Source organism: Dryobates pubescens, chromosome 3 (assembly GCF_014839835.1).
Source record: "Dryobates pubescens isolate bDryPub1 chromosome 3, bDryPub1.pri, whole genome shotgun sequence".
Taxonomy (NCBI): domain Eukaryota; kingdom Metazoa; phylum Chordata; class Aves; order Piciformes; family Picidae; genus Dryobates; species Dryobates pubescens.
Window position 1 is genome coordinate 25,845,210 of NC_071614.1, and position 288,358 is coordinate 26,133,567.

The 288,358-nt window shown below is 37.7% G+C and overlaps 2 protein-coding genes across 2 annotated transcripts; one reads left to right on the plus strand and one right to left on the minus strand.

Moving 5' to 3' along the window:
- Positions 1 to 60,654: 60,654 nt before the first annotated feature.
- On the minus strand, positions 60,655 to 212,230 carry NBAS (NBAS subunit of NRZ tethering complex). Its single transcript, XM_009909471.2, has 52 exons — positions 212,074 to 212,230; positions 207,279 to 207,333; positions 206,655 to 206,691; positions 204,667 to 204,744; positions 203,697 to 203,744; positions 202,458 to 202,501; positions 201,877 to 202,010; positions 200,975 to 201,108; positions 200,718 to 200,816; positions 195,395 to 195,533; positions 194,057 to 194,122; positions 190,865 to 190,993; positions 189,902 to 189,965; positions 188,613 to 188,806; positions 187,459 to 187,716; positions 186,017 to 186,142; positions 184,710 to 184,861; positions 183,749 to 183,883; positions 183,413 to 183,491; positions 182,550 to 182,654; positions 181,907 to 182,043; positions 171,093 to 171,176; positions 170,361 to 170,514; positions 168,921 to 169,106; positions 167,845 to 168,018; positions 166,811 to 166,944; positions 166,506 to 166,568; positions 165,842 to 165,964; positions 164,196 to 164,298; positions 162,217 to 162,440; positions 160,421 to 160,533; positions 156,580 to 156,693; positions 149,237 to 149,350; positions 148,256 to 148,413; positions 146,900 to 146,989; positions 141,437 to 141,604; positions 140,771 to 140,881; positions 140,405 to 140,528; positions 137,253 to 137,329; positions 136,602 to 136,739; positions 124,168 to 124,397; positions 118,756 to 118,866; positions 114,397 to 114,647; positions 111,594 to 111,928; positions 108,991 to 109,209; positions 108,558 to 108,760; positions 102,837 to 102,926; positions 100,164 to 100,359; positions 82,536 to 82,675; positions 76,037 to 76,181; positions 71,862 to 71,990; positions 60,655 to 61,420 (listed from the first exon to the last, which is right to left on the minus strand). Exons 1-52 carry the CDS (start codon positions 212,218 to 212,220, stop codon positions 61,145 to 61,147), a joined length of 7,137 nt encoding a protein of 2,378 aa, XP_009907773.2. The 5' UTR covers positions 212,221 to 212,230; the 3' UTR covers positions 60,655 to 61,144.
- A 3,050-nt stretch (positions 212,231 to 215,280) lies between these two features.
- Positions 215,281 to 233,613, plus strand: DDX1 (DEAD-box helicase 1). The gene is made up of 26 exons (XM_009909472.2): positions 215,281 to 215,400; positions 217,066 to 217,117; positions 218,051 to 218,114; positions 218,799 to 218,828; positions 219,077 to 219,173; positions 219,383 to 219,430; positions 219,536 to 219,619; positions 220,481 to 220,564; positions 221,019 to 221,095; positions 222,305 to 222,377; positions 222,488 to 222,564; positions 223,374 to 223,488; positions 224,226 to 224,364; positions 225,372 to 225,432; positions 226,471 to 226,569; positions 227,226 to 227,315; positions 227,697 to 227,885; positions 228,888 to 228,939; positions 229,393 to 229,539; positions 230,019 to 230,110; positions 230,651 to 230,723; positions 231,534 to 231,606; positions 231,716 to 231,758; positions 231,970 to 232,065; positions 232,824 to 232,944; positions 233,264 to 233,613. Exons 1-26 carry the CDS (start codon positions 215,385 to 215,387, stop codon positions 233,392 to 233,394), a joined length of 2,223 nt encoding a protein of 740 aa, XP_009907774.1. The 5' UTR covers positions 215,281 to 215,384; the 3' UTR covers positions 233,395 to 233,613.
- The last annotated feature ends 54,745 nt before the right edge of the window (positions 233,614 to 288,358 follow it).

Sequence of the window (288,358 nt, forward strand, 5' to 3'; positions counted from 1 at the left end):
AGATTATAATTAATAATAGAAAAGGTATTAGGACCAAATGTGTTTCTTAATTCTTTTTTTTTTTTTTTAATTTCCACTCTATGAAAATATTTATGTCCAATTTTTTCACTTCTGGAACCAATCCTGCTGTGAAATTGCAGCCTTCTGAAACATTTGGCAGCTCAGAAACCTAGCTATGAAATTTAGCTCATCATTACATTTTTCTCTTTTCCAATTTTACACTTAATTATAGACCATTAAATCAGCTCCCAGTAAATGTATAAGATTGTCAGTCTTATGCAGAGCAACTTGTTATTTACCATCCTTGACAGAATGTTGGAATATGCAGAATGAATTCCTTTACGCATTTATTTATCATACCACTTAGTGTAGAAATTGCAGAAATCCCTAAGATAGCTTCACAGTCACAATGTTTGGCAGAAACACTTTATCCAAATTTCTCAGGTCACCCATATTTGGTGCAGGATTTCTTCAGTCCCATATAAAGCATTTTTTTTTCTTCCCCCTTTCTTCACCTCTTTACCCTCCCTATTTTAAATCTAAATAGACTCATTTTAATAAGATTCTTCTTTGCAGAAATCTGTCAGATCACTGAGCTTGGGAGCTACGGTTCACTGCAAGAACTGCAACCCTTCCTGTGGTTTTAGTCAAGATGAAAAAGAAATGGATGAGAAACAGAAACCTAAGAGCAAGACGGGAAAAGAGTTCCATTTGTTGTGCCTATTAAAATACAGGCAAGAGACTTTAAAATTGCTGTTCCTTCTAATGTTCTAATAATTCACAGGCAAACATTTTACACACACACCTCTCTTCTAAACTTCATTATAACCCAGAGACAACACAGAGAGCCTTATCCTGGCAAGCATAGCAGGAGCATACTAAATCACAAACCCAGCACTGAATCCATCAAGAAACACAGCACCTCGCTGTTACCATTCAGAAACAATATAGAGGAATATCTATTTTTGTGGGTAATCCATTCATCAGCATGCGGGAATTCAAACCTATGTCTCCTGTTTCCCAGGGCAATGAGTCTATACCAGTGAGCTAGAGAGTACTCTGAACAGAAGTGCCTTTCCTCATACTATTGAAATGGTGCCAGGATGCCAATAATGCATGAACTATAACACCAGTATAGTCTTTTGAATTTAGTCATTAGGTTATTCAGCAACAGACCAGGGCAATATATTTGGACTTTTAGGCTTTGGAAATGAAACATAGAATGGATAAAACAGATAAATAATTGCTAACGGACATTGGTTCTGCAACAATGAATTATGTTTATTTCTTTATAACAAAGACAAGCTCATCCTATTGTAGTATTTCAGTCAAAATCCATTTATCTCTACAGGAATTTAGTGGCAAGATCAAAGATTAAGACCCGAGTTCAAAAATGTTTCTAAATACATGTTTAATGTTGAGCAGAGAAGTACCCCTGAAGATTGTAATGGCTAAAGTTAATACATACTAAAACATACTAAAATGTGGCCAACACAGTACATATCTATTCCTCTGGGAATCATATTCTCTGATTTTAAAAAAATAAAAGCAAACCTTTATTTGATCTTATTGACAATATTCCCCATTGTTAAAGGAAATGGCTAGGATAAGAATTCCTTCATGTAACAAATTGCTTTCAGGACTGAAAGAAGTTTTGGGGGAAACCTAGTCAAATATTAACAGTGAGAGGAGGGCATAACAAGGTTCTGTGTTAGCACCAATGCCGTATTTCATACTTGACTGAAAACTGCAACTTCTTTAAATCTGCTTGCTTACTGAACAATGGTAAGGTTGGGTGGTTGTCCTTCTTTGAGGAAGAGTTTTTGCACATACAATAATGGACTAATTTCAAGAGAAACCACAATTACTGAATCATTACACAATCGATAACTTAGATTGCCTATAGATTTCCTTTATCTTCCTCAAGATGAGTAGATAACATCTAACCTTACTCCCTAACCTTACTTCAAAAGTACTGGTTGAAATAAAGATAATTTTCTTAGTTTTTTTTTCCTAGTAAAATAAAAAATGTTTATGTCTCCTCTCTCATCTTCCCCTTTTCATCACCTTTCGGTGGTGGAGATTACTGGAATCAATACAGCTGACCAATATGATCGGGTACTGATCCTTTATTGTTCCAGAATTGCAGGCCTATGGCGCAGGCCTATGGTGAGAGCATAGCACAGCAAAGTAAAGCATGGAAGGAGAAGAGATAAGACAGGCAGAAGAACTGCGTAGCAAGGAAACTGCTACAACTTATATAAACTTGGTGTGCCTTGTTGGCATGGACTCATTGGTTCCCTATGAGTGACCACACATCACACTATCATAGATTATTGGTCCAACTACTGATGACACACGAGGTTTGTTGATGCAGGTGCATGTCCTGTTGTCCCAAGATAACTTGCTGTGTTTATAGCTACCAGTGCTTTGTTTCAGTTACATGCTGCAAGACAGCACTGTTTGGTACACTGATAGCTGGCTCTGCACTTATGCTGAGCATGACCTACCACCATGTCAGGCTCTAGGCCTGCACTGCCGGATTGCTCACACTGCTCGTCACTGGCATTCCCACAATCACCTTCCCCAAAAAGAAAACATTTAACATTTGTAATGTAAGAACAACTGATCTGCAAAGTATAGAATAAAGCATCAGTGCATTTAATGAGTCATATAGTGTTTGGAGAAAAGAAAGAGACAAGTATTTAGTGAAATAAAAATCATGACTATAATATTCCTAAGTCTTTCAACCCTAGGGAGCATTTTTTTCACAGAGGAACTGGATAGCTATCTATCAGCATACCGTGCTATTTCAAAGCATTTTAAAGTTAAGTGACACATGCACTAGCTTTCTAACTGATCAAGTATAACCTATGCTATTAAATAAATGTTTCTTCTACATTAATTCTATTCAGTTTCTCCCAATGCTCTGTTTGCACAGAGGGCTCATGAGAAATCAAAATGGTTTACAGATGCCTGTGTCCTGAAGTGCAATGTTAAACGATTCTTACTACTTTTTCTAATATATCAGACCAACACTATGTCCCCAGGAAAGCTGCAGAGTAACATTCAATCCACATGAGCAGTTGCTTGTGATGTGACTTCCAGTAGCTAAGCAATTTCGTGATATATGTGGAAAAGAAACAAAGCACAAAACCAAAACCTTGTAGCCACAAAAACTCCAGGTTAAAGAAAACCCAAACAAACAAACCTGAAAACTCTAGAGAGAAGAAAAAAAAAATAGGATGAGAAACAAGACTAGAATTGTTACACCCTCTTCTGAACCAGACTGATGGCTGTCTCAGTCCAGAGAGGGAAAGAGACTCTGTTCTCTTGAATATTCCCATGTTATGAAATTAGAGGCACAAATGAGGCCAAAGTATCAACAGCAAGGTTATTTATTAACAGAATAAAGTGGATGGATCAGAAGGGGAGAGAGAGAGGGCAAGAGAAGAGGAAAGGAATTATATTACCACACCCCTCACCCCCCAAGTTTGGGTCTGTGGAGGAAGAGTGCTGCAGCTTTGGAGTGGAGGAGATGTTACTCCTGTTGGCTGTGCTGTCCTCTGAGCAGCCTCTTCAGCTTCTTGAGTTGTAGCAGGTGGAACTTAGGGCACGGAGAGAGGGTTCCTCTTGGTCTGCTTCTTCCAGGCTACATGGTGATGCCTCTGTCATTTTTCTCTCCTGGTATTCTCTCCATTTTTCTTCAGAGCAGCATTGCCCCAGGCTTTTCTTTCTCTCATGTTTTCCTTCTCCTGTGTTTTCCTTCTCCTGAGCCAGTAGTTGCTCAGATCTTTTATACAGTTTTTAGGTATGAGTCCAGGTGGTGAATATGCATATTCCAGAGAGTATCAATAGCAGTGGCCTCTGCCCATTATTTCTAGGGCAGCTGCAGTCTGATGAGCAATCTTTATCTCTGTACTTTCCAGAGAGTCGTTCCAGTGTCATCTGCCCAATACACATCAGCTACTGTCTGGGCAAGCAGCAAAGGTGATTTTATCTTTGTTGAGTCACATCAAGAAAGACAAGATTTAGTCTCTCAAATGGGCACATGCATCTGTGAAGACTTAATGTCTTAAGATGTCTCTTAGGAAAAAAAATCTCCAGTTTCTGCCTAGTGTGACATAACCCCACATAGTGTTTCATATCTTCACAATGGGCAAATTTGCCTGACTCACGTAATGGGTTTCTCACAAAGTAGTTTGATGTTGCCATCTATGGCATTTTCACAAACAACTTTGTGAGACACAGTTTGGGTGTATGGACAGTAAAGTAGGCAGTAAGTGCATGTCATCCCCTGAGCAAGACTGGTCATCTGTTACCCAGCCTGGGCTCCAGCTGCTAGTTCAGAAGGGTGACTGCATTTATTTTATTTTAGTGTGCTAGGAAATGCCTTTCTTTCCTGGTGTCAGCCTGCCCTGGAAGTGGGCTCTGACAGTTTTCCAAAGCAACAAAATAATAAAACTGCAAAAACTCTGGTTTGCATCTTCGTATCTTCATCTTCACTCCTCCCTGGCTGCTTTTACTCAAAAAAACCTTTTCTTAATTGTGTCAGATAAATTGGTTACTGTATTGTCCTTTACCATTTATGCAATGGAAAGGGGACCACACAGAGACTCTCTGTGCTTCTAAACAAAAACACATATTCTTTCTTAACTGCTTCTCTCATGAAAGCTTGTGTCTCACAATACTATATAATAAATCAGGAGGCCATCCAGAAAATTTTATTCTCCTGTTAAGAAACGGTTCTGTGTCCTGCTAGCATCATTCCTTGCTTCTGCCTGCTTACTATAGCCTACTAAAGTTGAAAAAGTTCATTTTAAGAGATATTTTAGACTAATAAATTTGCCCTTTTTTTGCAAGCACCTGTATACTGATGAAATATGATGGCACAGAATTTGGAATGAGAAGTAAACTCAGTTTCATTTCCCATTGTCTGCAATAACTTGCTTTTAGGAAAGATCTCCCAGGGGATTCAAGTCATGCCTCCTTCATGGGCTAATCTTGCTGGTTTTATCATATACATAGCTTAACAGTCCTCACCACTATCACCATCTTACATTTTTGTTCAGACAGCTGACAGTCTTTCAGGATGTTACACTGTTGCTGTCTGTGAAATGATTGAAAAATACAATGACTTACTGTGATAACATCATCTTTGCATTTTAGATTTTTTAAATGGCGAGAACTGAAGCTTTCCAAAGACTTACACCTTTAAGTGATGCATGCACTTGCTTAAAAAAAAACCACAAAGCAACATTCTATTGTCTGTTTCAGACTGCTAAAATCAGAAAAGTTGTTAAGAGTGAGAATTTTTTTCTTTTTTTGACAAAATTACCAAGAACTAAGTGTATATTCTGAAATTTCTGCCATTTTCTGAGTAACAGAGACTGAGATCAGGAAATAGGAAAGCAATTCTTTGGCTGAGATCTAAGCTAAGTATGGCACTTTCTTCAGTTTGATTAAGTTTCTACTGCCAGCAAAAAATATTACTGGCAGCCAAAAAAAAAATAATTAATTATAGTTTCCTTTAAACTGTCTGGACCAAATATAGATCAAATGACTCCAATAAAAAGAAAATTAAATGATTGATCCATTAAATAAGTTTGCCTTATGAGCAGAGTCTTGAACTAAGTAATTCTGAATTGGCATTTATAGAAATATGTTAGTAAATTGATTTGCTTGGGAAGCAAGCAGGAAGACAGGTCCTGAGGATAATATTATAACTATATATAAAATAATTCCTGGCAGTATCTAACGTGAAGAAAGGACAGAATTAGGAGGAACAAGGTTATCTAATTCATTCCCAGCATCTAAGTTCAAGATGATTGTATTTCGGATAAAATACAGGTAAATGAAAATGCAGGCAGGAAAAGAGTTTCTGGTCTGAAGCTCCTTGAAGCAACTTTACCCTAAAAAGCAGATGTGAAGGAATACACCATTAAACTCTGAATATTTGTATGAAGAGGAATTTGACTAGGTAGTTTTTACTGATTATATGGCTTGCAAAAATAAAGCAGCCTGGAAAAACAAAACAAAAAAAAAACCCCACTACTTTAAAAACCCATACTTGAGAATGGAAACCCAGCACATTGTGTGATGATAGGACAGCAGCCACCCGTTCATGACTGGAAAGAAGCTGGAGGGAAAACAATGACAAAGGCATCTTAATGCAAAAAGGATCAAGATTTGGGATTCATCTTCATCCTCAGCAGGCTGTCTGCTCAGTCTGCTCTTTTTTGTGGAACTCATTCTGAAACAGAAATTTTCATCCCATCTGTTGTTCAGGAAACCAACCAGTCTGATCCAGGTGTGGATTACAGTTTGGAGAGAAGCAACCTAAACATTAGCCACAGTAGTGCCTAAGTGTTAGAGTTTCACTGATGAAAGAGTTGTGACAGCAGCGCAGCCCAAAACTGTGAGTAGCAGGCTATCACACAGAAACAGTTCTAACTTTTGACCTTTTTGGCTGAATCCTGAGTGAGACAAATGTCAAAACCCACAACCCTTCAGAACGGAGGGGCAGATAAAGACATTTCAAGATTAAAAAATATCAGCATATAAACTGTTATATAGAGACTGGAGCTCACAGTGAGAAAGGCGTATTCTGCCTTCTATTTGGTACTGGTGATGGACATGGAACAACTCCAGTGAAGGGCTGTTAAGGTGATTAAGGGTCTGAAGCATCTCTTCTATGAGGAGATGCTGACAAAGCTGGGACTGTTTGTTCAGACTAAAAAAAGGGAAGGCTCAGGAGGACTTCAACAATATATGAAAGGGAGAGTGCAGGGAAGGTAAAGCCTGTCTTTTCAATGGTGCCCAGAGACTGGATCAAAGTCAGTGGGCACAACCTGAAATACAGAAGGGTTCATCTGAGCATCAACACTTTTTCATTATGAGGGTGACCCATCACTGGCACAGATTGTCCATGGAGGTGGTGTATTGTTAACTCCTTGGATATATTCAAAAGTTATCTGAGCACTGTCCTGAGCAAATGGCTTTGGGTTGCCCTGCTAGAGCAAGGAGGTTGGGCAAGATTAACTCCAGAAGTCCTTTCCAACCTCAACCATTCTGTGCTTCAGTGATTTTCTCTTTTGTGGTTTGTACATTAAAGAGCTTATGGCTGTCTGGAGGTCTGAGCTGTGACCTCAGCTATATCTGCAGTAGTAAATAAAATGTCTAATGACCTGTGTGTTCATCCTGAGACTAAGCCATGCAGTTTAGTTCATTGTATACAGCTCAATTGCCTTCTTCATAAAATAAAGTGTCTTCACCCATACTATACTTTAGGAATGGTCCCTGATTTATATTAACTAAAAAAAAAAATATCATTGCTTGGGTGAACTGATACCAGTAAACCCCAGAAAGGTGCCAAGGAGTGCACTTATGATTAAACAACATGAGCAATCTCAAGCTAATGCTGGAACAACATCCTGGCCTTGGTCAGCTTAATGGTATAGATGTAGCTTTTATATTTGCAACAAAAGAAAGGAATACATGAAGTAGAGGTTTACTTCCAATGTATTAGTATCTAGTACTGATTTCCTTAGCAACAGCATTTTAGTTTCTAAAGCCTTTAATGATACCCTAGGTTTGGTACCTAACAAATATTCCCTTTTATTATGCAGGATTTCTGGCTTTCTACTCTGGCTTTGGTGTGAGAGGCTCCCAACTCCCAATCAGGGAATACTAGAAAAGTGCATATAGTTTTAGCAATTATATCCATCAGCTTTGCATCTCTAAATGCACATAGGCTAGGAAATCTCTTGTGGTTTATGGTAATATTTATATTTATATATATACATACACAATATAAGGATTTAAAAGCTTTCTGTTGTGCTTTTAAGACCCACTGTTAAAACCTGAAAACAATATTAATAAAGGTATAACTATCTGCTTTAATTCTATGTACATTTATACCATCAAAGGATGAATAATTTGCTATCTAGGAAGATGCTTTCTATATATTTCAATAAACATGCCTGGAAGTACATTCATGAGCGTGACAAAATAAATTGTGCATCAGTGATTAAAAGGAAATGCACATTATAATTACGTATGAGCAATATCAGAAGCACGAGGCAAAGAACAAAGACAGAAAGCTCTGTATAGTTTAAGGCAGAGATTTGTAATTCTCACATTTGCCAAAATAAATTAGTGTGCTCAACTTTACATTCTAGTCTGCAAATGCTTTACAATTCTTTGCTTGCTTCTGGCTACATTGGTATGAAGTTTAAAGATCCACGCTCTTACAACATTAGTCATGGCTCTGACAAATCCAGTCTTTTGTTTCCCAGTGTCAAGCAATGGTAAAAGTGCTTCAAATATTCCAATACATGGGTAATTATAACTTCTAAAAATGTAATTTTACATGTACATTTCTTTTTCTCTAATACAAACAATGTAGCATACAACATCAGAATTCAAAAATACTTGGATGACACTTCCCATTTAGATAGTCTCTTAGAAAGACTCATTCTTTGAAGTGCCTCTAGTGTTTAGGAACTAACACGTGTGTTTCTCTGACATTAGTAAATTGTTCTTCAAGGCAATAATCATGCTAATGGGAAAGGCCATTGTGACTTCAGCTATAGAGTAAGTATCACTTTGTTATGTATTCTTTTGTTGCATCTTCATTATTTTTAATTCATGTTTGGCAAATAAATTCTGGTTTAGATTTTGTGTTAACACGAATTTGGTTTGGAAATATAAAGGATAGCTGCAAATTGCTCTTTATAACTTCTTCCTCTACCTTCAGTTGTTTCAGTATGAATATTGACTCTGAGAGGAATATAAAATTTTACCCTATTTGTACAGTCTACATGTCTTTGAAAATAAGGAGCCATAGTCCAAGGGGTAGATCACTGGAGTGGAAAGCTGGGTTCTCATCCTAGCCATGTCCTGACAGTTTGTGAAATCTGTATAGGATTCCCTGCAGATTATTTTCTGCAGGTATGAAAGGAAGAAAAATAACACCTATTATTTTCTCAAGTGTTTTTGGGATTTAGAAATGTGAAATGGAATGGTAGACTGTGACATGCACACAAAAAAAGTATTCTTTATATTTCTGTAATCTCTGCACACACACTTAATGTGAAGTCACTTGATACAATCAACTATCAACAGACCAGAAACATCTTATCCTGTATGCAAACAATGTAACATTTCACTCTGGTAAATACTGAGGCCATTGAAAAATTGGAGTTACCCTTAAATTAGTACTCTTCCACTAACCAGATGGTTTGAAGTTTAGCCATTAGTTGAAATGGAAAAATATAAAAAACACCTAAACCCAAATATTTTCTTTCTAGATTCTAGCTTGCTGTGATGCTTTTGTTTGGCATAGACTTTCTGTTTACACTCCAGACAACTGCAGGCCAGTAGACATCACAAGTCGCCTTGCTCATCTTAGTGTGTTCATTACATAGATAATTATCTGAAACCCTCATGTTAAACTCCAGATGTCTTATTTTCTAAAACATAGGGAATGTAGTATGCCTGGAAAATACACTCCCCAGTTTGGACTTTGTGTAATTCAAACAGTCCTGATTCTTCTAAGCTATGACATTCAACATTTATATAGATCATCTTTTCATAAGCTGTCAAAGTGGGAGGTGATTTTTTTCCAAACTTTGAGGAATCTCAAGAAAACTCCATCTAACATGCACCTCTTCTTTTTAATGTTATCTCTCTCAATAAATTGCTTAATTCACTGAAAGTTCTACACAACATAACTGCTTCAGGAAGAGTCCATACTTCACCTGAAGTCAACAGGCACTGGGACAAGTATGAATGTACAGACAAGGATGAGTGTATGGACAAGGATGGGTGTAAGGACAAAAGCAGCTCTGATTAATCACCAGCTCCTCCATCTGCCCTCTTTCATATTGAGAAGATAAGACATCAAAAATGTTGTCTCTCATTTTGTAGTGTAACCAGTCCACGCTCACTGCTTAGGAGAAAACAGTTCTGAGGCAAGACTGTAAGAGGCTGCAGGAATCAGGGGAATTGCTGGAAACAGAGCTGCAGAGGAGGTGTACATAGGCAATGACTGGAGCAAACTGTCCATCCTCTCCAAAGCTGGAACAAACATGTTACAGAAGAAATTTGGATGGGAGAGAAGAAAAAACCTACAGAGAAATAGTGAAAGTCAGACCATGATATTTGTTAAAGGAGTATACTGCCAGTGCCAGCTTTGCTAGAGCTCAGGCCCTGGTCAGTTCTACAAGGCAACAGGGAGCAGTAGGTTTCATTACATAGGAGGCTGAATGTAAGCACAAGACTGCATGGACAAGGTAATAACATCCTTAACAGCTGATGCTATTTTTTTAATTTTTATTATTATTATTATATTTTGCTTTTGAAATAAATAAAAACATAAAAGAAACTATTGATTTCACATTAATTCAAATGGTTTGTGGATAGGTTTTCTTGTACTTCTTGTCCAAATTTTCTTAGGTACTGGGATGGCACTTCCAAGACATAAAGATTCCTCTCTGTCACACAATCTAAACTTTTCTTCCTCCTCCTTCTGGCTTATTATGAGAAGCCATAGGCTCCTGTTTATAACATCATAAAGCCAGCTACATGACAAAAATAGTAACCACTAGTAATGACACTATTTTTTAATGAAATTGTAAAACATTCAAGTGTATGTGGAATTAACTTTAATTAAATCTTGTCATAGGAATAAATTTTCTAAGTACAAATCCCACAGCATGCAGGACAATGCAGTTGTTATCTTCTAAACAAAGGCAATTCATGTCAAATTAATTTCCTCTTAAAGAGATTAGTGACTCTCCCTGCTGTACCTCATTGTATTTTCCAAGCCAAGCTTAGGAGAAAAAGGGGAGGAGAAAGAAAAAAAAAAATTAAAAAAGAGTGAGAAAAGGGGGAAAAAAAGAGAATGAGGGTAACTAACTACTCTCATAAAAATTAATGATTATAAAGCTGAACAAAACTCCCATTGTGCTAAAAGATGGATATAATATCAGGAGATTAATGGGACATGAACTGAACTCTTTCTGTCTGAAATCTCTGTTTTGGAGTTAGATTGTTTCAAAAGCAACTAAAAATCTTTATTAAAAACATTTGATTACTTAGATGAGTTTGGCATGGTTCTGATTTCAGATCTAATCAGCAGAACCTGATCCAGTTTTAAGGAGTTCCTGCTACAATAGAGAATATTATTCCCATACAACCTCCAGAAGATAAGTTGGAGCTCTATATGAAGTTCAGGAACAGACTCAAGTAAGCAAACTGGCCTGCCTGATTTGCACATTGTCACCTCCAAACTCATCTTGATGCCAGCTGTTTTGATAAGTCTCAGTGTAGCATTTTTTTATTCTACTGCTTTTGAAGTTGTGTATTTCAGTCTTATAAATATTCTCTTTACCATTGTTTTGTTATTGTCAAAGGTGAGACTGCCAAATATTTCCTAGGAAATGAATTTGAGAATGGAAACACCAATTTCTAAAGATGCATAATTCAAAGCAAAACAATTAAAATATGTACAACAGAAGGTATAGAATAACACTTGAGAGCTTTCTCCTTTAAAAGTGTCAAAAGTTCAAATAAACACTTCACAGATAAAAAGTTATAGAGAGCCCCCAAAATGTATCTATAGGAAAAATTAATAAAGCTGCACAGAAACATACTGTAAATTGTTAACTAAAAAGTAAGTAGAGGCAAGGATTAAATGTCCTAGTTTCCGCTCTAAACAGATTAAACTTTAAAACACAGTTCAATTTCATTATGATAATCAAGTTGTCTGCCTTCCTAAATGCCTGTGGTGAGGACCTGAGCAGTTGTATCTTCCACAGCTAGCCAAAAAATAAGTATAAATACAAAATCTGCTGCCCAACTACAAAAGTTTTACAGACATGCAAAAGATATGTAAGGGCAATAGGAAAGAAACAGGCCTGAAAGTGTGCATCCATAGATGAGTCAACATAATTCCTTTATATGGACCCACAAAAAAAGAAGATATATTAAAAACATCTGAGTTCTTAAAAAAAACAAAATCAAACCAAAAAAAACCCAGCCATGCTGTTGTAACATGTATTTAATTCAAAGAGTCAGAAAAACAGTCTGTTATTCACAGACTCAGTTGAAATAGGTAACAACAGCATCTTACACTGGAAGAAAGATCTGCAGCCATGCTGAGGATTGATGCAAAGGGTTAATAAGGATATCTCTGTGTGAGCAGCTGAACATACGTGAAATGTCTTCCAAAGTGTGCTTTAAGTCTTTTAATAGACAGATCCTTCTTATCCCATCAAATGTGTGCCATGTATAATTTATTTTATTAGTTCTGAGTTGTATTTCTACCATACTGCATTCTTCATGTCTCACTTTATTTATATTGAGCAGTAAAGACTTTCAAAAGTCAAAAAAAATGTGAAGTAACTGAAACATTTACTTTCTCTGAAGATAATTCTAAGCCATAGGTTATTTCCAGCCTACAAGGAGCTGATAAAAAAAAATAAAATGCTGTATTAAGGAAGATAGCAGGATATAAGCGATGACCCTGGAATTTAAAGTGAAGGAACAGACTGGTAACAAGTCAACCATCTGCTACCTTCTATGCAACAAATGAGCATTTTCAAAACCCAGCTTGTAATTCAGCTAATGTAAATCATTGGCTTGGACTACGAAGGAAATTCCAATTAGGAATTATCACATGGGATTTTAGCAACACTCTGTAATTTCTTTATTTTATCCAATATTATTACAACAACAGATTAAAAAGAAATATCTTTTTTGAAGAAAGAGCATACAGCTTTTGCTATTCTGCCTTTTCTATAGGCAATATGTTACGTTCACCCAGTAATGAAATCATGCAATTCACACATACTCAGCAAATATTCAAGTTACACTTCCCACAGAGAACACAATCCCCCAAATTCACAGACTTTAGTAAAAGTGATGCAAAACTGGACCTCAAAAAAGTCTTGTAAGATGACAGCTCTCAGATGTTTTCTCTTATTAAAGATATTCAGTGGCAGAGAATCAACAATGTTCCCAGAAGATTTATTCCAGTCTACATTATGCTTACAGTTCAAATATTTTTCTTGCTGCAACTCAAACAGCTACTTCTCTTCTTATCTGCCTGAAACCTGTAAGAAAGGTCATCTTTTCTTCTTTGCAACAAAATTGTGTAACTCTGGACAGCAATCATGTCCCTATTAAATATCACTACAGTCAAGTAAGCACTCACAGTCTCAATCATTTTTATGTTGTGTTTTCTCAACCACCTATCATTGGTCCATCTCTCTCTTGAAGTTCATTCAGTGTCCAGGGAGAATATAGCATTCCTGTGAAAGACTTTCCAGTACCAGACAGTGTAATTGTATCAGTTTAATAGATCCATATCTGCAGTTGGCTGTTACCACTAGATTACAATATCTTGTGTTGCCTTGAAGAGCTTTGGACATATCCAATGAAAATAATACAATGTCTTAAGACCTGCTGAATCCTAATCTTTCCTCCAAAACAATTTAATTCTCTTCTGGTTTCAGGTAGTCTGAAAAAGCAATAATTCAAGTCATTAATAGAAGGTTTTAAAGGAAAATACCAAGATGTCTTGCACTTCCATTTGGAAAAAAAAAAAATCAATGAAAACCACTCTCTTCAGATATTTTTACAACCACTTTTGCACCCACTCTACAGTACTTTTCTCAAGAACATATCTCAATAGCTTGTTTATAGGAAAGATGGGTGAAGTAGTGCTAAAAACCTTTCTGAGGTTAAGATACATGATATCAACAATTTATTTTGGTAACCTTCCAGAATTTCTAAGGAAACTGAAGTTAAGTCTTAAGGGTTATAATCTGCATCTCCTTTTCACTTTCCTAACCTCTTTAAAGATGCACACCCTACTTGCCTGTTTTTAGCCTGCTGATATTTCATTATCTTTCAGAAATTATCAGTAAGAACTTTTCTGATATCGTCTTAGTGCTTTACAAACCCTAAGGTAAAAGAGTTCTCCAAGGTCCTCATTATTTTGTTACACTCAATATAAGAACATTTTAAGAAAAAAAAATGGCCACAACCCATAGAATCATAGAGTCAACAAGGTTGGAAAAGACTTCAAAGATCATCAAGTCCAACCTGTCACCCAACACCTCATGCCTACTAGACCATGCCACCAAGTGCCACGTCCAGTCCCCTCTTGAACACCTCCAGGGACAGCAACTCCACCACCTCCCTGGGCAGCACATTCCAATGGATAACAACTCACTCTGTGAATAACACCTCAAGCCTAAACTTCCCCTGGTGCAGCTTGAGACTGTGTCTTCTTGTTCTGGTGCTGCTTGCCTGGGAGAAGAAACCAACCCCCTCCTGGCTACAACCATCCTTCAGGTAGTTGTAGACAGCAATAAAGTCTCCCCTGAGCCTCCTCTTCTCCAGGCTAAACAATCCCAGCTCCCTCAGCCTCTCCTTGTAATGCTTGTGCTTGAGTCCTCTCACCAGCCTCGTTGCCCTTCTCTGGACATGTTCAAGAGTCTCCATGTCCTTCTTAAACTGAGGGGCCCAGGACTGGACACAGTACCCAAGGTGTGGCCTTACCAGTGCAGAGTACAGGGGCACAATGACTTCCCTGCTCCTGCTGGCCACACTATTCTTGATGCAGGCCAGGATGCTCTATCAGTACATTTCAGGACAGATAAGCTTCATTTCTGCTTTCTGGCAGTTAGGTGCTGATCATAACAGAATGTCAGAACCACAATGGCTCATGCATAGCTCTCCGTCTGCAATTTGGGCTACTCAGAAAATATAATGGAAGATAGGAAAAGGTCAGGAAAAAATAATTTTATATGAAATGTCACATTCATAAAATTGTATCCTCTTCTATGTCAAACCTGATTAGGAGATTGAATAAGCACATTTTAAACAATGTTGTTTAATTTCCAACATTTTATTTTCTGTTCATCTGAATCACAGACTTTGTTCTATAAAACAAATAGTTCCATGATCACACAGGAATTGATGAAGCCATCAACTGGATTCATGCTTGTTGGTGACTGATGATGTGATTGTATCTGTTCTAAAAACCAGTAATATTTCAAAGGGCTGTCTCCCATGTGAATTCTCTGCTACCCACCATCGAAAATGGTCCACACTGTAGCCTTTCTGGTGGTAAGATTTTTAGCACTTTTTCCTTCCTCTGGTACAAATTTTCACATTATATTTATGACTTCAGGAATTCTTTTCCTGCTAAAAGTTTAAATCGGATCATTTTGGCCTCAATAACTAAAAAGGGAATTTAGAGAGAGTGAATCCTGCAATAAAACATCTAAAGACAGGTAAGATGATCCCACCTTTAGCATATACTTACAAAGGACAAGGATAGTTCAGCATTTTCTGAATCATCCTTCATTTTTCTCCCTTAATCATCAAGTATAGTTCAGTAGGAAATGTCTTCCTGACATAAAACTGGAAAACAGATGAAAAGTAAAAATATCACATCCTAACAAAGATATATTTTTTCACTTGTCTTAGCTTTCACCTTTAATGTCAGAAAACACAGAGAGAGAAAAGACATGGACACCTGAGGACTTGTCAGCTCAAAATCTTCAAACAAAATTTGATCATTTCCTTCTGTGAGTTAATAACAAGGACTGCGGCAAATACCAGGAACAGAGTTTTGCAGAGCGGTAACCCTGGAATAACACAGTGGTGAGTTAGCACAGCAAGACAAAACATTCAGCAGATATTCTTGGTGAGTGCAAGATTCAGAAATGCAAGACGAAGGGTTAGAAAACCAGCCATCAGCTCATCACAAACATTTGCAAGATGCCTTGTGTGGAATGAAAATTGAGATTTGTGTTCATGGGAAATAAGGCCTCCACTTGGTTATTCCAGAAACAGAAACTCAGCAGAAAAGTCTACACTTAATCAAAATAGGAAATTGATATTGAATCTACTTTTTTCTTTTCTGGGTTAAAAAAAAATACATAAATTATGTAGTAAAACACAGAATTTGTGCTGCCTACAAAATGAATCTAAAGTAGCTATGGATTAGAACTGCTAATTGGACCTTCTTGTCAAAACATCCCAATCAAAAAATTATCCTGTTCTATTTAACTGAATGACGAAGCAGTGTTTTTATGTTTAAGGAAATGATTCTTGGCTTTTAGATGGGAGGAAATTGTCTTCAATAAAGTGTTCTTTGGCAGCAATTTGAAATGTGATTTTTACAGCAGAATCACTACACTACAGTAGTGTAACGTCTGAAAATCTTTTTTCTGAAATACATTACTTTAAAAGCGGGAGAAGCCAGTTCACGTTTAGCATGGAGTGAGAATGTACATGTACACAAGAGAAAAATGATAGGCACCACACACAGACTGTGAACAGTGCCTCTCCACTCTGCAAACTGCTAATGACCATGCATTTTCTGGGACACATCTGGTTGACAGTGCTAAAAAAATACTAGGGACCATGATAATGGTTTACCAGCATGGTCACACAGGAGTCCTCAAGGTCTGTCCCTGTGCTCAGTATACTGCTACAGAGCCAGGCAGACACCAGTGGGGAGTTAATGCAGACTAGTTGGATAGAATCATAGAATCAATAAGGTTGGAAAAGACTTCAATCATCAAGTCCAAACTGTCACCCAAGACCTCATGCCTACTAGACCGCGGCACCAAGTGCCACGTCCAGTCCCCTCTTGAACACCTCCAGGGACAGCGACTCCACCACCTCCCTCAGCAGCTCATTCCAATGATGTATGACTCTCTCAGTGAAGAACTTTCTCCTCACCTCCAGCCTAAGCCTCCCCTCATGCAGTTTGAGACTGTGTCCTCTTGTTCTGGTGCTGCTTGCCTGGGAGAAGAGACCAACCCCCTCCTGGCTACAACCACACTTCAGGTAGCTGTAGAGAGCAATAAGGTCTCCCCTGAGTCTCCTCTTCTCCGATTGTATAGTTTACCTTAGCATATGCTAATTTCTCTTTTAAACAAGCTTTAGCCAGGGAATGAGGACCAAAATCTGTTTTACAGGAGATAAGTAACACTGGTGAATTTTCTGACAGGGGTTCTATAATAAGATTGGCTAATGACACAGAACAAAATCTGAGTGTTATATTCAAAATTGACAGAGCTTGAAATCAAAACCTTGCTGTGACAGGTCTTTGTTCTGACTAGGTCTGAAGGTTGTAACAATTCACTCATTTAAACTGGCTGTAGTAATATCTAAGCTCAAAGATAGTAGGTATGTAGGAAAAAAAACACACCACCATTAAAATTATGGAGCATTATTTTCTTTATTTTCTCTTTAATTTTACAGCTGTAAATATTGATAGCAACATGTTGTGGTTTATATTCATATCATGCCTGGCATACTGGAGAAAGCCTGAATGTTGTCAGCTAGGTGCTATGTCATATACGCAGCTGACTAGTTGGTTACCCTTAAAATGTGATTGCTCAAATCCATATTTATACACAAACAGAGCCACAGGACTGATACTTCTCTATCACCCACATCTTACCATAGTATCATAGTATCAGTCAGGGTTGGAAGGGACCACAAGGATCATCTAGTTCCAACCCCCCTGCCATGGACACCCCACACTAGATCAGGCTGGCCAGAGCCCTGTCCAGCCTGGTCTTAAACACCTCCAGGGGCAGCGCCCCAACCACCTCCCTGGACAACCCACTCCAGGGCTTCACCACTCTCATGGTGAAGAACTTCCTCCTCACATCCATCCTGAATCTCCACACCTTGAGCTTCATTCCATTCCCCCTAGTCCTATCACTACCTGATATCCTGAGAAGTCCCTCCCCAGCCTTCTTGTAGGCCCCCTTCAGACACCAGAAGGCCACAATTAGGTCACATCAGAGCCTTCTTTTCTCCAGACTGAACAGCCCCAACTCCTTCAACTTTCTCTATATGCAATATCAACAGAAACTATAAAAATTCACTTACATCCCCAACATAGCTTAATTATAATACAGAGAAAGATTTTCATATGTTTTTTTCCTCAAAAGGTAATTTAGAAACCAAAACATTCATAAGAGCTAATTAGTGTTTATTTCACTGATTTCCATCGCCTTGTTCAGGCACACATAGAATCCTCTATCACAGGCACGCTCTGCATCAGCTGCTGCAGGACAGGGTTTCAATCAAATCACATAGACAGCTAGGCAACAAAGCTGGTTTTTTTTTATTTCTTTTTTTTTTTTTTCTCCAAAGTTAACCTCAAAAACATACATAGCTGTCCTGTTCCCTGAGAGTATGATGAAGGCAGTCACTTTAAATTGCAATGTACCTCTTAGCTGAAGTCACTCTGAAGTAGACTGACTGGCACAGACAACTGTTAAACAGTGCTGGATTTTTTTTTTTCCTGGAGACTGGTTGGTAAAAGGTTGTTTGAATTTTTTTAAGGGGAAAGGGTTGTGGGGTGGCTTCTTTTTTTCCTTTTGTTTATATAATATAAAGGGGAAATAAATTATGCTAAAAAAATAACACTACTAAAATTTGTATGTATTTCTTACACTGAGTAAATATACTTTTTAATTACATGGTATCTTAAAATGAAAAGGAAGTATTTGGGGTGAGTTCAGTGTGGTCATCCATATTAGCCACATCTGTTGCAGGAAATAAAAGGGTAAAGGAACAAATTCAAGCACTGGCATACAGTTGTCCTTATTGATTGAGATTTAGCAAGCTCCATGTCCCAGCACTACTGCAGACTTTCCCTCAGTGCCTACGTATAGTCTAGGGGGCAGCTGAGCCCCAACAGATACTTTTTATGCATTCATCATGAAAAACATGAGCAAACAATGAGCAACAGTGGCACTCCTCCATTCCAAGAGAAAAGACTTCTTAAGTCTTAAGAAGGACATTGAGACTCTTGAACATGTCCCGAGAATGGCAACAAGGCTGGTGAGAGGACTCAAGCACAAGCCCTACAAGGAGAGGCTGAGGGAGCTGGGATTGTTTAGCCTGGAGAAGAGGAGGCTCAGGGGAGACCTTATTGCTCTCTACAGCTACCTGAAGGGTGGTTGTAGCCAGGAGGGGGTTGGTCTCTTCTCCCAGGCAAGCAGCAACAGAACAAGAGGACACAGTCAAACTGCACGAGGGGAGGCTTAGGCTGGAGGTGAGGAGAAAGTTCTTCCCTGAGAGAGTCATTCGTCATTGGAATGAGCTGCTGAGGGAGGTGGTGGAGTCACCGTCCCTGGAGGTGTTCAAGAGGGGATTGGATGTGGCACTTGGTGCCATGGTCTAGTAGTCATGAGGTCTTGGGTGACAGTTTGGACTTGATGATCTTTGAAGTCTTTTCCAACCTTATTGATTCTATGATTCTGTGATTAACAGAGGCAAGCAAACAAACCTAGAATCGACTTTGGGGAAGTCAGGATCATTTTGCTATGCGTTTTGTATGTTAGACCATGGCACACAACTAATATTTTCCTTTTAGATTGTCACATCACATACAGACTTTGTCTTTTTGTTTACTTCACACTCAGGAAATAACTATGAAACTGTATTTAATCTTAGATCACTCGAATGTTACCTTGAAAGTTTCTTTTGGATTCAGTCTGACACATTAAAAAAAAAATAAATATCAAATGTTCAGACCACTGCAGAAAGCATGGAGAGGTTGAAGCCTTTTCCTCATCAGCTGAACTCTCAGAGTTACAAAGGCCATTTGCTGTATTCTGTGAAGATGACAAGACATTACTGTAGCAGTAATACTGTAAAACAGCTGACAACACTTTAAAAAAAAAAAAAAAAAAAAGTGAAATAAGAGATAAGAGCTCCACAACCCACGAACGATGCATTGTAACAGTGTTCATAATTGCAAGGTAAGATTGGCATTTGAAGGAGAAAGTGTTACTGAACACAGCAGCCCTAGGGCAGGATCAGCCCCCTGGCCCTGGCAGTCACCGGGCACAAGGAGTTGTCCTGCTGCCACCTTCAGATGAGCAGATGGCATGACAAACTCTGCAACTACTGTCAGAGAGCTCTGCAAAAAATTTACTGATGCGAATAACCCCAGCATTTTCAAGGCAGATGAAAAGAGCAGAAGCATGAGGAACCAGGTGAATCTGGAGATTTATTTTCAGATACACAGACTTTTATGTCAAGGTCACCGGCTCAAATCCAGCCAATAATAGGTTGTAGGTCTACAGAGGCTTTTGTAGACATTTATGAGAGGTGAGGCTTCTCTAGTTTCAAATGGTGAAATATCTAATACTGATATTCTGAAAGTGAAACACGCATTGCCATCCTCTTACACACACCCTGGGCATTAAGGATGACTTCATGAAGCAGATGTTTGTATAGAAATGCAGAGGAGACTTTTTTACACAGGTGACACCAGCGACTGTATATGCTCGATTCACCTTAGAAACAAAAAAAAACACAAACTAGGAAAGCTTAAGTAAGTAAAGCCCATCCTGAATAACAGTGACTTGGAAGTTGAGCACAGGCAGTTTAAATTCTGATGGCAAGGCTCCACGTTGGAAGACCACAAGGAAAGAGGAGATACGCAAATGTGGTGGTGTGTGCACTGTTGCGGAAGATGAGAATGACACAGCTTTAAGCTGCACATCAAATTTGTCCTGCACTGCAGAAGAACTCTTTTATTACCTTGCAGAGCAAAATGTTTAATAATATTTGTGATTTTCTTGCAAATATTTTAGATTTCATATGCAAGGTGAGGTTAAACCTTATGGGTGGAAGTATATGCAATTGTAATTAAATCAATGTATGCTAAGCTAGAAGGATGCAGTAAATCACAGGAGAAAATTTTCTTTAATCTTTAGACCAAAGACTGTTCTGGAGAATTCTAATTTATTTTTTAAAGTTTGTTTAATATTCTATATACAGTAATAAAAGATATAGCGCTCTCCTTAAGAAACATAACTGTATTGTTTAACAGCAAGTTACTGTTTGGGTAAAAATTGTAAATATAAATACTGGGGGGGGAGGAAGAAATTGTTGCAATGAGAAAGGGTATAATTTGTAATTAGAGCTATATAATGTAGTTTATTTCTAATTTAAATAAAGACCTTTTTATTGAATTACTAATGAAGAATACTGATAAAAAATTCGTAGATGGAAATTTTACAAAATGTGGCCAAGGAACCATTGCTACTTAAAGGCAGACCCAAAAAACAGAGCTCAAAAAATTCAGTGTTGTTTTTTTCATTCTAGTTAGCATGGCTTTCATTATGTTTAAGTGAAACATTACCTGATTATCCAAGTTTCATTAACTGCTGAATCTACTGGTGGCAAAAGCAAAGCAAAGAATTGGAAGAATAGCAGAGGTGAAGCTGCTTCTCTACCATTTTTCTCAAAGTGAGAGAATTTTTAGACATTATTTTATAAATATTCTCTTGCCACTACATGCAACAGACAAACAAAATATCCATTTCTTTCAGCTTTGTTTACAGTGAGCAAGCATTTGGCTAAAAAGTCACTTATCCTCCAATTTACTAAGTTCCTGCAATAATTAATAAGCATAATAGCTTATAAACAAATTCATGCTGAAAAATACATAATTTATCAACAATTTAGGCAGTTCTATTAAATTTATCAATTTTTAACTTTTATGTGGCAAAACAATTAATGATAGCTATGATCTACAACAAACTTTAAAAAATATTTAGATAGAGTCTCAAGGCTATGGAATTTAATCTGGAAAATTACACCAAGATTGTTTTCTTTTTCTTATTTTGTTCTTTAAAATTGGAATTCATAGAGTCATAGAATCAATAAGGTTGGAAAAGACCTCAAATATCATCAGGTCCAACCTGTCACCCAACGCTAAGTCATGGCTTCAAGTGTCACATCCAATCCCCTCTTGAACACCTCCAGGGATGGTGACTCCACCACCTCCCTGGGCAGCCCATTCCAATGGCCAACAACACTTTCTGTGAAGAACTTTCTCCTCACCTCAAACCTAAACTTCCCCTGGTGCAGCTTGAGACTGTGTCTTCTTGTTCTGGTGTTGCTTGCCTGGGAGAAGAGACCAACCCCCTCCTGGCTACAACCATCCTTCAGGTAGTTGTAGACAGCAATAAAGTCTCCCCTGAGCCTCTTCTTCTCCAGGCTAAACAATCCCAGCTCCCTCATCCTCTCCTTGTAGGGCTTGTGCTTGAGTCCTCTCACCAGCCTCAATGCCCTTCACTTGTAAAACCAAATCAACCTTTTGTACTCTTTGTTTCAAAATTTACTTGCATTCCATTTTCCATTTGTTTATCTGAGAGAGAAAAAATGTGAAATTGAGTTTATGGAAAATACTTGGGCCTTAAATCAGAGTATGAGATGTTTTGTCATCTGTATGTTTACACAGGATTATCATAAAACTCATTTTGTAACTTGTTTCTGGAATTTTTATCTATCTTGGTATTACTATCTGACTGTGAAATACAAATTATCATTAACCAAGTCTGTCTTTTATTTCTCTTGCAAGCTGCACAGAAATGCTTGGCTGTGCAAACTTCAGGTATTTCCTCATATGTGATGCTACAGATATAGTGAAAAATGCAACAGAGTGTGGCAAGGAAGAAAGCAAAATGGTATCATCTTATGTCTTCACTAGCACATTTACTTAACACTGCAGCAGGAGGAGAGAGTCACATATCCCATTTTAATCAAAATATTTGGATTATAATATGCCATGTTTCATGAAAATTTATATTTCTCAGATTTGGCAGAATCACAATTTCAGAGTCACACATTTAAAGAATGTCAATGCTACATTCTTTGTATTTATATTTTTAAGTGCTTCCATTTGTTAGGGACTACACTTCAAAAAGTAACATCTGCTCATGAAATCAAGTATACACCTATTTTATGATTCTATGTGACAAGAACAAACCACTTATTTTTCTCCATTCAATCTTTCTGGCATGGTAATTCAGCTCACTTTCTTATTTTCCTCACATTCTCCCACCTTGACATTTTACACCTTCAGTTTTCATGTTCAGATACTCTCTGGCTAGTTAGCCATGCCTTCTCCACCTTTTAGCTCCTCATTTGTTTATAAATCTACACTCTCTTTAACAAGGTTTTTCCATCACTTACCTCATTCTTGTGCTCTTTCTTTGGAGGAGAAGGTACAGAACCAGGTTAGAAGATTTAATTCAACTAAGTAGACAGCAAAAATGTGACAGAAAGCATCAACAAACGAAATCAAGAATCAGCTTTTGACAAATGCAGTGAAAACGTAGTTTTGGAAAAGGCCATAGTCCACATGTGCCCTAAGGTTTAAAAGTTCCACCACCTATTTCTGTCAGTGTAGTCTTTAACAGTCCATTGTATTATTCAGTTTTCCCAGAGGCTGGTGTGTGACAAGGGATGTGATTTATCAACTAAATGCCATGCACTGAGTCCCATTGTCTGACTCAGTTCATTCTAGGGTGCCTTGTCACCAGAAGACCTGTTTTTCAAAGCCCAAGGTAGCATTCCAAGAGGTGAAATGAGGCATTGGATGTTTTTCCATCCAACACAATGGAGAAGAAACACAGAGACTCTAAGGAGCCCAAACCAAGTTAAATGCAACACCTCTCACCAAAATATGCAGTTAATTTTATGAAGGCCTACTTTCACAGAATCACAGGGATTGGAAGGGACCTTGAAAGATCATCTAGTCCAATCCCCCTGCCAGAGCATGGTCACCTAGAGTAGATCACACAGGAACAGATTCAGGTGGGTTTTGAATATTTCCAGAGAAGGAGACTCATGTTTCATAGCACATATAAATCAAGTCAACAATAATGTGAACAATTTATGTTCTCTGAATGGTAGCTGTACTTGCTGGTGCATTTAATTGCTGAAGACAACCTGTGGAGCATGGTACAATTAATTGTTTCATTTGCTTACTTGAAAGTGCAGACAAGGCTTTCAATTGCAAACCAGCAAAGACCTTATTTTCCAAAGAGTTTCAGTCTTATTTATGTAAAGTTTCACTTGTAGAAATATATATTCAAACATTCCATGAGAGAAGATAGCAAAATACAGTATGCTAGCATTGAAATATCACTGCAGGGATTAGATTATCAGAGACTGCTTATTGAGGTATCTTTTGTGATTATGGTTTGTGCTGACAGTTTTAAAATAGGGGATGCAGATGATTGAAATGAGCTAATTCAATTTATAAATGCAGACTGCAGAAAAGAAATAGCTTATTTCAGGTCCCAAATGTATTTTACTCTGCCTTAATTAGGAGAAAGAAGAAAATAGTGGGAAAATAGCTTCCAATTTACTGTAAAAGAGTAAAATTAGTAGTTTATAAGACCAGTCTTTAAACTAAGAAATCAACAATTTCTCTGAAATTGGACTCAGTAAGGTCTGCTCATTTTTAACTGCTTGAAACTTGTTTTTTTTCTGAACTGATTTTTCTGAGCAGCAGGAATGGAAGGCTAAATTAAAGGCATTGTACATGACATTGGGGGGAATTACTGCTTTACGGTTTAATATTGATTTTCTAGGCAAATAATAATCCTCATAGCAAAAACCAGTCTGGTGCATTATTTCCCAGCAAGTATCAGAAGTCTTGCAGAGAAGAAAAATATTAGATCCTCTTAAATACTAGTAAATGACATTGTTTATGGGATGATTCCCTGCTTCACTGACACAAGAGTCTTTGAAGAGCAAGAGCATGAGCATTCTGAGATAACAAATCAAGATGTACATGCAGAATATGCAAAAGATTTATAAGCTCTATAATGGGAAGAAAGACATACTTCACAAATACTAACTTGTGAAACACACCAGCTGCTTCCACAACTGTTGAAATAGAGTCATCCTCCATCGACATATCTGTGACCAGAAGGAGATCTAAGTACACTAATAGAAATAAAGATTCTGGCTAGAAACAGTGAGTTACATTCAAGAAGCAATATTAAGTTAGATGATGTCATACTTTGAATTTTACTATAGCCCCTATAGAGGAATACTGTTAAACTGCACCTAGTTTCTTGGAGTCTCATAGGAGTGAGAACTGCAGGCTGCTTGATACAAATTCTTTGATGGTTGGTGTTTTAGTACCAGATATTTTATATTTCAGTCAAACAAAATCACTAATATAAGAAGGCAACTCAACACAGACATGCTAGATTCGTGAAGAAAATTCCACACACACATCCTAGATTCATGAAGAAAATTCCTCACTGACTTTGTAAAGAAAAAGGAATACTAAACAGGGACTTGTTCCACTGGAAGGGGAGAAATGTTTACTTTTCTATTGTCTTAATTTATTCCTAGATATTTTCAGTTGAGGTGTATTTACTTTTGGCACTTTTAGTCAGACTGGTTTTCCTTAAGGGTCTATAGCAAATGTCTCTTTAAAATGTGCAGAACCAATGAAACCTTTAATTGATGAACAGAAACATTTGTAAGCATCTTCCATTTGAAGTATTATTTCCTAGGATTTTCTTTTTTTTTCCTGGTAGATTCCATGTTTAGTTAGCATCTCTTATAGCTTCTGAAGAACAAGAAGGAAGACAATCTAACCAGTTTGTTAGCATAAGACTGAGTTTATGCGCTGAGAAATAAATTGAGTTTATGCACTGAGAAAAAAAAACAACCAAACAAAAAATACCAAGCATGTGTATCTCAGAGTTTATAGACTAAAACTTAGCCAACATAATCTATTGAAAGAAAGATGTCTATATGCACAAGAAACGGATGGAGAGAAGCCGTGCCTGGCCTGCTGCCTTCCTCAGGAGGCCAATGTGTTCAGCAAATTGAATTGCTGTGCTGTCAGTGTCACCTTTTTGTAACTAATTTATATTGTGTTCTTGTAGTCTTTATGTATACAGCAAATGTCACAGAGCTGAGAACCAGTTGAGTTGGGATACATTTCCTGTCTATGAAGAATCAAGCTATCTCAATGTTCTTTTTGAAGGAGCTCTCACCCGCCTGATGCAGAAGCTAATGCTTCTTAGGCTGCTTTAGGAGCTGTGTAAAATTTTGCTTCCAGCCCAGGAAGGTGAGAGCAATTCCCATTCATCAGCCTGGTATAGGCGGTACATTGTATTAAACAACAAAATAGATTCCCTAAAATAAAAATATCTACAAACTGAAATAAAGTCTTTACAGAAGATGAATAAATGGCAAAGAACCTGAATTACTGTAGTCAGTATTGCAATTACAGAGTACGCTGCTGGGAAGCTAGGACCCTTTCTCTAGTGAGCAGATTCACCTTTACTGGTTTGGTTCACTTTGCCATGACAGCTAAGATGATCACAAGAAAAATTGAATAAAAGTGAAAAAAAAAAACAGATTCTCAAAATATTCAGTTCATACTGAAAACCATGCTTTATGCTGGTATTACCAATGGCTTTGCAAACTTTGAAGCAGTGTTAACAAGATGGCATTTCGGGGTAAGAGGCAACTGGAAGCCTATGGCCAAAGGAAGGATAAAATGTAACTTTCTATAACATTTCTAAGCAGGTTGGGGTTTTTCAGTTGGTTGGTTGGTTTGGTTTTTGTTGTTGCTGTTGTCATTGTTGTTTTTCCCCACTGAATATAATTTTTTGTTCAAAGCAATAGCCAAGATTAATATCCTGCATGTGTGCACACATGTCATTGGCAAAGGAAATAGCTTTCTCCTGAAGTCCAAAACCTTTCCAACCACATAGAAGCTAAGATCATAAAATTTTTTTTTTAAGTAAAATGACAAGCAATGACCATAGCTACAAAATAATTACCACAGGCAGATCATAGCCATGAAAATAAGGAAGCATTCCAATTATCCCAGCTTGTCACAGCAGAAATAAAAATCTTGTCAGTAATACAGAATATCCTAAACTAAAAACCATGCTGCCTGCCTGCCTGCCTGCCATCATTATCAAGGTGTGCAGCATTCTCCAGCAGACAGAGGTTATTAGAAGCCTTTCAAATTATATAAAACCTCTAGAATTCACACCTTCTCCCTCTCCCTTAAAGAAAATGCATACTATGACTTCCAGGGCAAGAGCTAAGGCAGCTCATCTTCCCCCAGAGACACTGAAGAGGTGCCAGAGTGAATGGAGCAGAAGAAAGTTAATTTTACACACTCTGGGAATTCACATTCTGGTATACACTCTTAGACATTTTAAAAATGCACCTGGGTGTGCTCTACAACACAGTAAAAACAGCACCAAACTCTGCCAACAGCAATATCTGAATGAAGCAAGAATGTGGCATATGGAGCCCTGAGAAGCAGGAATGCAGACCTGAGACATTTTGCAGAAAGTTACGCTCTTGGCTCAGGAAAGATGAGGAAGGAGTGAAGCTTTCTGGGGATCTGCAGTGCCTCTCTCAAAGTATGGGGCTTTGTGCTCACAGTTCCCAAAATTCAGGTTTTCACGCCCAAATGATGGTGACAGAGGGAGAACAGATTCAAGTACCTGGGCAAGTTCTGCAGCTATTTTCTGTCATGTTTTAGATAAACCTACCAAACTTACATGTGAAACAGGTGAGCTTAGGGTATAGCTTCCATTACCAGGGTTGTCCAGCATGTCTCACATTGTAACAGCAAGTTTAGTTTTATTGTTTGGTATTAGTTTTGCTACCTCAAGAACAGAAGCAAAATAGAAATAAGCATTGCAATGTGTAACTGAGACAAAATAGCCACAACACTGTCATCATATTGATTCCTCCAGAATGAAATCTTTATTGATATGCGTGTATAAGTTATGATAATAATAGCAATAGTAATAGCAACAGTCGTAATGAAAAAGAAGCTAAAAAACCAAACAAACCAACCCACCACAGAAATAAACCCGAAGAACAGACAAGTGATGCACAATGTAATTGCTCACCAACTGCTGACTGATGCCTAGCCAGTCCCTGAAGAGTGATCAGCCCCCTATGATCAACATCCCCTTGTTTACCTACTCAGCTTGATGTCCTATTCCTTTGGCTAGTTTGGATCAGCCATCCTGGTCATGTTGCCTCCCAGCTTCTTCTGCACCTCTTCACTGCCAGACATGGGGAAATTGAAATGTCCTTGACTAGGATAAGCACTACTTAGCAACAGCTAAAACATGTGCTATCAACCTTATTCTCATACCAAATTCAAAACACAGCACTGTACAAGCTACTAGGAAGAAAATTAACCTTATTCTAGCTGAAACCAGGACATCTCAAAACTGGATTTTTGAGAAATTTGCAGTTTAGGGATTACTAATAGCAATTTTTTTCAATACTTATATGCAAACACATTGAAATTAACTGCAGAGTAGAATTAATTTGCTACAGTATTTAATATATGTGGGGGTTGAGTCTATCCTAACCAAAAGTCTTAAGATTAAACATAAATAATTATAACAAATATCCTTAGATTTTTATAATACCTTTCATCCACACTTCTTTAATGATTTTTAGCAGCTTCACTCTACCAAATAACTTGCTAGATCCAAGACCTGGAAATTAATTCACTTAAGTCTTAATAATGCCTACCCAGATATGCTATCACACATGTGATATATGGTATATTGTTTATTATTGATCCACAAAATTGAATATAGTTGATTTTACTAGAGAGGCAATATTACTGTTAATTATTATATGGAACACCGAAGTGATTAACAAGCCAAGAGCAGGAGGACAGTAGCTGCTTTTCCTTCCAAACCCTCATTACCTATGATGCTGCATTTTAAACACCAGCTCCTCCCTCATTTTTCAAATACTGTCCAAAATAATTTCTTTAGGATGGAAAGACCTTGCTTGAATCCAAATAAAATCATAATAGTCACGCTAACTGGCTTTACTGGAGTGTTTTCCATACAGATAAAGGAAATTTAGGTTTATTTTCAGAAAGCTCATACAGACTTGGTTAAGAACATATGGAATGGATAATACAATTTCCTTCCAGTCACAAAACAAGCTTCCAAAAGCAGAATCCTCATGTTTTTCTTTCTTATTTTTTTTCTCTAATGCATCTAAGCATTCTAAGATTATTAAAAGCACAAAACTAGTTTGGAAGGTACTGTCAAAGATGTTTTTCACCTCAGAAATGACTGAATTGCACTCACAAGTAACAAAGACCCAACACAAAACTAATTGTACCATTAGAGTTTAAAACAAAAGATCAGTCAGATTCTGGTAGATGCATTCTTACTTTGAGGATTTAAAAACATGGAAAAGATCCCTTTGAGCATTTTCTTTGTTGTCCTTCATTGGACTTTCTCCAGTATTTCCTTATCTTTCTTGTACTGGGTAGTCCAGAAGTGCTTCAAGTGTGGCTTCATCAATGATGAGTAGATGGAAAGGGTAATTTCTCTCAGTTTATTGTCAGCACACCTCTTAATGCAGCCTGGTATATAACGTGCCTTCTTTGCTACAAAGATGCATTGCTGGCCCTCATTCAACCAGGACCAGGATCCCCAAGTCCTTTTCTGAAAAGTTGCTTTTTGGGTGGTGAGCCTCCGCACTGATGGTTCACCACAGCACAGTGTGGTGCAATGTCATGCCAACATGTTAATTTACTGTTTTCCAAGAAAATAATCTTTTAGTATGACCTTCTAAGTGGGCTTTAATGTCAGGTTGTGATACCCAAACGTTGCTCTTCATATAAAGATCTATATATGCAAGCTAGGATTACAATTCAGTTCAAGATTAAGATATCTCTTTAGATGCCAGCACACAGATGTACACAACAGCACTAGAAAGTTGATTCAATAGTTATCACATTTATTGAGATATATAAGTCAGGTTCTACAAAAAAGAGAGAGAGAGAGAGAAAGAAAGAAAAAATTGATATTTTTTTCTGTATATATACACACCCACACTTTTTTCTGGAAAGACAAATGCAGCACTGGATTTGCCTGAAACATCCTTCAAATCACAGGCTTATAACTTCTTTTAAAGATACTATTCAAAGTGCTCAGTGGAAAAACATTTTTCAGAGCCTATAAAGTGGAAGGTGTTGATTATACCACATGACTCTGACATCCAGAGTACTGTCACCACTTCACTGTTGGATGAAGGTCAAGAAGAAGATCTGGTTTGTGAATCAAACTCTTCATTTCAATTGCTGCTCTTAGAATTGCCAGAGGAAAACTGGAAACACTTCACCTAGAAAAACGTGGACATTTTATGTGACAAAATATATGATTAGAAACATGAAAAAGAATTCTAAATATATTTCTGGTTTGTTATATAATGGTGGAGATATATACATATATTCTAATTATGTAGAAGAAAACATTGCTGCCTTGCTTGACTTTAGAATAGAATAGAATAGAATAGAATAGAATTAACCAGGTTGGAAGAGACCTTCGAGATCATCGTGTCCAACCTATCATCCGACACCACCTAATCAACTAAACCATACAACCAAGCATCCTGTCAAGCCTCGCCCTGAACACCCCCAGCGTCGGCGACCCCACCACCTCCTCAGGCAGCCCATTCCAATGGGCAATCACTCTCTCTGTGTAAAACTTCCTCCTAACCTCCAGCCTAAACCTCCCCTGATGCAGCCTGAGACTGTGTCCTCTTGTTCTGGTACTGGTTGCCTGGGAGAAGAGACCAACCTCTTCCTGTCTACAACCCCCCTTCAGGTAGTTGTAGAGAGCAATAAGGTCACCCCTGAGTCTCCTCTTCTCCAGACTAAGCAACCCCAGCTCCCTCAATCTCTCCTCATAGGGCTTGTGCTCCAAGCCCCTCACCAACCTTGTTGCCCTTTTCTGGACACGCTCCAGCAAGTCAACATCCTTCCTAAACTGAGGGGCCCAGAACTGGACACAGTACTCAAGGTGTGGCCTAACCAGTGCAGTGTACAGGGGCAGAATGACCTCCCTGCTCCTGCTGGCCACACTGTTCCTGATGCAGGCCAGGATGCCACTGGCCCTCCTGGCTGCCTGGGTGCACTGCAGGCTCATGTTCAGTCTACCATCAACCAGCACCCCCAGGTCCCTCTCAGCCTGACTGCTCTCCAGCCACTCTGACCCCAGCTTGTAACTCTGCATGGGGTTGCTGCGGCCAATGTGCAGAACCCGGCACTTGGATGTGTTAAATCTCATGCCGTTGGACTCTGCCCATCTGTCCAGCCTGTCGAGGTCCCTCTGCAGAGCCTCTCTACCCTCCAGCAGATCAACTCCTGCCCCCAGCTTGGTGTCATCAGCAAATTTACTGATGATGGACTCGATGCCCTCATCCAGATCATCAATAAAGATGTTAAAGAGCATGGGGCCCCGCACTGATCCTTGAGGCACACCACCGGTGACTGGCTGCCAGCTGGATGTGGCACCATTCACCACCACTCTCTGGGCTCGGCCCTCCAGCCAGTTCCTAACCCATCGCAGTGTGCTCCCATCCAAGCCATGGGCTGACAGCTTGGCCAGGAGTTTGCTGTGGGGGACGGTGTCAAAGGCCTTGCTGAGGTCCAGGTAGACTACATCCACAGCCTGCCCTGCATCCACCAGACGGGTCACCTGATCCTAGCAAGTCCCTAGCCCTGGAAACAGGAACTTCCAGTCAAATGAATCCTTCTTCAGATTATTTATGGAAGAGTGAGTTTGTCTAACACTTACTTTGTCTCCTTTCATACTGCTGTTTTAAGACACTTGTGGCTGTCCCACATAGTTGCTGGCTGACAGAATTAGTGCCCTCAAGGGAAGATGAACAATTCCAATTTTACAAGCATCTTTGGCTGAAGCACTAGATCAGGACACTGTTTTCTGTTGCGGTTTATTTTCAGAATCAAGATTTTCAGTTTTAAATCATTCACATAACCATTGGCTTAGCTCCAGGATTTTTCCTTTTTCCACCTTCTTTGATTTGTGAGATAATAGACCACCAAGAGGATCCTCTTTTGTAAGATCCCTAAAGTCATGTAATTAGCTCTAGCACAGGGTTTGGGTTTTTTTCCATGCTACAGATGGCAACTTGAGTTTACAAAGGTCCCTTGCACAATTTTATTTTAACTAAACATAGGACAAATATTCAATACAACAGTAAACCAGATTCTTGCTGCATATTTTTCCACTGGGTTCCCCTTATAGGGAATAGACTTTCTCTTCTTGCTTTTCTAAGAGAATCATTACTCTGTGCCTGATCTACCTTACAGAAAGAGCAGGGATGGTTTTTAGGTAGACTCAGCAATAGTTTGGTATGGTGTCAGAGGTTTGGCTTTTTAAAATTTTATTATTATGTATGTGCTGAGCATTCAAAATACGGACAGTGTAAAATTTGCTCTCTCATAAACCATTTGTGGTAAAGCAATGTCAACCTTTTATTGAAGAGCCTTGTGCTAGTGGCAATTAAATCCATTTAAGGTCCAGATCAAGTGACTGGCTCTTATAACACTTTAAATGGACCCATTCCTATCCTGAGTGTGTTGAGCATGTTTTCCCACCCTGTTCCTTCTGTCTTAATTCACCAGTCAAGCACACTGGGTGCTATCACTAGTAAATATAGGCAAAATCATACATATGCAGTGTGAATCTCTAATTGAGTATTTTTTTTCTTGTGCAAAAGAATCCTTCAAACAGACTTCCTTTCTCTATCCTGACTACCTTGAGTTATTTCCTTTATGGCATAGACATCGTCAAATGATGTATTTGTGCATAATGCCCAGTATAATGGACCTTCAGGCTCCGCTGGGACCCCCCACTGCAGCCAGAGTAAGCAAGAGTAACAAGTCACTGAAAGCCTGTTTTGATGTGGTAGCACTAAAGAGGAGATTTTGGGAAGCACAGCCTCATCTACATGTAGCTTACACTTTATTTTAAAAGAAGAAATCTAATTCCCTTAAACAGTTCTGAACTGGTAAATTTAAACTGCTGACAGCAGAAGTAATTGCTATATGTAATGTAGATTAGACCCAACTGTAAAGTTCAACTCCATTTCCCAGATCCATTTTCCACAACGTAACCATTCCTGCAGGTCTATACCTGGTTGCACAGATGGTCTCCCCAAAAACATACACAAGAAAAAATACTCATTATTACACATTTCTGGTGCCAAGACACACAGAAGGTTTATATGCTACTACAGAAAGGTAAGATGGAAGTACGACTGTTTCTCAGGTAATAAAATGATCTTTTATTTCATCTTCACTTCCACAAAAATAGCTGTTACCCTGAATTTCACTAGGTGTTCAATGGACAATAAAAATGAACTTTCTTTCCAGAAGTATCAGCACTTCCAACTTTTTTTTTTTTTTTTTAAACTAAGCATGCATCTCACAACCATTCTTGACTTCCTTAGCAGCCTGTCCAGATTTATGTAAATCACAGCCACAGCAATCTCATGAGAAATCTAGCTGCAAGCTCTGTATTCAGAGGAACCAAGACAGGTTATTCCCTTACATGGGATATAGCCCTGTGTTCAGGGACAGGGAGGCTCTGCTCTCAGATATTAAAAGCTCTGGTTTTAAAAGCACTGCTGTCAAGACAGCATATACTTTTATAAATCTAATTCTCATCCAAGGCTGAAATTGAGGTAACTTATCTCTTGGTTAATGCAGCACTCCAGTCTATTGGGACAGAGTAGTAGTCCAGGTAAGCCTGAAGAGGTTTCATGAATGTGAACAAACTTGTGTTATAATCAAGACAGGAGAGAGGTTTAAGAGATAGCTTTCTGTTCTCCCATAGCTAAGTCACAGAAATCTCTTTTATCTATCAGGATGGTCTCTGTGATCATGTATACAGAACTCTCCTCTTCATCAGTATTTCCCATTTCCACACTTGCTGGAAGTCTTTGAAACTGCTTACCATCAACATGTCACAAAGCCAAACTATCTGTTGTGCTGATGCGCCAGGCAGACCAAAGAGAAAATCTGGAGGGTCACTTCAAGGTGACAGATATGCATGGCCAGTGGAAGTTGCTGCTTCCTTACCCCAAGCTGTGCACATGTCCATAGCAGCTTGTCAGCATTTTCTTCCAATTTCACTAAACAAATCAAACCAATTAACTTTTAACTGATTTTGTTCTTCTCACATCATATATATGGTTCTACAACTACTCCACTATGCTTAATGAGTCCCTGGGTTGTTTTTGTTGTTGTTGTTGTTGTTGTTTTCTTCTAATTTGTTTTGCCACTTTTATCAAGGCTGTCCATGATGAGACCCATCAGCATGTTGGCCATGGGATGTCTCCATCTTGTGTGAGGTGTGTGCATTGCATACAGAGCATCCTCCCCTTGGCAGGCAAGTCTGATGCTCTGTACACACAGAAGGTGGCACTTATGGCAGCATAATTTTTTTTGTTTTTTAAAGTAGCCACAGAAAACTTTGTAGTGAGTTCAGAGTGCAGGCATGGCCATGGCTGCATCAAATAATCACAAGAACACTGAAAGATGACAGCAGCCTTATATAGCTGCTTTAATCTCTAACAATGTGAGGAGCAAAGTCCTTCTTGTCACATTTTTCTATGCTTCCACTCATACACATTTTTTAAATAAAATCTGTAGAAGCATCCTCATCCAAAGCAGTAGCATACTATTTCAGAGCCCTCTTTGACAGCTCATAACTTATTTCCCTCATTTCCACCAGAAGGCCTAAATGCTGCAAGCACCATTGATAGGATGCCTTCTTATTTAACAATAAACATTCAACAGTAAGAAACCAAAAGCTGAACCGCATCTTCCATGCCACACAAATTCTAATTAATCCTCCCTGGAAGAGGTACCACAGCAGCAACACCAACACCATCAACAGCAGGCTGATACTGCAGAGAGCCACTGGGGAGAAGGTGGAATTTATGGACAGTTGATCCATACAGTGAATAAATAATGACTCAAAAAGTGGTGAGTTGGATTCATCCAGTCAAAACAGCACATAGCTCTGACTTTCCATTCAAAATGGAGTTTTCAGTCTCCTCAGGCCTGTGATGACTCCTGCTTGTGTAACAGCCACCCAAGATGAACTGCAGAGCTCTGTACAATCTCCACGCCATGCTGTGCTCATATCCTCAGCCTTGGTTACATCAGTCCAACCTGACTGATGTGTTCAGTCTTCAGGAAAAAATACACACTAAAAGCACTGAGATGCTCACTTTGGCAGTGGATGTCTCCCACTTGAGATCACTGTCAGGCTTGCAGAGGACATTGCAGTAGTCTCAGCACCCAAAAAAGCTGATCTGTGCTTGTGGAACACCAATTATATTGTGTGTATGTATGTAAAATACAGAATAAACACTTCCAGTCAACCAAATGTCTCAGTTGCACACCCAAGACCTGGAAAACTCCTATATCTGCCATATTATGTAGAGGGGTTTCAGTTTTCTTTTTTTACATGCCTCTCTACAAAAATATTCATAGGATTTCTTTAGTAAGACTTGTTGAGAACAGAGAATGGTGTTCAGAATACTGCTGGGTTACACAGATAAAAGGAATCTCTTGAAGACACTGTGACTACTGTGTCTGAAGGGTGAGAAACATACATGAAAACCGTTTGAAAGACGCCATTAATCTGTGCTTGAGGTGCTCAATTTGTCTATGAGCCACCAGGCAACCTGAGAGGAGAATCAAGTTTGGGTTGGAGATCCCAGCTTGGTTTGTGGGTTAGGAGACAACAGTAAGATTTTTTTCCCGTCTGCTTAGTGAAAATGTCTGAGTTGGAAGCTGGAGGGACATTTGCCCTTGCACACCTTTACAGCATTTGTAAAGTCTGAGTGATACTGGAGCTGTCATCACATATATTTCAGCCAGCTCCAGCCTTTGATTTCAACATTTGCAGGAATACAGAAACACACATTGCTATAAATAGCAACTAATAACACACTGAGCGTTTGGAAATACTAGAGCTTATCTCTGCAGAAGTCAATGGAAGTAAAAGGTGCTTTTTTTCAACCAAAAGCCCAAGGCGTGATGAATACAAAATTAAATGCATAGGCAATATTAGAGAACAAATTTTAATGATTTTATCTGACCTAAAAAAAAAAAAAAAAAAAAAAAAAAGCAACCAATCACTTCATTGTGTAAAGGTCAATAAGAATCTCACTCAAAAGAGGAATGGAAAAATCATACATTCAAAATCATATAATCATTCCAGCATGTGGAGGGAACTAAATTGGAAAATACCAGCAACTTTATTAAGACTTACATTCACATTAAGAGTGATGGAAATTGATTCTTCAGTCTCCTTAATTTTTTGGAGGTTTGTTGGGTTTTTTTTTTAGAGTACATAGAATATAATTTCTTCATGTAACCTACAAATTAAATCAGTCTATTTTATGTTTATAAGAAAAAAAACCAAACAACTATACATTTGTAAATATATTCAAAACCAAAAGACTGGATTTCTGTTGTATCTCAAATAATTTTGTGAAGCTGAGCAGAAGACAAATTCTAAACAAAACAAAAAGTCAAAATTGTAGTATAGCTGTTTGTAGCACTGATGATATTACATTAGAATAATTCATAGATTCATTGAATGGTTAGGGTTGGAAGGGACCTTAAAGATCATTTACTTCCAAACCCCCTGCCATGGGGTGCCATGACACCTTTCACTAGACCAGGTTGCTTAGCACCTCCTCCAACCTGGCTTTGAACACCTTCAGGGAGGGAGCATCCACAGCCTCCCTGGGCTACCTGTTCCAGCATCTCACCACCTTTACTGTAATGAACATCTTCCAGTCCTGGGCCCCTCAGTTTAGGAAGGATGTTGACTTGCTGGAGCGTGTCCAGAGAAGGGCAACAAAGCTGGGGAGGGGCTTGGAACACAAGCCCTATGAGGAGAGGCTGAGGGAGCTGGGGTTGCTTAGCCTGGAGGAGAGGAGACTCAGGGGTGACCTTATTGCTCTCTACAACTACCTGAAGGGAGGTTGTAGACAGATGGATGTTGGTCTCTTCTCCCAGGCAGCCAGCACCAGAACAAGAGGACACAGTCTCAGGCTGCACCAGGGGAGGTTTAGGCTGGATGTTAGGAAGAAGTTCTATACAGAGAGAGTGATTGCCCATTGGAATGGTGTGGTGGTTTGAAAGGAAAGGCTCTGCTTTCCCTCCCCCACTGAGTAAGAGACCACAGCTAAACCCAGTCGGAGAAATGAGATTATATTTTACAAGGAAACAGATTATATGTAACACAACAAATACAGGTATTTTACAATATATACAGGAATATACAGCAAATGAACTCAACCAGAAACCAGATCCCCCCCAGAGGAGGCTTCCCCCTGTGCCCCCCTTCACCCCCTACCTCCCTTCTCCCCCAAAGAGGTAGAAGAAGAGACGAGGATGGTTAGCAGGACAGGGGAAGAAGCGGACAGGCCTGTTACAGGGAGGAAGTTAGTTCTTATCTCTTGGCAAGAAGCCCAGAAGCAGATCCAGCCAAAAGGGACAGCGAAGGAAGGAAGACTGAGAGAAAGTTCCCAGCTGCGCCGGGCCCAACCTCACCTCCCACAATCCTACCAATGAAATTCGTTTAGAATACCAAAATATTTTACAAACATTTAGCCAGCGTGCCCCTTTCTTAAAGGCACAGCGTCAAACGGCCACAAATGGGTGCCCGAGGAGGTGGTGGAATCACCATCATTGGAGGTGTTCAGGATGAGACTTGATGGGGTGCTTGGTGCCATGGTTTAACTGATTAGGTGGGTTGGATTGGTTGATAGGTTGGATGCGATGATCTTGAAGGTCTCTTCCAACCTGGTCTATTCTATTCTATTCTAATATCTAGTGTAAATCCACCCTCCCCAAGCTTCATTCCATCCCCTTTTGTCCTATCATTGCAAGCCCTTACAATTCTTACAATTTAATTCTGGTTCACACGAAAGCAACCAAAGCAATTATCTTCATAAAATAATTTTGGAATAAAGCTTGTATTTATTTTTAAGCAGTTTCAAAAGATTATTCAAAGGGTTCATCAAAACAACTCTTTTCAATGAAAAGTTTTATTTCAGTGTATCAGTATTTCATGCTAAGGCAAAAACATGGTTCAGTTAGCTAGCTTTATCTGGCATACGTCTAGATTTCAAAACACTTCTACTAGGCCATCTCAAAATTCCCATTTTCCCAGACAGTTCCTCTCCGTTGCTTTCTCTCGTAATTTGATTCTTCTAAGTCTGACACCAGGGTTTTTTTCCCCTTTTTATTTGAGTGGCAAAAATGTTCCCCTTTTAGCAAAAAAATCTCCCTTTCATATTACTGGAACTTCAAATTGTGCATGTATTTGTATCTTTGCTTAGCCACATCATTTTATAAATATAAAATGGATATTTATATTTTTCATAGTGCCAGAATTTATTTTGCTTTTTGTTTTGTGGGAATAAACCCAAATATTAAGCTACTCCTTTTACAACAGCACAACTTTTATCAGCAATAGTACAACAGGTGCTACTCCACTAGATTTTAATTACTAGACACTAGGTAGGACCCAAGTAAAAGAAGATTGATTTTCTCCTTGAATCCCCACTGATCATTTCTCTTCATTAGACATTCAGATTCTGCTGTCACAAGGGGCATTAAACTAAGACAGATTCACAGACAGAAATATCACTATATTATTTCAATACACTCTCTGCTCAGGACCCCATTTCAAAGCAATAAGGACGTTTCTTTCAGGGACACGATAGAGGTATTTTTGTGAAGGTACTTAAGAGGTTTGACAGCCCAGCTTCTACTTGTCTCCAGTAAGTTGCTAAAAAAAAAATTATTTAAAGAATACAGTTATTTTTCAGGTTTCCTTAAAGACAAAGAAAAAAAAAAATGGAGAAATCTGACTGTGCTTAGATCATAAGAAATAATTGGATTGAGTATGAGCTATCAACTTAAGCATGTAATTGCAAAGATAACAAGAAAGCACAACTAATGAGAAGAGATTACCAAGTAGTCATAACTGACTTATGTTCTCATCCCAGGCAGAGGGACTGGACTTGCAACCAGACAATCAGTTTCAAAGTAATTAAGCTGCAAGGCCGCCCCTCCAAACCCACAGCGTTTTTACTAGCATCCAGCAAATTGCTAATAAGAATCAGGAATGAAACAGCTGGGGGCTGCAGAATCATGTTGTCATGGAAACCACTGCAGGTGCGTGGTCCAAGGAATAATAAACCCCAGATTTTTAGAGTTTATTAAAAAAAAAAAAAAAAAGGGGGGGGGGGGGTGAAGAAAGGAAAAGAAGACAGAGTGGAATAAATAACACAAACCAAGGGCATTGCAAACACTTTTGAAAGGAGGACAGAACAGCATCGTTAAATGTGATCTGTCAGAAAGAACATTGCAGGGTACAAAGGAATTGAGCTGTATGATAGCTCGGTGTATGCCAGAAAAGGGAAGTAGAGAATAGAACTAAACAAAAGAAGAAAGAAGAAAAGAAAAACACACACCAGAGGGCACTGAAACAGAAATAAAATATATCACAGGTCACTGAGTTCAGAAGAAACAATTCAGAAATTGATGTGGGAATCGGGACCTCTTGGATTGCCTAACATAGTTCTAGTTGTCTTGTGCCAAAAATCATTTCAACATGTCTCCCACTCATATCATAGAATCATTAAAGTTGGAAAAGACCTTTAAGATCATCAAGTCCAACCGTACACCAATTATCATGACCACTAAACTATATCCTGAAGCACCATATCCACATGCCTCCTGAACACCTCCAGGGACTCTGCCGCCTCCCTGGGCAGTCTGTTCCAATGTCTCACTACTCTTTCAGTAAATAAGTTTTCCTTAATATCCAGTCTAAACCTCTTCTGGCCCTTTCCCATTAGAATTCTTTTCAGCCACTTTTCTCCAAGCCTGTAGCTCTGCTTGGGGTTGTGACCAAATTGCAGGACCTGGCACTTGGTCTTGTTAAACCTCATTCTGTTGACCTCAGTCCATTGACTTAACCTGTCCAGATCTGTCTGCAGTGCCCTCCTACCCTAGTGCAGATCAACACTCCCGCTCAATTTACTGTCATCTGCAAACTTGCTGATGGTGCCCTCAATTCCCTCATCCAAATCATTAATAAAGATGCTAAACAGAACAGAGCTCAATACTGATCCCTGGGAGACACCTCTTGTGACTGTCTGCCAGATGGAATTAACTCTGTTTATCACAACTCTTTGGGCCCAACAGTCCAGGCAGATTTTAATCCAGCAGAGTCCACCTGTCTATGCCATGGGCCATGAATTTCTCAAGGAGAATGTTGTTGGAGATGGTGTCAAAGGCTTTACAATGTAGACAATGGCTTTACAGGTACATGATGTCTACATCCTTTCCCTCATCCACTAGGTGGGTCACCTGGTCATAGAAGGACATGAGGTTGGTCTTTCATGAACCTATACTGGCTGGGCCTGATCCCAAGCCTATCACAGAACTAAGCAGGTCGGAAAAGACCTTCAAGATCGTGAAGTCCAACCTATCACCCAACACCATCTAATCAACTAAATCATGGCACTAAGGGCCTCATGCAGACTTATTTCCAGGGATAATGACTCCACCACCTCCCTGGGCAGCCCATTCAATGGCCAATCCCCCTTTCTGGGAAGAATTTCTTCCTAACATCCTGCCTAAACTGCAAAATTATTTTAGAATCATAGAATCTTTGGGATTGGAGAGGACCTCAAGGATCATCCAGTTCCCACCCCCGTGTCATGGGCACAGTCACCTCACACTAGATCAGGTTGCCCAGAGTCACATCCAGCCTGCCTTTAAAAACTCCCAGGGATGGGGCTTCCACCACCTCCCTGGGCAAACTGTTCCAGCGTCTCACCACCCTCATGGTGAAGAATTTCTTCTTAACATCCAGTCTGAATATACACATTTCAATTTTTTTCCATTTCCCCTAGTCCTAGACCAGACACCCTAAAAGCCCTTCACCTGCCCCATTTCCCCCTTTTTTCTCCTCAAATCCCAGAGCACCTGGGCCTTGTTAGAGTCTCCTCCCACCCCAGGTGTGGCCAATTGGCCCTCCACACCCACTCCTCTTTTTAATCCCCGCCAGGAAAGGCAGAAGCCCCAAGCTGAGCCCATCTGGGCTGAGGGATCCTCCTCTCATCGCTGGTGAGTCCCAATGGTGCACACTGGGTGATGGTGGTGGTGACAACAAAGGCCGGGGGGCCTGGTGGCCCCCCGGTTAGGTAGGAATAGGGTTGATGATTTCTCCAATATCATCCATGGTTTCTGGGGCTGAGCTCTTCTGTGTGGTATCTTGGCTGATGAGTATCTTTCCTCTGGCTCTGGGATGGGTGCAAAAATGGTGGTGGAGCAGGAGCTGTTTACTCATATGATGTTATGCTAATTACACTATTTATACCTGGAGGCCCCTTGAGACTGCTCTCATCATTCAATAAATCTCTGCTTTTGTGCCTCATTTACAGACCATTTCTTCCCCCTTACGGTTTCTTTTCAGAAATAAGGAGGGAAAAGAGGAAGAAAAGCAATAAAGCCTATCTGGGAAATACATTCACTTATCAATCAACTCTGAACAGGAAGCCTTCAGGAAGAGGGGCAGGTTGGAAAGTGAGACTCACTTCTTATGAATCACAAGACAAATTTCATAAAGAATGGATAGGAAAAGACTGCATCTTCTCCAGTGTGCTTATGTTTCATGGTGGTAAATGCAGAGAAAAAAAAAAGTTCAAGCTGGCTTGGAAATCTCAGTTCCATTTCTCTACAGAAAGAATCACTGAGAAAGGGACATTGTGACAAGTGAATACCCATCCTTCATACAGAAAGACGGAATTAAGCAGGTTGGAAAAGACCTCCGAAATTAAGTCCACATGGAGCAGCATTTCTCAGAATAAGAGCTCATTCACCTATGTCCCATGCAGTGTTAGTGGATTGGATTTTCAAAGGTATTTAAAATTCTGAAACTATAGCTGCTGGGATTTACTCAGCTCCTGATTAGGCTGAGCACTTAATTCATATTCACATCAGTGGAACTGAGGTACTTGATGCTCACTCTGCCTGTTTGAGGAGCACTGGTATCTAAATTTTTCTTGTGGTCAAGTACAGGGGATGTGCAGCTCTAAAATTAACTGAATGAACCAAGACTTAAATGGGTTTCTCTCTCTCAAGTGGCTCTATGGGACACAGTATTGATGGCATTGTTATTAAGACTATAGTTAACTATGCAGGTTCCTACTTGTAGAGTTTATGAGCTGTCCATAGATGTTGTAGAGTGATCTCATTCCAGGCTCACAACATTCACAAAAGAGAAGGAGAAGTCTTAGAAGATCATATGGTTGCAATTCCATATACTGTCATGGTTGCTCCACATGACGACCACATACTGCCCTGCAATGCACTTACCTTCAGCCTTCAAGATCAAGGTGAGGTAGGTTATAAAGATGGAGAACTCATTTATCAAGAACACTAATGACACCTGCAGTACTAGAAACCCTTATAGTGACTTTCCTGACTGTGGGAAAAGAAATTTTATTATCAACCTTAAGAGGAAATCTAGGTACAAGACAACATGGCCATAATCTAGACAGTGGTAAGAGAGAGATTCAGGAGGCAAAACACCAGTTACTTCATGAGGTACTAAAACCCAGGAATTCCATGACAGTGTCCTCTGATTTTTTACACCTTAGTGGAAAAGCAGATAGATGATGAAATTGTAGATAAATAAATGAATCTGAATTTAGATGAATTTGTAAAACCTCTGTGCCTTTGAACAAAGAATTGTAAAACTCCACCAGGAAAATACTTTGGCCAAACTTGAACAAAGGGAGTGCCCTTTAAAGAGCAACTGAAAACTTTATAAATGGAGATTGCTAAAATAAACCATCTTAAAGGCTGAAAAGATAACAAGCCATTCTTCAAATAGAAACTAAGACTTAGATGACTGACAGGACTGAAGCATAAGGGAAGCTGCTAGAAATAAGATGCTGGTTTGAGTCATTTTTAATGAGGAATTAGGAAAAAAAAAAACACTGGGGGGCAGGGAGGAGGCAAAACCAGGTGAGGAAAGTGTTGGTTTTGGAATAAAAACAATCAGTAACTACCTTTTCAAAGAAGTAGAAAGCCTGACAATAGTGTCTCTAGGGCTACTAGACACTCGCAGTGTAAAAGAAGCTCTCAGGAAAGACACAGCCATAGAAGAAAAGCTAAATAAGTTCTTTGCAACTCTGCTTATCATGAAAGAAATCGGAGAAGACAGAGATTTAAAGGAACAACAGGCCAGTAAGGCTGGTGTTTGTATCACATAAGTTGCACAACTAAAACTGTTGAAAACAATATAATTAATAGGCATACAGATAAAGATCAAATATTGGGAGTACTGGGAAAGATTCCAGTAGCTGCATAAATGCCAGAATTTCACTTATGCTATTAAATTGAAATGTACTCAAAGGACAGTAGGATTTCTTCACATGTGAATATGTAGACATTGTGTCTAGTGTTACATGCAATGAAAATCCCATGAAGAAAGGTCATGCCCCTCAAATTTGTTAAAGTCCTTTGCAAGAGTCACAGAGACTTGGTGAAAGGAAAGGAGGGGGAAAAAAATATGTAAGAAAGGATATGAGTAAGGGGTCAGTTATGTCTATGTAGGGGCTGATCTTTGCCACCTAGGAATCTTTGGTAGGATCTTTATGGTGCCCTGAATGATCCACAGAGGGTTATTGTAACATTGCTGCATTTTCACTGTGCCAAAATCCTGAATGTGAAGCGTCACAAGAAAATCTTGTGGTACTGAGCAACTGGTGATACAGTGGGAACCAAAACTGAGTTCTGAGAAATATGAATCAATGTATCCATTCATGGGGGCCTCATTCAACCTGGCCTTGACCACCTGCAGCGAGAGAGGCACCTACAACCTCCCTGGGCTACCTGCTCCAGTGTCTCACCACCCTCATTCTAATGAACATTTTCCTAATATCTAATCTAAATCTACCCTACCAAAGCTTCATTACATTCCATCTTGTCTTACCACTACAAGCCCTTATAAAAAGTCCTTTCATGGTTTTCTTTGCAGGCTGCCTTCAGGTGCTGGAATTGTGCCATAAGGTCTCCTTCTTTTGTCCAGGCTTCACAGCCTCATCTCTTGCAGCATGTCCTCATAAACATGCTCCAGCCCTCTAATCATCTTTGTGACCCCCTTTCTGCATTTTGATGTTGTTATGCTGGGGGCACCAGAACTGGCTGGGGCACTCCAGGTGGGGTCTCACAAGAGAATAGTAGATAGGGAGAATCACATCGCTCATCCTGCTGGTCATGCTTCCTTTGATGCAGCCCAGGATGTGGTTGGCTTTCTGGCCTGTAAATACACGTTGACAGCTCATGTTGAGGCTTCTGTTAACAGACACCCCACATTCTCCTAGAGACTGCTCTAGAGCCTGTCCTCTCCCAGCCTACATCTGTGCTTAGAATTGCACCAAACCAGATGCAGGACCTTGCAGTTGGCCTTGTTGAGCTTCATGAGGCTGTCTTGGGCCCACCTCTCAAGCCTGTCCAGTCCCTCTGGATGGCATCTATTCTCTCCAGCATGTCAAGAAATGATAATAATCCATGTGCAGAAGTGTGGATTTCTATGCATGGTAAAGGCAAAAGGAAGGTTGGTGTGATAGTGAAAAGGAAAGAAAAAACAGGTGAATGACATAATAGGCAATTAATTTTACATGACATAAAACCCACAAAGAAATATAGCATTTGTTGGCAAAGGAAAGTAAACAACAGATGATGAGAAGAATTAAAATATTCAGTGCCTTTTTGATCCAGTTCTACTATGGAAATTTTTGTGAATAGATCCTCAATATAATTAACAATTGTAACTATTGATAGTAGAATGAACCAAAACAATGGAAGACCTTTAAAGATAAATGAGATACAAACAAGGTAGATAAGCCTCATGAAAATTGACACTATGAATTTAAGAAACAAGCCAAAGCAACCTCCAAATCACTAGTGTTTATCTTCAAGAACTGAAGGAATTTAAGGGATATTTGAGAATAAAAATTATCTAAACAAAAAAGATGTAAACCTATGTCAATCATCAGGGAGCATAAAAAATATGAGACGACTGTTTTGTAAGCTTGTAGATGATACTAACATGACAAGAAATATAAAAACAGATTGCCTAAATTACATGGTGTCACACTAATCAAATTTATTTCCCTGACAGGGCTATCAGACTACAGGGAAGAAGTTTATCACGGGCATCTTGCCTCTAGTATAGCTTCTGTCATTTGACATTTGCTTAGGAAAACGAAGGCTGAATCATTTAGGTGAAGTTCATGTTAAATGCCTGCACAACCAGTTGACAATAACTAAAAGCAATATGTTCATAGAATAGTTATTAGTAGTTACTTTCAGCCTGGAAAGGTGTGATGTGAAATGAAAGATCCGTCATAGGTTTCAAATTGTATTCTGAATTTCGAGTAGTGATATGGTTGATAGAGCAGAAACAGTTTGTGAATGCTGCAAATGCCTTAAAGATTCTCAAGGACATGGCTAATGTCTCTTAGCATAGAAATGCCATAAAATTTAACCAAGATGATACACTTGAGAAAGAAGAATTAAAGGTGTAAATACAAAAAGATGATGATAACTGTTTATACAATATCACTGCAGAAATGTGGCTGCAGTTGCAGTAAACCATAAACAAAACTTGTTGAAAACATGAGTACAGAGCAAAGGGAATTCTGGACTGAGGGTAGAGGAGCACTGCGTGAAAGTTGTGAAAATTATCTATTCCATTCTGTAAAGTATTGAAGAGATCATAACTATGGTACCATATTTCAAATAAGATTTAAGAAATTAAGGAGAAAGCAAAGGAGGGAAGGGAAAATAATTTACACACACACACACCCCCCCAAAAAAAAAAAAGTTAAAAATAGAAATTTATTTATTTTAAGCCTTTCAAAATACAAAAGGTTATAATAACAAAGGAGGTAACTATGACATAATCTCTAAGATGCTAGCAGTTAATTTCAAAAAGAGATATCTTTTTACTACGCCTTTAGGACAAGTAAAGAAAACAAAGCTTTTGGAGATGATGACAGTTAGGTCCTAGGACTAATTACCTGTGAAGTGTATCCAGCACTGGTTCTAATTTGGCCTCCATTATTGTCAAATCACTGCTTGAAACAGAGTGGCAGGGTAAATATCCAATAATGTGAAGCCTAGTTTCTGTCTGTTGTCTCTAGGCTGACCTTCTCAGTGCTGAGGATGTTTAACCTCTCTTCATTTTGGGTAATGACTGGGATGAAAAAGGATTGATCTCTGCTGGGAGTTTAGTTGTGCTGTATAGTTGCAGCTGCTTATTTACAAGTGACTGAGAGTGATATTTTTAAAATAGGGAACTTTAAAGACAAGAGTTTAGTAATTGCTAAATGCACCAGACACTGAGTTCTTTCCATATTAACGGCAGAATGGTAGCAGACACCCTTCCTCTGGAGTTAAAAAGGGCATTGTTTTTCCAAGATTTTGCTTTCTAGATAACAGACTTCCTTATCTCAACTAAGCACCTTGAATAGTTACGTCAAATAAGATACTGAAATATCCATGAAAACATGGATATGAATTTAGAGAAAATAGTACCTCAAAAGTTCAGGTGTAGCTGTGAGGAAAAGGCTCAAACAGCAGAGACAGATGCATCTTAGTGTTCAGGATGCATAAGATAAAATGCTACTTTGACAAAACTCAGACTGAACTAGGATTTTTAAGATTATTTAATATCTTCCTTTTTTAATTTTTTTTTTTAAAGGAAAAGGGTTTTTTCTCACATTTTGCCAAAATAAGCAAGGCTTTGCACTGGAAACCAGGTGACTGTTTCTATAATGATGATGATAGAATCATAGAATAGAATCATAGAATCAGTCAGGGTTGGAAGGGACCACAAGGATCATCTAGCTCCAACCCCCCTGCCATGGGCAGGGACATCTCACACTAGATCAGGCTGGCCAGAGCCTCATCCAGTCTGGTCTTAAAAACCTCCAGGGATGGGGCCCCAACCACCTCCCTGGACAACCCATTCCAGGGCTTCACCACTCTCATGGTGAAGAACTTCCTCCTCACGTCCAGCCTGAATCTCCCCACCTCCAGCTTCATTCCATTCCCCCTAGTCCTATCACTACCTGATAACCTGAGAAGTCCCTCCCCAGCCTTCCTGTAGGCCCCCTTCAGATACTGTAAGGCCACAATTAGGTCACCTTGGAGCCGCCTTTTCTCCAGATTGAACAGCCCCAACTCTTTTAGTCTGTCCTCATGGGAGAGGTGCTCCAGCCCTCTCATCATCCTTGTGGCCCTTCTCTGGTCATGCTCCAGCATATCCATGTCCCTCTTGTAATGATAATGATGAGTGGGTGGGAAAGTAGGATTACTAATGGGATTACAGAACCAGAAATGTACACATCCGGAGTAGGGCAAAAGTCCAGGGAAATCCCTGCTTCAGATTCTGCATTGCAAAACTGTGATAGAACACAGTGGACTTGTGTATTCAGTGGCAATGATTTTGTTAAGAAATCTCTTCCATGAAAATGTATTATCTGTTAGGGATAAACTGTTGCATTAGATGCCTACAAAATTAGAATTGGTTATTAAAAAAACAAACAAGCAAATAAAACTCAGTCATGTTTACTTTAGTTTCCATAGGTTACAGGACTTTATAACATTTTATAACAGGGCTTAAGGTGAGACTAGATGCATTTTTGGGAAAAGAGACAGGTTGGTACCTGTCTGATCATAACAGTATGGCACTCAGCTTGAAATGACATTAACTAGTAAGCCACATCAGCAGCCCAAAGGAAAAATCTAAACCTAATGTATGAGCTGGTCTTCTATCCAATGCCCAGCTGAAAAATGTCAGAGGAAAAGGACCTCGTGGCAGTCAACATGCTCATCTGTAAACCCTATGGATCCCCATTACAAAGGGAGCTCTAGATTTTGCCTCTCTCCTAAACCTACTCTCAAACATTTTACCTAAGGGCCTTGCTGAGCCTCAGCCATGAATTCTTGGGCAGTCAAAATGGAAAAAACACCTCCAGAAATAACCCTGTCTGCTGCCTAGCTGTTCCCTGGGCAGCCACTCCCCAGCTTCCATCTAGCTGCAGCTCCACGCTCAAGGTGAGAGAGAGAAGGAAGTGAAGCATTTCAGTGCTGCACTGCTGGGGTGCACACTTTGGGACCTGAGGCTCAGCTCTCCACCTAGGACAGTTCAGATTTGTGACTTCAGATTTACACAAGCCACCAGATCCAGGTGGGAAAGACCTAGAGGCACTAGAAAGAGAGAACTAAAACCTTATCTGGTTCAGTCCATTTTAGAGTTGCATATTCTTGTCACTAGACTGTTGGATTAAATCACTTCTAAGAGAATGTTTTAAAAAAGTGATTACTAATAATGCATTGCTAAATTTACATTTCCAGTTTTGATCCAGTGGCTTTGGCTCTTTTCAGAGTGCTTAATTTTGAGTCCTGTCAGAAGCTGTGACTGTGTAGCACTGGTGCTACCCGAGTTGTAACAACTGCTAAAATTCTTCAGGCCAATAAGGAAAAAATCTTGGCATACTGCAAGGGACCAAGCAAACAAAAAGTCCACCTTCATCTGCCACACAGTTCACTTTTTATAGCTTGCCATGCAAACCAGTAACTGCAAAGAACAGATAAGGGAAGTTTCATCCTGTAAGGTCAACATCTCAAAGTTACAAATATATTAAGCAATACAAACTGATCTGCAGCTCTTAGGAGCTGGAAAAGCTGCCAAATCCAAGAACCAAAAGCTAACACTCTTGACATCAAATGTCCCCAAAATGTTTTTTTCCACAGCAGTGATAAATACTAGTCTTTAATAGAGGGGAGAGCTCTCAGGCCTAAGGTTAAGCCAATCTCATCAGTAAAGTAGGGCTTTGAGATGTTGGCTGTCAAACACCACCTCCAACTCACAGCTGTGTGATGCTTCTCGGTAATCTTCCATGGCAGCTCTGTAAACACTGGAGGCTGTGTTATTCAAACTTATCCTAGGGATGCCAGGAATTCTACTGCACTTTTCCCTACAATTATGATACTTTTTTGTCTATGGACATTCCTCTGGTTAAACCTTTGTTTTGAAAATTTGGTGCAGCACAGAGGTCTTTAAGGATTACAAAATCCAGCTTGCTTATTTGTGTTCACCTTCAGATTTATTCCTTGATTGATGAATTGTGATTAAACCCAGAAGCTGCAACTGGAAGCTGCAATAAGTAACATGGTAATGAAAGGAAAAAGGAGGAACATTTACCCCATGCTGTCAGAAGCCTCTCCCAGAAGCATGAAAGATCATTAAATCCTTGTTAAAAATCTCAAATGCCACAAAAGCCACGACAAACAAATAGGAAAGAAGCAGAATAGTGCCAGAGTCTTCAGTCACAGCAATAACAGGGTATTTAATAAAGAGAGGTGATTCTGCTCCCTGTTTTGTTGATAATCCTAAGGACCTTGGAGCTTTTCCAATAGGTGTTGGATACATTGAGATCAGTAAGCACCTGAGCAAACAGAAGAATGCTTTAGAAGGTGCTCTCTGCTCTTCAGGTCTGAAGTTTAACAGACTGAAGCTAATTGTACTTTGCTGTGCATGTAAGTCTTTCAGCTTTCAGAGGCACTATTTTACATTAAGACTAAGACACTGGCATAAGCACCACTTCTCCAACTTTTCAGCTTACAGGATGGAGAAAAAACAATTTAAGTCAATAACTCACCACATTTAAGGCAGGCTCTTGCAATAGAGAGAAGTTATCCAAAATATCAACTATTTTTAGAGATTTCGTGGGCAAGTGAAAAGCATTTTATTGGCATTTCATGAAATTAGGTATAAATCTGTTAGAAAGCTCCTGCAGTTAGTGAAGTGCTAAGTACAGAAGTTATTTTTCCTTTACCCTTTCTTTCTTGAATACTGCCAATTTCACCTATAAATACGAACATGGAATGATAAGAAAAAGAAGACACTGCTCTTTCCGGCTGTGCTGTGAATTCTGTAAACTAATTTTATGAGTCAAAACAAAGCCTTTTTCCTCTCTTTTCACCCCTAAAATATTGCTTGACTTAGTAAAATCTGCAGAAATACCCTATCTTCCACATCCCCTCCTGAAAATCACTGGGGAAAAAAGGTTCTGAAATAAATTCCTGTTCTTTTCTAAATAGAGATGCTCTTAGAGCTGTCACTGATAATCCTTCATTTTCTTTGAGAGAGACTCAGATTGCCCAGATCCAGAGCACAGAGCGAGCAGTGACATATAACCAGAGGCTGTGCCTCTTTCCTAGCCTGTAATTGTCACATAATACCAAACTTTTGTTTGAGTTAGGAATCTTTAGATCAAGATGGTGAAAGGAACAAACTCAATATAGTGAACAAAATGAAAATGGCATCTTCACCATCATATGGTTCATGTTGGTAAGGCAAAGCAACAGTTGAACAGAATCTATGCAAAGGTGATGTTATCACTGCATCCTCATTACGTGTTTTCTCCAAGCACATCACCTTTAACACATAATGCAAATATCATGTTGCATACAGGTGCAGTAGTTCTACAGCAGAAGTCTCTACTTGGGCCTCCAGGGTCTGTCATCATAATAAATACTGCTCTCTAAAAGCAAAATGATATGAAGAAATCAACAGCTAATTAAAAACCCCAGAGTTCTAATTACAACTGGTGGTTTGTAATCTCCTCTCCATTCATTTATTTTTGCTCATTTCCACAAGCAAGATATACTTTCATTATACTACTTTCATTCGTCTCCAGGCTAGGAACTTCAAATTCCTGAATTGTGCATGTGAAATAAAATATTTCAGATAATTGACAATTAGTCTGAGCTGTTTAATGTGGTCATGTCAATTGTTTTCCTATCATTATGAATGGGAGAAAATAAAACTCTAATGACAGCACTTTAATATTTACCTAGGAGTTTCTTTATTCTGGAGATCTATAGAGTCAAGGGGCAATTTTCACTGCACCTGACCTGCTGGGCCTAGATGGGCTGAATCTGTCTAGAAAGGGTAAAAGGACTCTGGCACAAGAGTTGGCACAGCTCACTGAGAGGGCTTTACACTGGGTTTGAAGGGGATGGGTGATGAAATCAGACTCTCCAGAGAGGAGACAGAGGGAGGTAAACTAGAGTCAGTGGTGAAATCAGCAGCCCAGCTGAAGTGCCTGTACACCAATGCACACACTATGAGTAACAAACAAGAGGAACTGGAAGCCTTGGTATACCAGGAAAACTATGATGTAGTTGCCATTAAGGAAACATGGTGGGACAATTCACATGACTGGAGCAATGCACAGGATGGTTATAAGCTCGACAGGCAAGAGAGGAGAGAAGCAGGGGTGGCCCTGTATATTGGGGAATCTCTTGATGCCACAGAACTTGAGGTAGAGGATGATTGAGTACCTGTTGGTTGAAATCAGAGGGAAGGTTAACAAAACTGATGTCCTGGTTGGAGTCTGTTATAGAGCACCCAACCAAGATGAAGAGGTAGATGAAGTATTCTACAAGAAGCTGGAGGTTGTCTCAAGATTACCAGCCCCTGTTCTTGTGAGTGACTTTAACCTGCCAGATATCTGCTGGGAACATAACACAGCAGAGATGAGGCAGTCCAGAAGGTTTGTAGAGTGTATGGAGGACAGCTTCTTGACACAGCTGTTATGTGAGCCTACAAGGGGTGAGACCCTGTTTGCCCTGCTGTTGTCAAATAGAGAAGGGCTGGTGGGAGACGAGATGATAGGAGGCTGTCTAGGGTGCAGCGACCATGAAATAGTGGAGTTTTCAATATGCAGGGAAACAAGAAGGAGCAACAACAAAACCCTTACCTTGCACTCCCAGAGAGCAGACTTCAGCTTGTTGAAGCAACTAATGAAGAGTACCCTGAGTAGCAGCCCGTAAGAACAAAGGGGTTCAGGATGGTTGGAACTACTTCAAACAGGAGCTCTTGAAGGCACAGGAACAGGCTGTGCCCACGTGCCGAAAGATGAGCTGGCAGGGAAGGCGACCGGCCTGGATGAGCAAGCAGCTCTGGAAGGAATTAAGGAGAAAAAAGAGGCTGTATCACCTTTGGAAATGGGGGGAGGCAGCTTGTGATACATTTAAGGATGTTGTTAGGTCATGCAGGAGAAAAATTAGAGATGCAAACGCCCAGATAGAACTTAAGCTGGCCACTGCTGTGAAAGACAATAAAAAACATTTTTATAAATATACTAATGCTAAAAAGAAGGGCAAGAAGATCCTCCACTCTTTATTGGACTTGGAGGGGAACATTGTAACTAATGATGAGGAAGAGGCAGAGGTACTAAATACCTTCTTTGCCTCCATTTTCAACAGTAAGACAGGAGGGCTTCAGGATAACTGGCCTCCTGAACAGGTAGATGGGGGTCAGGGAGCAGTAGTCTCCCTGAAATCCATGAGGAAGTAGTTAGAGACTTGCTGAGCCACTTGGATACTCACAAGTCCATGGGACCAGATGGGATCTATCCTAGGGTGCTGAGAGAGCTGGCAGATGAGCTGGCCAAGCCTCTCTCCATCATTTTCCACCAGTCCGGGGTCACGGGAGAGGTCCCAGATGACTGGAGACTGGCCAAAGTGATGATCATCCAACCATCTTAGACTGCACCTTACTTTATATGGAAAGACATATTTAGTAATCACTTTTAGCTTACATCCAGCAGTTTTGAACGTTTATGAAAGTGCTGAAGATGGAAAATATCACATCTTAGGTCAAAAGTTGCCTGACAACTACAGCATTTATAGATCTGAAGTCCAAAATGGCCTAGGCTACCATTTACTTTTCTCTGCAGTGTCTTTATCAGAAACAACATTGACAGCAGCACTATGATAAACATCCATTAAGTGCTTAAATGGAATGGAAAAGGTCACAGAAGAAACACTTCCAGGACTGGAGCTTGAACTGCCCCCACTATTCCCATTTTGAGATTATATAGGATACTGCCTATGTATTTTTCAGGCACATACTACTGGAAAATGTGTTCAGATACTGTTGTGTCTTTTTTTCCTCCATAGCCCAAACCAGCACAGATGGCACTACCAGATTAATTAAAATCACCCCCTGGTTTCATCCGCAGTTTGTGTTCTGTATTGTTCTCCTGTTTAAACTAAACTCCTTCTGGTTATTTGTTTCCAAGCACTACTTTTTATTGTTAAACAGCCTACATCTGCTTTGTACCTTAGACTGAATATTTTACATGCACATTTTGCAGATAAAGATTCTCACAGAAAAAGGTCACCATGCAGTTTTCTGTATCTGGGTTGCAAAGGACATAGGAATATAAGTCAGATCCCTGTGTGAAGCTGTTTTCCCTGTTACCATGTCCTGCAAAAAAGGGAATCTTGTGAGGGTAGTCTAAGAGGACATTCAGTGACAGGGTGTCAGCACAGATTGGCAGAAGATGCTGATTTCAGAGAAAGGGGAATACACATGTCATAGACAACTCAGTTCTAAAGCTAATTCTATTTTTTATGTTAAATTTCATATACACTGACTCCATCATTCAGTCTTCTTTCCTTCAGAGACTGCCACTACTTAATATTTTCCCTCTTTCTCTAGTATTGTGTTACATTTGTGCCTTGAGAAAAGGCACAATTGCCATCAGGAAATGTTTTAGCATTTCAGAAGAATGAACCTCAGTTTAATACTCAGATTTGACAGTGTTAGAAGTGCTGACCAGTCACCGAATCAGATATTTCAGCTGCTACCGTTATTTTCAAAACTCACCACACATAAATTGATGACACATTGTACTGGGATTGTGTGCCAAACTTTTGACAGCAGGCAGAATACAGAGGTGGTTTCTGTGAGAAGCTATTAGAAGCTTTCCCTATGTCTGATAGAGCCAATGCCGACTCCAAGACAGATCCACTGTTGGCCAAGGTCAAGCCCATCAGCAATGGCAGTAGCACATCTGTGATAGCATATTTAAGAAGGAGGGTTCCCATGGAAGAAGTTGGTGCAGAACTGTCTAACATGAGAGGGACCTCACCTTGGAGCAGGTGAGTAGTATGAGGAGTCCTCTCCCGGCAGAGGAAGGAGCAGCAGATTAAATGACTGCAACCACTGTTTCCCCAACCCACTGTGACTCTGGAAAAGAGATGGCAGAGAAAACTGGGAGTAAAGTTCAACCTGAGAGGAAGGGATTGGTGGAGGAAAGGTGTTTTAAGATTTAGTGTTTATTTACTCTAATTTGACTGGTAATAACTTGAATTAATTTTTCCCACATTGAGCCTACTTTGTTTGCGATGGAAATCATTGAATGATATCTCTCTTCCCTCATCTGAACCCATGAGTCTTTCATTATATTTTCTCTCCCCTGTCCAGCTGAGGAGGGCACCTGGCACCTGGCTGGAGTCTGGACATAACATGGCTGTGCAACAAGAATGCTGTTGAGGTCTCTGCCATCCACCCCCAGCCAGCTTCAGAAAGCACAGCATCTGTCTTTGAATAGAAATATGGACGAAGCTGTCAGAGCTAGCTATGAATGAGCGGGACATGGCCTCAGACCTTATCTTGTTTGCACAGCTTAGCATATCCTATGAAGGTTCAGTCAACATGACAAAATGCCTCACTTTGTTCAAACAGCATAATTATCACTATGAGCACCAAGCCATCCCCCCAGTCCTAAAGCTAGTGAAGAAAGCTGACAGATGAAATTTTGGCACTCTGTTACCTACTGAAAATGCTGGTTGTACTTACAAATCATCTCTCCTAAGCACTAAGGAAAGATAAGGCTCTGTCCTTGTGGGACTGAAGTCTTCCTGCTCTACAGTGGGGTGCTCCTTCACCCTGGAAACTCAGTACTCCATCTCCACCTAGTCCAACAGATCATTGAGGACATATGAAAATTTAAGGCACTGGTCTCTTGTGGAGACCAGAACCATGTCAGCAGATGATATAACTAAGTTAAAATGAAGAGCTTGTTTCTGGCCATCTGTGGTAAAATAACATTAGACTAGTGAGGAGGATTGTAGGCACACTCAAGTGATTTGCAGCCAAGGTGTTGAAAAACACATATGTCATACTGACTGCTCTTTAGGCTTGTGTGCTGGGCAAGTAGAACAGCTGTGTTTAGGTAGCATAGGCCTGTATTCGAGGCATCTTACTGAACATGCTTGAGATTTCTACCCTGCTGTGAGAAAGCTGTGTGTCTATACTACACCTGTGTGAATCCCTGATGTACAAGTGAGAACAACATTTTCTGTCATCCTCTAGCATGGACTGATGTCCACAGTGCCCGAGTCCACAACTCACATGCCTCTGCCCAGGTACTGCTTCAGGGAGCCTCTGGTTGGTGAGGTAATGAAAATAAATTTATGCCTTGCAATTTATCCATGGTTTTGTGGCTGTTCCTGCAATCTGCCTGTGCTGGCTCACACACCATTCATAGGACCTTTATCTACTCCTCTGCTTCCATATGCTTGCCTCATCTTCATAAAAAAAAAATTAGCTGTTTTGAAATGCAAGTTTACAGCATTCAAGTTTACAGCTTTCTGTGTCTGCAAAAGGGAACCAATAGCAAAGGGGTCAAAGAATGCTGGTGGTGGATGAATAACTATTGAAACTCTTGAAATGTACTGTCTGTGTGATGAGCTGGTAAATAAACTTCAATCTCTACCTATGATGATGTATACAAGAAAGATAGTATTAAAATACACTCTAAAAAACATATGAAGTCATGCAATCTCAGATGACTGGAAAGAGAGATGAGGGTAAACCCAAATCCTACACAACTACTACATCGAGTGCTCAGCATCAGTTAAATAATCAAATCAAGAACCACTTTTTGCCACTAAATGAACCTTTGGTGTGTTTGTAGTATTTGATATAAGGCATGGCTCTGCTCCTCCCTTCCATATCTCAAATATATATACATATATATATACACACCAAGATAAAGAAGATGGCCAAATGTTATACAGAAATAATTAAGTACACTAGGACTCAACAGGTTAGAAAAGAAACAACTAAGTATATTAGAAGTCCATAAAAACAACACTGATTTAGATTTTTTATGCTTTGTTTATTGCTGTTTTGTTTGTGTTTGATTGTTGGGTTTTGTTTGGTTTTGTTTTGTTTTCCTGATATAAAAATGAGGGACATAATTTGAAAAAAAAAATAATAGATGAAAACATGTAAATAATGGGCATGGCTCTAACAATAGACAAGTTTATGGCATAGAGATCCAACCTTGGAGGTGGGACAAGTCTCAGGGCTTTACTGAAAATATGTACTCTCTTTTAAAAATACTAGAATTTAGGAACCTAGAAAATTCTAAGTAGGAAATGTGTCAGACCTGGTGGGCAATGCTGCAATAATAAATCCATTTTGAAGGTACAACACTTCTAGCTTAGTGTTCATTCCCATTCTTCAGAAGCTCTCAGTCTATCATCAATCAGTACTATACACTAGCTAGCTGTTAGATATTACTTGCTGTGTGTTTTGCAGTGAAATATAACACTAGAAGAATTCTTGCCTTGGCCTCCTCCTTCATTTGCTTCAATTGCTGTGGCTGTTTCATTGTTGCCATGCCCTTGATTTGCTCTCCAGCTAGAGCCTTCTTGCTCAGTACTCACATGGTGACAGACAAATGCAGGTAAAATCTTCGGTTCATATGTGGTCTGTTGTCATCCTGAACTTCTGCACAAGCAACACACTGGGAGAACAGCTGGCTGGGTGGCAACCAGCTATCATTCTGGGGAGCAAATGGCCCAAGGGTTAACCCAGCATCCCCAGCTTTTTGTGTAAGAGGCACAGTTACTGTCTGGGTACTGCTTTGTGGAATCTGACCTTGCACAGAACACTTGTCTAGTTTGCTGGAGTTTGAAGGGAAAGCAGAGGTAAAGAAAACAACCATGAAATATCATTGTATTTTTGCAAGTATAAGAATTCTTACCCTTATGACAAAAGCATCCACATTCTATGGTCATCCTCTCAAAGCCTCCTTTCACAGTGCAGAATATCAAAACCAATAAATCAGAGAAAGAATTATTAGGTGAAGAAAATATCTAAATCATATGTATCCACTTCACTCACTGAATTGCACAGCTTTGTTTATAAATATGGAAGTGTCTGCTCTGCATCTGTTGCAATGAGTACTGTCTCCACTTCGGATTTCCAGCAGAGGAAGAAATTGTGAGTTATGATGTTTCTTCCCTAATCTCTGGTTCTGCTTTTCCAAAGGAAAAGTGGTATATTTTGGTGCTTTGCTGCATTTACCAGGCAGCAAAAAGCTTCTCAAAGATGTAAACGCTATCAGTGTTTGTCAGGAAAAAGAGGATTAGTTGCCCTAGGAAGCATTGCTCCTGGAGCCACAATTAAACTCTATTCACCTGCTTTTAGAAGCACAAACACCTTCAGAACATGGACTTGTTTGGGGCTGAAAAATGCTGGTTCATGCTGTATTCTGAACAGATTCAAAGTGCAAATCAAACAAAATGAAAAAAATGGAACTGTTCAGTATCTTGTTAAGTATTATTTATGAAAACCAAGGTGAGTTTCTTTATTTAAAACCCAACCAAACTAAACCTCAGTAAACAAACCAACAAAAAAAAAAAAAAAAAAAAAACCCAAACCAACCAACTGAAAAATAAACCAAATCCCCAAAACCCCACCAAAACCATACCACATTCCAAACCAACACAACAGACATTTGATAGCATCTCTTGGTCACTGCCAGAGCCTCAGATGTTATTCTACCATACAGAAGATACTAAAAGGCTGGCACTGGAATATAGACATCTCTGCTAAGTGACTCTTTGGGTTTTTTAACTGGTTATTGTTGGGGCTTTTCCCCCTTAAATTTTATTTGCAACATACCCTTGAGGTAGGCTGATTGTTTTAGATATATATACTTAAACTGTTTCTTATACACAAAAGTTTAGAATAGAGACTAAATCAGGGATAGTCCTGGCTGGAAGGAAAACATTTATCACAGATTTGTAAAGCCAGCAAACCAGAAAATGGACAGAAAATCAATAACACTCATTAGAGCTTTATCTCCAGTAGCTCAGCTCTGAAGTGACACTAAACACAAACCAGAAAATCTAGCACTGGACTTACTGACTTGAGAACAAAACACGCAGAGACCAAAATGCTTCTTTTCTCTGCAGTTCCAGTATAGTCTGCTTTACTAGTCTGGGGCTGGTGGGACTGCTAACGTAAGAGAATTAAGGCAATATAGCTGAATGATGTAAATTTGAGTCTGATGTGTATGTCAGATACATGGATGAGATGATCTTCCATAAAACACTGAAGTACAGCTAGGATCAGCAAGTACAAAAGAATAAGTTAACAATCTGAAGAATTACAGCATTATTAAAAATCATGTTAAGAAGAGTATGTGAGGTGGGAAAGTAAGGCTAACAAACGACCAATTTTCATAGTCAGTAAAAGCTGATGTAGCAAAGCAGATCTCAAATCAAAGGTGATGCTAACTTAGTTTTCATTCCATCAATGTCATCACCCATTTCTAAATCCTGAAGCCTAGGAAAGAACTCAGTAATACAAATTTCTAAAGGAAATAGCCTCCTCAAACTTTTAATCCACTCTTCCTTCTTCATGATTTAGACTGACATTTAGGAAAAAGGAGGATTTTAGAAACTACTTATCTCAGTAATAGCCAGTTTCCTACTATATAGCATGATGAAGAAGCTGGCTATCCCAAATAGCAGAAAGCTCAGATATGAGTGTTATTACTGAAGCAAAAGCACCTGAACTGGATCCCTCTGTTGCCAAGTTTTGACTGAATATTATCAGTAGTAATGGAACCCTTCAGGCGCATCTGTACTGTAGGTGTGGTACAGCCAGCCAAATCACCTATGAACTGTAATCGCTGCACTGCAATTGCTTTTGCACTTTTCTTTTGGGGTTTGCTTGTTCTGAGTAGAAAAGGCTATGAGAATCCAACACCCACAAGAAGGTTATCAAGATGATAAAATCAGGCTTTTCACAGTGTTCATGGTGGGGAGATGAGAGACAGCTGCCAGAAGCTGAAATGAGCCTGCAGGACAGCCTTGGCTGCAGGGACCATGCGATGGTGGAGTTCAGGACCTTTTGCACTAAAAACAGCACACCAAGCAGGATCAGACAGACCAGACTACAGACCAGTCAGCTTCACCTCCATCCCTGGAAAGATGATGGAGCAGCTCATCCTGGAGGTCATCTCTAACCACATAGAAGGCAAGAAGGTTATCAGGAATAGAATAGCCAACACGGATTTCCCAAGGGGAGATCCTGTCTGATAGTCTTCTATGAAATTATGACCAAATGGGTAGATGAGGGAAGAACAGTGGATGTCATGTATCTTGACTTTAGTAAAACTTTTGATACTGTCTCCCATAACATCCTCATAGAAAAGCTCAGGAGTGTCAGGCATAGACAGCTGGTCTGCGAGGTAGATTGAAAATTGGCTCAACAACAGAGTTCAGAAGGTCGTCATCACTGGGACAGAGTTAACTCGGAGGCCTTTGGCCAGTGGTGTTCCCCAGGGATCAGTACTGGGTCCAGTTTTGTTCAATATCTTTATCAATGACCTGAATGAGACGATTGAGAGTACCCTCAGCAAGTTTGCTGATGATACAAAACTGGGGGGTGGGGGGTTGGCTGACACCCCATCAGGCTGTGCAGCCATCCAATGAGATCTGGACAGGCTGGAGAGCTGGGTGCAGGCAAACTTCATGAAGTTTAAAAAGGACAAGTGCAGGGTCCTACATCTGGGAAGGAATAACAACATCCACCAGTACAGGTTAGGGGTTGCCCTGCTGGAAAGCAGCTCCACAGAGAAAGACCTTGGAGTGCTGGTGGACAGCAAGTTCACCATGGAATAACAATGTGCCCTCATGGCCAAGAGAGCCAATGGTATCCTGGGGTGCATCAGGAAGGGTATGTCCAGCAGGTCTATGGAAGTTCTATATCCCTACTCTGCCCTGGTGAGACCACACCTGGAATATTGTGTCCAGTTTTGGGCTCCCCAGTTCAAGAAAGACAGAGAACTGCTGGAGACAATCCAATGGAGAGCCACGAGGATGATTAAGGGACTTGAGCATCTCCCTTGTGAAGAGAGACTGAGATCCCTGGGGCTGTTTAGTCTTAAGAAGAAAAGACTGAGAAGGGATCTCATCAATGCATAGAAATATCTGAGGGGTGGGTGTCAAGTGGAGGGGGCCAAGCTCTTTTCGGTGGTGCACAGTAATAGAATAGAATAATAAGACAAGAAACAACAGGCTCAAACTTGAATATAGACTCACCTCGAGGAGAAACTTCTTTACAGTGAGGGTGACAAAGCACTGGAACAGGCTGCCCAAGGGGGTTGTGAAGTCTCCTCTGGAGACATTCAAAACCCACCTGGATGCATTCCTGTGTGACCTGCTCTAGGTGGTCATGGCCTAGCAGAGAAGGCTGGACTAGATAATCTTTTGAGGTCCCTTCCATTGCCTAACATTATATGACTCAAACATGAGGATAAACATCAAAAGCTATTCAACACCAGAGAGACAAGCAGACTGGGACACCCATCACTGAATCAACCTGAATACAGTCTTGAGCAACTTGCTCCAACAGTAAAGGAACACTGCCTTCAGAAGGAGGTTGACATCAGTTCTAGAGATTCAGGAAAAATATAAGAAAAACACTGAAAGTGCATTCACAAATGGTGTCATTAAATATTTGTGATTTGAGATTGGGCTTCCCAAATTCCTGAGAAAAATGCCTCAAAGACTAGAACTGTCTGCAGGCATAGGAAAGCTTAGCTTGTCACAAACAAACACCACTAAGGAGAGATGGGGATATTGGAAAAAGGGGCAGAAGGAAGAAAATACTATCTTGTGTAAAAGCAGGAAAGACTACAATAAGTGTAAAATATTTTATTTACTGAAAACAAGAGTTCTGGCAACCACATTTCACAATATCAAATGTTAAGGTTTTGAAATGCTCAGAAATTACTCTTCATTGTGATTTTTTTCTTTTGCTCCATACATCTTTATATTTTTACATTAGTTTTACATTATGCCAGGAGTGAACTGCTTACAGAAATTAAGACAAATTGTATATAACTTGCCAGCTTACTAATGTTTCATTTATATGTCACAAATTGTAATCATTTAACACTTTGACCTGATCTGAAAAGGATTATCAGATTCAGTGCTCTGCTAGTCATATAACAGAATGATACTGTCTGTACCAGAAAACTTCTGAAGGATTAGAAGTACAAGGGAATTCACTGTAAGTGTGCTGTCTGTATTTTCATCAAAACAGAGAATAACTAACTGTTACTTCACTAGAACAACAATTTCTCCCTTTTGTGTAAGATCTCCAGCAAAAAGGCAGATGAATGCATACATCTGCCATTTTTAGATCCAGTGCTGAATAGCCTGGAGGGCAGTAGTAAAAGTCCTGAGTGAAGGATGAGTCCCTCGATGAGACATCAAGAGGGATCCGGCCTCTGCGCTGAACCCTGCTTCTTTAAGCTGTTTTGCTATTTCCTCTACATCCCAGCCTCCTTCTCCCTGCTTAGCCAGTAAGTGGTCAATAAGGTGAGGATAGAAGGCAGTAGACACGCACTTCACCACCAACTTGGCATTGAGGAGTAAGGAAAGTATTTCAGCATCACAATTGAAATCATCAACCTAGAAAGAAAAATACAAAGTAATTAAAAGTTAATTACCACATACATCCACCAACCAGAACATGCCATGGCTGTTGTAAGTGCAGTGTGACCTTGAAAGCGAGATGAATACTCCACGTGGATTAACAACAGTGATATACATTCTGCGTATGTCAGAATATGTAAAAGTAGGTGTTAACAGCTTGTGTCACATTAATATAAGTACCTGACTTCCACAAACTTAAGGAATTAAGAATGCTTACAACTTGGCTAGAATGACATGAACACTTTTATAGACTTTTCAAAGGTTCTCAACCCCAGTGCAGAACAGACCACATCATTCACCTCCGTATCAAGAATGACATCCTGAGGAAGGTCAGAGCAGAGTGTATTATGCTTTGACCACTTTATATTAATACAATGCATTATATTCCACACATTAATATGATAGGCAATGTTCACAGACTCAACCAGATTTTCCAGAGTTTCAGCAGTCAGTAAGGGTGACATTTTCAGAAGAATACAGCTTACATTTTAAAAGATTTGGAGCACAGAGCTACTACCATTGCGAGACAGCCTTGATTCCTCTGAAAAATTCAGTTACTTGATATACAAGAGAAATTTTTCTCTTGAAAACCCTGCCTATAGCTTTACAAATAAATCTGCAGCATATTTTAAATTACTTAAATTTGAAGTGCTGTGTTGCTTTAATTAGCTTAGGTGACTTACCAGTTGAAGAAGTGCAATACCATAAATATAACAAGGAAAAAATAAAAGGAACCAAAGGAGGGGTCCTATCCCTTGTTACTTGGAAAAAGTACATGAGAACAAATGCTTCCCTAGTCCTGCTGGCCACACTGTTTCTAACACAAGCCAGGATGCTTTTGGCCATCTCAGCTACCTGGGCACACTGCTGGCTCACATTAACATGGCTGTCAACCAGCACCCCCAGGTCCTTTTCTGCCAGGCTGCTTTTCCAGCCACTCTTCTTCAAGCCTGTGGTGTTACATGACCTTTTTGTGACTTAGATGCAAGATGAAGTGCTTCGCCCTGTTGAATCTCATTACCACTAGCCTCAGCCCACCAATCCAGTGTGTCCAGATCCCTCTGTACAGCCTACCTACCCTCAAACAGATCACCACTCCTGTCCTACTGGCATCATCTGTAAATCATTAGTGCACTCAGTCCCCTCATCCAGAGCATTGATAAAGGTATCAAACAAGGCTGGCCCCAGTACTAAAGGGAACAACACTTTTGACCAGCCACCAACTGGATTTAACTCATTCACTCTTCAGGGCTGACCATCCAGACAGTTTTTTACCTAGCAAAGCACATGCTCATTCAAGCCATGAACAGCCAGTTTCTTCAGAAGAATACTGTGGGAGATAGTGTCAGCGGCTTTAATAAAGTCTACTTAGACAACATCTACAGCTTTTTCCTCATCCACTAAGTGGGTCATATTATTGTAGAAGGAGATCAAGTTAGTCAAGCAGGACTGGCTCTTCATTAATTGTTTCTGACTCGGCCTGAACACCTTGTTGTCCTGTATGTGCTGCATGATTGCACTCAAGACAATCTTCTTTGTCTCCAAGGTCAGACTGGCAGGTCAGTAGTTCCTTTGATCCTCCTTCCAGCTCCTGTTGTAGATAGGTATCATATTTTCTAAACCCTGATTCAACTGGAACCTCCCCAGTTAGCCAACTGCTGATAGATAATGGGAAGCGGCTTGGTGAGCACTTCTGCCATCTCTCTCAGTATCCTTGGGTGGGTCCCATCTAGTCCCATACACCTGGTGCACCAGGTCACTGATCATTTTTCCTTGGATAATGAGGGTTTCACTCTGCTCCCTATCCCTACCTCCCACCTCTTCATTGTATCTAAATAGTTTTAGACTAATGAATGTAAGTTTTGCTTCTGTGAAAGATCTGAAAAGACAGCAGAATGATGGAAGGCATGTATGCAAGTAACAGAAATAGAGTAATTGCTCTATTTTGGAAAAGATGCACTCTACACATCATAAAACATAATTTAAAAAGCAAAAAGAGAAAACATGAAATATTGTAGTGTGAACAGCTGTTATACCTCTTTTTAGCACTTTCCATTTCCATTAATACTATATGATCATTATTTTCAGTTTACTATTTTAACTTCCTTGGGAACTCTGAAATACAGTATCACAGTATCACAGTATAACCAAGGTTGGAAGAGACCCTAAGGATCATCAAGTCCAACCTGTCCCAACTGACCCCACAACAATACAGATTACCTTTGTCATGTTAACCAGGAAAAGAACTTGCTGTTTTATTCTGTCTTCCCTCTTTGGTGCACAAAGAAACTACTGTCTCTTTCTTCAGTACTAGAAGAATGCTACTACTTCCATTATTTCATTTAGGTATTTGTGCTTTTCCTTCCACTGAAATCTCAAACTTGTTTTCCCTTTTTTCCTTCCACTCAAATCTTATTTTCTTCCAGTCTCCAATATTTTCACAGTGATAAATTACAAAGCAACAGTTCGTAGCAGTTCTTCAAGTCCAGTTTACAAAGTCATTCTAAAAACCAGAGGGATGTCCAATCTTTAAAGTCATTCATTATTTAATAATTAATCTAAATGGTCATATGTTAATTCCTGACATTTACCTGTTGAGAATAGGTTCATACTTAAATGTCTGGTCTTGGCATCTTGCAGCATACCATGCAGCTTGCTAAGCCATTATCCAAACAGCTCTTATCTTTTCTGAAATGGAAGGCTAGAGGAATATTCTGTCCCACCTCTGAGTGCCCTATTCTTGACCTCTATGTAGGATACAACATTACACAGGGCTTCAATATCTGATTTTATGAACATAAAACGCAAACAGCAATTGGTTTTTTTAAGCTATTTTTTCAGTTAACAAAAAAGTCTTAGAGATTATTGGGATTTCGCATGCCAAATCCCTACAAATTGGACAAAGAGAAGTCTGAAAGCAAAAGATCTTTTCTAGCACAAAACCATTAAACATCTGAGCTGTACTCTGGAGATGGAGATGCTCACATGCGACCTGTCTGTACTCGTGCGCAAATGAGATCACCATGTCTTTACAAATGACAAAAGAGCACACAAAAGGCTGTGTCTGATAGCTCATCCTTAAGCTCAAATAGTCCACTAGGTTTCAAATGATTAACATTTCCCATTTTCTGACTTCAAGCTATCTGAGGTCTTAGAAAAAAATAAACCTTTGCAATACAATTGTCTGCAGGCAATTGAATGGAGAAACAAGATGGCAGACAGACCTTGTGAACATACTTCATGCAGCTAAGGCCATTATCTAGTCTGCAGCTCTTTGGTCAACCTAAGTGGAATCTGACAGCCAATAAAACCCAGACGTCAAAATTTCTTATCTTATAGATTAAGTGAGATAAAATTCTTATCTTATAGATTAACATCTATACAGATTGTTAATGAATGAATGTATATTTAAAAACCTTACTTAAGACAGCTTGTAAACTGAGCAACACTACTTAGATAATACTAAAAGAAAAAAAAAATGTAACTGAACCTTAAGATTACATGTATTTACAATTAATTTTAAATTAGAACAGGCATGAAGGCCAAAAATAAATAAATCACTAGCACAACATATAAAGTAAACACTCAGAACATATACCTAAAGGTAAAAATACACCATAGAAAGTATAACATGGCATCTGTGTCAGACATGACTTAGAGAAACGAGGACTCCCCAGTCTAGAACAAAGAGACAGCTTAGAGGATATAAAGCAAACAGCAACATCAGTAGAGTATACAGAGATTGTTTAAATATATTCTTACTAAAACAAACCAAACAAACAACAAAACACAACCAAAACACCACCACCAAAAAAAAAAAATACCCAAAAAGAAGCATCAAATGAATCTAGTAGGATAAAGAGTAAATAAAAAAACAGTTGTTTTTTTGATGCTGTTGAACTCTCTGGCAAATGATACTGCAGGATGTAAAACCTCACCAAAGAAACTGGACAAAATTGAGAAAATAGCACTGATAGTTAGTTAGCAAGAACATACAGATGAGAATAACTGGAAGTTGGGGAGAGCAGTACCTCAGAAAAAAGCCTATACACTTGCCCTGTTCTAGCTCTTCACCAGACTTGCAATGCTTTCATTCCGTGGAGCCATGATACTGTTCCAGAGTTTTGATCCTCAAAATTCCCCCTTTTAACCTCCAGAGTTATTTTGTTTGCCAATCATTTCATTCATTATTTGAAATGTCGCTTAAATGATCATAGACTGGCTGCAAGCATACACTTCTGGCATACACGCCAAATGTCAGAGTCCAATAGACACAGGCTCTCAAAATCACGCTTCGCACAACACTCATAAACAAAAGAGTAAAACCCAATAAAGACAACTACTAAAAACCAACCTTCCCACTCCAGTGTCGAAAAGCAGCTTCTTCAGTGCAGACAGTAAAGATGAGATCTTACTAATGAGTCACTTCTGATCTGCCTGCATATGCAGAGCCCTTACTTATCCCAAGATCCTAACTAAACTTTAAACCACTGGTTCCAGCAGAGCTTGTCACTGATCCTAGAAATGCTGTTCCAGTGATATGGGATGCAGCTGACTGCAGTTTAAGTGAATCTCGGAGGTGCAGGTATCTTCTGCACAAATTACACACAACCACTTTCCATATTGTGTGAAGATGTGAATAAACTATAAACCACAATAATGAAATTCAGAGTATTGCATCATGGAGAAAAATAATTGTGCCTACTGACTTCCATGCTGAGGATGCTAAATTTTTCATTAGTGTAAAATCTGTTCATTCTGGAAGCCTTCGATGGGAGCAGCTTTACTTTTTCACATCCATCGCTCCTTCAGCAGGATCTGACAGAGCAGATTTAGTGTTGTGCCCACACACAACACACAAATGTAAAAGAAGTGAAGAAGATAATTATGCTAAGGAGAGGAACTCTTGACTTTATTTCCTTGACTTATGTATTTGTTAGGTATTGGCTGAAACCTACTTTCAAGATGTAGGCATTCAAGTGGTATCTCTAATGATTGGCTCACTCCTTTGTAACTATGATGATCAATATCTTTCTCTGCTAGAGACATATATACTTATCTACAAAGTGAGACAGTAAAGACACACAATTACAACACCCATTTCCCACTGAAGCAGTGCTGCAGCACTCTGTCGCAAGCTGGCCATTTTATCAAATTGCTCTTTAATGCAGAATTTATAAATGGATCTGCATCTATGTGGCATATTCTTCAATCCCCACACATCTACACAAGGGAAAACAGATCTCAACAAGGTTCTCAACAGGTACAGGTGAGAACCTACTTGCACTGTCCCCAGGAGTCCTGACCTCTTTATGAACATCTTCATCAGATTGGGAAGAAGCCTTATTGAAGAACACTAAGTGCTGCTCTTAGAGAGGGTGGCAGATTCAAGCTGTCTCTCTAATGTCCTTGGTAAATGATCCAAACACAAAGCAGCTGTAGAACCTGTACTCACACCTACACAGACTGGTGTATTTCTGAATCAGAAATTTGTGAACTCAGAGCTGTCTGTGCATAATTAATAGGGGTTAAACATGCTTGCCTGGGGCTTTGCCATCAGCACACTACTGTCAAGAACTGCAAATGGGCTCAGGATTGAGGCACTGGGATCTACCAAGGCAGCAGGGCCCCTGGGCAAGCAGAGACAGGGAATCTGAAAGTTTTTAAACAACTTGTGCTTGACATAGGTAGGTGAAGATAAGCTTTGCTACAGGTGACACCTTCTCTGATGTACTCAGAAAAGGAACCTGAGGCATCTATAAGGCTTTACTGAGAAATCACTGAGGCTTCCAGAAATTCATGTGAAGATGAGTAAAGGAATTTTGTCAATCTGCTCTCCAAGACCAAGGCCAGTAGTTTTTATGTTTTCTAATACAGCCCAGATGGACATTGTAGCTATAATTACACTGATACAGCATAACTGACGAGGAAAAAAAAACCAACAATGAAAGAAAAAAGGTATCTCTTGTAGTGAGATTTTTCAGAGGAATAAGCGCAGGTCAGGGGCAGAATCTTTTGCCTAATGAAAGGGCAAGTCAGGGTCTAGGAAACTCCCTGACAGCACTGTTTGTGCTGGTGTCTAAGGGTTCTGTTATTAGCAATAGACAATATTTCATCCATAACTTATGCACTGTAAAAATCTATGTGCTCTGAAATATGGATACTAATAGAAAGATAAGAGCTGCTGATGACGTAACAGGAGAAAAGAACTGAACCTGCTGTTTCCATGGGTCTTAGCACTCCACTACTACTGGAGACAAAAATGCTTTTCATTTTATTCTTTCTTGGAGTCCATAGCTATAGGACAAAAAAGGGGAAAAGGAAACAGAACTATATTTAAAAAAGCAACTATAAAAAGAAAGTAAAGAAAGATCTTCTACTATAATCATTGTTAGCTTAAATGAAAATAATGTAGCAAGATTTCTTTTAAAGGGTAAACCACATCAAGCAGCCATAAATGGCATAAGACACTGGAGAACACTGGCAATTCCATTATTTCACACGTTCTTTATGCTTTTTTGTATTCTATTTTTCAATAGCTCATGCTTTATTAGTATAGCATGCATGTGGAGCTAAGGTATTATTTCAGACTTACTAAGATATTTTCTAGTTCTGGATTATATTAAAGCCTCAATTGAAGAAGTCTTCGCACTCCCATCTGTTAGCTACTTTAGAAGTATAAATATCAACAAGTAAAAGAATATTTAGTTGCTGTGTCAGAACTATTAAACATCAGTCTTAAACTCTGAAAGGTAACACAGTGAACACTGAAATCCTCCTTGGAAACAATCTGACTCCAACGTGCAAACTCTGAACCCTACTGGCAGTACTGAGCTGATTTAAGTAAACTGATTTTTAAAATTATTCACACCACACAAAACAGGGAAGGAATAGTTATTTCTGTTATCCAAAAAAAGACAAGTGGTATTTTGTAAAAAGACACAATAAGAAGAGAGGTCTCCAATTTCAAAAAAGCTTACACAAAATCTTGCTTGTTTTATTACAGGCAAAAGCTATATAATTCCCAGTATCAGCACTTCGGCATCATCCTTAACTGTAAACATCCATAAAGCTGTCAGCAACATACAACAAATGGCCAACTAATACATTGTATCAGCAAGCAAGTGCTGTGTTTTGTTCACAGCCATGCTTGTGAGCTGTGTTAGCACTGTGTCAGGGAATCGATATCTATGACTTCCCTTTGCCAGATGTTTTTTGTCCTTTCCCTGTTTAACGTAAGCAGAAATGGGCCTCCTATTAAAAATTCATTAAGAGTCTACAAAAAGCAGTAAGTAGTGTTTTTTTTACAAAGCAAAAAGGATGCATACAAAATTACATTGAATAAATAACACTGACACAGCTAAGCAATGCATGCACTTCTGGTACAACAGCAACTAACATAATCATAGGAGATGCATATAAAACAATGGCTAAGAGATACATAAGAACAGCTTTTAAATTTAGCACGTCACTCTTTTCTAACGCTGGCAGTGGAATGTCATATTCAAGGGACTGGTTGAGCCTGATATAATTAAACAACTAGTTGAATTTTCACTGACTTACGATGAAACATCAGAGCAAAGCTAAATGCTTTGAAAATTCTAGGTTGACCTGCACTCTTACAGAATTATGTGCTCAAATCAAGACTGAATTTAGAAGGAAAGTTTAGAAATGGCTTATCAAACTGCCTTCTGCCTAAGAAGGCCAAATCTAGTATTAGTTTAAGCATGCATAGGTGTACAAAATGCTTTATATTAGCAAGAACATAATACAATTCCTAAAACTCCAATATAATGTAATCAACCTAGAGTGTAGAAAATTGAAAGTCATAGCACACTGGAAAGAAAAGGCCAGTTAAGAGAGCAATACAATTAGTAACCATTTAGAAAGTGCAACTGCACAGCATTATGCTTTAAAAACAGCTATACAAAATGTACTCAGACAAATTCCTGCTGGCAAGCTTGAGAGCTAGTCACACAGCATCTTCCATCTGTTAACAAAAAAGTCAATTTTAAAAGGTTAACAAGAACATATAGATGGGCAAGTGCATGCATACATCAGACCCCTGCTTACTTCTCAATGAGATCATCTGCTTAAAAAGAGTTACAAGAATGCCTTGCTTTGCAGACACAAAATCTAAAATTGCCGTTGTTTAAACAAAAATCTATCAACACCACAGCTAATCTTTTGTTTTGTGGCTAATGTTCATAAAATTATGCTTTGTGGAAAATGCAGAAAACTGTCTTATTTGTATAAAGAAAAGGGAATAGGAACACACTCAAAACCCCCTGCTGCTTAGCTTAGAACGCCAAACTCTACTACGAAATACTCCATACTTACACCAGATCCTAACTATGGTATTGGGATTTTGATACAAGCAGATGTGTATTACATATTACAAGCACTGCCACCTTCCATGATACCATCTTAAATGTTGACAGAGAGTAAGTAAATATAAGAATAAAATTGGTGCTTCATCCATTTTGGCAAGTATGTCCTTTTGAAGGACAATCAACAGCATCTGAGATAGAGCCTATGCTTTCACACTTGTTGCTTTTCTGACTGGTTTTCACTGATGTGTTCTGGAAAGGAGATAAAAACCTTCTGCAACCTATCCAATGGACACACAACACCAAAAAGAGAAAGCTTCTGGAATACAATGTGCAGCATAAGGAGGAAAGACACAGCACACGAGGAGGAATAAGTAAGGAGGAGAGATGCAAGAGAGAATCCTGGGAAGATCAGGATGCAGAATCTTTCCTAGGAACAGCAGATGAAATGAAAGTAGGGAATATGACTGCAACCATTTGTTGCAGCCAATGAATCTGAAAAAAATGTGGCAATTAATATAATGACGGCACTGGGCCTGCTCTAGAAGGCTCCTGAAGAAACAGGGGAATCACAGTGTCACAGTATCACTAAGGTTGGAAGAGACCTCGAGGATCATTGAATCCAACCTGTCACCACAGACCTCATGACTAGACTATGGCACCAAGTGCCACATCCAATGTCCTCTTGAACACCTCCAGGGACAGTGACTCCACCACCTCCCTCAGCAGCTCATTCCAATGACGAATGATGCTCTCAGTGAAGAACTTTCTCCTCACCTCCAGCCTAAACTTCCCCTGGTGCAGCTTGAGACTGTGTCCCCTTGTTCTGGTGCTGGTTCCCTGGGAGAAGAGACCAACCCCTTCCTGGCTACAACCACCTTTCAGGTAGTTGTAGAGGGTAATGAGGTCACCCCTGAGCCTCCTCTTCTCCAGGCTTTGTGTGTCTTGGAAAAGACTTATAAGAGCAATCTGAATTCCTACAAATCACATTTTTGAAGCTTTTCTGTTCAGGGGGTTGCTTGTTTTAAAAAGATACACACAGTTCCATTTCTGTTTCCATACAGTTACATTTATGGGATATTTACCATCAATTATTATTTTATATTGTAATACATAATCAAGAACTCCCCAAGACATGGTGCAGAATTTGGAAATATTACAGATTATGTTTTTCTACCTAAATATTAAAATTCTGAAAATGCTCAATGTAGTCAATTCAGTGAGAAAGCCATTCTCTTTCAAATAATGACAACATCTCCCTTCTTTTTTTGTGGCAGAACGCTAGATTGTAGACCATACCTAACACAAAATTCGAGAAAGTCAGGTTGTGCATGCATGAATTCAATTAAGAGCTTGTAGAAGTTTTAAACCTAGCTCACTTTGCAGGAAGAAGAAAAAAGATAAAAGGTGAAATAATACTTTTGTCTAGGAGACTAGCTTTTCTCATTTTCAGGTGTTCTTTCTTAACTGAAAAATGAATACACAGGAAAAAACAGAGTGAAGTAACATTATACAAGAATTGAAAAATATACAGTAATGTTTGTCAGCACATGTTCAACAGGAAAAAAAAAAAAGAGACAGCATTTAGAAGTTGTTTTTTCTCCAGAAACTATGCTGCAGCATCAAGCATATCTTGTTTGTAATTGCATGAAATCTTCCAAACATAACATCTTGCATTTTAACCTTTTTACAACAAAACCAGTTATTTAACAACTCTCCACATATATATAAAGAGACTGCCAAGTTTGTCAGAAACAAGCTAACTCATCTAATGTACTATTATGACTAAAAAAACCCCAAAGTTCTAGAGTGTGAAAACAGCGATACTAATCTATTTGATTTAACAGGATAGGTTCCGTTCCACCACATTGACTTAGAATAGCGTACTTGATAATTTAAAGTGCTCTAAGTTTTAATCACCTCAGGTATGTACAAAAAAAATCTTACCAGCCCTGTGTTACTGCTCGCTGTGGATACAACCTTAATAATGATAAGGGTCTCAACAGTCTCTGCTTACTGTATGAAAATTAAAAAGAGCTGATTTATTACCTCAGACTCTGAAAGGTGGTTAATTCAACTGCTCATACCTTAGCAACAGCTGTTATCTTCTCCAATGCCACAGCCTGAAGATCCTGATCTTTGCTTTCTATAAGCAGTTTCAGAGATGGCAGCAGGAGGGACTGGTTAAGCAGCATCAAACATAATTCTTTTATACACTGAAAATAAAAGGAAACTCATTGGGTGAGATCTCTGAGAAACTAATATCATCATTCACACTGAAATTTATGAAAATTCTATGTCAAAAAATGAAAATGAAGCTTCCACAACAAATGAACTCCTTGTTGGAAATAATTATCTGGAAACTTGAAGACAATTTGTTAAGAAATGTGGAATACAGAGTTAAAAGTGCAATGTTTGTTATATTAAGGCAAGACAAGTGCTGAAATCACCATTAGAACCTGGAGTTTTACTGAAAGAATAACAGCAATCACAGCTCTCTGTAGGAGTAATATATCTGTGCTTACTGAAATACTGCAAATCACAGGAACAAACTTAACAGACAACTCTGACATTTCTGTAACTCAATTATGCAATCATAAAAGTGGAACACAATAAAGAAATAACAGTACATACCAGAGTTCAAGATAAAGTTCTGTTGCAAAATCTTTCAAGATTTTATACATTTTTTTTAATACAAGATTAAAGTTTATCAAATTAGCTTTCCTCCATTCATCTAATTTCTCTTATTTTATAACACAGCACAAATTTAGCATCACAAATCTTCTGCAAGAAGAAACTGGCCAGAGAGAGATCTTTTTTTAAAAAGCCCAAACGATGACCCCCCTGACAAACCTACTGTGCCTTTGCAAATATTTACCTTGGCCATTACTTAAAACAAACAAAAGACCCTACATGTAATTTGTGAGGTGTTTTGTGGGTTTTTTTCTCCCTTAGCATTGCAGCGACTTATTCATGCACACATCAAAAAGTATTTCAACTATGCTATGAAACAAATTATTAACTTCCCTTTCCCCCTCTGTCATTTGCAAGAATTTGGGTCATTTTTCACAACCACTTCCCTATAAGGTCCATCAGAGATTTCCCATATTCCAGAATAATTTCCACTAAGTGCTCTGGATATTGTTATGATAGTCACCTTGAGAATGGTGTACAACTTTCAAAGGTGCTCTCTGTTTCGTTTCCATTGTTGATGAAGCTCATAAGCTAACTATTAAGCTGGGATGATTCAAGTAATAAATCTTTTTGCATCTTTTGCAGTTCATAGAATCATAGACTCAACAAGGCTTGAAAAGACCTCAAAGATCATCAAGTCCAACCTGTCACCCAAGATCTTAGGCATACTAGACCATGGCACCAAGTGCCACGTCCAATCCTCTCTTGAACACTTCCAGGGACGGCAACTCCACTACCTCCCTGGGCAGCCCATTCCAATGGCTAACAACTCTCTCTGTAAAGAACTTTCTCCTTACCTCGTTGCCTAAACTTCCCCTGGTGCAGCTTGAGACTGTGTCAATGACAAGTGTAACAATTTGATGATCAAGATGCAGCCAGATTTTTAGCAGCATGGTTTTAGTAGCTCTGAACTTAGAAGACTAATAATTATTTGGAGATGAAATGAAATACTCCAGCTGCAAAGTACTTCAGAGGTACCTGGCCTTGCCTGGCACAGGGAGAAATCGGGCTGAGAATTGCTCAGTCTGTTCTCATTTTATATCTTCAACACCACATAGAAGGATATATTCTATCAGTCTGAGTCACTGAGGCGAGGCTTCTTCTCTTACCCAAACCTGTTCCTTTAAACATGTATTCTGTACTGCTATTGATTCTTGATGTTTGCAGTGAAAGATATGAAATAAAATCTCTGACACCAGTGAGGCATATAAAACAGAATTTCATAGGAGTCTGTTTTGGGTCCAATATTATTCAGTATTTTCATGGATGACCTGAAGGGCTAGATAATGAAGACAAACACTCCTGTGTCCAGAGAGGCTGATATCAGACCCAAGGGCAGCATTTAGCTTTAAAATTATCTGAACAAAATGATCAGAGACAACTATAAAGAAAGAAAAAACATACAATGTAAACTCACAGAATATTAGCATGGTTTGGGTTGGAGAGGACCTTAAAGATCAATGAGTTCCAACCCCTCTGCCCTGGACAGGGACACCTTCCACTAAACCCAACCTTGAACACTTCCAGAGCATCCACAACTTCTCTGGGCAGCCTGTTCCAGCCTCCCCAGCCTCAAGGTAAAAAGCTTCTTCCTTACACCTGATCTATATCCAGTCTTTCAGATGAAAGACATTACCCCTCATCTTATCATGATATGCCCTTGTAAAAAGTCCTTACCCATCTTTCCTTTAGGCCCCTTTTAGGTACTGGAAGGCTGCTATAAGGTCTTCCCAGTAAAACTAATTTATGCTTCAGGACCAGAATATGTTCATACTCTACCTGCATATTAACAGAAGTTCTTCATAGAAAGTGTTATTGCACATTGGAATGGGCTGCCCAGGGAGGTGGTGGAGTCACCATCACTGGAGGTGTTTAGGAAGAGACTTGATTGGGTGCTTTGTGCCATGGTTTAGTTGATTAGATAGTGTTGGATGATAGGTTGGACTCAATGATCTCAAAGGTCTCTTCCAACCTGGTTAATTCTATTCTATTCTATTCTATTCTATTCTATTCTATTCTATTCTATTCTATTCTATTCTATTCTATTCTATTCTATTCTATTCTATTCTATTCTATTCTAAAGTCACCTACATGGAAGACTCTTTCAGCACCCTGTACTGGGTAAGATAAGATACTCCCAAACAATATCCAGCTGTCTTCAAACAGGGAGTTATGGATTTCAAGAAAAGTTTGCTTAATTGAAGTAAGTAAACAAATTACAACCCATGCTTGATCAGAACTCTTGGTGAACTAACTGCTGTGTGACAGTGACCCTCAGTAGAATTTGTCTTCCTGGATCACCAAGATGAGGCAGAAAATTCTACTCTAATAAACTTTGACTCCTGTGCATGAATAAGATCAGGAGTTAACAACCTATGATGTGCCATTCAATACCCTGTGAAGAACAGCTACATGTAACTACACCAGCCACAGGGACAGGGTGACCTGCCCTCCATCAAAAAATGTTGGTGAGATTAATAAATATATTTATTATTTCTGTTTACTGACACCTTCTGGGACTGCATTTTACATAAATTTTGACCATAACTCAAATCAATCTCTTGGATTATTTATAAAACCCCACACACTCAGCTGTCTGTACTTTAAGCAGAACGTGTTGGTTCTATTATGCTTCTAGTCTTACCATCACCTGTTTTCTGTAACAGACTGTGATTGTGTAAAGATGATTATAAGAAATTAATCAGTCTACTAAAAATATGCATGAATACTCTGAACTTCTGTGACTTTTATTAAACATTTCTCCAATCTGTTTTCATTAATAATGCTTCAACAATTTCATACTTAAGACACATCTGCACTGAAGTATGCAAACACAGTTAAGGAAGACAGAACATCATCATTATCATTATTATTATAAAGCAATTACGCATATGTTAGTTTGGGATTTTTTTCCCAGTCTTCAACACACATGTCAAAGATTCCTCACTAATTTTTATGCATTTATTAGTGAGAAAATTACTGATCATTTAATAAACAGCATTTGCCACACTGACTTCAATGACAATACACTATTAAAGCCTTTCTACAAATAGATCAAAGAATGTTTTATACTGAACATACTGCTGAAGTTCAACTAACCCAGCTAGCCTCCAATCAAAGTGAATCCAAATTTCCCAGGACATGATCTAGTCAACTCCTGAATATCCCCCAGGACAGAGACTTTATATCTCTTCTAGGCATCCACCTATTACAATGTTTCACCACTATAAAGGTGAAAAAAGTTTTCCCAGTAGGTAGGAAGAGTTTATGGTGTAACTTGTTGCCATTACCTCATGTCATATCACTGAGCATCTCTAAGAAGAGGCTGGCTCCACCTCCTCCATCTGATTCCACATCTGTATATTTAAAGACAGCAGTATGATCTCCCTCAGCCACCTCTTCTTAAGACAGAACAAACCTACTTCTCTCAGCCAGCATTCATAGTGCTACAGTCCTCTAATGACCTTGTTAGCTCTCTATTGGACTGGATCCAGTATGGCAATATCTTTCATGTAGTTGGGACCCCAGAAGAAAACTCATATCCATGATACACAGAATTAAAACTTACCCCAACAGGGAGTTTGTGCTTTGTCTCATACAAAGAACGGCAGATTTTCAAAATTTCATTTCCTGTGCTCTCCTTTTCCTCAGGTGGGCATCTCTGTAGCATGACAATTCCCAGTTTCACCCAGGGATTATCCTCTGTACATGACCTGCCCAGAAAAAAACCAGATATTTTCTGTAGGTGTGAATTAAAGCACAAATCTCATGATATCGGGAGGAAAGGTTTTTGAGATATTTTACTATCCCGATGCCATCATTCTTCCAATGCAACGAGGAAGCATTTAGTACTTATGACACACAGTTACAGTCCCTGAGGAACAAGGAACCAGATAAAGTCTGACAATACTTAAACAGCATAGGAATAGCTTTGCCTGACTTTATAGGAGCTAATTTCCCAAGCAGAATGGCATTGAGTGAAAGGTGACAGGAATCCAGCACTCTGAATTTTGTTGGCTTTGATCACATTCTAACAGCATCTGTCTCTCAAGTATCGTGTCTTTTGCTTCTGAATGGAGAAAATATTTCCAAGATTCACATTCTAATTTTCAGGTCCAAGAAGTACAAACAGAAATAAACTTTTTCTTGTAGCCCACTCAAAATGAACATGCACCTGTACTTGTCTGTTAGCTGATATGGATGCTGATACATTTGTTTTACATATTTAAAATATTCTTTGCCTTCCACACAGAACTTCTTGCCACATCATTACTACACAGTCAGCCTTAAACAGATGGCAGACAATAGATACAAGCAAATTTTATTATGCATGATGGCAAAGGCAATGTTTACTATAAAGTTTTGTTGCTGGAACATTTATTGGCCTATAGCCACTGTTTGCTAGTCACAATGATGCTTGGCTAATTCTGTTAGGGATAGGAGTACTTGCTAGGCCTGGATATACTGACAGAAAAGGGTAGCAGGCTGGAGCTTTAAAATTATAGCATGAAGTGTAACAGAGCAACACACCCACACTGCCAATTGCCATATGAGAATTAAGTTAGTGCATTTCAATTCCCATCTACAGTGGACTAAAATCATGAGCAACCACAGCTTAAATCATGGTTATATTAAGCCACAGTAACACAACCACCATGTTCACCTGTGCATAAACTTAACAATACATAAAAGGTGGGTGGTTTTAAAATCATCCCATCAATTTCTTTGGCCATTCATCAGCATCCCTAAGACATGGATAATTTTTCATTTTAGCTCAAAGGAAATAAAAAAAGAAGATGACCAAATCTGTCAGGTTGGTCTTGAAATTTATTGTAAATGAAGATACTCATCCAGTACATGTGGCAAAAAGCAGCAAACTGTTGTCAAAATGCTGCTTTTCAAAGATATTACTTAGCAGCATTTGTTGCAAGCAACAAATTAATATCACTGTACAGGGAGTCTGTTAAGAGAATCTGTTGGACTAACACATACCAAAGAATAGGTCTGACAGCTGTGGAGAGGACAAATACCAGTATTTAATATTTCAAATATAAAATCTCTCTCCTGTTCACCTTCCACTTTTGAAAGTACAAATTGTAACCAAATAAAACTTGCTCCATATGAAGCTGACATCATATCCTAACATTAAAAAACAGACAGAGATGCTAGAAGTGAGTAACTTTGAATACAAAATGAACAGAAGCCATTATCTCTACTCCTTCTGACAGCTTAATTGAGTCTTTCTATCAGTCACAGTCACTGAGCACAGAGATGCCAGAAGCCTGACTGGGAACAGCAGAGCTCCTCCTCTCCTTCCAAACCTGATGGGCTGAACCAAAAAATGTCAGCTTATTCAACAAGCAGAACATGATGCACTTAATCTGTGAACTCCCAGTAAGGTTAGGAGAATCAAAAAAAAAAGGCCCTGTGACTCCATCTTTGCCACTGGTGAAACTGATAGGTCCTGCTATGTGATTCATCACTTGCTCAGAGGCATAGAGTCATCGTGAATTTTGTTTTTTTACTGCTACTACCTCCACAATACATTAAGAAAAAAATATGTAAGAACATCCCATTAGAAAAAGTGAAAATGCTGCTACAAAACAGAAGTTAAAAACAGCCAGAAGGATGGAAGGCCATCAAGGCTTGCTTTGTGCCAGTTCATATAAATATTAGATATGTATTTTACACACAAAAATCTTAGCACAATTCCTTATAATTATTGCTAACACTTACATGATGTGTTAAACAAATACCTGTCTATCTGTTGCCTGTAAATGAAAAAGATTCGTTTCCTACAGATCTGACACCTACAGGTAGAACTCAGCTTTCTTCACAAATGAAATTTACCTCAGGTCAACTAGGGTTAGGAAAATAAGAAAGGCAATTATTTACAACAAATAAACAAACTTAGTATGAATACATTATTTTTTTTTCCAGAATCAAAAGGAACTATTTTATTGAAATAAATAAATAAACAAAGTCTGCTGAGTCCCTAAAATCTGGTCATTTTGAGCTCTAAAACACTTTTTCAGTACTGAAAATTTAAAAATGCCTTTTGAACGTAGGCAGCAAGTTCTAATGGTCTGCAGAACTTCAGATATTGTCAATTACTTTTTTTTTACAGACACCTTTTTGAAATGCTTACATTAACACCTGAGTATGAGACATCTAGGCATGCATACATAACAAGGCTCCAAAAATAACATTCTTAAAAGTATAAGGTTTTGAGTACTGAAACAACCAACCCACCTCTCTGTTTCCTTAGTCATCATGGCATATCATGATATAAAGTGTATCCTGTTTGCAGGTGAACAATAAGCATTATTCTAGCTTGAGTGTTTGAAAATAAAAGAAGTCAAAGAAAAAGCATTTAAAAGCACAGATGTATCCTTGACAGAGAGGTCACAAAAATTCTTCATGAAAATAAAAAGGCTACTAAAAAAAAAAAATCCCAAACTTTGGTTCTTTTACTATTTCTTCCTTTTGAGCCTTTATAAAATGTTAATTTTGTTTTCTAGCATATATTCAAGTATTAGATATTTACTGTTAGCTGGAAAATTAAAAGTCTAAGTATACAGATGACTCGAGCTGAAATTTCCCACTTCCTGCACATATCATTACATTGGCAGTAAACAACCAGTTATCAACAACAGCACTTCTGTTAAGCAGAGGAAGGGGGAGAAGTAAAAATTAAACAAAAATGTTGATACACCTGGCTAAACAATTGACTTAACTGCTCCCTATAGAATTATAGAATTGTTAGGGTTGGAAGGGACCTCAAGGACCATCCAGTTCTAACCCCCCTGCCACAGGCAGGCTCACCTCACACTAGATCAGGTTGCGATGTTCCTTTTTGCTGAAGAATTTAATATAGCTTGCATTGAAATGTGATTGTTGAAAACCTCACTAAGAAAACAGCTCCTGCTCCTCACTCCAACCCAGCCATCAAGGAAGGTTTTTCAGAAATACAGTCTCAGGGACACATAAAGAAAACCAGGGCTGGTAAGCAGAACTGAATGCTGTTAACATGGGCATATAAAATAGAGGCAGAAGACAGAAGGATGAGCAATGCAAGAAGACCCTAGAGAAGAACACACTTGCAACATCCTACCTGAAGAGCCAGAGATGGTGTACAACAGTGACTGTCAATGACAAGGGGGAAACAGAACAGGTTGAGTTAAAGAAGATGGAAAGTGACAAAGGCACAGTCTCTGTTTCCTGGCTGGCATGAATAATTCCAGGATTCACAAAGCAAAAGTTCATATTAATAAACTTTGAAGTAATTGAAAAGAAATGCAAACTATTCCCAGCACACAACAGTAAGAGGTACTTAAAAAAAATTCTATCCACTTGACAGGAGTTTATGAAATTAATCCTGTCTCATATCTGTGAATACTAAAGACTGCTGTACCCAACTTTTGATTTTACACCAATCCTACTCGAGGTTGTTTGGATTGAGGGTGGAATGAGGGCAGAACTTCATTTCAGGAGCACTATTAGCTGTTAAAACAGATGTTTGGAGGTCACTCAAATTCATTTTAGTGACAGCACACTAATTATAAACAACTAAGTTCAGTTTGAGAACATTTCTGTATATCAAATGTATTATTTCTGTAGGCAAGAAATACACATTTTTAAGTTTTAAATAAAATGTGCAGCAACATAACTTAGACCTCAATTTAGGTTAAGTCCTTAGCACAAGTAAGTGAAGTTTGTCTCTTAGACTTTTAATAAAACAGAACTAAAAAAACCCACAAAAAACCACCCCCACCCCCCAAACAAACAAACAAACAACAACAACAAAACCCCAGAAAATAAACCCAGAGTGAATACAGCTAAGCAGAGGAAAAGGTAATTTACAGTAAGAAGTCATGAATACGATCATGCTGTCTACTATTAAAATAAGACCTCTGGTTTTTGAAAGCACTAGAAATTAGCTAGAAAGAAGGACATTCAAGCCAAAATAAATTATTCTTGCTGACATAGGATTTATAAAACACTTAATCACTCTTGAAAGTACTGTTAGTAAAGAAACAAAAGTGGTAATAAAAGGAAAGTGATGAGAATATAAACACAGAAATGTAGGAAGAGGTTGTTTTCAGACAACTTTGGAAGGCTATAGGGATGATTTGCCTTTTCTTGAATTAGAGAAAGCTATGTTTTGTCTTTGACTCTGAAAAGAATGTAAACACCTTGTGACTGAAGGAGAGAAACTAGGCAGAATTTGGTTCGATGTGTTAAAATATTGTTTTGTTATTTTGACCTATTGTATGGCTTAATTAGAATAGAATAGAATTAACCAGGTTGGAAGAGACCTTTGAGATCATTGAGTCCAACCTATAGTCCAACACTATCTAATCAACTAAACCATGGCACCAAGCACCCCATCAAGTCTCTTCCTAAACACCTGCAGTGATGGTGACTCCACCACCTCCCTGGGCAGCCCATTCTAATGGCCAATCACTCCTTCTATGAAGAATTTTTTCCTAGCATACAGCCTAAACCTCCCCTGGTGCAGTTTGAGACTGTGTCCTCTTGTTCTGGTGCTGGTTGCCTGGGAACAGCCTCCTCCTGGCTACAACCTCCCTTCAGGTAGTTGTAGAGAGCTCCCCTTGAGCCTCCTCTTCTCCAGGCTAAGCAACCCCATCTCCCTCAGCCTCTCCTCACAGGGCTTGTGCTCCAAACCCCTCCCCAGTTTTGTTGCTGTTCTCTGGACATGTTCCAGTAAGTCAACATCCTTCCTAAACCAAGGAACCCAGAAATGGGACACAGTACTCAAGGTGTGGCCTAACCAGTGCTGAGTACAGGGACGGAATGACTTCCCTGCTCCTGCTGGCTACACTGTTCCTGATACAGGCCATTACATGCATGCCAGTAGAAAATAACCAATTAAGATGTGACACATGTGCCTTCTGATAGACTATATAACTTTGCTGTATAACATAATAAACGTCTTTGCCTGCTTACATCTTGTCCTGGAAGCATTGCTTGAGGTGATTGGAACATCTATATAACAAAAGGAAGCAGTGCAATGAGAAGAATAAAACAACTATATTATAACACAGAAAGACCACAGGGAGTGAAAAATTACCTACTTTGATGTATTTTTCTGCTGGGACATTTTTCTTTCTTAGTAGGGAAGGGGAAAACTGAACTATTGTTCATTGACTTATTAATTACATAGATGTTAAAAGGAAGTAAAATTGTAATATTCCTACTGAAAAAAAAAGAAAGAAGAGGGAAGGAGACAGAAGGAGAATTAAATCTCTGTCATGATGCTATTTGTGTCATAAAATAAGCTACTATAAAATCTTACACATTAGAAGTGATCATCAGTTATAGAACAGCTAAAACTTTTACGTTTAAATGTGTTCAAAAAGTCACAGACAAACCCCAAAGTATTGGTAAAAAATAATGTAGTCAAGAAGTTACAAATTAACACTTTAAATAAACACCCATTCTTATGGACGCAATGTTGAAGTTTTTAAAAAATCACTTTAAATGGTTGGGCTAGGATCTATCTGCCACAGAAGATATTCTGTACTTTGGGATACTTTATTTAGAGACAGAAATAATAGGTTGTGGATCTAGACATGAGAAACACCATTTCTTGTACCATTATTCTCACAGACCTCCTGCAGATTGTATGCCACAGTCATCTGTACATAAAGTTTCAAAGGTTTCTCTGAAAAGTGTAACTCTGAATGGAAATAAAAACCATCAGAACTTCCTATTCCTTTTTCATGGATTTTGTACATACTGCTGAATATAAGAGCAAAATACTTTAAGTAAAGGGAAAAGCAGTCTGTGCAACACTTCAGGCAATAACATGTTTTTTTGTCTCCTCTGTGATACATAGTACATATGTATTTATAGTTTTTACAAGAAATTGAGACTGATTCAATTTTGCTTGAAATAAACCATTTATTTTTCCCATTATGACCCTTTCCAAAGGGCATAATCCTCTTAGCCATCTTTGAACTATTGATTGAAAACTCCATGATATCATCACGCAAGACTGCTTACAATTCCTTTGTTACCTGATTGTTTGAAGAAATGCTTACCTGTTGTTCATGTTCATTGGTGGCCAAGCCTGAAGGAGTAAAACCAAGTGCTGAAACTCAGAGGGACTGTGACTAGTATCTAGAAGTGCCAGGAAGAGATCATACCGTTTTTCTTCATTTTCAATATCTGTTATTTCTACCTAAAAACAACAATAAAACACAAATGATTTTTTTTCCAGAAATTGATTATTTGAAAGCAGTAAACAAACTGGCAATGAAGGATGTCACTATTTTTAAAAAATGCAAAAACCACAGTGAAAACAATTTTCCCACAAACCCCTTATTTTCAATTGCATGCAAACAAATCAGGAGTGCACACAAAAATGGGGAATGACTTAGGTGTATGTTCCTAAAACAACATAGCCCCACAAAGTATATTCATTGATCAGTTCAATCAGCTTATATATGTTTGAAAAAAAACCAAAAATCCCTCTTTTTCCTTTTCTCAATCTACAGACATACATGCACACACAGATGTTTTCAGGAGAAGACATGATGGGGTGCTTGGTGCTGTGGATTAGTTGTTTGGGTGGTGTTGGATTGGTTGATGGGTTGGACGCGATGATCTTGAAGGTCTCTTCCAACCTGGTTTATTCTATGTATTCTATTCTATGTATTTATACAGAATGGGTACACCTTGTGCTTCCCCAACATATATTACGCTCTGTCACGTATGAAAATTCAATCATTTTATCCAAATTCACAGTATGTAATCTTTCTTCCCATGGGAAAGACTCCTGAAAGATGATTCTAAATGAATTTACACAGTGAAGAACATTTGCTGACAAGTACTGTAATAGTTTTCTATACAGATGCTTGATCCTAAGAAAAGCAAAACTCCAAACCCCATGAGGCAGCCCCCCCCGACAACTCTATCTCAGGAAAAATGTTTTAAACCTTCAGCTTCAATCAGGACTTGAATGCACTTCAGGTGATGTCGAGTTCTTTTGTCGGTAATTACTTCTTGCGGTTTGCATGATAGAAAAGTACAAGGTAAAAGGTCCAACTATTGAAGGGAGGTTGCTGTAAATGAGAGACAGCTTAGTACTAAATGAGAAGTAGCTTCTGTTTCGAAACTTGGGCCATCACACTAGAGGACTTTCACAAACAGAACAGATATTCGCTATCTGACATACACAAGTTCTTGGAATTTAAAAATAATTTGCTACAATAAAAAGGTAGCTTCCTCTGCATTCTAACACTGAACTTTTCTTCCAAAGCTCAAAAAAGTTCCCTGATATCAAACACTTCAGTTCCATCTTACAATTCTGCTTCAGATACACAGCATTAACTGTTAACTTTTCTGTTTCAGCCCAAGTAGTTCTAAGACATCAAACATGGACAAAGTTTTCCTTAGTTCTACAGCTCCTCTAGAAGATAAAAGATCATATTCCCATCCTTTCAAAGTGACTCTCATACATCAAGGGGAAATTTTTCAAAAGAGGTTAGAAAACAAAGATTACTGCTGCATTTATTGAGTTGCCTACACATTTTGTGACTTTAAAATATTTACTGGTGAAAAACCTTCAGGATACATCCGAAAGCACTGTACACTGAACATTTTAAATAGTGGAAAAACATTTCTGAGATCTGTCCATTCAAAATATTTTTCATTACTGCCGAATAACTATAGATGGAATTTAGGAACACTGCATGTGGACCACATAGCAGACAGTGATCCATTTCTTATGTCCCTAAAGTCCATCTTTATCTGTTAATATAAATGACCATAATCTTCAATATTTAAATCATAAAGCTGAAAAGACAGGCATGAAGAACAGGAAAGGGTAAAAGGGACGTAATACCTGCTAACTTCTACAGATCAAAAATATTTCACAATTTAGCAAATTATGTACTATCTGGACAAGAGAAGCTCTCACACTGCTTCATCTGTCCCCAAATTCCTTTTTCAGACAACTATCCCTTCAAACATTTAAACTGAGCAAGTAGCGCTCTGGATGGCCCACTGAGTATATTTTAGTGTATTTGAACAAACAGCATATTACTTCAAAACACAGACTCAATGTTCAGATCTCCCTAATGATAGCTGTAAAAAAAGGCATGAAATGGCAGATAATATTATTTTCTATTAATAGACAAGAAAAACTGTTACAGAAATGAAGCCATTATTACCAGTAAAAGATGCCAGCAGACCAAACATCCTATTCAACATGAACTGAATTCCAACAATTCTGCCTAATGCTGCATCGTTATTTCGTGAGGTTAATTAATCTAACAATGTAATGTTGTGGTTTGGACAGCTGGATCCTTGCAACACAACTGCTCATAACAAAACATATGAATACAATCCAAGTAAATCAGAAGAATTAGCTTTCTACACTCAAACATGCAGTGCATTGCTGTAATATTTCTTTCTATAATGGCCTTTTTCAAGTCACCTACATTTCCCACTAAGAATAAAAATGAATTGAACTTTCCACAGTGTTCATTATTTACAGTTTTTAAGAAAACTATTGAAAATTCACTTTATATGAGGCATTTGAAATGCATGTCACTTCCATTTACTGTGAGACAGGTGAGATTTGAAAGTAGCAATAGTGTGTAAGTATGCATACTTTTAATAGTGCACGTGGTGATCTAAAATTGCAGTGCTAAGGACAAAGGAAATGGAAGGTTAATGAAAGACCAAGAAATGGGAAATATCTGTGCACTTAAGGCCAGATGAGAAGCATGATTTCTTTCAAAAAAAATGACTAGTCTTAGTCTACCTTGAACTCGCCACCCCTCCATCTTTTAAGCCCTAGTTTTCTTCCTTTCCACAATGCATCTTATGCTTCTGCTACATCTATTGGTCATTCCTATACTCCACATACAGCTGAGTTTCAAGCATGTTTTTTAAATTATCATTTATTTATTTGTTTTATTCAAAGGAAAGTTGAAATTCAGCTGCAAAACCTATGCTTTAACACTGAGAATACCTCTGTATGTGATAATGGTCACACTGTCAGCTGAATCAGGAATATTTTTCATGGGTACTCCTGAACTGAAATCATCAAATACACATCAATTCTGCAAAGAGTGTCCATGCTTCATATCACACATTGATAAGTAGTCCCACTGGTTTCAGTAAGATTGCACAGTCTACAACTCTACCTTTACAAATCAACATGACTGAAATCTATGCATTATTTGCCCACCAGCAGCACTAGAAAAATCCTAACAAGCAGAAGACTATATGCCAAAATCGAGGACCACAATAAAGCACTTAAAACTTTTCAAGGCATTTTTATTCTTATAAAACAGAACAGTCCATTTTAAGATAAATATCAGTAGAGGTATCACCTGCTATGTGGTAAATCAAGACACTTGCCTTACAGAGTTGGTACACTGCTTTATAGTTAGAATGACAAGATACCTTGCCCTGTCTTTAATCCTTTCTTTATAATTCTCCAAAAATAGAAGTTACAATCAAAGCACAGAAAAAAGTGATAGCTCCTTGCTATCCATGGCAATGGTTTTAAACAAAAACATCCCTCTAAACTACTTAAAGGCTATGCAAAGGTAACCTGCCATGAACTGCTCAGAGCCCTGATAGCACAAGTGCTTGTAAAGAATCTGCCACTAAACAGAATAATGAGGCCTGAAGCGAAGATGTAAGGAGTACAGCTGAACATCAGATGAACCCAAATTAATATGAAGAAAAAGGAAGGGAAAAAAAAAAAGGAAAGCTAGGACTTGCAACTTTAAGAGATTTTCTCAACTCTGTCTTTGTTTTCCCTAGTTTCAAGCCTTCTCTTTGACAGTAGAATACAGCTGGCTTTATGTTTTTTCTTGAAAATAAAATGCTGCACATTTACCATAATTGTGAAAACCCATTCAGGGGAATCATTAATTGTAGAAATTATAGTCGTGATGATTTGTATTTCCTTTTATAACTCAAGTAAAACCAAACCGTATGTTGAAGTGTTAAAATACACAATTTCATTATTGAGGGTCTACATATGTTCCAAATTGGGAATGTGCAAACATATGCATATGCTACTGTTCCTTAAAAAAAAAAAAAAGAAATTAATAAAGTAAAATACAGACTACATGAACAGCGTCAAGTGTTTCTTTAAATTGCATTAGATCTCACTAGCTGTCTGAACCCGTGTAAATTCCTCTTAATTGCATGTTCTCTCCCTGAGCACTTTGCATTTATACCTTCTCTTGTTACTAGACAGCAGCAGTTAGGATGGCCAGTAAATGAGTTTTGACTCATCCCATCTCATCTCTGCTTAATAAAAGGGGGGAATAAAACAAACAAAGAAACAAATCACACATTCTCTTACACAGACAGGCATTAACTGCTTTAACTTGCAAATATTAGGAACACTAACCCACTTGATTAAAAATTTAGTGGTGGACTCCAGTTATTTATCCAACAATTGGCCTAAACAGCTGAGTTCTAACATAATTTTGCTAGTAGGAAGTTACATAAGATAAGATCCCCACAAGGTTTTTAAAAATGGTTATATACACAAAATGTGAAGTTTATGACATGGGTAATTTTACTGCTCAAATAGAAATAAAAAGAGGAATCTGGAAATAGGTTGAGATACTTACAGTCACTCCAACAGTACACTTGCACATACAAACATACCCTTCATCTGACTTCAGTCATTCTGAACAAACTCGGAAGGCATTTTCACATCCAATATTGAAATAAAAACTACATACATTTACAATCCCACCTCACAAGCACAAACTTTTCAAACAAAACTAAAGTTTTATATAGTTCTATTGCCCAAAATGTTACAAGCACTCAACATGATTTATCCACTTTCAACACACAAAGTTTTGACTCATTATCTTGTTCCAAAGAGTCATTACTGCTTTATAGATAGATACTCATCATGTGACACACATGGAGGAGTCTAAATATGAAACATTTCCTCTAAGGTTTGTTCTGTAGCTTTCAGAAACCTGGTATTTATACAAACTATAAGATGATGCACTTAAAGGATGATAAAGTTAAATAAAAACCATGGGCATCACACGTGACTTTAAAGAACATCTTTGGCAGTCTATAGAATCCATTGTTTAGTTTGGTATTCTGTAATTCACTATTTCACTCTTAAAATTCAAGTTAGTTTAAAAATCAGTATTTAGAGCAACAATGGAATGATGCTGTATCTAAATTGCATTCTCCTGATGATAAAGGACACAGATATCTGATACAACCTGTAAGCACTTTACTGCTACAGCTATTTAATTTGAGAATCTGGTGCTGGCTGGTAATCTAGAGAGAGTTTTGGTTAAAAAATGAAAATTTCAATGAAAACATTCAGCCAATCTGATCTTCTCCTTCCTACAGAATCACAGAATCACCAAGGTTGGAAGAGACCCCAAAGATCAAGTCCAACCTGTCACCACAGACCTCATGACTAAACCATGGCATCAAGTGCCACATCCAATCCCCTCTTGAACGCCCCCAGGGACAGTGAATCCACCACCTCCCTGAGCAGCCTATTCCAATGGCTAATGACTCTCTCAGTGAAGAGCTTTCTCCTCACCTCCAGCCTAAACTTCCCCTGGCACAGCTTGAGACTGTGTCCTCTTGTTCTGGTGCTGGTTGCCTGGGAGAAGAGACCAACCCCCTCCTGGCTACAACCATCCTTCAGGTAGTTGTAGACAGCAATAAGGTCTCCCCTGAGCCTCCTCTTCTCCAGGCTAAACAACCCCAGCTCCCTCAGCCTCTCCTCATAAGGTTTGTGCTCAAGGCCTCTCACCAGTCCCCTGTGATAAAATACAAAATGCTGCCTATTTACAAACAGGCATGGTAAGCAGGAAAGCTAATGCAAAGCGATCTTCACTTCCCTCTGCCCAATGAGATCTCTTCTGCAAATTACAGTTCTACTCCCTGTGAATATGTCAGAACCATGATTGTCATCAGCAGATTTTGTTCACTACTAATGTTCTAAGGAAGCAATTGATAAAGGTATTTTTAACAAAAAAATTGAGATGTAGAAAAAAAATTTTCCTTCATTGTATATGCTTGGTTATTGACAACAGCTTCTTCTGTGCTTAAAACTAACTCCCTGTCTTAAAGGGAGAGACATTTGTAGTTTCCAAGAGATGCAACCAAAACCCTACTGATTTACATAATAATAAAATTCATTTTAATGCATCCACCAAACTGCAAATGTAAATATTTCAAAATATGTTCATGTTCATCACTGAAGCATATATTTGAATTAATATGGCACTGAAAACAGACACACTAAGCAGGCATTTGAATAGTCCCTTACTTCTATGATACATTTGCAATTTGTCAGGACTCCCTTGTAAGATGCACTACATTTTCATTTATCTTCCTATTCAACCCAATCTCCAGTGGTAAAGAATTCATCTGTGCTGCATTTTAAAATAATAGGTGTGGGGATCGAAAGACTTTATTCATATTTGAGACACAGAGTGTTGATGCTAAAACTTTCTTCCACTCATTAGACAGAACAGTGACTGAAAGGATGGGTAACAATTTGACAGAATTTCTGTAATTGCCATCTTATTATGCTGTTCACTGCACAAAAATACAACGGTATTGCCTTAAAGGGTTTACAGTCTAATTAAGTAAATCAGAAAATAATATATTGCCCTTTCTACATGAACAGGCCAGATAGAGTTGGTCACTGACGATCCTCCCATTTTGTTGGTCAGCCTTTAGTCCATTGTTTCCTACTCTTTTGGCATCTCCCCAAATACAAGTTACCAAAAATTACTTCCAGCACAAGGTACACGCAGTATAAGCTTATGAAACAAATCAAACCCACAATCACATATTGAAACACTTACTCAAGACCTTCACATCCCAGAGAAACAGTAAAACCTTTCTAGATGCAAAATCACAAGCGTGGTACTCCCCCATGCAGTACCAGCATCCCATAGCTGCTGAACCACAGTGCTGAAAAAAGGAAATCTTTTTAAAACTGTGATGGAGAGGGAAGTTCTTGAAGACAACTATTTCAGGCTGGGGAGAGTAGTAACAGTCTTGGAAGAATGATCCAACATGATATTCAGCCTTCCTGTCTAATCAGCATAAAGGCAAGAGCACCTGTGAAATACAGGAAATCAAAAGTAACCTGAAAGCAGAGCTTGGGCATAAATGATTTGAAATATTTTGTTAAAGGGAGTTTAGGAGACCTGAGACATAGCCACACAGAAAAGGTTAAAAACTAGTGGGGGCTAAAGTGTTTTGAAAAACATACACTGAAAGTCAGAGGTCCTGCTGAGGTAGGAAAGTGCGAACAATTGCTTTTTATCCACACCGTTTTTCCTTGCTACATTTACAGTCTCATTCTTCAAAGTTTAACAGATTTCAGTACTGGAGGAGGCTATTATTGATAATCTGCATATCTTTATGCACTATTTTATGCAATAATTCTGCAGTAAAATTGCAAGTTCTGTTTGAGCTTGAATGCTTCCCAGTAGACCAATTTTTTTTTACTTAAACAGGTTTAAAGTGTAAACAAGTAAACAAGTTTAATATTTTTCTGATAAATTAGTCCCACCTGTCACTCAAAGGCAACTTTACCAAGACTACCTCTACTAAACCTTGCCTTGATAACTCTTGAATTTACAAGCTGCCTGCTACCAGTTCCTATTCCTAATTAAACCCAGAACTAAGGGCAACATTGGAGTAAATTTTACATGCACTTTTCTGTTTCCTATTGTTCCTTTCATGTCTTCTGTTTTGGCCACTGCTTGACACAAAGTATTAGGCTGGCTTGGACCTTGCTGAATCAGCACTGACATTTTTATGTACCTTTTAAAAAATTCAAATTTACATTATGAAGACACACTGGGCACATAAGATTTTGTTATGTGCAGTTTCCAAATGGAATTGAAGGAACATAGGGACTCAAGTAAGCTTACCATTTTCCTTGCAAAATCTGTACTCTTCACAAAGTAGCTGAATAGGAGTCAATGAGGTCAAAAGAAATTGCATCCCAAAGATATATTTTACAGACTTCACCTCAATCTCAATACCTCCTTAAAGTTCTTTCCTCAGTATTTATAGAAATCTTGAACAATCTGCTATAGTACCATTCAGCCTGTGTCCTGGCACAAAGAACACATTTCTACAGCTCTAGGTTTTATGTATTTTAAGCATTCACAATGTTTTAGAATTAAATTAAAAATATTTCATAGGAAAAGTAATACTGGGAAATGACTACTATGAGGTGCATAACTGGCTTCCTTACTGAGCATTCAGTCTTACTACTGCACTTCCTATTTTTGGAAAGCCCCTTTTTGAAAAGCTGATAAAAACTTTTATTTTGAGAAAACCCATAGAAAGCTGTGGTTCAGATTATAGAAGTGTCAGTTGACTCGCACCACCACTGGAAAATGAAAGTGCAATTTGAAGAGTACATATGTACAACTAAATTGTAAAACTGAGAAGTTGAAAGATTTCCTGTGCACTAAGTTCCATTAAAAAGATAGTAATAATAATTGTACATGGATATGTGTCATTTGAGAAGCCTTTATTTCCTTTTGCTTAGACGAGTTTTACCTTCTCAGAAATGTATTCCAAATATACTCTCCTCCTGGCAGAGGAATCTGTCAGTTTTAAATGAGACCTTTGCATCTTACTTTCTCCATCTGCCTGAGTTCACATGTGGATAATCCCACTTGAAATCCATTTTGGATCTTGGTAAATAGAGACTTCCACAGTAGTAAGTCACAGCAGAGAGAAGACAAGTTTTGAAAAACTGTTATACTGGGTTCACAAATACCTATAGTGATGAAATTTAGTTCTGTTTTATGAAAAAGCACTGCAGAAAAAACGTTATCTGCTTTGTAGCTGGACCAGTGCTACAAATTCAATTCCATTGCTTGAAGTAAGCATTTTTGAAGCTATGCTTATGAAATTTTCCCTGTTAATAAAAAGCAAGAGCTTTATTAAGGAATAGTCCCTTTAAAAAATAATATATATCCGCGACATTAAAAGTAATATGATTCCATTACCAGGGCAAATATGACCTGAGACAGTAATGCAAAGGCCTACCTCCTATCTCCTCTCCACTTCAATTTAAGACCACAAAGGAAACAGGAGTTAACAGTGGAGCATATTCCAAGTCCTGAACTCAAAAAAAGTATGGGCTACTATGACCCAGACTTTGGAAAAGCACTGCCTGAGAGATGAGAAGGAATTGCATGCTATCAAATCAACAATCTCAGAGCAAACAACAAAAAATTAGAAGTGAAGGGGTTTGCATGACAAACTCGGTATGCAAAATTTGTACCTTCTGACCCAAAGGAGGCTTTTTTGCACTTTCCCCAAAGCTGGACTTCCCATATTATAAAGTATTATAAGTGCTAACCACTTCTGAAAGCCTGCTATACACAGATACTGAAGGGATGCACACAATTTCACAGGTCAAATACTGCTCTCAGATGGGAGTGAGTGAACAAGATAAGGATTTGAGCTTAAAACCAAATCAACCAGAAGCCTACTGGTGATGAATTAGACAAAGACTCTGTCAGACGTTCAGTTGCCTGTCTTGTATACATGTCCAAGAACTTCTTTCCTCTAAACTGATCTATGTATTAATTCCTTATCTGTTTGATATGCAGATCACTAACACTAAGAAATGGATATAGGTTCAGTAAACACAAATGTGTTGCCTAACGCATAAAAATGCACAACTCATGTAGAAAATAAACTTCCTTCATTTGTATTCTGAAGGAGACTATGTCCTAATCTGCAAATGCATTTCAGCACAGAGAAAGCCTCTAAAGGCTGTAGATAGATATTGATAAGAGAGATAAAGGCAAATATATAGATCTTTCAAATGAATGCTTTCTTCTTTTTCTAGGTAGATAAAACTGAAAGAGACAGAATTAACATAAATATAATTTTAAAATTAAATTGACTAGTTTTCAGGGAATAGGGAAAAACTGGATCTATGTAAATCATAGCTAAAACTCAACATCTGTGCAACATAAGGGACTTAAAAACACATAAGTACTTTTACTTGTAAGCACCAGCTACTAATCACAGTTTCATATTTCATAATCTATGCATAATATAAGTTCCTTACATTCAGAACAGAAAAGGATGTTGAAGATGAAAGCCTGGAAATAATGAGATCTTAATCCTTAAACATTAACATGTTAAATTAGCATCAGTCATTTCTCCCTCATTCCTTATGCAAGTGTCACAATTCATTTTTCCAAAATGTCATCTTAGAGGTAGTCTAAACTGACAACATAAAAGATGCATTTAAAAACAAACCAAAATACAATAAGCTAAGATACCATATTTTTAGGAACAACAGGTTGTTTATGTTGACTCCCATTTTAAGTAGTATTTCAGTACTACTATTTTTATTTGAAAAGAAAGAGGGGCAGAAAAGGAACCAAAAAACCCCGAACCCAAGACAAACAAAACCCAACAACAACAATAACGAAAAAAGACTCTCCTGTATTGTTTATCCATGTTTATGACCCAGACCAGAAGCACTTAAACTACTAAGCAGATGGATGCCATAGAATTTTTCAAGCTGTGAAAATTGAAATAAATGAAGAAGGTGGGGCAGTATCATGCAACTAGCATATTAAACAGTATTATGTAAATACTACAGTTGGTGGTTTTCTTCTTGATATGATCTGGTGAAAGCCCTAGTAGTGAAAGGCATCACTGCTGATTCTATGCATAATAATAGCAACTATATGGATAAACTTCCTCATTCTCTCAACTATCATATATTACTATGGAAGTATTACTTTAAGAACAATTGGCAGAGGCTCCTCAGATGATAAATACAGTTTACAGACCTCTAAATAAAAAGTGTCATATGACAAGAGGTTTGATGGAATAAGGGAGGTGGTGGAGTCACCATCACTGGAGGTGTTTAGGAAGAGACTGGATGGGGTGCTAGATGCCATGGTTTAGTTGATTAGATATTGTTGGATGATAGGTTGGACTCGATGATCTCAAAGGTCTCTTCCAACCTGGTTAATTCTTTTCTATTCTACTCTATCCTATTCTATTCCATTCTTATTCTGTAAGATTAAAATTATTTGAAAAAAAGCATGGCATCAACTGAACATCAGAGCTGTTAATACAACATACTCAGATAAACTATAAACAACATAATGTCTAAATAAAACATTTTACATGTATGAGCATGGACTACAAAGTTTCAGCATACTTTGCACTCAATCTGTATAGTGTACCAATGCCAAGAATTTAGCATGACACACACAAGTTTGAATCACTTTTTATCTACCAATTTCTTTGCAACAGACAAAAGCAGAACAGGCAATGTTTAAACTACTTACAACTTACACCTTAATGACAAAAGACCTGTTACAGAAAGTGAATTACCCACCACCAAAGCACTACAGAATACACTTTTCCTCTGAAGCAACCGCTGGTAGCCCCAGAATATCATAGTACCCAGGGCTCCCATTTAAAACTGTCATGTTCACTCAAGCTATACTGCTTTTCTCTCCACTTTGTCTTATCCGTTTTGCTTGTGCAGTTAATGGAAAATATTTCATTTGCATCTTAAAGTATTTAATTAATCATGCACACTACAATTTATGTTCCCAGAAAAAATACATTTCACATATTCTCATATGGATAAATTGCTTCTTCAAGGAACGGAAATTAGTGTTTTAAAATATTAATTAAAACTTAAATTAAATTTCTTACACTTAATTTTCATGCATTACCAGTAGAGAAACAATGTCTCTAGAATTATAAACAACATCATAACAAATTTACTCAAAGTTGATAGGACCATAAATCTTTCTTCTAATTAAGCATTTTTCACAAATTAAAGATGGCTAAGGACTAAATGGATACAGCTCCTTCACTTGTGTTTCCAAATCCTGCTGTTTACAACTCTGAGACAAGTAGAGGCAATGGGGAAAAGTTCAGAATCACTGGGCACTCACTCATTCCCATTCAGACCCTTCCTAATGAAACCCTATGAAGAAACATGATGTAAACAGATACTCATGTTTCATTTACTGGAGGAAGAGGAACAAAAGAGCAATGGAAGCTTGACAGTCATAACCAAGTTCTCATAAAGTCCTTATGTTACTGTAGACATAACTAAGGTTGCTGAGAGCTAAAACTTGCATATAGAATCATAGACTGGTAGAGGTTGGAAGGGACCTCTGGAGATGGAATTCAACTCTCCTGTCAAAACAGGATCCCCTAGGGCAGGCTGCACAGGGATGTGTCAAGGTGGGTTTTCAGAGTCTCTAGACTCCACAACCCCTCTGGGCAGCCTGTTTCACTGCTCTGTTACTCTCACACTGAAGTAGTTTTTCCTCATGTTGATATGAAGCTTCTTGTGCTACAGTTTGTGCCCACTGCCCCTCATCCTATCACAAGACATCCCTAAAAGAAGAGACTGGTTACTTCTTCTTGACACTCACCCTTCAGATATTTGTAAATATTAATAAAATCTGGGGAGCCCAGAGCTGGACACAATACTCCAGATGTGGTCTCACTAGGGCAGAGCCTAAGTGCAGGAGAACCTCCCTCAACCTGCTGGACACACTCTTCTCAATGCACCCCAGGATACCATTGGTCTTCTTGGCCACAACAGCACATTGACATTCCATGGTTAACATTTGTTCACCATGACTCTAAGGTCCTTTCTCCATGGAGCTGCTTTGCAGCAGGTCAATCCCTAATCTGTACTGGTGTACGCCGTTATTCTTCCTCAGGTACAGGACTCTATACACTTTGCCTTGTTGCTTCATTAGGCTTCCCAGCTCTCCAGTCTGTGCAGGCCACACTGGGAAGCTTTCCAGTGTATCAGCCACCCCTCACAGTTTTGTATCACCAACAAACTTGCTGAGGGTACACTGCATCCCTCTGTACAGGTCACTGATGAAAGATGTTGAACAAGACTGAATCTGGTACTGATCACTAGAGAATACCACTAGCTACAGGCATCCAACTGCTGTTGGTCATGACCCTCCAAGCTCTACTGTTCAGCTAAGGCTCAAACCATAAATTGCCTATATGAAGGAAGTGAAAGTATGTGTGGAATGTACACAACCCAAAAAGAAATTAATCTGGCAATTTCTCAAAGCTAAACTTAAGGGGGGAAACCCCAACAGATAAAATAAGAAAGGTACATAAAGTTACAATCTTCCAGTTTTCAAAAATGCATAGCCCTCAGCAGATCTGTATGCCACAAAATCACACACACACACACAAAATCATAACAATACAAGTGGGAAGGCTGAATGAAATTACCTTCCCTAAACAATAAAGCTATTTGCATTTAAGTAGCATGCAAACAGTAATTATGTTTTGTATTTGCATAATAACTAAAACAATCCATTTACAACAAGATGTGTTCTATAGAACATTCATAATTACTAACTTAAACTAACCCTCAGTTTATATACAGAAGCTGTGTTAGTGTCACAGAATCTTCTTGGGGCAAAACCCCAACTCTTATTACTGTAACTTATGCCTTGCCATTGAACTGAATGACTCTGTAGATACACATAACCCATTAGCTGATACTTTATATATGTTAGTCAGTGTTGTGAGTCACTACAAACTGTGGTTTTTTATATATTATATGAAAACAAATTGATTTCTTATCTTAGATGGATAGAGCCAAAGTTTGATACAAACATTCTAAACTATGTTTTCCTCCTCCCTCCCAACTTTTTTTTTCCTATATATAAAAGTCAGTATTTTGACCCATATTTTTCATGCACCAGTTAACTAGAAAATTACAGAACCTGAAGAGCTCAGATAAAAATTCATCAAGGGGATTAAAACAATGCATGCCTCCTCCCCATGGTAGTATGAGAAGCTGCTGGCATGTGAATTCAAGACTCTCAAGTCTTTGAAAAATGAGGATCCCTGTTTTTTTTTTATTTTGTTAACTAATTGTTAGAGAACTGGAAATTGCTGGGGTTTTGACTGTGTAATAGGTAGCTGCTTCCATAAAGCACATTTTTAATTTTGTAAGAGCTGGCCTGTTTCCCAGCAGCACATTGATTTGTGGGACTACTACTTAGAGCCCCTAGAGCATAATTAAATATTAAGCTCCTCCTTGATGTATGCAAAATCTGACTAAGAGGATTAGTAGACACACTGAGGGTGGTTTTCACATATTTTCTGGTAATTGAACACTGCAATATCATTAAAGTTATCTTTATTCAATAGAAATCAACATTCATCCTTTACAATATCTGCTACCCCTTTTTGTACCAAGGAATGGAAAATGCAAAGAGAAATCCCCTAAAAGCAAATCCCAAAATCCTTTAACCACATTTCCCTACAATCACATCCCTTTCCCTTTTTTTAAAGAAAACCCAACAAACGAAATGTCCTATTGTTTTCACTACTTCGCAGACTGAGAAAGGATGACCAAATAAATAAAGGTGTAGCAAAGCTAGAGAAATTGATAACTACAGACACAGCAGACAGACTGACATAGCAGTCTAAACACATTTGAAAGATGTAATTCCTCATGCCTACTTTTTGACCTTGCTTCACCCTGGATTACCTATCAACCTGATCAAACTTAAATTGTGCTTCAACATTCTCTTCTGCAGAACAGTGTTGCTTTTGAAAGGTCTTTGCAGCTGAAGCATTAACTTACATGAGGAAATTGCTTAATCAGTGCTTCGCCAAAAGCCCATATACAAATCTCTCTCTGCAACAGCCATGTAGGTACTGAATTTTGCAGTATTCTTGTTTTACTAACACACCATGAAGGATTGTGAAATGCACAGTTTTCAATATGCCATTTTATTATGCTATTTTCCCTGTTTGTTACTTCATAAAATAAAACCCATCAAATAAGGTCATCACTTGCTTTTTCTAGTATCAGCTTGTATATGGGTATTTGTCACCAGCTGACAAGAGGAAAAGAAAAAGAAAAGAAATTGTTGAAGTGGTGGATAGGTCATTTGTTTTATTGGACATTTCTGAAGAGCTCTGAATTTCGATGACTGGTACTTAACAGACAAACCAGGTTGACTCTCCTGTCTAAATCACAAATTAGTTACCTAGCACAAAATATTCAATGAAAACAAAGGTTTCTCATCTATCACATTTAGCTTGAACTGACAGGGAGATTAGAATAACTTTTAAATGCATTCCAACAAGATTGTTGTACTTGCACTCTGTAGCAGAAATTGGAGTGAAAAACCCAGTGATTTTTATATATGTACATATAAGCACATTGCTAAGCATGAAAAGTATTTCTGAACCTAGCTAAGTAATAAATACTACATGCAGAAAATTTTATGCTACGGTGTTATATATACATTTTTATAACATTAGCTTTGAAAGGCTTGAGCTTATGTAGCACACTACTTACACTTTTTATGACATGGGTTCTTGTACTACTTGCTTACTCATCAGCAAAAGAGCAGAACACTGAAATGATCAGCAACTCTGTGTTATGAGCAGATGGCCTGCTACTTATAGTCCATACAAACTTCCTTCCTCACAGAAAACAGGTATATTTTGCTGCTTGAAAGTAGGAGCATTATAAAATTCCACCAGTTCAGGAAACTGGAAGTGTTAACTGTTTAAAGGGGTAAGAACTAAACAGGCTGGAAGACTGGACCAAAAAGAACTGCATGAGGTTTAACTGCTGTGCTGCACTTGGGTAAACATAGGTAGAGACAGCCAGGATGGGGAGCAGCTCTGCTGAAAGGACCTTGGGAGTCATGGTGTGCAGTTGGCTACAAATGAGTTAGCAGCATATGCCACATACTGAATTAATTCTGGGAATATCATGAGATAAAAGCAAATGGAGGTGAACTTCTCATTGTAAAGTTATATACATTTTGATTTACCAGTTTATTGGAAAAAATATAAGTGGTTTCAACTTACACATTTCTCAAAATAGTGTATGAAGTCTCAAAAGGTTTCTGTCAAACACAGGTTCTTTTTCTGTCTTCTACAGACATGTCTGAAAACTATAATCTACCTGTAACATTTTTTTCCTTAAAAATACACTCTAGCTGAATCTTTCAGACAGGAAATGCTTTTGGATTGGAAAGTGGGTCACAGGCAACACAAATACTGACAAAGGACTGAACTGAAGATAAAGAATCCAATCATAGACAGACACCTGAAGAACAATTGAGGAGTTAAGTGCTGGTATTACTGTGAAAGCAAGAGAAAAAGTAATTTCTAAAGAAAGAAATAGATAAGCATTTTCCTTTTAAGATTTTTATTAGGATTATTCCTGTGGATGATCTTAGCATAGTGAGTCAAAACTGAGATACTGCTTTTTTCTTTAAATATGAATATAAAATGTTTTGTGCATACTTTTTCTAAGGAACTATTAGAAATATTCTATTTTAGTTCTATACGGTCTTGGCAGAGGGGGAAGCATTTAGCAAATGGACAAAAAGTAACTCTGCTTCTGAACAACTCTACATGCATCAAATCATATTCATACTATTTCAAAATGGCACAAGCTTCAAAGACAAGACTGCTTCTTCCTGTTAAACCTTCAGTATATCTTCATTGTACTTAGAATAGAATAGAATAGAATAGAGTAGAATTAACCAGGTTGGAAGAGACCTTTGAGATCATCTAATCCAACCTATTATCCAACACTATCTAATCAACTAAACCATGGCACCAAGCACCCCATCAAGTCCCTTCCTAAACACCTCCAGTGATGGTTACTCCACCACCTCCCTGGGAATGTAGAACCTTTTAAAATATTGGTATTAAGCACTTCACCGTAATGAGTCATGAAATAAAACAGTTAAAGTATTAAGGACCATCAATAACTTTTTTTTATATATGGATTTTTTAATATTCTACTTGGCAAAGTCATTTTCACTTGTGAATATTCACTTGATAATCCTTAATCAAAGTCTCTATTTTTTAAATGTAATTTAGGCATCTCGTCCTTTCATTCAGTTGGAAAGTTAATCTGGTTTAAACTTGAACTGTGTCTTTCTTAGAAACAAATAAATAGCTAAGAATAACTCCTTTCACCAATGATACTACCTTATTTTTTTCTTGACTGAAAAACACTTAGGCATTTAAAACTATGAACCATTTATAAGCAACTATTGTCCCTCAGTTGTTAGGTGCTGCCTCTTAAGAGGTAATAGCAGACTAACTACAGTGAAAAGCACTCCCAAGCAATCAAGTCTTTCCATCTGAGAATATACTTAACATTCCAAGTACAGATTCATGGAATAATACTTAAAGACCCTAGATTTAAAACGAAACAAAACAAAACCAAACCAAAACAAACAGTAGTCAGTAATGCTCCTTCCAATTTTGCCTATAATGTCACACCAAGTAGAAGATAAAGAGGAAAGACAAAATTTGCAGGAAAAAAAATCATCAGAGAAGAATACACAAAAGCTTCAAAGTTAATGCCTGCCATGGAGAAAAGTCATCAAGTGTCTAACCAAATTCAGTATTATGTAGTCCTTATCCCAAATAAAAGCTGAAGGAGTCTGCTACCTTTTCATAACTTTGTCTTTCAAAGAATCATAATGAAACTTGATTCCAAAGCATGGTAGGATCAATTCCTATAACAAGAGGACACATCACAACCATACATTGCAAATGAGCATTTGCTGTTATAATCTTTGCATAAAAAAACATCTTATGCTATCATTTTAAGCCATCAATACCAATACCGTTTTTTCAGGCCAGCAAGCTCTGAGAACAGCTTGCGTTCTGAAGTACACAAGCAGCTTGTTATCCTCATCACTGAGATGAAAAGCTTGTTCAAGAATTTGCAATACTCTGATGCGAGGCTTCACTGCTAAAGAGTCATCACCACAGAAAGGTCTCAGCCACTCCAGAAGGTCATCTGAAGAAACTACTTTCTCCCTGTAATTAAATAATACTGTGTTAAACAGTCTTTGGTAATGCTAATGAATGTACCATAAGTATATTCCAAGCTGTTAACAAGTATATTCTACACATAACAAACAGATATCGCTGGTAATGGCAGAGCTCATCTCTGAGACTGCAGAGAAACAAGCCCTGCTAAATTAGATGTCTCAAGCTAAATAGTGTAAAAACATTTTTTCAACCTCAAATAACCATGTAATACTGTACAAATCCATGTATACAGTTACACATTCTCCTGCATACTATCTTGACTGCCATTTGCATCCCAATGGTGCTGAATTTCAGCACCTGAAAAATCAAAGCCTTTTTGTGGTATCTGGTCCTGACTGATACCTGTACTTCCACACAATTTGACTAAGGAAAATTAGCTTGAATGCTTGTATTTAAGTATGACCTTTTTTTAAGTGATGCTTATTCACATTGCCCTATATACACTTTATTTTCTTGTTATTCCCTTGTTCCCTTCTTTACACGCCACATACAAACATTACTTTCTCCTTACTGTAACTCTAAATATTTTTTTCTGTACCATCTCTAGTCAGTTTGATTATTCTATGTTCTAGCATGAAAGAAAGAAAGAAAGAAAGAAAGAAAGAAAGAAAGAAAGAAAGAAAGAAAGAAAGAGAAAGAAAGAAAGAAAGAAAGAAAGAAAGAAAGAAAGAAAGAAAGAAAGAAAGAAAGAAAGAAAGAAAGAAAGAAAGAAAGAAAGAAAGAAAGAAAGAAAGAAAGAAAGAAAGAAAGAAAGAAAGAAAGAAAGAAAGAAAGAAAGAAAGAAAGAAAGAAAGAAAGAAAGAAAGAAAGAAGGAAAGAAGGAAAGAAGGAAGGAAAGAAAGAAAGCTAAAAAAACCCCTTAAGTTTTGGGAGGGTTCTGACTTGAGTAATTCAGAGAACTCTTAACTAAATAATTTGATTCAAAAAGTGTATTATACTCAAAACATTTGAACTTCATGACAGCATTACAGATTATCATGAATTTAACCAGCAGCACACAGTTGCAGACAGAATAATCTGTTACATCCCTTAAAGGCTTAAAAATAGCATGCAACAAATCCGTAAATGCTATTCTGCTACTTTATGGTAGTATTTTAAACTAAAGTTGTTGGTTTGGTTTTTTTCTTAAAAGAAAACATTAAGAAAGTGGTTCCAGTTGGAGTGTGATTTACAACCAATGTCCTCTTATTTGTCTTAACAAGACAGATGGGAAAGTAGTATCAGGCAGAAAACACCAATTTAACCTGTCTTGCAGCTGTGAAATAATAAACATTGACATCTTAGGTTTTCATATTATAAGGATTTCAATTTTACTTATGCTTTATATTGTGTGAATGATGCTGTTAGCACAGAACTTCAGCTAAATTAGATATGCCTCTGCTGAACAGGAGGTATTCAAACTGTAAATTAGAAGTTTCAGAATTAAGAGGACCTGCTAGAATATTTCATGAATTCTGTAGAGCTCTCACGTGATGTTTATACCTATTTTCCTGAGGGAAAGATTTATACTTTGTAAATGGAATAGCTGAGGTTCAAGGCGATAAATAAGGAGTATTTCAATGAATGTAAACAGTATCTTGCAATCACAATTACTTTTACTCCAGCTTGTTTCAGCACTGAGGAAGTATACAAGTAACAGACTCCAGGAAGTGCACCTCAGAATAAAATCCTACTGAATCTCCCATTCTGCCTTATTTATGATATCCTAAGGTCTGCTGAAGATTTTGACATCTATTTGGTCTACTTCAGTATGCAGTATTTAACTAATTTAATGTCAGTGGGGAAGCCTCCACACAATAGTGTTACTGGTTTTGTGTATCAAACAGTATAGGGGTTTACTGTTATTACAAATTATAAATGGCTTCTTAGTTTATACATCTGGAAAGAAAACAGATTTTTGGTTTTCTTCATTCCATGCAATAGAAAATGTCAGAGAGACATACAGACCTGAAATAAGGATGTCATCAACAGAAGAGAAAAAATACAGTGAAGCATCATACAGCATTTGTGAATTTTTCTGCACTGTATCAATATGGACATATTTAGACATCTAAATTCAGACATCTGAAAGTGAGTCATTACTATTTTTAATTTATCTACTAAACTAACAGAAGAGCAGTGAAGTATTCCTGGAAGATATGCAATCTGCAGTAGTCAGAAGAAATATTATTTTCTCAAATCACCATAATACAGTTATCTAAACTTTTGGTCTGGTGACTTGCTTTCTTCTGAATGATGAATTACAGGCTTCTGTCAGGGCTTAGATTTTGAACCTGACAAATACCAGTCCATTACAGAATGAAGTCTTAGAAAATTAAGTGCAAATCCATTCTATATAACCATAAGGAAAAATTATCCACATTCAGTATCTCTCTTTTTTTTTTTTTTTTTTTTTTTTTTTCTTTTGTGTGAGAACTCTCTTTCGAAGTCTTAACCAAACAATCTACACAGGAAATTCTTACCCTTTCTCACCACTTGCATGCACTGAAGAAACGATGCCTTCTAGGATTTGAAGTGGATCTTGCACTGATGTAGATGAGGCATCATTTCCACTGTTAAGGGAAGAACTAGAATTACCATTAAAATGGTCCCTCATATCACATCTGATTCTATCCACTTGTAAGATTTATATGAATGTAAATAACTACAGTATTCCACAAATGTTTTGTCAAGAGTTATGAGTGTTGACAATTTTGTCATTTATTACTTCAGTAAGACAAATATATTGCCTGAAACATGATTATACTATATGCTATAGAGATCTTAATTTTTATAACCTTTAATGTATTCCTGCATTCAGAACTTTCAGCTTTTCTATTTTCATCTTAATAGGTGACTAGCACATCAGCAGGCAACATTAGGTTTGAAATCAACACAACTCCGTTCACAACACGACTCCATTCAGAACTCATGCAAGGTAACTTGTTTTATGGTGAAACCTTAGCATTGTCTTTTTATATTGCTATGCTGCACTCATAAATACGATACATGAGTAGAACACCTGTAACACCAGCCTTTTTCTCAAAAAATGTTACATATAACTATCACAGAAATGCCATTCTTAGTAACATTGATATCATACAGGAGATAAATTTATTTTAAAAGATTACTTTTAAATTACACCCATACTGCAGAAATGTGGAAATGGTAAAACAAAACAGAACAAAACAAAACAAAAAATATCCCAGTATTAAAAGCATTTTATGCAAGCATAAATGGTTTCAAATTTGGTTTAAAATATTTTTTTTTTAAGAAAACAAAATTAAGGTAAGTTCCCAGAGCAAAAACTGATACAAGCCGTTTCATTAATGTTCTGTTTACAGGCCACACTTCAATTATTCTGCACTGTTAAGTTTTTTATGTTGTCTCAATTTAGTTTCTAATAAAAAGACATTAACAAAGGGCATTATCACAGCTTATCTAAAGAAAACTAGAATACTTAAAAAGCTTGCACACTAAGAATAGAATGATGATTGAAATACAAAAGAATAGGACATACAGAAATGTAGATCTTATAGCTCTACTTATCCTGAATTATCTTTAGTGTACTTAAGTAACTTCCATATCAAAGGAGACTGAGCAGCATACTTTTTTCTTGGGCTTTTTTTGGGTACTCTCAATTTTGGAGATTGGCTTTGAACAGTCCTAGCACTTAGCTCTTCAAACCCCCTTCATCTCTCTTACATGAAACGAAAGCCATTAGCTCCTATCACAATCATGCTCTAAGGACTTAAAAATCTCACTCGAGTCAAAAGAAAAATGTACACAAGAGCTGATGAGCATTTCTGAAAACAGAAAACCACTGTTTCAGACCGTACACCTGTGTAGCCAGTTCTCAGGTTAAATAGATGCATGAACACTTTCAGAACACTTCAAGTTTGTCATACAAAAGAGTGGTACTATTCTACTAAATAGGAGGAAAGGAGAACAGAAGGTGAATCCAAGCAGTAATTTACATTTATCTAGAAGATGAAAGTACTTAAAAATCTAGAAAGATTGAAAGCTAGTATTCTTAAGCTTAAGCATGCCTTTACTGCAAATTTGTTATTGCAACTAAAAAGCTCGTAAGACAAATAATCATGTCAAGTTTCCACTGATTAACGCCTCATTCTTAAGAATTAATAATTAAAAATAAACATCTACTAATAGAAATAAATGTAATTAATGAAGGATTAGTCTTTGACACAGATTAATGTTATTTTAAGCATGTTTTAAACATCAGGACAGAATTCAGTGATCACCTCAAAAGTCTTAAGTATGAGATTGAAGTAATCACACTGATAAAGGCTTATTGTGATTTCACTTCTGTTTTAGAAAATGTGATGCATCAAGCTCCTCAAACACAATGAAGTAAAAAGAATGGTTGTAAGGAGAATAAATTAACTTCATCTAAGACTTTTAACCTAATTATGGCATTCATGGAAAATATTTTATATAGTCTTATTTCTCCAGCCTTATTTTCCACTTTCTGTTGTATTTCCTCTACTGCAAAAATAAGAAAATAATATATTGTTGGTGTGACCATTCAAAGCTGCGGAAAAGGTCAATGCCAAATCATCTTTTCTGTCAGAAATACCATGAAGTTATAAAATCCAAGTCAAAAAATAAATCTTTCTGATCCCTGTTCAAGTGAGATGAGAGAGTAAAAAAAATCTGGTGGTTTAGTCCTTCTGAGATAGCTACTCAGTCTAATAAAGCTAGTTTTACCTTCTTCACGAAACACTGGCCATTAGAAAAGTACCTCAAACTTGCACTGCATCTTTTCTGCTCATTGCCTGGTTACTATCTCCAAGATTTCATTAAATGCTGCATCTAACTGAACACCCAAGGTAAGAAATTGTATGAACTGCAAATAAACAAGGCCATCATGTCTTCAACAGACAGTGTTTCCTGACCAATCAATCATGAACATCCCCAAAGTCATGAATCATGGAAAGTATCCAGTATATTATGTGAGTGATCTGAGGTAATGGATTAAACTGAATCATAGCTAAGCCCAATAGGACTACCATCATTACCAAAATGTTCTATGTTGTTTTATGGGGTTTTGTTTGGTTGGTTTGGGATTTTTTTGGTTAATGTGTGGGGTTTTTTGGTAAGAAGTTCGTGACTTCTACTGAAGTGGCAACTGCTTTACATTTATAGTAGCTGTTTCAGTAGGTAAACAAGCAAATTCAAGAATTTCTAGTCTGAAATTTGCATCCCAGAACTAGAGAGTAAAGAGAGATAAAAGCAGTTAAGAAAACTGGATAAAACTACTCTTAAAATTACAATATAGGCAAATAAAACTCTTGCTAAATATAACATACTGTTGTTTCTGAGAAGTTGTCAAGAGCTTTTAAGCCTGTCATATTGTACACTGTTGAAAAAGGAACTTTATTTTTCGTAAAAGAAATGATTTCTAGAAGGTTCTTCTGCAACAGTCAGTAAATATCTTAAAACCAGAAGATATTTTACTGGGTTTGAAATTGGGGTGCACTTGTGAAACGGAATGAAAGCATGCATATTTTGAATCACAGAATTAGTGGATTGATAGTTAACTTTCAGACAAATCACTCACACCAGCATAATTTTTCACATCTATACAGGGCTGGTTACAATATCTTAGTGACATGTTCTGTCACCATAGATAGAGAAAATCGAAGTTGAGTGTTATAACCTTATAACTGCTACTCTGAGGGTTGTCAAAGAAGGTATTTTCAGCATGATGTCTTTCAAAATTATTGTATAAAATAACCACACTACAATCTATCAAAGCTTCAATAAATAAATTCCAAGAGTTTTCCCTTCAAATGTTACATTTATTCCATAGTGATCTATCACTCCAGCTATACAGGCAACACTACTACTTTAACTGTAGTTTTTACCTATTAACTCAGAACTGCATGTCTTGCATAAATTGTTGTTAATATGTTTTAATTTGTGTTATGGCCTAGTTTGAAAGCTAACATCCGAGTGCAGGATAGAAATGCATCCAATTTTATTCACAGCGACAACACTAATACCAGCAGGCTTAAGAGATGCCAAGCAACAACCTTTCTTTTAATTGCTTGCTATATTTAGAGTGAAGCTATTTTATAATATTATCCTCGTAGTGTATTTCATAATAGGGAGGATATTATCTCAAGTATTTTCTATTTCATTTTAAGCTAGACCTTCCCTTCATGCTCTTTATCACTGCACTAGAGAAACCTACATTTATTCATTTATCCTGAATGATATGAAATGATCTTCCCTTTCTCCCTAAAAACTATGAAAATAGAAGTTGTTACATCATATCATGCATCAAATTAGTTTATCTGGACTCTCCAACTAGTACTCTCAACTTTGCCACTACAGTTTTCTCTAGTGGAGGGACAGATGTTCCCTTCTTTACTGTAAAGTGCTTCATAGGCATTATTGGTCATGGTCTCTGCCCAAGAACTTTAATTCAAATTGCAGACATTCTAGCCTTGCAATGCATATGAACAAATAATTCAGTTCACAGGAAAATGCTGATAAGAAGCAGAATAGAAAGGAGAATTTTAATAGGTTACTCATATTCTGCATGTTAAAGAGGCTCATTATAGTTGAAATAACTGGACTTAGAGTTTTACATCTAAATGGATCACATTGTTATATTCCAGTCAGAAACAGCAGGGCAGTGGTTATCTAATGCCAAATTCTTCATCAAACCAGACAAGAGATACAATATTACTTATGTTGCTGCATTAAAGCACTACCATCACTGAGGATGCCATGAATGCTCTTGAAGTGAGTGATAAACTAAATCAATTTTCTGCCAAAGAAGACTGCAGACACTTTGACAGGCTGTCTTCTTTTCATCTGCGGCACTTCAATCTGTGGTAATATACACATACATGCTGAATAAAAGGTAGAGTCATAGAGTATTTTCCATGCTAGACTTACTTCTCTATTTTTGGTGTGTACCTTCAGATCATGCTGCCCATGTAATTTTTATGCGTGCAGAAAACTGAGATAAATTCTCGAAGTTTTAGCCATCTAAACTGGTCATAGAAGTTGTAAGCAGTGTTAATCAGCAGTTAACAATGGAATATTCTTAAATACTTTCTGCCTCTATCTCTTTGGAAGAGAAATATTTCAGTTTTGTATGAATATTTAGAGAAGAAATATCTACTTATTTTCTGTGTCATGTCATGGAAGAGACAAGTGCTGAGGTTTGGGACTATGAATCCCAGACGAAGACAGAAACAAAGCCTTGCTTCTGGTATAACTTTGGATTGCTCATAGTATGATGACACTGACAATGCTGGAAGAGTTGAGTAAAACAATCATAAACCTGTTCCCCTCCAAGAGGTTAACAGGTATGGGGGGCTTAAGGGTATCACTATTGCTTTTAAGTACTGTAGGAAGCATAAAGCACTCATATTTGCTGTTTCATTTCAATATAGGGTGTGACACAATTGTAAATGGAAGAAGAGCAAAAACTCCAAGTCTTTATGAGAACAAACAAGAAAAGTGTCTAGCCTATATTTTAGTGACAAATAAAAACATTTTTCAAAACCTTGCCAAAAAAGCAAACCAACCAACTCAGAAAATAGCTCCCAGAAATATCCTAGTAAGTTATTCCAAAGATGGAAATGGTACTTCTTCCTGTAGATCTAGCTGTTATGGCAAGAGTCATGGCTAAGCTTCTACTGCCTACCTCCCAAGGTACCAGCTATTTCAAACAAACATGACTTTTTACTCTGCTTAAAATAATTATGTGCAATTGTAAATTTGCCAAAAAGTCACAAGCACACACACACATACAGAACATTACTGTAAAGCCAGTGTTTTTAACTGAAAAGCACCCTCCAGTGAGTAGGATGAGTTCTGTGGCTTGCTTTTTTCAGAATGCCCAAGCTTTGCAAACTTAGGAAAACATAACTATTTTACCTGAATATGAACTATAGGTAAACAGAATTATAAACCACCCCAAGATCTCATTTCCTATTATTGCCCCATTTTCTGCAAAATCCAGACATGCAAAACAAACACTCACCACAAAATAAACCAACCAAAAAAACCCAAACAAACAAAAAATCCCACCCAAAACCAAAAAATCAAAAACCCACACACCAACAAAACACCAACAAAAAACAACCAAACAAAAAACCCCACAATGGTAAACCCAAACCCAGAAGAGAGAATTTTGGACTTAATTGTGGCAGTGTACTTACCTTAAAATACATACAATTTTTTTAATAGCACATTGGACAATGTCCTTGGGAGAAAGACCTAGATCGCCAACTGCCACTTCTAACAGTTGTTGTATCATGTCCAGGGGTTGACCATCTATACACATAGCTACTGCTTGGTCATGGATTTTTGATTTTTCTGATCTTGACAAGTCATACAAATAGCCATACTTCTGTAGTGTATCCTGTGAACAGATAATTTTTTAACAAGAATCATTCTACTCTATGTACAGGACTGTGTAGTTTGGACTCTTTCTTTACACCAGTATTTAACACATACTACAAAAAAGAAAAGATTGATGGAAGTAAACCAAAACAAAGGTACAAAACATTAATAAAATATGATAAAAGATCGATCACTATCACTACTAGTCATGTTAAGACTGAAAACAAGCATCTGATCAGCAATCGTTACCTGTTTACTGTTTTTCAAGTAAGTGATAAAACTGTGAGTGAGTGTTTCCAGATGAGCAAGAGATTGTTGCAAGTGATTCAGAGTTTTTTCATAGGCAACAGCTAGAGTTTCAGCATCTTCCATGTCATTATCAGAATTTTTTTTTCTTGATTTCTCAGAAAGATGATTGATTGCCTTAATAGCCTTCTTAGTCACTTCTATCCTGGCTTCAACTGACAGCTGAAAAAGATTATTTGATATTTAATCATTTATCATCTGTACACTACTGTATACAGAGATGTCAGGTAGTCCCACTGCTCCACAGCACAGCATAAAACTAAATTAAGTGGTTTATGAGAAATAACTTTATTTCTTATTGTTATTTTTATTTTTAAAGGATCAGTATTCCATTACTTTATTTTGTGGCCCTTTCTTCTAGTGATATTGAATCGGGCTATGAAACTTCTTTCTCCTAATAGCATTTATGATTTTGTAATCTTTGGGTTTTATTTCTGCATTGAGAGATGTCTGGGGACATAATTAAGAATTTATTATTAAGTCAATGTTATTTAGAAATGGAAAGATCTGCTGGAAGAAAAGATGATGGAGTCAAAACGCATGCAAAAATACAAGGAGTACTTGGAATGTCTCTCTTTAAGGGAGAAATCTGTTCCATACACGCAAACACCCTACACTTACCACTACGGAGGTGGACTGAATTATTATTTAGTCAGAAAAAACTTGAACAGATATTCAGAATTAAAAGCATTCTGAGCAGAAGTGCCATAAAAGCAGGAACCCTCTCAGTGCTTGTAGCAATGAGCTACTGTGGTCAAAGGATCAATACTCCAGTCCTTTAATAAGTGAAAGTGGTACTGATAGAGTACCTGTTTCATTTACTGCAAACAACTTTTTTTTCCCCAAAGAAGCCAATTCACCTCTCAGCACATCTAAGAAATCAACTTACACTTTCCCACTTTAAACTTCTTCTCAAAATCCACTTTAAAGAACTCCTACATTTTCTGTGAAATTAGCTGTCTCAATGACAGTACAGACTAATTTGTAATAATGCCCATGCATTTTTGCAGTCTTTTAAATATATTAAATACCAACACTCCTGCAAAATATAGAAATATACATCTGTTATGGGAATCTGATTTAATAAAAGTACTTGGTCATAGAACTGAACTAGGAAGAAAGTGCTGAATGAGAGACTAAAAGAGTGATCACGTGACCTATGTAGATTCAGACAGGCTAAAATTGTAAGTAAAAGGTGCAAGCCAAAAAGCAGTTTTTATGTATGAAGCTCTCAGCTCAAAGCTAGAGAAAGGAGTTTTCAGAATCCACAATGATAATTTTTCATTGTACATTTCCACTCAAAAATTGGATGGGATCCTGAGGCAAAACTAGCAGCAAGATGGTGAAATAGCTGTTTCAATCCCAAACCCAGTGCAGAGCATGCACTAAAATCAGCTGATTTGACCAACTGTTTCAAGCATTTATAGAACATCCTTCATGGCCAAATAGCTAAGAGATTCCTACCACAAAGTTTTGCTTGGCCACCAACCACAATAACCCTGCCATCAGCATTTCCTTTCTACTCATCTTAAGAGAGCAGAGAAACCATATTAGAATCCTAAGCAGAAAATACAAAGGAACGTATACTGAGTTTCAAAACAGACAGTGAGGGCTATCCATCCTCTCCCTGCACCATTCATCTGGAATAAGTGAATAATAATTTTGAAATGCCCAAGATACGTCAACAGCAAGAGTTTCCAGTAGTCGCTAGTGACAATCATATGTGAATGTAGTAGACAAGAGTCATCTCAATCCAAGGACTGAGATCTCTGGATGCATGCCAGTCTTTCCTGATAAACATGAAACCCTCAGAACAACTATGTGATTAAAAAGCATCAAAACACCTAAACAAGACAGCAGAATTCTGAACAGGGGTTACTAGATCACTGATGGATTCCCAAGATTTCAGTGAATAGTAACCACCAAATTCTGATACAGCTACAAATAACTGTATACTAATATTGTAGGAACATAAAGCAGTATCCAAATAACAAACTGAAATTCTCCTCATTGAATGCAGTGAATAAACATCTCTGGAAACTGAGTACAATCCAGAAGAAAGACACTAAAGACACACACACATCCCCCAAGAAAAAAAGCAACCACCCATCCACAACCACAAAACTCCTCCTCTCTATCATCTTTTCATTGCAGATGCAGCTATTGAAGACATCTTGGGATCTTCTAATAAGGGAATTTCTAAGAATTCTCATCTTTTTTTTGGGTGCTTTGCAGCAAAGATGAATGAGAAAGCACATGTAAAACTTTATGTTAGGAATATCCTACTGGATAAAAAGAAACTGCAGATCTGGAAATATATGTTACAGACACAATAGCACGTACTTGCAATTACTTGCTTGCAGCCAGATGAAGATTATGACAGATCTTACCATTTATATTATTAAAGGCCTAAAAATCATATGCGTTAGCCTATAACACTTCTCTGTGGAGCATCCTATTTGGAATGCTAAAGCCTGGCACTAAACACAAGCTTGTGGAACAATGAATTTTAGGATGAGCACAATTCTTCAAATATACTTGCTTACCTTTGTGACAGCTTTTGAAGAAAAGGTAATTTCATCAATAAAAGTGACAATATCATCTGGATCAAGTCTATCAAAGTACTTTGAACACATATCATAAGCATGGAGCCACTCATCCATGGTTTCTGGTATCTTTTTGATGAGATGGTGATCGCCGTTCCAAAAAAGTTTTTGTAACCAGACAGCATAAATAGAGCTTGGTGACAGCATGCTGCCATCTCTTTTAGGAATTTTGGGAGCCAGTTTGGAAATAGATAAGATATTTTGACTTGTGAGAACAGGCTGCAGTATTTCCAGGGGGTTTTCATTTTCATCTGTTAGCTTTTTGTAATTAAGACCTATTGATATAAGGAGAAAAAGGCAAACAACATAAAAGTTATTAATAGTCAAATCTACTTAAATGCTACATTTATGTGTAAAAAAGTCAGTACTAAACAGGTATTTGCAGAGCTAGAAAAGCTCTACTCCATCTCCTTTCACAAACATACATATTGACAGACTGATGAGGAAGGCAGGTAACAGGATTTTATGATGTCCTGATGTGTGTGAAATCTCTATATCCCTGAAATAGTTTAACATTACGTATCGATACAAGCTAAAAATAAAATTAAAAAAAACCCAAAACCACAAAAAACACTGCCCCACAGATTCTCTAAAAAGCAAGAAAAAATATATACAGCTTATAGAGTTGTGCTACTATTTTAATATATAGCCTAGAAAACCTCACCCACCTCAAGACATCAGTCTTCATTAATTAAAAAAGGCATATTTTTATCATGTAAGAACTGGTAATTACTACCTACCTCAGCAAAAATGCACCACCCACAAGCAAGCTAAGTAAGGTCAACTAGAGACAGGACATGTAAATTCATTTACATGAATATCCATATAACACAAGAATCTTATAACTACTATTACTACTTTGGTTCCTACAGGAAGAAATATCTTGCAAATTATTCTAGCAGTCACAAAATACTTCCAGCAAGTACACTGCTTCATTGTCTATGTATATAAACCCTACTTCTAATTCCTATTCATAATTTCTATTCCAACTGTGATTGCTACCCAAAGAGAGTAGCAGGGACTGGAAGGAGCCTCTGGAGATGACCTACTCCAATTCCCCAGTTTATACAGATATGTCTAGATCAGTTTGCACAGGAACCCATTCAGGAGGGTTTTGAAAGTCTCCAGAGAAGGAGACTCCACAACTTCTCTGAGCAGACTCTTCAAGCTGGAGCCATCAACGTCACAATAAAGAAGTTTCTCCTTAATTTCAAATGAAACTTCCTGTGTTTTACTTTGTACTCATTACCCCATGTCCTATCCCCAGCCACCACTGAGAAAAGCCCAGCCCCATCCTTACGATGTCCATCTTTTAGATATTTATGTTCAATTGTTAAGATCCCCTCTCAACCTTCTCCAGGCTAAACTGACACATGCGCCTCAGCTTCTCCTCATAAGAGAGATGCTCCATTCCCCAATAATCATAGCCTTCTGTTGGACTTTTTCCAGTAGCTCTCTGTTGTTCTTGAACTGGGGAACCCAGAATTGGACACAATACTCCGAGTGCAGCATCACCAGGGCAAAGTAGAGGAGAAGGAGAACCTCCTTCAATTTGCTGACTACCCTCCTCTTGGTGCACCACCTTCTCTTGGGGAACACCATTGGCCACCTTGGCCATGAAGCCGCACTGCTTGTCCACCAGCACTCCCAGGTTGTTCTGCACAAAGCACTCAGTGCATTCCATCTTTTTCCTAATGTACTTAGGGTCTCTACAAACACTTTAATGATGTTCCTTGCCTACTATCTATAAACTATGTTGAACATTAAGAATTTTCACTAAGGGTGTAATACAATGGGTTTAATTTTTTTCCCATACAAAGTGAATAATTCATGTCTGAAGTTTGTAGAACTTTTTTTAACAACAACATTTAGAAATCTGAAGGCAAAAAACCCTAACTGTAACTTCATTCTTTGAGAAACATCACAGAACTGTTGTGTTTAAAATGCATCAGTAAGAACTGAAGGGAACCCCTCTTCAAAAAAAAAGAAATCTTGCCTATTATCTTCAATTTTTCCAAATTCTGCAGTCAATCCAATACACATGAGGTTCCAATACCAAACCAAAAGTTAATTAACAACTTCCCCACAGGAGGTAGTAGTGTGTAATTTTCATTCTGAAACTGGACTTGGAGTTAACTGAAAGTCAAGACATTGCTAATACTTGGCTAACAAGCAAATTAAAACTAGTACTGAAAATTTCACAGTGCCTTTCAGCAGCTCACTATTTAAAGCACTGTCTGATAATGAAGGAAGACAAATAACATGGTAGATCTTCAAAGGCAAAAGGCAACATGAAGGATAAAACACAAAATAAAATTACCTTTTTATAACAAACAATGTTTAGAGCTCCCAACATATTATATAATTTAGATTTTTGAAAGGCAAACACTCTTAAGTTCTTTGAGAACATTCATGTTAAACTTGTGGTGTTAAAAAAAAAATGTTTTAGGTGATCTGTATTTTTGTTTTAAAAATTCAATATGAACCACTGCCAATAACTTCAATTTGCATCACCAGTGGAAATCTGTTTCAAAATATTTTTTGCTTGCTGTGCTAAACTAAGTCTCCAGCAATACAAAATGAAGGAACTTACTCCCACAAGAGACGATTAATCTACTGTATTCATGTGATAGGCTCATTGAAAACTAATTAACCTGGAGAGTATAACTGGATGAGCATAATCATGTCAACATTCACATTCAGAGTAATAAATACAGCTATGAAGAAACAGGAACTCTCTTACCTGGTGCAACTGCTTTGAATTTTTTCAGGAGTCGGATGTGAGTTTCAGGTTTAATAGCATGCTTCACCATGTCTGAGCAACCACAGTTTTCAAGGAGCGTAAAGTAATAAAGCAATCGCTGGTGATCTCTGCCTTCAATACTTGGGTAAACGTATTTAACCATGTGTTCGTGTAAGCTTTCAGGATTGGTTTTCAAAGTCTCAAACAGACCAAGACTTTTTGCTCTTTCTTCTATTTCCAGTGTCGATAACCTGCATTTAGAAATAATTGTAGCTTTAAAACCCTGAATGTGCCATGAAAGACTCTTCAGCTGCGCACTTCGGAGACAGGGCAGAATTTTCCTTTGTTCAAGGTTCAAGTTTGTAATATATTTGCAAAGAGCAAGTGCTCATTCGTGAGTATTTAGGTAGCTGTTACTCTCTGTAAACAAAAGCTAAAGGCGTCCTGTTTTTCCTAATGTTGCTTGGACATGCAGATTAACGGTCATGAATACTGAAGTGGGATTCAAAGCAGCATGTCATCTCTCTAAGTGTAGCTATATCTATAAATAGACATATGTCTAGAGTGTATCTATAGCAAGCCTTTTATAAAATAAAGCACAGCAAATAAACAAAGAATGAATTTGTGGCTGAATGATACTAGGAAATCTTACTGTCTGCTTTTCACAGAATCGTAGAATCATAGAATCAATAAGGTTGGAAAAGACCTCAAAGATCATCAAGTCCGACCTGTCACCCAACACCTCATGACTACTAAACCACAAGTGCCACATCCAATCCCTTTTTGAACACCTCCAGGGACGGAGACTCCACCACTTCCCTGGACTGCACATTCCAATGACCAACAACTCTTTCTGTGACAAACTTTCTCCTCGCCTCAAGCCTAAACTTCCCCTGATGCAGTTTGTGACTGTGTCCTCTTGTTCTGGTGCTGATTGCCTGGGAGAAGAGACGCACCCCCTCCTGGCTACAACCACCCTTCAGGTAGTTGTAGACAGCAATAACGTCTCCCCTGAGCCTCCTCTTCTCCAGGCTAAACAATCCCAGCTCCCTCAGCCTGTCCTCATAGGGCTTGTGCTCGAGGCCTCTCACCAGCCTCATTGCCCTTCTCTGGACACATTCAAGAGTCTCAATGTCCTTCTTAAATTGAGGGGCCCAGAACTGGACACAGTCCTCAAGGTGTGGCCTAACCAGTGCTGGGTACTGGGGCACAATAACTTCCCTGCTCCTGCTGGTCACACTATTTCTGATACAGACCAGGATGCCATTGGTCTTCTTGGCCACCTGGGCACACTGCTGGCTCATGTTCACCTGGCTCTCAATCAGTACCCCCAGGTCCCTTTCAGTCTGGCTGCTCTCCAGCCACTCTGACCCCAGCCTGTAGCACTGCATGGGGTTGCTGTAGCTAAAGTGCAGCACCTGGCACTTGGACTTGTTGAATGCCATCATGTTGGACTTCGCCTATCTGTCCAGCCTGTCAAGGTCCCCCTGCAGAGCCCTTCTACCCTCTAACAGATAAACACCTGTTCCTAGCTTGGTGTTGTCTGCAAACTTACTGATGATGGACTCAATCCCCTCATCCAGATCATCAATAAAGACATTGAACAGGATGGGATCCAGAACTGATCCCTGGGGGAAGTTCTCCTAATGTGTTACATTGTACTCATGTACATCATGTACATCAACTGTAGTTGATGAGCACCTGTGCACATTTTGAGATAAATTACCACTGAAAGTTGTCTCTTGCACACTTGTTAATCTATTTGACACTAATATTCATGCTCAGCATATTTCATATGACACTTTTGTTGAGTTGCTTCTCAAACTGTCATCCAAGAAAGCTTATGAAAATATCATCAAGTCCTGGTTTGACCTCAGCCAGTCTCTCTGCTTCAGGACATTTTTTTTCCTGACCCTTTTGAAAAGAATACAGAAGCTCTTCCACAGCATGAATTCAGACATCTCTAGCTGACTACATAAAAGATAGCTGAATGCCATCACTCCATTCTTCCTTAGCTGTAAGAAAGATGGGTGCTCTCATCTTAAGTTTATTCAGTTACCTACAGATGACTACCACCTTGACTCTCCCCACAGTCCAATCATACTATTACTCTGTGTTAGGCAGCACATTTTATTCAGAAATGCCATGTCTTCTAACTCTTATTTTATTTTCTTCCACCTTTAAAACTGATTAACAACATAAATTTTTTCCAGTGTATAAATGTCACATATGTGTTACTTACTTTTACATCTAGAACTCACTCAAGTTAGGTTGTTAACCTTGTAAGTTTTATTTTAATTCTCTAAATTCTTGCTAAGTCTTCTACCATATTAATGGAAGTAAGTACACCATTAGTGGAAATAAAGAATCACTCAGTCTTAATATCAGACAAAACAAACACTTGGATCTGATGTATTTCAAGAATGAGATATCAATACAATATTTTATTCACATTCAAAGTTCAAACAAAAGGCTAGATGGATATTAAATTATGTCAGCAGGATCTACAGATGTTTGTCATGTGCTTTTGAGGTGGAGCCGGTGGTGGGTAAGAAGGGTTCAATATGGTGTTCAGAAAGATCCTGGAATAATAGTTTCCATGACAGGCAAGCTTAAAATTTCATGTTGCTGAGGTCAAAAACCCATTTTGTAGATTTTCAGTACTGAAATGTGATCAGGTACTTCAGAAGAAAGAATTACATTTCCATTCATTCTTTAAAAATATAGTTAGAAACAATCTTCATCAGACTCAAATTCACAACATGTCAAATGCACATCACCTTTTTCTGTTATCAAACAATCAAAGAAATAATTAATAGAAGCTACGTAAGGGCTTCTTTTGATATTCTCCCTGCGAGAAGTGGCTTATAGAAATACCAAAGATTCCGTTAAAGAGATTAAGTCAGAATAAACTTCTTTTCATTTCCGAATGAATGCACAATGAGGCATGCATTATTAATGCCATAATCCCAAGACTAAAATATACTGTAATGGCCATATGCTGTCAATCAACTTTAAAATGAGATTATGATACAACAAAAGCATGCACAGCAGCATATTATGCTATTATACATCAATTTGCAAGACTTTTTTTGAATTTCATTAGGGAAAAGGTTGTTACTTTGTACTCCAGTGATTTCAGAATTCTATGAATACTAACTCGTGGAGGACAACAACAAAGGAAATTATAGAAATCTGTTGCAAAACACCTTGGGTAATATTCTAGTCTCAGGGAAGTCAGCTGGCTCTTTCACATTCACCCTAGTGCTGCCATTTTTATATCTCACTGCCTATTTTTTTTAAAGCACTAAATAATTTAGCAGCATCAAAATTTATAGGGTATGACTTCTGTTTTCTGGAGGAAGCAAACAAAATCAGAGAATCTCAGAATGTGATTTCATCTTCTCACATCTTGCCCCAACATATATGAGGCATTGTTTTTTATGCCTCATGTTTTATAGAATGTTGTAATGCTTTTTAATCAATAGTTAATGCTAAGAGAGGTACAAATACTGCTGCAAGCTAAAGCTGCTTTCACAATTTAAAACTTAAATGACTAATTTGATCCTGTCTGCTGTATTACACAGGGGACCCCATATCACTGTTATCTGCATGCACAAACCAGGCAAGTAATTTAGCCTTTCATCAAATGGGTTTGTCCATCTTTCAGAGGGCAAAATGTACCCGTCTGATTGACAAGATGCCAAATTTCTTATTAAAAAAAAAAAAAAAAGAAGAAGAAAAAACTAAACAAAACAGAAAAAGGCCCTGGAACCCACCTGGGAGTAGAAGTAAAAAGTATCCCTCCCCCATTAATACCCCCCACCAATGCCAGGTTTGGTTTGCGGTGGACTTGAGGCTAGAAGAGGTTCAAAAAAATATTGTTAAATGAGTGCTCCTATCAAAAAATGAAACTGAGATGAACAGACTAATAAAGTGAATGGGAAGCTCCAGTATATTTATTTACTCTCTCTGTTATGTAGAAGAGAGATCAAACTATCAAGCTTCAGGACATATTTCAAGGGACTGTAGAAATAACTACAAAGTGAGTTCTTATCAGCAGGGAATACTAAGCATGTAAAGCTGAAAAACCTAGACACTAAAACAAAAGTCCTGGGATACACAGAACAGTAAGACACACATGGCCTTTTATCCTTGCTTGCAACACCTATTTTCATGGCTGGTTACCAAAGAATCACATGGGGGAAAAAAACCCACCAAAATTCCCAAACTATCATAACACAAGAAATATGAAAACGCAAACCAAACTCTACTCCTGATACACTTCAATTTGTCACAGGTTAGCCCATAGTTCTGTGTAATAGAATCATAGGTGTATTTGCAAGGGAGATGACTTACCCACTGTCAGTGAATAAAAATTCCAGATGGGTCATATAAACTTCCCAAAATGGAACATTGTATCGCTGAGCCAAAGAAATAGCAATCTTGTAGACATTTTCATCAAGTGTTCTTATAGAGGAGAAACAGGAAAGAAAACAAATAAATGTTACACTAAGACCTTAGAGACGTAACATGAAAACCAATATTTACATTCAAACAGTAATGATTTCTTTTTAAAAATGATTCATAAACCAAGACATTAGAATCGGGCATAAATACAGATACAGTGTGTTTTCTTGCACTTGCTTACACTCAGTGCTCCATTATGGAAAGAAAACAATTTGGGGGAAAATAAAAGAATAAAAAAAGAAGATCAAACTTCATATTCCAAAGACAGGCATCTAACTTCACACACACTTTTGTTCTCAATGACAGTCCTGCTTAACCTTGCATTTCAATTACAAAGTGACAAAGGATGTAATGTGTCATTGTTAGCATTTATTTAATTTCATTGCAACACCTACAGTGTTTTAGTGTAACTGGTATGAAGGTCCTCAAAGCTTTTCCTGGAAGTTCACAGACAGAAATACTCCTAGTTTTTGCAGACCAAAAGAACACATTTCAACCCAGCAAGCAATGATGTTTGTAAAAGGGAATGATGGGGTTTTTTTATTATTATTATTTTTAATACTCAGTAGAGTCATCTAATCCTTTAGAGGCAATTCTATTCTGTTTTTCAACATCAAGAAGTACCAGGGAATACCAGATTGTAAATTTCAGATTAGCATCCATTGGTTGTGCAGGCTGTCCCTCAGTACGTAAAAGCAAATATGATTTTAACCAGGAATACATAACAGCTTTTGCCAAATCACAGCACATGTACACTTAATATTCCTTTGCATTCTTCAGAAATCATTTGATGTACTGTCAACAAGAGCATTACTAGTTAAAGTGAAGGTGAAGTTTGAAACAAGAAGTATAAAAAGTCTATACCACTGTCAACTGGAAAACAACAGGATATTCAGGAAAAGGTACCCTGAAGGCTATGTTAATGGAAGAAGTATTCTGCAGGCTTATCCTCCTAATCCTCAACATTGATCTCAATACTTTCATTAACTGAAAAAAACACCAAACACACTCCTTCTCCCTCAAACCCAAACCAACAACCCCCCCTATATATTACTTTCCTTGCATCATCAATTAATATACAGAATACTTTGAAGGAAAAGATGATCTTTAGGAATGATCAATAAACTTCTGCTTCAAAAGCAATTACTGCAACAACTTCTGAAATTAACTGAGGAATTCTAACATTAATAATGGAGCTACTGGAGTCCAGTGAACAGCCACCAAGATGATGAGGGGGGTACAGCATCTCTCTTATGAGGAAAGGCTGACAGAGCTAAGACTCTTGAACCCAAAGAAGAGAAGGTGCAAGGTGAGCTTCTCCCTACATGTATTTGAAAGGAGGGTGCAGGGGGAACAGGGCCAGGAACTTTTGAGTGGTGCCCAGTGACAGGATCAGAGACAATGGGCGCTAACTGAAACACAGGACAGGTGACCAGAACACCATTAAATACTTTTGTACTATGAGGGTGACTGGTATAGGTTGCCCAAGAAGACTATGAAGTCTCCATCTTTGGATATATTCAAAAGATGCCTGGACATGATCCTCTGCAACTGGTTTTAGGTGGCCCAACTTGAGCAGAGGAATTGGGTAAGATGATTTCCAGAGGTCCCTTCCAATCTCAACCATTCTGTGACACTGTGATTCAGTGAAAGACAATGATATTAATGCTTTAGTTGCATAATAACTCTGTCAATCAGACAAATCAAGAGTGGTTCTGAGAGACAGTGAGATCCATTGCCCCCAGCACTTTCCAAACCTTACTAAAATTACTTCTGTCTTAACACTGGTATACAGACACAAAGTAAGGCTTAAGGAAGTGATAGTGTAGAAATGAAGAACAGTACCAAGCTATTAATTTTCAAGATAACACTGACAAGACAGTAACAAGTAGCTGTTACAGAATGAAAAGCTGCAAAACTGGCCATTACCTTGTAAAGGACCTTTTAACTTCTCTTTTACACACTTCTCATGCCCAGCCCTAACTGCCTGTCTCTGAGCCTAAGGACTGCCAGGGAAATTTCCACTGAAGGCTCTGGTGCAGTTACAATTTGCATATTTTTTCCTCTGTGTTGTTGCACTAAGACTGGTGTAAAAACGAAGTCAGAAGCAGTTACATGGATGGCTCTTCACCACTCTGCCTGTGGACTGGCACACATTTCTGAAGTATCAAAAAAATATACCTGTGAAAATATCAAAGTATGCCGCTGCAGTAGTGTTTAGTTCGGATTTTGCTGTCTTCAAGCTCACACAAATACTTGGCAGCTCAGAACAGGGTTTTGTTTAGTTTTGTGGGATTTGTTGTTGTTTGTTTGTTGTTTGTGGGTGTTAAGTGTTTTTTTGTTTGTTTGTTTTTAAATCGTGTTCTCTGAAATCTCTGTTATACCGTGTGTGCACATGTTTGCTCACAATCAATGTCTTCAACATTTTCTGTTGATGCCAATCAGCTACAAAGCATTAGAAGCACCGCTGGATTCAATCATAATAAAGGGAAATGAGATCCACTTTTCCAGTTGCCCATTCTCACAAAATGTTTTTCAAAAAATATCCAACTTGGTGATGTGAAATGAAGATTTAAGCCAAGAAGCTTTAGTTACCTCTCATGTTTGAAGCAGGAAAATGAGATGGAAGGCTAAGGCTGTTTAAGTTCTGCAGCAGCAATGCATCAGGGAGAAAAGGCTGTGCCTACACTGTCAATAGAGCAGAGCAGTACAGCAGCAGCATACACAACAGTTCAGAATTTAATGTCACTAGTAAGAGCTGAAATACATTTGAGGCGGTTTCATATAGGACCTTCGGGCTTAATCTTCTGGAAAGGGACACAGCTCATATGTCCCAAAATCATTCTGACAACTGAGCAACACCAGGCTAAATTATTAAATTTACATTGCCAGATAATTGCACCATTTTTCTAAAATTCTAAGTATTTCAGATCGGTAACATCAGACAAGGAAGAAACTCGTCTGTCTTGATCTAGTTTCCCTAATTCCTTTCCTGATATATTCTGGCTCTATTTTGCCCAAATCAATTACCTTCTCAAGAACTAACCTTAATTAAGTCTGTGAGGCATGTGGTATTTTAAATACAGGATACATAATGTAAAATAAGCCTTGATGACTATACATCAAATATGAAAGATAAGATTGATAACTATTTCTTATGTATGCAAATTGCTCATTCCAGTACAAAGCTGTTTTGTAAATAAGATGTCATCCCTTCCAGGTGTTCTTCCTGTGAACAGCACTTCATAAAAGATTTTAAACATGAGGCACTTAATGATAATTCAAAAATAGGAAAAAATATGCCACACAATTGCATTGAATTTGCACATTGTTTTCATTAGGAAATGCAGATTAAGAGTCAACTGAGAAAATAAAAGCAAGGAAGCTGCAAGCTGAACAAGTAATTAATTGGATCTTTACAACCACCTAATATAAAACTTCTACTCTCATCTACATGCTGTGAAGCCTTATTTTTACTAACTCTTTCATACTGTGTTTCTACTGACTGTAAGGAACTTTTTTTTTCATATTTACTTTATTTTTACCAAAGACAGTAAAGGACTCTTGAATGAGAATGCAAAAAGAATGCTCATTCAAAATATATATCTGGAATAACAGAAAGATGTTGGTATTGGAAGTTACTGTAGATAATCATCAGGATGTACATTCACCTAGTGTGGTGGGCTACACCCATCCTGAAATACAAAAAAAATGGGGGGAGGGCTTGTGAGAGTTTTTTGCCCTCCCTGGAGGGTGTTTTCTCCCCTGGGAAACTGATTTGGCCTCCCCCTCCCCTTGTCCAGCAGGGGTATAAGAGGGAGGACATTGCATCCATTGCTCTCTCACTTCCTTCTGCTTTGCAGGGACCAAAGAGTTGCTGCTGGCTTGCTGCTCCCCTGCCACGTGGTCCTCCCTGCTGCTTCCACACTTTGCAAAGGACTGGTTCTGGATCTCATATTTTTCTTTTCCTTTTCCCATCCATTCTTGTTCCTTACCCTTGTGAACCCTACCTGTCATTGTTACATAAATATATATATATATATATATATATATGTATAGTGTTTAAAGAAAAATCCTTTGCCTCTATAATTCCAAGCCAAACCCAAATTATTTCTTGGTGGATTTGCTCCCCTCCCTTTTTTTCCTCTCTCTGTTGGGAAGAGGAGGGGGGGAAACGGGGGAGGGATTCTCAGCCTTGCCCCCATCTGATCTTTTAAGCCCCAGTTAAGGCTCAAACCACCACACCCAGTGAACTATCACTAATATGATATGTGCTCAATGAATAGCATATACAAACAGGTAACTCCAATGGAAACATTAAAGGATGCTTACAAGCTATTTTTATGAATGCAATCCCATCATCCATACAGGCATATTTTATAGATTCAGTGCAGCAGCTTGGAGTTCAAAACCTGGTAATATACCACTATTCTTATTCAGCATTTCTTATCAATGTGTTTTTTTTCACTAACAGATTTCTATTGGAATTGTAGCTATGAAGTAGCAACATAGGTAGAAGACTGCAAATACATAATATGCTCTTCAAAAGCTTAATGTACAGAGAAGTTTAAACTTAGGTTAAACATTTTATCAGCTATTCAACTGTGATTACTTTCAAAACAGAGTGTTCAATTACATTAATTATTTGTTCACAGCTTAAAGAACCTTCATGCTGATGTTAATTAAAGGGATTTTTAAAATGAAAAGACAGTACTATCCCTTATCTTTGGTTGGGTTTTTTTTGTGCCTATTCTGGATAACTGAAAGGTGAGATAAAAGCATTTTAAGTATCAGAACATGTGCAGTGAAGGCTTCCGATCTTCCAAATGACTACAGGGGATACTTATTGTAATATACAGTAGCTTTAACTGAATTAAAAATAAAATAATACAGCATATGAATTTCTTCTCAACCCCCTGCCATTCACTGTAATCTTTGATGCTTGGGTATACCCTAAAAAAATTGCTAGGGCAGGTTTATTACAGGAGATGAAGAGAACAGACCTCTGACTATGCTCTGATTTCATTCACCCCTGATTAACTTTAATATTAGCAGTTAATAAACAAAGAGCTGCAGCTTCTATTAAAAGCTATTGATTCCTTTATTTGAACATTTCATTTGACTGGAGTAGTGGAATAGAAAAGACTCAAACTGTAGTATCATTATGGTGCAAATATCTACAGTAACTGGTAACTTATCTCTTCTAAAGGTCAGCACTACTTTCAATTTACTTCCTTAATTTAAAACTCAAAGCAATTCCATCTTAAAATAAAGAAAATAAACACAGCAGACATGACTTACTCTGCAAGTCCTAATATAGTTTCTCTCTTGTATTGTGCATCTGCTGTAAACCTCTGTACATCCACTCCTTTGCCAAGTCCTTGCAGAATCTGAGCTTGAGTGAAATCCAGTAGTCGTTCATTATAGTAATGCAGCTGATTTATCAAAGTTGCTATTTCTTCAGGCCAGTCTGCGCAGTCATACTGAGAAACATGCTTTGTGACCATCTGAATCAGCTCTTTTGGATCAACCTGTGAAAATAATTGACAACATTTTGGAACAAATCCTGTGAATTTCTACCCCACACACACAAAATTGCAACTGAACCCTATTTTCAGAAATATCTGTTTCCATTTCAGAGGAGTTTTATGTACAAGAGAATTCCAAATTCTCATGATGTTAAAATTTATCCTGATGTTAAAATTGAGAGTATTCCATATGCTACAAGAATTCAGACAAACTTACCTATCCAAATTAATAGTAATGTTTTTCATTATGACTGAATTTATTTGTTTTTAAACTTCTTTTATTAATGTTCGAATAGGCAAATAATTGGTAAAACACTTAAACAAAACCAAAGAAACCTTACCAATCTCTCCTCAACTGCAAATACTGTTAATTTCTGGTTTAGAGTAAACTATCTAAAAAATACAAATGGAAGCAGGGGGAAGGGAGTTGTTACTTCACTTCTGATACACTTCTCTTACACAGAATTGATAAAAGGAATAGCTTCGCTTTTTACGTGTCAAGCATTGATACATTCAAACAACAGGAAATATTGAAAAATCTGCAAATTACAAGAGGCACTGCCTACACTCTGAAGTCTTCACAGAATCCTAGAATTGTTTTGATTGGGAAAGACCTTTAAGATGATTAAGTCCAACCATTATCTAAGTCTACCAAGTCTCCTGCTAAACCACACTTCTTCAGCAACACAACTCTGTGTTCTCATCCCGTCCAGGGATGATGATTCAACCACCTCCCTGGAGACTCTATTCCAGTGTTTGAGAGCCCCTTCAGTGAAGAAGTTACTTCCAATATCCAATCTGAACCTACCCTGGTGCAACTTAAGACCATATCCTCTCATCTTATCACAAGGGAGAAGACACCAATACCACCTTGCTACAAGGTGAGGAAAGGCTAAGGTCTCCCCTCAGCCTCCTTTCTCCAGACTAAACAACCTTCATTCCCTCAGCTGCCCCTCATAAAACCTGTTCTCCAGACCCTTCAGCACCTTCATTGCCCTTCCCTGGACCTGCTTTAGCACCTCAATGTCTGTCTTGTAGTGAGGACTCAAAACTGAACACAGTACTGGAAGGTGTGGCCTCACCAGTGCTGAGTAAAGGGCGACAAAACTTCTCAGTTCTGTTTGTCACATTCCTCCATTTGAATGCAGCTCTGTGTGATACAGTCAGCACACACAATAATTTGATTTCTCTCTTCCACGAGGAATGAGGTCACCAGCAGTACAATGTCATAAGAAAGTAAGGTGAATTCTGTATAGTGCCCACTGAGGAACAGCCAAAAGAGCCACCAAAAAAATACCTGGAGATGCCAACTGTAGTTTAATTATTTTCTAAAACAAATAGCTGAAGTAACTGCTGTGATCCCCAAAATGTTGAGTGTACCAGACATGTACTTTGTTTTTATTACAGAAGGTTCTGTTAAATTAGAAGCTAAATTTATGAACATTATCTATAGTACACAGCAGGGTAATACATGCACCAAATGTTTGAACCTTGAGGCGTGCTTGACTTGCTGGTCATTCTAAATTTATTTTCTTCTTTTCTTTTCTTTTCCTTTTTTCTTTTTTATGGTCTTTTTAAGTCTTAGCTGACAGGCTGCTCACCAACTCAGAAGAAATGCCACAGGCCATCCTTTTTCCTCTCCACATGACATTTTTCTGAAGCCTTCTAAACATTGCAAACTCACTGATTCTATAAACAACATCAGTAGTTCTTTCAAGGTTGCTTAGGAGATTGGTAACTGAATAATAAAACCTCAGAAAGGAGATAGGCAAGCAGAGCAGTGCCTCTACAAGACAATTTTATCAGCTGGAAACCAATTCACTGCTTATTATGTACCCTGGTACCTCATTTCAGGTGATACAGTTGAAAACAGACCATGGAGACAGGGAAAGTAAGACCAAGATGAGGAACCTGTTTAACATAATTGCTTAAATTCTCTGTACAGTCCACTGAGAAAGGAAGGTCCCACTGACAACTTAGAAGGGTACATTTTCTCTCTTTTGCAACGTTTTCCTTCCCTCCAGAGGGGATTCTATGAAGAATCCCACCAGGTTCTTCATAGAGCACACAAAGATTAATAGAATAGAATAGAATAGAATTAGGATAGAATAGAATAGGAGTAGGATAGGATAGGATAGGATAGGATAGGATAGGATAGGATAGGATAGGATAGGATAGGATAGGATAGGATAGGATAGGATAGGATAGGATAGGATAGAATTAACCAGGTTGGAAAAGACCTTCAAGATCATTGAGTCCAACCTATCACCCAACACCATCTAATCAACTAAACCATGGCACCAAGTGCATCATCCAGATAATCTGGCCAGGGACATCAAAGGCATTCTATGTGTATACCAATGATAAAAGAAAGACTAGAGAGGAGGTGGTCCCTCTCTGGAAGGAAACAGGGGACCTGGCCACACAGGGTAATTAAAAGGCTGAGGTACTAAACTTTGCCTCAGACTTAACCATTAAGGACTAAAAAAATTGCCCACTCTAAGTAAAGATCAGGTTCAATCTTCTTTTTTGTTTTTTTTTGTGGTGTTGTTTGGTTTTTGTCTGTTTTTTGGTTTTTGGTTTTTTTAACATTGCTACTTTGAGTCAATTTTTCTCTTGTTCCTCTCCTGCTCAGGAAGTGGCAGCAATTTTACAGCCACGGTAAGAAGGATAAATGATACAGAGCTCTCCTGCAAAAAAGTCATTGAGATAATATTAGGTCATTGTAAGGTTATTTAGCTGCTTCTTTCAGGAAGAATCTTTCCAACTGTGCTAAAAAGGACTATTATCCTTGTTTTTATGTAACTTCATCTTCAGACTGTAATATAGAAATGACTAAGAAAACTGATGGGAAAAATCTACTCACATCATCAAGGATCTGCTTATAATCTCCTCACATATTTAACTGTTGTTGTAGACCTTTCTAGACTGAAGTTGAAAAACATTTCCACCACCTTCTGAACTCTAATCTTTTGGCAGTCACTAAAAGCTGCAACTGTAGTAAGCCACAAGAATCCAAAAGGAAAGGCAGAGGACATGTTATGCCGTGCTCAAATTCTGGTTAACATCAGATTTGGTTTAAATCTTTTTCAGTGATCCTAGGAGAAGAGCATGCTACAGAGGAAGATAAGTACACCAACTTAATGGCTAGCAAAACTAGGAGATGACAGCACAGTAGCAAAACAAGAGACACCAGGGAGCAGGGTGTAAATCCTGCTGCAACAGTTCACTTTTATCCCTACCTTGCCTCTAGTGTTTGCCCTTCTCAAGCACTTCTGTGAGAACCAAACCACACCTCTGGAAAGCACTTACATTTCAGGGAGAACTCTTCCTAATCCTTGTAGCAACTGCCACAATCCCTGTAGCAAGAGATTCAGTGTGCTATAAATTTGATGAAGGGGGAGGCAAGAAAAGAAGAATGAAGAGAAGCACACAGAGGCAATACTTTTCATCACATACCAAAGCAGGAAAAAAAGATTTACAGGAGAGGAATAGTACACTCCAGAAGTAAAATCTATCCCTCCATAGGACAGTTTTTCATTGATTAAATCAATGACACTTGTCATCAACTGAGTCTATTGTCATGCTGTGAGTCAAGAGTACCTTAACTTAGATGTAGTACCATTATGAATTTGGGGTGGCCTACCTTTCAGACCACATCTATCTCCTGTCTCATGTGCTCAAAGCAAAAAATACAGTGTGTGGCTGAGATGGAAGACCAGAACATCATAGACATGTCTTTACTGTCATATCATTCAAGTGCAAGGATGCCTCCACACTCTTTGCCCTTCCACTGCTGCAGCTACATATAGATGGGTGACAACACTGATTTATTTAGGATTAGCTTTCACGACCATTTTTTAAACAGATAAAGGAACCAGCAAATCCCATCACTCACCAGTGAAACCACATCAAGACAACATATATCTACTAAAATACCTTTTATAAGCTATATCAGAATAAAGTTGCACAAATTAACAACAAAATGCATCAAGATGAGCTGATAATCTGCCATTATTAACCCTATAGGTAGATCATATACATTCAGATAACATTAAAACAATTTCCTGTTTCAGATTTATAATCTTCAGTAATCCATTAGAAGCTTTTGTAATGTCTTAGGTATATTTAATTACAATTGTTTTAAAGCCTGTTCATACTCTCGTCCCCAGTACTGCGCACAGCTGATGCAATTTTATGTGGTACTCAAAAATGTAGGTCAGAATTTTGTAGATCCAGGAATACACCTGTGAGCTCCAGTTCCCTAGCTTCCCTTCTCACCTTCACCACAGATTTCAGATTTCTTTTTTCCAAGAAATGAAACTGGTGTTTTAAAATTTCATTTCCAGATGAGTGGCTGTATAAGACAAATGCTCCTGAATGAGCTTAAAAGCCACTGCCACCAGCTCACTCTTGAAGTGGCCAGGTTTAGAATATTCTCAATCTTATGTCATACAGGCAGAACATGTTAGAGAAAACACAGATTAGACCTGAGGTGACTGAGGCTTCACAGTCCTAGTCTGTTTAGAGGTTTCAGGCTAGTACTAACTTTAAATGATTATGTGAATTCCCAAGGAAATTAGCATAAAGCAAATATGTATAAATTCTTGACAAAAACCCCACCCAAAACCAAGAGAGTTGGTGAAGAGCAACATGAAAACACAGGCAAAAACTTTCAATTTCAGTTTATTTCCAAAGTCCTGCTTTCTTCCACCATTAGGCAATAAGGACCTACTATAACAATTCACACTGCAAAAATGTGATCATAAATAATAAATCTGTTATGTTGCTTTATGAAGAGAAATACACTGTGAATACAAAACTCTACAAAAGGCTGGAAGATTACAGTATTTCAAACCTAGAGTCTGCAAGGAACAAACTATCTCTTATGTTGGGGGAATGTTTTGGGGTTTGTTTCTTTTTCATTTCTTTTGGGTTTGTTTGGGATTTTGGTTTCTTTGGGGTTTGCTGTTTGGGTTTTTTCAATTGTAGGAATGTCGTATGCTTTTAAAAATCACTGATGAGACATAATAGTTGAAAACTGAAACACTGGAAATAGGAAAGCAGCATATGACATGACACTACCACTTCAAGACCATCACATTAGAAAGTAAGTGAATCTTACAAAGATGAAATGTTGCCCAAAATGCTGGTATGATTAAAGACATGACCTAAGTGGAATCCCAGGGATATTTTCTGCCAACAAAGCCACTAGAAGAGATTCAATTAGAAAGGAGTGAGAGTTAAGATATTAACTTTGAATTAAGAATGAGATGTTCCTAGCACGCAACCTTAAAATAACATTACCTGCTGTTCTCATTTCTGGTTCAGAAATTACACGAAAAATGTTAATAGAATTAGGCTAGGCAGTGTACAGCATCTATTCTACAAAACCATTCTGTATTTGAAGAGGTACCATAGTCACTACCTACAATTACCAGCATACTCAAAACTGGAGTGAAAATGCAGTTAATAAATGTTATTGCAGCTATACATTTTGTTTTAAGGTCAAACAGTCACCCACAAAATTAAATCATATAGTCATCCAGGATGTCTGCAGTATTTATAGACTACTGAATGTTAATATATGCATGTTAGGCTAGAAATTGCCTTGAATTTTTACTGAAGATATTTTTAGGTAGATTCCCAAAAGATGAAACTTGGTTACAAAAGTGACAATCTTTTAATAGCCAGCAGCGGATGAAGCAATGACAACAAAGTGACTTTAAGCCTAAATAAAAACATCAGGTGTAAGTCAAATCAACTTAGTTACCAGGGCAGAAGTCAATGTTGCTGCAGGAAAAAAAAAAAAAAAATCAAACATTTGCAAGAACCTGCTATTAAGTAATAAAACCAAAATAATTTGATAAGTTGTCCATGAGTTGTACAATCTGCTCTAGTACTCTGTTTTAAATGCTTTTCTGCTTTGTTTTTAATCGGCTATTCTAGCATGAGTGAGAAAATTATTCATCCCTAGAGAAAATATTTTTATATTTTCTGCCTTGTGTTCTCTTAACACACTGTCTCCTGTGGAGTAAGATATTGACAAGTCAGGTTTAGGTAGAAAAATTTCAATTTCACCTGACAGCAGTTTTAATGATACCAACATATGATAAGTAAAAGGTCAAAATGTCAACTGAAAGAATGTCTCTGAAAAAAGACAACTACTACATAGCTTTGAGTGAAGTGCCTACCAAATTAACTTCCCATTTGCAGTCATCACTGCTGTCAGTAAATAATGCTGCAGTTTAGGTAATTATCCTAACCTTTTATTTATCTCCCTTTTCACTTTTAGAATAGTCTTTAAGCTTGAGCTATATTGCAGCACCTGAGCCATGTACAGACTTTGGGACAAGCATACACGCCTACTGTAAAACTTCATTAGAACATGATACAGTTTAAGTATAAGGATGTATCCTTTCAATTTGCACAGTTACTGGACTGGATACATGTAAATATTTCTATATCTTACTAATTTAAAGCTTGAAAACAAAATATTTCATGAGCTGTAGTTTCTTCTTCCTCTTACCAGTTTCCTCTTCCCTGACAGTTAATAAAATACCAGAAGTAAATACTTTTTTATCACAATCCTGTGACACTGATAACCCTTTCAATTAGAAGTATGAATTTTTCAGTGACCACCTCTTATTGGGATGTACGTTTTTATGAATAGCTTTTCAGGCTAAATTTATGGAGGCCAATCTAGCATTTACCCTCAACTCTCCAAAATAAATAAATAACTAAATAACTAATACCAAAACAAAACATCAACCAACCACAACAGAAAACAAAAAAACCCAAAACAACAACCAAAAAACCCCAACACCCAAACTAACCAACAAAACCAAACTCAAACAAACAAAACCAACAACAACCAACCAAACAAAAAACCCACACAAACAAAAACTCCACTGCCAATAGCCAAACCACCAAATGACAAAGAGATGAAGGAGACAGCTCTCGCACTTGATGGGAATTAAGACTTGTCTGAAAAGTTACCTATACTGTCCACTCAGAGAACTAAAAAAAAGGCTAAATTATTTGTCTTCTAAGATGAATAGACAATTTCAGTCAGGCTTCTTGCAAAATTTATTATGCCCACTGACTGGAGAAAAGAGTCAGAGAAGCACAGAGAAGGAAAATAAGAAAAGGTAAGGCCAATGGGCTAGGGAAAAACTGCTTCAAAATGCTATTGGTCACCTTTGTACTGTTTCCCAGAGAAGAAACAAACGCTTTGAAGAAGGAAAGCATTAGTACTTAACCCAACTACCTCCCCTGAATGAAAAGCTACAAACACATCTCCAGAGGAGCACAAGCAAACTAGACCTCAAATCCCTGCTGAAATGAAAGGCTGGTTTGAAGATCTTCCTTTCTAAAAGAGTGTTTCTGAACAGCTGGCTCAAGAAAACACTCTGCTTTCAGAAGCAGGATTTAACAGAATAGCTTATATAACTGTTGAGAAACAAAAATAAGCAACACTGTAACCATCATCTTCTTTTTCTAAGTAACATTTATCTTTGAGAAATAAAAAACCTCGAACAAACCCAACCATTTAACAACATCTCCTTTCTGAGTGATTTAAATATTATTTGGTCCTAGCTCTGTAGTGTTGTGTGCTTAAAGAAAAAGGAGGATCTATGATACACTGTCTTAGCTGTATCAAACACACCCCAGAGGAACACAGTTGTCACAATCTGACTGCAATGTCAGTAATTGCTAGATTACTATTTCAGGGATGATACTGGAAGATATTAAAAAATGCCCAAAATGACTCCTAGTTCAGAAAAGATTATTTGTGCTTTAAACCTTCTAACACAGTAGTGTTTAGTGAGCTCTCAATTTTCGTTAGCTTCGATATTTATCCATTGTTTGAAAGAGCGTTTATAGAGGCATCAATGAGGAGTAAGTAAATCAATGACCAAAACTCATAAAATGTGATTGGTAAAAGAGGAAATTAAAAGGACTACAAAAATGTCTGGAAAGTGTCTTATGAAGAACAGCAGAGCCAATAGCAAAAAGTTCTGAAAAGTCACTCAAAATCAGGAAGCCAGTGAAAAGGTACGAAAGGAGCACTCACAGTCTATAAATTGGCAAGATCTTTATGTAATCCTCACTACTGAAGGATGTAGAGGAGAAAATTTGGAAGAGCTACTTAAGTTAGAAGAAAAAATCTGGGAAGCATCAGTCCAATTGGCCAAGTCAGAATCAAATAATCATAGAATCAGTCAGGGTTGGAAAGGGACCACAACGATCACCTAGTTCCAACCCCCCTGCCATGGGCAGGGACATCTCACACTAGATCAGGCTTGGCCAGAGCCTTGTCCAGCCTGGTCTTAAACACCTCCAGGGACAGCACCCCAACCACCTCCCTGGACAACCCATTCCAGGGCTTCACCACTCTCATGGTGAAGAACTTGCTCCTCACATCCAGTCTGAATCTCCCCACCTCCAGCTTCATTCCATTCCCCCTAGTCCTATCACTACCTGATATCCTGAGAAGTCCCTCCCCAGCCTTCTTGTAGGCCCCCTTCAGATACTGGAAGGCCACAATAAGGTCACCTTGGAGCCTTCTTTTCTCCAGACTGAACAGCCCCAACTCTTTCAGTCTGTCCTCATAGGAGAGGTGCTCCAGCCCTCTGATCATCCTCATGGCCCTAAGTTATGTGCTTGTACACTACCATAAGCAGATGGAATTCCCCCCTCAGTTCTCAAGAAACACCAACATTGAAATTATGTTATAGGCAAGCTAAAGTGCATCAACAAACATTATAAAAAAGGAAAAGAAAAAAAAATCCACTGTGCATGAGTGCAAGTTGCATTGTGACATAAATGGAGACAGAAAACAAAAACAAAACAGTGGGGAGGAACACCTGCTTTGTAGTCACTGAATAAAAGTGAGGTGAAAGTAGACCTAATTCTGCTTCTTACAGAGAGACTGATAGAAGCTTCCGTAAGCAGCAAGTAAAAGAAATTTGAAGCAGGTTAAGTGTACAGAGCACAAGTTCATTCTAAAAAATGCATCCTTTCACATAGTGACTCAAAGGCCAGGCTACTACTTTGTAAAACTGAACTCCCAGCTTCTTTGTCAACTGCAGGCTTCATCAAAAGCATCACTAAGGAGAATCTCCGAGGTTGCTGTTTCAATATAATGCCAGTTGCAATGCATGAAAGGACAGGAACGAAATTCATTTTTCTTTAAATAACAGGTAATAGAATTTAAAAAACGCTACTAATTTTCTGCTATCAGCAATTTTCCTCGTGTGCTACTAATTACAGAGTTACCATTCCCCTCTGCAACTTCACCAGTATTTGTTAAAACTGGTGCTCGGTGCTCTAAGAAAATGCTTGCCTCCCAGTTAAGGTCAGTAAAATACTCCTCTCCAAACCCACAGAAACATCTCAGCATGAGATTAGCACGAGGAATAAAATATTAATTAACCTTAGAGTAATTAACTTTTTCATTCTTTTCCAGAGCAAACAATCTTATAGAGATATTTATTCTGGTCACTTATCAGATCATCAGGATAGGACAAATGAGAAGATAAGCTGTTAGGTGCAAAAATTATGCAGAAAATTTATTTCTCATCTATATGGGCTTTTCTTCTCATTTATTAGAACTGCAAAGTAGGGAGTGGTGAATCAGAGTGGTAGTGGGGAGCCTTGATACTGTTGCAAAAAAGGCGCAGCAGCAGACAAAAACACTGGGCTGTTGCCACCATGTAACCACAAAGATGAAGCACATCATCATAGGGGCTGCTATGAAGAAAGCTAACCTCATCCCTGAGATGGCCGGTACAGACCTAAACCAAACATAAATACAGCTTCTCAAGGAGCAAGGACTCTCTTCTAACCAATGTCCATTTCTGGAAATGTTGTTCTTGTATCTGGCATTATTCTTACAGACCCTTACCTGTGGTTTTATTAGGTTGTAGACTTCCTTTAACATTTTCCTCAAGATAAGAAACGAATATAGCTTGGATGCCCTGAACTGTTGTAACAACTAAAATTCAAAATTGTCTTGGGTACAGAACTAAAGCAGTATTGGGCACAAAACTGAAGCAATACTTCACATACAAATTCCTTTGTTTCTCTTAAAAGCAAAGTAATAACTTCTTCAGAAAGAGAAATTATCACATTGATATCCTTTTGGGTATCAACAGGACAATAAAAATAAAAAAATTAATGAGAATTTCTGGCAATTTATGATTCTGTTTTCATGTGCAGATATTAGCTATCAGTATTTCATGTCATGGTAATAACAACAAAAAAAGGGTAAATTATGCCAGAAGTACTCGTGTACTATTTTTAAAGATTTATATAATGTCAAAGCAAACACAGGAAATGTAGACTGCATGCTTATATACAACCTCTTAGAAATTCAGCTAGAATTTTCACACAAGATGCTTGATTCGGACTGCTGAAACCACCTCTAGTGTAACTCTGATGCCGCTAAACAAATGCATGATCTTACATATTCACCTTGTAAGCATATGGTTGAAGTGCTAGATTTGCATCTTTACAGGATATGGAAATGTTTAGAACAGGAGGAAAAAAAGGATTGGTTAGCCAAAGACCCTATCAGTAGGAGATAAACTACATGGTGCTATTAATAAAACTTTGCATATTAAAGTGCAGTTGGAGTAGAAACAGTTCCATCTTTAACATCTCTGTCCTCATTCTTATGATTTACTCTTTCAAAAAGCTTCATAGCTTCATAAACTTTAAAAACACAACATCCCCAAAAAACCTTTCTTTCATCCAGAATAGAATAGAATAGAATAGAATAGAATAGAATAGAATAGAATAGAGCAGGTTGGAAGAGACCTTTGAGACCACCATGTCCAACATATCATCCAACATCATCTAATCAACTAAACCATGGCACCAAGCACCCCATCAACTCTCCTCCTAAACACCTCCAGTGACGGCAACTCCACCACCTTCCCAGGAAGCCCATTCCAATGGGCAATCACTCTCTCTGTGAAGAATTTCTTAGTAACATCCAGCTTAAACCTCCCCTGGCACAGCTTGCGACTGTGTCTGCTTGTTCTGGTGCTGGTTGCCCGGGAGAAGAGACCAGCCCCTGCCTGTCTACAACTTCCCTTCAGGTAGTTGTAGAGAGCAATAAGGTTTCCCTTGAGCCTCCTCTTCTCCAGGCTAAGTAATCCCAGCTCCCTCAACCTCTCCTCATCTTGCAGCAGGTGGACTTAGGTTTAAAGGATGTTATTTACAAACACAAATCAATTCCTCACCACCATCATATTTTGCAAGTGTCACAAATTTTAGTTGTGGGCAATGTTTTCCTTTAGCTTCCAAACAGAAGATAGCAGAATGCAAGTGTCAGTAGGATCATGAAAGGCTGCCTAACTACAGGACTGTGTAGATACAAATACAGGCTTTCTTCTGTAAATCAGGAGTCATTCTGAACATGTCACACTGGTGATTTGGCGGTCTCTCTTTCCAGAAAACCTCTAACCACAAGTGTTCTTTTAGCTGTAATGCAGAACTAGGCTTAAACCCAAACAGTTCAGAGAGCTTCTGTACAGCAGAAAAGCACTGATGTAAATTCAGAAAGGCAAAGGAGAGTTTTCACTTCAGATATATTAGTATGAATGGCAATTGGTGCCTTACTAAACTTTATGTCACTTCTTTGATTTAGTCTGGATACCATCTAACTGCTTTAATCACAGGCAATGTGTAAGAAGCAAAGCTGGACCATTTCAGAAATAAATACTTGTCAAAGGAAATCAACAAATTCATCAATGAATGAGGAGAAATTTTCAACACAACATATGTAAACTGAAATGCAAACCAACATACCTCAAGGAGGGATAGGGGAACTTTTTGAATAGCGCCAATCTTGTTGAAATGGACACTTGGCTCTTCCTAGGAAGCATTGCATTGCACCAGCACAAGATGACATAGGCTATGCTAATTATTGCTCAGTATTTATAAGATACTTTGAAGACTGACAGTGCTATTACCTGTTAATGACACTTGATACTGTGCTTCCAAAACTAATCCATAAAATATGGAGCACTTGTTTGTTTACAGCACTGTAGAAGAACAATTACACATAATTTAACAGGCTGCTCACAGTACAGGTCAGATCAGCTCCTTAACAGGCTTAACTCATGTACTGGCTTTTTAGAATAGCTTTAATGCTGCACATTAATGAATATGGCTTTAAAAAGAAAAAGTACTAACCCTGTAGAGAGGGTGGCATTTGTCCTTGAAACATGGTGCCAAACGAGCATAGATCTGCAGGCTATAGTAATAACTTGCCAGCTGGAGAGATAATGCAGAATGTAATTGCTTTTCAAAGCATTTATTGGCATCTACCACCTAGGAGAAAGAGAGCGTTAATTTAGATGAAAGAATTAGCAAGCATACAACATGAGGTGCACAAAGTTTCTAAAAAGCTACTTGCTGTGATTTAGAAACAGCTCTATGTTTTTCCAGAATCAGTAACCTACACACAGATAATTCTACATTATGATGTTTTCATTCTCCTTGCACAGGCGCCTAACCAAAATTATTCTACAAATAAAGTTTTGCTGCTTATATACCAGGATATTATTATCCATATTGCAGAGCTACATTAGAACCATCAGTCAAGTGTGGCCCAACACTATTTTAAGAAATTTTGTCTTTTTGCCAGTGCCATACTCATAAACCAGTCCAATGGCAATTGTTCAGTATTTCTTTTAAATACACAAACCCAACCTATAAAAATATGCATTTAAATTAATTCAAAGACTTAGATTTTTAAATCCTATGGACATTTCATTTTCTTATGAAATTTTCAAATGCTATGAATAATCTTCCCTGGAAAAAAAAAACCCACTGTCAACATACCTGTGGCAGTGCAAGTAGATAGGCAAGAGACAAGGCCATATCATTTGGTAAAGCATCACTTGCCAGTTGTAGCAGAACTGCAACAAATAGGAAGTGAAAATAAAGCTTTGATTACTGACCCATCTATAGCCTTGACAGTTAGGAAATGAAATGTTTTCAGTGTAGCCACAATTTATTAGACACTACCTGGAAGCAACTCTATACATACTTAATTAGACACTTATCGGTACAATCCAGAAATAGATAATACGTAATTAAGCTGCAGCAAAGCTTTACCTTGACTTCCAGGCAAAGTGTTTGATGCATTAACCAAGCAAGAATGAGACTGTGCAATAACAGATGCCAAACAAAGCCAATAAAATATCACCTGTACTGATTCACAACAAGTAAATCTTTTGCTTGTAAAATCAAAGCAGTAATGTAATGTTGTAGATGTTCAGATACGAGCCAGATGAATGGTACAAAATGTCTTCTCTTCAAGCCTGAGCTCTAATTCACTTATCAATTAACACAACAAACCATATTAAATAACTGTATCTCAATAAAGAAAATAAAATTATGCAAGTGTTACAGGAATTTTAAGCAACAGTGAAACACAAAAAACAGGTCCTGCCACATACTGTCGACAGAAATAATCAGCACAACACAGTCAACATTATTTCATCAATACTTCTGATATAACTGACAAAAATTACATGCTTTTCCTACACTATAGATACTGCACTTTATTTTTTCTTTTAAAAATCCCTATATTTTACAGTAGAGAAATAGAAGGCAATACAATGTGAGCATCCAAGATTTGTAAATTAGAAACAAGTTCTCCCCTTCACGCAGTTATCTCCTTCTGTACTAAAGTCAAGCATCACTGAGGTTGCTATGGAAGTGTTAAGAAACAATCACAGATCAAGAATTCTTGTGATATATTTAATATTCCATTTTGGGGGTAGAGAATATAAATTATGAGTTCCAGGGATAACTTCAAAAATCTTATGATAGTTGGACCAGAAATTGAATAAGGAATATAAAGTATACAAGCAAAATAACATTACAGCTTCTTTTTCTTCAGAGATCTTACTATTATTACTACTACTACTACTATTATAATCAGTAGAAGACATCTTCCAGTAACTTGGATCTTTCTTTTAAGAGAGTCTCAAATATTTATATTCCCACATTACACAAACTACTCTTGAGGGTAAGCTGGCAAGAAACAATTACTTTACACACACAGGCCCCTAGTGAATACTTTGTTCCACATAATGCTTTATATATAAAAGCTTAAATGACCAATTACAATTTTCAGATTATCATTATTTGGTCATGAGCATGAATTGCACTTACATGGTGGCCCTCAGCCAGATACAACCCCCAAATTTCTATGTGGCAAGTCACCACAAGGATTGTCTACATGGCAATACATCACAGCTACTGGAAATACTAGCCTGTCCAACAATGCCTGTGCTCTATGCTTCAAATAGTTTATCCTACTAGTTTCATGCTGCTGACAGGTTGCTTCCACCATATTCAAAATAATCTGGATCTGTCCAAGCAAAGATAATAGGACTCTGGATATATATAATACTAAAAACTTGATTAATTATATTTTTGAACGGTTATCTCCTACTCTGAGCATAAGCAAAGTTACTTTACATACTCTTATAACCAGCATAAGCTAAACAGAAAAAAATGGGGGGAAGGAAGAAGAATTTGGACTCTGCCCTCTTCTTTTCTCTGGAAAACTGATTGCAAAGCCTTGGGAATACATAATATATTGTAGGTTCTCTTCCAGCTGAACATCCCCAGCATGGTAACTACCACACTAGCAAAAATTTGTCTTCACCCATTAGAGGGCGACCATTACAAAACACACAGCACCAATACATGGCCAGAAAACATGATTTTATTCATGCTCTTGCATGAAGTTCATCATACAGACATCCCTGTTGCCAGTATGTACTTAAGAAAGAACTTTCTCTACTGTCATCCATTCTGAGAAATAAACATCCTCTACAGTGACTCAATACATTTTCTGTATGTTTCTGTGCAGATGTGCTCACGTATCCATATATAGATATCTCTTTTACATACACATAGAAGAAGAATAATGCATACAGTTTTCTTCTCCCAGTGAAGCCCTGTGGAAATTTTCTGACATCTAACAGGGCTAAGTTCAAATCACAAGGTATGGGAATAAACAGGAATAGTCCTGTCCTCTTAATACATCTTTACAAAGCCTACCAGAACTTAAATTCCTGCATATAGTTGCACAAGTATGATGATATCCATTTCAGACCACTACCCTAACTGAAATTTGCCAGAGGGATTAAATATTACAGAGTTGACAAACCAGAAGCATAGGCAGCAACAAGCAATGAGCCAATGCTGCTGTCCCACAAGCAATACTTAAGGAAAACACAAAAAGGGACCTTCACCATGCTAGAAAAGAGGTTGAAAGTACTGATTACAAAGTATTCTTGCATTAAGAAAGCATGAAAGGGACAAAATGTGACTTCATGCCCATTTACACAAGCCACTGCCCACCTTTTCTGATTCACCATGTTATTATATTACAACTGTACAGTTTTTCTGCATGAACTTCAAAACTACTGCATCATATACTTGTAAAACAAATATGCTGGGTTTACAAAACATTTTAAATCAAACTTTTTTCATGTTGTGAGTGATTTAATATACTCATTTTTCATGGAAGGACTTACCACAGAGTTAAATATAAACACAGATATCTACTTTCAAAAGATATTAACAGCATGTAAATATTTAAACAGTTCATTTCTTAAACCAGCAGGAGAGAAAAGGAAAGATGAACAATCGCAGGTGGTTTTGTTTGGCCATTTAAATATCTGTACATGGTAGTATTCAGGAAACCTCCAACAATTTTTCCCACCACAACATCTATACATTTGCCAACCCCAAATATCCTGCTTATTAAAAGTCAGATTTCTACTTTTTTATTGAGCAACTCCTTTAAAAACTACCACTTCTCTTGACAACTCTGCAGTTGCTTCTGTCAAGACTACTTACTTACCAATGTGCTGAACTGGATCACAACTCATACAAAATATCTACTGCATGTACAGATACTCAAACCCATCCACAGACTCATACAGGAGTGAATACACACATACCCATACCTTCTGTAGTAGGTAGCAGGTCTTTTCCCTCGCTCTTTGTTTCTGTCAGCTTCTCTGTTCTCAGCAGTACTTCTGCAAAGCTTTCCAAAGAATTGTTCTGGTAGGTGCCATAGCTGTTTTCAGACTAGAAGTAAAATAAGGTAACTGACACATGTGCACTATGCCCTGCAGTTACATTTAGCTCACTTGCATGAGATGCAATGTTGGTTCCTGCATTTGCTTTCCTTTTGGTTTAATTGGTTTTTTTCACCTATTATTTCCTACTAAAATTTCAAGTCACACAAATAATGCAAAATCCTTACTTTGATTTAATTTTAAAATATTAGCAGAAAATTAACATTTCAGAATGCTGTAACTGAAACTTACTTCTCTGACATATGGATCAGCAATCAGAGATTCATAAAAGGGATGACAGCCTTGTTTTTCCACAGTGGCATTTTCTCCAGGCCCATTTTTTAATACATCATCATCTTGGCCCTGTAGAGAGAGAATAGTTGAACCTACTTGTAAAAAATGTCATTAAAAAAAATCTGTAACTGCTGCTCAGACCAGAACTAACTGTAAATGAAAACATCACTGAATTCAAAGGAGAGCAAACTAGGAGCCATCTTACATAAAGAATGAGGTCCAGCATTCTTAAAAAAAGAGTAGTATCAGGAAAAGCTAGTATCATAAACATAGAAACATCACTGGAATAGAGAAGGTAGAAAAGAGAAACAGAAGAGGAAGAGCTTTGAATACAAGATGACAGCATTTAGAGTGAGCCTCATGGTGCCTTCTCCCCCAAAGTTCTAAGTTCTGTCAAATTTCAATTGTGCCTTCTCACACTGTGCTAAGAAAGCAGGAAAAAACATACTACAAAACAGGAAAAGGAAACAGCTTTAGACACCTCCTTTCAACTGTTTCTTGATGTCTCTAACTCATTTTTTGATATGAGATGCTCAGTTAAGACGTATCTACAAATGAGCAAAGCTTTTATGCTATGTAACAGCGAATGTGTAAACGCCTGGAAATACACCAGTAATTCCTTACATGCAATGGTCGAAGATAAGTTAGTGATCTCTTCCACCACTGTCCATCGCTGACAGCATGCAGCATGGCTTTTGTAGTCATAGTTGTGTTAGACAATACCTTCATGGTTTTTGATGTCGTCCAGTACAACAAATCAGCAGATTGGCTAGAGGAGACACTGGTTTCATCCTGTGAGCATATCCACAACACACAAGGGCAAGTATTAGATTCATGCTTTAATTAGGCTAATGACCTAAAGCCAAATGCATTAGAGTTCAGGAACATTCTGTTAATAAAATATTTTAGTAATCATTAACTCAAGCAGCAGCTGTGGTGAAAGCCAACAAATGACAAGTTAAAAGTGATTTAGGAGTTTCAACCTAACACGAATAGCAGTGATTAGCAGAAAGTTTTGCCCCTTACTCAGTTACAATCTCATTGCTACAGATACCAGGTTTTAATTTAAAAGTTTGCATTGGTAATGCTTTACATAGTTGTTGAATGCTTCTGTTTAAATAATGATATCTCTCTACAAATTATTAGACTGAACACTCTAAAAATTAATCTTCAATAATTCAAGAAAGCTGACAGTAGAGACATTTTTTTTAGTTGTACAGAGGTAGCATTAATTAAGTTGAATTCTCACTAGCAGAAAATGGTGAAGAGATGCAAACATTCACCTCTAGGCCAGCTGAAGAAGTATAACCAAGATTTGAAATTCTGCAGTTGGCACTTACAAGACACTAAATATAGCAAACCAAAAAGGAGGGGAGAAAATAATTAAATAAATAAAATCCAAGACCTCAACCTATTCTCAGTCCCAAACAGCTTCTGAAATACATGTGCAGATACATCCACACATTATCCTGAAATTCATCTTCACTCCATCTCAAAAAATTCACATGTAAGTCATTTCTTAAAAGCAGAAAACATGTTCCAAAAATGGAGCTCTTCCTCATGTAAAGCATTTAAATAATATCCAGAACATCTGTGTTAGTAGATCTGTGCCATTCCAGCCCTGAAAAGTTTGTGTCAATTACACACTTTATGAAGCTTACATGTTGGACATCAATATATATTTAGCATGCTAATGTAAACACAGTCTTCAGCAACAGAAAAATATACATATTTGCCATCATGTAGTAAACCTCAATGGCTTTATAGTCACTGTTTCTCCCTAACAACTTTATTATTCATTTTTCCATGCATATAGAAAAAATCCAACCTGTGTAACTACAACTCACTAACTCATGACAAAATTTCAGACATCAGACCAAAAGATGCCAAGTTATGCTCAAGTGAATTATGTCCAACCACAACCTCGGTGACTAAACATGTTAGCTTCAGTAAGGTGGAATGTCTATGTCTTTTCACTAACTTCTACTGAAGTTTGCAGTGAATCACTGCCTCATGCTGACCCATTATCTTTCCATTAAAGCTTCACCATTCCACCCCCCACCCCGGCCCCAGCTCTTGTCTGAAATTGTATTCTACATTTCACAGATGCACCACTCATGAACTGACTGACTGCAGTGGAAATTTCAGCTCTTACTTCACTGAATGAAGAGCATGCCAAGTACAACTCTGAAAAGTAAAAAGCAACAGAGAGCCTAGGTCTGGTGACTTAGGAGGTTGAGAAGAATATCTTGTGTCTACATGTTTTAAAGCTTTTGTATTGAGTACAAAAGCTTTTTGTAATTTACTTTAAATGTTTTATATAGGATACTAAAATTTCTCTCTCTGAGTCCATTTTCAAGCAGATACTGCAGGAAACCTAATCTATTCTTCATGAGGCAAAAATAAAAGAAAACCAAATCAAATAGAATGGTGGGGGGGAGGAAATAATCTCCCTCCCTCCAAGCTCTGAACTGCATTTGGGCACAACATATTTTTTTATAAAAATTCTTCTTCAGTAGTGTGAAAACTAATGGACTATCCTGTATGCTGGTGTGTAACCCTCTACAGCTCTATCACTATCAGATTAATTCTATTGAGATTTTCTAAAAAGAATTTCAGCTGTTAATAGCCAATGGTTTTTTTCTGCACAAATAAGAATTCTGTTTGCTGAAAAGCCATTCCTCTGCATACCTGGAACAGAAACACTTTCAGGCTATAATTTTTTGCTATCCTCAGTCAATCTCTCAAAAATTAAATTATTTGTTAAAGATTGCTGGAGATCCCATCTTAAAAAAACAACTTTAATTGCATCCTTTAATTGTATCTTCAGGACAAAGTTACAGTTTCAGGCTTTTGAGGGGTGCTCAGGAGGAAAGTGTTTCATAGAATCACACAGAATCACAGAATCACCAAGGTTGGAAGAGACCTCAAAGATCATCAAGTCCAACCTGTCACCACAGACACCATGACTAAACCATGGCACCAAGTGCCACATCCATTCCCTTCTTGAACACCTCCAGGGATGGTGACTCCACATTTCCTTACATTATTTGAGATATCCTTTACAAAAAGTAATTCTGATTAAAACAAACAAACAAACAAACAAAATTGGCAACAAACCAAATAATTTACTAATTCTAAATTAGCATCTTAAAGTTGTATGAATCCAACAAATTCTGAATTATCAGGATACTCTAAAATAACAACCAAAATATTTTTATATATACGTGCATGTATTAATATCATTCCAAGCAGTCTTACACAAGGACAAATAACAAAGCAAACCCTTTTTAAAATAAGCCACAGAAGTAACAGTAATAAATCAGAACACCTGCAACATGAATTTACTTTTTTTTTTTGCCTATAATGACAATTAGTCAAGGTGCAAGGATTAAAACATGCACTGTATATACCTCACAGATTATAAAGGAAATTAAGTGAGTTGGAAGAGATTCTGTTCATAAGACAAAACATCAAGCATTAGTTTCCCTTTTTTTTCCCTTTTCAGTACTTCAATTTGAAACCAGAAACTTAAAATAGTCTATTTTGCCTAAGCAGTCATGTTTATTCTACATTTATATGTTGTGCCTTGGAGGGTATTGTTTGTTGGGGGTTTTTTAGTGGGTTGGTTGGTTTGTCTGGGGGCTTGTTTGATTTTGGAGTTTTTTTAAGTACTGTATGTTACAGCTAATGAACCAGATGCACTGAAAATTCCCATCCTTCAAAGGTAAACTAGAACCTAGGTAAAAGACTATGAAAAATATTCAAGACAACACTAAAATTCAGATTTCACTGGATGTCTAAACTTCTATTAGTGTAACATCACTGGAATCAAAAAAGCAAACCAGCCTTAAACATATACAATGCATCTGATTCAACTGCTTAAACATGGACATTCATGTCTGCAATATATGCCAGTAATTAAGATAACTGCTTAACACTTGTAGATCTGACAGAGCCCCTAGCCATTTTGGGTCAGTAGCTAAAGGACAGGAGGATAACTTAGAACATCTCAAATTGTTGATTTCTGTGATTAAGTAACTGAATCAAGTAACTAACACTTGATTAATTGGATTATTCTCTATGCACCGCTGACTGGATCTCAGTGACTATGACAGGATTTTAAATAGCATGCATACAGAGTTCCACAGTGAGACTTTTCTCCTCTAGATAAGAGTTCAGTGACACTGTAAATGAACATGATTCTTTCAGGAGGAATTACAGGTACCTTTTCCTACGGGAGACTTCTAACTTAGTTATTAGAGAAGTAAAACCAGCACACTTACTATACCACATAAAACAACTCCAGTTTATCTCAAAATAAATCATTTTATAAATAAATAAAAATCACAACTATTTGAAATAGCAGCTAGAACATTATTTTTGCCCTGAGGTTCTGAAGACATCAGGTGAAAGAGTTCCCAGTGTGTGCCACATAAATACAACATTCCCTAATCATTTCTTACCATCAGTGATAAAAATGTATGATATACTAATATAATGTACACAAATGTTTTAGAAGATCCTGTCTTTTCCAAGATAAAGTGCTTGGGGAAAATGAAAAAGCAAAGAAGATGATAATTATCTGTTAATCTGAAACTTTCTTTTCTTCAAGCAACATTTAAGAAAATCATTCCTATGTTTCAAAGATGCCCTCCTCTAGAAATTACGTCTGTCTGCCAAAGAGTTTGTGCTCAGAAACTGGAAACTGTTAAGTTTTTCTTGCATTGATGTGCCACTTTACAGTAATAAAGTTTTCATATCTAGTTATATAAAAGATGGTTTTATTTAGAACTGATGTAATGCATGTTCTAAGTACTATACAGATTTAACAAAGACAGAGCTCATTTACAAAACATCTCTAACATTTCAGACGCCTGTAACAAAAGAAGTGTTATACAGTGACTAAATTCTTGACTGTTTCCACCTGTCACTGAAAGAAATGAAAGAAGATGTAAGTTCCTATTAAATCAACACATGGAAGAACAAAAAGGAAAAAATACTGAACATGTAGATCTCATTTCAGAGTGTCACACTCTGAAATAAGACATATACACACACACACATATGTATGTATATATAAACTATACACAAAATATGAATGAGTGGTTTGGAGTTTTTAGCTATATGGTGTTAAATAAACCAAAGTCAAATACTAGTGTGTTCCATCTACAGCTGTCATTACTCGAAATTCTAAGAGGGTATAACAACATTAAGGTAGATGCAACTCAGATATCTTTGCTCAAAATGTCAGACTATGAGACATGAACCACCTTTTTGCTTCCTTTCTCTATTCTTTCCTTTATTCTTGCTCCCTTCCTGCCCTGAAATCTGTTTACCTTGAGAAAGACATAATTAAATAGAAAACACGGGAAAGAATCAATTAAACTTAGAATTTTACACTCTGAAAAGGATGAAAAGTAAATTCCTGTTCTAGTCAAGTAATTACGTCTTTAAAGAGAACGTTCTTGTAATTGTACATGCACAGAATTCAATTTATTGAAGTAATAAATATGACAAATAGAGAAATAATAATAGCCAATTTTTTCATGCTGCCCTGTCCCTATTTCTCCACAAAACATTCGATGTTCCTTCTAATCTTACACATAAAATAATATTGCATGCAATATACAAAAGTTTTACCATGGCAAAGAAGCCATGAACTTCATGATGCACAGAATAAAGGGGGAAAATAAATTTAACTCTAAACATTTTTACACTAAATATGTAGCTCAGCTTTATTTTCAAATGTTTTGCCCTGCAGATGAGACAGATGAAAAATCAAACCAACATTAATGCATATTATAATGTTAAGTTATGTTGTACTTTCCTCTTCTGTCTCTGGGTTGTTTGTTTTTTTTCCTATGGTACTAAGACTGTATCACAAGAAACATCACTGTTTCTTGTGATGCAGTGAAAAATCAGAGCAGACTAACTGCCAATACATAAACAAAGCCTTGAACTTAAAACAATCTACGAACAGAAATTAGTAAGTGTCCTTCATGTTGTAATAGGAAGATACTGCTAAAATCTCAAATTCAGCTCTTCAGCAAATCATTACCACTTTAAAAGCTTTTTAAAGCTTACCTCTGTATCCTTATTAATCAGTCCTGAGCTATTTGCATTCTCACTTCCGTCTGAAGGAAGAAATCTGTAATTCACAGCCTGATAAAGCATCTATAAACACACAGAAAAAAATATACCTTACCAGTCAAATAATCTAATCAAATGTAAGGATTATGGAAGATTGTTAATTGACAGTTTGGTTTATATAGTGCCAAATGTTTGTTTGACTTTAAATACTTATTCTAGGTATAAGCATATGAGATGAGGAAATAAGTTTTTGTTTCAGTTCCACAAAGATTGCAATAGTGTTTAAACTCATAATTGTACCCACCTCTCTGAAATTTGAGTGCTTTCATGATTAAAAAAGAAAGAACAATTAATAGCTTGTAGGAGCTAGACTTTATTTCAAGTCCTTTGTAGCATTCTATTCTGATGTTATCCTATAAATGAGGCAGCACAATTTGCCTTACGTTGCCTGTATTTCTCATGCACATTACCATATAAATAATTTTGTAAGAGAAAGGCCATGCACTTGTAGTTGCCTTAGACTGCATAAGCACTGTAGCCATTGATCCCTTCTACCTCATTCTTCAGAGTGCAAGCTAAGATGGTCTTATTACACAAAGATAAATCTGTGAACGTTGTGAACTTAGACAATTAACCCTTAAGCAAATCATAGTGCATAGGCCGAGCCACAATTACACTGAACAGGAATTTAACATTTTGACAACCTAAATCATTGAGCTGCAGTTTCAAATACAACTTCTCAAAGGGTTTTCTGTGTCATCTTGCCATAACTTATATTTAAATGCTACAATTACGTGTTCTTACATATAAAGTACGATCAGCTGAACACCTGAGAAGGAATTCCACTAAGTCAGTCATTGCACAGCTAATAAAGACGGCTCAGAGTCTATTGTAGCTGTTAAAGCCATTACACAGTAGAAAACAGTAAGAAAAGAATGTTATTGTATATTGGGTAGAGATTATAAAAATGTAAGAATAAACCCTTAATAGACATTTATGTGAGCACTAAATGAACCTGAATTAAAAAGTATAAACACCTGGAAAACACTGGAAAAAATTAATTACATTTGCAGAGAAAATGATACTTAAATCAGGAAATAAATGAACAAGTTAAAAGTACTAGGAGAGAATAAAATTGAACTTGGAGTTGAGAAGCCAATTCATCATATAAAAATGCTTATTGAAAGACTTAAATTTGTTAAAACACAACAATGAAAGCAGAAAACCAGAGTACAATAAATATAAACTTCTTGGGGGATGGAACTTAAAGGAACAAACTTTAAAATACGCCCATGGCCCCTTTGCTTTGGTAATCAGTGAATTTGCATGAAAAGTTTCAGAAACACCTACCTGGGTTTGCAGTGAACTGCTCACTCCTAACAACGCCTCTATGGCACTTGGGGGACAGTGTGTCAGAGCAAAAGCCATGAGTTCCTGACGCGCACCCAAATCCTGGTAGCCTTCTGATTGTCCAAGCTGACTGCATACTTCCCAGCTTTTAGAATAACCTACAAGAGAATATAAAATGTACTTCTGAGGTTGCCAAGCTTCACAAGTTATAGCAGGATGCTGCCTAATTCTTACTGGACAAGTCAAAAGAAGACATGTGGTGTTCTTGATGACATTTACTATCCCCTGAGAAAGGAAGTATACATAGTCCCCATTTATGTGGCTGTTGAAAAAAAAAAAAAACACACACAAAAAAACAAAAACAAAAACAAAAAAAAAGAAATCAACCAATTGATCACAAACTACATCCAGTTGGAAGACACCTAACCAGGGGCCATCCAGTGCTAACCCTCAACCCAGCACTGAAGGGTCAACACTAAACCATGTCCCTAAGTGCCCAGTCCACATGATGCTTGAAGATCCCCAGGGACAGCAACTCCATTACTGCCCCAGGCACACCATCCTAATGTTGGATAACCCCTTCAGTGAAAAAACATTTCCCAACACCTAGCCTAAACCTCCCCTGGCACAGCTTGTAACCATTTCCTCTAGTCCTGTCGCTTGTCATCAGGCAAAAGAGGCAGGCTCCCTCTTTGCTCGAACCTCTCTTCAGGTAGTCGCAGTTCCCAGAGGCAAACAGAAAAGCGCCCTAAGGCAACATGTCTGTAAGTTTTGTAACGATCTCATTAGATAAGAGTATTAAGAGTATTTTCTGTATAAATCTCCATTCTGTAGATGTCATTTGATACTCACAAATAAATTGTAACTGATTTTTTAATTAAATGGACCAGTCTGAAGTGCCATACATCAGAGTAAACTCAGACTCAAAAGTCAGGATTTCTGCCAGCACCACCCCACACAACCCCCATTTATTCACTTCACCTGCAGCCATGAGCTCCTGACAATGCATACTAGCTGCTTTGTAGTCCTGGAAACTGAGAGCTTGTTCCACTAAGAGGATTAAAACTTGGCCTTTTCTCTCCATCTGATCATCTCCTGTAAGAAAAATTCAACATTTTTATTAATTGGAATTAACGGTTGTCTTAAACTTGCTACTTTATTACTTAAGAAATCTGTATGTTGCAACACAAAAGCTCATCTTGAAATTGAAGCAGAATTAAAACTAACTGCTTTTTCCTGAAAGAAACAATAAAATCAGTTATGTAGTTTAAAAAAAACACACTAGCCTCATTGCTGGCTAAAAAACCTGCACAGAATATATGCCTAGATTAAAAAAATATTGAGAACAGTATTTATATGATGGCCAAAACATAGATCAAAACTGATATTTAAAGTAAGTGACATATAAATCAAAATCTGGACATTGAAAACAGAAAAAAAATAATTCTGTGAACTGTAGTGGAAGATGAGTTTTGAAATGTTTAACTGTTTTCTTACAGTATACAAATCTCCAGTTTAAACTCTCATTTCATAAAGCCAAATAACTCATAGAGATGTGGATGACACATCCATTTAAAAGTTTGTACCCTCTTAAATTGAGTATGCAGAACTGAAACTGTTTTTCACACCATGCACATATCTTGATCACCAGGCCTCCTGGACAATGCCCCTTCCCCCATTTATGAGTCAAAAGTAACACTTCAGATACTGTTGAATTCTTACAACTAAAGTCTCATGAAGAATCTTTGCAGAAAAATGCTGAGATTACTTTTAATACATGAGCATTCACAGATAAAAAACTAATCAGCCATCTTATCTCCTTTTCAAAGCCAGTAATAGTCCATACAAATAACACAGCTGTCACCCTTTACCAGCCACTGTGTTTTTTTGGGGTACTTTTGGTGGTTTTTGTTTTTTTTTCCAATGAAGAGTCAACACAAGAACATGAAAGTTATTTACTTAACTGGCATCAGTTAGTCCCATCTTGTGCTCAACATAATGTATCTATGCACTGTATAGGAAGGTGACTAAACATACAGAAGAAAAAAGCTCTTCTCATTTTAATTCAGGAAAGAAAGTTGGCAAGAAGCTAGTAAAAATGGCTGGATTTTTTCAAAGCAAGCTTCTTGGGCATGTTTCTCCCCTATTATTAAAAGTGATTTTATGCAGTCACTGCTGCTACAGTCATTTGAAAAGGGCACTGGTTTATGAAACTGTATTAGAACAACTTGTGAAATGCAAATACTTCAGAAGGTTAAACAGATTCAGTTCCAAAAACCAGTTAAAGAGTACATGTACCTAAATTGCATAGCTGTTATTTTTAACTCCAGTTTCCAGATCAATCACCTCAGGCAAAGCAAATTTCTTTTTAAAGCTTTCTCAAAGAAAAGATGTAGCAGTTGTACTAGAATGACATTCAGGGAAGTGAAGTTATCCTAATTACTGAACTCAATCAAGACTCCCCTAATCCCAGCACGTAGTGACTAACTCAGCTGGGAGAACAGGTTGGCTTCCCATCATTTTATCTTTTGGCCTCTTGCTCTATACACTGCCAACACAATGTTGCAAATTAATCACATTCAAGGCTCCTCTGTTGCAAAATTTTGCCCTCTGGAACCTGGGAACTTCTCATGCAGCCAAAAGCAATAATAGATGACAAAGAGGTTCTAAACATGAACTGCCATTTCTATAAGCAAGAGATCAGTATTTGCCACTCATCTTCTGATGCCCACTTCACCCTGACAGCTTTAAAACTTACAAAGACTTTACTAAGTAAAAGACACAAATAAAAAGCAAGAGAAATAATCAAACTATTGTCCCTTAATTTCAGATAGACAAAATAACAGCTATTTATTACTACTTAGAAATCAGTAGGATTGAAGAGAAGCGAGGACCACATCAGATCAAGGAACTGTGCTTGAGCTGTTCTGTGCTGAAAAGTCCCCGATTCCAAATGTCTTAGCTAATTAGTTTTGATGCAGTAAGATATTGCTCCATGTGTTTTACAAAAGCACAAGTATACGGATCATTTTCCTTCCAGTCCATGGCTGTATTTGCTCATCTTACCTTTACCTTTCACTCATTTAAAGGTCTACTTTCTTGACACATACTGTTATGCCACAGAACAACTGTTAGCTCCAACACAAGTAGTGAATCCCCTGCAATACACACCCCGAGCCCTTTCTCATGGAACTTTCATTGCTTCAACAGTGCAGTCACTTAAAATACTACTCGCTGCAGTTCATAGGCATGGTCTTGTTCTTCAAACATGAACAATTTTTACTGCTTCAGCTATGTGATACCTCATTTGAAGTTATTTTTAATAAAAAATACTTATTAAAGTGAAAGTTTTGAATTCTAAATGGTTACCCTTGTCATTTTGACAGACATCCAAGATTTAAAACCAAGAAAGTTTCAGTGAGAAGAACTATTAAAATGGGAGACCTTAGTATATTACATAGCAATTCTGCATTAAGCCTTAATTTTGTCTGACATACAGACTCAAACAAATCAAGTTCAGAAACCTGAAATAGTATCTTAATTTTTGTTTCCCTTTTATTATCTGTGAAAGTTTGTGTGTTCACCTCCCTCAGATTTTTGTTGCCTTATTTCATACAGAACATGCATTTATATTCTAAGAATTACCCCACCCAGTAAGTCTCCAAAGTTCTTTCTGTATCTTTTTGTTATGATCCTTAGCATTAAGATAGAAGTTGATACAAGAAGATATGGCATCATATGCAAAATAATTTTGTAGCGGGGTGCGTATCAGTCCCTCTTCCCAGAAGACAAGTGATAGGATGAGTTGACCCAGGGGAAGTTTAGATTAGATGTTAGGAAATACTTCTTCATCAAAAAGATTATTAAGCATTGGTACTGACTGCCCAGGGAAGTTGATTGAGCAACCAACCCTGGAGGCATTCAAAAGACATGCAGAGGTGACACTTAAGGACATGGCTTAGTGGTAGACTTGGTAGTGTTACATGATGAGTGGAAAACTATAGAAGCTCAGAAATAACTATTTTGTTTTAATTTTCTTGAGAAATAAAGGATGTTCTAGTTCTTTTTTCAAAAGTTTGAATTCCATTTGGGTCATGTAACAATCTTATTGAAATACTCTGGGTAAGATGCACACTATTTGTGTGAAACAATGTCATAAAAACTTAAAAGGCAAATGGTATCAAAATTGTTATGCATACTCCAGAAATTACACAACACACATTTAGGAGATCAGAAATCATTTCTATTGTTACTTCATCAAGTGTTAAGCAAGAAAATGAATGTTGAGGAAGGTGGATTTCAAAAATAAGCTATGACTTGGGAATGTAAGCAAACTTGAGTTACTAGAATGAGCTTGTAGATACTAAAATGGACCACATTACCACAGAAAGTTGGGAGAAAATAAGAATAATGAACAGAAAATATTTCTGGAGATTTTGAGTCAAGAAAAAAAGATCAATGCTCATTAGATCTTATTGATACATAGTAAGAACAGAGTAGATGTATCATGGTATCAAGATGGTTTTGCTCCACTATTTCGTAGGCAAGTAATTGAATACAGGGAATTCTTTCACACTCCTCCTTCACAAAGAGTGTTTTAGGCAAGGATTGTGACATGTAGAACAGTTCCAGCTCCCTGAGCAGGTGCAGATTTTCCGGCTGTCATGCTGAGCACATTCTCCCCCACTCACTTTGCCCATCTGTGAAATTAAGATAACACTTGTGTGCTTACTCTACAGAGGTAGTGATGTGAGGTTTAAGTAGAGTTTACTGTCATTAACCAAAGACTTTAAAGCAATACAGAAGCCAGCTGATATATCATTACCTAAGCAATATTTTAGCTTTGATAAGAATGACTATAAATTCTATTACTCACTTTCAGTGCTGCTTCCTAAACAAACTGTATTCAGAGAACACATCTCCTTGAGGCTAACTATGTGTATTTTACTCTTGTATGCACAGCAAAGGCATTCTTTCAGAACTGAAATTAATATATATATGCTGAAACTAATTCCTCCAGCTACCAGATAAAGTACAAGAAAGCACTTTGCTGGTAAATACACATGGTGGATTGGAAATGGAAAGGACTGCAAATTTGAGCATGCATAACCAATACCAGCAAACATGCTTCAGAAGACAAAAATCAGAACTTCTTTTACAGCAAAGGTGGCTCATAAATCAGGATAATTGAGTAAGTAGTGAAAACCAATTAGGAGTGAAAACCAATTCTTTCTTCCAGCAGTGCTTTAATCTAATTTTTCATTAAGCAAGTCCATAAAGTTCAATCTCTAAATTCTTCTTCAATATCCAGACTCATCCCAATATATCTCCACAAGAACACTCCCTATCATCGTAAGCTTATAAATATCAAGTTACCCTTTCCCAGTAGTTTTAAACCTGTGCACGAAGACTATCTGGGCTAAACTTGGAAGTTCTCTAACATTCAGTTTGAAAGAAAATATAATCATTCATACATGAGTCTTTAAAATCTACATGCACGAGATGCCCTTTTGCTACAAACTAATCTGTGAAATAATATTAGTGTTTGTTATCATTCTCATGGCTACTAAGTGCTAAAATAACTCCTAATCATACTAATAATTAACTAGCTCAGTAACTTAAACTACAAGTCAAAAGATACAGAAATGCCATTTCTATATGTCTTGCATTATCAAATTTTTAGACCTACTATGAAGTTTTTTGAAACTCCCCATTTACAAGCTATAATTACTGCCATGCCAGTGTTCCACTTACATTCCATTTTTAAAGCTATTATTAACCCAGCTATTAAAAGCATATGCAGCTTTAAATTCAATGTAAGGTTACCTATTTCACCACTCACTGGAAGTACCTACAACAGTATTTGAGGACTAAAAAGTAAAGCTTTTATAGACTTTCTTTAATCTGTTGGAAAAGTATTTCATTAGCATGCATAAATTAAAATAGCAGTAAAAAGCACGTTTCCTCTTCTATGCTTTGGGATACTTTTCTGGATACTCATCAATGGGATAGAATGTGAGACACACAAAAAATCTGCAGTAGTAGTAGCACGATGTTTATAGCTTTCAAGCTTTATCGCTTTCAGTGCTTAAAATGAAAGAAACATGTTTTCTCTAGCCTATCTCTTACAACAAATGAGTCTAGATAGAATTTACAACTATAGCAGTCTCATAGTGAATCAGTGCTGTGCTTATAAATTAGCATCTTGTACAGAAAATAGTATTTATATATAAGTAACTAACTAGTCATCCCTCAGTGAGCATGAACTAGTTTTTAATCACACAAGCTTAACACTACTGATTTTCAAAAGAAACAATATACACATACAAAAAACCCAGAAACACCACCACAGAAAGTCACTGCTGGAAATGTTTGCTTGGTATTTTTTAACTTTCAAATAAATTATTCTTCTATAATCAAAAGATAACTTTCTAAGTGACTGAGTTATTTGTTTCCTTAGTGTAAGAGACAAGGAAAAAAAGTGTCAAAGTAATGTACTCCTTACAAAGATTGTCTCCTGAAATATACTTTTACCATTAAAATTCCATACTTACCACAGGAACAACCAATAATTTTAATCCTGAGGTTAAACCATGGTCAGTGTACCCAATACTCTTAGAATAAATATGTAATTTGCAGCTAAGTAGTAGGTTTTAAATCATTTAACTGCTTAAAAATAAGCTATTTCATGCGTTCGTCTTCTGGCCTTCTCCTGCCCAGTAATGCAAGGAAAAGAAAATCAGGAGGCCATTTCATCACCTGGCTTTAAATACCTCTTTTAAAACTCTTTCAAGTAGTGTCTCAATAGGTACCACTGTGTTTGTAACATTAGCACCCAGATATTACCAAATCAACAAGCTCTATATAAATTCCCTAAAGTTTTCTACCAAATAGAAATTGTTTCTCATCTTTTAGTTTTCAGAGATCTGAACCACAAATTTGTTCCCTGTCCAAAGGTAGATACCAGGACACTATTGATGCTACAACCAAGGCACTAGGATGACACTAGTGGACAAAATATTTTCTGTTTTTAAGCTTCATATCATCAATGTGTATTTTGCTTTTCCTTCCCTCATACAGTGAAAATAATTTGGATTCAAAAATAAGCTAAAATTCAGCAGCATTAGCCTAAACTTCATAGAAAATTAAGAAGTTAATATGACAGTTTTTAACTTGATGTAGGAGGAAGCAGAAAAGAAAGGGAAAAGAACACTATAGCAATCTTGTTTTATGAACTACTGAAAAGATATTTTTACCCAAAAGTCTTGCAAGCAATTAAAAGAGATTCTATAACTGACACTATTTTTTTTCTACAGAACAAGAGATCATAAAAATGTTCATCTGTAAAATGAACGAATATGCAGCCTGGATCCAGCTACCTAATGTGGTACCATCCCCTCTGCCATTTTTCACATAGCAGCACTACTATTTAACAGAACACTGCGCATAGAGTCATAACAATGTTTCCAATTATTTGTTTCCTTAAGACCTAGCCATCTCAGAAGGTCAACAACCTAACTTCTTCACCTCTGTTCATCACCTCATCCAATTCTCCCCGAGTATTCTCCTCCCTATATACAATACGATACAGAATCTGCCAACACTAGGCTTCCTGAAAACATAAGAACAAATTCTTACACAATTTAACAAATGCAGAGAGAATGAATTAGCATCAGTGGCAAAGCCTGAACACACTGATTTTATATACCACACTACATCATAAAAATACAGCAGCATTGTATCTGTAGTTGCATTGATGAAGTGTTTGTTTTGTTGGGTTTTTCTATTGAAATCTAAAATACTTAGGATTCCATCCCCGAAGATGTTCAGCCCCTCAAATGAATACTTCAGTTAATGCATTATTTTCATGCACACAGGAGATACATGAAGCATTGATGAAATCTATGCACTACAGATTAATTTTTTCCCCTCTAAAGTGGGACAATTATTAAATCAAACTACCTTCTTTGACAGAGACAATAGTATTTACTGGAATTTTAGTGCTACCAACTAGCTGCAACAGAAAACATGCTCATCCACAACTCCTCCAGTCTGAAATGAGCTTTTAATGCAAAATTCAGATTAGACAAGGCTGGTTTTGCTTTAGGTATCAATGGAACATCAGAGCAGCTGACAATATTAGCTGCTTTACAGGTAGATTTTTTCATTTGTGTGAAGTATTTCATTCCTCCCCAATGACTACTCTTCCAGGTGATTTTTTACTGATATCGTTGAACATGCATTCTAATGATAATTCAAATGTCCCAAAGTACAACACAAGCGCATGTTGCATTGTAATTCAGAGTCTTATTAACACATCTTACCTGCAACCCGTAGCAAATTTGCAAGTCCCAGGAGCTTAGCAGATTGTTTGTAGTTTGTTGACATCTGAGCAAGGCAGTCCTTGATGAGACTAAGTCGATCCGAACATAAACGCACTGTTGAAAGCAGAACTGTTGTTAGAGACTATATAAGTGAATCACACTCCTTCACTTCTGGTTAAACAATGTAGTCACAGAAAGAGTGCTAGGGAGTGTAAGAATGCAAACACAGTCTAAAAACCAGCCCAAAGTTACTTTCCTGTACATCATCAACTACACCTGCAAAGAGAAAGTTGAAATAGCACCACAATATATCCAGCCTCAATAACTAGCAAGTGAGGCTGGGACCAGAAGAAGGGGAAGACTGACTTGACTGAAAATTTGTTTCAGGTTTTCAAATTAAATGTTTTTAAGTTTATATCATAGAATCATAGAATCAATAAGGTTGGAAAAGACCTCAAAGGTCATCAAGTCCAACCTGTCACCTAACACCTCATGACTACTAAACCATGGCACCAAGTGCCACATCCAGTCCCCTCTTGAACACCTCCAGGGATGGTGACTCCACCACCTCCCTGGGCAGCACATTCCAATGGCTAACAACTCTCTCTGTGAAGAACTTTCTCCTCACCTCGAGCCTAAACTTCCCCTGGTGCAGTTTGAGACTGTGTCCTCTTCTGGTGCTGATCACATGCATTTAAACTATTTTTATTTTGTTTTTCATTTTTGTCACATTCTCATAAAGACTACTAAAACAGAAATTAACTTTCATTCAGGATGTTGTAAATAACTAGTATTTCACACTACAGTTTATTTTAGGATGAGCAGGATACATCACACAAACTGAAAGAGCTGTCGGAGGCAGAATCTTCAGGTTGTTTTAATTAACATGAATATTTTCCTGAGCGAGTGGAGAGATAGCCTGTAAATCACCAGGCTGTGTCAATCATATCTTGAGAAGCTTATAATTAGTACTGTTTCAAAAAAAAAAAGTTCACCAAGAATTAAACAATTACCTTAACTGTATAATTTAATATCATTCAGTGCTCTTTTTAGCTAGTTAGTGCATGGTTAACTTCACGTTGCTGCTTTAAAAAGGTCATGTTTTCATACCATGCAAGTTCTCAGAGCACAGTGGCACAGCATGCAGATCTTCCACTTAACACTTAGGAAGACATTAATGTCTTGCATCAGGGATAAACTCTGCATTAGCATATTGGTCTTAAAACATATGAAATTAGGTATCTCAACAAGAGCGAAGAAGCACTTGCATAATGAAAACTCTCTTAATAAAGTTTTGGAAATCAAATCAGACTATAATGAATTAAGAATGAAGGAGCAGAAAACGGTTACACTTCTAGGTTCATTTTTAATATGCTACCATACATATTAGTATATAGCAGTAAAATATTTTCATTCACTGATTGTATATGCAAGATTTTTTTAAGTATCTAACGCAGCTGAGAGCCATCTGAAATAACAGCATGGGACAAACACTATAATTAAAGATTGATTTTATTTCACTTTTTTTTTTTTTGCTAATAAGGTATCTCCAAACCAGATGTTATCAAAATACAACATAAGAGTATTTCACAACCTTAACTGCTGAGATTGCTAAAAATACAAGTGGACAGGAAGCTCTAAAGATAACTAAACATAAATGTGACAATAAAAATCCATTGTTAATTCTTACTGTGGGAATAAGTGATCCTTAATATTATTTTAATGACATTATATGAAAGTTACTGACCATTTAAAGGCTTTCATTAAAACCTTAAAATGTAATTTTAATCTTATTAATTTGATTTACATGAAAGATATTGAAAAAAGTATAAGTCAGGATCGTTAATGAAATTGCAGGCATGATTTCACATATTCTAATTAATCTAGACCAGTTTTATTACACACATAATATTAATGCAATATTATGTTGCCACTCTTTTTAAATGATGCCTATATCAAACAAATTAAGTAAAGTCAAGAGTGAAACATTGCCAAGGTCTAGAAACCAGACATTCTAAGTCAAAAAATATGAAGATATCTGAGTATAACACATGGAGCATCAGCTCACTTTGAAGTGACACTTGGGGAAAAAGAGAAAAAAACCCACCAAAGTAAAGTAACAACAGTCACTAAGAACAACTGCTTCATCTTCCATAGGCCCACAAATGTTTTCTATAAATCCCAGTATTTCTCTGCCATAGTTGCCATAAGTAAAACACTACCATCACTTCATTTCATTGGTACTTAGTGCTCTTATCAATCAGTTCTTTTAGTGTCTTTAATACCAGGGTCATGCAGTCTAACAAAGTTGCCCACATACCGTGCATTCTAGCCTTGTTGAAAGCCAGGAACCATAGCTAGGAGAGGTGAGGAAAAAAAACCTCTACAGACACCCTGGTCATTGAAGAAAGGGTGGAAGGGGGTGCTCCAGGCACTGGAAGAGAGATTCTCCTGCAACCCTTGGTGAAGATTCTGGTGAGGCAGATTGCCCCTGCAGCCCATGGTGGTTAGCAGTGGACCAGCTATCCACTTGCAGCCCATGGAGGACCCTACGCTGGAGTAGGTGTGTACACAAAGGAGGCTGTGACCCCATGGAAAGCAGGACCAGGAACTCAGACTAAGTTTGCTGATAGGACTTCTGACTCTATGGAGGACTCACACTGGAGGAGTTCGCAAAGAAGAAGGAAGAGTGTGAGGAATTCTACCCCTGATGAGGAAGGAGCAGCAGAGACCCACACTTTCATCCCCTTGTGCCCCTGGGGAGGAGAGTAGAGTTAAAGGAAATAAGGAGTGAAGTTGAGGCTAGGAATAAGGGAGGAGTGGGAGATGTTTTTTTAAAGATTTCGTTTTCTCATCATCCTGCTCTGATTTGATTTGTAATAAATTAATTTTTATAGACTTGTTTCATGGAAAAGACCTCAAAGACCATTGGTCCAAATGCTGACCTCACACCAACCATGACCGTTAAACCATGTCTCAAAGTGCCAAGTCAAGACTGTTTTGTCCATGATGGTAATTGCTAAGGGATCTCTCCCTGGTCCCTGTCCTGTCCCTGTCCCACAAACCTTTTATTATATTTTGTCTCCCCTGTCCAGGGGAGGAACAGAGTGATAAAGCACCTTCGGCAGGCACTTGGAATCCAGCTAGGGTCAACTCATTAAATAAAGGAATGAATTTTGTTAGTTCTGCACAATTTGTAAGCAATAAAACATACTGTCATATACTTGGACTTGATAATCTCTGAGGTCTTTTCCAGCCTTATTGATTCTATTGATTCTATATTCAGTTTTCTGCTATTGTTCATAACCATCTTTACTTTCCAACATCTGTCCAACAACTTGTCATACCATTGGAGTCAGAGCTCCAAAACAGATTTAAAGTTTTAAACAATCATCAGAAGAAATACTTCTCTTGTCATTAGGTTTTATATATTTCAAAATGAAATAGTCTAGTGGCGGCATGAAAACTGCCTATGCATGAAGAACCTGCTCATCAGCACATGACCAAGTACAGAATATTTTGCAAATATAAGATGAGCTGAAACTACTTCTGATGAAGTCATCATGATCTTCCATTACTCAGTTTTATAATTACCAAAAAGTCCTCCTAAAAGAGGTCCCACAGCGTAGATCCCATATGCAGACATCTTTCTGATCTCACATCAACTGATTTTTTTAATACATTTTTTTAATATTTTTTTAACATGTCTGTAACATGTTCAGAGGCAGGGAAGGGGCAATTTAGTTTACTCATGCAACATTCTAGCAATAGTACAGTATTCCTTACGCATATTTGTGTCTGTGATTGAAGTAATCATATGAAGAACAAAAATATGCAGTACCTTGTAATGGCAGTATTTTCACACCAAACTCTTCAAGGTAGCCAAGGGCACGAATGAGATCTAATTCCTCCTGAATAGCACTCGGACAGTCTACAATAAGCTGTAGACAGCACCTAAAAAGGAAGGAAGCCATTTTTTTCTAAAATTGTGGAATAAATAAAAAAATTAGATTTCTGGAAAAGTTAACCTGTTTCAATGAAAATGTATTCTTGGATTGCCACAATCCTCTTCACCTAATTGTAATCAGATGATGTAAACTCTCTTGAATTTAGATCTGAAATTAATTTAACACAAGAGACCAAAGACACAGGTACTTAAATAAGTAATTATTTCATGAAATATTTCTCATATCATTATTGAATTATGGAGTTATCCAATTTCCATCTGGACATTAAGTCGTTGACCGCTAATCTCTGGATCCAACCATCCAACCAATTACAAAATCACAGGATGCTGGGGCTTGGAAGAGACCTGTGGAAATCATCTAGTCCAACCCCCCTGCTGATGCACCTAGAGTACTCATAAGTAGTAATGACAGTCAATAAAATCTCTTTTGAATAAAAAGGTACCAATATACACAGCATTATATAATTAATACTGTGAAACTGACTGCCATAAGACTTTGACCTAAGGCTTTTTTCCACTGAAAAATGCAAACAACAAAACTCTACAAAAATAAGGACAAAAAAGTGTGATCCTCTTCTTGTGATTCATTGGTAAGTATGCTGATTCCTAAGTGAAAATACACTTTGGCATCAGCACAGTTATAAACACACTCATAAACACATGTTTTCCTTTCCAGCTGAGACATAAGTATTTTTGTTTGGTGATACAACTGTGTTCTGGATTTTGTTGTTTGGTTTGTAATTTGTTTAGTTTTTCAGGGGGTTTGACTCAGGTTTGGTGTTTGGGTGGGGTTTTTTTGTTGTTGTTTGTCTGTTTTCTTGGTTTGTGGGGGTTTTTGTTCAGGGTATTTCTTCTTGCCGTGTTTTTTTGTTTTGGTTTGGGTTTTTCAAGGGCCTTAAGGAAAAAGGGAAATTCATTTAGATTAACACATCTCAATGAAATATAAAATTCTTACAATAAAAGGGAAAGGCTGGAAATATTAACATATGTCTCTGTTTTCAATATTTACAGTAAGCTAGGCATCAATCTTCTACATAGGTAATACTATTTTACCTATTTGCATCTAAACTGTAAAAGAAGATTCTTTCATATCTAAATCTACATGAGAATGAACACCTGCACTGCAACCTCCAAGGCTATTCTATGGCTGAACTATAGTCTTATTTCTTAATCTAAGAAAGAGAGGCAGAGAGACTCAAATGAACTCTCAGAATTGGGAAAGTAAGAAAAGAATCAGAAAAATTCTGTTTTCTATAGCGGCAAAAAGTGGGAGCTATAGTTGTGCCATAAAGAGGAAAAAGTTCCTACGGCACACCAAAAAGCTTCCTTTCCACAGAGAAAGACTTGCTCTTTTCCTCTTCCACCTGAACTCTGTAACAGATCGTTCCAGCAACTAAGGGGGGCAATGATGTACACACACACACACAAAGCAAGACAGGAGAAAATAAAATTACAAAAAATACAAAATTACAAACAAACAAATCTCTCATAACAGTCCTGCCAAAACCAAACCAACCAACTAAAAAAAAAAATTCAAAACTGAAAGATACGATTTCAAATTACTTTGTAGTCTGCGTAACGAGAAGTAAACCTCTTCTTACTGGGAAAGTAAAATTCAAGTTTCCATTAAGAGCAGTATTTCTTTTCATATATGATAACCATAAATATACCTGGCCAAATCCATGCAGCTATCAGTCAAACTTGTTGAAGAATTGAAATATTCTCTGCCAGCAGCCAAAACCAGTTCAATACTTTTTGCATAGCTGACTCGGTACTGTGACTTCCCTTTTGATGAACTCGGTAGATCCACTGACCAAACACTGCAATGCATCATTTGCCCAGCCAAGTGGATATTGTCTATGCTGCTTGAGCATAAAAGACTTTCTGTGAATATCTAAAAGGAAGAACAGTAATTTAATAACCTGTAGCAGCAACTTCAAACAAGCTTATCTACGTTGCATGAACCAAGCCCTTCCATTAAAAGGATCTTTCAAGTCAAAAAGAATACATTGATTCCAAGCAGAAAGTCTAACTTCTACCAAGGACTTTCCACAATTTAAGTAAAGCTGAAATTAACTGGCAGCTAGTTATTTTGACTTCCTGTAGGAAAAAAAACCCAAACTTACTAGCAGCCTCTTTACAGTATGACTTAGAGATCAAAAATTATTTATACCTACATTCTAAAGAGTTAGAAGGATGTAAGAATCTAAAAAGGCAGTTCAGTATTAACATCTTAAAAGCAACAACACCAAAACAAAATTTCTATCTGTGAAGAAACTAAGAATATTTACAACTAAGCATTTAAAGTGGCTTTAAAAGTATCAATTAACACTTATCTTCAAATAATGCATACTAACATAATGCTGCATCTGCCATGAGACATCTAATTTATTTTCAGGTCAAAGTTTTGCCTCCTTTGAGACATTCAGTCTCAATTCCTCGCAAAAAGAAATTCTCAGGGTTTGCGGATGTTTTTGTTAGTGGTAGGTTTTGGGGGTTTGTGGTGGGGCTTTTTTTTCAGTTCCTTGAGAGTTTTTTTTTTTAATATTTTAAGTATTGTCCTGATGAAGAACAACACATGAGTTTAATAATTTCAGACAATATTGCAGGTGCAGTATATATGGCCTTAGAATATGACGGTGCTCTATTTGAAAGTAAACTCATTATTTCTAGATAGTTTCTCCAAGCCACTTTGTTGTGCTGCTTGTGGGTTTTTAATCCTATAGTACAGAGATTTTTTTTTTTTAATTATAATCACAGAATGTTAGGGGTTGGAAGGGATCTCCAGAGATCATCAAGTCCAACCCCACTGCCAAAGCTGGGTCATCTAGGGCAGGCTGCTCAGGAACTTAAGCAGGCAGGTTCTGAAAGTCTCCAGAGAAGGAGACTCCACAAACTCTGTGCAGCCTGTTCCAGTGCTCCATTACTCTCACTGCAAAGGAATGTCTCTTCATGTTGAGATGGAACCTCCTACATTCCATATTTCTTGTCCTGTCACTGGGCATTACCAATCAATTCTTCTTCCAAGAACTAACCAGACTGGTAGCCCTACACAATTTTATTTGCAGACTAATAAAACTCACTTAAAACTTTTAAAAGATGTAACTACTTGAACACCAATTATAGTGGACACAGCACTGTTTCTGTAATAAATTGAAGTACTTTGAAGTGAAAATGTAGGTAAGAATACATGCATAATCAGATTCTGCATCAGTCTTTTTCAAATATTAATAACATAGGTTTGAGATTTAGGTACACGCAGGGTTTCTTAGAGTTTTCATCTCATCTTCAACTACAAGCAGCAGAAAACTCTTGGATGAAGATAACTTTTACCTGACTGTTTATTTTCACTAGTTTTATGTGTTTATTACTAAAGACATTTATACATAAAACTATTAAGTCTTAAAAGGTTGACACCATTTTTCAAAAGATATACAGGACATTTATTAAAAGGACTTTTGACATAACAAATTAACACAGGACGTTTCTGACTTGAATGAAAATATGTGAAAGAGCTAGTAGACAACCAACATAATACATGAAAGGGTATTTATTTACACTTGTGAGCCTCAATTTAAGATGAGAATTTATAGAATGAGAATTTATAGCTTGCTTGGAACAGATATTAGTAAGAAAACATGAAACTCACCTCATAGCAAGTATCGGGATGTAAACATGTGTATACTTTCCGCTGCATGTCTAAAATATCCTGGAGCAATTCCTTCCACTGTGTTTCACTGACCGATGGTTCCCTACAAACATTTTTGAAACTAAATAGTCTGTTCCTGAACAAATTTCAAGAAAACAGCACAAAAATCTACAGTTCAAGAACCAAAAATACAAGTTACCTCAAGTTTTATTTCAATCTTAATTGGAGTTTTAAGACAGAATGTTTTTAATATAAATTAACATTAAAACAGTTTCTGTGGGATAAAACTGTTTGATGACAAAACTGCAAGAACCAAAGTGTTTATTTCTGTTTGTTTTCTATGGGAAAAAACATGGATCTAAGCAATCTTTACCAAGACCTCCAAGTAGATTTTGGTAACTTCCAATAGTACATGATAAAGTTGGAACCGCCATCTCCCTCTTTATCCAAGAAGAACTGGGTAAAAACATGGTTCCAGTATCAGCTGAGGATCACTAGTACTGATCCTTGTAGACAATCTCAAAGGACTAATTAACTACATGCAGTAAAAGAATAGACCTTCAAACTTATTTTGTTCCTTCAGTTGGAATGATACTCAGATTCTTGACCCTCTGGGTCCATGCATCTCTGTTTATCCACAAAGCTTCCTATACAATTTGTTGTGTTCTATTAAAACTTTGACTATGACAAAGCACTATGAAGATTTTTTGACAATATATTGAACCTTTCAGCTTTTTTTTTCAAAGCCACACAAGCTAGTCCAGCTAGTCCAGCTAATTTTCTAATGTGACATTAGCTTCCATTTTGGCAAAGCAAAGGGTGTCAACCAAAAGTGAACAAAAATCAACATTTTTCCCACAGAGGCATTGACTTGCTTGATCTTTCTAAAGAAAGGTTTTCGGAAGCCTGAAAAAGCTTTCAGCATGTCCAAGCCAAATGCTACTTTAGCATCATCAATAAACTGTTCTGCAGGAGAAAAACAAAAACAAACAAAAAACCCACACATAAAAAGAAACAAACGAAAAAACAACCCACACCACAAACAACCAATTTTGTTGGTTTTCTGTTTTTCACAGGGTTCAAGCTCTTTATCTGCTTATACCAAGAGGCATGTCATAATTCATCTACAGTTGGAAGATGAGTTAAATGAAGCAGTACCTAAAATAGAAAAACTGAAAAATATACTGGAAATATAAGAGGTAGAATCGATGTGTAAAATTCAATAAATTACCCTATTACAAGAGCTCTTAAGAAAATACACCCCAAACCCAGAAAGTGTTATTTTACAAATCCTACACTGTCAATAAATTAAATAGGTCTAAAAAGATCTCATTTACAATGTGTTACCTTTTCACTGTTCATCATTTCGCAGCAATTTATAATTGGCATTTTAGGACTGTTTGCTTTACCACAAACCTACTGAAAAAGGTTTGAAGCAAAACAAATTTTTCTGAATGTGGTTAATGAAGCCAAAACACTAATCATGTTAATGATGAGGTTAACAAATGTGTTTTATGTATACTGTGTTCAGTTTGAATACTACAGTTCCCTATTGCAACTGAACAGGCAAGTACACTCTCTCACAATAAGTGCTGTTATTTTAATGTCCTTTCACCCTTATCTCCCATTTCCATTTGAATACTAACTTGCGGCCCATGTGCCTCGTCAGCCTGATCATCAGCTTTCGTGCCTCCTCTGCATCGTCCTTAGTATCTTTCACAAAGGAAACAGGTTTCTGAAGTCCATGTTTCTCCAACAGCTCTGACACACTGCAAATGAATAGTCAACGTTTTTGAATCCTGCACAGTTGTACAAGTACTCTCAGCAGTTGTAAAGCGCTCTCAGAGAATGCAGTTTCCACAAAGCTTCTAACAGTATGGCTTAGACAGAGTAACATTTACCTCCCAAAAAATATATCAATACTGCTAAGCAAACACATATCACCAGTAACCCAATGATGCATATTCACAGCTTTTAGTCTTTGAACACTCAAAGCATTATAAACTATCAAGATCATAACAAATTCCCCAGGTAACCTTCTTGTCCCTCCCAAAAGAAAACAAAAGAAAAAATAATAAAAGCAAAACCTCCATTTTTATTCCAAGAAAAATATGTGTAGTTGTAATATTCAAATAGTTCAAACCATTTAATATTTCTAAGTTCTAAATACAAATAAATTAGAGATTATGTTGTTGACAGCACTAAAACTAAGATAAATACTCTTGCTGCCTTCGTGTCATTCAAAAAGTCCTTGGCTATGCCTAGTCACTTCTGTAATAATACATTATTTATTTTAGCAAAATTAAATACCTAAGAATTCGTTCCAGTTCATCTACTTCATCATGAAGAGTGTTTGTTTTATCTGTTTCAGGCCTGCAAATATATTGTATAATTAATATTAAATACATACATCTTGCAATCTCTTCATGCAATTCATATAACAGATATTACGAAAAGCACTTTGAAACATTGCTTGATGAAAATCAAATACATGTTTGTTTGAAATGATTACAACTGCTGGAAGGGTAGCTAACTATTTTTTTTTTAAAGATTAAATTCACAACTATATTTAACATATCTAAAATATTTACAACTAACTAGCTGAAAATGTTTACCCGTATCCTCTTTGTGGAAGGCATTCCAAAATATCATAACAGAGTGCAAGCTGATCATCTCGTTCACAACTGTAGATACATTCCAATGCAATAATCATAAGCTGGTCCTGCTCAGGAATAATTTTTTGCTGACACTAAACAAGAAAAGAAAGCACATTATTTTTTACTTTCTGTTCCTACTTCAAGTTTCTTCTGAATACTAAAAGATGTGGACTTGAAGTAAAGTTGAATACTTCACTAAGTTAGAAAGAGATACCTGTTGAAGTTACAACCTGAAACATAACTCTGCTGGTTTCCTATGATACAGATGCTTGAAAGAATATGCTCCTTATACCCATTTTGAATTTAAGAGGTGTGAGGTTGAAAGGCAGCGAAAATAAACTGTAAATGCTGCAAACATTTATTTAATAGGTACAATAGTATTAATGTACATAAACCGGCTGTGGTTTATGCAAAAATGTGCTTATGTGCCCTGGAATACTATTTGAACTGTAGAGGCAGTATGAAACCCTCAGTTGTAAAGTAACTTCAACTCTTGCTTATGGAATTCCTGGCTCCATCCCAATGGCCCATTTTATTCTTTACATTTGTCATGCAAAGGGGGAGTGGGAGAGTTTGGTGTAGGATGCGTGTTGGAATAACTTAAAATCTAATCCTAGTAAAATTCCTTAGGAAACAAAAAGACACCAGTCAGGTTATGAAACTTTCCTATCTATGTTTCAAAAGGAAATATGCTGGGAACTACTTTAAACACATCACCAGAAAATTACTTAAAAGAAGAATCTACATTAATTTTTGTTCATAATTACAAAATACTATTTGACAACATCATCAAGGACAGTTTAGTGGAATCATAACTTAAGCTATAATACTTTTTAATTCATGTTTTCTAAAACATAACAAAATTCTGCATTCAAGAAGGGTAAGATAAGAGACAACCTGATTTAGAAGATGAATTAACCCTATTTATTAACCTTTTCAGGGCAGGAACTTCCAAAGAATCATCAGCAGAATCATCAAGGCTCTATACTTACAGCAGGCTTTGAATTCTGAAATATCTTCAGTGGTAGAGTCAGGTCTTCCTTTGCTAATGCTACTAAATACTCTTTAAAAAGTGAATTTGCACGACCAGGGGACTGATTTTCACAGCGGTGGAGAAAAGGAATCATCCACTGATAAACATTCTTCACATATTTTTCATCAGAGGACTGAAAAGCACAATGAGTGACAGGGAAATAAAGGACAAATTTAGTTTCATGTTCAAAACAAGAAAACAAAAATTAAACAGAATATATTCTGATAAATGTAACTGAAACAGTATCTTCACCTATCATAAACTACAACTGAAGCCTGACATTTATCACTGTTGCAACAGCTGACTACAGCACAAAGCACTGAAATAATCCATCATCTTTGTGCTATCCAATGGCTTGGGAGAGCCAACCAATACATAGGGTAAAGGCTATTACATGAGGAGAACTTAGCTGTATTCCTCCTGCAATTTCAGAGTAAGTGCAAGGTTGGCTTGCCTTCATACTGGAATAGCACTACTTTCAGAATGCAAGAATGAAAGATAAAAAAACAGATGAGTGGTCACATAAATACTAGCAGAATTTTGAAAATCTGAGGAGCTTCAAGGGTATAAGCACTCTCTGGTGTTTATGCATGCTTTGACTGAATTTCAGAGCCCTGTTAAATCCTCAGGTTTTCAATCTTTCCAAGAGGTCTTTTTCTGTTCCAAAATGCAGTGTGCGGGTTGAACACAAAGAATGAAAACACGCAATGTTGTTGTATCACCAGCACCATCAGCAGCTACACTGAAGATCTTTACAACATTCAAAAGACTGGATTTATTAATATTTAGTCCTGTGCCTAAGATACAGAAACAGGCCTTTCGGAAAAGTGAGCCATTTTGTTTAAATGAAACAAAAAAACACTCCTGCCACAACAAAAAAAAGGAACAATACAAACATTGAAATTTTGTATGATATAAGATGACAGTTTATTAGAATAATTTCAGCCTCTAATAGTATCTTCATACACATAGGATCTATGTAACCTGAATTACTGGAAATCAAGATATACTTACTAATTTATTAGAAATACTTACATTCTTCATCAATAGTCTCAGCTTTTCAATGTCCTTCATCTCCACAAGTTCCTTCAAAGTTAAGGTTCGATCACCATCAGTTTCATAAACTACTGTCTCAAGAGTGATCAGGTTGTCACAAAGCACCTGCAGACCAGGAATATTCCTCTCCATGCCAAGACGAACAAGGGACAGAGCACAGTCCACCTAAAAGCCAGTAACAAAACCCTGCTGTACAATTGTTTGACAAAAGAATAGTTTCAAGTGCCATATCCGTGGAAGTACTGTTCATGTGTCTATTTTCTTTCCTATTCCTTAGGCAATTCCAAGTTCCTAGAAGTTTTTGTGGCATGTATGTCACTAAATGGATTGCTGTTTTTTAACTTGTAAGGACCAAATACGATGCTTAAATCTTAGTGGATAGGCCATTATAGTGGTCGATGTAATGCTATTCCCTCTGGAGATACATTACCTTATCTCTCTGCATGAAATATGAAAGATTGCTTTAAACTAAGATAATCAGTTAGCTGAAGTTATGCACACTTCTGCAAGTAACATGACTTTTCTAGCGACTATAAATCAATAGCTGCATTTTATTTTGCAGAAGATAACAATCTTTTTTTCTCGTGACTCAAAATACCTTCATATAAAAGATTCTGTTTCAAATTCAAAGAAAGCAACACTGGCTGTATGTTTTCAGTCAGGTAGGAATAAGTCTGAAAGAGCAGAACAAAATTCCAGCTATTTATTAGCCATTTAATTGACTCTTGCAAGCTGCTTACTTGATATGATGTTTAAGGTCACAGGGAACTATGATTAAAGAGCCTTGGAGGACTACAAACTTGAAGAATAAAAGAACTCATCCATCAGAACTAACTCATAGTGATACACTTCCAGTCACCTCTTTTTCAGGCTTGAGAAGCAATAAAATACTGGAGTATGCCAACAACGAGCTCCCTTCTTACTTGCAATGTTTATCTTTATCATAGAATTTAATACATTTTTTTAAAAAGAAGAAAATAAAGTAAAAATAAGGGGCATGATAGTCCCACAGGTCCATAATAAACCTGCCAGGAAGCAATCATATTGCTACATATTGGCATATGACAGTGACATGCAACTGCCATAGCTTGATATGTATGACAGAGTATCATGTGACAGATAATAAAACACGTTTCCTAACCCCCTGTGCACACCACTCCCTCCCTTAGTTACAAACAGAAAATATAATGGCAACTATTTTTCATGGACTGCAAAAGTGCTGCTTTCTGCTGTGGCAAGCCAAGAGAAAGGCCTTCCTAATCATTCCTATATTCATTCCATACTGTTAAAAAGTCATAATGAAGGCTAAGACACAGTGTACATTAATGAGGGAAAAGTGTCATTAATATGTATTAAGACTGTTGAAGAAGGATGATTGGTATGAGTCAGTCAACATCATTTCCTCACTGCTATTCTCACCTGCATTGCATATTTTTCAATTTCTTGTGCTCTGCTCAAATACCAATCAGTAACAAGATCCACTGAAAGGTCAGTAGTCCTGTACTTCAGTAACTCAGGCTGCGTTTCATATAGAAATTCACCTTCATCTGGTAAAGTTGGCTCAACAACCATCCTTTAAGGAAGGGGGTGGGGAGGAGAAAAAAAAAAAGTAAGTATATGTTTAAGTATACATTTGTTTGTATTTTTCACATCAACCTTCTTCCCAAATGCCAACCACAGTAAGTGTTCATTTTTGTCAGCAAAGGAACTAGTAAGAAATTCCAAACACAAGAGAAAGCATGACAGAAAAAATCCTCTACAGTAAAGACACAGTAAATCCAACCTCTGTTTTCCATCTGTGCCTCACAGTGAAAGGCAGCTTTGTGATCCATTAATGGTGCTACCATAATGTTATGGCTGACATGTAGCAGGGTAGAGGGAAAGATAATTAAGTCAGTATTTCCAACAGTAACCTCCCCCTTCCTTACATCCATTTACAGAAGTTACTCATCACAATCCCAGTGAACATAAATATTGTAACATGAAAGAGGTTTGCTCATTCAGTCTTACTGAAAAAAGCTGAAAACACAAGTTTGTGTGCACAAAAATAAGAAATGAATCTTCCTGGGTATTTCCCATATTTTAAGAATTAGTAAGTAATTTTTTTTATCTGAAATGTATACACATTTTTTTCTTCGTCAGTATACTTACCTGCACTCTGCTTTTTCACACCAGTCCTCCTCACGATGTTTCTGCTCATTCCAAGGAAGAATCTTCAATGTCCCTTGCTTGTAACTGGCATAACAGAAAAGGAAAGCTTCACACAATGTTTGCTGGATTTTGTTTGTGACTACAAAGCATATACAGGTATTTCAATGAATTCACAAGCATGTCATCTAATTACAGCATCTTTAAGATTTATCACTTCTTAATGCAGCTTTACAAGATTGATTCTGCCTGCACGATATTACCTGTACAAGCGCAAAGTCTACCTATCTCATTAAACATCCATTAAAATAAATTAAGAGATTTACTTACTGACCACGCTTTTTAAAAAATACCAAAAAAAAAACACACAAAAAGGAAAAAAATAAACAACACTACTGCTTCACAGTAACTCTTCTAACTTCATATGCTGCCACAGAAGGCTGAAATTAGTAAAAACCTATGATCCTAATACCTTTAAAAAACAAAACAAACCAAAAATTTATTGTTCTTCAAATGCTAGTACAAATCCTTGTACTGAAATGAAACAAGATATTCCCTGCTGTACTGAACTTCTCAATTAATTTTAATGTTGTCTTCTGACTACAACCTTCCACAGTTAAACATTCTCTAAATACTGGGGTTGAAACAATTAAAAAAAAATGTTTAAGATGCAGATTGAGAACACCATTACTTCAGCAGTATAAAGCCTGAGAAAAACATTTCAAGCTATGAAGAACAAAAAACTAAAGGGGAAGAGAAAACCCAGATAGTTTCTGGCATTTGTAGAAATAAGAAACAAACCATGTACAAAGGGAAACCATTCAAGTTTCAGCATACTGGAACAATAAGCTATTTTAAATCTCATTAATTTTTCCCTGACCCTGATCAAAAACAGCAACAGCAATACTGCTTGGACAGAAAATCCCTATTTATGAATTCATAACCGACACAATCTTCTCATCCATTGCACAGCAGCACTGTAACTCAGTATCTTAAGAAGAAACCCAATTCCAACACACAAATCAATTTCCCAAGATAGTAAGAGCCAAAACAACAAACTAAAAATCAGTAATTCCATCTCACTGAGCATCAGCTAAATACATTTAACAAAGCTAGGCATGTCCATACTGACAATCCTGCCCTCTATACACACACATTTCTCCAAGATCAGACATCCTTTCTTTCCCTTCTCTAAGAACTGTGTTTTAATCACCGTAATTCTAACCCTCCAAATCAAGTATGCCAGCAACAAATTAACAGAGATGTATCTGCAGACTATAAATTCAAAAGAAATGAGAAGATGGGAAACTGTTAATTCCTGTCTCAGCCTCAGTATCATCTGTGTTCAGCTCCAGTTCAATCAGACAAAACACTCCACAATTATCTTTATAATTAGGTACCATGTAGTAACTTCACCCCCAAAAAATAAAGAAAACTCCAAACTAACATTTATAGTAAGAAACAGGAATAAAGTCACTTTCTGATTTGAGACAGATTCATCATCAGCCCACATATATTTGGGATTGCAGGGAGCTGTTTGCTTGCTTAAGTCTAAAATAGTGTAATTTATCATTTCATGTTAAATATTAATTAAATTTGGTTTCATAAACTACATTAATACAGTCATATTTCAAACATCATACATGGGAATGTTATTATGGAAGGCTAAGTTTGTGAAAGAGTTCTCTTTATCAGTTGAAATGTCAAGTAACAGAAAAGTCAAAGCATGATTAACATTCCCTTCAAATTATAAAATCAAATATGTCTTTATGTAACAATCAATAATACTCTCCTTTCTATGTTCTATTAAGCCTAAAAGAAAACTGGACACAGTTTTACAACCCAAGACAATTTATTTTCATAGTAAAACATCTCCATTCACTTCCCAGTAGGCTTAAGAAGACATTACAGGGAGATTGGTCGGTTGGTGGCTTTGTTTCATTTTGTTTGGGGAGGGTGTTTGCTTTAATACTAACACACCCTCTTACTGGTTGGGGGAAAGAAGAAAATGAGCTTTTATAGAGCAGCGGACAGACAAGGGTTTTACTCTAGAAGCTGTTTCAAATCACGTGCACACAACTGTAGCAGAACTACTATGAGAATAGCTGCACGAGATTTACAGGTAACAACTCCAATTTTACATTACACATAGATTGGGAATTTCCCCCCTAATATTAACAACACATACCAATACCTTAAATCCTATTCTGCCTCTAATAATTGCAATGATAGGATTTTGTTATATTACAGTATTAAAATATATATGTGTATATATGTATCATACAGTATAGGTCTGTAAGACTTGACTACATCAAATCTTTTAAACAATTTTTTATCAATAGAGATCAAGGGTAAAAGAGATTCAGTTGCTCTTAGAAGTGGAAGTTAGGAAAGGAGCTAACTTGGACACTTTCAGAAGCTGAAGAATCACAAAGTCAAGCTGAGAGGAGCTCTCACACCACATCTTGCCCTTCATTTAGTCTCCTTCCCAGCTTCACTAAGACCATAAATAGTACTGCAAAACAAATTCAACCTCTCCCTATAAGTCTCTTTCTCACCCACCTCTTATTAAGAGGACTTATTGGTTGAGTCGCCATCCCTAGAGGTATTTAAAAGATGTGTAGATGTGGCACTTAGAGACATGGTTTAGAAAATTGCAGCACTTATGTATTTACTCCAAAAGCAAATTCCTGTTCCAAATAGTCATGTGTGGATTGTTCACAGTTCTCTCAAGTAATAGCATCCCATCTAAGTCTTCCCCTGTCATCTCAGTGCCACAGGAGAAACTTCTCAGAAAGCTGCAGATTTTCTTATCTGACCTGAGTATCTGGATAAATTGTACGTTTCTTCCCTCCAACTATTCTTAACATAATTCAGCCACCTTCCTGACCCTGATAAACAATTATTAGAGACTAAACAGTTTTATTTTTATGCGAGTAAGAGTTATCCATCCAGACTAAAATCAAAAGTAGTAGAAAAAACTTCTTTCACAGATTGCTAAATAATCTATCTGGTCCTTCTCTCCAACTCATTTCAGAAAATAATCTTTATTTTCTTCTCCCCATCTGTGCTAGACAGCTAGACATATTTTTTTCCTTATTCCTGTAATACAAAACACACCTAGGTTTGCCCTTAAATTCCAACAGCTTCCATTTTTTTTTTAATAAACTTTAAAACAGAATCCTTTCCAATTAACACAAGACATAGATTAAGTATAGACTTCACTGAAACGAAATTCTTCACGTTGGATTATAGTTTCAGCTGAAGGTGAAAGCTTATTACTTAAAAAAATGCTTGCTGAGAAAGAACTCACCCAGTTTGAGTTTCCAGACTTTGCTCTTTCAACAGTTGCTTTGCTTCCCCCTTTCCCGTCACCTCCAAAATCCATCAAGTGAGGAAGCAAAGTGCAACTCAGCCTCTATCTGCCTACCTTATTCAACAGGGTACAACAAAAGCTGAAAGCTACAGAGACAAGCAATGTGAATGACCAAATTAAAAAGTGTGTGATCATTCCTTCTGTAAAAGGCAGAGCAGACTGAAGAATCCTAGGATCAAAACAAACAAAAAGGAAACAACAGCAAAAAACCCTCAAACCACCAATATGCCCAAACATAGTTTTTCATTTTTCTGTTTCACTTAAATGGGAAATGACATGTCACTGTTTTTTACTTCCCAAAACAACATAAGTACCAATGAGACTAGCAGGGCCTCATTTTATATTAACAGCAGCAGATGCTGTTTGACACCATATGCAGCTAAGCTGTTAACTACTAATTGTGTGACATAGAAGATAAAACACTTTGTATTTGGGTTTAAATATAGAAATAATTCTTGGAATAGTGTGTCATGAAAGTCTACTATGTCTAGACAACATCTAATTCAGAAATATTTGAACCACATACAATAGATACTAGAGAAACTTCAGGAAAATATTGCAATGTGCATGCCTGTACCTATTTTTTTTCCCTTCACAAGCGCTGTTGGCCATTTGCCTTTGGGCCAAATCTACCAAGACCAATCTCATGTTTCAGCACAAGATTGTGTAGACATGAAACTTAGAGCTGTCCAGACACATCAGTTCAGGAAGTACTATAAGCATACTTCAAATGTTTTCCATACAGTCTCATTAACAGACTTGGCCACAAAATACTAAAGATTAGAAGACTCTTACTTGCCTAGGAAAGAATCTCCATGTAGAGTATTCTTGACTAGAAAATGTCTACCCCATCTTTTTTCCCTTCTCAAAACAGAAAAAGGTAGGAGTTACATATTTTAAGTCAGGTGTATGGATAAGCCATGGAAAATTCTTTCACAAGCATTTTTTTGCTCTGGCTCAATTGGCCATTTTTGAAGTATTCAAGTTCACCAAAGGAATAATGTGGGAGAAGAATTTTACATTTGTAATACAAGCACCGAGAGTCAAGCCGCACTCAGTAACTGTCTTCTCTAGAAACAAACAGCAAAACCCACACCACTAAAGCTGAGTATTACCTTCCTTCACCTTCTCAATGACGCTAAAAATAACAAAAATAACAAAATAAAACCCACACCCCAAACAACATGTAACTCCCTCCTGCTCTTCATATGACTGTATGCAACCGCCCTTATTTTCTCTCCTCATTCTGAAGAGTTTAGAAAAACTCTATTGGAATTCAATTGAAAGGACTGGAATAAAAGCATCTCAGCAGTAGCAAAGTATGGGAGATCCTGTACCTCAGTTCTTTGTAAAAGCAAAGAAATCATTGAAGGGCTGCATTTACCTCAGCATTATCACAAGGTTGTGTTCTTAACTTATGTTCTAGCATAGTTGTTTTCCCCCTGCTCCACCGCCTCAAATTTCCATTACCAGTAACTCCAGTGACTCATGTAGAAACAAAAAAGCAACAAAACCTTGGAAAAAGTAGCTGTAAAAAGGGAAGCAAGTCAGGTGTGGAAAAATTTGAGGCATCAAAACACTACTGCAGTCTGCAAACTCATGAACATGAATGCAGATGAGACCGACAAGACAGATACAGACATGAATATACGTATGCAACGAGGTAGGAATTCCATTTTTCTACCATGTTTTTGTTTACACCATACTAGATTGATGGTTGAACTCAATGATCTTAGAGATCTTTTCCAAATGAAACAATTCTATGATTCTCTGTGTGCAGCAAATCCAGCTGTACTAGGGCACATCAGAATCACCACATATGCCCTGCACACAATACCTAAGCCTAACTCAGCTAGAAGTGGTGAATTTAGCACACAGAGGCAGCTGGCCCTATGTGCAACACAGAGTACATGTTACTGAATCCAGAATTCACTAGTCGCTCTGCTTATGCTACATAACTTAAGAGCTTTGTTTTAGAAACTGAAATCCCACAGATGTCAGAGAGGTGCAGGTTACATCTGCACTATTATGCAGCAGACACACAAAATTCCAACTACGAGGACAAATCATTGTAGTCACTACAGCAAGTGGCTTTTCTTTTCCAATTAAAATAAACCCTCAGCTATGTCATACCATAACACTACACAAGTCTTAGTGTGGTAGGGTGTTTCTTTTTTCCTGAGCCCCTGATTCTCCCCCCTTCTCTCATCTTTTCAACAGTAGAATAAATATGATTGGAGCCCAGTTAATTGACAGATTAGGGAGGTATTCAACTCCATTTCTCCTAAAAGAGCTGACTTTTCATGTATTGCTCTTTTCACTCCATTGTTTACATTGGCTTGGCAATTCTTCCTATTCTTCTCTTTGACAAAAGCAGTCCATGCTATTGTATTTTCTATATCCTACTAAACTGCATTTATTCAAACCTGCAGATTATTTTTTTTCTCTAAGGACAAGCTTTCAAAAGAGGAAGTCCTAATTCAGTTTTAAGGTCACAGTTCAATTCTTTCTATTACCAGTGGCAGCTATGTGGGTAGTTGTGTTTTGTTTTTTTTTCTTCAAGCATTTCCTACAGCAGGTCTGTCTCATCTACCTGAGGATTATAAGTATTTTTCTAATCTTTTCCCTTGTAATCTTGTGCACATAGAATTCAGACTTCAAGCAAAAGGCAATTCACCCCAACACTTTGATGAAACAATATCTTTTTTTGATAAAAGATGCACAGTTTTAAGAGTATGTTTGGGGTTTTTTTCCTGAATATTTTTGGAGGAGATGAGTCTTTTCTTTTTCTTTTTAATCATGTCTCATTGTATCAAGAAATAATGTTATAAACACTAACTCTGCATTTGAAAGTTTGTGTGTCACATACTAGCACAACCCTGAACATAACACATTTAAAGTGTTGTTCTGTTAGAGGTGAGAAAACTATATATGGAAGATACTGAAGTACAAAAATAATAAGGTAACATTTCTGTCAAACAGTTTTGCTGTCCACTCAAAAAGGTTTCTGAAGAATGTACTTGATACCAATTTTATTTATTGTTAAAATTATCTCAAAGTTCTGTTTTGTGATGAGAGGAATATAAATATCCTGAACCCTTAACTATTCTGTTCCCTCTGCTGACACTGGTACACTTAGCAGAATTTATGGTTTCCATATTTTACTGCAGGTACACTGCAAATTATTTTAGACTTCACATTAGAATTACCACTTTCATAATCCCACTATATAGAGATACAGAGGGATTAAAAGTAGGATACTGCAGTGCCACGGGCAGTAACTAAAAACATAGTGCAGGAGAAATCATTATGGAAACACAAAGTTTACTGCTTATGAGCCTCTCTGTTTAATTGCGCAGTATTTATCTATTAACAGATAAGAGAGTCAATTGCATGGAAATTTTCAGATTTTAAAAGCTTCACTAAGTTTTTAGAAGATATTTCTACTCCCACCCCAGTTCATCAGGCAAATGGAGTTCATCCAAAACTCTCCAGTAAAATTTCACTTCAAGCCATGACTGAAAACCAGTGTTTGAGAAAGTCAAGGAGTAAAAAAAGCAGAAACATTAAAAAGTCACTATCTTGGAGGAAAGACTTTTACTGCTAGTATAATGTGCAATATAGCAGACTTATGGCTGGGAAGGGCACCATACATTTGAATTTCTCAACTTCTGAGAGTTTAAAATGTGAGCAGTAATGTTGCAATGTAACACTCAGATGTAATAAAAAGGATAAGAAAAATTAAAAGAAAAGGAAGAAGACTCTGATTATGTATTTAAAATAGCAGTAAAGCATTCTTTTCCACTGTTATCACCTTTAAAATCCTAAGGGCAACACTCTTAACTATAGACTCAGAACTTTAGCTATTAAAACAGAGATTAGAAGGAGCTATCATCTCCTCTGAACACCTAAACTTTTACTATCTTCAATCTAGTTGTCCTAACAGATGAAGTCTGTACATCTGACGATGGATCTTTAAGAACATAAATCCCAACGATGAAGAGGCAGCAGAGATTCAAGAGCTGTTGTTATAGAAGAAGCTGAGAAACAATACAAAAAGAAGTAATAAAGCATCAGAATCACAATTCTGCAAAAACCACATCTCTGAGTAATGTCAGCCTATCACAATACCAATTTGAAGCCAACAGACATATGGAGCCAGCAACACACCTTAGCATTTCAGATTCTTTCTCAGGTCTGGGAGCTGTCGAGCTTATATAACTCACAGTACTTTTCAAATCTCATGAATACATAAATTCTCCGCTCAGACATTACAAACCTCCTCCTGAACAGTTCTGAGAGTGGCCCCTACAGATGCCAAGCTACAAAACGTGCCAAAAATAAGAGAAAGAGATGCCTACCGCTTGAGACTTTTTACAAGAAGATACGGGGGTGGGGAGTATTTATTTCCGAACAACCTGGCCCAGAAGTCCAAAAAAAAAAAAGGAAAGTCTACTTCTCCACCTCGTTTGTTATGCCAACTCTCCCTTGATAAGAAGTTTTTGTCACACTGGCCTGTAAATGCCATGTGCCATAGAAAGAAAAATAAAATGTCTATGGCTATAGAATCCACTAGCAAAACAACCCTTTCACTATGTACTTAGAATTTACTATCTGCAGCTGAACTGGAGGCTTCCGACAAAAGGAAACGGCAATTATAATGCAGCCTTTACAGAAACATTTTTATGGGTAATAAAACTGTTCAGATACAGCACTACGTGCATTCAAGTTAGTGGTGTACAGCAACCATTTCAATGTTTTTTGCCTTGGCAATGCCTAGAGGTACCTGTGTTGCCTCACCTGTTCCATGCACAAACAAGACAACACCTGCTACACAATCTCTAGTTTTTCCTCAGTCAGATTCCCCTAGAGATGGGAACTAAAGAACAGAGTGCAATGTGGTGAATTTCTATAAGGATAAGAGTCAGTGAGCTCCAGCTGGGAACCAACCCTCTTGTTGGTAGAAGTGCACATACACAGACACAATATGGTCAATTCCCAGCAGTACTTCATCCTAAACACAAAGGGCCACACATAAAGACCTAGAAGACAAACTACGGTATTTTTCCCCTCCACCAAAATCTCTTCTGCCTCCTTAGCTGCACACTGTACCTACAGTGTGGAGTTATGAGTTAAGTACTTAGTTTTGTCTGCTATTGAAAAATGTATGTATATAGTTTGAGTCTTTATTCCCATGGTAGACAGAACTTTGAGGTGCAGGTTCATGCTTTTTCATGCTGAGGATCAGGAGTGCTGCCTAGCCTCCTGCAGCTCAGATAAGGCATCAACATGGCATTCTTCAAGAAAAGCCACCAGGGCAGGTTGCACTTTTAGCATGGGCATTACCATGCAGTTGGTCCATGTTACTGGCTTCATCGCATGCACCACAGTAATCGGTTAACCTGCTGGCTGGCCTTGAATTGTTAGAAAAATAATGAGCTAAAAGAAATCACAAAAGAGATCTCTCTTTTTTTGCCACTGTAAGTGAAAAATTCTTCTGATAACCAGCATACATCCTATTCCATAACTGCAGCACTATGGAATTTAAAAAGCAAAACCAGATTTAAGCTGTTGCTTGATTTAGAATCCTTTATCATTTGTTTGGAGTCAAAATTCATGAGGACAGACTGAATCATTTTCATTCTTACCCCACGACCACTGTAATTACAGCCTGCATAAACTGAAGTGACTAAATCACAATGCTGCAGACATTTCTGCTACAAATTAAAACACTGGGGTTTAAGAGCTTGGCTGTTTTCCTTTTATTCAGGAGTTTATTAATTGCAGTCAGTACTTGAATTTTTTTTAATATTATGTGGGAATTAAGTAGTTTCATAAGCTGCATCATAGCCTTGTTTAATCAGCTAATTTAAAACAAAACAAATTGCATCTCTATACTGTGTTGTACAGAGGACTAACTAGCACACTCCTTTAAATCAGATTTCATAGCAACTCCATATCTACAAAATACTAGTAATTCTAGTCACACAAATAGCTCATTCTGTAGCTGTTGAAAGACAGCCGTTTCAAGTATTATCTGTTCCTCAACATGAAAAAGCATGAACCTGCACTGCAAAGTTCTGTCTGCCATGGGAATAAAGACTCAAACTATACACATACATTTTTCAATAGCAGACAAAACTAAGTACTTAACTCATAACTCCATACTTTTACTACTATATCAGTAATCAAATGTTTTCTATTAACTGTCATTTTCCCTCTACACACATAAATCCGTTTCTTAAACCACAAACCAACCAGAACAAAAGAAAAACCACAATGAAGAACAAACAAAACTTCAGAAAGGGAGGGAAACTGTTTGTGAACAGCAACAAAATATCATAACCACATTTAAGAAGATCCTTCTTCCCTCCTTTTTACAATATAAATATGATCAAAAGTGATCAGAACATATTTGGCTCATTTTATGAACACTGCAACAGTTTGTCTTCATGTTTCTGTCCCCTTAAAGAAAAGGCTAAACCAAATGTTTCCAAACCGTAAGTAAACTGTGTTCCTAACACTCCCAAGGTAACAAAAAGGGTACTGATAGGTATTAGCTATCATGAAACACAAACTATCTCCTGTTTAAGAAAGGACAAACATAACTTGATTAATTAAAAACACCTCTTCTACATGCAGAATTATCCAAATGGGACTGTTCAATTTTTGAAGTAAAAAATTTAACTAGAAAGCTGGAAAACTAAAAAAAAAAAAAAAAAAAAAAAAAAAAAAAACCACACTCTGAAGTAATGCTTTAAAGTCCTATTGCAAAACAGTGAATAATGACTTCATAATTGAAGTGCTTGAAAGAAGCATTCTAAAAGCACCAAAAAATATTCTAAATTTATACACAGAATATTATGTTGTTTGGAAAAACTCTCATATGAAAGTTTATAAAAAATTGACAATAAGCTAAATTTTATGCTGGAATGAAAGAGTGGGAAAGTCTGGGTTTAAAGGTTTTCCTAATTTTATCTTTGCAAGCTGCATATGAATCTGTAACAGGAATAGCAATTTTGAAGTTACTGACTGCTTAAATGCTAAATTAAAGTTCAAAACAAATCCAGAAAAATGTAATTGCTTCCAGGGAGCTAAATACTTGTATTACTGATTTCCTAATGCTGACTGCTATTACAAATCAATTACAGGATTTGTACTTACATCTACAAAAATCTGGCTAGTTTCAGGTCAGAAAAGGACATGTTTCCTTGTATGTGTAATGGAGACAAGAACATTTAAGGTCCCTACTTTCCTGATAGTAACCAAGAGATCAAAAATAAAGAGAAAAAAAATGAAGACTGGTCAAGTACATAAAAAAAAAACTGCTCTCTGATTCCTGGTAATAACTAATAATGAATTGCTATATATATGGAAACTGGTTTAAGTATTAGCCTAAAAAAATTGGTTTTTTACTTAATAACTACTAACGCAACCTTACCAAGCTTCCGGCAACAAGAAAGCATATTCATGGGGTGATGTAGTCTCTGGAAAATTGGAGAGAATTGCTTGTCTGTGTGGAAGTAAAGCTGATCCATGGAAAGTGAACAAAATTTCCAGGGCTCTAACATTGCTTTCCTAAAAAAGCAAAGCATTAAATTGCAGAGCTAGACGGAACATAAGGCAATCAGCACCAGAACAAGAGGACACAGTCTCAAACTGCACCAGGGGAAGTTTAGGCTCAAGGTGAAGAGAAAGATTTTCACAGAGAGAATTGTTAGCTGTGAATGAGCTGCCCAGGGAGGTGGTGGAGTCACCATCCCTGGAGGTGTTCATGAGGGGATTGGACGTGGCATTTGGTGCCATGATTTAGTAGTCATGAGGTGTTAGGTGACAGGTTGGACTTGATGATCTTTGAGGTCTTTTCCAACCTTATTGATTCTATGATTCTAAGAAATATAAAATTACATTATGCAACAAGCATTTAATTTTGAAATATTCTTACAATCAAATACTCCCTCCACTTCTTAAATTCCCATTTTTATTCAACAAAGTTCAAAAGAAAGGGGAAGGAAAGAAATGCATTTCAGTACAAATAGCAATACCAAATGAAAATTACATTCCAACAAAATAGAAATTAATACCCGGGCATAAGTTCTTGCTGAGAGTACAATATTCTGACTTCTGAACTTCTTGAAGAATTCACCATCATAGTGCTGCTCAGCTGCAAGAGGCCCTCCAAGAATTTCCTTAAGAATAAAATTTGGAAAGAAAAAAAAAAAAAGAAGAGGGAAAAAAGCCACTTATAGAACATTGGTTTTCAGGCATGATTGACAAAAGCCAGGCTTACATGCTTCTTTATCTTCAGATGTATGTGGAAAGGCATGATATTGTTTTTTATTTCAGTTTAAAAAAAAGAAACCAAACACAGGCATTTTTGATTGATATTCTAAGACAACGCTCTGCCTCACCTTAATTAGGGTTTAGAAAACATAAGCTACAAAGAGATGTGGTCAAAGTCATTATATGACCTTTGCCAACTGCAAAGTTAAAATTTAAAAAAAAAAATTAGTTTCACTTCCCAAAACCTTTCACTTTGGCAAGCTTGTGGAAGAAATATTCATCACTTAATATAAACAGACATTGCTAATGAGACTGGCAGAGTAAAATACTAGTAATCCTTCACCAACTCAGCATCCCATACTGTTGCATAACTTAACTCCACGCAGACACAGTATGCACAGTATGTTCAAAGGAGGTTTCTACCCAACTACATCTCTCAACACTAGAAGGTGGCCACTTGTAATAGTAAAGCAGGAAAAACATGGTAGCTTAAACAGAAATCAGCATACTTTTCCAAATTAAGAGACCATAGTGTCTCAAAAAGACTATAAACATTAACACTACAATAAATTACAACAAAAAAAAAAAGATGTGATGATGTGACAAAAATGTTGCAGCAATATCTGTGCATTAAGAACTGTTGCCAGTAACAGAGTTTTCTCACCTCATAGGTTTCAAGGCGATCAAGGTAACTTAACAGCTTCAATCTGCTACGGCAGAGCTCCTTTTGTTCCAGTGTCAGCCTGTGAAGAAAACAGTTGCACATTTTCATATACTTTGTTAACTTGAATATACCAAGAAATCAAGTAAACAGAGAACTCTGACATGGTATAATGCCAATCGAAGTTTAAACTACGTTCCTATTAGTAATAACCCACATTAATTATTTTCTTGCAACCGTGTAGTTGTAACAAACCTGTAACTCTGAAAACACAACAAAAAAACCCCTACCACCATACAACAACCCCCCCAAAAAAAGGTGTCCTAATGTTTCATTTACTTTGAGAAGTTTACTAATGATAGAAGTTCTTGGCGTTTCTTGGCTTCTTTTTCTTTTCTGGTATCCCTTTCTTCATTTGGTGACAGTAAGTCTTCATAGGGAATTTCAATGTCCACCTCCCCTGGTAAGATAAATCTGAAAGACAAAACCACCAATATAATCAATGCTGATTAAAAAAACAAAACAAAAATGCAAACAAAGATAGGATGAACTAATCTTTGAATAAACACACTAACACAGATTTCCATTTATGTCTTAACTAAAGAATCCAAGCTTCTATAGAAAAAAGATAATACTGAGCCTTGCTATTATATAAACCAGCAGGAATTCATCAGAAGACAAAAAGAAGCATCTTGTTTCCACCTTTTCCCTAAAACAAATAAAAAAACCTAAACCACCAACCATACAGCTATGATGGTAGCACTGGGACTGGCTGTGGCTCTACAGCATACAATGGTAACACATTACTGTAGAAATCAAAACCAGCCTCTTCTACCACCAGGAACTGAATACTGAACGTAATTGTCTCTGCATGTATTTGCTCACCGACCACTTGCTTTGCTTTTTTCCCCCATTTGAACAACAGAAGATCATTACAACAATTAAGACATACAACAAAACACAATTACAGGGATAGCTGCAGCTTCGAGAAGAAGCAAGAGAAACAATCTTAGAGAAACAGTGACATCAGAATTTTTCTATGGTGAAGAAAATGAAAGGAATCCAGAGAACAGGGAATATGCAGTAAATAAACTTAACTGAGATTTTACCTTTTATAAAGGTAAAATTAGACTAGGCACCTTTTAGGTAGCTTTAGAATAATCTGATGCAAAACATTACCTTTCTATAAGTCTTGCCAAAGCACCTTAACATTTCTGTTAGTGATTGATTAAAATTATTAGAAAAGATTTCATACATCACTCTCTCAAAAGAAAACAAACAGAAAAACTTCTCCCCAAACCTGCCACCATCTTCTCCTTTTCCTATGGCCACAAGAGCCTCCAGGTCTGTGCCTTTCAAGCCATATTGAAGTAGCTTCTTAGCAGCATCCACGTTCTCTGGAACTCTTTCCAAGCACTCATGAAGAACCCATGAACGCTTCTTAATTTTGCTCTGTCCAAGAACAACAGCATAGACACAATATTACATCAATCCAAAGCAATGAAACCAGAGATTAATTATAAATTTCCAATGTGTTTCTTTCACTTAGGAAACTGTAGAGTTATCTGATAACTGACAATGTGAACCAAAAGAGGCAAGAAAGCAAAAAATCCCAACCTAAAACAGAATACAGAGTGTAGAAAAAGACACAGAAACATCAAATGATTTAGAGGAACTTTTACAACAATGAAAACAGAAGTTATTATTTGTATTCCCTAATTACTGCTACTCCTCCTCACACTAAACAAAACATAACAGTTTGGAGCTACAATAAAAAGTTTTTATAAGCCATGTATAGACCATGATAGCACTGAAGTCATTTTCATTATCAATGTCTTCACATACCAGCAGGATTGAATGACAGAAAAAAAACACACATGGTCACAAAATTATTGGCCTTATCTGCTGATCTTCAGCTAAGATTCCATAACACATGAAGAATGGCTACTTGTAAAAATCTTGGTTTGATATTCAGTACCTGGTTTGTTAAAAGAAAACAACACACCAAAACCTTAGATGGTTTCCTGCGATATTAGAGGACATTACCCTATAATACCCTTAGGTTGTGCAGCTTCGACATCTGTTTGCTGAGTTTGAAGTCTTTCTTCATGTCACAAATCTTCATGTTTGATTCTACTGAAAAACTCCAGTTACAGGTAGCAAAGCTTACTGCAAATTTTATTACTCAAATTTTGCTACATAGCTACCAATACCAACATCATCTTCCCATTTAATGTTCTATAATATTTGAAATTTATTTAAATGCTTTATATTCCAAATTATTATTATTCATTTGCTAGACAACAATCTATGGCTGTGTGGTGAGGAGAGATTACACCAGAGGAAGCAAGCCGTTATTCAGAGAAATTAAAAGATACTTGAAAGGAAACTTTTCCATTAACTTCCGAAGTCTCCAAATCAGGCCTTCAGTTAATTTAACTACATCACTTTCTTTCAGATGACATGAAATGGAATTTGCAGGACAGCTCTCCAAATTGCCACCAATTTCTGTTGCACAAATTAGAACACAACTGAGAATTCAATTTCTGTAAAGCTAATGCAGCCATACTGATAAGAAAGCCTAAGAGTCACAAAAAACAAACCCACCAAGTAGTCTTGAATTGAAGCGACATTAACAGCTGACTTCCTCCACTGTCTTTGATACACAAGATCAGAATCAAGGCCATATGCTTGAGCCAAAGACAAAGCTTCCCCATATTCTTCATTATCGATCTAAAAAAACAAACACATGAAAAATCAAAGTCAGCTGATATCCATACTAAACTACCAATTACAAATTATGTGTGTTGAAACATGCAGAGAGATAATTACTATGGGTATGCTTAGGCAGATAGAAAAGAGAATGTCTCAAATTATAGATAAGTGAGACTAAGATCTGATGGACACCTGTAGAAAATTAGATTTTTCCTCAAGAAAAATGAACAAGATATTTAGGTAACCAGTATGACATTAGCATTCTCTGGAAACAGTGACAGTTACAGTGTGGACTAGTTTCCTATCAGAACAATTGACATGTTGTAAACAACATACTGCCTAGATTGGACTTAAAGATGAAGAAGTATCTGTTTGGTAAGAACAAGTCACAGGCCTAATTTGTATGTATGCCAGAAAAAAACATACAGGTAAGCTACATTCACATCAGAGTAGAAGTTAACCCTGGCCAACAGCAAGCTAAACTATTTTCATCCAAGTCTTCCAATATTTGTAAACACTCACATGAGCAGACTTCCAAGTCTGGCCAATCTAATGATGCACAGTGTCTCCCCAGTGACCCTCAAACATCATCTCATTTAAATTATTATATTGTTAGCTTTAAACAATGAACCCTTTAATTAGGTGTGGTGGTTTTAGGCTATGCCTTTAAAATGTAGTTATGGATTTTGAGCAGAAAAGTAGAGAAATAAAAATAAATCACCATTGGGTGTAAAAAGGAAAACAAAAGATTATTCTAAACAAATTCATTGGATAAACATCTGGGATATGAGGAGCTGTATCACAACAATTCTTCACATTTTCCCATTCCTTTCTCTTCTCTTCTGATCTTGCCTGTTTTGTTTTGCTCAGGAGAGAGATAACATGCTTCTGGCTGGCCTCAGGTAAGTCTAACCCACTTCTTTCTCTCAACTCCTTTCCCTCTCTGGGACAGGAGGGCTTGGGGGGGGCAGTGGAATGACTTCCTGCGTCTTTTGACCGGGGGGGGTTTCGTGCTGTTTGCTAATTGTAAATATCTGTATAATATTGTAAATACTGTGCATTTTGTACATATTCATTGCATTCCATTATAGAGTGTAGGTTTTGCTTGTAAATACAGCTTCATTTGCTTCTAACTGAGTTGGTCTGGCTAAAAGTTAATGCTGGGGGGAAACTTCAACCGACCACATTAGGTAAGACAGTACACTCTCAACTAAGAGACCCTTAAAAATCTATGGTTAAATCCATCTGTTAACATAGCAAGAATTTTAAAAAATGAAAAGGTTTTTTCTAAATAAAAGTGATTAAGGGAGGTATGACCTCCTTTCTATACTTACTTTTCTCTGGTACAGCTCCTCTGGAGTTGTGGATCTCAAACTGATAAGGCGGAAATTCTTTGTAATAGTACGTGGACGTTTCCGTGGAGGAGCAAATCGTTCCATTTCTGTCACAAAGTACAGGCCTTGCTTTAGGTAGCTGAAGTATCTGTCCTTAGCAGAAGTTTCCTGATCTGAATCAGAGTCATCTTCTCCCTCATCTTCATCACCAGGCCTGCTCTCCAAGCGTAATCTTTTTGGAACTAGTTTTATCTCACACTGCATAGAAAACACAAATATGAAGCATCCACCTAGTACACCTCAATTAGTTTGATGAGAATTGAGTACATATCCACTCACAGCACTTCAAATTTCAGACATCTTTCCTACCCTCATCCTTCAAGCATTTTATTTCTTGACTTAATATGATCCACAAACCCTGACTACCTCCTACATCTGAGGCTTCATTCTTTCCTTACTGAAGCAAAAGTGAAGGCTTCTTAATAGGAACCTGCTATTACACTAAATAGCCTTCATCAACCCAGACAGGACAGAGCTATGGAGACATCTTCATATGCTGTTATATAGCTAAGAGTTAAAAACACTGCAGTAAACTATTCAAAGTAATGTTTTCTGTTTAATGTAAATGTCATCTCAGACATCCTTAAGCTGCAACACGGGTAATTCTATTATGCTCTACTCCACCCTACATACCTACTAAAGATGACCAAAAAAAATCTCTCTTACATGGCTTTGTCTTGAATTGTTTTCTCATTTCTTTTAAATGTAATCCCTCTCTAAAAGGCATCTGTTTCAAAATGGGAGAGGGATTCTTGAAGCATTCTCAAAACCCACTAACATACAAAGCAGTGAAATCTGTTGACACAAAATGCTTTTTGCAGTAAGATTCCTCTCATTCAGATTCAGCCTTCTAGGAGTTTTGCTTCTGTTCTCCACAATTTATTTGACAATGAAGTTTTTACTAAGACAGTTAAGTTGCAGCAAGTTCAGAATTTTCCTGCAACACCTACATAGAGATAAGGAAACACTTAATACTAAGAGAAAAACAACTTTTTTTCCCCTAAACCACACACACAACACCCTTAGGATTACACATTTAAAAGCAAACTCTCTACTGTATTCTGAAAAGGTATCTGCTTGTGCACATTCCTCACCTCCAGACTGAGAAATCCTCCATCATGAGCTGAAGTAACCTGAGGAGAACTCTCAAACCATTCACATGTCTTTCCCAGCAAATTTGTTAACGTCTTGACTGATGACACAGTCAATGCACCAGAGCAGCGAGCCAGTATGACAGAATTATCGGCCCACCAATTTACATCTATCAATGAGTAGTAGGATTCCTTATCTAAAACAAATGAACAAATAAATAACAATGCACTATTATTACAAATATAGACTTAAACACCAGACAGTTAAGAAATTACTTGAATTATTAGATGTCTTCATCTGATGCCCTAATATAACAAGCTTTTATTATGTCTATATATACGTACACCCTTGAGTTTTGTATTTTCAAACAAACATATTTTACAAAATCAGTTTTGCATTTAATAAAGCTGTTGAGGAAGCAAGTAATCTTTTATATTATTTGGAGAGAGAATTCACAATAAACTGATTTACTTGCACAAAATATGACAAGTTTTAGATATTTGCTATCTGCTTAAAATCTTCCCAGGGAGTTACAATTATGAACAAGGTTCTTGAAATAGCTTGAAAGATGAGGTCGTTAAGATCAAACAAACAAAACAAAGACTTACCACACATGAAAACTGTGCCATTTTTAAGACTGTCTCGATTATGGAAAATAGATGTTGGGACAAAATGTTCACCATTAAGTTAGCTCATTTTTTTAACTACAGTGTCGTTTCCCACCTCTCCGATACACAAACAAATCGCAACAAAACAAAACTTCTTTTACCAAACAGTCACAGATCAGTTCAATGCCAGGCACTGAAGAAGCGAACTTGACCCTTATAGTCCCTCAGCTTTATACTGAATATGACATACATGGAATGAAATACGTTATTGGTCAGGTTTAGGTCACCTGTCTTGTTTGCTCCTCACTGCAGATTTGACTTTTTTTTTATTCTTTTAATTTACTTACAAACTGCTCACTTACAGCACTCCATTGCGGTAGACAAGATTTGTTTCTACAAGAGCAAGTATAAGGCAGAGCTTTCTGCACACTAATCCTTGGTAGCAACTATAAACATCCAGCGTTATCACTTCTAGAAGCAGACACTGTCTGCAAAAATATGCTGTTAACTTCAGAAAGTGCATTCACTTAGAAGAGAATTAGTTGAACAGTTCTAGCTCAAACCCACGTATAATTTTGCAATGATTCTGAGATTTAATGAAGCCATTTCAGGTCTTTGTATGTTGGTGTAAATACTTTTAGCTACACAATGGTATAAAATAATGATCTAACTGTACCACATACCTTTTATTTTCTTTCTTTTTTCACTAGAGAGTTTCCAGTCTGGGTTGATCTCATCATAACCTGGCTAAAATAGACAAAAGAAAAGCTCATAAGCACATAAATATTTGTAACACAATCTATTTACTTTACTGCTGACACACTAATTTTTCAATGAAGATATTCCCCATAAATTCAAACTTTTCCTGAAGGTAAAATATATAGCTTTTTTCCAGACAGTCATAGAAAAACAGATTTCTGGATTCCTAAAACACCTTGTTAGAAAACAGAAATACTAGTAATCATAAAGATTTCTGAAATAAAGGCTCTACAGCCATCTGAAGCCTACCAAGTGTTTTCTTTTCATATCTCTACACAGAACTGCAAGTCTATAAACCAAGAATGTCTAGAACAGTCCTCCTCTTTCCTCTGTTTAGTGTTCCTGAGCAGCAGCTTAGGATACTGCTTTAATTGGCAATTCCTAACTTATGTTCCTCTACTTAGTTTTGCAAACAGCTCCTGTAGAAAGCATGCAACTTACTAGTAAGAATTTGATGAACAAACTACTCTGGAGCATTATCTGGAAGAAGCTAGGGTAAATTTTGAAGGAGAAACAGATGAACAGATTAGGCACCCAGCAGAATTTAGTTTTACCCATTCAGAGTTATCTATATAGGCCTCTATTTTTAAAATGCATTTCAGTCTACCTCTACCAGTGATACCCACTTAGCACCAAAATACCTCATGAAAAATTCTCTACAAAACAACCAAGTCTTTTTTTTTTTCAGTTTTAAGGCTCATGGCCAAAACATGAAAGATTACTGTGAAATTAAATATTGGGCTCTTCAAATATATGGAGTTGACTCGAAAGGTGAGTTGACTGTAATTAAAACCAGTTATCTGAACTACCTTCATCTCCTAGAAAAGCAAATGTCTAGAGAATGACAAAATATACAGTAAGTTTCTAAACATCTGCACCCTTCTTACTTGATCAGTTTGGTCCCATTCTCCTTGTTGTCTGAGAGATGGAATAGACCAGATTGTCAGTTTTCCTGAGAAATGAATAGCGGCCAGAAGAGCTCCATCAGGAGAAAGATTCATCTTGAAAACTCCATCCTGCCAAATATTGTCAGAATATGAACAGAGAAAGAAAAACACACACAACCACACACTGAGGAATATTTAAACAAACAAAAAAATTCCACAAAACTGTTTCTATTTGAGGGGAAAAAAGTACCACAATCTTCTATACTGAGAATTTAACACGTTTTACACTTAAAAAAAACACTCTGCTGGAAGTTGGAATAAAGGTAAACTATCAATAATGGCATGGAAGAGTAAAAACAATCTGCATAAAGAACTAACACTGCCATAGCATGAATAAATCTTTGGAAACATGACTTTCTGCATCACATTTTTGTACAGTAAATGGAAAAGCTCAAATGGAAAATGGAAGTTTACAGTATGTGGAAAAAAGGACTGGCTACTTTGGAGGAATATAGGAGCACTGCCAGTGTACACAGGGACACAATGGTGAAGGCCAAGGCTCACTTAGAAATAAACCTGGCAAAGGATGCAAAAGATTAAAAGGGCTTCAAGTACAACAACAAGCAAAAGAAGACAGAAAAATGTGGGCCTACTCCTGAATGAGCTGGGTGCCCTAGTGACACAGAGAGAGAGAGATCACAGATAAGGTAGAGTTACTGAATGACTTCTTTGCTTCAGTCTTTACTGCTACAACCAGCTGTCTGGAATCCCAGTCCATGGAGGTAAGAGAGAAAGCCTAAAGGAAAACTCTCCCTTGGCTGATACAACACAAGTCCTGTGTTTTCAGAAAGATCATTCAGTTCTCACACAGTCTAGTCTTCACTGTAAAACAGCAGAGTACTAATTCCCCTAAATTATATTGTTCATACAACCCCATTTTGTTAGTGCAGTTCACTTTTTAAGAATTCTTAATGATTCATCCTACAGTAATGTTAGACTGTCCAAGCTTGCAGTGAATAATTTTTTAAGCCAGTGTCTCCTCTCTTTGAAAATACCCCAATGTAAATGATGTAGAGAAAAGTTACTAGCAGCCCATACAGTTAAGTTTTAATAGTGTTTCCACAGCACATGGTGGGAGGTATCATGGAAGGATAGTAATATTCTTTCAGGGTATGCTTGCTTCCTTGGGGTTGGAGTTGGGCTTTTTTTAAAGGTGTTTTTATATTGTGTTTTAGCCTGGTTTAAGTTCCATCTATGCCACAGAAACAATGCCGACCAAATTATTTGCTCACTTTTGTACACTGGTTTCCAACTATTGAGAACACTACTTAAGTCTAAGCTCAAAATGCATTTTTAAATGAACAGAAGAGCATTATTAGGGTGTTCTTTTAAGCCAATTAAGAATTAGTAAAAAAATGTCCTAAGTATTCTCCAATTATTTTCTTAAGCAGCTATAGTACTGCAATCTCTACTGTAGTTTGCCAAGAAATTATACATGCCTACTAATAGAAACTCTCTCTATCTACAATCAATTTCCATGTGCAGAGAAGAAAGAACAAGACTGTTAAAGGACTTACAGATGTATAGCCAAAATATATAACCCATTAAAATAAACTATCAGTGGTAAACTTCATAAATCTTAAAAAAGGTTAAACATTTACTTGTAGTCAGTAGCAATTCTCTTGCTGTTAAATTTAGATGCTGGGCAACCATTAACATTCAAATTTACCATTTAAGCATTGTTATCTATAGAGATTACTTGGTCCTTTGGCAAAGCAGGCAATGCTGCCTCAGTAAACAGCAAGTCAGCTTAAGGGAACTTCAGAACAAAATATTGAAAACCTCCGCAGGTTGGCACTTCACATTTTAAGTGTCATTTAAGTTAACAACACTAAGAATCAAATCCCAGTCTAGCTAATTCTAATGTACAAGCCTATCATACCTTAACACTGTTGCCAATTTCTGACTAAGAATACAAACTATACCTCAGATATTTAAAATGTAATCTCTGAAATCAGACTAAAGCATTCATGAGTGAATAACATCTGGTTTTCTTTATGAATTTAGTACTGCCAAGTGCAATGAAGATGAAGTTTAGTACAGCTCACTCAGTACTAGTCTTCCAGTAAAAAAAAAAGTTTACTTCAGCCTTCTCTTTTATATTTTCAGTGAAGGAAATAGAATTTCTCCCTATTCCACCCTTGAGAGATATTCAGAAAGATTCATTTTCTCTTTCCAAACAAGCACGCAATTTCTGCTTCTAACCAGTCACCTAAACATCCCAAAGATCTATTAAGGTTATTTCCAAAGTCCATATAACTTCAGCCCAGCCATTTTTCCTCTCAGAAGGACACAGTGAGAGTGATAAACAGATTCTTTACTGGTTTTCCCTTGTAAAGTAAAAGAAGGGAATACAAATTTTCTTACAAGGAGGGAAAAAGGGATAAAACAAGGAGTGAAACGAAGGCTACACATAACTAGCAGAGAAGAGAGAGGAAAAGGTGGTGCAGAACTGCCTAGGTAGCTCCTAAGACTTGTAGGAGGAAGCCACAAGCACTATGTACAAAGTCTTCGACATACAGAAAGCACACATCTACATCTCAGCATGACACTCAAAATTCAGCGGAGAGAATACGAAACTCATACTCAAGACTCTTAAGAACAAGTTGATTTTCATCAGCAGTATCTTAAGGTTTGCATGAGTCCTGGTAGTATAAGTTTCATCCATAATATACCTCTGAAGCTACTTAGAAAAATGTTTCCATAGTATCTCATAACATACTGTAAAAAAACAAGTCTTTGTGAGCACCTTATTTGAATCCAACCATTCTTTTCTACCCCACATTGTACAAAAATCTTGGGCTTCAAGGTCAGAGGGTTTGATGGGTTGGTTTGGTTGGCTGGTTGGGGTGGGTTTGGTGTTTTTGTTGTCTTCTGGGAGTGGGGTAGTGCAGAAGGATGGGTTTTTCTCTTGGACATAGATAAACTACTTACCTTTTTTTAAACTCTACTAAATGGAAACTATTCCATGTAATGATAAAAGCCATTTTTGATAGAGTTTATATAAATATTAATTCTTATATAACTGTTAATCTTTAAGTTGAATAAATTAAAAACTACTTTCAGTCTCTCAGGCAGTCATTAATGGACAATTATGTTAGCAAAACACATTTCTGAGGTAGATCTTAATACCTGTTCTGCTCCCCGTCTGTTGTAAAGTCTTAAATTCATAATCCTTAATAATCCTCTCCTCTGTGCCTGTAAGAGGAGAAACACATCACACAATGAAAGACAACCTGATACACTGCTTTATGTGCCAAAAACTAAGTCATATCTAATATACTAAAACAGTTCTTTAAATTTCGGTAAGACTGCCTACTTTAAAACAGTGAAAGGACAGTAAAACATAATTGGTGTAACTTTCCCCATTTCATTAGCATGGTTCTGTTGAGACAGAATCATAGGCCAACAACAAGCTGCATAGAGTCAGCCAGGGCAGCTGATTTGAGCTGGCTCACAGATGTATTCTATATCATGAACCTCACACTCAGTATAAAGGGGAAAGCTTTCCAAGGAGAGGGGAGCCTTTTGCTGGAGTCTCCTAATCCTATTGCTCTTCCTTTTCCCTGTTCTAGAGGACTGTCTTCCTATTTATTGTGACTGCTGTAACCTTTCCTGGGGAAAGTATAACTTTGTATTACCATTGGTATCAGTTCAGCTTTTTCATTAAATCTGATTTTATCTCAACACACAGGTCTTCTCTCTGTTCCCCAAGTCCCTCTTCTCTGCTGGGGAGGGGTCACCAGTCAGAGCAACTGCTATAGTTCAGCCCCAGATAATTGTCTGTGTCTAGCCTATAAATAAGTGTTATGCCACAAAAATGCAGTGCTTATTTGCAATAAAATTAACAGTCTATATTTGATACTAAGCAAGACCTATATAATTCATCCTAGTATACTGTAAGTTGATTTCAGGATATTGACACTATAGTTGTTGACAAATAAAACACTTACTCTAGAAGCAAAAGAAAGAGGCAAACTAAAACATTTCTTTCAGGTGTGCAGCCTTTTGTTAGGAAGTAATAAAAAGACAAAAATAATTGGAATTTCTTCCAACAAAAGATGAGTAATGTATCCCAGTAAACAACTAAGGAGTCTGAGTTTTTCCATGCTAGAATTTTTTTGTTGAGGTTTCTTGGGTTTTTTTGTTTGGGTTTCGTCTGTTTGTTTTCAAAAACAAACTAAACAAATAAAACCATAAAAAAACCCAACAACAACAACAATAAAAGCCAACAAAAAAAAAAACACACCCTGAAACACACACAAGTGATAAGCAACCCTTACTACAGAAAAAGTGAACAATAGATGGATACTTGGAAGGAAAAACCTATGAGAAGTGCACATCATGGCTTACAAAATACCAGAACATTGCATTAAATTCTTCTTTCAAAAAGTGATTCATATTGAACTTCCAGTTAGGTAATTCTGCCAGGGACAATATCCACCCAGTAAAATAAGGAAACATACTTACTGTTCTAATGTCATCTTCATAACTAGTAACCTGTTTGTAATAGGGAGAGCCTGACAGAACTCTCCAAGCAGATATCCCACAGCCAGCTGCTTTAGATACTCCATCTTCATCTGTTTCACAGCCTCCTACAAGAAGTAGTCTAAAAATACATAAAGGCGTATTATGGTTTCATATACTGCCACATAAGAAAAATAAAAAAGCCACGAACATTTAAGTCAGAAAAATAGCAGTTTGCTTGCAGCAACAAAAGACTACCAAATAGCCCCAATTAACTTTGCCTATGAATAAACACACTGAAGTTTAAAGAGACTTAAAAATTACCTGAGTAACATTTGTTATCTGAGAAATTTACTCTTACCCATTCTCACTTCCAGATTTCCAAATAAGACATAATTACCAACATTTAAAACCAAGTATGTCTGGTTATATATTTTAGTTTCTCCTCTAACCTCAAAGAATTATAGCAATTGCAGATAAGTCATAACGGCTGTAAATTGCGGTCATTCTGTTCAAGCATTAGGTTTTCATTTATTCCTGTGTGACATAACGATGACTCCTCTCTTATCAAGGAAGCAAATATATCAAGGTTTTTCTTTTTCTTTTCCTAAAGCAGCTATCAATTATAAATATGCATGCAATAATTTTGTTACACACAGTAAATGACATTTTAAAAACGTTGAGGAAACTCATACAATTACTGCTCATTACCACTGAAAGGTATCAAAATATTTTTCTCTGGAAGCTCTTTCTCCCTATTAACAACTACTTTTACATTTAACTGATGATTGCTTTAACAGAAATATCGAGGACAGATGTCTAAGTTTCTTCAGAAGCTTCATTTTAGTGAACAACCCATCAAAAATCAAAGTATCTCCTAAAAGGAAGAAAGTGGAGCCAAAAGTTCATCCCAGACAACATTCCTTCACAAATTTTCCAAGTCTGCATTACTCTTGAAAGATTCTACCACCTAGTGGCTGATGCTCGTATAGCTCTCAGCTGTGATCTGAGCATTATTGAAAACATTTCCTACAAGCCATCTGAAAGAAAAAAGTTAAAAAATAAAAAGTAAAACTGACTTAATATCCTCAGGTCTCACACTACTCCCAAAGATAGAGCAAGATTACTTATACAGTGGATGCTTACACTCTGTTCAGATTCTCAAAGGTTTTAGGCATTTTGCGGTGTCAAGAGTTAACTAGGACAACAAAAACAAGCAGCTTTTAAAACTTTTCTAAAATTACAGCAACAGCAGACTCTCCCTCTACAGGGAACTGGGTAAATTACTCCTGCATTGTTAGTATGATCAGACTGTAAAACATAGAACAACTAAGAATAAATACACCTCCCTTAAGGAGCTGCTGCTTTATTTACACACTAAAAATCAGTAAACAAGAATTTCGTTAAATCACTCCAACACAACTGTCAATGCCTAATAACCAAGAGGCAGCAAGCACAATCTTCTAGAAGATTGTTTATAGTCTTGTCCATCCATAGGCAGGTAAATTCTTCCATAAGCTCCAGCTTCCACTGCAACATGCTGTGGAACTAAAAATTTCTACAGCAGCAGTGAGTAGAACTCAATTACAATTGACCACACTGCACAGAGGTGACTAAGAGACAAACAGCAGCACAAAGATGAAGGGAAGAATTGTCAATAATAGTGGCAGTGGTAGCTCCGAAACTGCCTGAAGGAGCTCTCAAAAACTCAAGCAAGATAAATCTTTTCAAAGAAATTTTGGAAAAACTGTCACATACATTGCAACATATTTATAATTCAGAAGTAACTTTTAGGATAAATGAAACTCGGTGACAGCTAGAATGAAGACATCCTGTCAGTTTAGACACACACAAAACACACAACCTCAAGACAAAAAGCTTTCTCCCAGGACTCCAGGGAACTCCATCATGGCAGCACATACTTAAAATTTTTAAAAGCTTTTCAGAGAGCAAAATGCAACAGCAGGGGCAGAAGCTATTAAGACGAATAACACAAATGGCATCAAAAGAAAATGAAAGGCACACCTGAGTGCTTGGCAAAGATCTGCTCTTGTTTACCAATTATTTTTTCAGGACCAGGCAGGAGATAACTCCAAAATAACAAGTTGACAGGTAGACTGGGAACAGTAATAGGAGAAGCTTTTTTTCTATTAACTATTTTTTTTTTAAGTTTGTCTCAGTCTGAAGAAGATATCATGCTAATAATTTTTGTCCCAAAAATGTGAAATACTATTTTTCCTAGACAAATACTGGGGCTCTTAAATCACTCCACATCAGCTGTAGTTTTGTATCACTCCAGATCATAGAATGGCTTAGGCTGGAAGAGACATCAGAGATCATCTAATCCAACCTCCCTGTCCTAGGGCAGGGATGCCTCTCAACTACACCAAGTTACTCAAGGCCCCACGCAACCTGGCCTTGAACATCTCGAGGGAGGGGGCATCCACAACCTCTCTGGACAATCCATTCCAGAGTAGTGAATAATTTCTTCCCAAGATCCAAGATGAGTCATAAAGTAATGTTAATACATGACATGTAACAGTAAATTCCTAGAAGGGAAAAATTTGTCTATTGTGCTGTTATGAATATCAAGATCAATGCAACATCCTTTAGTACTTACAATCTTAAATAAAACTTTTTATTCTTGCATGTGACAGTACAGCTAGCATGCAGCAGTTAACTGAAGCAGCTCCTGTGTTTTTTCCTAGCTTCACTTAATCTTCTACACATTTCTTGGATCACAGAACTCCTGGGAAGTCTTTGAGGAAACTGATGAAGCCTGCCTGACATTCCCAAGGAGATTTAGCTAGCAAATTCTAAAAGCTTTTAACAAGGTCTCTCACCTGTTTTGGATCAAAAAGCCATCTGACCTTTTGTTGTGGCTGATTCCTGATTAGTAAGCATCAGGAACCCTGTCAAGAAGTCCTAGAAAAAGGACCTATGCAAGTGCCAGGCCTAGAATACAGCCTAAAGATGCAGCTTTTTGCGCAGCAGTTTGCAGAAAATACTGGCCAGTAACATTCTCTGCATGTGCTCTCAGCAACTGTGGTGATTCACCACCAGGCTCAGTCCCCAGTATCCAAGATGTGAACATGGACTGCAGGTCATGGCTCCAAGCAACCTGCTCTAGTTGACCCTGTTGTAAAGGGGAATGGATTAGATGACCTCCAGAGCATCCTCCAGTCTCAAAAATATGGCTATCCTGGTAGTACATCCTCTTGTCCAGGCTGAACAATCGCAGTTCCCTCAGCTGCTCATCACAATACCTGTTCTCCAGACACTTCACCAGCCTCACTGCCCTTTCTCTGGACCTGCTCCAGCACCTCAATGTCCTGCCTGCAATGAGGATACCAAACCAAATCCAGTAGAATAGAACAGAATTAACCAGGTTGGAAAAGACCTATGAGATCAAGTCCAACCTATCACCCAACACCATCTAATCAACTAATCAACTAATCTAATCTAGCCCCACCTGGAACTGCTGAATGGCTGTCAGCAGCACAATGCAGTTGGTCAGCATTGTCCTTCAAGTCTTCACTGTTGGCCACCCCCAGTTCCTGCAGCCCCACGCACACGGCAGCCTGGCTGAGCCAGGCCCTGCCATGCCTGCTCCTGCCACAGCTTCCACAGCACATCCCACTCCCAGCTCCACCAACAAAGTTATGCTGAAGATACCTACCATAATGTTGGTCTCAAAACCAGCATATTCAATTGAGGTATCCAAGAATAACTTGAGATTTCTACACAATTCCTCACTCAACTTTGATACAAAAAAAGAAAATTCCAATTGAATTTAAGTCTCTTCATCTTCTATAGTCACAGATTTCAGGCTCTAATGTCAAACATTTTCTGTAGCAATTGCAAGTAACTCTGACAAAGCATTCAGCTCCAGATTACGATACTCAAAATAAGGAGGTAGGGAACCTTGCATTGCACCCTAAAGAGAAGCTCACACTGAAGGTAATATTTAAGTTTTGTTAACTGAAGTGCACCATAAATTCTACTATAGATGAAGAGTGGATCACATAAAAAGATTAGTCATCTAAATCAAGGTATACAATACTTTTCCACAGTAGTGAAACACCTTATTATACTTTTTCCCAAAATTATTGTTTCAAGTTTTCATACAGATTCAGACACATTCTCTACTGACATACACTCTTGGCAATTATCATCCATCTAGCTGAAAAAAAATAATAAAACCCAAGCATATTAAGTTCTTAAGTTTTGTTTATGCAAGGTACTCAAACAGTAAAGGACATAAGTTGATTTTCATTATTCCACCAGTAAAGTGAGATCACTAGCTAGGGCTTCCTTCGTAGATACAATGACACATGACCTCTTGTTACTATTTCACTAAATAGGAACATTAAAATATAATCTATTTTTTCTCCCACTCCTTATCCAACAAACAGCAGTGTTTAATTTGCCACTTTTGTTCATCATTACAGGCTGGAGAGGTGGGCACAAGCCAACCTCATGAGGTTCAACAAGACCAAGTGCAGGGTCCTGCATCTGGGTCGAGGCAATCCCAGGCACAAATCCAGGCTGGGCAGGGACTGTCTGGAAAGCAGCCCTGAGGAGAGAGATTTGGGGTTGCTGATGGACAAGAAGCTCAACAGGAGCTCTCAGTGTGCACTTGCAGCCTGGAAAGCCAATCAGATCCTGGGGTGCATCAAGAGAAGTGTGGCCAGCAGGTCAAGGGAGGTGATTCTCCCCCTCTACTCAGCTCTGCTGAGACCCCACCTGGAGTACTGTGTCCAGTTCTGGAGCCCCTATTACAAGAGGGATATGGAGGTGCTGGAAGGTGTCCAGAGAAGGGCCACGAGGATGATCAGAGGGCTGGAACACCTCTCCTGTGAGGACAGACTGAAGGAGTTGGGGCTGTTCAGTCTGGAGAAAAGAAGGCTCCAAGGTGACCTAATTGTGGCCTTCCAGTATCATAAGGGGGCCTACAAGAAGGCTGGGGAGGGACTTCTCAGGATATCAGGTAGTGATAGGACTAGGGGGAATGGAATGAAGCTGGAGGTGGGGAGATTCAGGCAGGATGTGAGGAGGAAGTTCTTCACTATGAGAGTGGTGAAGCCCTGGAATAGGTTGTCCAGGGAGGTGGTTGAGGAGCCATCCCTGGAGGTGTTTAAGACCAGGCTGGATGAGGCTCTGGCCAGCCTGATCTAGTGTGGGGTGTCCCTGCCCATGGCAGGGGGATTGGAACTAGATGATCCTTGTGGTCCCTTCCAACCCCAACTGATATTATGATACTATGATACTACAATACTATGATACTGTTTCCATCCTATTGGCAAATAGCAAACAGAACACTTACCTATGACCTGGATGATAAATGACAGTAGTTATTCCATGGGCATAATGGCTGCTAAAGCTGAAACTATGACTTTCTTGAAAGCTTTGATTTGTTCCAACACTAAGTAGACATGGGAGAAGGGGGTGAAAAGAAGGAAAGGGAAAAAAAAAATTAAAACTCCACATTATTTCAGATCTATTTTCTTTGAAGAGGGGAAAGGTAGAAAGAATTCCTTTGACATTCCCTTGTTCTCAAAACAAGTAAAAATGTATACTTACCTTACAAGATAACTTCTCAATTCTCCACGATAATTAACAACCAGCAGTTCAGCTGACCACTGGGCACTTGCTTTGTATTCTAGAAAGATCAATCCAGCAATAGCATAGCTCAGATCTCCTGGAATATTTGCTGCCTTCACCCAAAAATGCATAGAAGACATTCAGAATGAAAAAAATAAATTTAAAAATAATATTTTTTTTAAGTGTCTCCATTACTGCAAATAGCTAGGAATTTAAAAATTTACTACAGCATGTAAAAATGTATTTTAAAAAAAAATCACAGTTTGTATTAGTAACAAAATACAGCTGCTTTTATTTTGAAGAAATCGCATTAACCATGCAGGCTACAAAGACAATATACTGAGGTATACGATACACTTGAGCTACCTTCCCACATTAGTTTATTATAACCTTTGAATAAGCAAAATATTAGATACACTGTGTGGAGGAAGCCAACAGCAATCACTTCTTCTCATACTAAGAGAATAAAAATACCCTCATATTGGTCTACTAGCAATATGTCTTGACTTCTAAATGACTGCAGATTTGTAATCTACTACTACAGGTTGTAATTATTTGCACACATATTCATTAGGTGATTTTATACTTCCACAATCTGATGTATCTGCAGATCTACAACAAGTCTAGGAAAAAGGAAAGAAAGATGAAGGTTCTGACTAAGTGCATCAGCACAAAGGGTATGTTTTGCAAGTGCTACATGCTACTTACCTATAATACATCCATCACATGATGAACGCCTCATGGTACATTCATGCATGGTATAAAAGCTTGCAGTATGAACACCAAAGTAAGTCATGAGTACAAAAATACCAGAGGGGAAATTACCCTTTTCCTTAGCAAAAGTCCTACTATATTCACATTGAATTCAAGAGGGCACTTACCGGTGCAATGACCAAAAGCTCACTACCCATTAGGTCAAACACTCTCACTGTTCCAGTGCTTTCAGCATAAGCAAGTAACGTACAATCATGACTCCATGCCACTCGCCTCCACTGAGGGTTAGGATCCTTTGGCACTAAAACAAAGGAAGACATTTATCTTAAAATGAAGTGTAATCCCTTAAACAGAATAAAAAGTCAACTGCATCCAAAAAATGCAGGATGTCTACCAAAATTAGAAACTTATCCTGGTGCAGGAAAAAAAAAAGAAAGAAACAAAAAAACCCACACCTTACACAAAAAACAACCCACCTCTCCATCACCTGCTAGGTCTCACAAACTCATTTATTTTATCTTAGCTATCATTTTATTTCTGATTCAGGTTTCATATGTTAATCATCATGAAAAGATGAGAAGGAGGTCCGGTAACAGAGCTAGTCAAGAAGCAAACTTATTAAGAGATTCTTCCTAATGATTTTTACCAGTTACCCCATTATCGTAAACTGACACCACTACTTAGCAGTGCATGAATAATAAACAATGATGGCACTCAGTAATGATGAAGAGATGTTGTGATTGTATACCTTGACATTTTCCAACTATAGATCCAAAATCATCTTTTGCAGACCTGCAGAAAAAGAGACACATTGATTTAAAAAGAAGAAAGGAAAAAAAAAAAAAACCAACACACTCTTATGTTTTACACAATAAATGGAACACCATAAAAATACTTGAAGGGCACAATTCAAAGGCCTGTATGTATTTAGCTGCTTGTTCAAAAAGGCAGATAGTAGCTTTCACTGTCAGACAGCTATAGTAATTAAAAACATGATTTTAGAAACCATCCTGCCAATGCATAAATACTAATACCCTTCATTTAGTAGTAATGCTGTTCAAAATAGCTTCATTTCAGAACTTCAGCACATACCTTTAGGGGAAAAAAGCCAACCCACCTAGTCAGTATCCTGTTGCTTACAATTTTAGAAACACTGTAAGAATGTAGTTATATTAATACTGCTGAAACACAAGATTTATTTTATAGTCTATAAGCTGACATTTATGGTGTTCACACAACTTCTGATTGAACAATTTTCATATACTCGCTTCTTTTACATATAAATAGAAGGTCTGACCTTCCAGCAAATGGATTTTTTGTGAAGCAAGTAAACACACTCAATCAAGATACATTTTACAGTTAAATGTGTTCTTGAACTGGCAAAGGAGGACTGGTTTTTAGAAGAAGAAGAAAAAGGGAAAACATCAGTCTTTACAACAAGCCACATTACTTCTAAAAGAAGGTGAAGTATTATATATGCCAGCTACTCTACAGAATAGCACAAAACTAGCTCTTTGTCCATTTATTAATAGAGAATATCTAGGAAGAACAGAAAAGCATCCAGTCCACATCTGTCTTGTGCTGAAAACTCAAGAGCTGGACACAGCACTGCAGTTGGGGTCTCACCAGAGTGGAGTAGAGGAACTGAATCACCTCCCTTGATTTGCTGGCTGCACTTCTTTTCATGCAGACCAGGATATCCATACTATTTTAACTATGGAAGGTTTTCAGTGGGGTGTCATTTGGTTGGAGTTTTTTTTCAGTGTTCGTTTGGTATGCTTGTTTGTTCTTTAAAAAGGGGGAATGACTAAGAAGAAACAGAAGGCTTATGCTTTCTAATGGAAAATATGTTAAGACTTTTCCTTAATTATAACTTCTTTTTTTTTAAATGCAACAAGTAAAAAAAAAAAAAAATCTTTAAAAATACAGTTAGTAAAACATTCTCAGAACTCTACAACCATGGTCATAAAGCAATAAATAATGTTACCTGATTTCTACACATTGGTCTTGAACAACTGCCAATAATTTACCATTGCTGAAAGAAAAACAAAGGTGTGTGAAAGTTCATTTGAAGTCCATCTAGGTGCTTTTCAATTTTTACCAAGAAAAGGAAAAAAAGAAATCAGTGTTATAATAAGATTCCTCTGCAGGGGATATCAGAATCAGATGTTGCTTATGGATAACTTCAAAACAGCAGTATCTAAAACTATGCATTGCATTATCTGGAATAAACTACTACCATGCTTCAGTAAGTTACATTTTCTCCTTAGGAGCAGGTCTCATGACTTTATATTTAACATACAACATTGCAACTGGCATGCTGTGCATCGAAAGAGGTCATCACTTCCCTCAAAGAATCATCATTTCTCTCAACAGTCAGAGCTCTTGCTGCACCACTGATTATATTGAGCAATAATGAACTAAAATATTCCATGCTACCTTCGTATCATTGAACCATTTTTCTGTACATATTTATGCTTATTTTTAAAGCCAGCGATCTCACTGATGCTGCTAAAATTGCTACAGAACAGCTGGTTGCAACCTTGGAACTCTCACTTCTCTATACATACAATAGCAAGCAAGTCTTGAGGGTATGCTTTCGTTTTCCACAAACTTGAAAATAAACTATTTTATACTGCATATCTGCCAATTTCTAAGTCTTTAAGTGGTCAAATTTTAGACTTGAGTTTGATAATGTTTGCACTGAAATTCACTTTGCCTCAAAAGCCAGAGGGCATTCTGACCTGAGTGAAAGATGCATTAAATGAAGGGAAGCAAACTGGAAGCCCATAGGTAACAGACTGACTTTTCTTTCCCCAGACTACCTTGTGAAAGCCTCCAGTATTACTCCTGACTTTAGCACAGTATTAACTCAGCAATGCTACCAACACAGTGAGCAGGGAAGTGGGAGGAAAAGCATGTAAGCATGTAAGCATTTAAGCATGTAAGCTCGTTACCTTGCAAGTACTAGGTGCCAGTTGATCTGCTTGCTAACTAGACGAACCAGTCCACTGGGCAGAGAAAACTTTGCAGGGCTGAAATTACAAAAACATTAGGCCAAACCACAACACCTTAACAAAAGCAGTGCCTGAGATACACATGCCCAGAGACTTAGCTTTAAGGTAACCACCAATCACCTGAGAGGTTTTATCAAGTAAACATGAATAAACACTGCACCCTGCCAATGATGAAGGCTAAACATATTCCCATTTGTATTACAAGAATAAAACCCACATTAAGAGAACTGATTATTTAGTCATCACTCTACATTCTGATCAGCAGACATAAGGAATCTAGTCTGAATTCAATGTTCTCCTTCCCTGTAGCAGCCCTTTAAACTAGAGGGCTCCCAAGCTTCTTCTCAAACACTTTTACTAAATTGTTGGGTTTTTTTTAACATAGATATCAGACTTTAAATATGGCTAACTGGGGAAAGGGAAGAGAAAGAAGTTAATTCTGTCTGCAATTAAATCATTACAACTAGACATATATGATGGTATGGAGCCTACAAAACCACTCTCCTCCCACCCCCCAAAAAAAACCCAAAACCCTAAAAACAAACAAAACCACCCAAACAACTAATACAAGGGAGCACAAATAAAAAAATGCAGACCACCAGCAATAGGGAAAATAGCACTGCCTTCTGAATTCAAGTATAGTATTGTTTCACAAGAAGCCACATTAATGTCCCTTTGCATTTATATCAAAACCAACAGAACACTCCTAAAAAGGGAGAACTGATATCTGCAAACCTGCCAAGTACATCAACAGAGCAGTAAAAACCATAGAGCTAAAATCCCCCAGAAACACTGTATTCACCTCAATGTTTCTGGGACCATGTAAGTGCCTTTTGAATCAGAAGTTAAACATCTAAGTGGCATGACTGTTGCTCAACTAGCTTTTTGTAGACAGTCTGAATTGTCAAGAAAATAAAAATTTAATTCTTAACTATTGCTCCTGCAATGCTATCATACCTGTTACTGAGGCTTGGGGTGGGGAATAAAAAAAAGAAAAAAAAAAAAGAAAATTTAAAAAATAAAAAGAGGAAAAAGAAAAAAGAAGAAATAAGAAGAAATTTTTAAAAAAGAAAAAAAAAAGCTTCTTCACTTGCAGTATCTCCATTGAGAGTGGGGAGGACAAATACATGTTTTGAGAAAGATGATGTTCCAAATGCAAGTTTAGTTAGGCTTCTGATTGTGGTGGGTTGAAAATCACACACACACACACCACCCCCCAACATTACATTTGCCAGACCCACCTCAGTTGGAAGCAACTGAAAGCTGTATTTACAAGCAAAAACTGCAATCTACAATGGAATGCAATGAATATGTACAAAATATACAGTATTTACAATATTTACAGGTATTTACAATTAATGAACAGCACAAGGACCCTCCTGGCCAAAGACCAGGGAAAGCTAATAGCTTCTCCCTCCCTGCTTCCCCCTTACCTCCCCTGTACACAAAAGGGACAAGAGAAAGGAGCAGAGAGATGTTAGACTCAGCCAAAACAATACAGCCAAGGTCAAGCAGAAGCAAGGTAGTTATCTCTCCCAGAGTGAAGAAGCAAGAGAAGTTGTTTACATTACTAGCTTAAGTCCATTATCTTTCCTTTTTATGCCCAATAGTGATTTGTTTACATTTTACTACTTTCTGTTCAAGATCTGTGAAAAATTTTAAAAGCATAGCCTAAAACTACCACACTGATACAAATAGAAAGTCAAACCAGTACACACCAGCTCTCATCTAAAGAGCTTCAGATAGGCAACTCAAGTGTAACAACTTAAATTTATTAAAACAGAGTATTCTAAGCATTGCCTGGACAATATTCTAAAGAGGTGTTAAATTTCACTCGCATTAAAAATAACTTTTCATCAAACCAAAAAGCTATAAAAAAAAATTTTACCAAATACAAAGATACAAAGCACTATTTTCATCAAACCGACCTGTACCAGATGTACCGAAGCAAAAACAATGCAGGACCTAAAATGGAAAGAGAAGCATATGATTACATCTCTAGTGGTTTTAAGATACTCTCCAGCTTAGTGTACACAGAAACTCAGAAACTGTCATGACAGGAAAGGCATTAAGGGAAAAATCCTCTCTCTTTGGCCAATATCAAAAGGATCACTACACATTTCTGGAAATTCTAAGAGAAATTCCTACTGGATGAAAACACAATTCAGTTACTGAATAAATTAAGTGCTGAATGGCAATGTCATGTACTCAGAATGGAAAGCTTCCTTACAGAAGCATCTACCTAGCATACAGCCCAGTGCAAGAGCTAGAAAAGAAAAAATACTTGAACAACGTTTCCACAATACAGAACAAAGCTTCAAAACATCTTAGATGCATGGTTTATTAGTTTGTCCCAATAAGCTAAGAGACAAGAAAGGTCACAAAGATGAGATAAAAATTACACAGCAAAACTGATAATCAGAAAACATCGTCCTGAAAACACATCCTCCACTCCATTTCTATTTTACTAGCCAGTCTGAAGTGCAGAAATTGTACATTTTATAGCAATCCACACATCCTTCTTATAAGTCATAAGAACAAGTCATATTTACCTGTAACTGCTTTAGTGATGATGAATGATGCACCATGTTGTCTGTTGCCTCTTGGCTGAAAATACAATAATAATGGTCAAATATCATGCTATACATAAACAACATAAATGCAACACACATATATATATATTCATTGATTAAATTTAAGTTGCCTGCTAGCCTACGTTACTTGTTTATCTTCTGTTACTCACAACTTCACATCATAATTTAACTGCATGAGGTAAAACAGGCTATAAAGCAAATATTTTAAGTGCCAAGAGGAAATAAACAACATGTACTGCAGATTGTCTATTGATTCAGCTTTGTCCTGATCTTTGGTTAGCAACAGAACACATTGATGCCTGATTGTCTCCTGTAAGGCAGTATAAATCATTCTTTCTATGCTAAATGAATGTCAGATTGATCTGTATTGTCCAGAAATCACAACAATTGGTGTTGAACCTATTATGCTGTTCAATATATAACTACAAAGATACACAGACACTGTTCATGAAAGTTCCAGAAACACTAAGAACAAAGAACTTCAGAAATAAAATTCTTTTTATGTCAGTTTGTACTAGAGAGTAGAGATAACGACCTTTACTCCATGACACCTCATATAGCCTTTCCAGGAATATGGCTGTACCTAAGGCAGAGAACAACTATGATCATTATATAAATGAAAGCACTCTCCAAACACAATAGTAAGCACCATGGGTTGAGTTGAATCTACTGATGCTATTCAATACCATGCTGCTGTCATGCCAGCTTCAAAATTAAAGGGCTGGCTAGAGCCAAGTATCACAGGGCTTTAAGTTCAGATTATAACATGAGAGGCTTCCTGTTCCAGTTTCAAGGTTTTGGGGGTATTGGTCTTTTCCACTGGGCTGGCTCCTGCATTCCTGGGTGGGGGGAACCATTTTATTGCTAGTTTCTACTGCTGCTTCTACATTTTGCTGCATTTTTCTGCACACAGGCTAAGGCAATTGTGCATTGTCTCATTTGCAGTAAAATTCTTTAACTCAACCCAGAGTTTTTTTGTTGCTACTTTCCCTCCCATCTGTGTTGGGGGGACAGGGCTTGTAAGAGCAGGCTACGTTAACCCAGGATAGTAAGAAACACAAAACAACATAGGATGTATATTCTTAGCTACAAGAAAAGGTAAAATTATTTGCCAATAAGAAAGCAGGAAAGAGGGATTAAACTGAGAAGACAGGAAAGATAATCAGTAATGGAGGCATCTAACATCCGCGAAATGAACAGCCATGCTTGTAATTTTCTAGTGAAAATATCTTAGCATAACAAACAGCATTAGAGTAGGTAATGAATTAATTTCCATTTCTCTTCAGTATAGAATACATAAAGCAGACCTCTCACTCTGAGTTACAGAGCAACAAGCACTAAAAGACATACTCATTCTCAAGTATGTCTATATTTAAATATATATATATGGGTTCCCCAATTTAAGCTACTGAAGTAAAGATTCACAGTCTTCTATGCAAAGTTTGCAATCCAGAAGTAATATTTCAAATAATTGGGCTGTCATCTCACAGCATCTAAGAGACCAACATAGCTGTACTACTACATAGTGTTCCAAATTCAGGTTTATCAACCGGGAACTAACAAGGCATTACAGTAAAACAAGTGAGAGTATAAATTATTTCTAGTACCCTGAGAAGAACTGGGATTTCCTAGAGAGGTTAACAAAAGAACTTGTTAAAGTTTCTGGATTAACAGAAGTTTGAAGTAAAAATATTTCAAAAAACTGCTCATGCCTCTTAAGAATATTCAAAAAAAATCTTGTGTCCACTCCTGAGCCTGAACTATGGGCTCCTATTCCACAAACCTTAAACCCTTTACAAAGCTGACATGTACTCTAAAGATCTGAATTTTACTTTTTGTAATATATTCAGAAACAGCAATGGCTCCCAAATCTGATATATTCTTTTATTTAATTAATTCCCATTTGGGAAAACTTCAAATTCTCCTTCACTACAACATTCCAGAAATAAAACTTAAGTCACTTCATTGACAAGACGCTCACTTAGTTTTGGATTTTGTTGCACACTCAGCAAGCTTACAGAGAGCAAGGGTGGGAAGGAAATCTCAAAAAATTAGATGGCAGTGAAAAAAACCCATAGTATCAATCTGTGCATTTGATACATTTCAGAAGATAGACAGTACTTATCTACTGGAGAAAAGGAAAAGTTCAGTCTGCCTGCATTTCCACAAATGATTCCACAAGTCCTTCCTTGGAAGCTCCTCTACAACCACTGCCTCATTTCTCTGATCAGCTACTCAGTAATTCCTTTCACACTTATACATTTTGGGCTTCCTGAATAGTGCATTGTATATATTAGTCTCCCTACACTGAATACAGATTGCCCAGTTTCCACACCACTCTCTTCTCTGGCACTACAAAGTTCCTTGCATATGTTCTTCACAAATTCCTCTTATTTCCTCCCCACCACCCAAATAAAAAAATCCTTCTTGGGAAATTCAATATAGGTGCATGAAAATACTAACAAGAACTGAAAATAATTTGAGGTTCCACCCTAAGAAACTTGCACAGTTTTATCAGTATCTTGAATTTAACATGACTTTACATAGGATTCCTCTTCCAATGACCATAATTACAATGTGAAGTCCTCAGCACTCTGCAACTAAAAATGAAATAACAGAAAATAAATCAATGTCAATAGAGACCTGTGAAATGCTTGGTTTATGGACTTGCTAGGTTCCTGCAAAGGAAGGCGTTTAATCTAGCTTCCCAAGGCACCATTCAACTTCCTTTCCCTTCCTGCTGCACCTCCCCTCACTCATTCCAAACCATTCAGTTCTACAAGAAGGCAAGGAATGTGTTGTGACTTTTTCTGAAAAGTGTGAATAAATGAGGATTAAAAGAGACAGATGTTCCAAGTCACAATCACCTAAATAATATCCCTGTCAACGCACCTTAAAGCAAAAACTGGATCGTGCTGACAAAATACTTGCCTTTGTATGTCAGTGTAAAAACAATTTACAACTGTAAGCAGAATATCAGAAGTGTCCTTGGCTACATCTTCAAGAATGATGTAAATCCAAACTACATAGCATAATATTTTCAAGCCTTCCTGAATCTGCCATTCACAATAGGAATTATCTTGAAATTAAAATAGGCAAGAAATACCAGGTTGTAAATAGCCCATGCCATTTGCTGAAGTGGACAAGCAGAATTCTATGATACTGAGAAAGTCTAACAGGGCAGATAGGGACCTTCAGACTGTGGTCCTTACAATTAACTTTAAATCGGCATACCCACACTGACACTACAGGGAGGTATCACAATTCACTCAGCATTGACTGACCTCACCTCTCGATACCTCACCTCTACACACTTACAAGTGTATTAGGGTGGCCATACAGGAAATAACATGATGGCTTCTCTGACTAATTACTTTGTTAAACTTACCACACAACTTCAAGAATAGTAATCTGGTTGAGGATGCCCCTGCTTACAGCAGAGGGTTTTTGTCTAGATGACCTTTGGAGGTCCTTTCCAGTCTGGACAATTCTATGAATACTAATGGCAACAGAACAGAAGGAATACTTGTCAGAAAGGTACCCCCTCATACAACCACAGCCTCACGCCACCACATCTTAGTCCTCCTAGTTTGCAGACATGTAAATTGCTTTCACATTATTTGAACAACACTGTTTACCATCTCTCAAAACAAAAACAAGTGTAACTGTCTGCTCACCTATATGAATACTGTAGAAAGCTTGTAATTGGTAACACTGAAATAGTATTTTCCAAACATATACCTGTTGCTGCAGTTATTTACAGATCAAAAGAAACAAACAAAGAAGTCTTACTGAAAAACAAGATGATTTTATAAAAATATTTAGTAATTGCTAATTGCTAATCTACCTGTGATGTTTTAAATCTTCTGTGTTCAGATGTTCTCATTAAGTATAAAACTTTAGATGATTCAAAAACACGGTAAACATATGAACAATCGCAGTGAATTTGAAAGCCACTACAAGACAGAAGTAAAACTACACTGCCTGCATTCTCTATAGTGAAATCAGACAAGAGTAGACACAAAGGCAGATATCTCAGCACACTGCAGGGAAAAAGGATGAAAAAGCTAATATTGTCAGCTTATCCATTAAGCCATAAAGAAGAATAAATAGAAACAAACATAAAGTTGTAACACGTGAGCAATGCTTTCTGATCTTTTCAGCTTTGGCATGAGTTTGTGTGCCTTGTACACACAAAGCAAAACACTTCTTCCTTCCAGCCCACTCCTGAAAACACAGATTCAGCCATTCTGATATTCAAATCCAGAGAGGAATCCTTTTCCTCACTCAAGGTAAGTTCAACAAAGATCTTGTTTTCATCAAGACAGCTTCCACTGCTCTCAGTAGGGAAATGACACATGGACTTCATCAGTTTCCCTCCAATCACCTTAACAGGAAAACCTGGCATAGATTGTTCACATGTAAGGAGCAAGAAGGACTTCAAGGCATCTTCAGCGATACAAACCAAGGTGACAACGTGAGAATTAAGTGACACGAGCCCATGACAGCTGCAGGATGACTGCAAGGGTTACTTCTGCGCTTGCCCCTGCTGCCCTTCCCCCGCTGCGCTCAGCCGGAACGAAGCGTGCAGCCTAAGGAGTCTCAGTAGAGACAAAAGCCTGTCCCCACTCTCTGGGGGCCGGCGGCGATCCCCCGCCTCGGGCAGCCCAGCCCCCCGGGCAGCGGGGCACATCACCTGCCTACGTGGCCAGTCCCCTCCCCCGCACTCCAGCCATTCCGTGGCGACACACACCTGCACCTCCGTCTCCGGAGGCCACTCGGTGTTGACTAGAAGGTCGTACAAGATATTCTCTTCCCCGTCCTCCTCCCCTTCGCCAGAATCGGCCATCTCATTCTCTGTCGGCTCTACTTTCCTTCGCTCCCCGCTGGCAGCGGCCATACTGCTCCGGTCTCCGCCCACCCAGCACCGCAGCAAGGACGGTGCCTGGCGGAGACCAAACCAATCGCAACGTACAGCTCAGTGCCTTTACATTCCGGTGTTGACACCGGGGCAGGCGTTCCTGGTGCATCGCGTCGCGTCCCGCTCACTGCCTCCTCGTGGGGCCAGCGGCCGTTGCCTTCCCTGCCTTTGGAGCTCAAAGCTAGAGTAAGGGAATGCGGCCGAGGAGTCCTCACTGTCTCAGGGGTATCTCTGAAGGGCTGCCGCTGCAGCTTCAGAGACTTCAACCTTCCCGCTGAGCCGTGAGGAGTGGCATGCACTTTTAGGGCGAGAAACGAGGAGGTAGCTACTGAATATAACATATGTTGCACGTTTAGTAAGAGCATATACAAATGAGCCTTTAGATCCACAGGTCGTCTGGTGCCACAGGCATCCTAAGATCCTTTTATCCAGTGCCCAACACTTCTCCGGAAGCACGTTGTAACTATCTCGGGGCCACCCGTCTGGCATGACTGTCCTATTAACACGGCTGTCTGAACAGGGCTGCCCGGGGAAATACATGCAGTTGCAGCCTGATGTTGGCTGTCCAGAAAGCTGAGACTGGGAAGATTTAGAGTAAGGAGCACCTAATGTAGCAAGGCCTGAATGTATTAATTAAACACTGAAAAGGAAAACAAAAAAGGGGAAAAAGCAAAAGTTACACGTTTCTCACAAATTACTCTTCATACTTTCATGATTCTACATAGAAATTAAAAATATTTCAACAAATGTTGAATTATAAGCGTTGGTACTCATACAGTACAGCTCTCTCATGCAGATACAAATACGAGCCAGCTCACAAACTATTACAAAAGAGCTAATGTTTCAGTCTCTTTCCTGCAAAGCATTTTTACAAAGCATTTGTAAAGTTAAAAGAAAATTACCTCACACCTTGCTACTTCTGCTCCAGTATTCTAATTTTAGCCTGTAGTAGTATCCTAGCCCTGTAAACTACTGTGCAGCCCAGAATTAGGTTAAAGTAAAAATTAAATTCTAAGATTAGGGATTCAGGTCAACATGAAAGCTGTGCTGGGAAGAAACACTTGCTGGGGAAATAAATTATTTCTGACTGTCTCAGTAACATTTCTTTAGCTACACTTGGCAATGCAGTTTGTAAAGCAATTACAAATAGTATAACAACATGTTCATTAATTTCAAAGAATTGTGGGAGATTTATAATAAATTACACGCTAAGTTCCATGTCAACAAGCAGCAAGATATATTTATAAAGAGATCTGCTTACAAACATTTTCTCAGACTGGTGGCTGAATCCATAGATGATTCATATATGTGTCTTTACAAATAGTTAGATTTGTTATTTTTCCAAAAGCAAGCAAAATAATGATTGACAGATATAATTAATAATAGTGGAACAAAGGAAGCACATTAAATGAAAATACTCCCAAAGGAATTAATTATTATCTGATAAGTCATCATGATGCAAACAGCCTGCTACTAAATATATGAAATAGCTACCGTATTTTTTCTGCACACTGCCTCTTTTCTACAGCGTGTCATAAAATCATAGAATCAACAAGGTTGGAAAAGACCTGAAAGATCAAGTCCAACCTGTCACCCAAGATCTCATGACCTCATGACTACTAGACCATGGCATCAAGTGCCACGTCCAATCCCCTCTTGAACACCTCTAGGGACGGCGACTCCACTACTTCCCTGGGCAGCCTATTCTAATGGCTAACAACTCTCTCTGTGAGGAGCTTTCTCCTCACCTCAAGCCTAAACTTCCCCTGGCACAGCTTGAGACTGTGTCTTCTTGTTCTGGTGCTAGTTGCCTGGGAGAAGAGACCAACCCCCTCCTGGCTACAACCTCCTTTCAGGCAGTTGTAGACAGCAATAAGGTCTCCCCTGAGCCTCCTCTTCTCCAGGCTAAACAATCCCAGCTCCTTCAGCTTCTCCTCATAGGGCTTGTGCTTGAGGCCTCTCACCAGCCTCACTGACCTTCTCTGGACATGTTCAAGAGTCTCAATGTCCTTCTTAAATTAAAGGGCCTAGAACTGGACACAGTACTCAAGGTGTGGCCTAACCAGTGCTGAGTACAGGGGCACAATGACATCCCTGCTCCTGCTGGCCACATTATTCTTGATGCAGGCCAGGAAGGGCCAGGAAGCGTCAGTAGGGCTCAGTGTGTTTATAAAAATGTCTTGCAATAAACCTATAAACCTCTGACAAAACCACTACTCAGATTGCAATGCTGTAATCAAGAAAACTACATTATCAGAGATGCTGTCCTTTATTCAGCCTTTTGAACTATGTGTCTTTGTCAGAGGACTGCCTTAGAAAATATTAAAGTTGTGGTTCATGAGGGAAAACAGTAAGGTAGTATTTTATAATGTTGCTTTCCTTACACTGTGACTTTCACTTAGCAGACAAATGCATTTGCAATCTAGATTTATTTTTATAGTAACATCCCAGAAATTCTTGCTTTTAAACTTCACTAGAGATTATCCTAGAAACAGATTGTGCAGATTTGGGGAAACTTCTTTAAAAACCAAAGAAGGATGCATCCCCTTTAATGTATCTAAAAAACATTATTTGGTGCATTATCTGTGTGTGGAGGTGCTGTTGTCCATATAAAATCCTAAATACTTTCTGCCAAACGTATTGATTGTATCAAACTATGCCAGTGTGAATTACATCAACAAAATAAAAAGATACCAGTGCTGTGTGCAAATGTAGAGTTTCATTGTAAACACACACTTCGTGTTCAAAACATTAGGTTATGAGGCCAAATACCACAGATACACTCGAACTTTGAATTGCAGTAGGGGGGGGGGGGGGGAAACATGCCATGATTTCAGAAATGTGGTGAAATTCTGAGCATGTGATCAGAGTGTACCCTAAAAATCTGCATCACAGAGCAAAACTAGTTTCTTCTTGCTGTGTCAGCTGTAGGGTTACGTCTGTGCCCATCCCTGTGCACGAAGGGTGCATAGAGGGGTGCGGCCGGAACGCGCGGCGCGGTGCCTTCAGCTTTCCACCCGGCATCAAAAAGCCACGGACGGGCTCAGCGTCTCCTGCTTCCCAGCCGGCGTCCAATTCCCGCGGACGGGCTGAGTGCTTGCGCACTGTGGGTCGTGGTGCGAGGCAGCGTTGGTGGTGTCAAGATGGCGGCGTTTTCGGGTACGTGGTGTTGGGGTGGGTGGGGGTGTCGGTTATATGGCTGGCAGTAGACTACGGGGAGAGTCTAATGTCTCTGCACTTGCTGGCGCCTTGTGATTGTGTCGGTTCCCGGTCTCGCTGCGGCAAACAGGGCCCATTAGCGCCGTGCTCAGCTCTTCTGGCCTATCCTTGGTGCAGGCTCCCCGCGGTCTGTCACTACCACGTAGCAGGTTTAATATCGAGAGGCCTATACGGTGGAGCTCTTTCCGCCTCCTCGATTTGCCACAGGCCTTCAGAAGTAGTAATCAAAGTGGATTTCCCGATTTTATTGCATATGTGGTATACTTGTGTCCGATAAATGGCGTTAGTTATAAGTCAGACTCGTTCCTCAGGCTGACTGGTTTCTATAAGAGGAGATTCCTCATAAATGCTTTGTGTGTGGCAGTGCTGTAGCTCTGGTCTGTGATACTGTTCGAAATATGTATGTAAATTGTAATAACAAAATTGATAGAGGAAGCATTGCAGTTTGTACCACTATCACATGTGCATGCTTAGGTGACAAGCATTAGGGTACTATGGAGTTCTAGTGTATATAAGTCTTAATTCGTTTCTTGAGATTGAGGGAGATTGAGGGAAAATCTTCATCATGAGGGAAAATGCTGAAGCTTCTTCCATACATCGAGAGATGTATACAGATGCTAGACACAAGGATTAATTTGATTGTAGTTGAGGAAAATGTCATAGTGCAATTAATAGCAATTTTTATTGCTATGCAAAAACCTTTTTGCTGTTGTGGATTGTATAGATTTGTAGGCTACAAAACACTTGAAAATATTTATGCTTTCTGAAATCCTGTTGCAAATAAAACCCACTTCTTGCAGCATTTGTATTATAGCAAAAGGAAGATTTGGCGATCCATATATGCCAGCCCAACTCTTTGTGCATACATGTGTGTGATATATGTGAAACTGATCATGTTTCTGATCAGGTTTCGTTTCTTTAACTTTTTGGTTTAATCAAAATAGAGACATTGTTATATGGCATCACATTAAACTTCTGCCTGAGGTATAACCATCAGACCTTGATAGGAGTTTGTTGAAAGGGATGTCAAAGGAAAAAAAACTTTCAAAGCTGAGTGTGATTAGTAACTATGAAAATAAGTGTCGTATACTTAATACATATGCTGTAAGGGTATAAGGCAAGATTGCACGAAAAGAAACTTAGGCATCTCAAATTTAACTCCTTATAAAAGTTTTTGGTTTTTTGTTGTTTTTTCTTGAAAAACTATTTGTATCTCAACTGTAGGAGAGAGTTAGGATGTTTGTGACTAACAAAGTCTTCCATGTTGCCTGTATAGGCAGTTTCTTAAATGTGCAAAGATAAGTATTTTATCCTTGAAATGGTACTGGGCTCCCAGTGTGTTTGCTTTGCTGCTGTGCCAGCACCTGCCCCTGTGCCTAGTGTTTGCATGACTTGCTCTGCTCTAAGAGGGGACATCTGTCAAATTCGTATATGTGAAAGGGAGAAGGTTTCTAATTTATCACTTATTCCATAGAGAAGACTGTGTGTGCTGTTCCCCAAAAGAATGGGTTATTATTCTTGTCTGTATTTGGAAGCCTTGACACTTGGAAATCTTTTGTGCTGTGTTGAGGTAGATAACACTGTTCCTTTTTTCTTGTCTTGCAGAAATGGGTGTTATGCCTGAGATAGCTCAAGCAGTGGAAGAAATGGACTGGCTGTAAGTAGGAATGCATTTGAGCCTGGTGAAATCTAATTTGCATTTCAAAAATATATGGCATGCTTCTTAAAATACATCTGCTCTCACATTAAAGCAAAGCATATCAAGCACTTACTTTTAGTGTAAGTGGCTGAAAACACAAATTATAACTGTAGTGTTAACATTTAAACTTGGACAAGCAAAGTATGACTGACCATACTTAGTTACCATTTGTTTGATAAAAGCTTCTACCTCTGTGCTTCTGGTTTGTTTATGTATTGTGAGATTATTGAAGACGTACTATCACGTAATTGATGCTGCTTTAGTAAGTGTTTTCTAGACTGGCCTGAATTTGTGTTCTTCAGAGTTGATGCTCGTGTGTCAATCTTTTACAAAAGTTACTTTTCCTGGGTTCAGTTACTTATTTGGCTGAAATACGCGACTTAAAAGTTTGTTTTGAATTGTCATTCATAATGTTATCAGTATGGACAGTCTTACTGTATGTAGTTCTGTTCTTATATGCATATAGCTGTGATTGTTCTAAAAATGCTGGTTACATTTGGTTATCTTTACTTTCTTTTCAGTTCTGAGTAGGAATCTGGTAAATGAGTGTTCTGTAAGTGGCTTTAAAAATGAAAGTTGCTTGATGAAAGGAAAACAGAGCATATAATTAATCTGTATGTTTTATAATTAAGCGTAGCGAAGTGAGCTGCAGCCAGCTTGTCAGGGTACAGCTGAATCCACTAGGTGCTTCCTCTCAAAGTACATCTCCCATTCCAAAGTCTCTGTGTAAATGGAATCCCTTTCACTTCCTTAGCTGTGAGCCAAGAACAACAGTATTTACTTGCTATTTCCCATCTTGTAGGTGATTGGTTTCTGAGAATTCCTGTGTATGTATAAATCCTATTTTTCTTCTGATAACATAGATTTCTGTTAATGTGTTCTTTCCTGCAGTCTTCCTACAGATATCCAAGCAGAATCCATCCCACTGATCCTGGGAGGTGGTGATGTGCTTATGGTATGTATGCAGGATTGCCTTGTTCCTAGAAAGTCTGTTTTTTAATTGTTGCCTGCACAATCAGTTCCTTTCTTTCCAGAAGCTTCCATAGTTAGGTCTTCTGTTCATCCTCAATGGAAAATACATTCTTTAGCTAAAATCCTCTTTGAGTTCCTGGTGTGTTTCCAACTGTTCTTATTGATGGAATTCTTTTTAGGCTTTATTTTCTGACTACTTGACAGGCATTGCCATATGAATGAGAGCTCTCTGACTTCATTTACTGTCCTTTTTTGTCATAAATATGTGAACATGAGTGATTCTGACTACTCAAATGCTTCTGTATCGATAACCTTAAAGGTACCAGATTAGTGTGCCTTGCTCATCATGTCTTTTGCAGATCTTTTGTGTTCTTGATTCAGAAACCAAAGTAGTACTTCCTTTAATCTTCTGTAGTGCCTCCAGAAAATGGACACGCATTGTTTTCTGGTGGGACTGTGTGAGATTTTAGTTTGTAGTGTTTTGTGTTTTTAAGTCTATTGTAAATACTCTATCGTTTTCAATCTAATTGCATGAAGCAATGACATTACTCTCTAAGTATTATGCAGAAGTAAAAGTAAACTTTGTAGGTTAGAATAGAACTGTAAAATTGTCCTTACAGGGTAAGTTGCAATTCTGGTTAAACTCTTAAATTTTTTCTTCTAATAGGCTGCTGAAACAGGGAGTGGAAAAACTGGTGTAAGTAATCAAATTTCTTACTAGAAAGTAGAAGTCTTTAAGTGGTGAGAGGTGGTTTGTGTGTATGTTTATATACTGAGTAACAATTACATCAGTCCATGTTTATATTTAACTAGTATTAGTTAAATTATTATTAGTTACTAGACATGTTTTGAAGTGTTCTGACTATGGCTATCTGAAAATTAGGCTGACTGTACATCCAGACATATCTGTATAAATTGTGGAATGCAAATAACTTCCCATTTTAGGCTTTTAGCATTCCAGTTATCCAGATTGTTTATGAAACACTGAAGGATCAGATGGAGGGAAAGAAAGGGAAAGCAACAATTAAAACTGGTGGGGCAGGTAAGTTGTTTGCTTTTTTTTAATATGTCATACTCTGAGTTTTATACGTTGTTAATTCACGTCAATTCCATTACCTCCCAAAGTAAAGTTAATCTAATTTGCCATTAAATACTATTTTTTCCTTAAATTTAGCATAATATAGATAAAATATTATCATCCTGGATTTTGCAGAACATTTAGTGCTTTTTCTATCTGTCTTTTAAACTTAGTGCTCAATAAATGGCAAATGAACCCATATGACAGAGGATCAGCTTTTGGTGAGTTATCCAAATGTTCATTTGGTTGAAAAAAAGTATGCATGAAAATTTCCTATGAAAGAATTAGGCAATATCTTTAACTGAAACTGTCTTTGTCATTTTCAGCAATTGGATCAGACGGTTTGTGTTGTCAAAGCAGGGAGGTAAAAGAATGGCATGGATGCAGAGCAACTAGAGGTGTGACTAAAGGTAGGTATAAAATTATGTGGGTTTGAGACTATTAAAATGCCTTTTTTCACCTGTTGTTAATGTAGCTGTTTGCATTTAAAACTTACTTCCATCCAAGCAAATGTGCTATTAGTATGTTTACTGCTAGCTGAAGACTTGGGAATGATAGGTACCTCTGTTTTGCTCTCCATTTGTGGTAAATGTACCTTTTCCCTGACTAGGGATTGAGTTGGAGGAGACAGAATCATAACCAATAGTCACTATATTTTATTAAGCTGTTATTAATAAGAATTAGCTATTCAGACTACTTTGAGTTGTTGCCTTACGTGGAAAAATTTCATAGCTACATGTTTGGAACAACAATTGAGAGCCCAACCCAAGTCTTTACTCAGAAGTAGAGTCATACTCCAATGGTTCTAGATGGGTGTTCAGAAAGTCCCTCAGTTTCATTTCATCAGATGTGCAAATAATACTCTAGGTTGCCTGTACATAGCAGTCTGTTGGATGTGGTTTGAGTTACACAATCAATTAATGCCAGTGCATGCTGGTGGTCGTGCAATGACTTGGCAGACCCCTAGTGTTCCAAAGTGATCATTTCTTGTACATCCACTAAAACTACTGGTCTCTCTGGATAACCACTTCTTGGGAGCCTTTCAAACACTATCCTTCAGCATGTATTTTTTTCTCTCATAATCTGGTTCTTCATTACATACATGGATACATACAGAACCATTTAATGCCAACACAATAGAGGGTTTTATGACACCTTCAACAGGGATGGAAATGTTGGATTTGCAGGGTCTTGGAAGTAGACAAACTGAATCACCTTGATGAAAGTTAAATTAGGTGTTAAATTTTAGACACTGTCTTTCTCTTTTAAAGGAAAATACTACTATGAAGTTTCCTGTCATGACCAAGGCTTGTGCAGAGTTGGTTGGTCAACTATGCAGGCTTCATTAGATTTGGGTGAGTGTCCTTCAAAAGAAGAATCCCATAGACAGTTTTCGTATTCGCATGGAATGGTTGAGTCCTGTTCTAGTCTTGCAGAGAATGGACTCCTTTGAAAGGATAGCAATACAGGGCAGTTTAAACTTTGTCCAAATGTTCTTGTAAATGGAAATCTGCTTAGGTGGCAGCAATGTTTGTTAATCTTGTTATTATTTTTTTTAATGAACATAATTGGAGACTATTAAAATGAGCTAACACACTCATACAAAAATTCTAGTGTAGCATATATCAAAGCTGGAAGTCTTCAGTTAGCACTGTAAGGTTTTGTCATGGTTGGGTGGGTTTGTTTGTTTATTGGTTTTGTTGTTTTTTACATGATAGTTTTAGAGGTTTCAGTTGCCTATACAAAGAGTGGGGAAAATTCAACCTGTCGACCAAAAACATTAAAAGGTGTACACTGTCTTGTCTTCAGGCACTGATAAATTTGGCTTTGGCTTTGGCGGCACGGGTAAGAAATCTCACAACAAGCAGTTTGACAGCTACGGTGAGGTAAGCTTGTATTGATAACTGGCAGCAACATGATGAAAAGTTTTGCATGTTGATTCTGTCTTTTGTAGTAGAGCTTACTTTTAAGGTATGATCACTGGGCAAAAGTACTGCAAAGCACTGAAACATTTTTTTGATAAAAACATGTTAACAGGTTTAACTAAAGCAATTATCAATTTGGGGCTTGTGATTGTGGCTAAACTGCATTCCAGGTTAGAGATTTACTGATCTCTTGGATTTATTTCTTGACTTCTTTAAGTCTTAGAACAACACCAGCCCATCTGTATACATTGGTGAATGCCTCAGTGAGGGCACTGTATGCTGTCTGCTAGTAGTTAAAGTAATTTGCTCTAATGTCAAAACACATACTTAAATGCTAATAAGATTTAGAGAGTCATGCTCTTTTCTTTCAGGCTCTTGAGTTGAGTTTGCTTTTAGAACTGTTCACCTTAATGTATACCTCTAAAAATCTCTACCAGGAATATCTGTGGTGGGTTTTGTGAGGATAATTTATTAAAATATGAATAATACAGCAGAAACAAGTCTTTTCATAGTATTAATGAATTGTTAGTCCCATAAACTTGCAACTTCTATGGTTTTTGTAATGTAGCTTTTTTATAGTAGTGACTTCTGAGCTGTAAAATTAGAAACACTTTATAATACACAGATTTTACTGAATACCTTTACAGTGAACAGACTTGGAAGTTTTTTAAATGCACACTTAAGTGTACATAGCATGCATATATCCTGCAAGAATTAAGCCTTTTGAATAGTGAAAATATGTTTCTGTCACCATGTTTGGTGCTCTGAGCTTAGATTTAGATTGGCTAATAAAACCAAGATAAATGCACTTTTCCATAATGCAGAATACTTCCAGGTGAATGACTGAAGTTTATCATTGGCAGAGTGTTTGCTTTTAAAATGAATTTAAACAAGTAATCAATGTTTAAATATCTAAGATAAATTGGGCAGTTTACTGAGGATATCAAATCAAAGTAAGTATACATGCCATTTACAGTGGTATTGAAATGAATGAACTTGCTCCTCTGAAAAATTAGAATTTAGTAGGGACAAGTGGGAAAACTAAAGTTGATAGGTTGTAAGGATACAATTATAAGCATATAAGATAAGATTATAAGTGTAAGATTATAAATTTTCTTAATACAGTGAACACTAAAATCTCTTTGCTTTTCAAACTTCTTTCTGTTCCAGGAATTCACTATGCATGATACAATTGGGTGTTACCTGGACATAGATAAAGGACAAGTAAAATTTTCCAAAAATGGTAAGTTTTAGTTTTTTCTTATTGGGAGTTTGAGATGCTTGCCTTGTGGGTGGGGCAGGGAGAAGGAACACGCATACTCTGGAGTCTGACTGAACTAACCCTGCTTTCAGGGAAGGACCTTGGCCTTGCATTTGAAATCCCACCACACATAAAGAACCAAGCACTTTTTGCAGCTTGTGTGCTGAAGGTAACTTAGCAATGTCACAGATGTGTAAGATGATGAAATTCATTCTAGATCTGGTAACTGACTACTTACCTATAGTGTTTATAGAGCTGTCTACAATTACTGTAGTTATACACTCTGTTTCCTTTGGTCTACTAGTATTTCAGTACTGGAGTGGTCACCACACTGTGTTGGCTTTGACAAGTATTGTTTCAGTTAAATATCAAATGTTTAAATTTAAAGTTTAAGTACTTAAATTTGAATAGAAAAATAGAATAGAATGGACAAATAATTCTTGGTACCAGCTCTGTCTTGCCTGTGTTAAACTTTGATTGATCAGAGAAAAGTAGATAACATGAAAGCCAAATTCCTGTTCCATTTATTCTCATGAATACATTACTGCAATGGTTGAGTTATGTCTTTCTGGAGTTAGTCTCCCTGGGATAATCTCTTGCCAAGTAAAGGTTTTATTAAAACATTTTGGCAGACAGACATGTACAAATCCAAAAATGTGGAGTTTGGTCTTTGGGGTTTTTTTTTAACTGTCTTTTGTCATTGAAACAAAAGTTCAAAAAAATGTTTCTGTATATCTGTAGATATGGGAATATTTTGATGTAGAAGAGAAGTTTTAAGAGCTAAAATGACACAAAATAAAATGTCTGGGAGGTAATAGACAATTTGGGGAATAGAAGCTTTTAACATGAGAAGGTAGACCATCTTCCCCTCCTCTTCCTCTGGCTGTTTCTGATGAGGAAATTAGAGAATTTTGTTTTTCATTTTGTGTCTTACTGATGTCTCCAATCTGTCCATATGACCTAACTATTGAAATCTAGAATGCTGAATTGAAATTCAATTTTGGTGAAGAAGATTTCAAGTTCCCACCAAAAGATGGCTATATTGGTCTTTGCAAGGCTCCTGATGGTAGTGTTGTAAAATCACAGCACTCAGGTAGGTCAGGTTTTTAAGCTCTTGGTTCCTTGATCGTATATTATTTTTGTTTGTCTGTTTTCAGGGTGGTTGTTGGGGTTTTTTGTTTGTTTGGGGGGGGTTGTTTGTAGTTTGGGGGGGTGTGGGTATTTGTTTTACCAAGGATCTTCTGCTCACTTTAATTGCTTCATTACTGTTGTGTTCAAGGTCTTATAGCAATCTTACTGATAGCAATATTAGTGCTTTTATGAAAGTATTCCAAATTTTCTTCATTTAAGCCACTAATAGTCTAACATTTTGAATTCAGAAGTGCATCAGATAAAAAGAAGTTAGGCTAAGTTACTCAGCAGTATTACCTTAAAAATAAGTGTGTGTGCTTAAGCTCTGCAATAAAAATCAGTTATGCTACATAGCCAGAATCATAGAATTCATTGGGGTAGAAGGGACCCTTAAAGGTCATCTTGTTCAGTTACCCTGCAGTAAGCAGGGACATGTTTAGCTAGGTCAGGTTTCTCAGATCCCTGTCAAGTTTGACTGTCTCATGGCATATATCCAATATCAAAGCAAAATTCACTTGTATTCCCTGAATATTAATTTACAGCTATTCATAATTGAGTGAGCAATAACATCACTGTTTAATGGAGCATTTGGGTTCATGACATTTTAGATTATTAGTAGAAAATCTAAGATTATTTCCTATAAAAAATTCCAGGAAAAGAATTTAATTTCTTGATAACACTTTTTTTTTTATTACTTAGGAAGTGCACAAGTGGTTCAAACACAGAACCTTCCAAATGCTCCTAAAGCACTGATTGTGGAACCATCAAGAGAGCTAGCAGAACAAACTTTGAACAACGTGAAGCAGTTCAAAAAATATGTTGACAATCCCAAATTAAGGTAACAGGGCATCTGTTACAATTCTGTCTATGGTCTTGTTGGATGTGATATTGGAAATGGGGAGGTGTTTCACTTCAGCTGAGGGGACCCTCATCTGCAGTGCTACTGATAATAGCCCAGTAATACCTGCTACCAACTAACCTGACTTTACAGCTACAGTTAGGGGTTTTTTAATGTGTTTTCTCTATGGACTACATTTCTGGTAAGACAGATCTAATCAGGGTTTTTTGATTCAGGTTATCAAACATGTATGATACCTAGTGGTTTTAATCAAGGAAAGCATATCTTCTGCTTTACTGCTTTTCCTTTCTGAGCATCTTCCTGTGCCTCCCATGTGCTCCTGCCCTCACATGGTTTGTTTTCCATTGCCAACAAGTAATTACATGCAAGGTCTCCTCTGTTAGTACGCTCAGGGGACGAATGTTGTGATTAGCATGGGGATGTAATTCTGAAAGACGAATCATCTACAAGCTACTTAGGTCCAGAGTTATTTTTGCTTTTCACTGTGCTTATAAAATTTAAATATTTTCATATTCTAAACTGCAATCTATTTACAAGAGTGCTTTTGTCAGAATTGCAAGGACATAGCAATGGGGAGAGGCAAGTTATGATGTAAGTTCATTTAGTTTATTGTTACTTGTATATCTGGGTTTAAAGAACACAGAAAACTTACTAAACTGAGTTACATTTGAGAGTTTTAAGGAACAGATTAATCTTTTAAATTAAATTGGTTAAACACATTAACACTTTAATACAACAGTGATAAAGTAATCACATCAAAATACAATGGGGTAACAAAACTTTCCCTTCTGAAATTAAAATGCAATACATTACATATGAAGAGCCAAGTTTTAAAACTAATTTCTTTCTGTTATTTTGTTCTTAAAATTACTGTTCAGAGCTGTTGCCAGCTACTAAAAATAAAAATCCTTTTTTGACCATATGTCAGTATATCTTCTGAATATAATAAATTATCATATGTCAGAGTATGTTGATGTTCATTTTAGGGAACTGCTGATTATTGGTGGCGTTGCTGCAAGAGATCAACTCTCTGTGCTGGAACAAGGAGTAAGTTGTATTTTTGCTCATGATTTAATAGTTTTGATTCTGAATAATTCAGTGTTGACAGAGAATAGTAATGTTTCTACTTTTAACTTCTCTAAACCTGATCAAAAAAGGTTGTACGTTTTCTGGCAAGTTCATGTTGCACTGGTTTAGCATTTGTTCCTCTACTTCCAAGACAATTGACAGTACAAACACAGTCCTTTGTCAAATTTTGTTGAAGCCTGAGTACTTCTGAAAATTTCAAAACAAAAATGTAATTATTGCCATTTCTCCTTGGTTTACAAGATTGAGACAGTTTCCCTGTTAAGTTCTGCTTCACGTTGATGTGAATACAGCTGACCTTCAGGTTTCAGGGTCAACCTACACCACAAATCAGTCCTACATAGAAGGATGTGATGTATCTTCAGCAGCATGGGATATTCAGTCATGCTGTAGGGATGGCATAGTAATATTTTTTTTGTTCAAGACTCTCTTTTGGAAGTAAGAACACATCACTGCTGATTTCCAGAGATTTTGGGTGGCAAAATACAAATTTTCTGCTAAGCAGGTTTGAACTTGCTAAACTTCCAGGTGCATGCCACCAGTGAACCCTACCATCTGGCAAAATCTTGTTGATGGACTTGATATGTGTACTTCCACAGTGAGAGAGGCTGAATTGATTTCATCCCCATTTGAAAACAGATCTGTTTGACTTCAGATAATAAAGTTAAAGAGCTTGTGGTGCAGGACAGGGAGCAGGGCAGAACATGTCCCAAAATAAGGGAAGGCTTCTTGCCAAAGACGGATTCTGTTAATGAAATGACTGTAGAATCAAAATGCAGGTTCTTCAGAGAGGTGAAATCTCTCTTTGAACATACTAGAGATTCTACTTGGCGACTGCTTAAAGCAGCTCCAAGCCAAATTACTCTAGAATTCTGTGAAGTTATAATTAATAGAATATAGGGCATCATACAGAAAATTGTCTCAATCTTCAAACAAGACTAAGCTGATATTGTCTTCAGTTAGTTATGGGACCGCTTCATTCTCTTGCCTGTTTCACAGGTGGATATTGTCGTTGGAACTCCTGGAAGACTGGATGATTTGGTTTCAACAGGAAAGCTGAATTTGTCTCAAGTTAGATTCCTGGTTCTGGATGAAGCTGTACGTAGAAAACTTAATCTGTGATCTGAAGTTCGGTATGACATTTTGTGAGCGAGTCAGCATTTGGTACATCAGTAGAACAGTTAGCTACCTATAGGCTATTACAACTTAATCTTGTTTGTAACCAAAGTAAAGTATTTTTCCCTTTCTAGCCTCTATAATAAAGCTGTTTGGATGTTTGGGTTTTTTATGATAGAGAAGTGTAATCCAGGCTTTATTCATAAGCTGGTGAAGTCTGTCCCTGTCATTGTACAGGGAACTTGAAAGGACAAAAAATGAGATAAGCTTTTGATTACCCAGCAGGTCTTGAGGCCAATGAGTGTTGTAGCCGATATACTGGGAACTTGGTGCCTCACTCTCTGATCTGTTAGAGTACAACTGACTAATCACAAAGATTAAATGCATCAGGGTATTAGCTAGTAGAAGCTGCTGAGACAGATGTTCAATTTCTCGTGAAGCACAGCAACTGTATTTGTAAATACTCCAGATTTTTACTTTTTTTCATCTCCTCTTTAGTAATATCCCAGCCAGGCATTGATTTGAACAGCTAATTAAAAGAGAGAACTTCTGAGACTACAAATACATTGTGTATTTAACTCAAGTGTACAGACTCAGAAATTACAGAGAATTGCGGGTTTGTCTTTATTTCTATATAGGATGGCCTTCTCCTCCAAGGTTATTCAGATTTCATAAACAGGATCCACAGTCAAATTCCTCAGATAACTTCAGATGGAAAGAGACTTCAGGTATAAAATCTGTTTGTTTGTTTAGGGTTTTTTTATGATGGTGATTTGGACTTACATAAACATATCTGAAAAATTAGTGACTGCATGCATTATGATTTCCAATGCTCTAACAATCTTGATTCATCAGCTCTCAGTAATTCTGCTTTCTTCCTCTTAAATCATTGGGGTTTTTTTGAGAGAATAATTAAGTAACTTTGTGTCTTGACTCTTGTCAGCTTCCTGGCTCCTGTGATGAGGAAAGACAGTCAAGGACTTAACTTGTTTTGTTGTGCTACACTGTGCTATTCAACTGCATAACATCTTTCCAGTTATATTCTTGACATTTTGTGCTTGGAGAATCTGATGCTCAGTGGTACCCATATGGATTTTTTTTCTTCTCAGGTGATTGTGTGCTCTGCTACACTACATTCTTTTGATGTGAAGAAACTGTCTGAAAAGATCATGCATTTTCCCACCTGGGTTGATTTGAAAGGAGAAGATTCTGTCCCTGAAACTGTACATCATGTAGTTGTGCCTGTAAATCCAAAAACTGACAAGCTCTGGGAAAGGCTTGGCAAGAATCATATCAGAGTAAGTGGTCTGCAGATGAAAATTACTTGCCTATATTTACTTGCTTAATTTTCAGAGTTAGGGACTAATGTGGGATTTTTCCAGTTTAATATATCTGAAGTGGTTTGTTTTCCATGGTGGTCAGCATCATGATACTGGAGATGTTGTAACACTGCTTCTGAACAGCTCACTTCTGCAAACTTGATTGAGGAAGATCCTGACAGAGTAACATTCTGATTTGTATTAGAGAACAATGGCACCGCATTGCATTTTCAGCCATTTCATTGCTGTTGGTCTGTGGCTGAACTGCAGTTAGTACCTGTTTTTTGCTGTTCAGGTGGGGGTAAACCTTCCAACACAGGTCATTCTGTAAAGCAGTTATGTCTTATGTAGGTTAGAGACAATTTTTAGAGGAATGGATTTAATCTCTGGCTATATATGAGGCTTCAGTTCAAATTCTGCTTCAATCTGTAAGCTGTTCATGTGAGAAGGTATTGGTGGTTGTCGAAGTCTGGTTTTGAGTTCTAAATAACTTGGGTCTGTATTTTGTTCTCAGTAGGTCTTACACAGTTACACTTGATAAGTTTTCTTAACCCTTATCTCTGGAACTTCCTTTTGTTAGGTCTTTTGGAGCCTTTAAGTCTTTATGCTTCAGCCTAGCATAGGGAAAAGGATAAGGAATAACTGTTTGTATGATGCATCCATATTTATAGTACATTGTTTTCAGGTTTGGTAGTTTTGGGGTTTTTTTGTTTGTTTTATTTGCTGCTTCATTTCCACAGTGGTTTCTATCTAGTGTCTGCATAAATAATTTGGTTGTCTTTTTTTTGAACAGTTTTGGTGTGCTTACACTTCAAGACTTTTCTTTAGCTAAAAGTATATTAGCTTGTTTGGGTGGAAGAACAGAATTCTAACATTAAACTTTATTTAATTTCTCAATAATTATAAGTTAGTGGAGTTAAGTATTTCCTCTGTAAAGTATGGACTAATGACTTGGAGGGCTTGTTTGTTTTTTTTGCCTAGACGGATGAAGTACATGCAAAGGACAATACAAGACCTGGCGCTAACACTCCAGGTAATCAGCAGCACTAGTTAAGTAAAAATTTCTGAAATAAGCCTTTGTAAATGTTGTAAAGTAAAGTTAAATCATAGTAGCCATCTGTCTTGAGTCAAATTCCTCCAAATTTCACTTCATGCATTTTTGTAGTTGTGAAAATAAGCGTTTCTGTAACTGGAAGGGGTGGGAGGTGCAAAAAAGACCTGAATGTATTCTGTAGGCATGTAAACAGCAAGTGTTTGTTGGTGTGTCAGGAAGCAAAAACTCCTGAGTAGTTTTATTCTTTCTGTATTATTACCTTGGAGCAGGGGAGTACCAGTGCAGTGAGGAAAAACTGAAGGTCTAGCTCAAGTGTGATTCTAATAAAAGTTTAACTGTTTACTGAAAGAGAAAACTTTGAATCTACACTGTTCAAAGTCTCTTCAAACTTTTAAATAATTTGAGTGAAATAACTTCTTTACTTTTACTTAGAAATGTGGTCTGAAGCGACTAAAATTCTAAAAGGAGAATACACTGTTCGTGCAATCAAAGAACACAAGATGGACCAAGCCATTATTTTCTGCAGGACAAAACTAGATTGTGATAACATGGAGCAGTACTTCATCCAACAGGGAGGAGGTAGTATTTTTCACAATAAACTTACTCTGCTTACTTTCCTGTTTATTTCAAAGCCAAAATTGCATGGTAGAGATCACCAGTACTCAGGTACAACACAAAAAGTGATAGTTGTTAGGGGCAGGTGACACAGGATTAATGCAGGTGTACGAAAGTGCAGAAGTAAGGATGTGTGGAAGGAGAGATGTGAGGGGATGTTTGAGGAGAAAGGTGAAGATGCATGTTCAGAGGATTAAGGGTAGTTTAGATTAGGAAGGAGTGAGGAGACATACCTGCACAGACCTCCTGTGGTGAGGAGGGAGGAGTGGGATTTGTTCAATTGGTGGTCTTAGTTTTTCCCAATGCCTGTATCAGTCATTAGAAGTTTATATTAATTGGTAATAAATTAAATTGCCCTGAGTTGAGAGTTTTGCCCACCAGTTCTGCATGGTGTTGTGTCCTAGCTTATATATGATGTTATTAATGCATAGCAACTCTTTCAGGTCCTGATAGGAAGGGACATCAATTCTCATGTGTCTGTCTACATGGTGACAGAAAACCTCAAGAAAGAAAGCAAAACCTGGAAAGATTTAAGGTGATGCAGCAGATTCTCAAAAGCTTTTCCCTCACTTTCTGATATCTGAAATAATATATTAAATGTGCTATTAGTTCTTTATTTAAATCAAATTGCATGCAAGTGCTCTACGATCCACTTCCTAAAATTCTGAGGTACAATTTCTGTGGGTGAAAATCTATGCTGTCTGCCAATCAGAGCTTGTGAGTTTTCACTGAGTGGGTAGGTGGGCTAAATTCAAACTCTGTAATAGATTAAGTTGGGGTTTTTTTTAAGTCCTTAGTTCTTGAATACTTATTTAAATATTAGACAGTTTGGTTTTGATTAAGGCATTCTTTGATTTATGCTTCCCTTGTGCTGTTGGGGAAAGAAATAAAAATGTAAATAGAGTAAGTTGTTCATGCTCAAAAAGCACTGTTGCGTCGTAGAAAAGATTCATTTGAACTGTTTCTAAATATACAGAGTGGCTTCAAGGTGAAGTAATAGCAAAGGACTACTGTTTCTTTGGGATTTCATTTAGTTCATCTAGCACAACACTTCTTTACAACTGTGTTTTCACAGAGAGGAGATGTCCGTTTCCTGATCTGCACAGATGTTGCTGCTAGAGGAATTGACATTCATGGTGTTCCGTATGGTAAGACATAACTTTTAAATTAAGCTATTGAATCGCTTGCAACCAGCGTATTCGCAGTCCTGTCAGCTAGTTAAAACACATGTATGATTTATGGCTTCATTTTTTAAAGTTGTACATGTTAAAGGCTTGAGCAAGGCAGCTTTTAATTTGGTTGTTCACTGTACCTTCTCAAATGCCTTGATTTTTTTTCACTCTTGTCAAGAACTATTCATGGAGAAAGTAGAATCCTTAAGTGTAGATAATGCCGTGAATATCTCTCAGTTAAGGCTGAGAGAGCTGTGTCTGTTTAGCTTAGAGAAGCAGAGTCTGATGAGTGATCTCATTAATGCTTGCAAATATCTAAAGAGCCAGTGTTAGGAGGATGGAGCCAGACTCTTCTGAGTGGTGCCCAGTGATAGGACAAGGGGCAGGGGACACAAACTGGAACACAGGAGATTCCATGTAAATATAAGGGGAAAATTACTTATTTTGAGGATGACAGAGCACTGAAACAAACTGCCTAGAGAGGTTGTGGAGTCTGTCTCTGGAGGCATTCAAAACCCACCTGGACATGTTCTTGAGTGACTAAGATGCTCGTGCCCTAGCAGGGGGGTTGGACTAGATGATTTTCAGGAGTGCCTTTAAACCCCTATCATTTTGTGATTCTATGTCATGACTTCTGTAACTGCTGTAAGAGAACATTATGTATATAGGCTAAAGAGAAGGATGGCAGCAGTCAAAATCACTTCAGATGTCTAGTCCGTGATCTCCTTAGCTCATACATTTTGCAACAAAAATCTTGTGTTCAATTTGGACTTTGTGATCTTACAGTTATCAATGTCACACTCCCTGATGAAAAACAGAACTATGTTCATCGAATTGGGAGAGTAGGCAGAGCTGAGAGGTATGTATGTGTTCAGAGCCATCACATGTACTCTTATTTTGTTGTTGTTTCAAAAGCTGGCAGTAGTAACTGAAACATTTTCTCTTTCCCTTCTCCCCTAATATTTCAGGATGGGTCTGGCAATCTCCCTTGTGGCAAAAGAGAAAGAAAAGGTAATTTATACTCCAAAGTAAAATTGAAGAGATGTTATTTACTGAAATTCTATCCACAGCTGATATGTCCTGCATTTGAAAACTGCCCATTTGTTCTTGCTTAATAAGGAATTTGGATAGATACCCAAATTCTTTTTCGTGCTATAATTAATGAAACCGAATGTACTAAGCCATTTCACGAAGTCTAAAAGTTATTTTCCTTTATTTCTAGGTTTGGTATCATGTATGCAGTAGTCGGGGAAAAGGGTGTTACAATACTAGACTGAAGGAAGAAGGAGGTTGTACCATATGGTACAATGAGATGCAGGTAAACATTTTGTTTCAGATGAATTAGAACTTTCTGGTTAAAGACTGGGATATGGTTCTTGTTTTAGCTGTGTACTTGAAGGTCAAAGCTAGTTTTTAGATATTTATAACCTTTGGCTCTTTTCAAAGAAGAAACTAGAAAACTTAACTTCTAGAAAGTGTAACTTGTTATTTCTTCAGTTACAAAAGCTCATTTAAATATTCCCAGCCAATTCTGTTGGAGTTGTATTTTCAGCTTCTCTGTAGTCTCAATAAACGTTGCTAAGAGTTGCAGGATTTTAGTTACACCTTTTGGGTTTAGATGGTTTGTTGGAAAACTGCAAGGACCTTTAAAAACTGTGGTTCCTCTAACCTGGCAATAGTGTGTCAAGGAAGTATGCTTTCATTGAGGTTTGTGTGCTTGTTAATTTCACTGTGCTTCCCTTTCTCCATTAAAGAAGGTTGAATGGTTTTACCATCATCTGTGGTAAAATAATCTTGGACTGTGAGCTCTTTATTAAAATAGCCTCACTCGCATAAGTAGGGGTAGCATGTAAAACAAAGGATTCTAGGTAGGACAAAAAAGGAGTGAGAATGGAAATTAACTTCTATTGATTTATGCGAAAAAATGTATTAGTCTTTGGTGTCTGTAACCAAACTGTTTTGTGTGTCCAGTTTCTGTGGAAACTGCTTGAATGTGATTGCTCAGAATGCTAGTCTGACCTGAAGTCTTGGACCACAAGAGTACTTTAAGATTTATTTATTCTATTTTATTTTAAGTTGCTGGGAGAGATTGAAGAACACTTAAACTGCACTATTGCCCAAGTTGAACCAGACATAAAAGTACCAGTAGATGATTTTGATGGGAAAGTAACATATGGACAGAAAAGAACTCTGGGTGGTAAGCAATTAACTACTTTTGTGTTACTTTGCTGTACACTGTTCAGTTTCTTGGTTGTCTGCTGTGTAACTACAGAACAATAGATCTAAAAAACCTGCCAGGTCTTTTGTGGTATCTGCACATATTATTTACAGTCTCTGGGTTCTGGGTGACCAAAGTGTGCATATATCTGTTTGTGGTTTTGGTTTGGTTTGTTTGTGCTTTTTTTTTTTTTAAACAAGTTAACAAAGTTACCTTAACTTTATGAATGACTGTGGCTGAACATTGTTAGTTCTGCTGAAAATGGATTTGAACCACATCATTGGGTCTTTTTTGACAGGTGGACTGTATAAAGGCCATGTGGATATTCTGGCACCTACAGTACAAGAGTTGGCTGCCCTTGAAAAGGAGGCTCAGACATCTTTCTTGCATCTTGGCTATCTTCCTAACCAGCTGTTCCGAACATTCTGATTGTGCCACACTTGAGACAAGGCTTGAGTTAATAAATCCTCTACCCTGCAAATACACAAAGTTCATACTGTCTCTGAATAGCTGTAGTTAGAAAAGGATTAAAATGAAATATGTTTCTTTTATGATGAACAGCATGTTCACCATTGTTAACTCTGTGTTAGCCGTTGTCTTGATAAAATAAAACCCATCAAAGATTAAATGGTTTGTTTTGCTCTACTTTTCTCTTGAGAATTACTTTACAGAATCATTCTTTGCATGGCTTTCTGTTTTGCTGAAAATACAAGTATAGTTAAACAAACTTGGAGAGAGTTTTCTTCTTCTTTGCAGAATGTTAAAATAAATGGTTGTGTATTATAAATTTTTTTAGTGCTGAGAGCCTTTTAAAGATGTATCCATATTCAGACAGCTCTTTAAGATATTAAAGAAGAGGGAAAATTCTGAGTATGTATTTGAAGGTCTGGGTTATCCTAAACCCCTAAATCTAGACTGTTAACTGTGTTTTGATTCTGTAATGCTAAACTTAGTGTAGTGTGTGTTATACTTCCAAAATTGATGTTGTACAAAGAACTCTACAATATTTAAATTCATAAGTAAGTAAAATGCTAGTATTAAAGCAGTTCATAAATCTTCAAGAAAATCTATTTCATGCATCAGCATAGGTTAAAATACTTAATGCCTCCTGTGCTGCATTCAGGCAGCTTGGATTTGTTCCAATGGAGTGCAGTCTACCTTAACTTTTTTTTTAGCTTCCTTTTTTGTCTTCTCTTTTTTCCCCCAATGATTTTGCCTGCAAAACATTGCCTTAGAATTCAAAACAAAATGAAAGTAACTTTTTGCCTTCCTTATGAAGACTTCTAGTCACAAAATATTTGGGCTCCCTGCAGAAAACAGTGAAAACCAGATCAAGGTTGAGCAAAGGAACAATTTTTTTGTGTAGTGTTACCTGGAGAGGGCAAATTCAAAGTCCTAGCTATTATAACAAAATACATAGGTTTCTCATTAAGTTAAACAAATTTAAGTACTAAATTTAGTGGGACCATGTGGTGTTATCTAATCCTAAATTAGTTATCATGTAATCTTTCCTTTAGTAACTTTCATATACTTGAAAAACTAGAGGGTGGAGAGGAGGACACACAGGGTACCTTTTAGGACTTGGAAAGAGAAGTTACATGATTCATTGTATTGGGCTTCTCTTGTCAAGCAAGTAATGAAATCTCTTGACTATGCCTCAGTCAAATTTAATTTATTACAGTGCCTAAAATGATTTTTAGATACAGGAAAAAACAGATCATGAATGCTTGCAGATCAAAGTTGAGTAAACCCAGATTCATCTAGCTTAAAGTGAACATTTATGTGTAATCTGGGATCACTTTTAAATTGGGGGAAATGATGGGTATAGAATTAAAATATCAGCACTGGTCTTTCTTTTGTGAAGAGTGTAACGTTTATTCTAAACCAACTATTCAGTATCCAAACTTCAGACAAATTACAACTATTTCACATGGCTTTATTCAGTCCTGAAAATTAAAATTGCTTTAAATGTGCCAATACTTAATGAAAATCTGTTTCCTTGGTCTCACTGACACAGCCTAATATACGATTATTTTTAGGAGGGTTTTGCTGATGTGCCTTCAAACACTACAGCATGATGGGCGTAGAGGGAGGAAAGAGTTTCTAGTTGAGAACTTATAACTGATGTCAAAAACTCAGCTGTATTTTGTTTTTGTCACATTGACACCATTTTGGCTTGGCATCAATTTAAAATTCATTAATAGCACAAGATAAATCAAAAGCTCAATTTTATCAGCACATAAACAATTCAAATGTCAACAGTGCTAAACAAGAAGATATCTCTGCTTTTAATGAGTAATCTCTAGGAAAAGTATTTAGATAAGTTGGCCTGTAAACTGCTTGCAACTGTTTTGAGGGTTCTGGTCTGAGGTGTTTTTTTTTAATAATGCAGTTACTGCTACCTTAAAACACTGCAAAGATTAACTTTCTGGAAGAAATCATTAGGCATTTCATTAGAAAGTAAGTAAGAGTATTAAAAAAAAAAAAATACATAGGATGATAAATGTAATTACACCAAACTAAGTTCAGGCATTTGTCCCAGCCTGTTCACTGTCTTATTTCAACATACACATCTTTTACACCTAGTAACATTTAAGTGATGAGCTATACATACCTAGGTACGGATGATTTCAATTAAAAGCTTTATCTACCTTTCTTGAACCAAGTACAGACTTGCTTCTACATCCACAATTAAAGATGTTTTCACATTGGAAGTCCACATGCAGAAGAACAAAATTTCTTAGGCTCAGATGATGTACATCTTGTTGGGAATATTCCAAATTGCATATTAGGAAAAAAAAAGATAAATCATTAAGTACCTAATTGTATATCTTTATAGATAAATGCAGATATACATGGAAGTTTTTCTGTATGCTACATGCATATGATTGGGGGATGGATGTTCCAAAGTGGTTTTTGTTAGCTGACAAATCACTGACTGCCTCTTGGTGGTGCTGATATTTCGTGTATGGCATGAGTGGCTGTTAGTTCACCAGCCTACTGCTTCCAACTGGGTCAGTTACATTCTCACTATTATTTTTCTCCTTAGAAACAAACAAATTCCTAAACAAAAAAAGAACTTAAAGTTGTTAGGACTGAGGAGCACAAACTTGGAGTGAAAGGCCCTTGCTTCACGGGCTAGCTTGTCACAGCTTGAATAAACATGCAGTTTAAGCTGTTAGGATGGTTAGTCCACTAACGTTTGTTTTCAGTGGCTTGTTCCTGCTCTGGATACAACACTAATTCTTGCTACTGTACATCTCAAAATTCTGTTTATTTTTCTTCTCAGTCTTGTTTTCTAAGGATGGCTAGAAAATGGTGCAAAATAGGGGCTTTCATAAGTGCCCCCCTAGCAGCATTTGTCAAAATGGGTTTAGAGCTCTCTAAGCAAATTTAATATAGGCATGCCCTTCAGTTTTTCTGATCAAAAGGGAAAATATGGAAAATTCAAGTTTAAACTAAATAAATTCTAGTTTTAAGCCTTTTTTTCCCAAGTTATGTTTTAGTAATAGCCATAAAATTGGGGCAGGGAAAGATTTTTGGTAAGCTTCTTGAGTTTACCACTTGCTTATTGGAGCACCCTTGTTCAATAGCTTTGTATTTTCAGCTAATTTGCCCTAGTACAATGTCTTGAGAGAATTCACATTCTTACTGGATGATTAACTGTTCAGTTTAGTATTTATAACTACTGGTAGTAATCTTTTTTGTTTTCCTTTACACTGCTATAAAGGTTCCTTTTATGAAAGGGAAAAGGATACAGATGGTGTTTGCCACTCAACATCCAAACTGCTGAGCTCAGGGCCCCTTTTAGTGTACTCCAAAGGCAAGAGTTCAGTGGTGTCTTGCGTTTTAAGTATGGTTCTGTTTTGCTACTGTGAAAGCAGACAAAATTGCTGCTGGCAACACAAACTTGTACTCCAATCTTCTCATGTTTATGGTATCACACATACAAATAAATGCGCCTGGTTTGTTTGAAGAGGTAATTGGCCTGTGGTCACTACCATATGTGAGTATCTGTATAATACAGTAAGCTGGGCTCCTATTTAAGCCAGTTAGCAAAATAATTGCATTTCAACTAGATTAGTTAATGTAAGAAAAGGGAAAAATGGAGTGATGAGTTCGAAGGGTGGACTTGTATGAAGGAAGGTATACCCTTCTGCCTTGCACCTCTATCTGTGGATAGGGAAAAGCGTAAAAGTTAAGGACACTTAAAGAAACTCATTATAACTGCTGTTACACTATGTTAGACAAAGATATGCAAGGGGAGAGGGTGAGGACAGCCTGTGGCTTGTGTAAAGAAGCAATAATAGTTTTTTGATGAGGTTTTTGAAAGCAAAGCTGCTACTTTACAGAGTTGGTCCTAGTTGCAGACACTAAACCATTCCATGGGTGATGAGTGAACTCTTTATCACTTAAGATGTTTTTAAAAGAACACTTTACATCTTGTAGTGCATTTTATCTGTAGTTCCAGGTTTCTTAAAATTGTGGATGAACCCACAGATAGAGAAACTGTGGTAAAAGGGTTGCAGTATTCTGCTGAGTGTCAATGATGACTGGCAAAACCCTTCATACTTTCTTTGCATTAACAATGTATTAAAGGCTGTTTCATGATACTCGGTATATGAATGAAACAGTCTTTCATAATGGTTGTTACTACTGGAGAACATAAAAGGTACATTCATGAAGCTAAGCCTATGTCTGCTGAGCACTGCTGCATACTGGAGTTCCTAAGGAGCATAGCACAGTGTTTCTCCTGTCCTGAAGGGACTTGTTTGATTTAATATTTGGCAGAAAAATTAAAAGGACCAACAGGTAACTGATACATGGAGAGCAGCTTGCTGGAATTCAGCTGATTCTAGTTAACATTGATCTAATGCCACTATAGGTGACAGGAAAGACGTGTCTTCCTCCTGTAGGTACTATGTTGTACCTGTCAGTGCTGTACAAAAAAATTGCAGTGGCATGGATCATCTAAATGGCATCAGGAGCTTGTGTTTAGACAACTTGAGCCATTCTATACATGGAACAAATTTTAATTTGAAAACTTTAACATGTATGGATATGTATTAGTATTCTTATTTCATAAACTGTGTTACCCCAGTGTTCTCACTTTGTTTTCAGAAGTGAAATGTTGCTTAACTGTCCGGTGGTGACATTCTTCTGCTTGTTGATTGTTGCAATGCACAAAGCTCAGTGGGTGATTTGGATGGTATCAATTAAAGCCATCCTTCTGCAGACCTATTTTTGAGACCCAGCATCCTTTTAACCAGAGCTGTCATTGTTAGAATTCACTCAATTTATTGTATGACTTCTGAAGAATAACATGAAGGGTAACAAAACCAAACAGAAATTATATCCATATTGCTTTTATTGGAATTTGTGACTATCTGGTATAATATCAACATTATGTATTGCTATCTGTTACTGAGGTTTTAAGCAATGTGTTCTATTGTAATAAACGTTATGACAGTTTCTCTGAACAATAATGTGGTTTTTTAATTAGTTGCTTCAAAATAGGAAGTAGAGAACTTGTTAGCATCGAGTAGTATACAATTATGCTTTAAGCAGCTCTGTATCAAATGCAGTAATAGGCTTGGGAGTTTAATATTTTTAACCTTAAAAAAAAATCATTCACTCATTTATATCAAGAGTTTGAGTGGTGCTGTTCCCAAAATGTTTAAAACAAAACTAATTTCTCTATTCATCTGAAAGCACTGATCTTTGGTGGTATGTCTAATGTCCTGAAACAATGAGAACATAATTTAATTTCTGTGAAAGCATTTGTAAAATAACCTGAAGTCATCTGAAGTTTTCCGTCAGCAGCACAAACACTGGTTAGGAATTCTGCCAACAGCCATTGTTGCCAGGTGGTGTTTTTACACTAGGGATTTCATTTGGTCCAAGTTTCTAAAACACAGTAGTTTTTAGTACATGGTAAATACACCTAATTTTTCTGTAGTTTGTACTATGCTTTAACTTTTCTTGTATGTGTCAACAAACAACTTTTCCTGATGGCTTAAAAATAATCTATATAGCTAAAGAAGGAAAAAGTTTGTTGTTAATCTTTCCCTATTAAATTTGTCCTTTTTGCAGTGTAATGCCTATGGTATCTCAGGCTTCCTCCACGTATTTTAGTTACCTCATTTAATCGCGTAGGCAACTTATGTAAACGCTATGCTCCAGGATGCAGTCTCCTTAATAAAGCAGGAAATCCCTGGGAAAGTGTCCAAATAAACACTGTGCAGCCTACCGAAACAATCAGAAACACGGGTTTGTATATGAAATGTTTTCATCAAGCCTACATAATACCCCCTTAAAAGGTGTCTTAAAGAAAAAAAAAAGATATCCAATAACTTGTCAGACCATGTGTGCAACCATTTGCCTCTCCTGTTACCCTGCTGATGAAAAGTGAGTTAACTTTTACTCCTGGATCAACAGAATTCTTTGCATGGTGGCTTTTAGTTTATGGCTCTTGAAAATCAACCAGGGATTGGGGAGAAAATGTATCAGAGTAAGATAAGAAAGAAATGTAAGCTTCCTAAAATTAAAGGAGGAATGCAAATCAAATCTTGACTGAGACCTAAATTGCCAGCTTGAAAGTGATCTTCCAAATAAGTGTTTCCATAAGTGACACTATTTGAGGTAATTAAGTTTGAGATGCCCAAATATGTTGTGGTTTTTAAGGTTATGAGCTTCAGAGCTCATATGTGATAATTTTAGCTATGCAAATTGATATGTAACAAACAGAAGTTTTCTTTACTCTCTTTCATACATCTATTGTCTAGAGAAAATTAATGTGGTTTGATATGCCACGATAAAAAATTCTCTCACTGAAGCATCTATCTCAGCATGATGTCAGTCTCTGCAGATCATTCACATATCCCAACCTGAGCTATGTTCTGTTTCAGATTAGGTTTGTACTGAACAACAGAGTGTAACGAAAGTAACCAGGAGGAAATTCCACCCCTAAATGAGGCCATTACATTTCTTTTGTTGTTGTTTAATAAGAAACTTAACAAATTGCCAACTCAGGTAGAACTTAACTTGCAGGATGTTACTCTCTCTCCTTTTATATAGAGATGTTGTACTACACAAAGTATTACATCCAAACCCCATGCTTTCTCAGGCAATATTTACCAAACTCAAGTCTCTAACTCATTTATTTGAATAAGAAATCCCCAACTCCACTAGACTATTTCCTTCATTAAACTAATTAACCTTCACAGAGAAAATACATCTTGCTGAGGTGGTTATATTTCCTAAGAGAGTAGCCACAGCACTCCTGACAAATGTTTGATGTGGAGAAACAGTTGTTAAGAAAAATGACTTAATTTCCAAACGTGCTGCTAGTGGAAGAGATAATTTCTAGTCTTACATATGCTCCTGCCTTATCCCCCTACATAGTGAGATGTTTTCTGTTGTACCAGCAACAAGGACTCACATTTTGTTTGCCAAACAGAACTTAAAAGGTTTTATTCAGCAAAGTTTTTGTAGCAAAAGGTTTGATTCATATATTCAATTTCAGAATTTTGCTTTAGTTTTAATAATTTATTCCTTTAATAAGAGCAAAAATTGAGGGGAGGGAGAAAGGACAATGGTGGGCAAGGGTAACCCAGTTAGAGCTTAGCCTGATGAATGATGTGGAATAGCTTTTATCTGGAGTGCTGTTGACAGTCTGCATGGTATATGTAAGCACTCCCTTTTCCTCTAATGTCAGCCTAATTAGCTAAGCTATTTCAGTTTCACTTTGGGTAATAGGTCATATTATTGGTACATCTACATGTGCCAGGTGCTGTGCCCCTTCCTGTGGTGGGCAGGATGTGTGCAGAGGCAGAGTGAAATATCTGGCAATTAAGGTAGTGGAGATGGGGCAGGACAGCATTTCACCGAAGAAACTTGCTGAAGTGAGGCCTAATAAGAGATGAAATTAAGAGTGGTAACAGGCTACTGTAAATTGTTCTGGATTGGATGGAAGCAAGGAAAAATGGGGAACTGCATGACACTGTTTTATTCTTCTAAAATTTTTGTATTGCCATTGTGGTAGAATGAGACCTTTCCTGAAATGAAGTGATGCATTCTGATACCTGTCAAGAATGGCTCATTTTCCTTGCTTCCTCTCCAAGGAGTGAATTATATGAGCACTTAGGCACAAAAACATTCTTTTAAAGGAACAAGCAGTAAGATTGAGGTAGACAAGTTGTGAACTTTTAAGAAGAAAGCAATTCATCTAAGATGATCCTAAATTTCTCTGAACAGCCACTCTATTCACCACAATATGCAGTGGAAGTTATTTTTTTGTGAGACAAAGTTCTGTTGTGTCAGAAGGAGAAAGGTGTTTTTCTTTCTGTGCCAAATAAATTGTTCTGTAATTACACTGGTTTCTTTGAGGAAACCAAGGAATGGATCATGAAACCTTTTCATGGAGTACTTTATGTAATGAATGAGAGAGTTACAGACAAGTGAACGTGTGTTGCTGAGCAAACACACTGAAATCTGAATTTTTTTGGAAGTGAGTATGAACAGATAACATGCCCTGAGAGGTAATTCGAAAAGGGTGGTAAAGATGTGTAATTATATCTAAATTTACCAGTATAATTGAAGTCCTCTAGTCAATTATAGGCGACAACACTACTTGTGCACACTGACAAGAACTTATGGGAATACTTAAATTGCAGGTTAATTGTCTGGTTGTGTGTGTGGTTTCAGCCAATGAGGTTGCACTGTATTTAGAAGACTCACTGAATTCCCTCTTGTGCTAAGGATTGATCTGCCACAGAGCTAAGGACTAGTCTATGGACTGTATTGCTTTTATTGCAAAGGTCAGATTTGCATAATTTGCATATTGTAAAGGTTTAGGAAAAGGTTGCAAGGTTGATCTACTTATTTATGGTTTTATTTTCTTCTCTAACTTTTGTGTCTGTGTGCATAAATTTAGGTGTAAATACATGAGTGGTGAGAGATGTTGGTTTGAAATGTTTTTACACTCAATTTTTTTGTTTAAACCTTTGACTTTTTTACCAACACTAGGCATCCTTTTAAAACATCCTTTTGCTGTTACTTTCTGCTTTGTCCAGGTGTCATGAAAGAAGTGAGTGTGTAAGTACCAAGGAAAATATTATTTTCAAGGTCAAACTCTAAATAAAATTTGCAGGATGAACTTTGATTCATAACATGCTTTTAGCCCCAAACTAAAGCGCATTGGAGTTCAAGTGGTAAAGCACAGATCCAAACAAGAAACTGCAGGTAACTGCATTCAGAACCTGATTGTTTTGGCTCATCTTCTTGATGGTATTACCATTCTAGTAAATATTATCTCTAACACGGTTTTCCACTTTCCCTTTGTCTCTGGTTCAAAAGGCCCAGCTGAGAGCAGAGTGAGCAAATGGTGGTTTATGGTGTATCCAGACTGGCAGATTAGGACAAGAATTTATCCTGAATGGGTCCAAGCCAGATCTATTGTGCTTCATGCCAGGTGAAAATCTCCCAAACAGGTGGGGTAAAATTGAAGGAATGCTGTTTTTTATTAACTGAGTGCACATTGATATGTCCTTAGGAGTGGGAGGATGTAGCCTGTTTGTGTTGCCACTAAGACTCCCAGATAGATTGCAAGCTTGACTGCCACCATGTGTTAGCTAGGAATAACATTGCAGCCTGTCTGCAAGAGGGACCCTTACGGGCCACCTTGTAATGGCTACCACTCTTCTTCAGGCACCATTTTCTGCTGTTGTACTGGATTTGACCCTTTAATTTTACCCATATCTATTTTCAACTGCATATGAATGTGGGCAAAATTCTACATTATGATAATGCTGTGCATTTATGTTATTATGACTTTTTTTATTGTACACCTATCAGAGAAGACAATATTCACATCTGTATTAAAAGAAATACATAGGCTTATTTTACTGAATTTCTCTGCTTCTGAGCACGCTTCTAAATTGATTGCATAAGAGCATAAGAGATTCTGAACCAGATCTTGGAACAGCATTGGACTTACTTTTTAAGTTCCTCATGTCCTGAAAAACATTTTATTAGGTACTAAACTAAAGCTTGCCTCAGTTCTGCAAATAATTTCCTTACCATACTTCAAGGTTTTCAGGAGCCTGAAATCTTCCTTCATAGAGTAAGCAAAAGAGGATGAATAGGACAGTGGAGAAACTGGAAACTGTTCACTACATAGTCAAAAGTCACAAATAAATATTTCTCCTTTCTCTGTTTAAATTGCCACATTTAAATTGAAGACACTCTTAGAGAATAGCTGATAGGGATACTCTTAAATGCTGTGATTGACATCAACTGTAGTATCATGCTTTTCTTTCTCTTCAAAAAGTGTCATGATGACCAATCATAGCTTTTCACTGTAGTTGATTAGTTAGAGCATTAGCCAAGGTGTAGGAGAATGAAAAATGCAACCTTCCTCCTGCACAGAAGGCTTTAAATCCTTATATGTCCCAAGAGACTACACCATTTAATCAGCCTTAGGGTAGTTTTGAGAATGTGTTCACCTCCCAGCATAATTGTGTAGAACAGACTTCAAGATTCATTGACCTGAGGAAAAGGCCAGAGAGGAAAGGGAGACCTCTGTAAACAGTAAGTTACTCAAAGTTATTTTTTCAGTTTTAGCTGATTTCCAGTGTAACTTTTACAGCTTAAGTTAAATCTTCATCTGGACTGAAAAGACACCTATTCAATTTTGTTCCTTAAATAAGTACCTAAAGAGTATGGTATGGTCATGTCTTTGCTTTCTTTGCCATAAGTTGTTTAACTGAGCTCTCAAATACCTCGAAAAGGAGCAAGTTTTCTAATCCTCACATGATTCTTGTGGCTTCTTTGTCTCTGAATGCCAGCACTGAGCAGTACTCCAAATTTAGCAGCACAATGCCCAAGCACGAAGTTAGTGCAACCTTCCTTTCTATTAGATCATGCTCTTGCTGAACCCAGTGACTCTATTTGTCCTTGTAAGCAGAGAATCACGTTGGAAACTTGAGTGTTGAGGAATGGTTTGCAAAGGCATGGTTCTATGGAACAATGGTTTGAACAGAATATGTAGGCCAAACTCCATCTTGTTATTTATTGCTCACAGTAAGCTAGTGTGTTGATGCAGTCAGGCTACCATGACCTTGCAGCTGTGCCTGCAGCTGCCTGCAAAGGATAACAGGATACCGAAGCAAGGTCACTACGCCTTTACAGGCGATAACAAGTTAAGAAGAATGTAAAACAGAAATCTTGTGACTATCTCATTCGGATGGGAAAGCAGGATGTTCTCACTGCAGAAGGAGGGGCCGGTGTTCTATGCTACTGTATATAAGGAGTGTCTGGTGCTCAATAAAGTTGGATGTCGTAGATCATATTGATCGGTGTCGACCCCTTTCTTGCAACAAGTGGCGCCTGAACAAGGGACCCCACAGAGAGGGTTCGACCCCACAGAGAGGGTCACGTAGACTCACAGAGAAGTCTGCAGAATCGTTCCTTCAGGACGGAGTGTACGTTCGTGAGCGCGGAGGCAAGAAATACCGGCCCGGGATAGCAGTACCGGAGGCTGCTCGTTGACCCACAGAGAGGCAGCGAGCTCGTTGACCCACAGAGAGGCAGCGAGAAGACAGCCTAGGAGCCGAAGACGTTGTAACCTGGAACTGCTGGGGAACTGTGCGCACAGGTACTAATGCATAATGGATAGGCAGGCAACGTATGATTTACTTAAGTGCTTTTTAGAAAAGCGGGGTTCTAAGTTAGATGTTAAAAAGGAACTCATGCCGTTGTTAGAGCATGCAGAAAGCTTGGGATATTTTAAAGATCCTAATGAGGTTTTTGAAAGAACAGAATGGAAGAAATTTGGCCAAGATTTATGGTTAGCAGCCATTGATGATGATAAATTAGCTAAAAAACACAGTAAGTCCTGGAAGGTAGTTATGACTATATTGGACCAGCATCGGGCAGAACAGAAAGCGGCTGTAGAAGCAAGAAGCAGATTATTAGTTGAAGGTGATGATGAAAGAGGAGCCACAAAAATGAGTGGTATACCATTACCGCAAACTACACAGCAGTACCTAATGCAAAATAAGGCTGCTTGTGTACAAGGCCTGGGAGTGCGAGTAGACGGGGCCGAGAAACAGTTGTCATTGTTATCCGAGGAGGAATTTCCACCACCTCCGCCACCTCCACCACCTCCGCCACCTCCGCCCACTGTGGTTTCCTCGGCTCCCCTAAACAATAAACCCTCAGATTGTCCAATGGAACGAGCGCAAGGTCAGAAAAATGAGGAGCATAGTTGTAAGAGTATGATGAGTGAAGGTGAACAGATCGCCAGGGAGAGACGAGGTTTTTGGAGAACAGTCGTTGAACAGGTGCATAGCGAGGGTGACATGGAGGCATTTGGTCGGTTGACGGAGGAGGAACCTTTGGCTTTCCCAGTTGTGTATAATCAAACGCAGCGCGGCATAAGGGCCGAGGTAACTGCTCTGCCCTGGAAAATGTTATCTCAGCTCAGGCAAACAGTGTCCCAGTATGGAATACAGTCTGAGCCAGCCAGGCAGATGTTGTATTATTTGTTTCAAAATTATAATATGTTACCGAAGGATACCTATAATGTTATGAAATTATTATTAACCTCAGCACAGTTTATTGTATTTACAAATACTTGGGAAGTCTTAGCAAAAAGGGCCGTGGAGATACCACGGCCGCAAGATGACCCCTTGTATGGCATGACCTTAGACCAGCTATTGGGTACAGGGCAGTATTATAGAATAGAAATACAAGCATATATTCAACCAGCAATATTACAAGCATCGGTAGATTTGGCAAAAATGGCTATAGAAAAAATAAAAGATAACAATCAAACGCCGCACTATATGTCTATTGTACAAGGAAAGGCGGAATCACTAGACAGTTTTGTAGATAAATTGATGGCTGCGCTACGAGCGGCACAAGTAGATGATGGTATTAAGGAGCCAATTTTGAAGCAATGTCTGATTCAGAATGGCAATTTACAGGCAAAACAGCTAATCAGTACTTTAGGGCCGACTTGGGAAGTGGCTGAATTATTACAAAAAGCACAAAATTTGCCAGATGGGCCTATGGCTATGCTGGTAGACGCAGTAACTAAGCTAGGGGAAGGCTTAGAGAATCAAGCTAAGAACTTAGCTCAATCAAATCAGCAAGTAATGGCAGCCTTAGTGCCCCTGCGCACACCCCAAAGGAATCCAAAACGCAGCGCACCACAGTGTTATCGATGTGGTAACAAAGGACATATACGACGGAATTGTAGAGCCAGAGTGTGGTGTCAGAACTGCAGATTGGAAGATCATAATACTGCCGTTTGCCGTGCTTCGGGAAACTCTTCACGGAGCGCGAGAGGCCGCCGCGTGATGACACAAGTAGCGACCGTATCTACCGATGGAGACAGCAACAACAACAGTCCACATCTCAACAACAACCAGAGCTTCGACCAGCCACAGCAGGGAGCCTCGGCCTGGACCTGGCAGCCGCAGTAGAAGTACAACTCTTCGACAAGAAACCAGTTAAAATCCCAACAGGCGTCTATGGTCCCGTTAAGATAAATGGTACACCTGTAGGTTGTCTTTTAATAGGACGGTCTTCTGCCTCGATGTCGGGACTGAGTGTGACAACAGGACTAATCGATGCTGATTATACTGGTGAAATTTACATTATGGCATCCACGCTTTTTCCGCCAATGGTGTTTCCTCGAGGGAGCAAAATCGCTCAACTGATACCGCTACCTCAATTAACCGCTGAGTTGCAACCCCTTGCCAGACAAGTTAGAGGAGATGGGGGCTTTGGATCCTCCACGGCTCCTCTAACATTTCTGACGGCAGCAATGGATACAAGGCCTCAGGTGGAGGTGACAGTAACTTATCGAGGTCACCAGGTAGTCCTAAATGCATTATTGGATACTGGTGCGGATGTGTCAGTGATCTCCAAGAATGCCTGGCCGCCTGCTTGGCCTACTACGACAGAAGCTGCCTCGTTGGCAGGGGTTGGTGGTATCAGACTGGCAGAAACATCCCCTCCAGTATCAGTCACCTTTGACGGGAAAACTGTGGTTGTAGTCTGTTCTGTCGTACCATTACCACGTCCAGTCCAGATGTTGATCGGCCGAGATATTTTGCAACAGATTGGAGCCGTCTTGACGACAAAAAACGGCTAATAGCGGTCACTGTGTGGGCTTTCCCAATCCCATTACAATGGACTACGACTGAGCCAGTTTGGATTGAACAGTGGCCGCTAAAGCTGGAAAGCCTAAAGGCAGCGCATCAATTGGTGAAAGAACAATTAGACCAAGGACACTTACAATTGTCTACCAGTCCATGGAACACTCCGATATTTATTATTAAAAAGAAGTCGGGTAAATATAGGTTGTTACATGATTTAAGAGCTGTAAACGACCAGATGCAGGCAATGGGTGCTTTGCAGCCAGGACTACCATGTGCATCTATGTTACCTGAAAATTGGAACCTATTGGTAATTGACTTAAAAGATTGTTTTTTCACCATCAAGTTAGCCCCTCAAGACACATGTAGGTTTGCCTTTACATTGCCATCCGTAAACCGAGAAAGTCCTGCACAACGCTTTGAATGGACAGTGTTACCCCAGGGAATGAAAAATTCGCCAACGTTATGTCAACTGTTTGTTGCGGACGCTTTAGAACCTGTTCGTAAGGCATGGCCATCAGCACTTATTTACCATTATATGGATGATATTTTATGCTGTCAGCAGCATCCATTTAACACTGCAGCAATTACATTTCTGCAACAAACTCTGGCAGAAAAAGGTTTACAGGTGGCATCTGAAAAAATTCAACAGAGTAATCCCGTTAAGTATCTGGGATGGACGATAACTGCACAACAGGTTGCTCCGCAAAAGTTACAGATCCACACAGATTTAAAAACTTTGCATGATGTTCAGAAATTTATGGGCGATATTCAGTGGTTAAGACCAGTAACAGGAATATCCAATGATATGTTGGAACCTCTAAAATCACTGCTCAAGGGCACAGATCCTGCCCAGCCTGTAACTTTGTTACCTGGCCATGTAGATGCCCTAAAGGACATTGTAGACCACGTGGTCAGTCGGAAAGTCGATCGACGACTGCCGGATACACCTATTGATGTAACTGTTATTTTTGGTCCACGACACCATATGATTGGTGCACTCACGCAATTGTTAAAGAAAACAGGGGAGACTAAGGTATTGGAGTGGCAATTCCCACCATTGCAACCAAAAACAACAATTCAACAAAAAATTTTGATTTTAACAGACTTGCTTAAAGCTTGTCGATTGCGATTGTGTAGCATTAGTGGACAAGAGCCTGAAACTATTTATGTGCCCTTGTCTCAGAGCACCCTTGAATGGTATCTATGGAACAATGAGGACTTCGCTGAAGCCTGTTTAGGAGGAGGATCTCGGGTGATTGCGACATCTTTAAAAGACAAGACCTTGGCCTGGATGACTAATTATGAGTGGATTCAAATACCAAAGTTGAGACAACAGCCCATCGCTAATGCAGTCACTGTTTTTACTGATGCGGGAAAAAAGTCAATGAGGGCAGCAGCCGTTTGGATAAAGGAAGGAAAATGGAACCATCATACATTGACTGCAGAGAAAGGAGATTCTCTACAAACCTTGGAGTTACGAGCCATAATATGGGCCCTGCAGCAGTGGTTGAGCGAGCCACTTAACATAGTGTCAGACTCCTTATATGCTGTTGGCATAGTCCAGCGCATTGAGGATTCGATGATAAGAAGGCTTCAAAATACAAGACTGTTGGAATTGTTATGGCAACTGTGGAGATGTATTAAACTACGAGCTGCAGAATATTGTATTATCCATATCCGCAGTCATCAGTTCGATATAGGTCTTGGAGAAGGCAATGCTAGGGCAGATAAATTGGTATCTGTCACAGCACCAGCGCTAGTGTCATCTTTTGCAAAGGCTAGAGAATCACATAATCAGTTTCATCAGAATGCCAAAGGATTGGCAAAGAGCTTTCATATTCCTTTTGCTGAGGCAAGAGCAATAGTACAAGCCTGTCCAATTTGTAGCCACATCAATAAAGGACTAGGCTTGGGAGCTGGGGTGAATCCAAAGGGACTTTTTAGCAATGAACTATGGCAGATGGACGTAACTCACGTTTCAGAATTTGGCAGATTGAAGTATGTGCATGTTTCTATAGACACCTACAGTCATATGATTTGGGCCACAGCTCAATCTGGGGAAAAAATGAAAGATGTTAGGAAGCATTTGATGGCTTGTTTTGCAGTAATGGGGGTTCCTCAGACCTTGAAGACTGATAATGGACCCGCTTACATAAGTAAAGGAATGCAGCAACTGTGTATTCAGTGGGATATTAAACATATAACTGGCATACCGCATTCACCAACTGGTCAAGCTGTAGTTGAGAGAGCAAATCAAACCCTAAAAACATACTTGGAAAAACATAAGCAGGGAGAACCCAAGGAAAGATTAAATAGGGTACTGTTTGTGTTAAATCACTTATGTATTTTTGGGTCTGATGACATGCCACCCATAGTGAAACATCAAAATAGACAATCTAAAAGAGAAATTCAGATGAAAGTGTTTTATCGTGATATAAGGACTGGCCAATGGTCAGGACCTGTAAATGTCATCTTTGTGGGTCGTGGTTATATCTGTGTTTCTACTCCTGAAGGACCGTACTGGGTGCCCAGCCGGTGGACGAAACCAGCGCCACCCGATGTACAGAATCCAGAAGATGGGATCGAAGATGCCATGGGTCGTGGTGGCAATCAGCCTGAATGCGTTAACCTGTGAAGCACTGCATCATATTGACGACCGTGTTAATATGTGGGTGACCTGGGCAAATCAGACTAACAATCCAGACTTTTGCTTAAGCTTACAGACAGCCACAGGTCCATTTAAAACATGTTTGGTTGGAATCCCAGGATATGACCCCAAGGAGTTTCAAGGATTTGTTAATTTAACAGGGCAGTTGTGTCAAAAAGATATGGAAGAGTCTAATTGTACAGCTCAGTTAATTAGTAAGCTGAATATAACGCTGCCCTGGGACCCGCAAGAATTGAATCTTTTAGGCTCCATGAGAATTGGTAATGTTTCAAACAACTGGACGCGCACGTGTGTGTACTTTGGGAGTCACATAGTAATTTTTCAAGGCTGGGAGAAAACTGATCTTAGTAATTTTGATGATAATCTTAAGACACAGATGAATAAAGTATATCAGCTATATCAGGGAGCAGTTCTACAAAAATATAGGCAAGATGGACCTGAATGGAAGGATGTTGATCCGAATAACATATATACGTATTTATATAATGGTAGTTATTGTGGATATAACGGTAGTAAAGCTTTAGGAGCATATGGAACCGAGGCCAACGATGAGCCCTTATGGAACAACAAAACAGCAAAGGCCTTGCCACCGGGAATCTTTCTGATCTGTGGTGATCGTGCATGGCAAGGAATTCCAAGTAATATTATAGGGGGGCCCTGCTACTTAGGGAGGTTAACACTTTTGGCACCGAAACACCGTGATTGGCTAAACATTGTAACACCTGTAAAACGGCAGACACGAGCTTTACATGCTCTGGGCTCTGATTGTAATGACAATGTAGCGTTATGGTCTATTGCAGCCAATGCATTTGCATCAATATTAGCTCCGGGAGTAGCTGTAGCTCAAGCCCTTAGACAAATTGAGAAGCTGGCTTGTTGGTCAGTAAAACAAGCTAATGTGACGGATGAAATTCTACAAGAATTGTTGTTGGATCAAAAAAGTCTTAGGCATGCATTACTGCAAAACCGTGCTGCAATTGATTTTTTACTTTTGGCCCAAGGACATGGTTGTGAAGATGTTGATGGTATGTGTTGTTTCAATTTATCTAATCATGGTGAATCGGTTCACGCCAAATTGGACTGGCTGGAAAAACATTCAGTCAAAATCCAAAAAGATGATAATATGATTGACTCTTGGCTACGCTCCATGTTTGGTAATTGGTTTAGCTGGCTAGGACCTTTGGTTAAAGAAATTGTACGTTTCTTGCTCATTGGTATTATAATTGTTATAGCTGCCCGTATAATTTTTGGTTGCATCATGAAGCAGATTAATCGTACTATTGAATCTTTTGTAGTTGTTAAAGGAAATGTAGATATTATAGAAGAATGGAAAAAAGAAAAAGGTCTAGAAAACTGTATTACCTTTTCTGCTAAGGACTTAGAACGCCATAGAACACAGTGTATATAGTTGAAATGTTTGTCAAAAGGAAAGAGATAAAAGGTTATAACCTATGTCTGTAATTTTAAGATGCATCTTGAAAGTCCCTAGGATGAACAAAAATACACTGTTTTGTGTAACTTTACTGGACAAAGCAAAGAAGCCTTTTTGATCTTGCTGATTTTTTCTCGCAGATTTCTGTCTGTAAAGCTAGAGCCTGGCCAGATCTACCTTTACAGTTAAAAGAGATCTTGCTGTCCTTGAACACCTTATGGATTTTTGATCATCCTAGAGACAATAAAAATGTAACATGATAGATAATAGATTATGTAATTGATTGATAAGGAAGTTTTAATGTCTTTAGGTATTATAGTATTAGTTTTGATTGTTAATAAACCTGAATGTATTGTATAGACAAATAATCTTTAAAGCCTCATCTGTACTAAAGAAAAACGGGGGAATTGTTGAGGAATGGTTTGCAAAGGCATGGTTCTATGGAACAATGGTTTGAACAGAATATGTAGGCCAAACTCCATCTTGTTATTTATTGCTCACAGTAAGCTAGTGTGTTGATGCAGTCAGGCTACCATGACCTTGCAGCTGTGCCTGCAGCTGCCTGCAAAGGATAACAGGATACCGAAGCAAGGTCACTACGCCTTTACAGGCGATAACAAGTTAAGAAGAATGTAAAACAGAAATCTTGTGACTATCTCATTCGGATGGGAAAGCAGGATGTTCTCACTGCAGAAGGAGGGGCCGGTGTTCTATGCTACTGTATATAAGGAGTGTCTGGTGCTCAATAAAGTTGGATGTCGTAGATCATATTGATCGGTGTCGACCCCTTTCTTGCAACACTTGAGCTCAGTTTATAATTCACTGATACATCTTTCTGTCATTCTCTCTTCTTGCCCTTTTGTATTTTAATTCCAGAGAGTGTTTGAATTTGTAACATAGAAGTAGTGATTATTCTCAGAGGTACTAAAATATATGTGGACATATTTAGGATCAAAGTCTTTGTTTATGGTTAGGTTATGAGATGGCTTGTACCACTTTGTCATTCTCTTCATTAGTTGCTAATGGTATTTAAAAAGAAAGGTGTTTGGGTTTGGGGTTTTTTTGAGGGGTTGGTTTTGGGGTTGATTTTAGTTTGGGTTTTGTGGTGGTTTTTATTTGTTGGTTGGTTGGTTGTTGGTTTTTTTGTTGTTTGTTTGAGGTTTTTTTGTGGTTGGTTGTTTTTTTTTCCCAGGGGTTTTGATGCAAATAACTTGTGAAGATCCCCAAACCCCCCTACATTCTCAGTGATGCCTGGACATCTACAATTCAGTCACATGGTCTTACTGATGTGTGCTATGCTGTATTTGTGTCACCACAGTTTCTTCATTGGTAAATAAATAAATCAGGGAGTGCCAAATCAATACTGTGAAGTGGTTTAAATGTATGAATTTGTCATTATTCTCTTTTGAATTAAAATTGTAATTTCATCATAAAAGATGCCACTTTAGCTTCATGCAACCCTGTGTTGATTGGCATTAATTATATTACCCTCCTTTAACTTATTAATCAAGTCCTCTATCAGTCAGATATTTTAATATTCAAGGATTATGACAGCTTTCATAGAAGGTAGCATCAGATCTTTGTGGTTTCTTATTGAAATAAATAATAATCACTGCCAAATTTTTCCATCTTGTCATAGTTACAACTGCTAGTCCCACCATAGTTCCTGTCAGTTATCTCCATATATTTTCCCCAAATTAGTGATATTTGTCTGTGAGATACTTGTCTATTTATTGGCTAAAAACATGATGAGAAGTTCGCTGGTTTGAAACCAAACATCTGATTTCTAATGAGAACATGAAATAGTAAATGCAATCCTTTTGTTAAGAAGATATCCCTCTACCATAAAGGGACAGAGACACAGTACTCACATGGGGAGTCACTGCTGCAACTCTAGTTATTTTGTTCCAAAACCATACATTGCTAATATCTCAAAAATTCCCACTGATAGTAGTCATATTGTTATATGATTCTGACTTTGATCTTAAACTTTGTTTTATAATAGTATCCACCACTTGGCTTGATCAGGTTCCTCTTCCTTCCTCCAAACAGAGACCCATTAAGCTGGTATATTTCAAAAGTTCAGCTGCTCACCCTGCATTCCCTGTCTCATTAAACTGAATTGTAATAGCCATGTTTTCATGGGTTGTAGTTGACTATTTAACGTGCTCTTTGATTACTGATGTACTTTATGCTGCAGGAATTCACCTATTGTGGTCTGTTTTTGAATGGCTTAAAGAGTAACCCTCAATTCTGTTTTCTACCCTGGCTAGGGGGGAAAAAAAAAAAAAAAAAGAAAAAAAAAATCAGGGAAATGGGAAGCAAATTCTCACTAACAGAATGATTGGTGTTTCCTGAACTGGGAAGTAATGATACCAATTAACAATATATTTCTTTTCCTTTTCTTCCCACTTTAAAGTATCCAAATGCACAAACAAGAGTCATGCCAGATTAACCAATTGGCTGTTAATGAAACCTCCATGTGAAGACCCTCCCTAATCTACTCAACCCTCCAGAGATCAAACAGAGAGTTAACAGAGCAGAGCAGGTTATATGTGATGGATGTGTGTGTATAAATCACTTCCTCAAAGCTAAATTGTTCCAATTCACTCAGCGGCTACAAACTGCAAAGGTTCTCACAGACATGTAACACTCCCTCCTCGTCCTCCTCCTCCTCAGTATGGATTATTGGCTGAGAGTTAGAAAACTCCTGGGAATCTAGGTAATATAGTAACAGAGAGTAGAAAGCAGAAAGTGAGGTAGGGAATAAAAGCAAGCATGTAAAAGAAATATCATTACTTTTTTTCTTCTGATAAGCATTTTGTTGGCCCTAAGGGAGCATACACTTGCTTTGACTTTTGATGTTGTGCAGACAGCTTTGCTTAGATGTTCTTAAAGAAGGTAACATTAAAAGAGACATAATGGCAAAAGAGTCAGTCATAAGTCTTTAAGGAAAGACTTGTAAAATTATGGAACAAAATTCAGTGTTGAATCACAAGCTCTAAAAGGGCACTTCTGACTACTGCTACCCACAATCCATATTTCTTTTCAGGCTTGCTTTTGGTATCCTGATAAAGTGAACTTTTGGAATCTTACAACATGAAGAACAGTTGGTTTTGTACTTATTAATGTCTTTCCTGTGCCTGCCTTCTCAGATATCTTTTTAGGAATCAATGTTAGATCTCCTACAGAAGAAAAGCTCACTGCATACAGATTTCGCTGAGACCAAAATAAACTCATTTAGTTTGATAGAGACATTCTACTTTTCCTTATTACTCACTGGTTTCAGCAAGATCTATTAAGGTAACTATGGGCTGAATTACATTTGAGGGAAATTTTAAATGCACAAGTAAAATGCAATTAAATGTTTGTATGTATTCTTTGTTTCCCATTTTAAAAATTATTCTTCATGCTTGTTGCTTGTCTTTGCCTCTCTTTTTTACTGTACCCTATTACACACATTTTCTTCCTTTTCCTAATAGTCTACTTATTTTTAGCTTTTTCAGTGGTCAAAAGAAAGGTTCCTGACAGAAAACAATCTGCTTATCACTACTTATTGAAGCATCAATATTCATGAATAGTTGTCCACTAGGAGTTTCCTCTGAACACATGCTAATAGTAAAGGAAAGGAAGATTGAGTAGGCCATGAGTATAAATATGTGAAGAGCTAGGTTTTGAAAGGGAAAAAAAAAAAATTGAAGGCTTGTTTCTATTTTAATTTTTAAATTTATACTGAAGACAATGAAGCTGAATATGCATATTGTAAGACTATGGTCATAGATCCAAATATCCAGATCCATAGTTCCAGAGACAGATATTTGTGGAAGAGATTAATGAAGACTTGACTAACAGAAGTCATTAAAAATGGGGGGGCAGGAATCCTAACCAGGTCATTACTAGGATAAAAGTACCACTTTCAAAGCATTAAACTTCAGGTCATTCTGGTCTACCATACTGATGGTGATTAAATTAATTTCACTTCACTTTAGATAATTGCAACTGAGTCACCTTTAATTCCTGCCTGCGGCATGATTTATCTCTCTCTATAGTTGATGTCTCTGGACTAAAATGAATCACATCTCTTTTCACTATTTATGAAGGACATGATTAATTGAAACACTGATATCTTCATATGGACATCTGCATAAACCTCTGGAGATGTCTGTATTGACATATACACCTATATATTTGGTCAGGTAAATTCTGCCCAAAGCAATATATTCACCAGGCTCACCTTTTTCCCTAATCTCACCTACCTGTAAATTTCTAAAGGCATTCAAAGTATAGGTTTCAGTTTCAGAGTAGCATGTACAAGGAGACAAACTGAGAGCTCAGTCAGATAGCATTTGTAACAGCTGAGTTTAGCAGATTAAAAAAAAAAAAAGAAGTGACATCAGGTGTCTTTATAAAACAGTCCTGTTTTTATGATGGACATACTGACAAATCCTGTGTTATAATAAGTGTAGGGTTCAGTACAATACATGACAGCTGAAAGACACCTGATGTCACTTCCTTCCCTACACTGTTGAAAGCACAAGTATGCCTCTGTATGAGAAGGGAATTGATATGGCTCAATTTGTGTGGGTAAATCCAAGTCTTTCATCAAATCCCTGCTTAGTCTTTATCTCCAACTTCTTCTCCTAAATTTGAAGATTTCATTCTGGAGGTTCAGACAAGTTAGTCCAGAGAGCTATGTGCTTCTCACACTCGATCAGCTGGGTCATCCGTTTCTAGGGGAAAGGGTGGTAGTAGGGGGAAGTCAAACAACCGTGCAAAATAATTACTTTTTCTCTTTTTATATAGAAAAAAGGATTTTTGTTGAAATGGCTAAGTCTTCAAAAGGCCATTTTGCAAAACAGAAATACACTTAAAAGCATATAATCTTTAGCTCGAGGCCAAACTAAGTGTGTTTCTGATTGTGCTGGTGACCCTCACCCTAAAATCCCTTTGTAGAAATGCCTTTATTCTAGACAACATACTGACTAGCAAATGATCTAACAGATTTCACAGCACATAAATTAAGACCTAATAAATTATTTTGAATTCAGACTCCCTAATTACAGAATCAGTGAAGCATTCCATTTACAATTGCAATTACCTAAACAATTAATAAATATAACTAAAATGAGGCATCACAGAAAAATATTTTGTAGCTATTTCCTATGGGAAAGACAAGCTAAAATTTTAAGCACTGCCTAAAACTAGTGAGTACTGGTTAAAAATCTATTATTCATGGTAGATACCAGAGTAGGAGCATTTCATTATGTTAGCTTAGCTGACTGTAAATGCTCAGAAATTAACCTCTGTTACTGATTAATTTTTATACTTAGAAACATTCAATCCTATTGTTTTCTACAATATGATAGTGTACTCACTTTATCAGAAAAAATGTTTTAAATATACATCATATTTATTAAATATATAATTCACATGTGTTTCTTGGAATTTATACATGTGAGAAGAACAACTGGGAAACTGGAATTCATAAATATGGGAATAACAATTATGAAGTTAGGAAATGTACTTTGTTTATGGCAATGGCTGTATGTGGGTAGCTCCAAAGTGTATCAGTGGAAAGGTTATGTTACCTCCTTTCACATATAAATGTAATAGCAGGGATGTATATCACCTATAAAATCTAGAGCAGCTTGCCTTTTGCCCATAACACTGTTTCTGGAATACTCTCTCTCTTCTGGCTTTTTGCCCCATACCCAATAGCAAAGAGCAAAGAGACCCCCTCCCCCCCAAAAAAAAAATCAGTCACTGGTATAAATTTATTTCAGATATTGGGATATCTGAAATGAAAAAATTAAGACAGCTATCAAAAAATGGCAAAGGTATCCATATTACATGTATCTATAAGGTCCATCTGTCCCAGTACTTCGCATTGTCTTAAACACTGCGGGTGAAGAATAATAGCACTGCTGGCCCAGAAATCTGTCTCCATTATTTCTTAGGATTTCATTGCACCCACTGCAGTGGGACTTTGTTTCTGCATCCTGTCAGAATAAAATACATGAAGATACTGAAATGTAGAACTGACCTTGTAGGAAAGGTCCCTGCTGCTCACCTGTGGCCCCAAGCAGCAGAAGGTTGTTCATCAGAGACAGAACTTGAATGCCGCAATCTTGTCAATGACCATGCCAAAACCAAAACCAAACAAACAAAAGAGGGAAAGCAGAAACAAGAATATAACTGCTGTTGTTTATTGGCTGCCACATGTAGGTGTTTTCTAAATCAGGTGATGCATTGGTTTGAAATGTGGGTCTAGTTCTGTTTTTACAAGGTATCACAAGGGCTCATTTCAGAGTTTTTAGGAGCTTTCAAGACTTCTGTCACTTCAAATATCAGGTTCAACCTCTGTTCAGGAACCACTGAAATCCTCATCTAATGTCTTTGAATTATTCCTTAGGAAAAGATTTTCCATTCTGCTAATTTTGATTGGCTGAAGGAAAAAGTCAGCTCTTTCCAGAAACTATGGCTTAAATCTGAGGTAACATGTTGGGACTGTGAGTCAACTATGAGCTTGTTGGAGAGTGTAGTTAAGGACCTGGGACTGCTGAGTGAGTTTGCAATTACCGTATGTAAGGCTTAAAGGAGCTCTTGCCATTATTCATTCCCACATTCTTTGGCATACAAGAAATCTCATGTTGTTCAAATTACTGGCCAACATGACTTCATATTCTGCTTCTGACAGTGGTAACAGGACACTAAATATCAGCTGTGTTCACCCATTTTCTCTTCTGCAGCCTTACTAGATTTCCTTCTTCCCGTTTTCATTTTGTAGCAGTAGGTGGTATATTTTTCTTACTGGTGAATTCCACTGAACTAACATCAGTGCAATAGCAAACCTACCCAGAGTCAAATTCTGTGATCCTTACTGAGTCAAAGCTTCATCCAGGAGTGGATGGAAGTTTGGCCTCAGTAATAACAGAGTCATTCTGAAGTTTGTCCCTTTGTAATTTGTGGCTTTTCACATATTGCCGTAATATACATTCATTTCCCTTTTTGCTCTTAGCCTACGCTGGAAGCTGTTTATGTATTTTATGGAATGCCAAGAAAACAGTCACAAATCATCTATTAGCAATTGGGTTACACAGTTTTCTAAAGCTGGTTAGCTTTTTCTTGCCAAATATATTCTACTTCTTTCAATCCAGCTTGCTAGGGGAAAAAAAAATAATCAAACTGCTATACATGCGCTTTCATTTTAATTGCTGGCATTTTATAAGGAATGCACACAGATCCTAATTTGCACAAAGAACTTACTGTGTGTTCATTTGCAATTGCAAATTCCATGTCTTGGTGGAAATTATCTTTGCAGTAATGCCTTGTGTCATAAAATTGCAGCATATTATTTATATGCTCTCTTAATCTTATTATATTCAGTTGTTGAACTTGGTTTTAGCAGACTGAAACAGCAAGAGAAGCATTCCTGCTAAAAGTCAAGGAGAATCATGGCTGTTAGGCAGGGATAATTCACTGCTTATTCAAATCTTAAGCGAAAAATGGACACCCTTCTGAGCTGCACCTGAGGAAAGGGGATGGAACCCTCATTTTTGATTGAATCCAAAAAGACTTTTTTCAATAAACTAATATCAGTAGAAACAGCAGCTGTTCAGCACCTCTGAAAATGGATTCTTCCAGATCTGTAGGTATGAATGCAGTTTGGAGGCAGCAAAAATTAGTTGCCAAATCTGGTGGTTTAGGCTTTTGGGAGCACTTTGTACTGAGTAGCTACTTCCATCAACAGATAGCCACAAGAGGTAGAGTTGCAACATAAACCTCTCATCTGAGAGCCTAATTGTTGTTACTTTAATTGATGATCATCTGTAAAAAAGTAACAAAGATGCAATTACTTTGTTTCTTGTTTTTAGAAAACTATGCTGAGTAGTAGACATTTTAGTGGCTTGTTTGTACCAATTAAAAGCTTACAATTTATTTCTGCTACAGCACCTACTCATTTCCTTCTAGGGACATAATTCAGTTTTCAACAAATACTCAGGCTATAAAATAAGAGAAAATCAAAACCCATCTCAAGATTCTTCTGCCTGAATTGTAAAGCAGTCTGGTACACTGCTTGAGTAAGAAAATGGAACAGTAAACCTAAAAGCCACACTTCTGCATTCAGCTCCTATGAATTGTCTGTGTTATGGAATGTTGAATCTGGTGTCTCGGTTTTATTCCAGGAGGCTGTGCTATGAAACAGATGCTGTCTCTGAACCCAAAGCATTTGTAAGGAAGATGAGGGGAACTATTTATAAACCTGTTCAATCAAGCACACAGATGAACATGTAAAATGGGGAGCTGTATTTATTTTGAAAAACTAGCAGCTAAATCTGCTTGGCTGGATGTGGCTCTGAGCAACCTGATCTGGGTGTCCCTGCTCGTAGTGGGGGCATTGGAACTGGATGATCTTGGAGGTGCCATCCAACCCTGACAGTTCTGTGATTCTTGTGTAACAATGTAACTGGTAATGTCTGACTATTAAGAACTGACAAGTCCAATGGGAAATGTGTATGTCCTTATACTGACTGTGCCTCTAAAAATACTTGACTGATAGAGTGTTTTTCCTTGTTTTAAAACTGTGTTCACAGCCTGCTGTGCTGCCCCCATCTCTACAGGGTGAGGACTTGCTGCAGACTGGAGTGGTGACCGGGACACATCACAGCCAGGCCCTATGCAAAGAAAGGAATTTGCTCAACCTACTTGGGTTTCCCAAAGTCCTCTCCTTAGAGGTACTAAGCTTGTTGCTGATACCTAGTTTGCCTCGTAGATATCCCATGAAGGACAATAGACTTTGCCTTTGAGACTGAAAAGAGGTGGCGAATGATCAACGTAAGCTTATCCCTCCAACCCCCCCTCCCAGTCATGCCACACCTGATGTATTTGTGCTTGCTCCAGGAGTATAGTTTGCCACCTGACTCAGAGATCCTATTTTAAAGTTCAGTGAACAGGAGGAGGTAGGTAAGTTTGACTGTCCAGCACATCAGACAAGACAGAGTTCTGTGAAATAGCTGATCTTCTGGCAATGGAATTATTCACAACTTATAGCATCCAAAAAATGTAAAAAAGAGGGATGCCTGTGAAGTTTGGTGTTTCATCTAGCACTCAGATGCCATGACTTAGATGTCTTTGAAGGCTAAATTAAAGAAAGAAAGGAAGAAAAAAAGCACCCACAAACAAATCTTATAATAAGGCATGTCTTAGAGTGCAGGCAGCTATTTTATATAAGTTTTAGGGTACAGCTGCCTGCCTATCACAGAAGATCATAGTGGTCACAGCTTGCTGAGGATCTGAGATGACTGGCTTTTACATCTCTGGGACTAAGGGGTATGAGCATGTGATTAGGTTACTTTGTGGAAGAAAGTTTGAGAGTTCTGTCATTCCCTCAATATTTCTGCTTTTACCCAACCCTTGCCTAATGTGGAATATATAAACAGTTAAGATACCATACAAGTTCCTGTGTGATTAAGTGGTTATGTAGGCATTCCGTGGACCACTTGTCTAAACGGCTGTTTAGGGATTTCAGAATTTGTGCTTGAAAGAGTAGTGGACATCTGGCTCCAACTTGCTCTCTGTAATAACAATAAGACCTCATGGCACTTCTGTATGGGATGTTTAACTCATGGAGATACTACTGGTGATTTTAGGCATGGTTGCAATAAACTGCAAACAACCCCTAAACCAAGTGCACTAGTATTATGTCTGCTGTCTGTCTCAGTAGGGCTTTCCTGGGCTGTTAGCCCTGTCTAAAAGCAGCAGGGCTACTTCTGCTGCTCGTTTCCATGACTCATGTAAGCAGGGGATTCTGGTGCATCACCTTGCTGTGGTCCTGTGAGAGACCCTCCCTTGAGAGAGAAGATTTGTTTCTCTTACCCCTCAGACTTTCATAAGACTTCATGGAAACACAGTCTATCATTTCACACTCCAAGCAAGATTCACAAGACCTTTAGAAGTTCTTGATACAGAAGGTTACTTTTGGGATACCCCCACTGGCTTTTTTAATAGTCTGCAGAGACACATTTCCAGCAAGCAATTCATGGCTTTCTAATGTTTGGGTGAATAACACCTTATTTTATTGCCTGACTAGCTCACGTGCAAATGTCTGCATTTGGCCAGTAGGTTGCCACCCTTTTGTGCTTAGCTGAAGTGACAACTTCGAATAATTGCTGAGCAAATGACAGCTATCATCCCAAGCACATTTGGAGGAAGAGGTGGTAAACGGAAGGGGTTGTGTGTTGTTTTCTCTCCATCAGTAGTCTCAGATGCTAAATGTATGCTCAGGATCATTTGAAACCCATAAAGACTGTGCTGCCTTCCCAGCCACGTATCAGCAAGATTCATGTAATTACATTTGCAACTATTATGTCATTTGAAAAAAAAAAAAGAAAAAAAACAACCCCAAACATAATGCTCCCTGGTTACCCTTCACAGCTCTGGCTTATTTTGTATCCAGTTCCAGAAGGTTTTGTTATGTGTATCAAGAAGCTGTGATGGCTACAAAGGTGGCAAAATCTGCCAAAAAGGAAAATTGAAAGGAAAATCAAAAGAGCAGCTTTCCAAGAGGCCTTCTCCAAATGGCTCCAAAGTTTTTCCTAAATGTGTTGTTCTGTTCTGGAATATTGAAATAACTTTAAAATGCAAAGAAATATCTTGTCCAATGCCAGGTGGTGTCTGTAGTGCTCCTGGTGTACTCGAATGTGTGAAATATTTAAATGGTTCTGGAATGGCACTAGTTAAAACATTCACCTGGTTTCTCTATTTACTGATATCTTTTTGAGGGTACTGCAATATAGATGTTGTCAGTTATTACAGAAAGTGGTATCAGCACCTGGATAGGAGTTCATTACAAATAATGGCACTGTTTAAAAGAATGAGCCTTATAATCTACATAGATTGTTTTCTGCTCTGATATGTTTTATTGCTACACCAAAAAATTTTCCCTCAACATTTGTTAAACAACAGATTACTCTTAATGTAAAATTACCACCAGGCAACTATTTATGTATTGCCACTCTTTAAAATCACATAACTGATGATTACAGCTGCAACTTTATATTGACCTTTTTCTTTTCTCCAAACAAACCCCTTGTAATTACATAATTTGAAGCACTTTCTTTAAATTGCTGCTTGTTACTGATCTTCTGCAATGACATGCTTTTACGTTTTAATAATGCAGTGCTTTTAAATTTGATACTCTCCACTCTGCTAGCACTAGGGCTCTATGCTAGATGTCAGTGGCATTCCATGTAGGCACAGGTATCTCCACTAATGAACTTGAAGCAGATGAGGGGCATCGTTAATGTTTGACTGTGTATTTACAGAGGGTGGTTTGATGGGGAGTATGGGTAAAAGTAATAGATCTCCCACCTCGCTTCCTTGGCTATAAACACTGATTGAGAACAAAGTGGCTTGTGTTTGGGTATACACTTAGATGGATTTCAGTCAAGCTAATGACCAAATATCACTGAATTTCCACAGGCACACAAAATTAAAAACTTTTTCCCCCCTTTATTTCCTGAATAATGCTTTATTTGAATGTGATGCAACACCAATTGCATCACAAACATGTCATTCACTGTCAGCAGGAAAGAAGTACCTTTCACAAGCTGTTAAATTAGAGGGCAAATTTCTGTGATTTCTGCAGGAGAGAAGGTGGACACTGAGCACCACCTAAATGAGGAGACACCTGAGTGTAAAATTACCACATTGCCATCTCAAATACATATTTGCACTAGCTAGTTTCAAAGGACAGGGAATTAAGCAGGGAGTAAAGGGACTTCAGCTGACTTTAGATCAATGCCACCTCTGTTACAAATCCATGAAACCATTATAAAAGGCTTTAAAAAGTATTGCTGGATATTCCATTCCCACACCTTGCAGAAGGGCAATTATGTAGCAAAGCAATTGTCAGTTTAGTACTACTTCTGTAAAACACAGTTCTCCTTAGCTTTGGTGCCTTTTATTATCTGTCTTAAAATATTTTTGTTATTAAGTTGATGCAAAAATATTCACTGGAGCTACTGCTAGAGCTACTGGCAGTACTCCACTTCTAAAGATTTGGTGGTTTGTTTTTTTTTTTCCCTATTATTGCTTCTGAAACCAGACATTATTTATGCTGGCTAAGAGCGAATTTCTTATGGATAACATGGCTGGACAACAAGGTGATAAATAGGCTTGAATCCCACCTACATTTTGCATTTCATCATGTGTACCAGCAGCCAAGTTGGGTGATGGAGAACTGTGTCAGGACAGACAGTGGCACAGGCAGTTCCCAAATAAATGCTGTTACTTTCACATGGTGGTGGCCAGCACTGAGCTGAGGGTGAGGGGGGAGAATGGGACCGTGTGTGTGTTCATGAGGTTGGAAAGGCCATCATGTTTCACAGATTCCCAACAACAAATTCTGACAAGTGAAAAATATTTGATTTTAAAAAGTCACACAGCTTGCCTTTTTAAAACACTTTCAGTATTTATTTAACCTAGTAAATAGGTTTATTAGCAAGGTTCCATTCTTTGTAGTTTAGGTAATGGATTTACCATATGTTTATGCTTTGAGGACTTGTGTAAGACTGCTAACACCTATTTCTCCACCTCCTGTCTCAGGGGTTAAGACCTTGGTATGTTGCCAGTTTACTGCTGTGGTCCTTTCCCCTTGTATAATCACAGTCATTCTCAGAGTGAAGGAAATTCCCTGAGCTTTTGCTCTAACTAGCCAGAATGTTTCACTACAAAAAGGCACTTCTTTAGAAGAAAAAAAGTAATAAAACTTTCACATTATTAACTTTTTCCCTTTTAAAAGAGGCTGAAAAATGCCATTGTACCACATTAAAGCCTTTTACATGAGAGTCACCATTGGCTAATGAGCCTTGTTGTAGAATCTACCACATGCAACTGCCTTCAAGTGCTGCTTTTAACTTAACCTTGATGTAGTGCCAGGAATGTGCAAAGAATATACTTTGATGGTGAAGGCAGTCTACTTCCCTGCCCCCTCTCCTTTTCCATATTGATACACTTTGAAATATCTCTAAGATTTAAATTTTACTGTTTAACAGAGCAACAACTTTATATCCCATAATGGAAGAATGAAGAATCTATCCTATAAAAATAAGCAACTAGATTAGTTAGTTGTAACAGAAATGACAAGTTGCTGACACTTTTTACTTCCTCAGTGACTTTTTTCCTGCAGATACAAAGTACTTAGTAAGCGTTGTTGCAACTTCCTTGTGAAGAAAGTGTCATAATCTCTGCTTTATCATTAACAAAACTAGTTTGGTGATTTTCCAGAAGATGACATAGTATGTCAGTATCAGAAACAGGACCAGAAGAACTTTTACTTGCAGTTCCATCTTCCATTATGAGTCACTTCCTCTCATCATTGGAGTGAATTATTGTGGTAGCAGTGCTACTGGAATGTATTTAAATTTTGTGTTATGGTCAGATGTGTTCTCCACAGAAATACATGTTTTATTTATATATATTAATATTTATAGAGCAGGTAATATTCTAAAGATATTTTGGAGACACTTATTTCACATTACTCTTTCTTGAATAAAGTTGCTGCAATGGTGAAAATTTATTCTTAAGTTTCTGTGGCTTTATTTTTGTCTATTGTTTCCTTGACTGCATGCTCAAAACATATTAGAGCTGTGTTTAATCTTTTAAGAATTTTGTGAATGAAAACAGTGTCTGAAACTCTTGAAACAAGACAAGAAAGGTCCTTCACAAAGGGTATATTCATGGATATAATTGTTGGTAGAACATGGGGGAGTGAAGAGCAAGGGGCCAACAATAAGGTTTGCCATATGCATCCCAAAAAGTCAGGGAAAAAATATTCTCTTGACATTAATAGAAAGCTTGGAATATCTTCATGAAACAATTCAGAACCTGGTGGAATTAGAAACTGAAACTGCTTTTATTTTCTGCCATTATGCCTGCACCTGCTGTACATGCCAGGCAGTTTACTATTTTCTTTAGATTTGAAATAAAATCTTACCAGGAGCAAAACTGTAACCATGTCATAGCTTCTGAAAATACTACCCTAAATGTACAAAAGTAATAAAAAATATCTGGGAAACTATGGCATTTGTCCAGAACATTTAGTCAGAATCTTCTCTGAGGGTATCATGGAATCACAGAATGTCAGGGGCTGGAAGGGACCTTGAGAAATCAGCTAGTCCAATCCCCCTGCCAGATGAGGATCACCTATACTGGGTCACACAGGAACACATCTAGGTGGGTCTTGGGAATGTCCAGAGAGGGAGATGAATTCTCACATTAACAGTACGGGATGACTGATAAAATTACTAAAACTGGGTATGAATTTCCTTCTTTAATTAAAGACTGAATTACCGTGATTGAGAGATGGGACAAAGCTTGATGCAAGCAAAGCGTCTCCTTTATTGTACAAAGTCTTTTGTTTATATAGGCTAATGTAATCAAAAGCAACTCGTGATTGGTTATTAGATGCGTCCGTGTGACAGTTACAGATTCGTGATTGGCTCCCGAGAAATTGCCAGGGAACACACATCTCTTGGCCACACTCAGACAGGTGTTAGACAAAAGACAAACGATCACACATCTCTTATATAAGTTCAGAGAGAAGACAAAAGACTCTATTGCAATGTTTACCAGCTGTTATTCTCAGGTCGTTGTGTGGCTTCCCTGAATCACAGTGGTCGTTGGTAATCAGCTAAATGCTTTTTTCTCTCTACATAGCTGCAGTTTGTTCTCAGGGTTTGTGGCCCACAAGAACTAAAACATTTCCTTCTATCAGCTGAGCATTGCTTGAGGTTCTACTCCCTAAACTCAGTCCGTCACTGAATGAAATTTTGCAAAAGTGAAGGTGGTTAAAAATGAGGTTTTCTCTCATTCCATCCTTCCCAAAATCAGGAAGGAATGTATTTTACACATGCCAGCTTCAAACATAGTAGGAGGAGAACTGGTGCTCAATTTTGCAAATTAGCAGGTGGCACGAGTGAAATAACATGCTTGAATTAAATTAAAATGAAAAACAAAATGGCATTTGTCTCTATCTCTTTTTTTTTTTTGTCATTATTGTTGCATATTAACAAGTCACTGTCATTGTCTCAAGCTTTTGTAAATCATGCTCTCTTTCCCTTTCTAGAATAACCATCTAAAGAATAACATTTCAATTTTTAAAAGTAAATTTAATTCCTTCTTTAAAATATTGCAAGTGGTTTTGAGCAATTATGGCCACTTCACAACATGGAGGACTGACTAGAACTGGTTGAGATAGGTTAAAGGTTTGTTTTTCAAAAGAAAATCTGTGCAGCTTTAATTTCTTAATTTGAAACTAAATATTATTTCATGTTTTTAAAGTATTTATGGAATGCTTTGTGAAAAAAATGAAGGTGTGCCTTTTTGATGAAGATCACATCATTAAGGTTTTATTCCTTGGTCAATCAAATATTTAGCATCCTTGTAAAAATAACAACTTTATTTTTAAATGGCACATACTTAAGAAAAAGTGTCAGCTTTTGCAAAAGCACTATGGCTTCTTTTATATTTTGAAAGAAAAAAACCCACCAGCTTCAACACATCAAAAATCTCAACTATGTAGTAACTTGAAACTTAAAATGGGGATTTTCTGATCAGTGGATAATGGTATTAGATGTAAAGTGAAAGTTAAAATGATGGTAGAGGCATGAGAAATGTTTACAGGTTGAAGGGAGAGCTGGAGGGGTAATGGTAAAAAGCCAGAAGCTTGAGACTCAGACACTTAAAATGTGTAAAATGAACAGTTTCTCTGAGCAATTTGTCTTTGCCCTGGATTAACCTTCTTATAAACACCTGGACAGTTTGGATAATTGCAGAAGAATTATGCAGAAACCAAACAGCTTCACATTATTAGAAGCAGAAACCTTTAAAAGACAGACATAGATAAATATGTCAGAGAGCACTGCTCTGACATTTCCTGAAAACCTTTTTGGTTGTGTATGAAATGTGATTTTTTTATGAGGGTTTGAATAAGAATCCATATGATCTTGGCCTGTGTTGCATGTGATCTACTTACACAGGTAGAATTGCTTTATTTTATCTGTTAGTCTCCAAAAGTATAAAGTCCCTTTAGTAATTTTTCTTGCATCATGTATGGAAATCAACTATTCAAGCACTAACACATGTTAGAGATTAGTCAAATATAATTTGTTTTGTTAATACCTTTATGGAGAAGGTATCAGATATTTCCATATAATCACATTATCTTTCTGAAACAATATTTAATGTTATCCAATTTATGATATATTAAAAATAAAAATACTTTCTTACTGGTTGAGGAATTCTGGGATTTCCTAGAATACTGTGATTTTAGTAGCCTTCAGTTAAATAACAGAATTTTTGACCTTGCTTTGCAAGGCACAGCTTTGGAATCAGAAACACTGGCAGTCCTGCTTTACAAGGAACAAAGACATACAAATGAATGCTGCTCTTCCCATCAAGGGAGAAGAAACCTCTACTGAAGTGCAACCATACATTTTATTTGAGCAGCATACACATAGGAATAAGTGGTTGGACATGCCTGAGGACATTGAGACACTTGAATGTGTCCAGAGAAGGGCAACGAGGCTGGTGAGAGGCCTTGAGCACAAGCCCTACAAGGAGAGGCTGAGGGAGCTGAGGTTGTTTAGCCTGGAGAAGAGGAAGCTCAGGGGAGACCTCATTGCTGTCTACAACTACCTGAAGGGTGGTTGTAGCCAGGAGGGGGTTGGTCTCTTCTCCCAGGCAAGCAGCACCAGAACAAGAGGACACACTCTCAAGCTGCACCAGGGGAAGTTTAGGCTCGAGGTAGAGGAGAAAGGTCATCACTGAGAGAGTTATTAGCCATTGGAATGAGCTGCCCAGGGAGGTGGTGGAGTTACCATCCCTGGAGGTGTTCAAGAGGGGATTGGACATGGCACTTGGTGTCATGGTTTAGTCATGAGGTCTGTGGTGACAGGTTGGACTTGATGATCTTTGAGGTCTCTTCCAACCTTGGTGATTCTGTGAATCCTGTGAGGAGAATCCTATACAGTTGTCAGGCAATTACTATTTCTGTGGGGGGGGGGGGAAATAAAAATTATTTGCTGTCTAACAGCTTATGTGAGTATTATCCTCCAGCCTTCCAGGCTTGTGAACCCATGGATTAAGAGTACTTTAACAAATTCTAGGTCCTCCAGTGTTTTGGCTTACTGGTATTTCTAGGAGTGGCCATAACTCAATAGGCTGCTGCAGCTCTCAGTTTAGTGTTAAGGCCCTGAAGCTATGTTCTGAACTTATTGAAGCTGAAGCTAGTTGAAGAATTAACGTGTAGTAAATAATTTACCTGGAAAACAGCATGTTGGTGCAAAATGGATGGAAACGCTGGTAAATAATTAATAACAGCAATTCTTTTTTTTTTTTTTTTTTTTTTTTTTTTTTTAGTGAACATTCTCCTTGTATAAGGATTGTCAGTCCAAAAAGATGGACAAAAGTAAGAAAGAACTTGGTTATGAGCTGTTTTTCTATATTTCAACTTCCAAAGCTAGTTGAGTATGTCACTAAATCTATTTTCTTTCATCTCTAAATTTCTTACTTATGAACTTCTCCATCCATAATTCTCTTAAAATAAGACATTAAAAATTAAACTTTGCTTGTGTAATCCTGAACAGGCTGTCTCACCTTTTCCCTGTACTGTAGAGTACCTTCAGAGTACACTGAATGGTAAGTGGGACTGTAAATGGGAACATGAAAAACTGGAAATTAGCTGAAGCCTCTGTTATGCAGCATGAACATCATGAGCAGTGTAGGAATAAACTGAAAAGAACTGAAATTAGAAGGAACAAGAGCAGTCTGCTAAGGGCCACAGCCAGCTGGCATTTGAATAGCACCAAGAATCAAGACTTCACAAGCTCCCTCAGTAGTCTGTTGCAGTGTTTGCCCATTCATATCTAAACACAAATAACAAAGTTTGTGCCTATTGTTGCTTGTCCTTTCACTGAGCACTACTGAGAAGGGTCTGGCTTTTTCTTGCTTCCCTCATCAGGTCTATGTTCATTTCAATGGGATCCCTCCCTAAACTTTCTCTTCTCCAGGTTCAGCAGTTCTCTCAGTGGCCGTTCACTGGACTCTCTCAACTGGGGAGCTCTGAATTGGACCCAGCATTTCAGGTGTGTCTCACATGAGGAGAAGGTGAGAGGGATCACCTCCCTCAACCTGCTGGCAATATTCTTCCTCATGCAGACCAGGATGCTTTTGGCCTTTGCTGTAAGGGCAAATTTCTGGGTTATGTTCAGCTTACTGTCCAACAGGACTACAAGGTCCTTCTCTGCAAATGTGCTTTCCACCTAGTCATCTCCCACCTTGGTGAATATGATCTTTCCCCCCCCAGGTGGAGAACTTGGCGCTCCCCTTTGTTGCATTTTATGATATCCCTTTCTGCCCTTTCCTCCACCCTGTTGAGAGATATGTGGTTAGTCAGCCACTTGTTTCAGTTCTGTGTCATGTGTAAACTCTGTCCCAACATCCAACTCCTTAGTCTTAGTGTTAAACAATATTGGCTCTAGTATTGGACCCTGGGACACACCACTGGTTGTTGGCTTCCAGCTCAACATTCTGCCACTGATCACAACGTTACACAGTAATGGAAACAGGCTCTGTAAATATCAAACTTGAAAGAAAGAATCTTTGTGTAATGGGCATGGAGTAAAAAAAAACAGAAAGATAATTTTAAAATGCCAGCTATCCTATCTGCAATGACAGCCTGATGCTGAAATATTTTGACAGCATGCTGAAAATGTGTTCATGATCTATATGCAATCGCAGAAATCTTTAGAGTTAATGCTTACCACATTAGGCGAGAATAAATCCTGTAACAGTTAAATAAGCATTGAACTATAAAGGAAGTTGTGACTGGGGAAAGAGGACAGAAGAGCTGTCATTGATCACTTCACTGGCCTGGACATGCATTGGTGGATTGTGCATGACTGCATGTGACAGAAGGATATCCCCAGAGCCATGGGTCACAGAAGGGGACACTGTACCTGGAAATAAAAGGAGTCAAAGAATGAAAAAGGGTGGAAGGGAGAATGACTATTAATAATGCAAGTACAGGGGGTTGGGTGAGAAAATTATACAATACTAATTGCACAGTATTTTCCTGCAAATAAGTTTTTAACCAGTAATTATTGCCTTTAGATAAAAATGCCAACTGCATGCTGACTTACAGTGGATTACTCACTCTTGCTGTGTAGTACGGAATGAATGACCAGATGTAGTCACAGAATGACAGAATATATTTGGCTGGAAGACACCTTGAAGATCACCCAGTCCAACTTTGACCCAGTACTGAAGGGTCAACATTAAACCACGTCTTTAAGTGCCAGGACCACATGTTGCTTAAACACCTCCAGGTATGGTGACTCCACCACTGCCCTGAGCAGACCATTCCAATGTTTGGTAACCCTTTCACTGACAAAATATTTCCTAACATCTAGCCTAAACCTCCCCTGGTGCACCTTATAGCCATTTCTTCTAGTTCTGTTGCTTGTCATCAAAGAGAAGAGGTTGGCCCCCTGCTCACTTCAGCCTCCTTTCAGGTACCTATATAGAGAGATGAGGTCTCCCATCAGCCTCTTCTTCTCTAGACTGAACATCCTCAGTTCCCTCAGGTGCTCCTCATAGGTAATATGCTTCAGGCCATTCATGAACCTCATTGTCCTTCTCCAGTAATGCTCCATCACCTCAATATCCTTCCTGTAGCGAGGGGCCCAGAACTGAACACAATACTTGAAGTGTGGCCTCACATGTGCTGAGTTCATGGGGACAATCACCTCCCTGCTCCTACTGGCCTCTGTTTCCAATACAAACCAGTATTCCATTTGCTTTCTTGGCCACGTGGGCACACTGATGACTTGTATTCAGTCAAATATTGACCAATACCCCAGGTCCCTCTCCAAGTTGCAGCTTTCCAACCACACATCCCCAAGACTGTAACTTACCATGGGGTTGTTGTGATCCAAGTGCAGGACCTGGCACTTGGCCTTGTTGAACTTCATACAATTATCCTTGACCCATCAGTCTAACCTGTCCAGATCCCACTGTAAAGCTTCTCTGAGCATAAACATGTACACTGCCTTTTAACAAGAAGTTCCTTTGTCCCATCACTCTAGGATTAGTTTATCTAGAAAGAAATATAGGAAAATCTGTTTCACAATGAATGTCTGGTGTCATCCAAAACAAATTTTCACTCATTTCTGTATAGAGAATCCCAGTAGAGGTGGAATGAATAGTGTGCAGAAAAGGGCTCATGACCTCAGTGTCTTTAATAATTTTTGGTGATTACATGCACTATCAAAGGCCACCTCTGTCCAGAGGTGATGTCACCATCTTTCCAGTCATTCAGATATACTGTACATATTCTCACTGGTCTTTGCCTCCTCTAGTCTTGACATTTATTTGTCTTGGTACAAGTAAGGATCATTGGCTGTTGGCAGAAGTCATCAGGTCTCCAAAGAAAATGAGCTTCAGCCTATGTTCTCAAAACTGGAACAGAGCACAAAGGCAGGCTGGACGTTTCTTTCGCAGTGTCTTTTACCACTAAGGAAGAACTATTGAATGCTAGTGAACACCCCTTCGAGCCCACATTAACACCTGTATTAATGCAGTGTTTGTGATGTCAGAATGACTTCAGTAATTTATATCCTTGCACTCTGTGTCTTGTTATAAATCTTTTTAAAAATTTCATTTAATCCCATGTTTACCTTTTGCTTTTGTTTTTTCCTTTTGTTGTCATTTTGTGGATTAGTACTCACAGTTTCTTGTGTGCACAAGTTCCTCAGATTTTCTATCATCTATCAAGAGCAACTTGTTTACGCAGGGTTTTCCAATTCACTTTTATACCATGTCAGCAGACTGAGTTTTGATCTCTTGGCTCTTGCCAACAGAATGAGAATGTAATTATCAGATGAAATGTAAGGTGTAATGATTTTGTTTCTCTTTACTTTTAGGGCCACCAAGGAGGATGAAAAAGATTCCATACACCTTTTCAGTTAGCCAGACTGCTCAATGTGATTTTACAGATAATGACAGTAATAGCCCACATAGCACATTTTGTATCCATGATTAAGAACTAAGTAAAGCAGTTTGAGCTATTACACAATGCCAAATGCACTCCTTAACTCACAGTTTCTCCTTTCTTAATATAAGCCCTTCAGGTTCTTGCAGTACAGTCTACAGAGGGACTGATTTTGCAGGGATTCCTTTATTACATGCTAAAGATAAATCACCCAGAGAAATTATATCCTCGTGGGGTTTGTTGTTAGTGGAATCTCAGACTTTGCAACTGTTGTCAGCCATGTTACCTTGTGTTATCACACTTCACTGGTGATGTTCAGTATAAGGTGCTCAGCGTATCTCCTGCCTTTCCCCATAGCTCTCCTTTGCACAGAATACTTTGTGCTCTATGTTGTGTGACTTTTGCTTTTGTACTTTAGCTTATAATGTCAGATTGCAGCAACACTTTTGAGATTCGGGATGATAAGATGATTTCTGGAATCATGAACACTGTGACTTAAGGCAGCTCTCTGCAGAGGTTAGTGCAAAGCATGCCTGAGAAATTTTGAAATGCTGTTCAAAAAACCCATTTTGTGTGAGAAAACTGATTTGCTAGATCTGCTCCTGCCTTGCATAATGCATCTTGTTGCTGAGTCCTATTTCTTCTTTGTAATCTATGGGACTAAAACTATTTGATATGAAAGTGCAGTCCTATAAAGCAGATATTGGGAGACAGAATTAGTGCATGGGAATTTTGAAAGGGATTGTACCTCAAGGGTTCATACCTCTCTTTCTCAGCTTGCTGAAGGATTTGAAATCATCCTGTAGGTGTAATATTAATAGCAAGCATTGTTCATATAGATTGTGATGTTCCACTTCATGCTTTCTGGCTATTGTGTTACTTAAAGCATTATCAATGAACAGTAGTTTGAAATACTTGAAATAACAGCTATTTCACACCATTTTCAACTGACAGTCAAAGAAAAATGTCTTGCAAAAGTATCCTGGCAACAAGGCTTATAGCATCAGCATAATTCTTGTACATGTATTAGCATGCTGCAGAATATCACTGTGTTCAGAGAGGAGAACTGTAAATACAATTTTTATCCTGAAGTGGCAGATTTCCTGAACCGTAGTAGTAACAATCAGCTAACCACCCAAGCCAGGGTATTTGTGTGGAAAAGAAAATAAAAGGCAAATAAAATCAGGTTACACAAGCATTTTGTAGGACTTAACTATTATTTGCACAAGAGAGCTCTCCCTGTTTTAGAATCAGCAATCATCAACCATAGGGCTGTTAATCTGAATGTGATGTATTTGGATATTCATCATACCAGAGGTCTTTAAAATTATTATGAGTGACTTAGAAGTCACTTACAGGAAATATTCAGCAGTCAAACATGCAACCTTGTGAGGGAGGTGGTAATTTTCACAAAGCCTTTCCATTGTGAAAAAGATAATAGTTTGAGCCCAACCAACAGTGCTTATTTAGTCACAGGTAAACAGTAGCCTATAGTGACAGACTGCCTGAGATGGCAGATGAGGACATGCAGTGCATTGCTTGAATAGCCAGTCTTTGCCTCCCACCTACATAGCCTTCTGCTCATTCCTTCTTTTCACTGAGCAAGGTATTATATTTTTACAGCAACAAGAGAGAAGCAGTGGGAGTAGGAAGATTAAATTGCCTGGGTTTTCCCCAGCTTTTTTACCTGGCCATGCTCCTTCTCTAAAGTGCCTCATCCTCATTTCTACAATCAAAATGTTACTTTTGTAGACACTCTCAGGAAGCCTTGATACCACTGAAGAAAGTGCCCCAAGTATGGAATCAGTTCCATATAGAAAAGGTCCAGAGGCACTGCTAAGGACTCTGATGAGCTTTAAGTTAAAAAAAAAAAAAAGTTCAACTGCAATGGCACTAGGTAGTGATATGAACCATTCAAGCTGAATTTGTACTGCAGGTGATTTGGAAGTGCTTAGATTCAGTATTAATAGATGTAGGATCACACAGCAGAAAACTTGAGCTCTACAGGCTACCTGATTAAAACCTGAGATTTCTGGGGCAAGGTGAGTGAACTTGAATAGTGTGAGTCTTCCATGAAATGCTTCGTTGGTTTAACTTATCAATCACTTCCTGCCTACACAGAAGTGTCTGCTGGTACCAACTTTGTGGTTTTATATCTGTAACTACAATAGATGTTGTGATAAGGAAGATCACAGACTGTGCAATATCTCAGAAACTTTAGCTAAGATTTTAGGTTTTGACTTGACATCCTGTGTGGCCTGAACATCTCTTCTCCCTCAGTAAAATAGGGATAATTGTAGGTCATATACAAAGCATTTGAACATGAATGCGTTCAGGATTATCTACATATGCAGAGAGCATCAGAAGTGGGTACATTCTTTGCATCTTCACCCAAAGTAAGAATAACAGAATTTACTGAGAAAAAAAATTTGTATAGGGCAAATTGACAGCTCTTGGTGCAACTAGTAAGATGGATAATCTGAGTGCTTCTCAATAATCAGCCCTGAACATTTTGTCAGTAATAAAGTAGTAACATTTCACCTAGGTTAAATATGTCCCCAGCTCTTTAAAATCCACCCAAGTGCAGTTGATTAAAAAATTCTTCTTCCCACTCTGCCCGATAACAATATGCAAGTTTGAGTAGCTGCAGCACAGTGTGTTCAGGTGGTGATGGTGTTGCAGTGGCAGATGAACTTCTTTTTTACTGAAGTGGATTCTCAGGTGAAACAGAGCTTTTGATGACTGGAGGCTTTTGCAGTTTTGAGTCCCACTGCATTTTGGCAGGACCCTTGCATGTGAGGAGTGCTTCAAGAAGAAACAAATAGCAAACAGTAGACTTTACTGGCTTTTTACACTGAATCTTCAGTTATTTCCACACTGCAGCTGTGAATGAGAGATTAATATAATACCATAAACTGGAGGATCCAGTGTCAATGATCTATAAGATGTCTCCTGATGTACAGCAGTACCATTAATTTTGTGTTTCATAACAGCTTGCTTTAGCCACATATTTGCCTTTGTTCTTTTTAAGCTACAAATTACCTTTTACATAAGAATTAAGAGATGATTAAATTTCAATCTAATTTTAAAAGCAGAAACTAAAGACACTGGTGGCAAAAAGTTCTGGGCCACAGGATTTTGGTATACAAGTGCACAGTTATATTTTTTGGAAGTATTTAGTCTTGTGCATTACTAAAGAAATAATTTAGATAACAATCTTAATAACATAAAGAAATCAGGGTTTAGCCTGAAGAGCAGTTCTACTGCCACCTCCTGCCTACCTGTTATGTTGCTGTGATGTAAAAAGGACAAAAGAAGCTTTCAACAAATAGAAGTATTCCCACTAAACAACTGAAACACCTCTTTATGGAAGACAATGAAAGAGGAAGACAGGCGGGGAAGAAAACTAGGAAGAGAATTTTGGTGAAGCCTGAATTAAAATAGGATGAACAAGGTAGAAAATGAGAATTGTCATCAGCAGATTGACTTGCTGCAGGAACTTTTGCATTCTAGAGAGGACCATCGGAAATTTCCTGTGGGCAGAGGTAGCAAAATATTGAAAAGCAATTATAGTTGGTTCAAGGGGACATAGTTCTTCCAGGCCTACACAAATTACATCCTTGAGTGTGAAGAGGAAGCAGTGAGGGAAGAAATAGGAAAAACCTTGACAAGAGTTTTGAAACCTTGCCAAGGATGATAATGACCCCAGAGAAAGGGACAGATGGCTAACTCAGTTCCTGACACTAAGAAATTAGTAGGATCAACATGCCCATAAAGTTGACTTCTGCTATGAGGGAGATTTGGGGGATAATCAGCAAGCTTTTTCAAGCCTTTTCCTCACTGTTGTGAAATTGTTCTCATGGTTCCTAGAAAACAGAGTTGAATAGGTGATTTTTTGGCATCTTCTCTTGTCCTGCATTTTTTAATTTCTCAGATTTCAAATCTTGGCAATGTCAACTCTACTCTGAGAAGAAAATCAATTTTAAAACACAGCCTTACATCATCCTACTATAGATGGATTCCTATAAAACAACTCCATTAGCAGGAAAAAAATCTGATATGAAATATGGTGAGTTATCATACTGTACACAGCAAAGAAAATAAAGTAGTGGGCTTGAAGTCATCCAGATGGATTCTGAAGCATGGTAGGAGGGTGAAGGCATAGAGGGCCAGCAGTCTAATGTTTTCTATGCATTCTCTTATTAGCTGTTGCTTCCTTTATATTTCTGTTTTGAAACATATCTGAGAAGAATGTACTTAACTCCTACAGAAATTACTCCCTCAGACCCAGCTGAAAATACAGCTTCCTTTATATTCTGGTATTTAGCATCACTAAAATGTATAATATTCAGGATAGGGTGGGAGAACAAGGTAAAAACCTCTTCTTGTCAAAAGAATTGCTCTCAAGTACCAATTAATATTCTTTTCACTTAATGGAATGAAATATTCCATTCATTGTGCCTGACAAGTCATCCTGCAAAACTGTTTCTGAAGATTGTGTTTGATCATTTTATCTCATTTCCTCTCCAATGAAGGAAAAAATGGACTTAAAAAAAGAAAAATTAACAAGTTAAGGTGCAGGATAAAAAAGCTTTTATTGACTGGACAAACGGAAAGGCTACATCTCTCTACAAGTCACAGATTATTACATTTCATTAAATACCTTATAATGTACAGTCTCTAAGTTCAGCTTTGGTCAACTTATTTTCAGTAATTATTATTGAAAGGCTTAATTGGAATGATCTCATAAATATGCCGGGGGGGGGGGGGGGGGGGGGGCAGAAAAATGTATTAAACTTCCTCCTCTTGCACTGATACACAGTGAGGTTATTTACTGGTGATAAGTGGGAGACAATGAAAGTTCTTTGCCGGACCAAAAATGATACATCACAAATGGTATATTTTTAAAACATATTTTCCTGTCTTCTGATGTCATGTTTTTGTAGCAATACTAAATTGATATGTGTTTTTATATCAATACTAAATCTGTTAATTTCCAGATTATTTTTTACTTTGCTAAATTCTTTCTTAGACAATGGCCTACCTTTACCAAGAAAATTGCAGAATATTGTTTCTACCCTCTAAAGTGTTAGAATAACATTTCCTTTCAAAAAGTAAACTGTCTGCTAAGATGCAAACTGTAAAATTGTCTTTCTGAGATGTGTACCCCTTCTCAGTTATTATATGAAGAAGGGAAAGAATCTAGTCCTGTGTCCTTAGTTCAAGGAATTAGAATAGAATAGACTAAAGTAGAGTAGAGTAGAGTAGAGTAGAGTAGAGTAGAATAGAATAGACCAGGTTGGAAGAGACCTTTGAGATCATCGCGTCCAACCTATCATCCAACACCATCTAATCAACTAAACATGGGGATGGTATAATGACTACTTTGTACCATTCCAAGTTTCTTTTAGTCTAATTATTTTTTATCTGTGAAAGAAGTACATGAAATCATCTGTACCCAAAAATTCTATGCAAGCTGTTGGATCATTAATGAGAAAATCATGAGATAATCGAGAGGCCTTGAGCACAAGCCCTACGAGAAGAGGCTGAAGGAGCTGGGATTGTTTAGCCTGGAGAAGAGGAGGCTCAGGGGAGACCTCATTGCTGTCTACAACTACCTGAAGGGTGGTTGTAGCCAGGAAGGGGTTGGTCTCTTCTCCCAGGCAAGCAGCACCAGAACAAGAGGACACAGTCTCAAGTTGTGCCAGGAGAAGTTTAGGCTTGAGGTGAGGAGAAAGTTCTTCACAGAGAGAGTTGTTAGCCATTGGAATGAGCTGCCCAGGGAGGTGGTGGAGTTACCATCCCTGGAGGTGTTCAAGAGGGGATTGGACATGGCACTTGGTACCATGGTTTAGTCATGAGGTCTGCGGTGACAGGTTGGACTTGCTGATCTTTGAGGTCTTTTCCAACCTTGTTGATGCTGTGATTGACAATCAGTACTCTCAGCTTTGAAATACTCTGGATTTTGTGACTCTGACAACAGTCTCTCTATGTCCATCAGTCTACCTTGTAACTGTTCTCTACATATAGAACTAGCAGGGAGTCATTCTTTTTTCTTTTTTTTAACCTTTACTTTCTCATGCTTCCATCTTTGTCAGATTTTTGGTTGCTTCATTGCATATATTTCTGCATAGAGTCTGACTGATAGGCAAGAAAGCTACCCACTGAAAGTGGAAACAAAAATAAAACAAACCAAACAAAAAATATCCCAGAAAAAAAAAGATATTGAAGTCTTAGCAGAGCAAATCAACTGGCGCAAAGTTGGTACATTGACATCAGCTTTCCCTTGAAAATAAGCAAAGGCTGAGGGTAATTCATCATTCAGATTCCTTGTCTGGCACTTGCAACCTTGAGATTATTTGCTTGTTCCCAACTACAAAAAAAAAGATTCAAACCCAGTTTTGAACAATAATCTGTGACTTTCAATGGATCAGTCACAACTGGTTCTCTTTGTTACTTTAATTAAACCACCTTGTAACTACTGAAGTTTTTGTTTTTAATTATTAGCTCCCATTTGTTCTGAAAGACTGTGTTCTGCTTTGGTCCTCCAAATCGATTTAGATAGATAATATGGAAAACTCAATAGGTTCTATTGCAGAAAAACAAGAATGAATTTAAGAAGTGCATAAAGGATAATGATCAACCCAGAGATATAGCTGTTAAAATATCAAGGAAAAATATATTTTCAAAGTAAAGCACAACTTTTCACCCTTTAATAAAAGTGCCACACATCATGAATATCCCTGACACTATTAATCCACCAAGGCTCTTCCTCAGCTTTACCTGTCCTTCTGAGTTTAGACAATCAGATGCACCACTCTTCTTAACTTGTCATCAAGCTCTCTTATTCCTCAGAGAATATAGGTCAGCTGTCCTACAAATGAATCTATTATCTATTCTGTTCAAGTTCTGCTAACATTTTTACTGTTAATTTAATGAAAACAGAGAAATAGACTAGTTAGGCACAGCAGTACAATTCCAAGGTAATACCAGCTTAGCTAAATTTATGGTACAGAAAACCTTTCTTGGCTTTTGCTACAGCTCAGGATATCTTCCTCCTAACCACTTCCAAAGAAAAGAAAGAGGTCTGTCCAGAAGAAGCAAACTTTCCCAAAAGTGAATGTAGTGACATATACATCTTCTCCACGTTTGTGGGAATTCCTGTCACTGGCCAAAGAGTTAATTCCACCAAAAGGTGTTCACAATGAATAGGGAAACATCAGTGTTTTCAGATGTTCTGTGCTAAGAAGTGTTTTTTCCATGGTCATTTGAGAGGCTATCATCTGTGTCACAGCATCCATCTTCTCAAAGCTGTACGTTTATGCCCATTAGCTGCCTCGTTACACTGATAGCATCAATAATGCAGTACTGGGGGAAGCATGGGCACCAGCAGTTGCAGTGCTCTGGCTTTTCAATTGTGTCTACTTGTTACTGGTTACTGACAACAGAGGTCACCAAATGAAATGATAGAAGGACCAGTATGGGAGGATGGGTGTTCTGTCATCAGTTTTTCTGACTGTGGAAACAGTTATAACACCTGTCTGAAGTTTCAGCATCTCACATTTGATTGTTTCACTGGTTTCATCAAAACAGTGAAACAGTAAACTCCTGGCTCAGTATTCATACACAGTATTTCTTTGCTTATTTGGGATTTTTAGGGATGAGAGACTTAACAACATACATTCTTTCATTATGAGACTGGCACCTTTATTTTTCTTTGCTTTGCTTTTCACAGGGTGATAAATTAAAGTGAATAGAACAGAATAGAATTAACCAGTCCAATCTATCATCCAACACTACCTAATCAACTAAACCATGGCACCAAGCACCCCATCAAGTCTCTCCTTAAAAAGCTGTGGCTTTTGTAATGCTTCGAAGTTCCTTGTGGTGGCTGACCTGCAGGAAGGTGCTTCTGGGAGTATCTTAATGATTCTTATGGATCCCTTCCAACTTGAGATATTCAATGGTTATATGATCTCCTAGTATAGAATCGAATAGAATTAACAAGGTTGGAAAAGACATTCGAGATCATTGACTCCAACCTATCATCCAACACCACCTAATCAACTAAACCATGACACCAAGCACCCCATCCAGTCTCTTCCTAAACACCTCCAGTGATGGTTACTCCACCACCTCCCTGGGCAGCACATTCCAATGGGCAATCACTCTTTCTCTGAAGAACTTCTTCCTAACATCCAGCCTAAACCTCCCCTGGCCCAGCTTGAGACGGTGTCCTCTTGTTCTGGTGCTGGTTGCCTGGGAGAAGAGCCCAACCCCCACCTGGCTACAACCTCCCTTCAGGTAGTTGTAGACAGCAATAAGGTCTCCTCTGAGCCTCCTCTTCTCCAAGCTAAGCTGTCCCAGCTCCCTCAGCCTCTCCTCATAGGGCTTGTACTCCAAACTCCTCATCAGCTTTGTTGCCCTTCTCTGGACACGTTCCTGCAACTCAACATCTTTCCTAAACTGAGGGGCACAGAACTGGACACAGTACTCAAGGTGTGGCCTAGCCAGTGCAGAGTACAGGGGTGCAATTTCTTCCCTGCTCCTGCTGGCCACATTATTCCTGATACAGGCCAGGATGCCACTGGCATTCTTGGCCACCTGGGCACACTAGTACTACCCCTTTGCTTTCTCTCTGTCATACTTAAGGGCACTAATAACTTTCCATGCATTTTCTGATCTGAGGAAGCAGTTCTCTTTCTGGTGAAACTGCACATGAGGAAAATGTTTCTTGACAGTTGTGGTAATTAGTTGCCAAAGATAAGACTCTGAAGGCATTTGATTCACTGTCAGTAAAGCTCTCCAACAGTAGAATGAGAATCAAACACAGATTCAACTCCTTTCCAGCACAAAGCAGGGAGAGATGATCCAAATTGATCAGGTCTTTTTCATTGTTATAATTAATTCAGCACAATAATTTTCGTCTCTTCTATAGCTAACTGGCTTTCTGGGGGCCCTGTGTTTCCCTTTCTCTAGCTTAGATCATTAACTGTTTGTTTTCTTTTCCCTGTGTAAATGTTTACATTCCATTAATTCTATTGGAAAGTACTTATACAGGTGATGATAAACATCTAAACATTTGGATTCTGCTAACACTTCCCCCTAGGACATGAAAATAAAAATATTGTAGGGAAATACATTGTACAAGTAAAAAACAAGCACAAAAACATCTTTACTAATATGACACAGGGAATGGGAATCAGATGCCAGATCTAGTGACCTGAGTGTGTATGCAATCTACACAAAACCTAAACACTGGAGAGAATGCAGTGTTCCAGGAACACCATAGAAACCTAGCCAATCTTCTGCATCTTGAGAGAAGTTGAGAGGGTCCTCACAACTCTCTTCACTATCTCTGAAGCCAAACCAACAGATTGATGGATCCCTAAGATATGGAAATAGGAGGATGTAAATAAAGTGACAGCAAGCCAATCTGCTTTCAGCCTCCTGTGTCTACACCAAAACACTAGCTAACCCCAGTTTTATTAGGGAAGCCAACCCAAAGGCAAATGCTTTCCTGCCCTGTGGGTTGCTTGGAAAAGGGTTTGTGTGTATGTGTCAGGGGAATGAAGGAGATTTGTTGGTGTGAGGAAGCATATGGCAGCTTTCTGCCACACTAATCTCCTAAAGAGGCAGGGGCCATTAAGAAATCTGCGTCACTTGGACCCATCTGCCAGCTGCCTCTGGTTGTCCTCGAGCTCTTCAGTCCACACTGGCCAACATGAAACATAGGAGAGTTGCACCAAGCCTTTGTCACCACCATCCTGCAGCTGCCACTAAGCCACGCTGGAGCAGGCAGACAAGGGGAGCCCAGTCCTCTATCCCTCACCCTCTATGGTGGAACAAAAATGCTATTTTAAAGAAATTTCATAAGACTGCTTTTTGCCTTTTTAAAAATTATTATTATTTTTCAATCTTTTTTATTTTCTCCTGGGGAAATTCAAACAATCATGAATGTAAAGATTTGTAGCAGCATGTACCACCTTTATTTTGTATCCACCAAAGCCTGTGGGGTACCTGGCTGAGAGAGGAATAAGTGCTTTTCTTTAAATCCAAGGATCTTTTACATGGCCAGAGCTCAAACTACCAACACGCCTGTCTCCCCTAGGGCTAGCTACTGGCAGCAAAACTATAAAAACAAAGTTAACTTTTCACTCCCTTTTATCATTTTCCTAACCCCACCCTTCTGCAAACCAGCCAGTGGGGAGAGGAAAGTCCTGACACTCCTTTTCCTGAAGGGACAAAAACAGGAGTTGGAAATACCTGGCAACTCTGTGCTCTGTTGGCAGCTGTAATTCCCCAGAATGCACACAGTTATTGGAGTGATGATAACCAAGCTACAAATGTTCACATTTCAAATTTTTATTTTTAATTAAATTTGTAGATATTTTTTCCCTCTGGCAATGCAACAGATGTGTGAAATTTGGAACAAACTGACTGAAAAATCATAGAATCATAGAATGGTCTGGGTCAGAAGGGACCTCCAAAGGTCATCTAGCCCAACCTCCTCTGCCTCTGCAGGGGCATCCTCAATTAGATCATAGAATCATAGAATCAGTCAGGGTTGGAAGGGACCCCAAGGATCATCTAGCTGCAACCTCCCTGTCATGGGCAGGGACACCTCACACTAGATCAGGCTGGCCAGAGCCTCATCCAGCCTGGTCTTAAACACCTCCACAATGGGGAATCAACCACCTCCCTGGACAACTCTGCCCAGAGCAGAACATTTTTATTGACATGGACATTCAATGACTAAACAAATGATAAACACCTTTCTGGACATCATTATTTAAATCCTATTCCTTTTGAAGAAAGGTCAAAGGATACCTTCAGAGCACTGAAGTACTATTGCAGCTGTCATTACTGTTGCAAACTTGCTTTCTTTCAAACGTTCTCAGAAGCACTAAGTATGTATCCCACACAATTTAAGACACGGTCAACCTTAAGAAAGTGCCAAATAGTAGTGCCAACAATTCCAAAGAAAAGAAAAAAGTTGGGAGAGAAAAAAAAAAAAAAAAGGCATATTTGAATATTCATGGTCAGACTCCTAAGGATTAAGAAGGGGTGTTTCCAGTTTTCTCTCCAGTAGTCTCTTCACTCTGTTTTAAAGAATGACATACTTTAAAAACATGAAACAATAGCTTGACAGTGGTCACCTAGAAGCTCTGCCTTGTTTTCTTGAAATATAAGTTCATTATTTTATGGAGTAAGAACTAGAGGGCAAGCTGGAAGTCTGTAGACAAGATATTTGACCCAGTATGTCCATAGAAACTGATGCTGGTTATTTATTTCTCCTGAAAAAAATCAGTACTAAAGCAAGAAAATTAGAAACACTTTCCACTGGTATTTTCTAGTAAAAAATCTACACCTGTTCCTTGTCTATCACTCACTTTTTGATGGCAGTCATCTCTTGGTGGTGGAAAAGGGAATTAAGAGAGTAAGAGAAGATTGGTAAATGGAAAATAAAAATCAAATAAAATGCATGCTTTGTACACAGAAAACAAGGCTGTGTTAAAATATTTCCCTTCTTTTCTAAACCACATGTATGACAAGTTTTGAGCCTTCCTTGTACACATATATATACAATTAGAAACTGCTTATCCCTGTGGAGAACCCTCTTCCAAGTTGTTCTTGTTGGTTAGTGTAATTCTTCCTGGCTTTTAGCAAACATAATCTCCTTTACTTGTGAGCCTTCCTTAATGAAGACTATTCTTGAAACTGTCATTTAAAATAAGTCATTAATTGCTTTCCACCCCCCATTAAATATAATAGGAAGCTATACCATTAATTCTATCACTGCTAAATCCCCACATTGCCAGATGCTGAAGCAGAATGGGACTATGGATTACAAAACATATGGATTTATTTATACTAGGTAACTTCTTTATTAAAATATCTTAACACAGTCATTATAGAGACTTCTTTCCCAAGCCCCTGCTGTCACACTCTGCTCTGCTCAGGAACACACACCACATCTGCTTTTCACATATGCTCTCCAGCCCCAGTCCACCCACATGGGCCCCATTCACAGTACTCTGCGCCCCTCCTCCCAATCCTCAGATGCAAACACACAATGGGGCTGTAGCACTAACAGAAACATGGTGGATTCAAATTGGCCTTGATTGGCTTGGAGAATATCCCTAGACCATCCCTATTCCAGCAGAGTTGGTCTTCAGTGACAGACCTTCAAGCTCACACTGACTATGCAAATCTATCTCCTTGAGTGACAGCAGTACTCCCCAGAAGCCATGCAGCTTATCCAGCACAAAACTGCTGAGGCAGATTTTTCACTGGTGATCTTGGAACTAGGGGTTTCTAATCTATTTTAAAAAGTAAAAATATCCATCCCATACCTTCCTCTCTCCTTCAAGCCACAAACGTCCAAACTGTAGACTAATGCCAAATACAGTCTCCTGTTACTGGGAAGTAAGAAAGAACAGAGAGAGACCTTGGGTGAACTGTCTGTTTCTCTTTCCCTGAAAAAAAGCTCAGACACCCTTCTGAGCAGTGTAAGAGAGGTGCCTACTGGAACAGATAGAGGAATTATTCCGAAGCTTTCTGCTTGATTTGCATAGGTCTGATTTTCTAGCTGCAAGAACATGCATGCCCTTCCCCTTGCTATGTAATTTATTCTAATTCTGCAAATACATAACGTGCAAAAAGTGGAAACTATTCTTAAAATGTAGACTCTTTGTTTCCTACCTGTCTCCTCTTCCCTTAGACTGTCTTTTCCCTATGGGCAGCATGCTTTTGCTTAACTTTCTAATTCTCTACCCTTTCAATGATTTATTTTTGAGTGGGTTATCATCTTTGAGACAAAAATGGATGACCTCTTTTTTTTCCCCATTTTTATTAGTAGAAAATACATATTCTAACAAAGGACTTTTGAAACTGCCTCCATAGCAACCAAGAATTCTTTATGAAAGAGGATCTTTAAGATCTTCTCATTGCTTAACAATACACTGCAAAGCACATCCCCCCTTCTAATGAACTAAATTTACAGTGCACACCTTGCTCCCATCACCCCCACATTAAAATGCTAAAGATGCAAAGTAATGCTCTTTAAAATTAGGAAACAGATAATCAAGGCTTTTTACTGGTTTTTGTTTTGTTTGTTTTTCTTTTCTTTTCTTCTGACCTTTACCCTCATCTCAGTGGGTCACCCCTTGACTCTTTCTCCAGTTCTCAGCCTTCTCTTGTCTGGGTTCATGAGCTCCTTCGCCTTCCTGTCTCCTTGTTTTTTGCCCAGTCAATTCCAATTGTCCATCCTATTTGCTCCCAATCTGAGTTCTGCCTACCCTCCTTGCCTGCTGGAGTAAATAGAGATCTATCAAATGGTCCTATTTACTCTATCAGGCTCTTCACCTTGGACTCTTTTTACTTAGGCAGTTAATTTCTATTTTATTAGTTAACTTCCCTGTTGCTTGAAATGCAAGAACATTCTTATTAACTTTTTATCATTTGTAGTATCACCAGCATGGATTCCACTATAATTTTCTTTACACATGTCTGGTAGAGAGCAGCTCCTTCCTTACTATCTAATAAATAGAAAAAATATTTGATTATTTTATACTTAAAATCTATCACAGCAGGAAGAAAACAAGATAAACAGCTGCAAGTGGAACTCCTTCCAAAATACAGGCACTACAGGCAAGCACATAAGCTTTGCTATTTTTTTTCTCTCCCCATTCCCTTTACTCCTGTGACATGGGCCACTAAGGGTTACTTGCATAAATTTCTTTGGGATGTGGGGTAGCCTTCTTTTTATGTACTCCTAACCACATCTTGGCAGATGTGGGCACTGAAAACACACACACACACATATAAACCATGATTACATGGGCTTAAAAAAAAGAAAGTGGACTTTAATGATGTGGGTCTTTACAAACCTTACCAACAGGACAAAATAAGTGCAAAAAATACTAACGCAGTATTACAAAATAAAAGATCCTTTACATACATCAAAACACAGCTTTGCAGAACACCCAGGTAATATCAATAAATTGCCAACAGTAGCAGTGTCCAAAAATATTGGCTGAGAATTAGAATTAACATCTAACACAGACCAGATGTTAGCCCACAAGAGCATTGGACATAATAACATCAATGGGCTTCCGCATGGAACAGTAACCATTTTTCATTAACAACAAAGAAAGTTGTCACTGAGCTGTGCTTATGGTGCTAACCGATACTTCCACGTTGGGCCTTCTTCATAGGGGGTTAAAGCAGGATACAGGATACAGCAGATTTCCAGAGGAAATTAATTAATTCAAAACATTTACAGCATGTTGACGAGGTTAGGTTTACAATGTGGTCACTCAGCTTAGATAAAAACACACACAGGTTTGGCTGACTCTGGGATTTAGGAAGGGGGGGAAGGAAAACAAGAATTAAAGACCTTCAAATATCAACAGGTTTTTTGTTTGTTTGTTTGCTTTGTTTCCCATAGCAAACAAACCCATTGTTCTTCTCCATGCACATGTATTTGAATATTACCAACTTTGAGAGTAAATTTTGCAAATCTTCTTGAGAACAATCTGCTCAAAATGTCCCAAATTATACAGTGAGGAAATAATAGGTATTCTGTGATTCCAAAAAGATTTCACTTTTCACATTTTGAAGCTTTGCAATCCTTGAATTCTGCTTCCTGCACTTGACTTAAACAAACCTCAGTGAAGACAATCTCATATGTAAAGTCATTTCAGCCAATGGGAATAAAATAACACTACCTGTGTCAAAATGGAAGTGGGTTTTCCTTCTTGGTATTTTGGAGATCTTTCAAAGGATTTTGATTGCAGAAAGATAAATTAATGGTGTTTTTTTGGTTGCTGCATGCTGTTTGAACAGCCATCAGTCCTTCTAGAAAAGAAACTAAATGTGCGAGTAGGTGACTATACAACCGTTTTGATTCTGTGAAAGATGCCTTAGGTAAGTGTTCTCTCAGTCCAGAAACACACACAGCTAGGACATCACCTAAGCAGCAGCTACAAAGCCACACTGACACAGTTAAAAACTGTTGTTTCTTCTCTCACTTTGTCTGTGGGAGCTGTGGACTGGATTTACTCACAGTGGCAAAGATTTTAACTTTCTTTCTCTCCATGCTTTTTTCTCACATGATATTCTGTATTCCTGTCTTTGTGCTTGTCTAAATAACTAGCTGTATATCCATGCATCTACATAGTTTTCCATTACTTTGGCACTTAAACAAATGTCAATAGTGAAACCAATTACTGATTTCTTTTTCCAGAGATTATGTTCAAACTAGAGAAATGGACTTTTGGGTGAGGAATTTTTCTGAGTATTGAGTCAAAGCTGTTAAGAAGTGTGACATATTCTCAGGTCTTCATCTCCCACCCAAATCAGAGATGTCTTCACTCTCAGAATTCACTTCCTTCTTCTTAGAATTCTACTGCAGAGGTACATGGGGTGAGGAACTGAATGACTTTGAGGATGAAGGCCATCACTTTGGAATAAAACCTAGGAGCTGGTGAGCCTGCATGAATCCATAGAGGCTCAGTCATGAAAAAACAGAAAACATTAAAAAAAAAAAAAATCTACCCTGGGGACTACTACTACTACTACTATTGTGCCAAGAAAACAATGCTGAATAGATGAGAAGTCATCTCCCTCTGGGAAGGAGGGTGACATGTATGGATTCAGGATGATATTTTGGTTAGATTGTTTGGGTGAGAGTAAGTCTGAGGAAATCAAAGATATATTGCCCTATGAGGAAAGACTGAGGGAACTGGGGTTGCTTAGCCTGGAGAAGAGGAGACTCAGGGGTGACCTTATCACTCTCTACAACTACCTGAAGGGTGGTTGTAGACAGGCGGCCAGTACCAGAACAAGAGGACACAGTCTCAGGCTGCACCAGGGGAGGTTTAGGCTGGATGTGAGGAAGAAGTTCTATACAGAGAGAGTGATTGCCCATTGGAATGGGCTGCCTGGGGAGGTGGTGGAGTCGCTGTCATTGGTGGTTTTCAGGAAGAGACTTGAAGGGGTGCTTGGTGCCATGGGTTAGTTGTTTAGGTGGGTTGGATTGGCTGAGGGGTTGGACACGATGATCT

What these genes read in the sequence shown, in the direction of transcription:
- NBAS (XM_009909471.2), bottom strand. Translation starts at nt 212,220, where the DNA reads ATGGCCGCTGCCAGCGGGGAGCGAAGGAAAGTAGAGCCGACAGAGAAT. An exon ending in CTTCAATTCAAGACTACTTG is followed by an intron (nt 184,862 to 186,016) that starts GTGGGTTTGTTT and finishes GTTCTTGGACAG; the next exon opens with AGCAAAATTAAGAAGCGTTC. An exon ending in TGTGAAAAAGCAGAGTGCAG is followed by an intron (nt 170,515 to 171,092) that starts GTAAGTATACTG and finishes CCTTCCTTAAAG; the next exon opens with GATGGTTGTTGAGCCAACTT.
- DDX1 (XM_009909472.2), top strand. An exon ending in GTGGAAGAAATGGACTGGCT is followed by an intron (nt 217,118 to 218,050) that starts GTAAGTAGGAAT and finishes TCTTTCCTGCAG; the next exon opens with TCTTCCTACAGATATCCAAG. An exon ending in CAGATGGAAAGAGACTTCAG is followed by an intron (nt 227,316 to 227,696) that starts GTATAAAATCTG and finishes TTTTCTTCTCAG; the next exon opens with GTGATTGTGTGCTCTGCTAC.